The following is a 283,144-nucleotide window of genomic DNA, read 5'->3' as shown; positions in this document are numbered from 1 at the left end:
CTGCAGTTGTTCGTTCAAAATCTGTCGAGGGAGGAAAGTTTTTATTTCAGCTTGCACAGGAGAAACCGGGCCAACTGTGTGTGTGTGTGTGTGTGTATATGTGTGTGTGTTTTTTTGCACCAGATTGTCTTAACAGTTGCTGCTGCATCATATCTCAGAGAAGTTTTATTATTTGCTCGCAGTTTTGTAGAAATTGGACAACAAATCCCATTTCAGAAGCGGGACGGTGTGAAATGAGTGTTGGTGACAGTTTACGATGAGTGATGATGAGTGTAGAAGACGTCAGATGATGTAAACAAAACGGGTTGTTTCAGGAATGGTTAAAAGGACACTTATTATTTCTTTAATGTCGGCTGTGACTTGTGAATAAGCTGTTATGTAAATGAGAAGAACTTTAAGTAGTCAGGTTATGAGACCAGATTTAAGGATGAAATGGGCAACTTTCCACATACAGAAGGTGTAGGATCTATTGTAATAATACAAGCTCTCAGCCAAATGATGAAGTCCATGTATGTTGTTGCATTGCTGACTGACACCCTCTGTGTGTGAGACACAATCGGTTTTGGTTAAATAGCTTTAGCTGGGCCAAACTGCATGTGAATTCCACGTACTGATTTAAATTACAATGAGTAGATTATATTATTTCTTTGTGTTACTAATCTTATAAATGTATTACATGTCATTACATATGTGTTGAGATCATGGGTGGGTTGTGAGACAATGGGCCCCTGGACACTGACAAAGGCCCCACCACCTGTAGGAGCAAGGCACACAGACTTTGTGATGCGTTAGACTCTTTTTGTTGGCGTTTTGTGTCTTTGAGGTCATTATGTGCCTCTTTGTAGTCTTTTTGTGTCTCTATGTGGTCATTATGTGTCTCTTTTTAGTGTTTTTGTGTCTTTATGTGGTTGTTTTGTGTTTCTATGTGGTCATTATGTGTCTCTTGCTAGTCTTTTTGTATCTGTATGTGGTCATTATGTGTCTCTGTGGTCATGTGTCTCTTTGTGGTTATTATATGGCTCTATGTAGTTCTTTTGTGCCTCCTTGCAGTTGTTTTTTAGTCTTTTGTGTCTCTCTGTAGTCATTTTGTATTGAGATTCACATTAGCCTTGTATTTACAGTGCCATCTTATGAAAAAAAAAAATGTAAACCTATTCATGTAACCTCTCTTTTCTCTCTTGCAAAGTGTGAAGAGTGCCCGACACGACACAACACCCTCACTGCGCTTCACCTTCCCAAAACAACACAGCCACAGGAAAAAGTATGTCAGCTGATTGGTCTTTTGGCAGCTCTTCAAACTTTACTTTATGGACCACTTAAGCATTTCAGGGAGACAACTGGAGAACATGCAGGTCAAGAGATAATCTCACTACAAGGTCCATTTAGTAGCTGTTTCATGTCACAATAAGATATTGATCAAATTGTTCAATCCCAAACGTCAGAATGTGTAAACTTGTAAATTACAACCTTTACATTCAGTACAATAATTGCCTTGTGAGTGTTAGAGAAGAATACGATATTTACAGACACTTAATGTCCGCCACAGACATTTGAATCCAGTGACAATAGCAATATTTTGGCATCGGTCTCACATCTCTGCTCTATGGCGCCTCAGCCTGGCCGTGGCTGGCTTTCTCTTTCCTTTTTTAATTTAAATGTAAATAAAATCTGAACTTCTCCTGTTGTCCCACGAGCAAAACACATCTTGGTTGTGTTTTCATTGAGCACACATAATTATATTCTGTAGTCTGTTTGTTTTGTAATGTCGTGTTTTTCCTCCTGGGAAGAAATGGTGTCACAAATGCAAAGCTACGCGAGCAGATTTAAATCTTGAATCTATCTGAAAGGAATCCCTGCAAGACACTTTCTTATCATGTAATACAGCAGACACACAGAGAGCGAAACCATAAAACAGTAATGACAAAAATAGTATAGCATATTGTGTTGTAAAATTCAAAAGAAGTTGACGACACACCCGGTGATTAGGGTAACAGATTAAACTACATATCAACATGAAACTTCCCGAGCTGAGTATTTACATTGAGGCCATTCTTGTTTTTTATATTAAAAGTTTTCTGAAATGTTCTGTTTAAATATGCAAATGAGGCATTATCTATTGCTAACTTTTGGTGAAGTTAGCAGAAATCGACAGAAGCAAATAGACAAAGTAGTGAAACAAACACCTAAATGTGTATTTTGGATGTTTTCTTCAAATCTGAAAGAAGACGTGTCACGGAAGAACAATTCCGTGAACAGTTTTTTGCCTGTAGTGTCTCTTGGCTTGAATTCAATGAATTATGAATGTGACAGACCTTTCACACCCACATCCCCTCCACACTGTGACACCTGAACAGTCGAGATGTTTGGCGCAGCGACCGCCGCCGGTGTGTGTGTGTGTGTGTGTGTGTGTGTCGGTGTGCGAGGGGACACCCTGTGAGGAGACAGGCAGGGGGGGGAGAAGACAGCGAGCCGTCTCATGAGCAGGAGTGATGCTTTCTGTCAGCCCAGGTTATAGACCGGACCCCACAGTGTAGTTAACCATCACTAGAGGGAGGTCAGGGCCGGCTTGTTTATGACCGACCTTGCGGTCATGATGTGTGTGTGTGTGTATGTGTATGTGTATGTGTATGTGTATGTGTGTGTGTGTGTGTGTGTGTGTGTGTGTGTGTGTGTGTGCGTGCGCGTGTCTCAGCCGACTCGCACTGACTTCCTTTAAAATGACCTGCCACCGACTCAGTGAATCAGGGCGGTCAGAGGTCATTTCACATTTTAAAGTACTGTGCTTGGTGAGTTATTATGCATAACAGAAAAAGCAATCTTTTTTTTTTTTCCTCCAACAAATAATTATGTATTGATTTACTGAACAGCAGGCCCACGTGTTCCGTTGCTGTGTGCACAGTGTGTAACAGCAGGATAACTCAAAAGGGACTGACACATTTTATGGTTGGGGGGGGGGGAGCGTGCTGGTATCAATGCTGTGGGCATAAATGGTGCACAATATCATCAGGCTCCGACCATCCATATTCATGAAGTACCTGCAGAGGATATCATAATCTTTCCTCTGCCTTGTTGTGCTTTAATCATTTCTATCAGACCGAAGCAGCGCTGGTGTTGAATGTGTGCGTGCAGCGCAGCAGCAACACTGACTGCTTCTGTTATTGTCAAGGTAAATGGTCTGTGGGCATCGTGACCAGCCTCTGTGGTGACACGTGTTCCCCCTGCTGGCTTCAGGTTGAAACCATGCACAGCTTAATCTGCATATTTGTCCTCCTCTGTTTTCTGTCCGTCTTTCTAAATGTTAATCTGACAGAATGGGAGGAAGAAAACCTGCATTACAGACTCGGAGGCTGCAGTTTGAGAGACCAAACAGAACACGGGTTCAGTTTTTGGAGGTTGGGTTGATGCTGCGTTCCTGTTTTTCGATCAAGTCCTCCAGTTTTATGGAAGAGTAACGCTGCGTTCACACTGCACACCCTTAGTGCTCAATTCTGACTTATTGTTTTATGTTTTGTTTGGCTGTTCGCATTATTCCTGTGTAAACGGACCCGAATGCACAAAAGAACATGTACGGAAGTAAACACGGAGGCGCTGGAGTTGGCGTTTACGTTGTCATTTATACGCTGATGTGCAGTGGAAGCTAGCCAATTCCTAAAGAGATAATGATGAGGAAGAGGAGTGCCTAATTTTGAATGATGTTTTTTTTGTGGGGCGATGGCTGCTACTCCTGTACGGAGGCGGAGCGTGGAGGCGTGGAGGAGGATTATTTGGCCTAAAAGAAAAGGGACAATAAGTCTCTACAAAACAAATCAATAACATTTGGTCCAATTATAGCTATATATGTGTTCGTGTGTGTATGTATTGTGTGTCAAAAAATAAGACTATATGACAAATGGTACTCAGTTCCAAAATATTTTTGGGGGTAAATTATAAATTGACAAAGTGTGCTATCTATGTATTTACAGGTCCTAATTACCAATGTTATACATATATATATATTTTTTTCATTAAATGTATGTTCAAACATATCTGAATAAATCCCCCTTTAATACAAACAAAGTCAAAAATCAAATGATCTTTTCAATAATCAACAACAAATCATTATTTTTCAAATCTCAGTTTGGACAGTGCAGTCTTCTTCATGTCTTCATGTCTTTTCTAAGCGATATGAAGAGCAAACACTACATCTCTACAGTCACGTTTGTGGAGCTGCCGTCTGAATATCGTAGTCACATTTACAACTGTTCTCATCGAGATCATTGGAACACGTCTGTGGTCATCTCCTCACCTCGATGCCCTCAAAAGAAGGCAGACTTGCTCTTTGGGTTGTGTGAGTTTGGGTGCTGCTCAGGTGTGTCCTTTGGGTGGCAGTAAAACTCTTTCACTCCTTCACAGCTTTTTCTGCTTCCTGCCACTGCTGCTATGATGTGCATTATGTACTGAGCAACAGGAGCTGCATATGATTGAACTGTAAAAACAATAATGATGATAAATTGGCATTGATTTCAGCATGTTGAACCACTTTGTGTGTTTGCGTCTGTAGATTTCTCCTAAATTCACCAAAAGTTACCATGAGATAATGCCTCATTTGAATATTTAACCATCATATTTCAGAAAACTTGTAATACAAAAAATGTTTCTCTTAATGTCAGTAATCAACTGGGGAAGATTCATGGTGATATCTATTAGCCTTTATCATATTCACGTGTCTTCATCATGTCAATTTTACAAAACACATCTTTTTTTCATTTTCTCTGATGAGTTTTCTCTCAGACTCTGAGCCAGAAATCTCCACTTCAGCAGCTCTGACATACACCAAACGTAACACTTTCATTCCTCTCTATATTCTGAAGGTTTTCACAGAGAGGTTTGTTCATATATCATTCATAGCCCGATTTATTAAACAAACATTCTATAACCAAAAACATGGAGAATTTGTTTTGTTTGATGGCTGTTGACAGTATGTTCTGAGTTAAGGAGTGACAAAAAGAACTGGCTTTATCAAATGTTCAGATTTGTGTTCTGTAAATGTATACAAATTAGCACATATTTGATAAGACAGTGCCTCATTTGCATATTTAAAGCTAACATCTTAGAAAACTATAAAAGTAACGGTCTTAATGTATGTTATTAACCTGGGAGGTTTCATGGTGACATGTGTTAGTGACATGTTTTTTACTTCCCTTAATTCGGGGCATTTACTGTCCACAAGTTGGCACAAAACCAGCTTCTTAGACCTTAATTTAAATCAATTTAGAAAAACAAAAAACACAAAATACTGCTGCTAACAAACAAATCCGCCTAATTAATCAGAGCAGATTGCTATCTGCTAACTTCACGGGACCAAACAGCAGATGAACTAAGATAGAATCATTCCAGAGACTGAGCTAAAACGCGCTCTTCCTTCACATCTGAGCGATAATGGGAATCATGGGAGAGAAAAAAAGGGGGTGGGCGTCATCATTATGTAATTCCCCGTCGTCCCGGTCCACCTGTTGCTGCTCCGGATGGACGGCTCTACAGACAGCTTCAGTGCTCGCAGCACGATGGCCGTGAACAGAGTGTGTTGGTGTGATGAGCTCTGTTCTGTGGGGAGCGCGGGCACAGTTGGTGTGGAGGAGAGCTTCTCCACCTCCACACTGTGGTGTGCAGAGAACAGACCGCTGCACACTCCCATGCTGTTGGACAGCACGGCTGCTTAATGCGGGTCACTGTGGCTCTGGGCTTTTTGTTTTTGTGCTTTTCATGCTGGCGAGCTCTGGTTTATTTCTTTCAACTGCACAGAGAACATTTGTAATACTGAATCAGCTGAAAGTCCCTTTAGTGACTTAAATGTGTTTTTCTCAGTGCACGAAGCTGCTTCAAAGGGAGGTCTCGTGTGGAAACGAGGACAGAAGGTGTTGCAGCATGATGGACTGGAAGTGTGAAACAATAACATGTAAAACAAATGGAGTACTAACATCTCCACTGTTCTCAAGTCCGTCTTCCTTGAATCTAAACCCTGTTTTAAAAAACTAAATCTTAATCAGAGCCGTATAGCCATTGTACCACTGAGGTCTGTTATATTCGTGTGCTTCTAACACTTATATAAGGTCAGTATTTTATATTCCACGATTGAATTTGACTGCTGAATATAGTATTTTCTTCATATTGAGAGTAAGATTTTAAAGAAATATGAACACGTAATGGGATCATTTGATATAAAGACTTGTTTTGGGTGTCTGATCAAAATCTCTATGATCTTAATTGCAACTGGAAAAGTATTCATAGTGATGATGTATAGACACTTTGCTTAAAGACTGGTCAGCATTTTCCTCCTAGATCGATGCCAAGGATCCATCCATCATCTGTAACTGGGACATATTCCAAGGAACAATTACTACATTCATATTTTACAACATTACTCAGGACGTAACGACACTTTCTTAACTTCTTTCTGTGAATGCAATCCCGCTAGTGTGAACAAGCCACTTCAACGTCTTCCAAAATAAGAGCACCGCACTATAAAAATGAGAAACCGCCTGCATTTCACCTGAAGGGATGCAAAGTGATCATAGAACCATTTTTTTAGACTGCAGTTCATTCCATGTGCTGCCTATTTTTTTTTTTATTAAAGTGGCAGCCTGTTGAGCTGAGCTGGTCGTCAAGACTGCAATGAATCTGCACAAATCTTACAAAGTGAGTTCTGATTTTCAGGGTTAAACTCTCTCCATGGTCCAAAGACAGAATTACACGTTGAAATCATCTTTATAGAACATCACTCACACTGATGTCTGCAGCGTACTGTGAGTAATGAACTAATCCCAGCAGAACACACATAAATATGTTGGTACATTGTGGCATTTGAGCAGCTTTTGTTTGATGGAGGGGGGGGGGGGGGGGGGGGGGGGGGGGTCTGGTGTCCAAAAATGTTATGATGGGCTAATCCCCTCGCATGCGTAATGGGAGCCCGTGCCAAGAGCAAGGCTTCAAAACCAACCCGCCATCTGGGCGACGGACGCAGTTTGTACTGACAGGAACTCGACGACGCATCGATCTTTTTTCTTTTTCTTTACGCACAGCACGAACGCGGAGAATACATCAGAGTCCGAGCGGCTCTTTGTCACATTATGATGCTTTCACGTGCAGCACGCGACTGGGTGCAGTTGTGAGTTTTCTTTTTTGTTTTTTTCTTCTTTTTGGACCGATACACACTTTCCCCCGGACCCGCAGCGTTGATTCGTCTCTCGCTTTCCACCGCGCGTAAAAACCGGTCTGGCGCGTCAGGAGGCACCAAACCCCGCGGAGTTTTGGAGCTCGAGCGTCGAGATGGAAAACTTTACATCAGCAGCTCCGGGGCTCAACGGCACTTTAGGGTTGTGGACGGACTACAGCCTCCAGTTCAAAGTGATCAGCAGCGTGCTGCTCCTCGTGATCTGCGCGTTAGGGTTTGTCGGCAACGTGATGGTGGTGCTGGTGGTGCTCACGACCAAACACATGAGGACTCCGACCAACTGCTACCTGGTGAGTCTGGCGGTGGCCGATCTGATGGTGCTGACCGCGGCCGGTTTGCCGGCGATCACCGACAGCCTCTTCGGGTCGTGGGTGTTCGGCCACTACGGGTGCCTCTTTATCACCTACTTCCAGTACCTCGGGATCAACGCGTCCTCGTGCTCCATCACCGCGTTCACCATAGAGCGGTACATCGCCATCTGCCATCCGATTAAAGCGCAGTTCCTGTGCACGCTGTCCCGAGCCAAAAAGATCATCTTGTTCGTGTGGACGTTCACCTCTCTGTACTGCGTGATGTGGTTCTACCTGTCGGACATCGAGCAGCTGGTGTACGACAACGTCACCATCGTCGCGTGCGGCTACAGGGTGCCCAGGAAGTTCTACCTGCCCGTTTACTTCTTCGACTTCGGCGTGTTCTTCGTGCTGCCGCTGCTGCTCTCCGCGGTCCTGTACGGCCTCATCGCCCGGATCCTCTTCCTCAACCCGCTGCCCTCCGACCCCAAAGACAAGAAGAAGAAGAAGAACGGACCGAACGACGGCGCCAACAAGAGGACCAGCTGCAAAAACTCGCGCCACTCCAGCTCCACCGCGACCTCGCGCAGACAGGTGGGTGGCGCGTGCTTATGTCTTTAAAAAAAACCGGAATAAAACATCTGATAATGGTGCGACTGGAAATGTATCCAAGTACATTCAGTGCAATAAATGCTGCTCACACATGGATATATCACTAATAGCCTACTGCCTTACTAAAATAATAAAGTAATACATTATATAAAGGTAGGCTACGTCCCAAAGGGGCATTTTTTCAGCATACTTTTTTTTACAGTGGGGTATTGCTACACAAATGTAAGTACACCACCTGAATACTGTACTTCCTGCACCACTGTAAGTAACTAAATAAATAAAGGAGAGAGCACAGTGTTGAACAGAGGTCCTTATTTATGATTCAGATGGATGCAACAGAAGAAGGTATGTGTTCAAAACAAGGCTTTAGAGATGCTTGTGATTTTTGCAAAAAGGCAAACCCATCTCCATCATGGTTAGCTTTTTTGGGTAAAATTGTCAGTAGCAATCTATAATAAAACCATATGCTGATTATATGAACTGTAAAGAAAGGAATTTATTTAAAGGAATCATTTCTTATTTTCTTTGGTGTTTTTGATACAGATATGCAATGATGATTGCTGGGTATTATGTATGTCACGTCTTGATTTAATCATGTGTCGAGACAATTTACTGTATAGATTAAACCCAAATCTGTCAAAACTGACAAACTGAGCACATCTGCAGAGCAGTCGTGCCTTTCAAACGTAAAAGCGGCGGATAAATAAAAACGGATAGTGACACGTCAACCCATTATGAATCAGTCACTTCACTCACCGGCTGTTCCTGCTGCTATTTAGCTCGGCTCATCAACCATCTAGCATCTAGCTAGCTGGCTAGCATGGAGAAACATTGGAGTCGGTCAACAACGCCCAAGTGGCGCCAAGCTCCAAACTAGCTAAATTGAGACAAATATGACGAAGGTTTGAGTTTGGTTCTTTTGAGAACGTGTCTTCAGGTGCAAGCAAACGTAGCCTCAAAGCCAGCCAGAATAAAGCAACATATGAATATAAGGACAAAACAAAGTGATATTGTCATGAATGAAATTGAAATGTGTTTCAGTTTATCGCTATCAAACAGGTCTGAAGTAAAGCATCTAAGAGTACAAAGAGAAATAACCAATTGCTGATACGATTAAGAGGGTTTTTTTGTTAAATTATATATATATATATATATATATATATATATAAATAACACTTGTAGTTTGGGTGAACTGGCCCTTTAACAACTGAGATTACGGGCGACTGTGGCTGAGATGGTAGAGTGTCGTCCCGGAACGGTTTGATCCCCGGCTCTTCCATGTTGATGTGTCCTTGGGCAAGACACTTAACCTTAAATTTGCTCCTGAAGGCTGTGCCATCGTTGTGTGATTGGGTGTGAATGATGGGTGAAGGACATGTAGTGTAAAAGTGCTTTGAGTGGTCGAAAGACTAGAAAGGCGCTATACAAGTATAGTGTACAAGTGTCTCTTTGTGAATCAAAACCAAATCTTAAAGAGAAAGAAATTGGAAAACCTTTTAAAGCGCGTTCCTCCGTGTTAAGGCCTCAACAGTATTGATTGGTCCGCCATAGACTCCTAGAGGTGTTTTACTGCAGCATCTGTTCTCGTATTAATCCTTGTTGCCTAACTCCAGGTGACCAAGATGCTGGCCGTGGTGGTGATCCTGTTCGCCGCGCTCTGGATGCCGTACCGCACTCTGGTGGTAGTCAACTCCTTCCTGGACCGCGCCTACCTGGACAGCTGGTTCCTGCTCTTCTGCCGCATCTGCATCTACCTCAACAGCGCCATCAACCCGGTCATCTACAACGCCATGTCGCAGAAGTTCCGCGCCGCTTTCCGCAAGATCTGCCGCTGCGGGAGGAAAGGCTCGGACAAGCCCGCCGCCTACAGCGTGGCCCTCACGTACAGCGTGGTCAAGGACACGTCGATGGTGGAGAGCGCCGACCACTTCACCACCGAGCTGGAGGAGCTGACCGTCACGGACGAGCTGCTGTCGGACCAGAAGATGATGTTCCCGGACTCCTGTGCGTACAGGAAGGTGGATTTCAGCGACGCTTGAGGTTCATTCAAGGCCAGACGGACGATTTCAGGAGGGCCAATCGACGATTAAGGAGTTTGAAAATGTCACTTAATGGATTCTGCTCAGTGGGAATATTGTTTCCTGAGTGCCTGCTGACCTTTTCAAAGCCGGGCTGCTTTGAATGGACATGTAAGATCACAGCCACCGATGCGTAGTGAGAGGCTCCGATCCACAAGGGCCGAGAATGATCCCGGCCATTGTAAAGCAACAAACGACAACAGATAAGCTCTCTGTTATTCGCAGCCGTTATCTAATGTCGGACCTGCCAACGTGATGAACCGCGCGAGTCAACAAAAACATAAATGTGAACAGAAACACCATGCCCACTTCAGATATTTGGTGTTGATGCCACAATCAAACGAGAAACTAGAAGAATAACGCCAACGAGTCCGGCTCGGGAGAGCGGAATTCATTCCTCATGTTCTGATTCAACATTTTCCAAGAGTGGAATTCAGGCTGGGTCGTATTCCTCAGCATTATACAGACTTTGGGGATTTTATGCTGAGAAAAAAAGTTTATTTTCACACAAAAAAAAAGCAGCTTTAATAATTGTTTGCTACCCGCCCTCCCTGATGTTTTCAGGGCAGACAGCCTATTAAAGGGTGAGTCATGCCTGAACCATCACGGACATAACTGGCTCTATTTTTCATTGCGAAGGACGAGACCTCGGAACGCAATGTGAAAACCAACACAGACTGTGCCGAGTGTGTACTGGAGGCCGGGGTGTTTGTGTCTTTGAAAAGATCTCTTGACGGTTTGTCGAGATGGGGAAGCGGAAGTACATATGAATTCAAAAAGTGCCATAATAACATTTATTGTGTCGTTTTAGCTCCCACAGCATCTACCTGTTTCTAATAAGGGATACTTTACAATGGATTTATAATTTGTCAGTAATTGCTTTCAGCCCCCCCCCAAAAGGCTTTACAGACCAGTAATGTAGTAGGTGCCCCTTTGGTATGTACTCCAGCAAAAGAATCTGATCAAAATCGAAATGGTACTGTAGGTGTGGAGGATATAGACACAGCTGGGTTGTTGTAAGCCGAGGTACAAATATTAGAACTCTTTGATGAACGAGACAAACTACGAGTCACTACTAACTGTCCAATCATAACTAACAGATAATGACCCTCCAAGTCCTAACATGAAAGTGGCTGCAGATAATATACAATAAAACCCTTCTATTTACGACTTATTAATATGAATTCATGTTGTACTGAAGACAAACTTAACACCAGGCTGAAAAGCAGCGTTTTTACTGCCCTCTCTGGTTGAAAGCTTCAACAGTGACCACACCCACCGGTGATGTCACAGTGTACCGACACAGCCCTGAGAACACTTCTACATCACTGCAGCGGGGCGACAAGAGTGAAAACGAGACTTTCACTGCCGTTAAGGGCTTCATTTATTACGTCACAAAGCCGAGACCAATTATTGATGACTCTCAGTTTTCTAATAGTTATACACGTTTATAAACTGGTGACACATTTTAATACAGAATTAATTCGAACTTATAATCCCTTAATACAATATTGACCTCTTTCACCCTTGAATGATTCGTCTTTGATTCTCTCATAACTTAGAAAAAATAAATTGTGTTTGAGCAGCAGAGGTGGTTGTAATCCTCAATGCTTTACAATGTAAAAGACTGTATATAGTGTTACAGAGACTTAGTGTAACATAAAGATGTGGATATATTTCAGCTGCAGCACCAGGAGTTCCATCTCAGCATCAGTGTTGAAGTCGATTCAAAGTGAAGTGAATCTTTTGTATCATGTGTGAACTGTGGATTTAACAAGCTTTGCCGGTGAACGTTGGATGGACGTGTGATGTTTAGACATGCTGGAGTTGCGTGGCCACATCAGCGGCTGTTTGTGAATCTGCGAGCGCGCTCGGCCACAAAGGGGAATGTAATGGGGCAGCAGCAGCAGAAGATGAAGCTCTCGCTCTGAAACGGGAGGGTTCAATCGCCGCTGTATGTGGAAAATGATTGTACCAATACTGTAAATGCCTTGAGTATCAGTAGATTCATGCACTCGTGTGTGTTCCCTGTGTATTTAAAGTGATTTTTATTTATGGTAACTCCTCTGTTTGCTAAGAGACGTTATCTGCATATTTGTAATGCCACTCTTGCTTTTGTTATTGGGTTAATTAAAACATCATAAATAGGATTTTGTGATGAACAATTTGGAAGCTGCTGCCTTGGACTTGCTTTTGTAGAATAATGTAATCCTGTGAGTACATTTGATTGTTGTCTAGAAATTGCTAATTTGTGCATTTTATCTTCATGTTCCATAATAAAGTTGTTCTTGGAATTGTTGTAGATGATTTTTTTTCTTTTGTGTACAGAAAAGCACATTTGGGGGCGTGAATCTCTCTTTTCTATTAGAAATTAAACTGATGACATGATGTTTGAGAAAAAATGTTGCAATCAATTGTTCCTTCTGCTCATAACATCTCCTCACTAACCACCCAGGATGCGCTTTAGTCAAAGAGCAGGAGGGAGAAGATTAAAAAAAGTTCCTGGAATCAAATGACTTTCTTGGACATTCAGTGGATCAAAAAGAGTCCTAACAGCCACCAAGAGCCATCAAGAGCCATCAAGAGCCATCAAGAGCCACCAAGAGCCACCAAGAGCCACCAAGAGCCATGCTTCTTTTGTCCAACTGGAGGGTAAAACTGACTCAAAGACACTGAGGTGTTCTTTTTTTATATCATTTATATGAACTCCAAAAATCATAATGCATATTAAAGTAAGACTTTATTAAAAAAAAAAAGAAAAAAAAAAGACATGACATGTTCTTCCTCTTTCAATTCAAAAAGTTAAATTCAACCCGATGCTGCTTCAGTATTCTCAACTTTTCAGCGCAAGAAACGGAGTCTTCACCGCTCGTTAGCCCATGGCAGCCAATCAAATCACGCAAGAGGCGGGCCTTCCTTCCTGTTTTGATGCCTGTAGATGAGGCGGTGTGGGACAGTGGGACAATAGCAAATGCAGATGAAAGGTTGACATCAGCAGTATTAAATCACGATGAACTCAATAGCACAACAACGCGTGAGCTCGACGGCTGCTTGAATCCATTTTTTTAAATAATCCTATTTGATGCCAGTTGTGCTCGTAGCCCCGCTCCACAGGCACAACCCGCCGTTTTGTTGATAAGCTCAGATAAAACCCACGGTACACTCCCTGCACAGCGCTAAACAGCAGACGGACAAAGCTAGCGACTAGCTGGTGAACGTAGCGGAGCTCAACAATAAGGATATCCCGATTGCCCGGGGCAAGTAAAATTCCACATTGGGCTAATAAATCTAGCAACTCACTTGCCCGATCGGGCAAATGGTAAAATAATATTTAAACATTGTGTTTTCTGGAGCTGATGATGAAAGTAGCTAAGGAGTGAGCCATCTTGCCTCCTTCTGATCTTAAGAGTTGCACATGCTCAGTACCGATCGGGCACTAGCGAGGAAATTGCGGCGGGTAAAGACAACGTTTTTGCTGAAGCAGACGCGAGCATTATCCTGGAAACAAGAGTTTAGCTGGGAGGCTTGAGAGGATGTGGGTGAAACTCCAACTATGTATTGTGCAGCTTGCCTCAAGTTTGAAAGCAAGGCGGATACAATTGGGTCGTTTTCCAAAAGGTATAGTGAAGCATTTAGCAGCTAAAAAGGCCGATATGTCCCTCAGGAGTGGGTGGAGACCAAAACAGAGTGAATATTGGACTTAATTAAATTCTTAAGTTGTCCAGAAACACAACCACAATCTGCTGGAATGAGTTACTAGGAGACTGTTTTCTAACACAAAGCTAATAAGTCAGTGTTGGGTTGACAGATTGTTGCGGTGCTGCTCAATTGGCAAAACTGTGAACTGGCTGTGAACACCAAAATGTAGTGCTTTTATTATTTTTAGATTTATTTTTTCAACAGAGGCATCGAATCATATTCATGTAGTGTTTTAGTTGACGGACAGCTGCTTTGACCGAATTGCAATTTACTAATGTTTTGCATGTAAATGTGTCAAACCGCAGCTCCCATCCATCACTTTAAATTAGACGTATACCACGAACACTCATTCACATTCAAATGGAGAACCCTTCCCACATTAACCTTAAGAGAATAAAACACTGCACTACTCACCAATAAATGCAAATTCTACCGAGCGCCATCGAGTATAAACTCAGCCTGGGAGCAGTTTCAGTTAACTGCTAATTTACAGCCGTCGCCAGGGCTAAACGGCACGAGTGGAATTTCAAAAGGCTTCATGCAATTCCTCTGGAGTGTAAATAATGTTTTGTTGCCAGCAGCCCCCGAGATGTGTGGTCTGCTGTCAGCTCCAGATTCAGAGGTGAGAATGGCTCAAAGACACCTCAGAAAAGAGACAGACAGCCAGAGACACAAACCTTTAGTGAGTTCATCGAGGACACTGTTGGGGCTTCCTTTACTTTAACTTAGCTCAACATTCATAAGCAGCACTACTACTATATATTTTGCATCAATACACACACACACACACACACACACAATAACATTATAAAAGAGACAGCTGTGTCCCCAACACTGTTTGATTGTGATTGACAGGGGATTTCTGGCTGGCAATTGCAGAGCAGAAACGCCACAGTAATTAATCAACATCATAAAAACAAAAAACCTGCAGATTACCACTTTAAATTATGTTCATTTATGACAGGCTACAATTAGCAGACGGTCTGCCGGATGCAGCCCTTGAATTAGATGAATGACATCACTGCCCCTCTGGCAGTTAAATAACAGTGCACCCTCGCTGTGATAAGAGTCTGAACTCATCTAAATCAAGTGTCAGAAGAGAAGAGGTGCAAAGGTGGAAACTGATGGAGGGAGAGTGAAGTTGAAAGAGAAATAGAGTACAAGAGGGCAAGGTGGATAGAAAAAAAGAAAAAGAAAATGAGGGAGGGATGAGCAGAGAGGAACATTTATTCAGATAGAAGCAGAGCGGTAGAGTTGAGAAACTTTCTGGGTCATTAGCTCTGAAAAGTAAGTGTTTCAGCACAAAAAGAAAAGAGGGAAGTTCTGTGTTAACGGGAGCGTAATGTTCGTTATAACACCCTGGACACAGACAGCAACAAGGACGGGGGGGGTAATTACAGTTCCACTGCAACACAAGAGCAGCCTCAGCTTTTATGAATAATTACATGTGGAAGAAAAGGTGAGTGGCTGTATGAAGAGGAGTCACTTTTCCCTCCTTAACTACAGTTTCTTTGATATTTCATTCAGCTACAGCAACGAAACCCAACGCCGTAAAGCCCTCAACTGAGGATTTATGACGCTGCGTATATTTCAAGGATAAGACTGGAAATATTCTGTGTTGGTTAATTTGTTTGCGAAAAAGACCAAAAGCAACAATTAATTCATCCCACTAGCAAGAATTGTGTGTGTGCTGTTACCCTGTTATGTAACACACTGTGTGACATGCCACCTTCACTACCATGAATGTGGGCACTGGAGTTTATTTTGAGTCCATCATACTTTCACCTGTTGCCAAAAACACTCAGCACAGCCCCAAACGTGGATTCATCCACAGGTGAAGATATTCCATCGCAACCCTGGGGACTAAACACTATAGTCTGCAGCGTTTTTAGGTAAAGTCCTTTTGAGAAGACGAAATCACGTATTTGTAGCTTTGAAAGAGACGGAATATCACCAGCCTTATCCTCTAAAGCTGATATAATCAATAGTTTTATATTAACAATGGATCAAAAGACAACGTGTAATGTGACGGGGCCTGCTAGAAGACAAATAAGGATAATACAATTCTTCAGAACCTTTTAAAAACAACAACTTTTCTTTTCACTCCTCCAGCTCACAGCTTAACAAAGTGGTTTGACATTTTGGTGAACATGCGTATTTGTCTGCTAGCTGAGAGTTAGATAAGAAGATCAATATATCACATGTTTTGTACAACGAATGTGAAGTTACCGCCAGCAGCTGGTTAGCTTAGCTTAGCATAAAGCCTGGAATATAGTAGATTTAGATCCACCTATAAACCTCACTTCCTCACACACGTTTTATGTCGTTTGTTTGACACAAACAGAAGTGTAAAAATGACACGGTGTGGTTATAGCCTTTGCACCACTGACTAAGCTAAGCTAAGCTAATATTAACCCCACAGACCGGGAGTGGCATCAATCCTCTTATCTAATCCTCAACAAGAAAGCAAATAAACTCAAAATCCTGGGAAAATTAAACTCTTAAAACCTACATTGCTCCAATACACACCTTGTGTAAGTTGCCAGTAAACTATAAATAATTACTCTTACTTTCCACGGTGTCGTAACATTCACCGCCTGTGGAGAGACGGTGTGCAGGTATGACATCCATAACACCTAATTACTCTCCCTCCATCTACCGCTCCCCTCGCGGAGGATCTCTATTCATTACGGGAGAATGTGCAATCAACTCGATAATGATTAGTCTCCATGATCCTCCGACTGGAGAACTGTGTGGGTTTGTTTGCTTTAATCGCTTAATCATTTTAAAAAAAAGGTGCCAATTACACCTGCAGAGAAAAGCAGGTTCATCATGAGGAGGTGCGCTTTAATCACAAACCAATTGTTTTAGTTTTGTTTCCCCCCAAGGCCCCGGGACGCAGGGCTGGACTGCACAGAAGAGAAACAGAGTCTGCTACTTCAGCACCACTGACAGCGCCGTGGATTTATCAGCACTGGGAGATTCTAACTCGCACAAACCTCAGTCAGATAAAGGATCAGGGAGTCAGGCACACCGGACTAACATAGTCCAGTGCACTCTCTCTGCTACTAGAGGATGCATGGAGGGGAAGGGGGGATAATCCTTTATTAGTCCCACAGTGGGGACATTTCCACTGTTCCTTCATAAGTAAACGAGACCATCAGCGAGACGATATGTCTGTATAGTTTTTCTTAATGCTCGTCATCCGTGTCACAGGGTCGCATTCTTCGCAAAATCAGGTGAAACTTCACTGCCACCTCCGACCTGCCGGGCGCGGAGCTCGGAGGAGGAGAGCTCAGCGCTCGGCCCCCGCTGGAGAAAAAAAACCATCGACACCACGCTGGGCTCGCTGGAGGGAAGGGGCGCACGCCCAGAACCAGAACCAGGACCGACCGTCAGACCCTGCAGTCAGTTAAATGAGGTTTTCTACTTTTCACTGGACAAATGCATTCCAATTACAACTGGATCAATACAGGGTGCTGCAGCAGAAGCCCCGAATGATATTTAGTGGGAAGATATTGTTGATAAGAATAATGGAAGGAAGTGATGCAGACGGAGACATGTGGCCTGAAAGCCATGAACCCTGTAAACATCTAGTAGTCATGTCTTTGTTTGATTTATAAATCAGGGAACAAGCACTGATGGTCTGGTTTGTACCCTATAGCCTGAAAATATACAGTAAGTTGGCTCAACTGATTTTATATGTTGGTCCAAATATAGTTTTTAAAAAAATCCAAAGACAATAATGCAATTAATAACTCCTGAACAAGTCTACAGGGGCTTCAGAAGTCAATGCAGGATCACTAACTGCAGCTTTCAAACAGCTGCAATTCAAGGTTCCATTGGTTTTAAATGCGTGTGAATAGACACAATGAAGAGAGAAATAGAAATCTCTACCAACAAGCCCGCATTGTACGACGCACTGATCGTTGCATTGTCGTCAAGAAAGTACAAAAATATGAGTTGCAGCCATGGCAACGGGAAAGAATGACACAAATGTATTAACACCCTGTCCAAAAATCAGCATGTGAGGCATCACACGTCACCTCCGCGTCTCCTTAACAGGAACCAAACCCAGGCCGCCCAGGCACCAGACCACCAGGGAGCCATGGCAACGGGGGCCCTTGGTGCCAATGTATCTATATGGTTGCTATTGTTAAGCCTTCTGTGTCCTATTCTCTGCTCAGACAACATGTCTCTCTCTCTCTCTGCCAACAAACCGCCTGTACTGCAGGAAACACACACCCTGGAATCTGCTCGGCAAACTGCTCAACGAGAGTGGGAGACATCTAATCCTAATAAACTCATTTATAAAACCAAGTCAATTCAATTTAATCAACTTATTCGAGTTGCGTTTTTATTTCATGGAATGTCACGTGACTCAGGTTACCTTTGCAGGCTGCATTATGCCTCCCAGCGTCCGTATCGCATTATGATTCACGCCTTAGTTACAGGATCTTATTCTGTATTACACGGCGTTATTGAAAAGTCAAGACGCGGGCGGTGAAACGGGAGCCAAGCTGCACGTCGACGTCGTCCCAGGAAAGATGATCTTAATTTAGAGCCAGATCAGGTCTCCTGCCCCTGCAGCCAATGCGACCGTCTGAGGTATTGGCTGTCAATCTCGCAAACACTCTTTTAATTAAGTCTTCAAAGGGCCCTCTTTCAAAAAAGGCACGTGGTGTTGACCTGAGACCGGCAATACGGAGGTTTGGGGGAAACGCAGGCGGCGAGCGCCTTCCATCACTCCGCTCTCCGTGGGTCAGATGGCTCGATACTCTTGTTCTGTGTGTCCGAGTAAAGACACGAGGCCGTCCTCGGAGACGTGAGCGGCTCCGACAGGCCGCATTCGAGTAATCAAGGGACGCTGGTGCAGCTAGTCAAAGCCAGCGGTGGAGTCTAATTCAATTGCGCAGCAATAATGAAATAAAGACAGAGTAAAAAGGATTTTCTTGAGCAATACAATGGGAGAGAAAGAAGAAAAGGGTGATTACAGAAACCCTGCGGGGGCCCCGAGGACACAAATGGCGAATCGTCTTCAGAAAATTGCTCGTCCTGATGAAGACAATTGATCCACGGTTGCTTGGTGGTTCCAGTTCATGCAACACTGGCAATTTCAAGCTTGATCAATAAATTGGTGGAAGGAGTTCTATCATTTCTGAAGATGAGCAGGTTTTTAGCACAGTAAACAGGTTGTTGTTGCCTCCAGACGCACATGAAAAGACACAGCTATGGATCGGTTCCTCGCTCTGGCGTGTTTAAGCCACTTCCCTTTTTTCTTAAAATGTGAAATAGAGAATGTCACTGAAGAACAAGCGAGGCAGAGATGTTTGTGTTCAAAAAGTTTAAAATATGAGCCTTCTTCCATTATCTGCTTCTAAAAAGGGCACATGTACATTAGTTTAATATCACAGCGGATTAACGCTTCAGACAGTGGAAACAACTACTCCAAGCATGTACGAGAGGTGCAGCATTTCACCTGCACAAAAAGAAAAGCCATCAGACACGTTTGATTCTTTAGGCCTCTGGAGACTTTAGGCTCCGAGTCCCTCTGATCCGTCTGGGATTGAGGCTAATGCGCCGGGAGCGACGTGTGCAACATGTTTTCTGGAAATTTATGGAAATGAATATCTCGCTTCTGTCATACTTTCAGTGACGGTGGTAAAACGAGCCAAGTAGAGGGATTTCCTCTGCATTACACACACCCCCCACTGACCATCTGACTAAATACTAAGACCAGCCGTCAGCCCTCAGTAAACCAGTCGCTCATCAAGAGTACGGTATGGATTTATGAGTTGGAATTCATGGCGTTACACATAATAACGCAGTAATAACGCAGTGAGCATTAACGGGGTACCACATATGAGACATTTAGATTTTTGAAACGTCCAGTAGCATCAATTTAAGCATTCAAGGAAATGAAATGATTATTTACTCAGAAGAATCATTTTTTTGATCACACACATTTTTGGAACACAGATGACTTGTAGGAGGTGAAAAAAAAACTTCATCACAGACAAATGTACACATGACGAATTACAAAAAATGTAAAAGTTGTAGTAGATGACAGATCTTCAGTTCTCTGAGGGGAGGGATGAACATTTAAAACTAACAAGAGTCCCAAAATCTAATTATTGTTGACCTTTAGAACAAAGAGGTGGCCGGAGGTCAGGGCGTACAGCCTCTCGTTGGTCGCTCTGAAGCCCAGGATCGGCTTATCCGAGTCCAGGCTGGCCACCTGTTGCTTGGCGACCTGTCCCACCTGACGGCCCTGCTTCCGGTTGAAGAGGACGGTCTCCACCGGCGCCGGCTGTCGGTAGATGAAGGCCCGGCGGAGACACTCGCCCAGCGTGGCGTAGGAGAAGTTCGGGGCGCAGGTCGCAAACTTTTTATCCCGTTTGGACGCCTGGACGTAGCCTGTGGAAGACAGGACGGTGAGATCAGAGACATGCTCGCACTCACACTGGTGGAGTAATAATGTAGTGACTCTACAGCCGCCAGGGTTAAGGGTGGTGAGAACATTCACCGTCACATTATTCACTGAACGTGATATTCTAGAATCCAGATGGAGTAATCGTTTGTAGAAGAAATGTAGCGTTCTATCAGTCACAGACCTACACTCTCCTGTCGGGCTCTTGTTTGTTTCTGCAGGAAAGACGTCGTAGAGACACTTTCCACCTGGTTTCGCATCTGAACTCATTTCCTCCACGAAACGAGAAGCGTGTGAAACTCCAGTAGACTGAACTGGGCTTCCTAAACACTTTTAGGGTGGAAAGAGACATTTTAAAAACCGGTGCTGAAGAACGTCACTAGCATCGCAACCATCAGGCTGAAAACAACCCATAATGTGTCTTTCCTTTAAAAAAAATAAACTGATGTTGTGAACAATACGCAACATAAACTGTCTAGTCCTCGAATATATTAAAAAATATATTGAATATTTTTCTGCAAATATGGTATTTTCTAGAGAGTCTTGGTCGGGTGGCACCACGTTTTTCCCCCCATGTGTGTACTCATGCTCACAAGGGAATAAAAGATTGATCAGGTATGCGTACGATTAGTAATCAATGAATTTATTCCGTGTTGGGGTCTCAGGAGTTGCTCAACGTCGCCTCAATGACGCTGCCGCCTAGATTTATCCTGCCAGTCTCGGGACTGAAGTTGGAATGGAACTGGATGAAGCTCCCAGCAACAAACCAACTTCTGTAGCCTTTAGGGCCCCACAGCCCCGTCTATGCGGTTTAGAGAGGATTGTGTGTTTTCTGCTGCATAGTTAAACTAGACGCTTTAAACTGCAGGACATAAAACAGAAGGGATACCGTGCTGGCAGAATCATTTCTCCTGTTTTTGGAGCACAGGGAGGAGAAGATTTGAAGTATTAAAAAGCTTAATAAAAAAAGTTGTAATCCTGTGTCCATGTGTGAATTGCTCATTTTTCATCTCTTGATAAATACCAGAAATATGACCAACCCTGAACTCAGGGATGTTTACAAATGAGTCATGTGAAACTTCACCGTTTCTCAGAGCAAAATGGAGAAAGACAGGATGTGTGTGAGTGTTTGTACTGAAAGGGGCTCCATCGACGTAACATATCAATACAGCTAAAACAATTAGCTGATGATTCAATTAGTTGCTGGAGAGAAACTGAATCAACAACAGTGTTGATAATTGATTCATTTGCTGGTTCCGGTTCCTCAAACGTGAGGACTGGTAGATTATTTTATATCGGTGTAAAATCTGGGTTTTTGACCGAACGGGCAAAACCTGTAATTTGACGACCTCACCTCGGCTCTGGACAATCAAACCAACACGAATCACATTAAAACCAGCAACGCTGACATCGCCTCGTAAAACCCAGTGGAGTGCACACAGCCTGCTCATCAAACCACTGGACCCGATGCCGGTGACCTGAGCTTTTGTTTGACGGAGGTCTCCGTCGCTGCTGGAAAACAAATCATCTTTCGCTCTTAAAATCTGATTAGCTACTTCCTGTGTGCCGAGGTCTTTTCATCTGGCACCAGGGTGTCTCCATAATAATGCTGCTGCTCAACGTTGTCATTTAGCATAAAATGATTAGTTTTATAAAATACTGTCGCCTGATGGAGCTTCGACCTGCTAAACCAATACCAAACTCATTATTATTGTATTTCATTACGCTACATAACCTTTTCTATAAAAACATGTTTTATTCTGAAATACACCACCTGAGCTTTATATACACAGACCTAACATTCAACAGTGAAGACCATATATTTTCTATACAAGAATATCCAAACTTGAGTGATCCACGAAATGAGAAATGAAATGAAGACGGAGATTGAAAGAGACCTTCTCTAGAAACTCGCTCACAGGCGAGTATTGAATTTGAGATGTGGAGTTAAATTAAAACAACGGTCTAAACACATCCGTCAGTGTCTTGGCTAAGAGGCACAATATAAACCAGTGAAGTTTTTATAATCCAGACCTCTTTCAGCGGTTTATATGCTGAAGTGATCCAGTTTCCATATGTTTCTCGAAGCGTCAGTGAAGTCACTGTTGTAGCTTACTGCAGTTTTACTGCCGCCGTTGAAGCCGTTCTGTCGTCCACCCACTGCTGCACCTCAGCAGCATGACGGCGGATGTGAACAAAGCTAACAGCTGTGAGAATGAATAATTCAACTCCAGTTATGATGGTTCATCAGAAATGGAAATGAAAGAGGCCTCCACTGAGCCCGTCTGTGTGTCTTTAAACCCCTCCCACAGTAATGTAACATTAGACATGCATGGAATTAAACATATTCATCTTTTCAGCAGCAGAAAAGCGCCGAGTCACACCGCTCGCCGATGTCACTCGGCCCAGTCGCCCAATCAAATCAAGCAAGAGGCGGGCTTCACAGCTTTACGACTTCCTTCTGATTACAGAAGAAGCTTTTAGCTGCTAGACTCTTGTTTGACAGTCCTTTGTGGCATCTCACTGATAATCGCAGGGATCGAAAGAGTTATTTTTTATATCTTTATAGTTCAGAGATGAATGCTGATAAACCCAGGACGCCCCTTACTGGCTGTATTTGAAGCCTTGTTGTTTTTGTTCCCGTTTTCTTCTTCTTTCATATTTCTGTCTGCTAGAAGTGGTCGGTTGGTTTGCAAATTCCACCCACTAATACATGACACTCATTGAACTCAAGGTGGCGCTGTAACAAGTTTACAAGCGACTCAGTCAATGCATTGAATTTGGAAATGATTGATTAAAGTGGGCGGGACTTATTGCAAGAAAACTCCATTTCTATACATGTCAAATTCAAAACATCTAAATAAATCACCCGAATGTCCTACAGAGGTGAAATCCTTTCAGCACATCCGCTGAACTGTAACAAAAGTTTGCCTCAACGGAACCTATCGTCAATTCAGAAGTCCATCACTCTATTTCTAAAATACAACATTTTCTATTCTGCCAAATGTTTGATCCAACTTCACCAAGGTATGCGACAGCACACCTAAAGCCAGAATGATGGAATATCTTTGCCAACATTTTCAACGTTGTAAGCGTTTTGAATTTGAATAGACAAAAAAAAATACACAATCTTGCACTAATGGTGTCATTGTGTTAATTTGTGACAAGGTGTGTGGTATTGTGTTAACAATGTAGATGTATAGATGACTGCACATGGATGCAAACAGATGTAAACACTGCAGGTTTAAAATCAATATTTAGCAATTTTTTGAGGTAAGAAAAGCAGCGAGTACGTTTCTTACGTATATTGTGCTATGGTGAAAAGTACTTCTAATGTCAGCATTAATACACTAAGAGGGACCTTAAAGGTGACAAAACATAACATGGCTCACAGCTTAATTACATCTACGTAGATCCACTGCAGCGAGACAACTGTTGTGACCTGTGACTTTTTTTGGGCTTCATCTTCTCAATGAACCACGTTTGCACCTCCTGAACATCGCACACGTTAGTTCTAAAGGGTATAATCTAAACTTCGGGGTTGTTGCTGCAGATACAATGTAAACACGCCTAAGTGGAGGCGTCAGATCAGGTGGTTTTAGTGGAAGCTCTTACCCAAGGCGTTGAACGTGGCGACGTGCTCCCACATGTCACTGGGTTGGTCGGGACGAGGCTGCCACACCAGAGCGTCCACGTCGTGTCTGAGGCAGAAACACGGCATTTCAGAGGGGTTCACGTCCACGGTGAACAGGTACTGATGGCTGCCCAGATTCACCTGGAGACACAGACGGTTTACAAATTAGTGACGATTTCTTCAATCGCATGGAGTGACGGATTGATGTTCTTATGTGACCGCACACAAATTGGTTTGCCATCTATTTTTCTTTTCTTTTATCCTTTCCCACCTTCTTTCCATCTCTCCTTGTTTGTTTGCTTCTTTCTTTCTTCTTCTGTCTTTATTTCCTTCTTTCCTTTTTTGTTTACTACCTTTTCTTCTTCCTTCTTTTCTCCTTCCTACCGTCTTTTTGTTTGTTTCCTCCCTTCCTTCCTTTTCTTTTTACAACTTTGTCTTCTTCCTTCCTCCCTTCTTTCTTTTATTCTTTACTTCCTTAACCTTTGACTGCTTTTGTGAATACATTTGAATCTCCCTGTGAGTGATACCACATATTTTGCTCGTAGATTGATTCGTCGTTAGTTTCTCTACATGTTTGATCCCACATGGTAACCAGTAGCATTAAATGGAGAGATTGTGGTGACGGTTTGAGGCAGATGTTGAAATTCAGCGTGGGTCATTATGTGTGAACGAGTGCACTGAGTAGTTTTTGATAGCAGCCTTAAAAGTCCATGTATTTGCCCAACATTCACTCCGCTCTGATGGATGTGCTTGACATAATTGCACAGGTGTGGTTCCAAGCTATTCCTGTTGGACTCCAATTGTTTCGGAGAGAAACTGACCGCCGCTGTGACATAATCGCTCCTCGACATCTGACGGCTCTCACCGATCCCTCACTCGGAGCCGACCCACATCCTGTGAATGCGACTGCCAAACGTGTCTCAGAGGCTGTCAGCCGGCGCTGTCCTCGACTCAATACACACTTGACAGGCATTGAAAATTCAGCATCAACCGGCACATATTTTGCTGGTTGATGGTTGCGCGCTGTGACAAGCCTTTTTAGCAAGCCATCACTCCTTCACTCTAAAAACTCATTTTCGTGCCACTTTGATTTTGAACACGCGACAGACAGAAGCTCGTGCTTTAGTCCGGCCTGCGTGTGTGAGAGTGGACTGAGAGTAAACCGCCCGGGTCACGATTTGTGAGACATACAAAGAAGCCACACACACACACACACACACACACACACACACACACACACACACACACACACAAAAAGAAAAGAATACAAAGGAATAAAATCAGAAGATTGTGTGCGTCGTGGAGGGCAAAGTGTGTGTACTTCAATGACTCTCCGCACTAGGACGTGCTAATCAATCGGCTACGGCAATCAACTTATGTAAGAATAATGTAAAAACAGTCAGCCCTCCACGGAGCACAGCTCCCACATTGAGAGTTGTTTATTGTTGTTACACGTTACATGGAGGAGGGTCAAGACCTTCAGGGCTAATGTTTGCAACCACAGGAATACCACATGTCACCAATTGTGTTTCGTTTGTGCTCCTCAATGATACAAAAGAGACTCAACAGCAACACGTCCCTCAGGAAACAATCTCCCAGTTCATCGATTAGTCAATCAACACAAATGTAATTAGTTTCATTATCAATTAATCCTGGTTTCAGCTTCTCAAACCTGAATGTGTGTCTTCTATGACAGTAAAGTAAAACTTTGGATTTTGGATTGTTGGTCAGACAAAAAAAACAAGTAATCATTTGTTGCAGGTGTGGTAGAAATTAGTTTAAATGAAAACGGTGATCTACCTCCACGAGGTCTTACTGTGCTGCACAAAACAATACCTGCACTCACACTTGTTTCTCATGTGGGGGGTTATGATGCATCGATTCAGTTTGTTTACCCTGATGCTCAAACACATCGGTTTTATATTTTCAGGTTGACGTTCCAAATATTAAAAATAAATAACAATCAAGATGAAACATTTTCAGACTTGTGGGTGGCACATCCTCCCCACGGAGCCGAAGCTGAAACGCTGAAAAGCCACAAAAACTAAACTCACCACGAGCGTCTCTATTCTTCGACAAGAAAAATCTAATTCCACTCAAACACATAAAAGCTCAATGACATTTTAAAACTAAATATTGTGTTATTTTATCCAAACATAAGTCAGAGACGGAGCCCGGTTGATCCGTGATCCGTACAGATCACCGCGGGTTTAACTACACAATTTAACGTTAACCATCACAGTGTGAAATACAGTTTTACTGACGATCATTATCGGCCAATATTCAGTAAAATATGTGATCAGGACATCGTTTATTCTTTTCTAGTTGCCGATCTCAGATAATGTTTCATTGAAAACAACGATCCGTTGACAGGACGGGGGACCGAGGTTCCGTTCAGTTACATTATGATGCGTTCAGGCTCTGTTCAGTGAAAACGAGTACTGGGTGAAGGTAAATTATAACGTCATCATGATGTGTTCACATGTGATATTGTAAAATGTGGTTTTGGTGAGAAACTTTAATAAATCCAGTTGTATGAAGGAGACGTTCTCACAACATAAATATATATTAGAGATGATTTATGAACTATAAGCAGCTTATAATACATCATTAAAACTAATAATGACAAGATTCGTAAAGTTAAAGGATCAAATTTAGAATTGTTTATGGCTTGCAGACAAAGCAATTAAAATGATTTTTAGGATGGAGCCGTGTAGGCCAGCTGCTATAATCAAACAACAATATGGATCATCAATGATGATCAGGGATCCAATCCGTGACTCTGATCTGTGATAAGAACCGTGAGTTTTATGATCCGTTGCACCTCTACTTGACACACACAGTCTCCGATGTAATGAACAGACACAATCGTATGGCTGAGCTTTCATACCCTCAGATATTGACTGAGATATAACTAGATTTTCTAACACTGAAACACAGCTCTTACCCATCGATATTGATGCGAGAGTGGGTGTGGAGATGTACTCCAGTTATTGTTTGATAAAGATATTTGAGAACTTTTGGCAGCAGACCTAACTCTCTGCCACATTAGCCAGATAAAAAGAACACTAGACGCTCAAACACTTATTTAGTTTTCCTTCTCCGACTCAAAAGACATTTAAAGCAGTGACTGAGCATTGTTATTGTATGACTAATATAATGCTCTGCCTCTGCCTGGTCTGGGTCCTGGAACATGGAAACTATTTCCTCAGATCTTCTGTTGCTGGCTATCGGTCACATTCACACATTCATGAAGCCTTTACCTCATTCTTTTAGAGCAAACCTTTTCCCAACAGCCTCTGCCTTAAACACAAAGAGAATCAGAAGAATCAAAACCTTGATAAAACCTTAATCGGAGCCAAACAAGATGTACAAAGAAACTTCTCTTCTGCTCTGCCGTTGTTTCTTTTACAAAGCCGTTGTTGAATGAGGAGGATTTCACTGCCAGCAGCGGAACAAAGCAGCGGATTAAACTCTCCGATTCAAGACTCTTAATTCATGCTAATTCCTGTGTTACCTGCGAAACCGAGATATGCTATTGAATAAATGAAGGAGCTGGACTGGTCGGATTTGATGACCCGGGCCACAGTGAGAACCCTCTCAGGTGTTTCCCCTGCGTACTGAAAGACTGTTAAATGTGTTTAATGCAGCGACATGGCAGAAACAGAATGGGGTGAACACATTTGCCATTGTAGCTCCTTCAAGCACAACGTTTGCTCGAGTCTATTGTAATATCTTTCTGTATAGTTACTTGATTTGCAATTAATATAGTACTGTAGTGCATCTCTTATACAAGTCCCTTTTTAGAAAACATTTTATTTTGTGAGACAGTGTCTTAAATTGGAAATATTTTGATTTTAATCAGGATTTGGGGGATGGCAGAAGCTAACTATTTGGGTGGACAGTACAGCCCGGTACGTGTGGACCACCTCCAGGGTACTGCCCAGGTGCCCTTGGGCAAGGCTCCCCACCACTCCAACGTCTCTACACAACAATGAATGTCTAGAAATCCTGTGTGTGCATGTGTGCATTTTGGGCTCGATGTGTGTTTTGTGTGTAAAAGTGAAAAAATGTCCCCAAGAGGAGCAATAAAGTGATCTTCTCTTTCAGCCATCCCCCCCATGGCCTTCCTCAGTAGATGGGATTTCTCAGTTGTCATTAGGGATGGGAGCGATTAGTCGACTAATCGATTAAAAGGTTGCTACCATCGCTAGTCTGCACCAGGAATTCTAGTCGGTTAAACTGATCATCAACTATTATTGCATTGTGTCAAAATTTAAATGACATTTTGACAAACGCCGTCTCGGCTGTTGCCGTCTCCCCTGATCTGACCTCATCAGCTGCAGCATACCGACTCAAACTAGCTAGCCAGCTAGCACGTATGTCACGTAATAAGGCTAGTGACCTAGTGACGCGGGCTCACACCCGCTAGCTCAACGACTCAAATTTGCACGCGAGGATACCAATTGTATAAGCGACACCGAAACGTGATGGACACGGGCCTCAGTGCCAGAGGAGCCCCGAGCCCGGAGCTCTGCAGCGGGGACGCCATCATCCCTTGATGGCGTTTCATCAAACATCACACCACACACTGGGTTTGAGAGGAGCATTGCTAACTGTGCTAACGGAGGCGATTTCCGCTGCATTTAAAAGAAGATTTGGTCGCTGAACATTTTTGGGACGATGTTTAATCTTGGAGATTAAATTGTGCTCAATTTTTGACAGTTTTCTGATGGTTTTCTTATTTTTAGTTTAACTTCTTTTTAAACTTCAGCGGAATTGGACGTTAGGAACAACCCTATTTGTCACACTAAGTTCTATGGCCACGAGATGTGGTTAAAATCTTCTGCTGAGATACTATGTGAAGTACCACAGATGGACCGTTTCTGGACAGGCTCAGAATGAATTACCCGTCCTCAGTCTGAAGAAAGCTTCTGGTGAATGTTCTTGTCTTTTTGTCAGAGGGTTTATAGGCTTCATATTTGGAGTGCAGGAAGTGAGGGGTTGGCACTAAAAGCAAATGTATCTGTAAACAGAGGCCAGATGTCTGTAATAACAGCTGAAATGCCAACTATCGGTCATCACCATTGCTTCCGTCATGTTCCCGTAAGGCTGCTGCTCACTCGCCTTCACAGCCAGAGGACCAATCGTTGTTTATTTAGCCTCCCTACTGCCCGAGACACTGAACAAATATCATTCAGGCTAGTAGGTGATCATTAATCAAATAAATGACTTTCCCTCGTCCCTTGATGTCTCTTGGATATCACATTTCATTCATGTCTTTGTCTTGAATCAAAAAGGGAAGAAACCAGATTATTTCAAAGCATCATTCTGTACTTTAGAGAAAAAGCTGAGAAGTGTTCAGAGATGCCGCTGATTGGCTTGTGGAGTCACACCTGTCCTGGTCGACAGCGCCGACACCATGAAAGAGACAAGCGTCACGTTATGCTGTTAATCTTCACACGTTAGAGTTATCAGTGAAAGCCCGGCAGCACCACCTCGTCACCGATTCAAAGTGCACAACAGATCTTTGCTGTAGTTCAAACATTGCCTCGACTACGGTAGCCTTTACCACAGAAGAGGATAACACAGTGTCATAGATTTTAGCTTTGAATATCTCAACACCAAAGTTCAGTCAATTTATATTTTGAATTAAATATAAATCTGCAAAGTAGCCGAACTAGTAACTAATATAGTCAAATAAAAGTAGTACAGTAAAAGTACAACCTTTCCCTCTGAGGTGTGGTGGAGTAGGAGTATAAAGTAGCGTAACATGTAAACACTCTGTAAAGTAGGCTATACAAGCACCTCAATATTGTCCTTAGATGCAGTACTTGAGTAAATGTACTTCGTTCTATTCCGCCGCTGCTGAATCAAGAGTACTAAATCCTTTACAAGCACACAACGTTCTTCATATATCTAGCCTTTAAAATGTACACATATTTCTTCCGGGGGCCCGAGGTCCACCCGCTATTGTCTCACAAAATCCTGTGGGAGACACTGGCAACCCATTCAATAGTTATTGATAAGTCAGTCCGTACCAAAGTGATGGACCGCCATTTAAGTCCCTCGATTGACGCCACTAGAGTGGCTGTAAATAGTTAAAGAAGGGCCCTAGCACACACCATTTCAAGTAATACCTGCATTTCCTGCTTTTCAACATACAATGTCTCTATTATTTGAGTTTCTATGGTGTTGTCAGTGATTGTAGGAAACTGTACATTTTCAAAGTTCCCTAAATCTTGATTTTGAAAGAAAGTGTCAAAGCCTGCACTAAATACAGCCACCAGATGTACAGATACGGCGCGTCTGTAATCCCTTTCACAATGGAGGCCCATTGTGAAAGGGATTACAGATACGCCGAGCGGATATGATTCAGGCTCCTTCTAGGGAACGCACATAGAGAAAACATTCTCAGTCTTTTGCACCAGAATCAGAACCAAAGAGAGGCACATCTACAAAGGTGCCACAATTTCAAGCTGAAAGGCTCGATATAAAAAAATAGAAATAAAATAAAAGGTCAGCGTATGTCCTGGTGGGCAGGCGAGCGACTGAAGCATTAAGGCTGATACAATGAGGGAGGGAAGCGTTGAATAGAAAAGGTAAGGCTCCCTGGGTGAGATACGGATAAACACAGGCCAACATGCACACACACACACACACACACACCTGTATACACTCACATGTTCACACGCACACAAACACACCCACGTGGAAAAACAACTGTCTTTCAAAAAGGCTGATGGTACAGATGTCATTACAGTCCACCGTATTTAAGGGCAGCAGCTATTTGAAGAGTAAATGGAGGGAGAAACATTGTATTCACATAAGCCCCCCCCCCCCCCCCCCCCCCCCCCCCCCCCGTCATCCCAGCCCGGGCAGAAACACTGCACCTTATACTCAATACACATTAGCCTTTCATTACAGACTGAAAGGGTTTATTTCTGACTGCTGTGAGAGTTTTCACCATTGGGGAATTGTTAACCGTAAATCATTTTGTGCAACTGAAACAAGAGGAACTGAAAGAGGTGCATCAGTGATGGACAAACACTAATATTCACACATGAATAGAGCAAACTGCTACATATCTGCTTTGCCAAAAGAAAAGAAAAAAAACACATTTGCGTTTGCTCATTCCAGGGTTTGTATGGCGTTAACACAGTAGCGTAAGTATTCACAAACAAATGTCAAGGTTGCGTAACTCATAAAACCCAATGCACACATACATGTGATCTGTACCGATGAATCTGCACCTGGGCCTTTAATCAACCGCTCCTACATCACACAGTTGCAGGGAACATGCGTCTTGTATAATGTCAAGAGACTCATCAATCTAACGTGACTTGTATCTGTAAATGTAGACTGACTAGAACATGTTGCCATGGTTATCGGCATCCAAATCAGGATTCCAATGCATAGCTATTTTTTTTTTTTATGCAAAAAACCTTGAAAAGTACATGAAAAAAGTCAAAGTAATTCCACTTTATTCATTCTGCATCGACATTAATGATTGTTAGTTATTCTCAGACAAATAGCTCTGTCTATTGTGTGTGTGTGTGTGTGTGTGTGTGTGTGTGTGTGTGTGTGTGTGTGTGTGTGTGTGTGTGTGTGTGTGTGTGTGTGTGTGTGTGTGTGTGTGTGTCGGGTGCAGAGGACATCGATAGACAGTCTCAACAGAGCTAGATATTTTATTATATAAGTTTGCAAAGGCTAAAGTGTATTTATCTATACATTTGTTTAGGCCTAGATATGAGCTCATCTGTGTTTATGGGTCATGGCGGTACATTATTTGTTGAGCTTGTTGTATCCTCTACAGCAGAGGGAGGACACGATGAATGACTGATGTCTGTGTTCTTCATTCATAAAAAAAATATCGGAAATATACAGCTAATATGGACACTTTAATATATGTTTATTTTATCGCAAGTCACAAGTCATATATAGTCAATGTTATTGCACATCGCAAATTTTCCTCATAACGTGCCGGCCTAACAGTGTAGCATAGAAGTGCTACTTCATGATTGGCTGCACTGTGCTGATGTTAGCTCCATAGGTCCCGTCAGACCTCAACCCTACGCAGACTTTGTCACTCTCTATCCTACGTCACTTGACTTCTGGATCAGTTGCTTTGTGCGTCTAATACTGCAGCAAATGTACTTCCTTGATGTCACTTTCTCAGTGGTAATAAGAGTGAAACACTAGATTTTAAAGTCAAAGGAACTATTAATAAATCCATGTTTTCCTCATTAACCGTGAGCCTCTAAACTAAAATGGATCACCTTGTGTTCAAGAAAGACTGCAACATGTGACGCTTGTTTGTCACTCTGGGACAAATAATGGAAGAGAAGGACAATTTGTTGAGCAAAAGCCTCCCTATGCTTCAGACGAGCTAAAAAAAATGACAAATAATTCAAGGTTTCACTGTGCAGCATTCCAGATTTAATGCCCACAAAGCTCCTTCATTGCACAGCTCCGACTGAAGGCCACTGCTGATAAAAACTAAGTGTCTTATTCAACTTGCGCCTCGTTTCCTAATGGAAACGACAAGTCCTCTATCTGCTACCTTGAGAATATGTCCATTTCACAAAAACACACAAACCCATTCTTAACTCAACCCAGACAGCATGCTCTGTTTTTCCTCAGATAGTATGTGCTTTTTAACCACGCTAGCAGCGTGAATCTAACGATGAACATGTCTGTTAGTCCATCCGCCACCTTGATCTACACTGAAATATCTCAACAAATAAGGGATGGGTTGTGATTTAGATATCCACGGTGTCCAGAGGATGTGGCCTACTAACTTTGCTGATCCCCTGACCTTTCATCTAGCGCCACCATGAGGTTCACATTTGTGGTTTTAAGTCAAATGTCTATTGGACGGATTGACATGAAATTTGGGACAGTGACTCGTGTTCCCCTGAGGATACATTATAAAAACATCTCTTCCCTGGTGATCCCTGAATTCTCTAGCGGTATGATCAGGTGGCAGGTCAGCATCTTAAATGTGAATTCGTGAATTTCCCCTTTGGGATCAATAAAGTATTATCTTATCTTGTCTGAAATACCTTTAAAATTCCCCAACAGCCTCAGCTGTACTTTGTGTTTAGTGGTAATTTAGTGGGTTTCTCAATGACCAATGCAGATATTTAGCACTCAGGGCAGCCGATGGCCAATGTATAATGCTGTTATCATTTTTTTTCTTCAAGCCAAGTTCCTGTGTCTTACTAGCCACCTGCAGATTAAAGTGTGACTTTTGTAGAGAACACTTCATCATCAACATCGGCCTGATGACAAACAACGACGAGACTTCATTTAGGAAATCAACCATCTTGCAGAGTGGTGCTCAGAGGACAACCTACTGCCCAACGTCAGTAAAGCCAAGAAACTAATCGTTGATTTAAGAAAAGAAAGGAGGCGAAGACCCAACCCTGTCTACATCAATGGATTCCCATGAACAGTTCTAAGTTCCTGGGAATCAGCATCACAAACAAACGGACATGGTCATCACACATAAGTCTGTATTTCTTGAGGAAACTTTAGAAGGTAAAACTCCCTTAGCCAAGTTCCGTTGCGCAACCCTGTTGTACAGAGACAATAAAACACAACTTTGAACCTTAAAGGGGAACAACTTTGGCCCAGGCTCACTTTAGCTATTCTCATTTTAGTGACAAGCTGCTCCTCCGAGTTTTTGCTACACGTGACTTTTTGATTACAGAACAGCCTCTCTAACCTACCTGCCAAGTGGCATGTTGTACCCCGACAAATACATTCTCATAATGAGCATTTTATCAAAATAGATGTCGGCTACAATGGTCCAGCTTCTTGCTATATTCGAGTCACAAGGGGGGGGTGCCCATTTCTTCTTTGCAGAGCTCTCTGGTCAAGTGGCTTGTTAAAAGGCAAGGCCGAGCCGGCTTGCTCACCGGGGGCAGGGCTGAATAAGAACGTGCTCTTATAAAGGCGGTGAGCATCAGCCGTCCGTCTACGTGAGAGGAATGAAGTGTGGAAGCAGCCGACAGCAATGAGTGAACATTTTCAATATGAAGGCTGGAAAGGATTGGAGCATCAAAGTGTTTGTTAGTGAAGGAGAGAGACGATACTCACCACCTGAGTGGGCTTGAGTGATTCTCCGTCAAAGTGTGTGAGACTGGAACCGTCTTCTGGGAACCCATCACAGTCCTCCAGCTCCTGAGGGTTACAAGGGGGCTTGTCCCCGTCTGGGTTGCCATTCTAGATAATAAAAGAGGGACAGGAAAACAAGACAAGAGGCCATGGTTACACTTGTTTTGCATGTATTAACATGTAAAAAGGCTTGATTTACACTGAGGGCCTCGAGTGGACCCAGATGATACTAATGAAGGGTAAGGGCGAGACAGGATGTGGCTAAAAATTGCAGTCGTACATGAGACTGAGGGTGACTCAGGTGACCCGGGTGTGACGATGTTTACAAGACGTCAGACAGTGGAGGGCTCAGAGAAGCTGAAAGAAAGGAAAGGACGAGAGGGATGAGTTGCCGCAGAGGAGGGAGGGATGCTAGAAGCTAGAAGAATGGACTTAAATAAGAACCGTCTGTGAGGGCACGAGAAAAACAAACCCAAGTCGACGCTGTGCTTCACGAAAGTTTTTATTGCCGAGTAATATATCAAACAAATTCTGCTGATTGATTGAACAGCACCTATTTAACCAGACATTCATCAACAGGGCTGGGCGCTATGACGACATATACTGTGGAGACTAAAAGTGGTGTTCATCCTCTGAAAGCTGGACACTGTGTGTCACGTTCTTCTAGTCATAAAGATGAAAAAATAATGAATTCATGAATAAAAGAATAAAAGTTAATCTATGAAAGTGTACAAGTTAAGTATATATGTCGGCCATCCCATGCTCTCTTATGTCTCATAAGTCGATTTGTTACGCAGATTTGGTGCTAAATGAAATTTAGTGGCAGAAGTGTTTGAAGTAGCAGAAGACTAAATCAAGGAAGAGAGTCCAAAACAAGCTGGAACATGACAAGTAGAAATGTGTGCTTAGTCCTTCAACAATGCGTGTTTGTACTGACATTGAGACTAAAGTCGTGACACAACAACAGAACACTAATATGATCTGACAACATCATCGCAGCCTTAGTTTGTGATAAGATGGAGGTTTTACAGAAAGACGCACACTTCTTGAATCTTTCCTTAAAATGTTACGTATTAAGAGGTGTTTTGATTGGAGCCTCTACGATTAGTCGATCAATCAATTAGTTGATTAAAAGAAAAATGAATCTGCAACTGTTTTGACAGTTGATTCTTTGTAGAAGTTATTTTCCAAGCATCCAAGAATCCATTCTTTACCACTGGAGAATTGATAGAAATGCTCAAAGAAACTCTCCAAAATATGACAATAAGACACCAAGACCTTGAGGAACACCATAGAACAAGTCATGCTGTGATTTGGTTTTAAAAACTTTTGACATTTTTGCGAGAATTGCCTTTTTTTAGGCGATTGGATGGCGAGCGCTTTTCAAAATAGGGGGAAATAACACGTTTATACTGCATGCAAAAAAAACTGCTTGGCTTTTGCCCCCAAACTGCATGAGATGAGCACGACGTGGACATGTCTGTAAAGGTGAGACCCACGGTTTCTTGAGGTGAGAGGTCAAGGGACCCCTTCAAAAATCGCCATGCCAGTTTTTAGCTGACCAAAATGTGGCCTAACTTTGGAGTGCGATCCAGCCCCCTTCCTGACAACAAGCATGACAATTTCATTAGGTTTTGTAGTTCCACACTTGATGATTATAAAAGCTGAGCGTGCTCAGATAGACAGTATGTCGATCAGGCCCGCCGTCGGATCTTTAACAAGTTCAGGAAAACACAGAGATTTCCATCTTGCCATTTTTACAAAATGGACTATATCTCAATACATATTGATATTAAATAAAACATGTATAGTAGAATTTGTGGATTTTATCCATAACTGAATTTGATATCGCTTTGTATTAGGGGTGCGCAATTTCAGAATCATTTCTTCAAAGAATTTCCAAGAATGAAATATGTAAATGTGTATTAAATCATGAAAAAAATGAAGTTTCAGGTCAGCTGAAGATGCAAAGTTTAAAATGTATCAACAAGCAAGCCCATTAATATGAAAGAATATGGTTACCAATAGTAGATGGATAGCTAATTAATATATATTTGGGTTTAACTTATAGATTTAGGGAAAACATTAATTTCAATTTCACTCAAAGAAAATGTCTTTTGTTTTGTCTTTCAGTCTCCACAGAAATAATTATAATTTGTTTCCATCATCTGTCACGATAAATTTGTTTGTCAGAGAACCAACAGAATGCCATAAAGATCGGAAAGCCAATTCCTGCTCCCCAGTGGATTAACCTTTTTCTTCTACAGGGCCGCTCTGTAAAGTTTGGGGTATTTTTTAATGCATGGGAGGCAACTTTAGCGCAGTATTTACTTTAATGACGGCACAGATAAAAGAGAACGTCCAGAACATGCAGCATGTGAGTTACCAGCATGAGCCTACCAAGTCTTCAGAGGTGAGGAACGTCAGTCTCTCGTGGATGAGGGCAGCTTGCTCGTCGCTCACCACATACTCCCCTCTCTTGTCCCCCGTCACCAGCTCCGACCACAGCGGCCCCTCAACGCGCTTCTGCAGGGTCACCTCCAGGCTGAGGACACATTCACACGAGCACCAACACAAATAAAAACATGTCCCTTCTCATTCAAAGGGCTGCCGATCAATGAGTCATATATATGTAAATGATAAAGCTTCAACACTTTCAGAAATTGCCTGAGAGCCATGATTTGTATGAAGCACAGAGCAAACAGCGTACGTGGAATGAGAATGATGCAATCAACCAGTAAACAACCAATCAGGAGCCGTCTAGTGGGTTAAAATGCAGCTTTGATGAGAAAAGGGTGAGAAGAGAACTTGAGGAGTTATTCAGGCTGACAGGTCTGTGGCCAATCCTCAGTGGCAAGTGAGAAGTGTTTAAAGTAGCAGAAGACTAAATCGAGGAAGAGAGTCCAAAGATTCTTTGTAGAAGTTATTTTCCAAGCCAAAAATGATGAAAATGTGATAGTTCTAGGTTGTAAAATGTGAAAACTTGCTGCTTTTCAATCAAAACATTTGGGGTTTTGGACAGTTCAGACATTTAATGAGTCACATTGAGCTCAAGGATGTTGTGATTGGACCAAACGAGTTGATTGAGAAACTAATTGTCAGATTACTCCATTGTGAAAATATTTTTGCCAAAGATTGATTTTTGTAATCACATTAATTGTCACAGATGTCTTTTACATTCGTTTGTTGCCACGGTATAACAATCAAATAAATGCAGCCATCAATCATTGTTTCTACGTGGCTAATTTTGACAATTGGCTCTCAGTAACATTATTTGCTGTCGACACAAACATTTCAGATGAAACGCTGCTCATCAGTTGCAGCTGTGGAGTCCGTATAATGCTATTATGTCTTTCTACACTTGAAATCTATACACTTGGCTAAACACAAGGACATGTGAGCCAGTTCATCAACTCTAATTGTTTCACTAAATGATGCTAATGAAGATCCGTCTTTATGGGTTCGAGCCATATAATGAATGAATTAGAATTCATTTTCTTTTCCGTCTTGTTTTCGCGTCACACCTTTGCATATGTGCATTCTCCCCCGAAATATGTGATCTCACATCTCCCTTTCTTCGTCACAGCTTCTGAGTACGTTCAGTAATAGTGCACCATTTGCAGTTTGCCATTAAGCATGGAGAGCATAATGAACTGCTGTGTGTTGGTTTTCTGGTGCTGAATGTGTCGTGTATAATGTCTCCAATGCATTATGGTCCGCTGAATGTACCGTCATAACTGCATCACAGTACAGCACATGTGCAAACCATTAGAAGTGTGAAATGACAAAAATCAGAACACAAACTAAGTAATAATTAATTAAATCTATTCAAGTTAACTGTATCATCTAGCCTGATAGTGATTTTGAAATAACTAACTTTTCCTTAATGGCTTATGCATGTTGTTGTTTTTCATGTCTTATATTCTGTCCTCTATCTCCCTCTTTCCCTTTTCATCTTCCTATAAAGCAACTTTTGTTTTGAAAAGTGGTGGGCACAGAGGTCCAGATAAGACTCTGGATTCCCAAACACGCCATGTGAAAGCACTGGCAGTCTATTGCAGCTAAACATGCGTTCAAATGAAAGCGTTCATCCTGTTGCTCCTTCTTGTGCTTCATGTTGGACTCAAAATGGTCCAGGAACGCGACGGTGAGCCTTGGAACTAGTTTTCATCAGACCTGAATCTGGTGTTGAATCCTTGATCAAATTTAGTTTGGTTCAGCTTTCAGCATTTGCAGGTAATCAAGCTATAAATAGCGCAAACGAAGCTCTACGATTTTGTTAGCCTGGTTACAAGCGGAGCCCTCAGCTCGACTTTACGGATCGTAATCTCCAATCATCAGCACGCATTCGCCCACTGAAAATGTGCACAAGTGTACAGCCATGTACTAAAATGACTTTGGGTTTCAGTGTTGAGGGGATCTTTAAGGCGTAACAAAAGTCAGCCTGCTACTTCAACAGGACACGTTGAAGCCTCCATCTAACAATACCAACGCAGACCCTCAAATGCAAATATCATCTATAATCTGATGTGCTGCTGTACGTTTTGAAACCGGGTCTGTATTTGGGCAAACAGTAACAAGAAGAGACACACAGGGCAACTTCTTAATTCAGCTCCCTACAAAGGAAAGCAGGATGGGGAACAGCTGTCTGTCTACAAAGAGAATAACTATTAGTATGGAAAAACATGCACGATACAAACAATAAGAGTGTTTTAGGTATTTACATTGTAGAAGGACATCCAGACTGCACACACACACACACACACACACACACACACACACACACACACACACACACACACACACACACACACACACACACACACACACACACACACACACACACACACACACACACACACACAGAGAGAGAGAAACATACACACTTCTCCCAGCTAGATTTCAATCAAGGAAACAACTCAAACCCTCTATTCTATATTGGCTACTATAATGTCCTTTGTGCGTCGATGTAGAAACAAACAGCCAGTGTGAATGTGTGATTTTCTGAATTATTCACAGCTTAAAAGGGCATCTAGAGGAAGACAGCAGCACCCAAACAGCATTCAAAGAGAAAAGGCCACTCTAAGGAATTATCAACAACAAAGCACCAAATGTCAGCACAACATATCTTTGATACGCAAGCAGGGATAAGCTTAAATAATTCTAAATGAAAAGGTGCTGGAGAAAACACTCATGTCCGCATCACAGTTCCTTATCTAAACAACATTATTGTTAGATTTTTCTTTCTGCACACAACGAGTAACAGGCATACTCTCTTTATCACACACACACACACACACACACACACACACACACACACACACACACACACACACACACACACACACACACACACACACACAAGCCTTTAAACGTATCAAGGATGGTCAGACATCTAACAAACAGGCAATGTAACAAGTTTTTACACTGGATGGAGCTTTGAAGGACTCATATTGAAGAAACGGAGACTGGAGAGCGCTCTCCAGTCTCCGTTTCCTGTTTCTTCTTTGGAGGATATGACTCAAATCATATTGACTACTGGATGAATAGATCCGATGCTCATGAAAAGTACCATGTCCTTTATATTTTATTTTGCTCTGTAACACTGAATGGACGTCATTTGAAAGTAATAAATGAGCTGCTCCACTGTTCTGCAACCAGGACAACGCGTCCCCCTCAATCGGCTGTTCAATAGACGAGAAAAGGAAGGTCGACGTCCTCATGTTACATTCATCTTTTTATAACAAATATGTATGATAACATACAGTATGTGAGAGTTATGGTTGTGAACACACAGGAGAATAAACACGACCGGGATGGAAACTGTTCCTTGGAGTTGGTGGTTTGTGGCTCCATGTTCCCCTTATTCAGAAGCAATACTTTAAACTAGAATTACAGCCTCAAGAAAAAAAAGGTTATGTTGCAGTTTACGTCCACGTCTGTCCAAAATGTCACCACTTCATCATTTTATCCTGTTAGACATTTGTGTGAAAATGTCATAGTTTTAAGCGTATGAATGCTTGAGCTACGGCCAAAAACGTATTCCAATCACTTCATCCTTGAATCCAATAGTGCTTTCCAAAAGCAAAACCTACCATACTATTTAGTGTGCTGAGAAAATGGTTTAGTCTGTCCTAATCATAGACTGTATGGAGTTAAGTGCACGTAGTCATCGTGTCGTCATTGGTTTGTAGACTGCTGTTTTGAAGCCTTGAGTTCGGCGATTTGGCCGTTGCCATCTTGGATTACGGCGTCGCTAAGTTGTCTTTTTTTGCAACCCATGAACAGGAGTGACCATATTTGGCATATGAAGGAGTGACGTAGAGACGCCGTATGCGGCGTCGGTAGGGGCAGCGACCTGTCAATCACCGTGTAGCCCCGCCCTAAAGCATATCCTGCTTTATGGTCTATTTAACTCTAAATGGATCATAATGTACTAAATTAACATCATGCTGTATTGAAACAAGAGATTGAGACAATGAGAGACATTTCCTGACATATGGCGTTATAAACACTGAAACACTGCTGTAATGACGTACCATGGGGTTTCCGGTGTCACGGCTGTTCGTGCTCCTGAAAATACAGAAATCAAACAGCAACTCTGCACACCTTTTGTCATCCTTGATGATCCAGGCGCTGGCCTCTGGGTCTACAGACGAGTGCAGGTGGCCCTCCAGTATCGAAGGGAAGCCCTGAACCCCGAGCCTGATGCGGTCTGCCGTCAGCCTGAACTGCACCTCCTCTTTGGTGACACCCTCGGGCATGCGCACGCACGCCGTGATGTCCTCCGCCGTCTGCTGCCAGAAGTAAATTGGATCTGGGAGAGAGAAACGTAATGGTGCTCAAGTTAATGACGGCCCTGTGCCCGTGGTTAGAGTCATACATAAAACATCTGATACAGTGCAGGAGTTGAGGGGAATTACTTCTGAATATTCAGCGACACTGCAGATGGGAGACTATTAAAATAAATGAATTATCATCCCGCAAAGGGGACCACGAGAGCCGAGCTCACCGTGAAGCTATTAAGCCAACGCTCCTGCCACAATTTGACATTTGAACCTGCAGTGTTGTGCAGAAATATGCTGTCAACCTACATTTTTTTCAGATTTTGTTGTGCTATTTGCATTCATTCACTTCAATCATTCTTTCCAGATAACTGACAGCTCGGCCAACCGTGGATCTGAGAGCTTTTAGTCCGGTTTATCTGCTGGTGAGAATCGTGCCTCAAAACCCTGCTCACAGATCTCAATCAAATTTAGTGCAACATTAGGCCGCCGGCTAAGGAACACGTTAGCTGCTTTTGGAGTTCAAGCCAGTTCAGCATCATTGCCCAACATTGATAGGGTAAATCAGGCTTTTTCTAATGTGCAACTGCTCTTACTTGAATACAAAAATCTGGTATATACATACATACGTACATATATATATATATATATATATATATATATATATATATATATATATATATATACACACACACAGAATCGGTTTATTGCAAAGTAGGTTACAAATACTAGGAATTTGGCAAGCTGATTGGTGCGTGACAATAATAGTAAAAAGTAATAGTAAGAGACATGATTTAAAGATAGAAAATGTGAACATTTACAATAAAATATGATAAACAAACAAAAAAGTACTTGAGTGTTAAGTGTACATCTAAAGAGAAGAGTTGTGCAACGCTGTGTAACTGGAAGTAATTGTCCTGGGGATGGAAGGGTCAGAGTCAGTGGGGGTCCCGGGCAACTGCAGACAAGAAGAAACTGTTTTTTGTGTCTAAATACTTTCTAGACGTGAACGTTATAGCTACAGTGTAATAACTTATAGCTATGAGTGTATTAAAACACTGAATTAGTTCAGACAATCATGACAGCCGCTTTTCCGCTTCTTCTGAACAAGGAAGGGATCTGTTCTCACCGTTGCCCACATCGTTAAGAAGCCAATTCCTTCTGTTGCCTCTGACTCAGCACCTCCACTGGGCTGCGTCCCTGCTGTGATCCATAACTGAATCCTTTTATTAGTAATCAGTGACAACACCTATACCGTGCTGTGCGCTATAAAGTCGTCACAGAGAGAGTTGCCTTTTAAACACTGCTGGCGGTGGTGACAGCGGGTATGTACCCAGAATGAGGCGGTGCCATTCTCCTTCAGAGCCTTGTTGGAAAATGTACGAAAAGCAGGCCTTGTGTCCCTCTTTAACCTCTCTCTTACCAGTCCACAGATGCTTGACAAAATGACTTTGCCTGCCAAGTACGTAATCATAAATGGAGACAACAATCCCATCGCAAAATCTGATCGGAAAAAAAACCTTGCAGCCTTGTGCTCGAATCGCTTCTTCGAGAAGGTTGTTCACTGATAAATAGTTCTAAAATAAAGTCCCTTCGAAGCTTTTCAGCGATCAGAAGGGAGATTGATCCGGTATTATCTTGGTACAGGTGGAACGCTTCCTCCTCTCTGTGATGCAGCTGCGAGGCAAAATACAGTGACCCATCACTGAACAGTCCACCAGCTGGGAAATACAACTTAATCCAAACTTAATTCAGAAATACTGAGAAACCAGACGGGCGCATAATAATCATCCCCCTTCACAATCATATGAATGAGTAGGCACCACTGTGAGCGGTCAAATCACATAGTGTAATACTATTAATACTATCAGTGGTGGAAAGTAGCAAAGTGCATTTACCCATGTATTTGAGGTACTTTATCGGAGTATTTCCTATTACTTGTACTTTGATGCAACTCTTCTCTACTTTCCAAATGCAGGTATTGTCCATTTTACTGCACATTTATTTTGTCATTTAAACTGTTTTGAGGTTCAAAGACGGTACAATCGTAGTAAAAACTAAAAAAGTAAAGAATGGAGAAAAGTACTAAATATTCATACAGATTTGTGTATCACTTCATTATGCCTTCAGATGTACCTTATGACCACTTGATTAAACTAATGAACAGTACATAAAGTAGTAACTCGCTCTTTAAACACATTGATGCATTAGTATTTTAGGTGGGGTTGGTAATCTTCTTCAAAAACATTTTCATTACATTCTGACAGCAATCAGTGAACCAAAGGCTCCGACAGGCCTGAAGGGCGGTCAGAGTAGCTGACTTTCACTGGACTGGGACTTTTTGGTTGGATGATTTTTAAAATGCAGTGTACTGTACTACCAACCCACGCTCTAACAATCTAATAGTTTTATCTATCATTTTGGTCAGAGGGGCCATTTTTCTGCAAAACAAATTACTACAAAACAAACTTTTATTAGTTTTAATACCTACATACTACTAATAACACTTTTTACATTGATGTATTGATACTTTTACTTAAGGGATGATTATAATTTGTATTTGTTTCATGTCAATCGTCCTTAAACAGGAGGTACTTTAGCAAAGAAAAAGTCAGACAGCATGCTGACTTTAAAAGTGTGTTCCTCTATTCTGAATAAGTTCAAATACAGTTAGCTGTCAACTAAAGACAATTATAGATGCTTTGTAACAGGCCTGAGTTATGACTATGATGAATAAAAAAAACAAACTAAATCTAAACTAAATCCTCTGATCCATACACAGACGACCCGGTGCCAGTTTCCTCATATACAACACTCCTGTGGAGAAAACTCTGAGCCAGAACTGTCACAGTCCACACTCACTCTGTGATTACTGGCAAAGACTGAGCACTGAAATTGGTCCAATTATGATGCTCCGAACCAACAGACCTGCTCCGTATCTGGCAGGGCCGCGAGGAACCGAGACGTGTTCATTATCACCTTTTGTTGTTGTCGACTGAATCAACAAAGACACTAATGAGAAAGGGAGAGGGGAGCTGCCAAATCTTTCATTTCAGTTCCCAATCTTTTCCTTACCTCTGCAGTGTTCATCATTTGAACTTCTCTGTTGGCCAAACTGATGAAAAGACACACATAACGCCAACCTAGCACAGTCACTATCCACTGATCCCTTACATAAGTGACCCATAGACATAGGTAGTGTTTTTGGTTTCAGAGACTTCTCCAGCCGCTCATTTGGACACTTTCTCTCTTCAGTATCTATACTACATGCGTATGTGCACCTCGTCTCCATCAGCGCACCATTAAGTGACCTCCGTCTCTCCTCCCACCTTTGCATCTCCTCTCTCATCGCTTTCAAGCCTCTTTGAAGATGCCTCCCCTCTTGCCACTTAATCCACTTCTTCCACTCCAAAAGGAGAAAGGCAGCGCGCTGATAAAAGGATTGGCTACAAAGCTGCCATTATTCTGATTCTGCACCATCAACACACACACGCACACACGCGCACTTTGCCCTGTCTCGATCACCCGAGGTGTTTTTTTTTAATCTTTTGAAAAAGAGGTTGGCTATTTGTCTGCTTGTTTTGAGGTTGTGAGTAGAATTGAGTGCAGAAGCAGGAAAAGGAATAAAAAGCAGTTGGATATGAACGTTTGGTTTAGCTCAAAAACAGGATGTTTTGTGAATTTAAAAGGTTCCTTATACGATATTCAGAGCATTGACATAGCAGCAAACTAATGTGTTATATGTAAAGATACATTGGAGTCTACATCAGCAGAGTAGGAAGTCACTCTCCCTCCGTGTGTGCAGTAATCAGAGCTTTTCTCTGCTTCGTTTCCATAAATGGGCCAGAGGTTTGAGCTCACGTTCTGCGCTCATACGGAAGTTACAGCCGGTAACGCTGTCCCGACCTACGGCGTCTCGGCGGAAGCGTTGTTTGGCTGCTCGCTCTTTACCCCCGTTTCAAGTATTTATGCTAAGCTAAGCTAAGCTAACCTTCTCCAGACTTTACCCCATCGATATTCATTGTACAGGCATGAGTGGTATCAATCTTCTCATCTTTGTCTCGGCAAGAACGTAAAATCATTCCAGTCTCTAAATTGTGAGGATGTGTTTTACTTCTCAACTTTGGGGTTTCGACTGTTCATTTTTTGCTGAGTTAAGGCATTTATCATTATTTGTGACATTGTAAGAGAAAAGAGTTCATTGATTAATCAACTATATAACATTTATATTAATGAAAAATATTGATCAATTGTAGGCCTAGACATAAATCCCTATTTCATTATGACCACTGCTGATGAGGGAAGACAGATTATGGTGTGGCTTTGTCAGTACAAGCAGCAATAAATGGCCTGGAAATGTATCCGAGTACTCGCAGACAGATTACCAGATCTCACAGAGACTCCAGCCTGCTCAAGCGTTTCCATGGCTACAACCCAGCTAGTCAGTGTGTGATTTTTAAAAGGTAATGAGCGGAAGAAGCAAACGTTGCTCGACTGAAAACAACCAGACGCAACTGCATGATGAATATCGACCGGAAACCGTCTCATCACAGAAATGCCAAGAAGTGAGCGGTGTGGTGACATCGTGTGTTTTGTGGAGCGAGGCCGGGCAGCAGATCAAGAGTCCAGATGATGTTTGTATTTCACTTTGTTTCAACGGTTTTACAGACGGACTGGTTTGCTCTTTGGCAGGTTTCAGACTGCGATCTTAACAAGAAAAAACAAAGATGGCACTTTCTCTCTAAAATGATGATCAATGCCAAACCATGTCTGACACATGAGTCAGACTGTTTCAAAGACCCTGATGTGATGTCACGACCTTTTCTGAATTCTCTGAACAAAATCTTGAGCCAGGGTCTGAAACAGATTGCGGCTAAACGCCAACAAATCGGGATTGAAGCAGAATATTTTTTGTTTTTTCCATTTTTTGTGAATTTTGGAAATGATTACATCTATTCTTTTTCAATAAAGTTTTACTTTTGGACTGAGAACGGAGATATTTACAGAGACTGTGTGTGTTTGTCTGAGAGAGAGGAAGAGAAGGTGAAATCATGTTTATTAATTTGAATATTATTATTAATATTCAGAATTTGAATATCAACATTTTGAATACATCTTCAAAGCTCTCTCTCTCTCCAGCTTTTTATGGACAATAATTTGCGTATGTCATTGTTTTTCTTAAAGCGATATCAGTTTTAATATTGCCCAACCTGTCAGCTGAATGTGTAAATAGGGAAAACGGAACCATAACAACTTTATAAAGCAATAATATGTCAAAGCGAGTGTTTCAAAGCGAGGGTTCCTCACACAGAAAATAACAGGTAGTGGCATTGATGAAGAAAATAATGGCTTTTAAAGTGTCAAAACACCTGGTGGAGTTGTGATGTAAAGAGGGGAAATCTAGCCGCGCCTCAGTAATAACCTTCTAGCAGTGTGTGCTGGCAGATTTCTCAGCAGCGCCTCTGACCCACCTGTCTTCTCCGCCTCCATGGGCTCCGGGTCCGGCACCTCCACAGGGCGACCGTCCACATGTGTGAAGGCAAACGGTTTCTCAGAGGCCACCATCAGCCCCTTCCCCTGCGGCTCCACCGCTGCGTAGTGGGGCACCGACTTTCCCCTGAGGACCCTCGTCTTCTTCACCTCGTACTTCTTCTCCGGCCCTGCATGATAAAAAGGTGCATTGCTATTGTTTTATTGATTGCTGTATTTTTGCTCCACTCTTCTTTCTAACCACCATCGGGTGTCCACTGATGTGAATATCTCACACAGAAAGAAACTTTGAAGTCAATCAATAGGTTATTTATTACAGCAGGTTACACTATAGTATAGACTCTATACTGCAGAAAAACTCTGAAACTAATTATTGTTTTAAACTTCAAATGAATTGTTTTGAGGATCAGATTAAAGACCTTTACATGTAACCCTTGTGCATCCCTTTTAAGGACAATAATGTCTGTGACATTATCGAAATATTTTATCAACAGTTAAATCTTTTAACCAACTTCAGTTATGATGATAACTAACAAATATGTTTTCATAAAAAAACACCCACAAAGTTTCTGTCTACTCAATGCTCGGGTCCACTGTGGGACATGTGAATAATGAGCAACAACATTCATTTCTCTGTTGGTGAAGGATGTCAGGATGATAGCGAGGTTAAGCGGTGAAAATATTCTAAATATAGCAGAAGCATATACTGACATTGATTTTTTTTTAGGCGTCTCAAACACAGGTTTTGCTGCTGCAGTGCATTACTTTACTCCCGCGCTGGTACTCCCGTCTGTTTCTACTGTCTGGGGGGGGTGTCGGTCGTCCTCTACTGAAGGTAACACACGGACTATGGATGAACACCTCATACAAACTCCCTTCAATCATCTGAACTATCCCTTCCCTTTAATACTGCCGATACCTTGCATTAAAACATATTGTATGACGAAGTAGATTTTGGAGAATACCATTCCCCTCTCCAGTGATGTTCAGGAACAATTGTAAAGCTCATTGACAAAATATAGATATAGTCAAACATTGAGACACTAAACAAACAAACAGATTATTCTACAGCTCGCAGATATCAAAGGGCTGCATCTTTAAATCCAACTTAATGAGGAAGGGACTCCGCAAAGGCTGCTTCTGTTTTTTTCTTTTTCCAATCTTTGAATAATTAGTCAGTGTCTTTCTTTCTCAATGTGTGTTAAGAACTTTAATGAAAACTCTTCTTGCCAGTGTTTGCTTTAGAGCGCACTAATCTCATCCGGGACATCATAATTACAGCGCATTAATGGCAGAGCGTGACTAACTTCCCAGTATGGCTTGATTAACAAAGAATCGTGTCGTCTGCTGGGTGTTAATATTGTGAAGATGAACATGAAAACGAAATAACAGGCTTCAGATTTAGCTCTTAATTCAGACCTAATTATGTGTGCCACGCTTGTCTTGTCTCATCTGACTTCATACTCAATTACTGAAATGATGATAGGCCAGTGAACCACCCACCACGTCCCGCGGTGTTGGCGACGGTGATCCACTCAAGAGACACGGAGTATCCACTCCCTTTGGTTTCCTGCGGGTCTTTCTGGATGCGGAGCAGCAGGACCTCCATGGTGTGGACTCCCTCCTGGACATGTGCGATGCTGTGGAGGACGGTGAAAGGCTCCCCCATGTCCTCACTGAACAGTGGCTACGGGCACAGAATCAACAAATACGATCACTTTAACAAGACGCAGTTGAGAGCGGGCAAAAATCTGTCAGCTTTAAGTTTTCATAGAAGTAAATGCAGTTTATGCAAGTGTGTAATCTGGGTCAATTTGGTGAAGAAAAACTACATTTTATAATCATGTAAAAATGTATCTGAAATGAATATTACTAGAACTATTCAGTACCCATATGATGCACACGTTGAAGGAGAAGAAACATTTGTTTCAAATTTCTCAAATGTGAAGATTTGCTGCTCTTCTCCATTTTATATCACCGTAAATTCTAAATTCTAAATCTTTGGGTTTTGGACAAAACTAAATTTTTGAAAAAATTATAATTCAACTAGTTGACGCCCTTAAACAATAATAAAGATAATCATTAGTTGCAGCCAATCCGCTGATGTTTACATCTCTTAAACCTTGACGACCTTGCTTCATTTGGAATCAATAGAACTGTCTATTCAGCACAATAGATCACCACGTCAGGCCACCTCACCTAAAATAATCAAATGAAACGTTTATCTTCAGGGGGACAGGACTGAGGTGCTATTTCACATTTAATGAGTGTGTGATGATTGTTTGCAATTGTGCCGAGCGGATTTGACCAGGAAATGAGTTGGGTCAGCTCTCTGATAGAGCACTACCTGCAGAGAATAGATACATGAAATGGAAGAACCAGAGGCACCGGAGCGAGAAATATAATTCCAATACAAAGAAACAAGTTCTTCAGATGTAAATGATGCTTCTCACACTTTGAACCCCTACTTTGACCCTCAAAGAGGCGCTATAGAGTAAAGTAAGAGCCGATTGAAATGTGTCCAGCAAGTCGTTCCTGCCAAATACTGGCTGCATAAGCTTCTTTAAAAAGGGGGGGATGGGGAGATTATTACTGTATTTTTATTGACTTTTTCAACTGCATGGAGGATATTTAATGTCATGCTTGTGGATTTTATATTCTTTATATCCGTCTTCAACTTGTATTTATAGTCTATGCTGTAGTTGTGGACTACATGGTGGATATCAGGGTTTCTAGGAGAATATCCAAGACAAACTAAATTGTGCTTAAAGCAAAGATGCTGCCAAAATGTAGAAAGAGATACTTTTACATTCAGCCCACATTCTAAAAGCTACTTTCAGTCTAAAGTATACACATATGGACTCGGTAAATGGTGAAAGGACTTTTATAGCGTTTTTCTACCCGCTCTATCTTCTGAGCCATAGTCGCCCCAAAATGTGTATTAAACCCAACACACAAAAACTGATTCCCCCAACAATCTGAAATCAAATAAATGTTACTATAACTCTTCAGTATTCAGACAAGGCACACGTTGAAGATCCCCTCCTTTATATTATCTTCTGACGGCGAGAAGTCTGTAGCATCTGATTAGTACCAAGGAGTGCTCTTTATTAATAACCATTACCCATATGTAATATTCAGAACTTGTGAGGAGTTTAAAGGTGTTAGAACATTTGAATATAAAACTTTAGAATAACCTTTAATTCAATAACATTAAATGAGGACGGCATCATCCGTTTACACTGTAAAAGATGCTTTAATGGAGGCCACAGCATCAACTGTTAGCATCAGCTGCACTTTAAAAAAAAAGGACATATTTGTCTTTATTTTATCAATAAAATGCTAATTCAAACTAGTATTTCTCAAATCAGTGTCCACAGTTGTCTGGTTGAAGACGGTGCTGTGATGCAGAGACGGCAGACTTCAGTGTGACTGCATAACAACATCTGCTTCATGCGTCCGTTCATTACCGGTCCACGCGCACAAACCACGGGGAAAGATCCCCGAGCGCTGAGACATAAAATTAGAACATTGGACTGACTCGAGGGCTTGAATCTTCATTACAAACTCCACCGTTGAACTTTGCTTTCAGAATAACATCAAGTGTGCTTGTTCTGAGGGGGGAACTCTCATTTGAAGCCAAATCCCAACTGCAGCCTGTTTACAGAATAAAGTGCACAAAGAGTAATCTCATCAAAGAGCTCTCATTACTACAAGCCAAGGTTACGCTTTAGAAACTGGTTTTAAAGCCTGAATTTGCATAACAGCAAGAATATATGCTGTATAACAGGACATTTCATCATTTAAAGGCTATACACTCCCTGCATTTCTAAACATGAGTCATAATGAGTGTAAACTCTGTTTCGTTAATTCTGATATTGATAGATAATACTATTGTTTGTATTGATATTTCTACCTTGAAATACGGCATACTGTTAAACTACTACTTATTATTTATTCTCTATAATAAAACTATATCATACATACCAGGTTAAAGCAGGAATGGTGATATTCTGTACGTTAGCTCCGTCTACTTTCTGACTTCCCTCCACTTTAACCAAACGCTCCTCAATCAGGAGTAATTCATGCATTCGTTGGGGACTATTGTCAGCCAGAGATTAATACACATTTCAGTATGTAGGATGGAGTCATATTGTTCATCATAATAATCCCGAAGCAACAGGAGGAACACCGGAGCTAGAAAACAGCTGAGACCTGCTGTTTGAGTCCCGTTATGTTTCTGATGATGAAAACTCAACAATTCCTGATTTTGCTGCTTCAAAATGAAATATTTTAATTAACAAAATAATAGAATTGTATTGTGAAGAATTCTGAGAAAAATGGGTTTATCACAGGATGAGCGAAGCTTTGTTGGCGGCATGCTTCAATAAAACAGGTCTACTAACACTACAGGGAGGAAGAGCACGGAGCAAAAATAACAGGGCACTGAAGAATATTTGGGAAATGAAATGTGTTAATTCACCGTTTCACAGCGGCTCCTTTGACCACAAAACATATATCTGATCAGGCAGGTGGCATTGACACACATACGCAACCACAGCTCAAAACTGATGTAAAAGTCGCATTGACACGACAAGTGTAACCACAGACGACGGCTCAGAGGAATACGCTTCATCAGGCTTTGGATACAGAGACCGTACGTTATAATAAGATCAGTTCATTACTGTTTTTGGCCTTTACATGCGGTTTATTTATATATAACAAACGTATTTGTCACGGACATAATTAATCACCTTTTTTTATTACTAGTAATACTGCTCCTGTTGCCTGTCTGCTGTTTTCAGTATTCTGCTAAAACAACACAAATTGCTTGTCGTTTTGTTATTTTCTACATTATTTTATTGAACATATTTTTTTTAAGTGCCGTTTTCAACCAACTCAAAAAGCCCCCGAGTGCACATCGCATATTCATTGCAATGTGTTTATTGCGCTAGTTGACTTCGCACTGACGATAATAAACGGATATACTGTGCAGCCCTGACTATCTTTGGACACTCACTTTCCAGACATTACAAGCCCGGACTCATTTTGAACAGTTGTGAACGTATTAACGGTCGAGTGACACATACAGCGTGGTGGTGTTGAGCCAAAAAGGCAGAATACAAAGCAGCTTTGTTGTTACAGTAGTCGTGCAGGGTGACATAGTTCCTCTTTAACATACAGCTTGCAAAGTAGCACGTTCAGTCTTTGTTGCTGCACTTCCACTCATTCACCAATAGAGGTCAATAGAGGGTCATGATTAGCTACTGCCCCTTTACTCTCACATTAGAATTGTATGTTTTTTATTGTTATTGCTCGAAGCTGTCTACATTATGGAAAACACAGAAGTTAGAAGATATCTTTGTGTATTACTGGAAGCAGTAAAGCCAGCAGTTATACTTACTTCCCACTTGGTATGGGAGCTGTCTGCCCTCTTGCCGGTGCGGAGGAGGTAGAGTCGGCCGGCGCCATCGGAGAGAGCCGCCCAGGTCGCCGAGGTGAGGCTGAGGGACGCACAGAGACGATGCTCGCTCTGGCTGGAGTCAGCGGTGATACTGTAGAGCTCTCTGGGCTTCCCCAGGGCCGTGTCCTGGATTCACAACACATCGGTCAGTACTGCATCCACGACACAGACCACGTCAACCTGTGTGATTCACTCTGTCAGCTGGGATACATTCAAGTAAACTAACAAGTACTTTCCAGGGCTCAACACTCAACTTCTAAAAGTGGTCGCCAGGATTTTAGTCGCCGAAATTGAAAATATGGTTGCCATTTTTTGTCACCCTAAATTTTGAGTAATTATGATACTATGCAGTTATGCCTCAGCTTAACAATGAACATGTAACATAAAATAACAAATGCTTCATTACATATTTTATACAACACTTACTGTTTGCTGTCCGCATTTCTTACACGTTAAAAAGTGGTTTCCAATGTCTCAAAATGGTTGCGCCCTGTTTTCTTGATTAAATATTACGTTACATATATGAAATGATTCTTTTGGTGTGTAAAATGTCATTAAATAGGGAAAAAGTGATGTTGAAAAATTTGTTTTGTTAGACCAACAGTCCAGAATCCATCTTTTACTGTCATGTATGACAAAGACCAGCAGCAGATGAAGAGGCAATCACAAAGAGAAATGTTGCCTTCTTTTTGCTTGAAAGGTGACTCAGTTATCAAAAAAGAAGCCGTATCGTTTTGTGCCCATCGACTAACTGATTCAGCATCAGTGGTGGAGCATCAGAAACAAAATGCATTTTGTCCCTAAAATGAGGGAAAAAAATGGTTGCATCATGTAAAATGGGAGATACGCCTGTTAGCTCTGTTAACTATCCAACTGCATTCTTTAAGCAGCACAGTGATGACTCCCAAAGACTGAAACAGACACACTCAATCAAAGCTGTGAACTACGGAGGAACACAAAGGTCACTGCTTTCCTGCTGAACGGGGCATTTTCATCCCATAATAACATTCTGTTATTACCATCCGATATAAAGACACACAGCAGAACACGAGTTCCATAATATTCTTCCTGCTCAAGAGCCACGTGACAATATCCTGATCATTAGAGCTGAATGACATAAAAACAACGTGTAACTCATCAAAGAGAGACGGAGCTGTCATGTGGCCCGCCCGTGTGACTCGGCCTCGCGTGTAATTCAGATGCTCATTAGCGATAGGTAGATGAGCCACCGCGTGAGCTTCAATTACTCCGTGCGTGAACTAGCAGTGTTTCATAAGGACTGTGCAGCGGCTGCCCCGTTGTTGCCATGGAGCGTGACACTGCGTATTATATCGATACCTCATGCACGATGCACCTTTGAGACCATTTTCAGCGTGGACCGCCTGTGTGCAAATGTGCGCGAGAAAAGGCTTGTGAGGGACGATAATTACCATGTGATGATTGTAATTAGAATTTGAGCAACAGATTTTCATAAAAGGGCGATTTAATGATGCCACTGAAAGCCAGAAATACTGTCTCCCAGGATTACAGCCTGATGATCAGCATTCAGGCCACCAATTACCTCTAATCATAGTCAATGATGCCTTGGACATAAAAGAAGTCTCTGCTGAAAAGGTCTCTGGGCTAATTTTGCTCATCGTCTTAAGATCTTGGTTTTGGGTAACGGACCTGGATCGTTACTTTAGGTCAATTACGTAATCACACAAAGGACTCATCCAGAACTTTAGCTTCCGTGCTGATTCATCCAACGGACAGAAGACGGAATACAAACTTTCCCCGTGAATACTGAGGCTCTCACTGCCTCTCTAACTGAGCATCTTAAACAAGCTTGTAAAACATTTGAAAACATGATTTCCTCCTGAGATCACATCAGAAATGCATCGCGGGCTGATGCTGCTACTACACAGGTAGTTGGTCACCACCTGCTGGTGTGTCAGGTGCATTAAAGTCCAACCAGCAATTCAGCTGTCACAACATCACAATCACAACTATTATATTTGACATGAGCAGTAAACACACAGGAATTAGCCTCACAGTCAGTGTGATAAACACAGACGTAGATATCTACCAGGAACAAGGACTTGCCAGAAAAAAGCAGGAGGCGTTAGAAGCTTACCAAGGTGACGGTGAGGCCGAGAACCCGTCCTTTGCAGTCCACAAACAAGACGCTGTCTTCATACCACGGGTCCAGGTGGAGGTAGTTGTACATGCCAAAAGCACGCATGTGTTCCAGGGTGTAGTGAGTGTCCTTCAGCTTCACTTCCTCCACAGCTGCAGGAGAGGCGGGGAAGCAGAAATGTTAAACAAGGCATAAAAATGAATGTTTTTACTAAAACTCCTGTTACACATTAAGGAGACACAGTGGACCTCTGTATCAACATGCTTTTAATCAACACTAGGGTTATGACACTGGCATTGCTGATCATGTTTGTATGTGACTAACCCTAACCCTTTTTCTTTTTATACAACTAATTAAAAACAGAAAAAAAAGCTGCTTAATAAGAGAATTATGTCCAAAAACTTGTTTGTTCCTACAATTTATTAGGACTCATAGAAATGCATGTCTGCTGCTGTGGCTAAATGAATGCAAAAAAAAACATTCTTTCATTGTCTACTTGTACCTTTACTTTCATGTCCTGACTGATTTCTTCACCAGACTTTTGTCACTTTGGTATTTTCTGTGTGTTTTATATATTATTGGCACGTCACACCTCCCAGTGAGCCGTTGTAGAAGAGTAAAAGCAAATCATTCCTGCCAAATGCAATTAAAAAAGTTGATGCATAGCCTCCTCCGCCTCCTCCACAAACTAAATCTTGCCACCGGCTCCTCGCCGTTTGCTAAGTCGATTTCCCAACTGCATTTCCTTATCTTGTGCCGTTGTTAATGCTGTGCAGTGAACCTAAAAGGACATTTCCCACATTGTCGACAATAGAAATTCCTCACTGACGAGCAATGCTTTCAGTAGACAGCTAGTTGTGTTTGTATACTATGAAAACATTTGTGTCATCACTATAATCTGCAGTGAATGCAAATTAGTTAAATTACTCCTCTTTTTGTTAGGGGCCACTTAAATCTGGGGGGGCACCAACCACGGACCGTTGATTGTTTTTAAATAGCTTAATAGCTATCTCTGTCTGTCTTAACCCCTTGGCACAGAAACCAATATATTACAGAATATTAGACTCACATTTGCATTGTAATCTGTTCAAGTGGCCCAAAAAGCAATTCAGATATTTGGCAATTTCAGCCAGTTTTAACTCATTTACAGATTTACACTAACCCATCATATTACTTTAAGTGGGCATTTAGGGCATGCACGTATTAGAGTTTAAAAGCATTGAATTAACCTAAATTACATTTAAGAACAGCAGATACATACATAATTTTTGTAATATGTGGGCACACCAGTAACCAGAGTAAAGTCAAACTGTTTAGTTTGACTTTACTGTCATTTTGTTTTTCTTCACTTCTTTTGTCACTGGTTGAAAACTACGCAGTCACTATTGTTTAGCCCGTGACTCCTTATTTATTTTCCATTTATGGCCCACAATTTTAAGAAGTTTGTCCACCCCTGCTCTAAAGTATAGCTTAAATGGGGACCTTTAGCCACTGGGCTACAGCTGGAGCAGCTTTCAGCGTCATTACTTGGCATAACAAAATCACGTTTTCAATTATTAGCAACATGCTAATCAAAACAACTCAGCCCGTTACTCATGTTAGCTTACAGGTGGGACAGGTATGATGAATTAGAGCTTTCAGTGGGGTATCAGTGCTAGGCTAGCACTCTTGCTAACTGTACTGCAAGTTAGTTTCTCTCACCAGCATCCAGCTCAACGCAGTACGTTGGTATGGCGTCCAGTGATAACCTGTAACTTTCAAAGCTGGAGTCCAACAGCTCTCTGTTGACCTTCAGGGTATAATTCGAAGCAGCCATGTCTTTGTAAATGTGACAGGCTTGTCCACAAGTTGGTGGGAAGCAAGAAGATGCTGTGGAAGTCACACGTTTCCTGTTGTACGCGCACCCGGAGACATTTGTACAGCGGACATGAGCTGCTCGTGCGCTCATGGGAGGTTGAGTTCTCGTATTTTCTCTCAAAGGGTTTTCAATACAGGTTTTAATACATTTAGTCGTCACAACGAAGACGCATTCGTGCGAAGATAAAGTGCAATACATGAAACTTTTTTTTTTTTTAACAATGACGTTGTCGGTTTGTGGCGAATTAAGCGCCACCAAAGCGGAACCTTTACGCTTTTAAAGTTTTTAGACGGAACGTTTATGTGAAGGAACCGTGTGTTCCCCCAGCTGATCCATCTCGACAAAAAAAAAAGGTAACGTCTACCTAATAGCGAGCACAATAAAACGGTTTTTTTAGTAGCTGCACTCTCCTGAAATCGTTGAATCCAAACGGAAACGTGTACTGTTTGTGTGTGGTTTAAACAGATCATGAGCAAAGACTCCCAGATGAGGGCTGCAATAAACCAGAAGCTGATAGAAATGGGGGAACGGGAGCGGTGAGTCGAGCTTTACTCTTCAGTGATTTGTGGTCGTGGAATTGTTTTAGAGGCAGCGGTTTGTCATTCGTGTCAACTGAATACAAATGTGTGTCCGCAGCTTGAAGGAATTGCTGAGGGCAAAGCTGGTGGAGTGCGGATGGAAGGATCAGCTGAAAGCACACTGCAAAGGTATGTCGTGCGAGTATCTCTGTGGGAAACGGGGGCTTCTGTGAACCTGGCGTTACTGATCGGTTGTTTTGTGCAGATGTGATCAAAGAAAAGGGTCTGGAGCACGTCACAGTGGAGGACCTGGTCACAGAAGTCACACCAAAAGGCAGAGGTACGGATCTTTAAACGCAAACACAACAGCAGGGGGTGGAAGAAGTGCAGAGACAATAACCAGGATGAGTTCTGTTAATAAGCTTAATGTGGGGTGGTGTATAAAAACTCATGCTGCACAGTCAAACTTTGGCTAAAGCCACAGAACTTTATTTTAAATGCTCATAACATCAAGTGTAGATGTGATAAGTTGTATTCATCCCACACAGAGAGACATTCAATGAGATGTCACGTTAAAACAACTACAACACTATAAGTGTATGAACGTGGACGCATATAAGGTACTTAATATAGTAGTCACCATAAACAAATGCAAGATGTTTCCATTTGGTGCAGCCATAAAAAACATGGAATATTTCTGCTCTTGTAAACATGATACATGATGCTTTAAACAACAAGTGGATGCAGAACATTTATACAATACTACTTTGATTATCTAAAACTTGAACTTAAAATTTAAACTTGAAAAAAACATAGTTAAACTTAACTGAAAAAGATTAACTTAAACTTAAAAAAAGAAGAAAAAAATCTTAATTTCAAAACCAAAATCTAAACTTAAAAAAACTGAAAAATGTGAAACTTAAACTACCTAACCTTTAAGCTTCTTACAGCTACTATATGAGGGGGACATTGGGGATAACTGGAGATTTAAATAGGTTAAAGCGCTGACGACTATTTCTTTATTTTAATGTTCAAACTCTACATTTAAAAATAAATATATAATGTCCTTGGTCATCTGTAAACTGCTATTGGCTCCACATCTTGCTAGTTTGCATCTGGCATGTTTCTGAACACGAGATTTTTAATACTCAATAAAAGTTGATTAGCACAGTTAAAAACTATGTGATATGTATATCTAAGTATTTTATTTTAATCATCTTTTTTTTTTTACAATTGCACACTAGTTGCTGAGATCATTATCACGTACTAACACAGCATGCCAATGTCTTTCAATCCGAGCTTCACGGACTCAAATGCTTGACCTGTGTTGAGACTCTGGTAATCTATGAGTCTCACGGTGGCTGTGATTCATGGTGCTGCTGTTCTGAACTGCATTTTACTGAAGTGGATAAGCAGACATGCCTTTTATAATGCAGTCATCAGTGTAGTGATCATAGTGTGTGTTACTGCTCCCTGACGTATCGACGCTCCTTCTCCCTCCGATGCAGCACTCGTCCCGGACAGCGTGAAGAAAGAGCTGCTGCAGAGAATCCGAGCTTTTCTAGCTCAACACGCTACCTTGTGAATGGGACGGTTCACCATCTAGACTTTTTTGTTTTGTTTTGTTTTCATTGTGAGCGACGCTCAAGTGTTGTTTTCTTTTTATTTTGTATCGTGTGTTTTCATATTGATTTTAGTTTGTTATGCAGCAGTTTTGGAAAAAAAAAGAATAAAACAAATAAAGTCATGCCTATTTTTGGTCATTGGGGGTCCTGACTTTTTCTTTGATGCAGCTGAAGACCTGTTTGACTCGATGTCCTTGTTCACCCCCCCCCCCAAAAAAAATGCTGACATTTTTAGTCCCCTTTAATTTGTTTCTCAACCTACCACATGGTAAGTAATGTGTTTTAAAATAAAATAGACTGAATAGACAGAAATGTCCTTGTCTGCCTCTCATACTTGGTTATGTGGCTTCTTCAGGTTACATTCTCATAAAAAAGAAAGCTATACACTAACATTTTAAAACACATAATATTGGTCACACATTATTGAATATGAGGATCTAATTGTGTTACCTGGTCATCCCTGCAGCATGGACACTGTCTGCGAGTGGAGACTCTCCTTCCTCTCTGGTTGTCCTGGAGGTGGACGGGAACATCACACTGCAACGACACACACTCATGTTATAATGAGGCTTCACTAGTACAGTGAAACAAACATCTGGCAATAGATAAAGCGAATAATAACATTTATTGTCACAAACATAATGAGCCTATCAGTCCATTCAACCCTTGAAAGAGTTCATGGAGGCCAGATTAAGTTAGCAGGAGGCCCCAGGGCTACAATGAGCTACTCCCCCTATTGACCCCTGATCCTCACACTCTTACACAGTGTGGATTTCTGTGCTTTATTTGAGCTGGTTTCAGATTTGCTAGTAGCCTGATTAACATGATTACAGGAATATTTAGCATGTTCTCATAAAACTGAAAGAGTGAAGGATTTAAAACCTCCTCAAGACAGAACCTCGAGGTCTGATAACAAAGCAGGACCCTCCTTATATATATCTAGTATTTCCATACTGTAGGAAAATATAATTCTAATATATTAAAAATATAAAAGTTCAAGTACTTTATAGTTGAGAGCCTACTTTTAATAGGCTATATTTAAACATCCAATATAAATGTGTTCGCTTGGAGCTGGTTGATATGAATTTGTGATAAGAATTATTTGATAAAAGACATATAATAATATGATAAAACATTATAGTAAGTCAGGCAGTGATTTGAATGTATTTATGACTAGATGAACTGAGTCGGTACAGTACTGTCGTCTACCTGATCCATTAGCCAGTGTGTATCATTACAGTAAAAAACAGCATCTTCTACAATGTTTATAATGATGATATGAATCATATTTATGATAATATGAATTAGTTTTATTAGCTTTTTGTTTCAGTGAGGGAGTGTTCATGGCAGAGCCGATCGAAGTTTAGCTAGCTTAAAACTTATCTTTTAAGCTAGCTAAACGTTATCTTAGCTAACGTTTTAAACGTCTCGACACTAAAACACATAAAATCCACTCAAAGTGTTTAAATCTCACGTTTTCCATAGTGGAAGTCAGTTGTGTTTCTTCCTTCAGTCTCTGTGAGTCTGTAGTTGTTCTCGGGATGTACCAAATCGTCTGTAGAAGTGAAACTTTGCAACAAATCGTCGAGAAAGTTGAGAAAACACTGTTTCTTGACCATCTGAGGCGTTGTTTATGTTTAAATGATCATCGTATATGAATGATGCACTGAGATGTAACCTAGCAACGATGGAATCTTTCACGTCCATTTTGTTTTCACAGTCACGTCTATATATAATTAATTGTTTAATATTTACATATTATGTATGCATATTTAAATACTATATTCGTTTTTATGACAGTATTTTATTATTGTTATCCTGTTTCTTTATTCTTCCTTATATTATATTTCTTTCGTACGTTTTTTCAAAGGCTTCTGCTCCTTCATATTTTAAGCTACAGAAACCGTTCAAATATCAAAATGTTCAGCTCGTTAAGGACACGTGTGCTATGTCTCTTCATATTTCTAATCTTTAAACCTTTTGAATTATTAAGCTTTTTGCAATTTTTTGTTTGAATTGGATATCTATTTTCAGCAATGTTTTTGCAATTCATTTCAGCTTTCAGCATTCCAACGCATTTTCAGCAGGAAATGCATTTTCTAGTTATTACTTCAATCCCTAAAATCATGTTCTACATATTAAATCGTTCAGAATAAACAGTGTCAAATTAAATCATAAATTAACATCAATGTGGTCACATTTTTGGGTGTGCCACCTTATTATTGCGGAGAGCTTATTAATTAATTGTTGCATCATTTAAAAATTGAAGACAAAAAACATCTTGTTGTCGTCAAACACATCGTGCACTGAGCTCACGCTGCTGCCGTTGTGCAATTTGCCTTTTCAGTAATTGTGTTCTGTTTAGTATCATTCAGAGGAAGTTCATCATCACACGTCTTACATCATCACACGTCTTACATCATCGTCTGAACCCACCGGACAGCATATCTAGACAGCATATCTTATTTTTTTTCTTTTCAAGTTTCCTGACTTCATGGAATTAATTTGTCATATGAGCGTGCAAAGCTTTAGAGAATACTGACATTGACGGGGGTAATTATACTTTTTCAGACTATTTTTAGCTTGGTGCGTGGGCGGTGTGGGAGCTGGTGTTTGTGTCTGCATGCAGGAGGCTTCAGGGTTCAACCTTCATGTGCTGTTTTCACTCGCCAAGTTGGTCCAAAGTCAGTTTTTACTTTTCCCCCATATTCAAACGGCTTTGTTCATTAGCGGTTAAGTTAATTGTCATATTTAATCTTAATTGAAGTAAATGAATATGGAGTTTCGGCCACAACCTCTGACGTCAGTTTCCAAGATAATTAAAATGCATAAAGACTGCAATCCAAATTGTCTACTTACTTTGAGTGCAGCTGCTCTTACAAAGTGCTGCTGCATGCAGTACTCATTCAATTGGGACACACTACTTCAACGCTATTGATAGATGTTCCTTTAATAATTTGATTTGTTTTGGCCGCTGTGTCTTTCTTTTATTTGGACATTTTATCGACTGACAAACAACAGAATTATTCTTGGTGAAAATGATTTGTTTCGAAAGAGCGAATGGAAGGCCGTGGACAAAATAATCGACTTTCAGAGGAAAAGCACTTGATGTGCTTGTACACTGGAACATCTGTTACAGTAGAGATCCTTAAGTTAACCCCAAAATAAAGAGCCAAAGATGTTCTCCCATACTGTAAATGCTTCACTAGTCATAAGATGGGATTTTTGTACTTGTTTTGTACTGTTGTGAAAGCTTTTGAACCAGAAGCAGTTGGTAGTTTCTATATGTTGTAACAGTAAGTGATCGTCTGTTTGCCTGACCACCACTGCATTGTAGTTTCCCTAAAGTCTCACTAATCCACAGTCCTTTCACTTCTCTGATCCCGTACTGTAAGCCCCCCCTATCCAAATGTAATATGTTTGTCCTTCTTGTAATAATAATCTTGATTTTATATTATACGATATAATAATACGTTATTGAGGATTTCTCTTTTAATTGACGCCGTTGGAAAACAAAACGAGAAGTTGCCCTCCAGCAGCAGGTACATTTTTCTCTCTTCCTCATCTTTTCTTGTTCATGATTGATGGTTTGAGCAAAAGAAGAAAAAAAACAAAGAATGGCAGAGCTGCCATTATCTTCTTATCGCAAAAGGCCTCAAGGGGCTCCGCTGTGAGAAAGCACAACAATTCTTTCTAACCCGGAGGCACCTGCCAGTATTGTGCGGAAATGTAAATTGAACATCTGCGACACTCCACCTCCTCTTCCTCATGCGACAAATAAGTACAATTCAACGAAGGCAAGACCACTTTATCTATAGAGCACATTTCATTACTGGGAAACTGCTTCACATGTCAAAGAAAAATAAAAGGAGAAAGAGAAAAGAAATCAAATATACATCAGGCATATGCAAAACAGAGATAGAAAATATAACATATAACATCTTTATCACACACACTTTAACACTCTTCATAGGCCTGAGGACACAGTAAGGGGATGGTCACCAGTAACTAAATGCACCATTACCAGCAGCAATGAAGGCCTCCTCCAACATCTGTAACGCACTCAGCAATACTGCAAAGCTCCAGGCCGTCTTCATGTAAACATGCGGTGAGTAGAGGGATGGTTTACTGACGTTAGAAGGCATCATTTTGAGGTAATAATTATTTAATTCCCCTCCTTTTCAATAACCCAAACAGTCCTCTCTCACTGCCACACGAGGCTGCTAAAGTTGTTCTCCCAAATAGTGTGTCTTTGTTTGCTCCCTGATGTCATTCTGTTTGACTACGCATCAAACACAAGAAGTTGTGTTTTTAATGGATCCAAAGCCTTTCAGAACCTCACCTCTCCACAGCTGTTATAATAAAAGGCCCCTTTTAAGCCACATTGGTGATGATTAACACTGACGCAACAGCAAGAGTTTGATTTCTGTCTGTTCAGCATGTCATCATGGACTAATAATACATCGATTTATTGTATGGTGTTGCTGTGCTCTGCGGTTGTTGCAAAATGATGTGTTGAAATTGTCTGTAATCATCCCTAAGCTGCAGAGCGTCATAACTTTATTGACACAAGTTTCTCAATCATACTCTGACACATGAACTTCCAATGAATAATTCTATGTTAATGGCATTGTGTTTAACCTCTGCAGCCAACGCATCTGCATGTATCCCGACTCACTACTTTAAACATGAATTCTGATTGATTTTTCAAAACAAAGCCCAAAGCGGTTGTATTTAGATGGAATTCATTTCTGTATTCACATGTAAATGACTTCAAATGAGTTTTACATGTTACATGATAACATTTTAAATGTCACAGAAGGTGACAAAATGTACCAGAATGGCCAATTTCAAATCAAACCGTACAGCGTCACCTGTTCCTGCTATTTTGTCCAACCCTTGAACAACGTTTTTTTTGTTCTGTCTTGTCACGATTATGGCCACTTTAACAAAGACCACAGCCAACACTGCTTGTGTGTTTTGTACATGTTAAGTTTCACACAGGATTTGTAGAGTTGGGCTCAGACCCAATGCCATGAACAAATCAACACAATCAAACGGACCTGCAAATAAACTTTGTGGTACATTATATTAGCTGCACTTGGCAATATATTTGACCGTGATACAGAACTACTATCATGCAACCTGTATGTGTATTTGTGTGTGGATGGATGTCTGTTTATTTGCACATTATTTTTGCTGCTTATTTGTTTGCACTTCCTTACATTTGAATTGAATTATTTCCCATTACTATGACCTCGTATCACTGACGGACCCACTGTGGGCGTTTACTGGGAAATGTCACTTCGCTGTTACTCATCCTAAGAGCTGAGCCAGATTTACCCTCTGACAGGAAATGAACAAATGTGTCATGGTTTGATGTCTGCAGCAGGTTTAGGCCGTGCTGGTGGTTACTTGCATGGATAGGAGGATAAACGGATCTCCACAGTCTCCTCCTCCCAGTCTCAGGTGAGAGGCTCCTCCCTGAGCAGCAGTATAAAGAGTCTGTGTCTGTCTCAATCTGTCACCCGAGCATCACATACACACAGCAGGCAACAAGGTGTTCAACAGGTGGGCTTCACTCGTTTTTACATCTCATTTTAATGTGAAATATCGATCTTGTCAACACTCTGAGATTGTTACGCTTATTTGATCAAAATGTGGCTATAATTCTATAATAATCATGTATTTGCGTCAAATTTAAATGCCGGTTCTTTACTTAAATAACTATTTATGAAATCTGGATTTTCCATCATTTTCCATCATTTTCCTTCAGATTTCATTGTTGAATTTATCTTGAATTTAACCTCATGTGGAAACCTGTACAGACTATTCTATAACAGCACTTTTGGTGTTAAATTTCAGCTAAACTAAGGGCGACACCACCACAGCACACTGCGGGTGAAGCAGCAGGGATCTCTGGGAAATCTCCACGATGGAGTCCCCGATGAAGCCGGCGGCTCTCCTCCTCGCCTTTTGGTGCTGCTGCAGTGAGTAACCGGTCACAAAGTAACACATTATAAACAAACAAATTTGCTCTGCGCCTTTTTTTCTTTTTTTACATTTTTCCTTAACATGTCACCGCTCGCCCACTACACGGGGGTGTGGGGGGGGGGGGGGGTCGTATGTATTATTGATAAATATAATTATATTATTTAATGTGTATTTCAGGTGCTCAACGTGTTGACTACGTAACTCCACATCGAGGCAGCTCGAATGGAGCAACAAGAATCATGATTACAGGGAGCGGTAAGAGACTGCAGGATACATTGAAATGTTACTGTAACGTTTGAATCCACAGTGATGGTGCTGAAATCTGTCTAAGTGTGAACATTTTTTATTTTTTTTTAAAGTCAGCTATGAGACTATAAACAGATGATATGATATGACACATAAAACAAATATATATATATATATATATATATATATATATAGGTTAAAAAATGATCAAAAAGTAATCAAAGAACATTGTATGTTACCATGCAAATGTAGAAATGAGGTTGTAGTTGTAGATTGTTTCTGAACTGTGACAAAAAGTCAACCCCTCTGCTTGTTGACTCCTTTATCCAGAAAACACAAAAACATTTGTTTTACATGAACCCGTATGCAGGTTTTGCCCAGGAGAAACAGTTCCAGCTGAATCCAAAAGACGACAATTTTGGCAACCGTGTGCTCCTGGTGTCCGACACCCTGTCAGTCCCCTGTGATGTGGAGAGAGACTCGACGCACGGCAGCCAGATCGCGTGTTACACCAGGTAGCTTCTAGGCTGAAGGGGGCTTTTAAGTGAGTATACTTCATGCATGTATATCTAAAACAACTCATCTGTCCATCACAGAGCCATGCCGTATGGTCGATACACGGTCCGCGTCAGCGTGGACGGTGTTCCCATTCCTGATGCCAGTGTGTGCAGAGGCGCGCTCAAAGCATACCAATGCAGCGTCTATGTAAGTTTGCAGCCGACGCAACAGGGAGCCCCTTCACGGTCAAGTTGACTGACCTTGCAGTCATGTTTTGGATCCTAATGTTTTTTTGTTTTTCTTTCATTCCAACTTTTCTCAGTCTGTTTGGTATCGCACGCCTTCTATAAGGTCTCTGTATCCAACCAGCGGGCCCCCAGGTACACAGTTCTTTACTTCTACAGTGCTCAGGCTGAGTTCAGCCACTCAACTTTATATTAAAACCCACCTCCAAAACCCCCGCAGGCAGCCTGGTGACAATACGAGGACAGATCTTCACCAATGTGTACGGGAGCAACACCGACAAGAGCTCCAATGGCCTCAACGTCAGGTTTCTGAGGTATGAAAATAAAAAGTAAAGCATTTTGTCTCACCTAAACAAGGACCATTTCTATGGCAGCTTTATGGTGGTATCCTGTTAATGCTGTATAAAAGAAGGCAGAGTGACCCACCGGTAGATGCTAAAATACCACAATCACACAATAAAAACAGTTGAAATGATCCCAACCAAAACTCACTTGTTTTACGAGTTACAAAAGAAGTTTATCTGCTTAGCTACATTTCAAACATGAAGACGTACACTTTGAAATGTAAACTAGACACCCGTCTTGTGAGCGGTCAGTGAATACGGTCTTGTTTGTTGCAGAGCCTACATGGGAGGGATGCCATGCGAGCTGCTCAAACCGGAGTCAGACGAACTGTAAGTAGTTTGTCCGCAGTAGATGTAGACTGCTACTCTCTGGACAACAAACATACATTCAAGTCGAGGCCTGTCTCACAGCCGAGAAGTCTTTTGAGGGATGAGGTTATGTTAAATAAAACTGACGGAAGAAACAATTTAAACACTGTTAAAAGTTTGTCAAATATTTCCTGAAGATATAACCTGCGCCTGGACTCCGAGTCTTCTTGGTGGGGATCCATGAGCTGCAAGATGACGGGGACGTACGTCGGTAAGCTGGTTTTGTTCTCGATTCCAGACGCTCTGAATACATATTAAGAGGAGACACTACTTGTACTAATAGAGATCACCATGAAACTTACCCAGTTGTTTTTTTACATTAGGAAAATAATTTTTTGTGTTCCACGTCTTCTGATATGTTATGTTTAAATACGCAAATGAGGCATTATCTTATTAACTATGTGCTAATTTGCATACATTGCTAGAACAGAAACCTGAACATTGGATAAAGCCAGGTTCCCAATTCTAGTTTCATTTTGTTGACATATGAGAGTCAAAGGTTTTCTCTAGAGGGAATTTTAGATATCTTATTTTTATCACTCCATCAATTAGAAAATACTGTCGACAGCCATAAAATACAATCCGTTCTTTACATGTTTTGGGTAATAAAAGTTGTATAAATCAGGCTATGAATGATATATGAACAAACCCCTCAGTACAAACCTTCAGAATATAGATAGACACTGTGGAAATTGGTGTATGTGAGAGCTGCTGAAGTGGAGATTTCTGGCTCAGAGTGAGAAAAAACTCATTCAGAGAAAACGTCCTTTAAAGATGTGTTTAATAAAACTACAGACATAGAGTACAAATAATTAACTGATAGATATCAACATGAAACTTCACCAGCTGATTACTCACATTAAGACAATAATTTCTTTTATTAAGTTTTCTGAAATATTAAGTTTAAATATGCAAATGAGGCATTATCTAATGGTAACTTTTGGTGAATTTAGGAGAAATCTACAGACGCAAATAGACAAAGTAGTGTAATAAACACATAAATGTGTATTTTGGATGTTTTCTTTCCACTAGACTGAATGATATGTTATGGAAGCTAAACAGCCCAGAATCTCTTAATTGACCATTGCATTTTGCAAAAGGTATCTCGCCCTAAAAAATAAAAAGGTCCATTTTGAGACTGTATAAACTGTCCTTTAATCATTCTGTTTTATTTCCAACAGGGCATCACAACTTGACTTACATTCTAGATGATGAATTTGGAAGGTAAAGCATTGTTACAGAAAGTCTTTTCTTTGTCATGTCAGCTAAGATTTGAATACCTTTATGTTTCAGAAAGACCTCTAGGTTTGATTCAACCTTTGAAGGAAAAAATGCACGGATATCGAGATAGAAACAGCTCCTTTAAGTCTGACTTCTTGGCGATTGATCGTTTTACTCAACACCAATTTTATTGTACGAACAACTGTGAGAATATTAATTCATTTCTTTCATATCTTTAGGAGTTCATCAGACAAGAAGCTGTTCAGGGTTTCAGCTTCGGGCAAGCTCTCCATGTTTCAGACCTTTGCAGGTACGATACACACAAAGACTTTCAGAACAAAGTACTTCCTGTGTCGTATTTATTCTTTCTACAGTGAAATGTGTGTCGTGTCTCCTGTTCAGAGGTGACAGGAGTCTCGCCGTCGGCGGGCAGTGTCATGGGAGGAACCCTGTTGACCATCAACGGCCGCTTCTTTGACCAAACTGACCGGCCAGCACGAGTTCTTGTTGGAGGTAATCAGCTGTGGCCGGTTGCCAACAACATCGCGACTTTTCGGATATTGTTGTCACGCAGTGCAAAGTGTTGCATAGATGCATCTGAGCCAAAACAAAAACCTGACCCGTTGGTGAGGCCTCAAGTCGTGCAATGGTGATAATCCCTTCCACCGCAAACAGAAACTGTGCGGCAAACAAAAGTAAACAACAGGGAGACAAGAATCTTCTGAAAGCTTAGAGATGTAACAGACCGTGTACCAGATATAGAATGCAGATTATAAAGTATCAACTGACAGTACACAAAGTCTTTTCACATAATATTCATCATCAGGTTTGTAAGACGACAATAAGATTCACGTATTACTGGTAAAGCATGTGTAATTGTAACCAACCAGAGAAATCAAAGTTTAACTTTAATTATGCACCTAATTCTATAACTGTAATACTCATGTGGGGTGGTATAGTGGGTCTTTTTTGCCTCTTAAAAAGAAATCGACTTGTTGCATACTGTATGGCAACTGGTTGGGACCAAAGAGAGTTTGTTTTTCTTTTTTTTTAGTTTAGTTTATTTTCCGAGTAGAAAAAAAGGGAAAGATTATTTTATGTTGCAAATAAAACAAGAGCCACTGGTTCCTGTCCTGTCAATCATCTTCCAAGCCCCAGTTTGGAAACCACCATTTGCTAAATGTAATTCATTTACACTGGAACACTGGAAAACAAAGTAACTTGGAACCATAAAGTGCATTATGAAACAAAATATCACAAATAAAGTGAAATCAAATTGTAATAAGGAAGAAATGGATCAATGCGACCAAGGTACATAAATGAGGTGGTGACACAGGATATGAGTAGATAATCAGAATATTTTTTTTTTCTTCAGGCCTGCCTTGTGAAATCCAGACTGTGTCCGATGACAGAATCACGTGCAGGACCGCCAAGCACGAGATGAACAACATGACAGTCTACCCAGGTGAGGACCCGCCTCCTCCGTTTGTCTTTTGGCCGTGACGCTAACCCACATTCGTTCCACCGTTGTGCCGTGTCATTGTCCGAACAAAGCATGAACACCAGTTGACATCTCCATCACCGGAGGACTCTAAAGCGCTCTGTCCTGCTCGACAACAGAAGACAGTGATCTCATTGTCACCGTCTCTCGTCCCAGTTGATCAAGAATGGAGCGCTTTGATGTGCAGAGTACTGTGAACAGATAACCTGTTATCTGACTGTGACTAGAGCACATATTTATTATCATACATCATACGTAAGACCTTTCATAGAGCTGATGTGAACAGCTGATACAGATGCCGGTTTTGGATTTCTAAAACAAGATAAACTTCAGTCAACTTATTTATATAATTTCAAGAGTAAGATGAGTTTCAGAACAGCGCTCAGCTGTTGAATAAGCGATGCAACTAACATTACATTTCACATGCGACTGTCCTGCTGATTATTTCTTCGATTCATGGATTAACTTCTTTGTTTATAAAATGTCAGAAAATAGTGAACAATTTCCAATATAATTTCAGAGAAAGTGGTGTCTCCACATGTTTAATTTTGTTGGACCAACAAAAACCCAGAGATATTCAGTTCACTATCATATATGTCAACGAAAAGCAGCACAATCACACATTGGAGCAGCTGAAATCAGTGAATTTCTAGTGTTGTTTTCCCTGAAAACGGATGATCCAACTGTTCCCGTTTTCATTTTCTGTTGGTACGCTTATTGATTAATTTGCTGTGCTCTGACTTTGATGCACCATAATTTATTTCCCATTTCGTCACATGCACCTCCTCTAAATCCAGGTGGAAGAGGCTTGAAGATGGAGGTGTGGAACGAGACAAGACCCAGATACCTGACTGACATTCAGAGCTACAATGAGAACACGACTGGATACTGGGCGGAGTGGGTCGACTCCATGCCCCGCGTCTATTCCAAGGAAATCAAATATTTCAGCTTACGATCCAGAGGCTTCTTTGTCCCACCAGCCAGCGCCAACTACACCATGTACCTGCACTGTGATGACCGATGTGAGCTCTACCTCAGCAACTCCAGCCGCCCAGAAGACAAGGTGAAGCACACCTACTGTTATCATCAAAAGAAATCCTGCTATGAAGCAATCAAAGATTATGTTGTGATAAAATATTCATATCTCCCCTTAAACTTTAGGTTAAAGTTGCATACCAGACACGTTATGTCTCCGATTTCACGAAAATGAAATCGCAAAAGTCTGCAGTACTGCCTCTAAAGCAAGGAAATTAGTAAGTACATGATTCTAATGGCTCTTATTACCTCTTTAAAAAATGACTAATCATTAATTCATAGCACGCCGTGTCTCATCACTTAAACGTTTTTTTTTCCTGTAGCTACTACATGGAAATTCTGCATCAGGATTATGGTGGTCCTGCTAGTCTCAACATTGCCTTGTTCCAAGAGGAGAGTCACTTTACAGAAGACCAGACGGACGACGCGGTCAATGAGGTTCAGAATGTCGTGGCTAAATATGACGTGTTCGATGAGGAACAGGTACGTACTTGTAGCTTCTGTTAAACATAGCACATAATTATCTTCTCAGCTTCCCTTTAAAGGAATGGTTAGCTGTTTCCTGGTTAGCTTAGCATAAAGACCGTAAAACAGAGGGGAAAGCTAGCTGGCTGTATCCAAGGAAGTCACTGCTCCAGTCTTCATGCTAAGCTAGCGCAGTATGGATCTGTGAGTAAGCATATTTCCCAAAATGTCAAACTATTCATTTTAACAGTGAAATAAAACATTAATCAACTGTATTTTACATCGTCTCAGCTTCCTTTTGTCATAACTGAGTAATAAACTGAGATAAACTTGGATGTTCTTCAAAATCCCCCTTTAAACATTTCTGTTGAAAGCAGCTAATGACAATTTAGAATTATCTGTCAGTCCTCTAAGAGGTTAGGTCTTATTATTTCTGGTTGTTTCTGTCTTTCCAACTTTTTTGGAGCCACAGACACCGATGTCTGTAGCCACAGCAGTACAGCCAGCTAGCATTACTGCTAGCACCATTGTTTACGACGTTTAACAAATCTGCGGGGTTTGTTAAAAGTCGTTTTAGAGAATGTAGGAAATGAGGAAGAAGTGAATATAACAGGCTTCTGTACCTCACATGCTCTCCCTCTCACTGTTACCCAGGTGGTGACCTTTGACTCCTGGCCCAGCAATGTCGCTGCAGTCAAAGAGGTCCAGAAGGTTACCGTCAGCAGCGGCTGTGCCAGCCATCTTTGTGGGAGTACCTTCTTCAACCTGGGCTACGGAGACGCAAAGACAGGTAATATGTTGTACAATTGATTCCTTTAAGAAAGAAATTGTTGCATCGGTTTCTTGCACGTTAAAAACTTAAAATATCCCGACTGCAGTGATATTACGAAACACAATGTGGCAAAAACCCTACTCTACCCTGATATTCTTACCAACCCTCACCAATCATACTCATCATGCCAAAACCTTACCGACCCAACCAACAATGGCAACGAACACTAGCCAATCATAGGCAGAGTAGGGCGGGTCATGCCTTTGCCATGGTATGATTCGTAATGGCACGCGACTGCATACATGTTTAGCATTGGTAGCCACTAAAGGAAAACCCTCAACCTGTTGCTCTAATCTAATAAATCCACAGTGCAGTATGTCCAGCCGTTATGTTTGTTCACAAACTTTGTGTTTTTTCTGAATTTTAAGGACCGATCCCAGTTACGGCCTCGGCTGATGTGGTGGAGGCATCGTTGAACAGCCTTTGGACCATCAAACCCGACACGGTTCAGGTCACCAAACAGGTCGAGAGCCGAGGATCGAACTACCTGGTCACATTCCATTCTGACAGAGGTATGAAGAGACAAGTAGTTAGTGGTTGTTACACTTCTTTCACATGCATTTGTGTAGCTGACATTAATACTATGAACTACTTTTTTTTGACTGCAGGGGATTTCAAACCTCTTCACTGGGAAGTTTTTGGCTCCGACACCAACGTCACCGTTGCCGAGGTTACAAAGGGGATAAGCAACATGCAGACCTTCACTCTGCTCTGGGGGGGAATCCCCACCAAGCCCATTGCCTTCAATGCAACCGAGTCTGAGGTCTGACTTGAGTGTCTCTCTGTCAGCGTCTACAAGCCTCATTATTCATGAGATTGTTTTTGGACTGAGGTTGTTGCCTGTACTGTGTAGAATCAATATTAACGTCCGGCTTGTGCCATCGTGAACAGGTGCAGTCGGCTCTGGAGGACACGATGAAAGCTGAGTGTCCCGCTGAGGTCCTGACCTCCGAAGGGACTGATGTGAAGTACTTCAACGACTTTGAAAGTGACAACTCTCAGGTAAGTGGGGACAAATCAACGGTCCGGTTTTTTTAAAGTGAGAAAGAACACAAACTTATTTGGAGAAATGTGACAAGCATTCGCACGTTGGGTTCACGCCTTCGGAGTTTCACCTATTTTTCGAGCTCCTTTTACGTCTTTGAATCGGCTCAGGGATGTTACATCTTTGCAGAGCATCTGATTTGGGTTCTCATGGGTTTCTGTTTTCTTGCACCCACCAGTTCAACAGTGCTGAAGAAGGCACTCCGGTGAAAAACACTGCTTTCTGTGGCCTGTGGTCACTGAAGAATGCAGAGGTCCTCTTCAAGGTCACTTACACCAAAGAGTCTGGTGGCAGCTACGGATCGGTCTCATTGGACAAGCATCCCACGGTAAAACACACAGTTGCTTCATTTATTGTACAGACGGGTAGAATTCATACTGTAAATGAAAACAAATGGATGTAATCAAGAAAGTGGTTGATAAATGTACCAAAGGTTATTGATCTCTACTATTCTTTTTACTCTTCCCCTTGCAGCTTTGCTTTGCATACAAGGGGATGTTGAAGGATGAAGTTGGAATGAAGTTCACTTACCGCGACAGCCAAGGCAAAACCCAGACAGAGACCGCAAAGATCAGCACTATCTTCACTAAGGGCCACAAGTCAGTAAACGCCACTTTTAATTTCTCAGTCATGTGCAAACTTCTCAGCAAAGTCGCGGCTTCTAGATACAGTTATCTCTTGACAGATGGAGTTACAAATGCATGGACCTGCAGAGCTCCCTGCAGACGGAATACATCGGAAGCAATTATGACCTGAAGGAGTTTTACCTCTACAAAGACGGGGGGGATTTCTACGTGGACGCTGTTCACATCGGGAAGTATCCCGCCACAAATGATGAAAACGGTACACGGCTTGATTGCAGTTTTGATTTGGGCTTGAATGTCAAAGTTTGGAAGATTATATTCCTTATAGTCTTTCCTGCAGGTTTTTTCATAATAGCCGTGTGAAACGTTTCTTTGCATTCAATATATTCCTGTGCATTGTTTTCTTCCAGCCGTTCCCCACAACAGGAGGCCTCCGCCCTTTGAGAGCTCTGGCCAGTCCTTCGAGGTGATCGCTGTCGCCAAAGACACGTCGACCGCTTCACAGATCAGCTACGAGATCAAAGCCACACCAGTGGAATGTGCCTTCGGGTTCCCACTGCTAGGAGTTGGCTTCCTGCAGGTAACAGAGTGATATTAAAGACTCATTCTTCTGCTGTGTATTTGTTCTTTGGGCAGCAGTGTAGACTGCGGGAAAACACAGATGTGCTGTCCGTTCATCTTAATATTTAGACCCAGGAAACCTAAATCTGGGAGTGTGGAGCTTGGGGTGAAGCTGAAGTGAAGTAAGAAAGGGGCAGCCACCTGACAGTTAATCAGACACTCCCCAAAACATCAACCTCCTCACTTGAGCCTCAAGATTTTCCCCCCGAACAGGACAGTATTATTTTTCAAAATTGTCACTAACGCACGCATGAAAATAAATGTTGTTATCGCAGTTGAGATCCAAACCTTGAAGATGGGGATTTCCCCTCTACTTCAGTCGGAGTAAATCTGCCTGGCTTGCGTTTCACAAAAGAAGGCTTGAGTTCTAGAAGTCAAACCTTTCTGCTGCGATGCAACTGTGCTAAACTCTGAGCCGATGTGCCGTTAACACGGTCAAAAAAGGGCGATACGAGCGTGAACTAAATAGTGGGATTTATCCCGATAGTGTTTCTCTGAAACAGCAAACACAAGGAAAGCCAGGTGTCATCTTCAGCAGTGTGACTCATGAATACAGCCCACGGCCATGTGATGTGACTTAAAGAGTACAGAGAGGCTCCACAGTGATCCTGTGTGTGTCTCACGCCTCGGCATGCTGTTCAGTCATCATCAACAGATTAACTGACTGGTATGGAAAAGTGTGACTACAGGGTGTAGTGTCCGTTGTTTTATCTAAATCTCACGTTAAGAATACTATTACACTATAAAAATGAGTTCCACTTATTAGTCTTCCGTACAGAGAAAGACAAATAACATCAAGGATACAATTTTGGACAGAAATACCTGTTTCCGTCCAGACATACAGCACGTGAGGTCGGAATCAGTTTGTCTCTTTTGAATCCTCCTTTTTTCCCTCTCCACTTCCACAGATGTCCAACATCAGCGAGGACACGGCTGAGTTCCGGGACGGAGCAGCCACCGTCAGCATCACTCGCCCTCACAGAGCCACCCCTCCTCTGAACGGCACCTTCGACGTGGAGATCTACGGAGGCCGAGCTGAAGGTATAGAAGAACATGAAAGAAAAGTACAAGTACCTCAAAATTGTACCCAAGTACAGTACTTGAGTAGATGTACTTGAATCCCATCACTGCCTGCTTCTACGACATACGTAATAGTTGCTTTTGCAAGGGGGTGTGTTTAACATAGCCGGTGCTTGTTCTCAGGTCTGTCGGTGGACATCAGCGAGGAGGACCTGAAGTACGCTCTACAGGGAATCGCGGGGATGGGTGAGGTCAGCGTCAAGAGGCAGGGAAGCTGCAGAGACCCCAGGTGGAGGGTCGAGTGGCTCACCAGACCTGGAGACCAGCCTCTCATCCAGGTCACACTCTTCTTTATTCATTATTTTGGTAGATTTGTCTTTTTTTTGTGTGTTTTTTTAGATCTTTGGTGATTTATTTAAATGAAAATTGTTCGATGTTTTTACTTTAATATTGATGCATTGCCCAAAATGTTTATCTATTTGTTACTAACAAGTTATCTTCAATAATCAAGATTATATTTGCAGAGGTAGTAGCTGTAGCAGTCGTAATATCACACAGATATTCATCAGATGTGTGTGTTGAATTATGTTCTTCACTGCCAAACTTCATTCTGACATTCATTCTCATAATAAGAGCCAGATATGGTTGATATTCCCTCTGATATCATTTAAAAATGCTCTCATCTTGACGATGACCATTATTGTTTGCTGATTGGTGAGAATTGCTCTGTTTAGTTTTTGTGTCTCTAATTTCATTAATATCTACGTATATGCATTTCTTCTGAACGCTGATTTATTGTCATTGCAGGTTGTCGGCTCGTCGCTCGTCGGCCAAAACGCAGTTGTTTTAGCGCATGAGAAGAACAAGGGAGGTCTGTTGACGCGAAGCCTGACAGGAGATTACTTCCGTGTCCTGGAAACCAAACCACAGGTACAACCGTGATTCAAAAAGCCTCGGGCACATCTGGTTTGGGGTTTCAGCATCATCTGTCTATCAAATGTGTGTTTTGGTCGCTGCTAGTTCAGTGTGTTGTGTCTTACCATAAAGTCTGCAGAGCAAGTCCTGGTTCTGTTGGTAGCGGTGCACTATGCAGCTGCATCTGTACATAAGGTGCCTCCAGGATAGAATCAAATGATTGCATGCTACTGAATAATTGCTTTGTACTGAAGTGACTGACAGCTAAAGACCTCTAATATTCTATTGTATGGCTATAGCAGTAATTTCACCTGGAAGTGCAAGGGCGTAGGTTTTGCATGTGGTCGGTAGGGACATATCCGTTATTTATATACCGATATCTGGGGAGGACAGAATTGTCCCTACCGATATTTGAGCGAACTCGTTTGCATTATCTTTGGAGTGAAGTCACATTAGATAATTACGATGTGCCCTCCCACAGGCTACGTCTCTAGACGAACTAGCCTGCTACTATTCCATTGGCTGGGTAGAGAGGGAGCTATTTGTCACTTGGCGACTGAGTTTTGTGATTTCGAATAAATAAAGACAAAAGGAAATCAAAATGTTCTGGGGGAAACACAACCGTAGGCCCTTGTGTTATCCCAGCCTGGTGTGTCTTTTTTTATGTCGTAAAACTTGATCCTGAACTCGATTTTCCCTGTTTGCAGGTGGAGGTTTACATCAACGGCATTCCCTCAAAGTGTTCTGGCGACTGTGGATATGAATGGTCTGAGGACAAGAGTCCAGTTGTGACTGGAATCAGCCCATCTCAAGGTGTCCTGTCTCTGAAATTCATTCAACATGAGGCATCATTGCTTATTGATTGATTTTTAAGGCTTAATATATATCTAATTGGCGTTTTTTAAACAAAAAGACTACTGGTGTAGGCTTTGGTATCAATTATTTTGTGTAAAACATTCATTACCAGTTAACTACATAATGTAACATTTTCAAGTACAGAAAAAATGAAGTGACCTGTCAGCTTTTGTACGTCTGCGACATGTAAAACATGGCGATGGTGGTGAGGGTTCTATATCGCTGACTTTTTCAGGATCTAATGGCGAGGGGACTCGTTTGACTGTCACTGGGACTGACTTCAGTAGTGAAAACGCCTCCATCCTTGTGGGAAAGACCCGGTGCCACGTTGAACAGATTACCGGTAAGTGAAAGAAGATTTTAGGAGTGAACAATGTATCCTGTCGTTAAAATGAGTCGGCTGTTTATTATCTAATGAAAAGCGTTAAACCACATTTTGACAATGGTATTTCAGCGACCACTCAGGTGTGCAGACTCGGCAGCTCCAGCGCGGGTACTTACCCCGTGTTGGTCAGCTTCCCCTCTCTGGGTGATGCACGCTCCTCAGGAGGCAACATCTTCCACTTCACCTACAAGCTCATTGTTTCCTCTTTCTCCCCGCTCTCTGGAAGCGTGGCAGGTCAGACTTTACTCAAACCTATCTGTACAAGTGTTATTATTTATCAGAAAATCAAAAGCAGAATCACTTTCTCTAGAATACGATAGTGTATAACCATTATCTTCTTATATGTTTTTTCCCAGGAGGCACTCTGCTGACGATGACAGGTTTCGGCTTCAGCCAAAACACCACGGTTACTGTCGGCAGTGACGAGTGCACCGTGGTTCATGCCAGTGACACTGAGCTGAAATGCAGAACGCCAGCAGTAAGTGTACAGACGGCAAACTGTTGTTTATGAGGGAGAAACATTTTCCTGCATCAACTCAAAGAGCCGCAGCACACTAAGCACTACTGTACACTCTTATATGTCGGCACACACGAGCACTGTTGCCGTTGTTGGCACTGTCCGTGCTGTTAGCATCGTTAGCTTCTAGCTGCCATTTTGAGAGCCGTGTGGAGTCAATACCTCAGTCATAAATATGTTCTGAATTTGGAATTTAGCACCTTTAAAGATAGAGACGAGCCATAAATTCAGAATAAGGACTCTGTGATATCCTTTAAGTTGGATAACATAAGCTAATATTAGCCATCATAAGCTACCGGTCATACCAGACCAAGTACTGCAAAGCTGCAACAACAAAACTCTGTTTTAATTTTTAATTTGAAAGCAAGTTTTTTTGACAAATTATTTAGACATCTCATTTTCCAGCCTTGCAAAGAGCCTGAGCTCTGAATAAGGCACTTATTTGACTTAATTCTTAATAAATAAATGCTTACATTACTTATTTCAGGGGACTGCAGGATCACAGACCGTCACCGTGATGGTGGGAAACATGAGTCAGACAGCCGGCAGCTCCTTCACCTACGATAACAACCTGACAGCTCGGATCTCAGGCCTGAGTCCCAGCACTACCACTGTGATTGGTGAGTTTGGGAGGCCTTTATGAACTGTATTCATGCATTTGTATACCACTCAGTGAGGTACGATTATTATAAAGAGTTACTGAGATGGGCAAAACCCAGACGAGAGGTTTAATGGGGAGGATTTGTTTTGTCCTGAAAGGTCAATAGTAATACTATCGCTCTGTGAATGAAACAAACATACGTGGTCGGCTTTCTCTTTGTTTACGAAAACAAAAAGATCTCATGTGTATTCATTGTGTTTCAATGCCACGCCTTATTTCTCTCTCGCAAAACAAATCACTCGTTATCTAAAGACACTGTACATTTGTCATAAGTGAATTAGTTCCAGGAAGACAATATGTTTTGTATTACTTCTTGATTGTTGGGAACATTCTGCTGTACTCTGAAACCAGAGGATTTAGAACAGGTTACTAATAGTCAAAGATCCTGTTGTTGAGGAACACAATGTACCAGTCCAATTATGTACTTATGTCTGAAGGGAATAGCGATAGCAAGATGTTTGTGCTTCACTGTTGGCGTGTGACTCCACTGTCATGTCTCGCAACCTTTTGTCAATGTCATCACCGTCACATCATTAGTTCTGGTCTTGTGTGTCCTGTAATGTTGACTTGCAGGTTTTCTGTTTTTGCCCTTTGTACTCACTAAACCTTAAGAATCTGACCATGACAGACTACCACGTCTTCCCACACATTTATAGTAAACAACACAGAAGCATCCACACAACGAGTCTGCGTGTTAAGGTGTCGGATAATCGGTGGTACTCACTTTACCAGGTGACAAGTGCTAATTATCTTGGCACTTGAGTGACAGAAGCTCCACCGTGGAAAAGATCTGTTGACGTTTCTCTTCTCTTTTCTTGATGCCTTTTGTGTAGGACATGAGGTTCTCACCATCCAGGGCTCCAACCTGGAAAGCCGAGACAACGACAGCGTCGTGTTCGTGGGCGGGAAGGAGTGTGTGACGGTCCAGTGGACGGCGACTATCATCACCTGTCGTCTCCCCGTGCTGCCAACCGGCACACACACGGTGGATGTACAACTTGGAAACAATGGCAAACCCCAGACAAGGTAGAGCTACCGTGAAAGATCTTTTCACCCGGGCAACAGTTCATCCGTTACGCACCGACTGAGAGAATGTCGTATGGGCAGCTGTGAATTCTTTCTTTCAGGCCAGAAAGGCGTCAAGAGAGCTTTTGTTACACAATGCTGAAGGGTACAGATTAGATCTGAAGATAAGGATTTTTATCATATTGTTAGAAATGTCCCCTGATGTTTTTAGATTTTGAAACATACACAAACAAAAGATCAAACAGTATGTACTGCATGCTTGGAGATGAAACGTAGTTCATGTAAATTAGTTCATGTAAAGCAGTTGTTGTTTGTGATGGAACATTAAAAGGGAACTACGGCCATTTGCAAAAATCATACATGTTATTCCTATTGTCCAAGACAGCCAAAGAACATTAGTGAACGTGAACAACTCTCTCCCAAATCCAAAAACTACAGCGCTAAATCTCAAACTTGTGATGTCATCGAGTATCGAGTATGGAGCTGCTCCATTGACAATGAATTGTGAATGATGTTCTAGATGAAACTGAGATTCTAATCATATCGGTACATTTTCTGTCTCACAACTGAGGATGCTACAATAGAATTAAATGTACACAAACATTCTGTAGATTCACAAAATCACTCTTTTCATTCATTTACCACTTACAAAATGACATACCATGCACCACATGCCCAGTATGTGTATCATAGTTCAACATACTCCAATTAAAGTGTTAATGGAGTTACAGAACTGTACACTGTCATGCTAACGTACCTATGTTGTGATATGTCACATGACGACTGTGATATGTGACATGTGATGTGTCACACCTTCCAACAAGCGTGAGAGACGAATGCACAAAATGATTTGAACGTCACATACAGTACAGTATTTATGAACTCTGTATCGCAGTGCATTGTGGGATATAAATGCCGACGTGGTGTCCAGTGTTTACGTACTGCAACATTTCACTGGAAATAGTGTACAATTCATGTACTATTACTTTTGTCATGTGAATTATATCAAAACAATAGAAGAAAACATAAATTAAAGCACAAACACAGATTGATTTGAAGAGTATTGAGATTATTATTATTGATCAATAATTGGAGACGGATCACCTTCAAAGTTTCATACTGAGGTTTCAGACATACTAAAAATCTCACATACTGTTTAAGCATACTAAATAGCACGTTAGTATGGAATTTTGGACGAACATCATGTTGTATTGAAGGAGACTTGAAACTAGAGATTGAGACCATAAAGTCATGTTTACAATGTTTACTGAGGTAATAAATCAAGAGAGAAGTAGAGTCATTTTCTCACAGACTTCTATACAATCAGAGGAGTCGCCCCCTGATGGACATTAGAGAGAATGCAGGTTTAAGACACTTTCGCATTGGCTACACTTTTCAGACACAGAGCAATTCACCTGAGAGAGAGAGTACAAAAAACAAAAACATACTGGAATTCTAAATTTAGGATGTGATCCCCTTTAAAAACCCACAATAAATGAACAATGATATGGCGTTACGTATTATGTTTGATTAAAGGGAATGGTTTCGGCTGACCTTTTCTGACGGTCTTTAAAAATGTACACAAGTTAAAGGCCAATGAAACAACTATGCGGGTAAATCCTCCTTAATCCACTTCTATTTTCACATTACAACTAATGACACACTTCAAAACAGATCATACTACGCAATCAATTTTGCTCACAAGCCAGAGGGCGTGGTTCATTTTGGGACTTAATTTAACTTTTGGTTTTTGTTTCATAGCAACGGTGTGAACGCCACCATTGAATACGTCCTGGAAATCTACAGCATCTCCCCACAAATCGGCTCCTTGATGGGAGGAACCATGCTGACTGTGTCTGGGTCTGGTTTCAGCAACAATACCTCGGACAACAAAGTCTCCATTGGTAAGCGAAATGAGACAGACTTATTCAAACTTCAGACTTATTACCACGCCAACAGTCCCCACCAAAAACCATTCAACATTGTCAATGTTTAACAACAAGTTTCCATCTGTGGAACTGGATATCAGATGAATGGTTGAGGGGGAACTAGCTGGCGGTAATCTACAGTAATGTAACCACGTGCAAATATGGAGAAGCTGCACGATAATGCGACCGCTTCAGGTTCCATATGTGTTTTCACATGTTTTGTGTTGGTTTGCGATGTGACAGGAGGAGTTGATTGTGAAGTGAAGGCCGCCTCAGAGAACGAACTGCAGTGTGTGTTGCAGTCGGAGGAGAAGACTCACGTCGTCACCAACCAGGGATCCCACAGCAGTAGGTTAACATTTCGATCCTTTCTGTAGGTGTCAAATTAAATCTGAGTTGAATAAAACAGAATACAACAGAAAGAGGATCACGTTTCCCAAAGCTGCTGCAGGCAACGAAGCTGTCGCCTGCAGATGAAATGGGACTGCACTTAGAGACCGTTTCAAAACCTGTTCCACTTCCAGTTTTTCATAATTAGCCACATTTAGAATTGTGGCTAAGGTATTTTAATAACATGTTGCTTGATCTCAGACAATGAAACCTTTCCTGTGTGTTATTTTGTCTGTCAGACTTTACATGTGTTTGTGTGTTCCAGCTTATGGACAGGGGTATGCGTGGAATCCCGCCTCACTGACGGTGTTTGTCGGAGACACAGTATTGTGGCGCTGGGAAGCACCGGCCTTCAGGAAAGACGCTTACGGGGTCGTTAGTGTTTCCAGCCCGAGTGAAACCACCCACGATGGGGGACCACTCTACAGCGGAGACACCAAGACTCCCAAAGGTAGAATATGGAGTCACCTGTCCTGTTTTTACTGTTCGATATCATCAGTGCGCCAGGGAAGCTTTATTTAGTTATGAGGCTTTGTGTTGGGTTTGTTCTCTCTTCTTCTTTTCCTTTAATTAATCAGATAAAATTGATATTAAAATCTCTTTTTCAAGCAAGAACTATCCAAGAAGAGAGCTCAAAAAGAGCATTATGACCCTAAATAGAGACGTTATTCTCTGTTTCCTGCCCAGGGAATACAGATGTAAATGAGCTTTGATCTTTGGTACAGCTAAGAGGCTGTGCACTGTCCCTGTCAAATACATAAATAAATAAACAAGCAGTCACACACGATATACAGTGCTTAGTTGGAGATGTTTAAGCCTGGATGTAAAGAAAAATACAATAATAACAATAATAGCTGTCCAAGAATGCTTCATTATGATTCGATGTCCCATACGGTAAAGTACTTATGAACTCTCTCGCTCCCCCTCAGGGTTTTTCACCTACCGCTTCACTGCGCCCGGTGTGTATTACTACAGCAGCGGCTACATAGACGACGCCAACCGCAGAAGCCTGCAGGGAGTCGTGAAAGCCGAGGCCCGGGCGGAGAGGAGAAGCGGGGTCTCTGTCAGCGTGGGAGGCATGGAGGCCAGACACGTGACCGGAGGTAAACGTATAGATGTGGTTGAGATGTTCTCGGTCTGCAGCTCGATCCTCCAGTGAAAGTCAAAATAATACTCGGGTGGCTCCTTAAGAATGTGATCTGATTTGATATATTAAAAGTAAAATCCACAAATTCATCAGGATAGAAGTCCTATCAGCTGTTCAGAGAAGTAGAAGGTTTTACTCCACTCCTCCCCATCTGTGTAGATAAATATGCCTCCCCCTACTTTACTGTTTAGATTGGGCCAAAAAGAGTCCCGAACAGACTGAAAGTACCAAGTAAAATAAAAATGACAGGTGTAATTATTATTATTTGATGTATTTAAGAGGATGTAAATCAAGTCAGATCAGGGGAATGACATTTATCTTTTGATATTTAAAGATAGACAGGAAACTCAACATCCAGCCAAATGAGGTCTGAGTCAAATTAAAGACAATTCAACGGATCAAACTGTCCCTCCCTTCAGGTTCTCGTCGCATCTCCAGAGCAGCCCCGCAGTGCGTCGCCTCCCCACAGTGCCCGCAGACCAATGTGACCTCAGGCAGCATTTCCTTCAGCGCCTCCGCCTGCTCCACCCCCACAGTCCACTCCATCTCTCCCAACCAGGGATCATACCACCAGGTCATCCACATTGAGGGCACAGCCTTCAGCGACACCGCCTGCGCTAATGAGGTTAGCAGGATACTTTTTCCAGCCTTATCTCAAATGGACTGAAATGTTAAATCATCTTTGTGCTGCTGAGAGTTCTTCTCACCTGTCTGACTCTGGCGTCTGTGTGTCCTGTAGGTGACGGTGGGAGATCAGCCCTGCCAGGTGATCAACAGCTCTCACTCTGAGATCAACTGTCGGCTCGGCGGCGACAGCCAGCTTCCCATCGGCTTGGCTCTCCCCGTAGCCGTCAGAGTCAACAACCTGGGCAGCGCCATCATCACCGTGCCGAACGAGCTCGGCCGCCGCTTTGTGGTTCTGCCGGCGGTCGACTCCGTCTCGCCTCCTGTCGGCAGCCCCAACGGCCACACGCGGCTCCTCGTCCGCGGATCCGGCTTCTCCGGAGGACAGGTGACTGTGGCCGGCCAGCTGTGCTCTGTTGTGTCACTGAATTACACTCACATCACCTGCGACACCGCTCCCTCTCAGCCGCAGGCCGGTGATGTTGTCTTCCACGCGGGCAGGATCCTAAGTTCCTGTCATTCAGACTGCTCCTTCAAGTACTCTTCTACCGTCACTCCCACGGTCTCCAGTATTTCCCCCGACAGCATCAGCGACCCGACCACCGTCACCGTCTCCGGCTCAGGCTTTGGCAGCAGTGTGGATAACGTAGCGGTCTTTGCCGGCACCTCGGAGCTGGGGGTCACCGCCGTGACTGACAGCAACATTACGCTGATGGTAAACGCCCTCCCCGCGGGAGAACACCCAGTCAGAGTGATTGTGAGAAGCAAGGGCCTTGCATCCGGTTCCGCCACCCTGAGCAGCCGTGCCCGAGCCACCCTCAACCCGGACGTGGGCAGCCTGGCTGGAGGGACCCCTCTTGTCTTCACCGGAAACGGCTTCGCTCCGGGGAACACCAGCGTGACGGTCGGTGGCTCGCCCTGCGAGGTTCAGGAGGTGACGCCGGGCCTGCTCCGCTGCCTGACGCCTCCTCGCGGCGAGGGGCTGGTGACCGCCGACATCCAGGTCTTCTCGGTGCAGTACCCTCCGCTCAACTTCACCTACTCCGCAGCCCACACTCCCGTCATCAGCTCCATCAGCCCCAGCTCTGGTAACTACAGTCCTCTGCATCCTGTAGCCATGGTAACACTGGTCAGGAGGAGAGTTTGCTTCCTTATTTGGGATGGCATTTGTTGACCTCCGTAATCACCCTTGAAAAAGGAGACTTTTTTGAAAACCACAAAGCCTCACAAAATTCAATTTGTGTAATTTTTACGACAACTGCTTATTTCATACGTTCAGTACAGCTCATAAGAACAGAGCAGTACAACTTAATAAAAAGCATTTAATTGATTCCTCTAAAAGGGGACGCTTGTTCTTCAGAAAATCTATTTTTTTCCAGATGGTTGATGGCATGTTTCAAGTTGAAGGTTTAGAAAACTTTTAAAGCTTTCTGTAACCCTACAATTTTGATAAAAACAATGAAGCCATCATAATTAAAGTAACATATACATCAGTGGATCCGTCTGAGCATTTCTGTGTGTGTGTGTTTACCGTATGTGTTCACCAATGTCTACGATAACCTTCCCCTGGGTTTATTTCCCACAGGGCCGAGCGGCGCAACCGTCATGCTGACCGGCTCAGGATTTGGCAACGACTCCCAGCACGTCTCCGTCACCATAAACCACGTCCCCTGTGTCCTGTCCACCGTCTCCGACGTGCAGATTCAGTGCACTGCGGGAGACAACCCGGGGGGGGCGTACCCAGTCGATCTGCACCACCAGGTCAAAGGTCACGCCCAGTCGGACGTCATGTTCACGTACGAGCTGACGCTGAGCAGCGTGCAGCCCAAAGAGGGTATCCATTCCAATCCTTTTCTTGTTTGCGTGCTTGTGTGTACATTTTAATTTTGTTTGTCTTTATCCTCGTACTCCTAGTTCTCTTTTCTTCCTCACAATTCAAGTCTGATATTGATACATTTTCCCTCCCTCATCCGTGACTCAGGAAGTTATGGCGGCGGCGCTCTGCTGTCGGTGCAGGGTTCTGGGTTCGACCCGCACACCTCCAATGTGACGATCTGCGGGGAGGAGTGTGAAGTTCGCCGAGAGGGTTCCACATCGTCCCGTCTGTACTGCCAGTCTCCGTCCATCAACGGTAAGTTTAGTTCAGCGTCCTTTACTTCACCAGGATAGTCTACTTGTGGGGATTTTTAGTAGGGTTAGTGCATTAAGAGATGTACAAAGTATTTATTTATTTACTGCCATTATTACGGGAAGCACAGTGACCAATTTCATCTTGATTTCTGAAACCAAACTTACGCTTTTATACGTCCCAAAAAGACCCACATTTGTATCAGTTATTTTACTTCGTAGTTTGCTTGTTCTCATCAACAGCTTTCCATCTTAACGGGTTGAAGGGTTTTCAAGGTTTTCTTTTGGAAAGAATGTGTTCCTGCCGGTTCACGATATTTTTAGTTCTCGACTCATTAAGCTGTACTAAGAGGAATGTTGACAGCCTTTCATGGCAGTAGACAATGTAAATGCCATCAGGGGCATGTTGTGTAAGAAAATAACTTGTCACGGCCGATAAGACATCTGAAGGCTGCTTGTTATCTCTGAGCACGCATCTCGATCCTTCATGTCCCTTTTGATGTCATCTGTCCTGCTGTCCCGTCTGCTCTCAGACACTCAGTCGGAGGTGAGCTGCGTGGTCGTCGTCATCAACCAGCTGGACGCCGTCAACATATCAGACGGCTACGCCTACAAATCTCAGCTGACTCCGGTGATCACCGAGGTCTCTCCGCGCAGAGGAGGCACCGCCGGAGGCACGCGGCTCACAATCACCGGCTCCGGTTTCAGGTGCAGTGAAGGAACAGAGCACAATGGAGAGACACACCCCGGGATTACGGACCACTGGTTAACAATCAGGCGCTCGACTCACGTTACACAATTTGTCCGAGGGGACGTCTTTGCTGTCATTGGGTTTAATGCAAAGACCTTCTCTTGTTTTTGGCAAAAAGTGATTTTCTCCCACAGACTTTTGAATTAGTGACCCTCCACTAAAGTGTTATTTTCATCTAAATTTTGTTTAGAGTACTTAACGGTTAGGCTGTACGAGCTAAAGTTTTTAAGATCTTATTGCCTGCAATGATTTTGGATTCCCTGAATCCCAGGTTCCCTGTAATGATTTCCCACCTGCTCGGTTCACAAAAAGGGACTCGTCACTCCGTCTCCTCCTCAGCAGAATCCTGGCCTCTCAATTTGCCAAACTATTCTCGTGTGAGGATAGGGCGGAGGGCTTTCTCCGAGAGTCCTAAACTCTCCTGTGCACAGATTCAGGTTCAAAGCTGGAGAGAAGTGGAGATATTGAGATCCGGCTCGAAGGACCGTTATGTTACGAAACATTTACTCGAGCCGTGGTAACAATCATTAAACAGGACATTTATTCTTTGCAAAGAAGGAGACAGAGTTGATTCACATACAGTATACATGGATCAAGGCTGCTCGGAGGTCTGTCTCCGAGCGTCGTATATTTATACTAAGTAAACATCGGTGTCACAGGCAATACGTCACAAAAGGATAACACACACACAAATTGCCTTCATACAGCATATTCTAAGTATCTGGACACTTTAACAATTCGTTCTAGTACAAAGGTCACTTTTATAATCGGAAGACGCCATGAAGTATTGACGCCGTCTACAACTTTATTTATCATTACAAGCAGTGCTGAGTGTTCTTTCGGATAGACTAAACAGCTGTGGCGCTTAATGTCAGAGGAAGTTCACACAACAAGGACAGGGAGCCATAAAAATGATCACATAATGACACCGGACTTCGTAAGCACACATTATCATTAGTCATTTAGATTTTTACCCCAACAGTCAGGTATGTTATTGTATCTTTTATACACATATAATATGTGTATGTCACAGTAAAATGTATAATATAATCAATTAATTCATGGATCTATTGGCCGCTCACTTTCCCGCCCCACAGCACCGACATAAATGAAGTCAACGTGACTGTGGCGGGCTCCGTGTGTGACGTTCAGTCCACCAACAGCACACACGTCATCTGTGTGACCAACTCTCAGCGACAGTCTCAGGAAACTAAAGTCAGACTCAGCATCGGAGACCGAGGCATCGCCAAGATGGTGAGATCACGTCCCCCGATCTGACTCACAACACAGTTCCTTATATGATGAGACTCATGTCTCGATAACACATGTTTGTTATTCGCCTCTTTCTTCAGGATTATGCAGACTTCTTCTACGTGGACGTGTGGTCGTCCAGGTTCACGTGGGGCGGTCTGTCTCCACCTGAGAAGGGCTCGTTTGCCGTCATCACTAAAGGCCAGACCATCCTGCTGGACACCAGCACCCCTGTGCTGAAAATGCTCCTCATTCAAGGTACACAAAGGACTTGATCCTGGCTGTTTTGGACATGTTTAACTACGCATATTGTGTGTTTGAAGGAACCGACGGATTACATGTCACTGAAATAGTAGCTCATACGATTACATGTGGGCTGCACGGTGGTGTAGTGGCTAGCACTGTCACCTCAAAGCAAGAAGGGCCCGGGCTGGATGGCCCTTCTGTGTCAAGTTTGCATGTTCACCCCGCGACCCTGAACAGGATAAGCGGTTAAAGATAATGTATGTATCATTTCCTGTGACAAAGACAATTGAGCCACTCAAGACTTTTTTAGGAAGTGAAATATATTTTACTTACAATTTTTCTTTTTTTAAGGACACAAACAAGCATCTTGTGAATTCAGTATTGGTTTGGTTGAACAAAAGGTGCCAAAAAGATGATATATTAACAATAAAAAAAGTCTTCGTTTCAGACCTCATGTAAATCTTGTAAATGTTTTTTTGTTGCCACCAGTCTTGAGTTTGAAACTTACTGTCTCTTTGTCCTCAGGAGGCTCGTTGGTGTTTGATGAGGCGGACATCGAGCTGCAGGCAGAAAACATCCTGATCACGGACGGTGGACTGCTCCAGATCGGCCAGGAGGGGGCGCCATTCCAGCACAAAGCCATCATCACGCTCCATGGAAACCTGCGCTCACCTGAAATACCTGTTTATGGAGCCAAGACGCTGGGTGTCAGAGAGGGAGTGCTGGACCTGCACGGTATGAAACATACACATTCAAACAGATGTACGCTAAATATGAAACTACAGCCAGCCGACAGTTAGCTTAGCTTAGCACAAAGTCTGGTAACAGTGGGAAACAGCTAGCCTGGCTCTGTTCAAAGAAAATAATCTGCCTACCAACACCTTTATAGTGAGATTAAATAATTTGCTGTATGTCTTAAAACTATCAGAATACTTCCACCACCAGCAGCAACTGAAATAGTCGTGACCCTGCCCTCCTCAGGTGCAATTCATTGTTGACAACCTGTTCCTCCAGGCATCCCAGTTCCTGTCCCCTGGACCCACCTGGCCCAGACGGCGGCCAACGGCTCCGTCACACTGACTCTGATGAAGGCGGTGACGTGGAAAGCTGGAGATGAAATTGTCATCGCCTCCACCGGCCACAGGTGCAGTCGTGGTCGAAGCAGAAAAACACATTGATTAAAAGTCCAAACTGCAAATTTTATAATTGTGTCAACATTGAGTGAAGACAAAAATGTTCCAAAATCTTTTTGGGAGTTTGTTGTAACCCATAAATAAGGCGGTAGCTAAATTAAAACATAGTGGAGAAAAAACAAAAGGAACCCCAGATAAACTAGCCCTGCTAGCTTAGCAGATGAGCTGCCTTTGAGGTAGTTAATTAACTTTAAATCAAATATTGCAATTTATTTAATTAATGGTTAACTAACTCATTAGTTCACAAAGAATAGACCATGTATCTCAATCTTCTTGGATAATTAAAGGATAAATAAATGTACAACAAAGCAGAAGAACATATTTAGGTTGTAGATACTTCTGAAAGGGAAATATAGGAAGAAATATCTACGTGATACACATATCCCTCTTTTAAAGTATAAAAGCAATCTACTAAAATATGTATGATCACAAGATTATTCATCCAAAATGTCATAAGAAAAAAACAACACAAAAGCCACAGGTGGGTGGCTTGACACGTTGAATGCTAAGACCCTTTTCTTTTAGGGAGGTCCAGTCATATTTATTATATATTCTATGCATTGACACAAATAAAACAATGTCATGGAGCCGCAAGTAAAAATCATGTATTTCCATTTTTCAGGCACAGCCAGAGAGAGAACGAGCAGATGAGGATCGCCGCCGTGTCGACCGACGGCAGGACCATAACCCTGACCGAACCGCTCAAGTACACTCACCTCGGGGTGACCGTCACGCTGCCCGATGGTACGGTGTTTGAGGGCCGAGCCGAGGTGGGTCTCCTCACCAGGAACATCGTGGTGCGAGGCTCCGAACACCAAGACTGGGACGAAACGATCAAAGCCTGCCCCGACGGCTTCAACACAGGTACTGTGTTTCAACTTGTCTGATTTGATTTGACACAAACCGCTGTGTACAAATAAAGAAGAGACATAACGTTGCTGTGCAGTCAAATATATTCAAACTGACCACCACTTCAGATTCACCAACATGTATGGGTAAACATCTTTGTGTTCCTGTGCTGCAGGTGAATTCAGCACCCAAACCTGTTTCCAAGGAAGGTTTGGAGAGGAGACCGGCAGCGACCAGTTTGGAGGCTGCATCATGTTCCACGCACCCACACCAAATAAGAATCTCGTCATAGGAAGACTGGAAAATGTTGAGGTGAGACGCTTCAAGCTTTCTCTGTTGTAATGTATTTTATTCTTTGCATCTAACCATGTTGATCAGATTACTGAGACAAATCACACAAATTGAAATGATAAACGTTATGCTTTTTAGGTCTACTATGCAGGACAGGCCTTCAGGCTGGGACGTTATCCCATCCACTGGCATCTGATGGGAGACATCGACTACAAGTCATACGTGCGGGGTTGTAGTATCCACCGGACCTTCAACAGGGCCGTGACCATCCACAACACCCACAACCTGCTGGTGGAGCACAACGTCATCTACGACATCATGGGCGGGGCCTTCTTCATCGAGGACGGCATCGAGACGGGGAACATCCTGCAGTACAACCTGGCCGTGTTCGTCAAACAGAGCACCAGCCTGCTGAATGACGACGTCACGCCCGCCGCCTACTGGGTCACCAATCCCAACAACATCATCCGCCACAACGTCGCCGCGGGGGGCACCCACTTCGGCTTCTGGTACCGCATGCACGAGCACCCCGACGGCCCGTCCTATGACCGTAACATCTGCCAGAAGAGGGTTCCCCTCGGTGAGTTTTACAACAACACCGCTCACTCCCAGGGCTGGTTCGGCCTCTGGATCTTCACAGACTTCTTCCCCATGAAGGACGGAGGCTGCCGCTCCAAAACCCCCGAGCCCGCAGTCTTCCGCTCCCTCACCGCCTGGAACTGTGAGAAAGGCGCAGAGTGGGTCAACGTGGGCGCCGTGCAATTTCACAACTTCATCATGGTCAACAACGAGAAAGCCGGTATCGAAGCCAAGCGCATCATGCAGTGGGCCGTGAAGGGCTACGGAGAGGGAGGGGGAGCGACGATGTCCAACAGCACCATCGTGGGCCACGTGGACGAGCTCGGACTGGGAGATAACTACTGCACGCACCGAGGTGTCATCGCGCCGCTGGACGATGGCCTGAGTGTCCTCAACACCAAGTTCATCAACTTCAACCGTAGCTCTTGCGCAGCCATTGGGGTGGCCGCGATCGACGGGACGTGTGTGAGTCGCTGTGGTGGCTGGGCTGTCAGGTTTAGTGGGATCCAGTTCTTCAACTCACCCAACAAGGCCGGCTTCAGGTGGGAGCATGAGGTGCAGCTCGTGGACACTGATGGCTCCTTGACAGGTACTCAATGTTGTATAAGCTTTCCAAACTACTTCTTTAATCAGTCCCTCAATCCATTTTCAGAAAACTGTTGTTAAAGTATATTTCTTATTGCCATCAAATAACCAAAACCAAACATAATTCCCTACCTTGGTTGTAACACTCAGTCCAAAGCCTATTGGTTCCTACTGAAGACAATGGTTCATATTTTAATTTTTTTAAAGTAAGTCAATAAGACCTAAACAGCTCATTTAACCAACATGTCCGGCCGTACCATAAAACTGCAAATACCAGTTTTAAAAATTCCGGTTAATGCAGCTCAGGTGGGCTTTTCCTCCGTCCCTGCATCCGTCTGAACCACGATTCCTTGTTTTCAGGAAACATCAACCACAAAGTGGTACCCATGAGCCCCCTGCTCGACCCCGCTCACTGCTCCCAGAGTGACGAGTGGAGCGTGGGCTTCCCGGGCGCCGTGTGCGACCACACCGTCAACTTCCATCGCTTGTCGTTCAACAACCCGTCGCCGGCCTCCCTGAAGGCCAAGGACGTCATCTTAACCAACTCCCATGGTACTAAAACACACAGACGAATTACTTTTTCATGTCAGTTTGTTGTTGAGGGAGCAGAAAGTCATCTGTAAATCTGTATTGACCTCTACTGGTAATTAGTGGGAAGTGCCGTAGATCGCTGTCATGGACATTTGTGTTCCTGCAGAAACAAAAAAGGAGACTAAAAACAGATTATAAAGAGCATATAACACAAACAATGTAAATATATATTCATATTTATATATTTAAGTGTGATGTATAAACAGATAATGAATAACATGTTTTTTTTTTCTATTACACAGTTGTAAAATTATAAAATATGTCCTCATAGGAGAAGTTATAATTGTTGACAAATATTATATAAGAATAAACACTTTGTAAGCACAAATACATTAAAGTGTGATTTTAAAAAAACTGCTTTTAAATGCTAAATCGGAGATTAAAATGTATAAACGTATCTGCTGTAAAATAGTATATACAAGTTGTTTTTAATTACAGGCAGCAGTGTGATTCCCTATCTGAAGAAGAGAATGACTCATAAGCTCGGCTGGATGGCCATGCTGCCCTCTGGAAAAACGTACAACTGGTACTTCGACGATATGGATCACATCACCAACATCACTTACGCTGCAAAATTCTACGGCTTCAGCGTACGTGATAGACCCGACACATGCTGTGAAATGACAGGACAATGCTGTAAATGTAGCTTTCTGCCTATTTACAGTATACTGCTGTTTTTTTTTGTGCCTGTACCTTTCCCCTCTCACAGTCGGATCAATACGTGATCATCAACCACAACTTGACCCAGAGTCCCGACAGATTCAGGATCATCGATGAGAGGAACGGCTCGTCGACGCCGCTGAGCTTCAGTGACAACAACAACGGAGACTGGTACTTCGACGACAGCTCCAACAACCTCTACTACATCGGTTAGACACACTTTAACACAGATCTCATGCTAATTTTGATGATTGTTTTTAAGTTGTTTACTACGCAAACATTGAAAGGTTGTAGCCTCTTAAATATAAAATCTTAAACAATAACATTGTAAATATCTTTGGGTTTGGGACTGTTGGTCAGACAAAACAAGATGTCGCCTGGGCTGTCTGAAACAGAGTGTTTTAGAAAGAGGGTGAAAACACGTGTATTCAGACGGAATGAGAAAAAGAACGTGTTTTTTAACATTAAAACACGTAAAACCTCGAGAAGAAGAACCTGAAATGAGCATAATATGTATCCTTTAAAAGTTGGCATAAACTACTTTGTACATCTTTGTTCTTCGAGATTATTTACCCCTCAATCAACCGAAAACATTCAGCAACGCATTCAGTGAACTTAGTCATCCGTGCGCCTTCATCCATTTGTCATCTTGTTGTGTCTGCAGTGTCTGGGAAGACAAGCCAGCGCAGGCGTCGTGCCAGCGTGGACCGCTCCATGAAGGACTCCGCGGTCAACTTCAGGGTCTACCGCTGCTTCTACCCCAACTGCATCCCACCAACGCCACCACCTCCAGCCACACTCGCCCCCTTACTCACCCACCGGCCTGACAACTTCATGTACGTTTAGCCCTCCCCCAATGCACCATGTTATTCATGACCAGGAAGAAAATGTACTGTATTAAATGTAGGAGTATGCATTTTGCTGTCAGTGTTTATAGGGTTATTATCACTGATGCATTATTATGCAATATTTTGTTGTGGTTGGTCGAGGTGATTTTGAAAACTGTTGGACAGTTTAATCTGAAAAAATGTCAAACTTATAAAGACATATCTAAATGTAGATATCTAAATATATTACTTGTTTTTAATTTAAATATTTAAAAACATTTTGAATCTTTTTTTTGTGTTTTATTAGATCTATTTCACTTTTTACAAGAAAAATAAAACTTAAATTGGAAGGGACATGAAGGTTGGAAAAAAAAGGATTACTTTTGCAAATATCTCTTAAAAGTAAAAAATGTTGAACCTTTGATTTTTTCTCCCCCTCCATGTCCCTCCCAGGGCTACATATGTTTTAAAAGCAGCATGTGTTCACAATATATGTAATTTATAAAACTGAAAATAGTTCTCATGTTTACGCTAAAAGTTCTTTGTTTGTGCGTGTTTCTCTCTAGCCGATGGTCTAATGCCTCTTTCTGGAAAAGTTCCCCTGAAAACAACTTCACAGCACCTACAGAGGGCTCCGATGTGGTCATCCCATCAGGTAACGTCTTGAAGAAAACAAAATAAAAACGATTCTTTATGTTCACAGTGTTGTTTTTAAAATACACAATAACCAGATTTTGTGATTGTATTCTGTTGTATTATAATACTTCTGTATCCCCACAGGGAAGTGGGTCGTGTTGGACAGTGACACTCCTCCCCTCAACAAGCTGACGGTCATCGGCGTTCTGGAGATCCCCGACAACATGAACAGCTCGTCCTCAAGACAGGCTCGGGCTGCACCCGAGTACAGCACGGTGGTGCTGGACGCCGTCTACATCTCCATCCAGGTCAGTGTGATCAGCCATCTCCATCTTCTGCTTGTTGTGTTGCTGGATGTCAGTTTATGTCTTAATATCATCAGTACCATGACTGAACAGAGAAAAAGCATCACCTACTTCAAACTAGTCAACATTCAGTATTGGTGTAGTACCGTTTACTTATGTAAAAGTAGCAATACTGCAGTGTAAAAATACTCTGCGAAGAGTCAGATACTCACAGTACCACCCACGCAGTTTGATTGGCATGTTTAGTGAGGTGATGTTGGCGTCTCGTGCTGTTTCAGGGCGGCAGGCTGATTGCAGGGTGGGACGACGAGCCGTTCAGAGGTCAGCTGCACATCAAACTGAGAGGGAACCACCGCACACCGGACTGGCCTCTGCCTAACGGGCCCAACCAGGGCTCCAAAGTCCTGGGTAAGAAAACGCATCAGAAACAACTCAACGTTGCAGTGTATTTCTTACATATGTTTTCCACATATTCTAGATATATTTCTGACATATTATGTAATATATTTAATAATATATTTGCAATATTTTGTGTAATATCCTGCGTACATGTGGACCCTGCCACGTATTTTATTTATATTTTAGTTTTTTTTTCATCAGGAAAAGTTTACATGAAATGTATGTGCATGTATGTAAAAATGAAAATGAGAGAGAGGGGAAAGAAGAAAAAATAGATACATTTGAGAAGGGGGTCTAATACAGCATCTAATACCACGAGAGTAGCCAAGGAACCACGGGGAGTTTGTGTACTGCTACAGCTGGATTATGTCAAATCTAAAAATTAAAAATGATATTAAATTATTTTATTCATGAAGTCAGCTTTTTTATTTGTATTTGTTTTTATATACTGAAATGAAGTTTTTAGTCCGAACTTTTTCAGATTATGTGAAATTGTAATAAAATGCTTTGACTGCTCCATGAAACGGATGACTGAGCTTTTGATGCTCTGTTGTGAATCTTCAAGTTAATGACGTACTCGGTACACGGTGTCAAGGGTTTGAGGACTGACTCGGTGTGTGTGTGTGTGTGTGTGTGTGTGTGTGTGTGTGTGTGTGTGTGTGTGTGTGTGTTTGTGTGTGTGTGCGTGCGTGTGTGTGTGTTGTTGTACCACAGGTGTTTTCGGTACACTGGAGCTCTATGGACAACCTCACAACGTTTACCACACCAAACTGGCCGCCACCACTGACGCTGGATCCAATACTCTGAACCTGTCGCAGTCTGTCGACTGGCAGGTCAGAGTGCTTTCTTTTTACGTTTCTCTCAGTGTTTGTGTGACAAAAAGGATCATTCAGATGTTTTTGAAGTGTGCTTGTATGAGATATTTATCCATTTTAAGAGTATTACACCTACAGTAGATGGAGTTTGGAGAAACAGACAGGAGTACCAGCAGAGGAGCAAAGCAATGAACAGCTGTGGGCGTATTTTAGACACCTAAAAAATATCAGTTTAAGTTGTCATATCTAGAATATTTGTACCGCTTTAGCTTGCCATCAGACAGCCCTTTCTGACAGGGAACAGATGCCGTTATCTATGCTCTCTTCACAGCCACAAGACTCCTTTAACAAAAACACAATTTGACCTCCCAGAACACAGGAGTTGCTGGTCTACCGCTGCCTCAGTCGGTTAGTCGGTTAGTGTTATTGTTTGACTTTGGTGAATCCGAACTAACCCTTTAAAACACTACCGTGTCGGTACTCCAGTCTGTTTCTCCAAACTGGGCGCGTGCCGGCTGCCATCACTGACTATGGATAAGTACCTCACACAACCCCACTTCAAAAAAGAAATCCAAACTGTCTGTACTAAGTTTAGAGTAAAACCTACAACTACTGTGAAAGCTAGTATTCAGCCACCTGTTGACATGTCGGCTTGTGTGCAGGTTGGAGACGAGGTCGTCATCTCCACCACCAGCTACAACGCGTGGGAGACAGAAAAACACCAGATCACCGCCGTGTCAACAGACGGCCGCGTCCTGATCCTGAACCAGCCGTTGACCCACACTCACATCGGTCAGTTCAGCGTCTCTGTAGACACAGCAAATGTTCCAGAGCTGCAAAATGGTGTTAAACCCACTGCAATAACTTGTGACATTAATATTTGATTTAATATTCATGTTGCTAATGTGCCTCACTCGATATTCAGCTTGTTGACGCCTTATGCAAGTTTTGACATTTGCCATTGAATAAAAGTTGATGTGATAGATCTAATTTGAACTTTTGTTTTCAGATACTATATGTGTATAATATTGTGGTGTGCTTTTTTTATTGTGTTACTTAAATCCCCTTAAATGGTTTTCATAGCACTTTCAGGAGTGTGTCAGATGGACAATACTGACCTCAGTCTCTCTCTCCGTCTTCAGGTGAGACTCACTCCGTCTCAGGTACGTCGCTCTCCTACACTCTGGCGGCTGATGTCGGCCTCGTGACCAGGAACATTAAGATCATCGGGGAAGAGTATCCGGAGATGATGTCGGAGTCGTTCGGAGCCAGACTTTTAGTGGGCAGCTACTCCTGGGCTGGAATCGACTACAAAGGTAAGTAGAGTATATGATGGGATTTATATTCTGACAGACTGGAAGTGTTAATCAGCTTTAACATCATCGCTGAACTGGAGTTCAGACCTTTGTGCCTCTCAGGGTAATTTAAAGCGGTTCATTTCCGGATAGATTCAACCGGTCAATCTGTCGTTAGATTTTGAGCTGTAGTTTTCTGTTTGGAGGAAACACTGATGATGGAATGGGTTTAATGTCTTTTGCCATTTTCTTTTTTTAAAGCTTGAAACGTCTTTGCATCTGTAACTCGGCACAAACCGAGGATCTTATTATGAATTATAGTTTTTGACAAAAATGTTGAATCAAACCCACTACCAGTTTTATCTGTTAAAACTCATTTATTGTTTTATATAAGACGCATCTAGGAGCCATAAATCATCAGCCATGTTCTTACTGATTATATTTAAGTTATTTATAATTTGATAGTGTTATTATTCCTTGTGTCAACATGATGAAGCGCATAGATGTACAGTATAGAGAGGTAGACAATAGAGAAGTTTGGTCTCATTTTGAGCCGGAGGATCTGATCCATTGTGTACCTGATCTGTTATGATCCATTAAGTGCACCTTTCTAGTTTACATTCAAACACATTCACCATGATGTTGTTTGATGTTTTACAGGCAAGGCTCAGATCAGGAACGTGGAGTTCTTCCGCTCTGGTCAGGAGGGCTGGACCGACTACACCGACCCTCGTTACTCTGTGGCCTTCCTCAACCTGGGAGAGGTACAGCAGCGCGTTAGAAAATCTTTGCTGTGTCCAGAAATAATAACTCAGAAAGTATTTCTTCTACATCGTCTAACTGCATAACAGAGCTGAACTTGTATTTTATCTCCTGTAACATTCAGCAGGGGTTCACATGACCAATAGATGCTGCTTACCCTTGTTGTAGTTTACTGCAACAGTAAAAACGACCGATTACATTTTTCTGTGTTGAAAGGTTTCAGAAGAAGACTCGTACATTCAGGGTTGCGCTTTCCATGACGGCTTCTCCCCAGCCATCGGAGTCTTCGGGACAGAGGGTCTGAACGTTGACGATAACGTCGTCCACCACACTGTGGGGGAAGGTAAACACGTTGATGCCAATACGCAGTCATAATGATTCATGAGCGCTTCGCAATCGACACCCGATTGGCCAGATTGTCCAAACTGAATTCAAGTTTAACAGCGAACGGATTTTCTCCAGCACTAAAGTCTTGAGATGCGTCCCTGTGTGCAGGTATCAGAATTTGGGGCGACAAGATAACAGTGAGGAGGAACCTGGTGATGATGACGCTGTGGCCTGGCTCGTATCAGGACAGAGAGGAGCCCTTCAACTACGCCTGGAACGCTGCCATCGAGGTCCGAACTCTCAAGAGTACAACATAAACAGCTTATACTATAAAAAAATCTGTCGCTGCATTTATGATCTGTTCTGTTTTATTCTTTTCAGGTCAATGAGGGGACAAATGTGGTGCTGCAGCATAACATTGTGGCAGGTTACGAGAGAGTCGCTTATCGCATCGATGGTGAACCGTGTCCAGGTAACGGAAACGATCGGAATCAAAGCCGGCCCGACATTTACTAGGACTGAGGAGAAAGATCCAGAACCGATATCCTTAAAGCTTTTTTTGTTCTCCTCCGGGCTTTCTGCAGGTTACTTGAACGAGAATGAGAAGTGGATCCACAACGAGGCTCACGGCGGTCTGTTCGGAGTCTATCTGAACGAAGACGGTCTACCCGGCTGCAGCCTCATCCAGGGCTTCTTCGTCTGGAGGAGCTTTGACTACGCCGTCTACTTTCAGGTTCCAATACTTTAGAACTTCTACTCATTCTGACACCTTCATTCATGTGCTTAATTTGCCCACAAAGCAACCGTCTGACCTAATGCGACTGCATCAAGAGGCAAAAGTGTGGAGTTGGGGCTCTTAACCTCGAGTTGAAGTGATGCTAAGGGTTAGGAAGAGTAAAAATCAACTTTACTCGTATACAATAGGTTTGGAGGAAGTAACTGAAGTTCACTCTGTACATTATGCGTATCTACATGTGAAAACCTTTACGTTTACTTGAGAAATATTTCTGGCAAATATCTATAAAGGCTGAGTTGAGGGATCATGAGGAAACGATTAAAAGCTCAATCTAGATAGATTATTGACAAGAAATGACAACTGATCACTGTCCTCTTCTCCCTCTTCCTCTCGCCCTGACAGACCATCATGAGTGTTATCGTTTCCAACGTGACCCTGGTGGACAACGGGATGGGCGTCATGCCTCTCGTCTATGCTCCGCCTTCTCTCTCCCACACGTACGCCGATAAAACCGTACACGTTCAGGTGATTCACTCATTGTTTGTTTTCCCTTTCCTCTCATATTCATCACATATCACTTAGTTGACAGATCTCATATTCCTCCTGCTCCTCTTTTTCCCCAGAATGCCTTGATTGTTGGCAGCAGCCCGAGCTTCAGCTGTTCAGCCACTCTGCCCAGCGGTGACTTTAACCTGGTCAACAGCGACATCCACCGAGCCCCAAGACCTCTCACAGGTACAGCTGATGCTGCCAAAACACCTCGTATCACTGCCGCAAAGTAGAGCGTCTCTTTTCAGCTGGAGAAAACTGGAACAAAGAGTTGCAACAGGCTTTAAAAAGGCCTTAAATATTTTTGGATTTGCCTTCATAGGATATGGCCTTTTATTCACTCAACTTAAATTGGATTAACTCACATTTTTGCTGATAACTCTAAGATTTAGACTTAGAAAAATTGAAACCTCGACTTAAAGATCTTGAATGAATTAAAAAAGAGGTTCTAATTTTGTTGTTTTGACCATTTAATTTAACCAACCAAGAATTTTAACATTGTTAAAAATGTGTTATAAACGCAGGCTGGTTTAAAACCTTCTAACCCCGAACGGGACCCAATTTGGTCCTAGAGGGGGGGGGCGACAGAGTGTACACATGTAGTACAAATCACTTCTGAGAACGAATTAAATGATATTTTATGATATTTCAAAAAGCTACGTGATGAAGACATTCTGATAAAATGGACCATGTAACCTATTTTAATCACTCAAAAACAATATATATACACAGAGTTCTACAATATACTACAAGTACTACCACAATTTCACCTATTTTTTGATTTAGTGGCTGAAAATTCTGTCAATCACTTCATGGAACATACTGGTGTGCTCGAAATAACCACCCGGTTTCAACAAGGGGTCACATGCTCAAATCCGCCCACCATAGGTTTATCAAGCACATAGACACAGACAGAGACGAGGAAATTGCATGGAAGAGAGATATGATGACCCCCAGAGAGGTCAAAATGGCTCAAAATGATGCCAAACAGCTCCGTTATGATAGATTGTACAATATGAGTGATAAACAAAGTGAAATATAGTGAAATATATAGTTAAATAGTATATAAAAGTACAATGGAACAGCTGCAACTCCTGGTTCCAAAATGAGAATTTGGCGTGTTTTTTCGTACATAAACTTCTATAACTTGAGTTTGCTTCACTTTATTTACACCAAATCTTTTTTGTGAGGCACCTGCGCCGTTTTTGCTATGAATTGGGAATGTTTTTAGGCTAGCCAGGGCCTCCTTAAAAAAATTAAAGTGCTTTTTCTTCAGGCGAACCTGGGAATTTTCCCTGTTTGCTGTGTTCTGTCTTCAGCTACTATTAACCAGTAACATATACACAATATTTACTCATCTCAACAAATCTCACAATTCGTAGTGTTATTGAACCATCAACATTATTAAAATAGACCTTGTAGTTACAGAATTGCAGTCTTTTTAGTATGGGTTACAATGTTCGAGCAGAGGCCTAAAAATAGGCCTAGGGGTTAAAAGGTAAGAGAATCCAGGGTTTGTGACTCCTTCCTCTCTGTACAGGTGGCAGATCTGGAATCTGTTGGCCGAGTTTTGCTTCTAGCCACAACACTGCTCCAAAGATGGCCCATCATCTGAACATGAACTACAACGCCATCAAAGGACTAATGAAAGTCACAGGTAAGTTCAGGCTCCAGTAGGGATGTTTGCAATCAAAAACAATCTTCACAACGATTTACAGAAGAGCATATTCTTCTTTTCTCTTCCTACCTTCCCAGACACAACGTTCGTCGGTTTCAAAACGGTCTGCTCTAGCGAGACGAACTTCATGTTTATCACCAACCCGATCAACGAGGACCTGCAGCACCCTGTGCAGGTTTCAGGCATAACGCTGATAGACAGCACAGAGGAGGCCAGAGTCTTCATCCACAGGGCTGACGTTGGGTAAATCATTGCACATCAACAGACACCAGGCCTAAACAATAATCTAACAATGTCTTCAAAGTTGTAAAAATGATATGTTGACATTCAGATGTTTTTATTTTTACGCTTTCTTTTACTCTTCTGAGTGAGTCTTCTGTCACTTGGCAGCTCATCTAAGCCAAATGGATTAAGTGCTGCTGCTTGAATTGAGGATTTAAACTGATAAAAACAATGTTTTAGAACTCTAAACAGTTGGTATAGAATTTTGATTTCAACTTTCTGCTGTTTTGCACATGATCACATGAAATCGATAACTAGATGTTTTTGTGCCTCAGAAAAGCGAACCCATCTGACTGCGTGGACATGGACTGCGATGCGAAGAAGAAGAGTCTGCTGAAGGACTTGGACGGTTCGTTCCTGGGCGCAGTGGGAGCTGTGGTGCCTCAGTCCGAGTACGAGTGGGGAGGTGATCCCAGGAGAGGGCTGGGCGACTACCGCATCCCCAAAGTCATGCTCACTTTCCCCAACAGCAGCCGCATCCCTGTGAACCAGATCGCTCCACACAAAGGTGACTCGATTAATGGAGGGAAAAGTACTTCAGTACTAATAAAAATGAAAATGTAAAGACTAAGTATCTGGCTACGACGGCGTATTAGGACCATCGTAGGTAGAAATAAACAAATCACGGATCTGGGAGACGAGGGTGATATTCTCAGAGATTTAGTTTTTTCTTGCAAATTTATAACTTTATAATCTCGTCATCTCGCCATCGTCATCTCGCCATCGTAGCTGGTAAAGAAGTAACACGATGAAATACAAGTTTCAGCGAACAAGTGAAACAGGCGTGGTCGCTCCACGTATTTCTGAGAATCTTTGCTTATTTGCTTTTCTAATTCCCAACTTTCAAATACAACTGAACTGGGAACTATGGGCAAAATAATTAAGTAATCATCCATTCAATCATCCATATTCAAGCCACAGCATTCAGTCTCATAATGTTCCTTTTGATTGTGCCAAATAAATGTTTCTATATTTATTCCACAAAGTATTAGCACTCCAAACTCAAATTAATGCATTCACTTATTGGTTTCAAGCTCAGTGAACATTCTGCAGAGAGTCACAAGTTGTATTGTAAAAGTTGAGGAAAAGAAAATGATTCCTTTACTGTCCAGTGTGATGCTTCAGCTAACAGGTGCGTCATAAAATAAAAAATAAAATAATAACTTGTTTTACAAAATGTCGTGTTGCTTCTTTCCTCAGGTGTGATCAGGGAAGGCTGCACGTACATGAGTTCCTGGCAGAGCTACAAGTGCTTCGGGCTGAACTACAGGATGCTGGCGATTGAGAGTCTGGACTCTGACACAGAGACCAGGCGTCTGTCCCCCGTCGCTGTGCTCGGAGACGGCTTTTTGGATCTGATCAACGGTGGGTTGTGTCCTCTAGTTCTGAAATTATTAAAACCCAAAAGAATCAAAATGGTCTCTCAAAAATCTGTTAAAAACAACAACAAGAGAAAGTCTTAGATTCGGTTGTGTGTCTTTGCATCCAGGTCCTCAGGATCACGGTTGGTGCTCGGGTTACACCTGCCAGAAGAGAGTGTCTCTCTTCCACAGCATCGTGGCCACCGGTCGCTCCTTCGACGTCTTCTTCACCAGCGTCAGCCCTCAGAAACTTCGCCTCATGATGCTCAACACTGATCCATCTGAGGTCAGAATACTAGATATTCGTCAACAGCTACATTTTCCGTTGCAGAATTCATTCAATGTGACCTCCTGAACTCTTACATTTAAAAACAGAAGTCTTCTGGTCCTTTTTTTTACTTTTCACTAAAACACCGGTTGCTTTGTGATTTGTGCAGAGTATCATCGTGTCAGTCTTCTACTCAAAGCCGCAGCGGTTGGACGTGTACGTTGACAACAATCTGGTTGCTCCAACTAACGTCCTGTGGAACTCTGATAACACCGACTACACCCTGAAGAAGCCCATCTATCCAGGTACTCCTGCTTTACACATGCAGGGTAGCCATGTCCAGTGTCTTTTTGCTGTAGGCGTAATCACATACGTGGAGGAGGCTCGATCAGGGGCCTTTGAATTTGACAACATCTTATTTCATTCAGCAATCTGTTCATCTTTCTTTTATTCCTCCAGGTCAGTACGACCCCCAGCTGAACGCCACTCTGGGCACCAACTACTTCGACCAGGATTACAAGATGCTGAGGGTCACGGTGAGAGGCTCCCAACCGGTGGAGATCCGAACCGCCCCGGTTATCTTCCTCTCCTTCGAGCTGCCCGCCATGACCGAGGAAGAGTTCTTCGGAGACCGCCTGATTCAGAACCTCGCTGCGTTCCTCAAAGTTCCCCCAAACATGATCCGAATCACCAACATCATCCGGGAGGATGGAAGCGCGCGGCGCAGGAAGAGATCCACGGGCTTGAAGGTGGAGGTGGAGATCAAGAAACCTCCGGTCCAGCAAACCACCAACACCACCAACGGTTGGTGGGAGAAGAAATCTCATTTCCGTGTTGATATTTGTTTTTATAGCCTGTTTCAATGTCTAATATGAGAACACTGGCCGAGAAATCCAGGATGTTTTGTCACAGCTTCCCCTTTCGTCTTCTCAGATGAGGAGGACTTTGTGCAGTTGAAGGACATCGCTGATGATCTGGGTCAGGCAGCCGTTTCCGGAAACCTCAGTCAGTCCATTGGCTTCAACGTCTCCTCGATGGGCATCATCCCTCCTCCTCCTCCGTCATCTGACCCCAGCTGGAATAAGGTGACTGTCAAGACTTCCCCGTGACAACATCTGCATAGTAAAAACTACACAAAGAAATATCAGCTTTACGCGAGTGCTCACTGGTTCGGTGGTTTTCTGCTTTGAAATCTCAGGAGGCCACGGAAGAAGTGACGAGGGAAGAGCCGACGGTGAGCTACGTGTCCAGCGTGAGCGAACTGCTGCTAATCGAGGAGCCGATAGCCGGGGAGTTTGTGGGTCCTCTGCACCAGCAGCCCAGTCTGATGGCTGTGGACGAGCAGGTGAGGCACCGCACAGCTGCTGCTGAATCTGAATTTTCCTCAGCTAGAGCCATCTCAGAAGGTGCTTACAAGGCCTTCTTAGCCTATAGGATATCGTATTCACCTTATTGGAAAAACTAGATTCATTAAATGTACACAGAATGCCATTCTTAGTTATTGCCATCAGGTTTGAGCTGACGCCAGAAATAAAACATTTTAGGATGGCAGACTAATCTCTGGAAAAGTGAAGGAGACACACACCAAGAAGAGTCAACACCGTGTTAAAGTAGACGCTTCTTTTGTGCCATTGTCCGCAGGGTAACTGTGTCTCTGTGGGCGTGACGACTCTCGCTGTCACAGTCAGTCTGAAGGACGCCAGTGGGAGCAGCGTAGGCGGACTGGAAGGAAACACCACCATCCTGTTCAGCACCTGCTGGGCAAACTTCACCGACCTGTCCATTCAGAACAGCGGTACGTCTGCGTCAAACTTTTAAAAATCAGTCCTACAAAAATCCCTAGATTCTTGATGGTTTTTGCTCCTAATTTTCATTTTTACCTTTATTAACTTTCTTCTCCCCTGAGAGGAAATCAAGCTTTTTAGGATATAGAGCTAAAATAATTAGTCGATTGACAGAGAAATAATCGTTAGTTTTTTTTTCAAGCAAAAAAAGCCAAATATTCTCTGATTCCAGTTTCTCAAACATTTTTTTGCATCTTTTCTCCGTTTTATATGATTGTAAATTGACTATCTTTGTGTTATGGACTGTTACATTATGACACATCATTAATATTCACTGTGGTGCATCCTCGCTGCGCAAGCAGCCATTAAAAAAAACATGCAACACGAATCACCACAATAATGACTCTTCCTCTCCCTGCAGGTGAGAACCTGACCATGGTCTTCACCCTGAAGAAGTGGGGCGCCAAATCTCGCACCTTCTCCGTCAAAAACAATCCGACCACCCAGATGCCGCCAACCACCCCGTCCACAGACGGGCCGCAGTGCACCACAGACAACAGCGTCTTCAGCTCCAGCACTGCCGTATCTGCCGGCAGTCTGTGTCTGGTCAGCGTCATCTATGCTGTGGCCTGCTGCTCAGACTGCGTCCCCATTTGCTAGATAGTTCTGTGAAGCTGAGAGGGTTTTATGAAGGATACCTCAACACCTTGGCACAAACAAGTCTGCTGAATAAAAAAAAAAAAATCTTTAAATATATCATGCACATGGCTGGCTTTTCTTTTTCTGGGCTAAATTTTCACTTAGAATTAAACAAAAGAATACGGATAGGGTTATGGTTTTTTAAAACTCATAGTTAACCAAGGTAAAAAGCCCCTCCCCTCTGCAAAGACTGTGTTTCTGTTTCTTTCCTTTGTTGTATTATGTCTAAATGTCTGTTTGATATGGTTACTCTCAGGGTGTAGGATCCAGATATAGATTTTCTATTGTAAAACATGTGCAATAGGTGCTTAACTCCACTCTGTAACAACATGGAGATATGAAGTTTGCATTTCTTTTTTGCTGCTTTAAAAAAACTATATTCTCTTTTCAATAAATTCCATTTGTCATTGATTACACATCTTCATTGCATCCGTGTTTTTCTTTATTAATCCGGTCCTTTATCGAATGCCGAGTGAAGACTCTGTCCATGGTGCTGAAGGGAGCTGATTGGCTGAGCGGTTCCTCCTGTGCGGCAGCTGCAGGGCGATATGTCTGCGCCTCACTAGAGGGCGGGAGACCCCGTGGTATATCCTAAATTCATCCTCAACTCAGGCACAGTTGCGGTGGCATAACGAGTCATGAACAGAGAAAAACTTCTAAAACTGAGACAAAAAAAAGAGCCATTTTGGTTGTTTAAAAAACAGGTTTTGTGAGCAGCAGAAGTTGAACAGCGCGTCCTTTCAGCGCACATCTGCCTCCCCGGGGAGGGAGGTGACGGCCGTCGGAGGAACAAATAGTTTTACAGCCTTAATTTGCGCCCTCCATTTAACGATAACAGCACAATGTGGGCGTGTCCCCCCCCCCTTTATTTTTTATTTTTTTTACTTTTGCACCGCCTGTCCTCCGGAGCTGTGCGCACTTTTGCGGAGCAGCCACTTGCTGCGGAGTGGATGCAGAGTTCAGCTCCGGCTTTGCCCGTGGTCCCCCACACCCCTCCCCGGCCACAGCTCAGGCTCCGGCTCTGATTCGGGACGAGACCAGAGGATGGATCTCTATCACGTCGCTTCCCTCTGCGGGGCTCTGCTGTTTGTTTGGGAAACCCCCGGCTCTCACGCTCTCGCTATTTCCCCTCCAGCGGCCCCGAAGAGCAGCAAGGTGTCGAGGATCTTTGATGGACAAGAAGCCTCTAAATATTTCAAGGAGTTTTACGCGCCGCCGTCCGTCGACAGAAACAATAAAGCGACTTCTAAAGACTCCGTTGAGCCGCACGACTACATGCTGTCTATTTACAAGACCTTTTCCACGGCGGAGAGACTGGGACTCAACGCCAGCTTCTTCCGCTCCTCCAAAGCTGCAAACACCATTGCGAGTTTTGTGGACAGTGGACAAGGTATGTGGAGGCTTTACAGCGCGGGCGCGTGTGTTTGTATTAGGCTACTCCTGTTGAGGGGACATACATTTCTAGACAACATTTAGGGACTCACTTTACTTTTGGGGACAAGATGCAAGTCCCCATAACGTAAATCCTTACATTTTAGGGTGAAGATATGGTTTAAGGTTAGGTTCAGGTTAGGGTTAGGCAAGTGGTGGTTAGGATAAATCTCCAGAAAATTAATGGAAGTCAATGTAATGTAGGCTACTCTAAAGTGATGGAAACACAACTGTGTGTGTGTGTGTGTGTGTGTGTGTGTGTGTGTGTGTGTGTGTGTATAATTGCGTGTGTGCAGGTAGGATTGATTGAACACCCATGACTCATACTTTGTCTCCCACATTAATTCGGTGCAGACAATAGTGGGATTTTTCCTGTCAGATTCCACATCTCTGTGGTATGCACATCGTCTCCGTGAGAATGCGTCTGACCCCGCTTGCTTTAATGCTTTCCACAGATGACCTCCCACTCCTCCCTCTGAGGAGACAGCAGTATCTGTTCGACGTCTCAACACTGTCCAAAAAGGCGGAGGTGCTGGGAGCTGAGCTCAGGATATACACCAAAGTGTCTGGGAATTTCAGGATATCGGAAACAGAGCCCGTTGACGTCCAGCTCCTCTCCTGCCACGACCGGCAGCTGCTCGACTCCAAAACGCTGGACTTGCAGGACTCCCAGAGGCCGAAGTGGGAAGTGTTGGACGTGTGGGAAATATTCAAAGAGCAGCAGCACCTGAGCCAGGGCAAGCACTTCTGCCTGGAGCTCAGGGTCATGCTGGACAACCCGGAGAGGGAGCTGGACTTGCACCATCTGGGTTTGCACAGGCACGGCAGGCCCCAGCAGAAGAAGGCCATCTTGGTGGTGTTCACCAGGTCTAAAAAGAGGCAGACCCTCTTCAGTGAGAGGAGAGAGGGGAGAGCGTTGCTGGGTCTGGAGAGGAAGGCCAAAGAAAGGGGCCCTGGTGCCAAAGCCAGCAGGAGAAGGAGGACGGCCGCGTCCAAGACCCGCCACGGGAAGAGACACGGCAAGAAGTCCAAATCCCGGTGCAGCAAGAAGCCGCTGCATGTTAACTTCAGAGACCTGGGCTGGGACGACTGGATCATCGCCCCCCTGGATTATGAAGCGTACCACTGCGAGGGGGTGTGCGACTTCCCCCTGCGCTCCCACCTGGAGCCCACCAACCACGCCATCATCCAGACTCTGATGAATTCAATGAACCCCAGCAACATGCCGCCCAGCTGCTGCGCCCCATCCAAGCTCAGCCCCATCAGCATCCTCTACATCGACTCAGGAAACAATGTGGTCTACAAACAGTACGAGGACATGGTGGTCGAGTCTTGTGGCTGTAGGTAGTAGTGCTTCACCTTGACCGCTTCCTTGTTCGTCAGGGTCTCTGGTTAGTGGGAATCGAACAGCATTACAGTCCGTGTGGTGACGAGGCTGCACCTGAAATAAGGAAAACTTAGCGATGCTTTTCCCAACCATGCACCCAACAAGGTCAAGTTTAATACCTCAGACGTTTGTTTTCTTATTTTTTCTGTACGTTCTTGCCACGTAACCACTACAGTGACTGCATATTCATGAATATATAATAAGATAAACATGTTGGAAACTCTATATCGTTTCTGTCACCAAATCAAGAAAAGAGTTCAACATTTTGGCAAATTCACTTATTCACTTTCATGTAGATGGTTAGATGAGAAGATTGATACCACTCACCTGTCTGTATGCTAAATATGAAGCTGCAGGCAGCAGCTGGTTAGCTTAACTTAGCATAAAATCTTGCACAAAACCTGTCAATTTTAAACTTCCGTTTTACTGATTAAACAAACAAGATATAACATGTTCATTAATGGGATTTAGAGTTGCTGATAGGTGGATTGAGTTACCATTGGACAGACCCAGGCTAGCTGTTTCCCCCTGTTTCCACTCTTTATGCTAAGCTAAGATAACTGCCTCCAGGATGCAGCTTCTTGGTCACAGTCCAGACATAACTTTGATATCGATCTTCTCATCTAACTCTCAGCAAGAAAGCAAATTTCCAAAAATGTTGAACCGTTTCTTTAAAAAGAGACACATTAAATATCCCCCATTTAAGGAAAGTTCATATTTTACTCTTGTGAAATTATGAAAAACTTTTTTCTTTTTTTTTTGTCACTTTTTTAATCATTTTACCCCCAACTGTTTGGCCCTTGGGGCAGGCACTATGTTTAACTTGTATGGACTGCTAGTTAACAAAAAACTATGAAGAGTTACATACATGTAAATAGGAACATTTAATATATGTGATGTTAGATTCAGACTGAAGTTCATTTTCAAAAGTAATAAAAATAATCCTGGTACAGTGTACGCCAGAGTACACAACTTAAACCTTCAAAATATGAAGTCCCCCGACCGTCAAAGCAGCCCAACAATGTAATCATCTTTGATAACTTTGTGTCCAAATTTATTACAAGAGTCTTATGATCAAAAACAGTCAATCCGTTTTAATCTAAGACAACACTTTTTTAGCCCGTCTCTTCTTCTACTATTATCGAAACTGAAAGACAAAGTTCAGGTAAAGATTTTTCCTATAATGGACGTATTGAGTGACATCTTTGCCAGGATTAAAAAGCAGATTTTCAGCACTTGACATGGCCTACGACTCAGGGAACGTCCTCAAGTGCTGGAGAGAATGTGAACTTTTTTTTAATCACATTAAACCACCGACAGTACATTTCACCAACTTACTTTTTTCCTTGAGGAGATAGATCATTTTGTCTGCGATGCACTGATGTTCAGAGGTACCATGTGTAAATATTTGGAAAAAATAATTTATGTTCTATGAATAAGTTATTTCATTTCTTTTTTTATTGTTTATCACTTTGTTCCGATACAACTTCCAGACGGCATGAGTCACACATCTGGATGTTCAGGTTCAAATACACATATGGGTAATGTTTTGGTAACGGAACATGACAGCTATGTTCTGGTCACAGACTGTGAAATACTGTGGTATTATCAGTGTTTTTGTTGTATATATACATAAGAAATAATTATTCACCAAACAAAATAATTGTATTTGTTTGCTGAACTCTCTTTTTTAGGCTATACTGTTGTTTAAAACATTAGTAGCACATTTTAGCCTCTTATATTTTGTTTTGCATTATTTACTGGAATCTGAAAATAATATATTATACTGATTGATAATGACTGTCAGTAACATGAATGGATAATTCAGTGTCATCTCTTTGCTCTCCTGCATCCAACCTTATTAAAGCCGAATTGTTGATAATGTATTTTTACACAGTAAAATTATCAGTAAAATTGTTTAACCAAATTAATCTATTCTTATAAACTGTGTGAACTGTAAGATGTGTAGAGTAACAGGCAAATTAAAATGTCTTGAACTTAAAATATTGTTGTAGAATTTACTAATACTTTTATGCAATTTATCACTGCCAATACTAATATTAGCGATGGTGCTTGTTTTAAATCTTATTGTGTCACAAAGTCATACTCCTAATTTGACTCTTTTTAGTCCAAATTGCAGATCTATCAAGACAACAGTTTCTATAATGTCAAATTAATCTGAATGTTTGGTGGACTGTACCTTTAAATTATCTAAGTTTATTCCTGCTTGAAATTTGGTCTGTAGCATGAAAAAAACACACATCAAAACAAACTCATGCATCATCTCCTTTCTATTCAATAAATACGAAGCATATTAAATACGAAGCGATGTAGCTCAGTACAAAGGCTGGAACAGGGGGAAACCGCTAGCCTGACTCACCTACCAGCAGCTCTAAAGTTCACTAACTAACACGTTATACATCTCATTTAGTTCATTCACACAAAAAGTGTCCTCACCAGTGAAGTTCATGCTCCCAGTTTTAAAAAAAAAACAACTGTCCAGCATCTATTGTTGTTTTTACTCTTAGTGAAGCGACATCATGTGTTCAACTTTAGAGGTGCTCTGTGTTTTCGTTACCTTTGGACAGAGCCAGGCTAAGCTGTTTCCCGGTTTCCAGTCCTTATGCTAAGCTAATCTAACCGACCAACTGGTCCGTCAGCAAAAACACGACTAAGCATATTTCCCCAAATGTCAAACTATCCCTATAAAAGGTGGAAAGTATCTCTTATCCGTCCCATTTGCCAGCCATCTTATAATGCTGAAAGTGAGGACTGTCGTTGACCCTTTGTTGTTGAAGGTGCAGTGCATCTAGACCGGCTACTGATCAATACAAACAAGCGGTCAGGAGCTGACAGACTCATTAGTTGTCCTCTCTGGTGTTAAAGTGAATAGCGGGGTGAGTGACAGTTTGCAGGGTGAAAACAGGGTCAGCAGACAAGAGCGCCATCTTCCCTGGGTGGGCTGTGGTTCTGTTGGAGGTCGGGGGGGGGGGGGGGGTGACAAACAAATTGGTGTGCAGATGTAGTGACTAACCCCCCCCCTCCAGTCTAGAGCCACACTGGGTCCCCCTGCCCCACAGACAATGGTGGTCGAGGATCTCAACATCAGATTAAGCCTGCCTTTTCCTCACTGGGGTCAAAGGTCAAGTGGGGCATTGTCTCCGTGGGCTGTGGACATTAAACAACGTGCAAGTCCCCTTAGAAAAGGGCGGCAATCAGGAGGGGAGGGGGAAGGAATGCGTGTGATGCTCTCTGAGGGCCGCGCTGTCATTCCCCCCCCCCCAAACAACAAGGTGAGATATAAAAAAGGGGCGGCCGGTTTGAAGCAGCTGCTCTGAACAGCCAGCGAAAGGACAAAAGACTGGAATGTTCCGTCTCTATGGCGGTGCACGGAGGCGTTTCTGAACTGTGGCAGATTTGCTGCTGGACGGAGAAACATTTTTTTGCAGGGGAAACAAAGCGGGGTGTAAATTGGGCGCAGGATTCGACAGTCATCAGAGAGAGAGAGGGGGAGGTGGGGGAGGGGGGGGGGCTGACTGGGAGCTCATGTTTTTCTGTTTTCTAGCTGAGTTTTTCTGTGATGTTAAATGTTTCACACATGTCCAGAGTGCAGTCAAGAGGAAAAGAAAGGATCAGGAGTGAGCTCAGAGGCCGAGATCTGGAACAAGATAGTTTACAACATGTGAATGTGTGTCCAAGAAATATCAAGACAGACAGAGAGAAAGCCTTCCCCTGAAGTATTTACTCCATGTAATTCCAACACGCGTCTCCTTTGTTTGCTTTTAGTCGCCGGCAAAAGTGATGTCTTGTCATCTTGACCTCTGTGTTTGCTCTGGTAAACACAGAGTGGAAATCCTCTGGAGTGAGACGGCAGCGGGCTCAAAGCCCTCTGACTGACATGCGAGGGAAGTGGCTTGTTAACTCGCTCTGTTTGTTAAGAAAACTTCAGGGACTTCGTATTTGTTGTCTTTGCTGCAGGGTTTGGCTGTCTGTGATTTTCAGTACGCTTTGATTTTTTTTAGATGTCTAGCAGGCTAAATGGGATTTAACAAGCTTTTTAGACGTTTGTCAATGTTTCGACAGCATTAAAACGACCAAATCTCAAGCAGGTCCTAAACAGACGTTGAAATAGAGTGACGGAAATGCTGCAGAACATTTTTTTTTACTATTCATCACATTGGCTGTTTTAGATGCAACTTATTAAGTACTTTACTGTCTTTTTAGGGGTCTTTGTTAGATTTGTAGTCTGGACAATGACAGTAAATGAAATAGTCACATGCTAGTTTATGTCCACTTAGCTAAAACTAATGCAGTCTAATACAAAAGTCCTGTAAGGAATGTGACCTTTAATAAGAAGACAGCGTTATGATTATTTGTATCTTTTGGCCATTTGCTGATTTGCTGATTTCAACAGTGAAAACTTTGGGCTCTATATATTTTTTGCACATAATAAATGAAATGGGGCTATATATATATATATATATATATATATATATATATATATATATACTGAGATGCACTTTACTCTAGTGCTTTGATTTTCTCGACATTGGTTGAATTCAGACCTGGTTGAATTGTAAGAGACGTTCGGAGATCCCTCTGCCTGTGTGCTGACTGATGTGGACTCAGAATAGAAGAGGGATTACACAGTTGAGTGAGAGAGCAAAGTGCTGGAGGAGGATGAGGAGGAGGAGGAGGAGGAGGTCAGACAGGGGAGTCCTCTCTTTGGGTCACTGCTGCTGACAAACAGCGGCTTCTTGAAAGTCACTTGGAACAACAGAAGCCCTCTCAGGGTTTGTCTTTGTGTCTTTGTTGTGGTGACATTCTCTTAGCACACATCACAGATAAGTGACACGTACAGATCTGTTACTGTGCCCCTCACATTATGTATAAATACTTTACACACAATGTACTGAATGGACATAAATTAAACCGTGATGCCGAATTCACTGCCATTGTAAACTTGACAAGTGTTTTCCAAGATGTCCCTGCAGCTGGTTGCACCGCTGCTCCTAATCTGTTGTAATCTGTATCAGCTGAGTTTCCCCAATGTCTGCCATTGCAGCATTTTTGGAACTCATCAAATGATTTTAGCCCACGTGTTGCCATGTGTGAGTGTATTTAATCAACTCATTACAAATTGCAAACAGTTAGTTTGCAGTGTGCAGTTTGGATTTGACTGGTGACAGAGAAACTACAACCCACCTCCACCACCACCTCCACCTCCTCCTCCTCCTCCTCCTCCTCCTCCTCCTCCATCAGCAGGATGACAGACACCTGTGCTGCTCCTCACCTATAAACAGTCTTTTGGTCGCCTCCTTCTTGTTTGGTTCAGTTTGATTTAGAGTTGTTTATCCCAACGCAATATTTTCCCCTTCATCCATACTTTAAACCCAAATGAACATTTTGTACATTTTTCAATGTGTTTCAATTAATCTTCAGTGAAAAGCCATGTGAGTTGTCCTCCTGCTTGTCCTCTTCCTGACCCGGGATGTGGATTAACTGCATCCCTTGAATTACTAACATTCAGAGTGTTGTTTTATTACATATGTTGAAGTGTTTACCACATACTAATGTGTGCAACTCCGCCATGAATGTTTCACCAATACTGAAACTGCTTCCACATTCACCTGAAAGAACACTACAATGCTGTAATCTCTTTACTGTCTGTGTTTACATACGTTTAAATGTGTTGGCCCACAAGACTTAACACTGAACAAATATAATCATTAGAACAAACTAGCATTTTATCTTTCTATTCACTCAGAAATAAAAATCCAAGCAGTCTGAACACAACTTAACTACAAATGCACCTTTGTATGTCAAAGAGCCTATAAATTACAAGAAAGTCACTTTTACGTAGCTAACACTGTCGACTAAAGATATCTTTTGTATTCTGTAAAACCCAGACAAATCACACAAGCCTGTAACCATTGGAGAACATGTGATGTTGATTATCTGCAGTTAAAGCAGCAGCAAAGTCCAGTTTCGGTTTCCTGCTGGCACAGTGTCACCAAAAAGCAAAGGGGTGTTTCTGACTTGATACAGATTCTGAATGGAAGTGAGTCCTATATTATTGCGACTATACCGTCCAAGGTAATCCCTGTAGGACGGGTTTTGCGCTCCACGTACCCAAAGTCAAAAGCATGAATCCTAGAGAACAGAACAAACAGAGAGTACCTATTTTGTGAACATCGCGGATTGAACCCAGTGGGTGAGCCCTTTCAAAGTCATCATAGTACGTCTAAATATGTAAAGAAGTCTGTTGTATAGAGAACAATGAATGTGTTTTAAAATAACTTCTGTCGCAAATGTCCTCATATCTGTCTTTTGATTTGTTTTTTGACGCCCAAGCAGTTCACAAATATTAGAATTGCTGCGTATAAATTTGATTGTTCAACAAATTGTAATGTAAACAAGTATCTTTCACTGGGACTTGATAAAAAGTACTGGTTTGTTTATTTCCAGTCAGTATTTCATGCTTAACTTGGGAGTGCAGTCCAATAGCAAGTTTTAAACCGTTCATCAAAAGCACCCAACAGGAGCTGATGATGATCAGTTCTGTTCTGGGTTCGCCCAGCAGCAGGGATGTACGGTTGTTTGCCCTTTCGCTGCAGCATCACTGAAAAACAGAACAGTAACGTGAACAACTTAAAGTAATAGCTCAGATTCTTAGAGTGGTATTTGCTGCTCCAATGCGAGCGCAATAGATCCTCCAGTTCGACCAGTTAACTGCCCCCGTGCAGCGAGAACGTGCGCTTTACTGGGAGTATGCTCCTCCCAAATGACACCGCTGCCCTCTATCTCCCCATTCACATGGAAGGAACACACTCGCAGTGAAAGAATCTCACGTGCAGATTACAGCTCTGTGGCTAACATGACAGGCTGATGCTTTGTATTTCTGGATATGGTCTTGAGGCGCCATGATACATTTCTTGTGCCTTTTAGCCATCATAGAAGTCAGAAAACTGAAAAATACAATAATGAAAGGTCACATATTAGTGCAGCGCATTGAATTTCAAGTCTTCAAAACAAAGCTATTATAACATTAATTCTGGTGGGTAAATATTTGTAGCGGTAATAAGTAATAAGAAAGAACTATCTCTAACTGTTACCGTGTTGGTGTCATTTACTGACGCGCTGCTTCTGTCCTCCTGACACACACACTTACTACCAGATGAGCTTTAGTGGTAAAAGCGGTAAAGTGACGGAAACCTAGGAGCCCTCGAGAGGGTCCATTTCATGTTTACAGCTTTTATCACTTAAACTGTGTTACTTGTCATGGTGGACGGTTGCATTTCACATTGCAAATTAATCACATTTTGGTCTGGCCTCTTTCTTTTTTTTTATTCAGCATAATACCTTACTATCTCAATGAAATGTAGTGAAATGAATATATGTAACACTAACACTGACTCTGCCCTGGCTTATTCTTCTCCCTTCAAAAACCTTGTTGTCCCCCTTAAAATCATTTTGATGTTAGCTTTGTCTTCTTAAACTATATATTTCCCTGAAACGTTGGTAAATCCACCTCCGGGTAGGACAACCACGTAACTTTGGGCCTCTAAACTACATTGAAACACATTATACTTAGTGAGGTTCTGCTGGAGAACAATGTGCCCTTTAATTGACTATTGTTGACTGCTGGTTTACTACATGCTTCAGTGACACATATATCGCCTCACACATTAACACATCGTCTTATATAACAATAAACGGCCTGAATAAGTAAATATATTTGGTTCTTACCTTTTTAAACTGTGTTTTCAATGCACTGGGTTATCTCCACCAAGACTCTCGATTCAAGAAGAAGAGCGCGTGAAAACCGGACGTGTACTCTGTCAGGTGATCTGATTGTGCTCAACTCGAGCACTCCGACCCCAGAGCTGTTACAGCAATACAAACGCTTAAAAAAACATGGAAAAAAACACAAAAATCCACCCCCATCAACTCAAAATCATTCTCACTGGAAAATGAACACAGATTCACACTACTGTGAACAGAAACCTGACCTGACACTACGTGATTTGGGATGTTTTTTTAATTTGTTTTAACACTGGAAATGTTTGTGAAGCCCAGCAATATTTAGCATGTATATGTATCCATGTAAATGTACATGGTGAGATATACCTTTGTTGCTCAGGCTCATTTGCATTAATTACAAACCTGCAAGAATATGGCAAAGGAACTCTAGGCTCCAATACTTTCTAGTTGTCGGACAACATGTTCAAACGTTCAACAGGTGGTCTTTAAAGTAACTTACGATCTCTTTGTCACATAGTGTTAGCATTCATTTTCAGGGAGAATTGTTGTCTCAACAAAAATGTATCAGCAACTTTATCATCCTCCCCAGCACGTTGATTATGTGTATCAAGCGTTTGGCCTTTTTTTTGACTTTTTTTCCTCTTAAAGTTCAAAGACAGGAATTAGATTTCACTTATTAAAACTCAAGTTAACCCATGTGAAGCCTCATACCGGTAACCTCTCTATCTTTATCTGAACACATGTTCTCTGTAACACATGTTGTGTTTCTGATCTTTGAACAAGATCCTCTGGTTTCGTTCCCATGCTTGATCTCTCTCTGGTCTCTTACAGATTGAGGCCTGGGGTGAGGGTTTCATGAGAGGGCAGCCGGGGCAGATCCACATTTTTCTGACATCTTAAAGATGCACGTTATCCACAACACCTCGTAATGGTAACGTTTTATTGAGATTGGAAAAAGTCCTGATACCACTCCTTCTTCCGCTAAAGGGAAGAGAACAAGGGCCAGCATAAGGTTTTATGTGTGTGTGTGTGTGTGTGTGTGTGTGTGTGTGTGTGTGTGTGTGTGTGTGTGTGTGTGTGTGTGTTCATGAAAGAGACAAACGCAGGGAGAGAAAATACAGAAAGAAAGGAAGAGTAAAAATGTAAAAAGTGCAAGTGCCTTGAGCTAAATACTAACGCCCGCATGCTAGCATGCTCACAATGGCAATGCTAACATGCTGACATTTAGCATGTATAATGTTTGCCATGATCACTATCTTAGTTTAGCGCTTTAGCATGCTCACATTTGCTATTTAGCACTTCACACAAAGTAAAGTGTCACTATAGTTTTGCAGTTATTTGGTCATAAACCAAAGTGTTAGACAAAATGGAAAAAATAAGGGATTGCAAAATTGTAACTATTCATCCTAAATGTTTGTAGCAAACGGCTTTGGAGAAAAAGTCAGAGGATCACCAAAAGTCCCAATGATTCATCCTCTAGGGACAATGAATGTCTGTACATGCATCCAATAGAGCTAAAACAGAATAGTGAAAACCAAAGCTGCAAGGTCCGAGACATCCTGACTCTTAGTCCCTACTATATGTGAGGTTCTAAAAACACTGGATCCTACATTTCCCACGATGCAACCAATAGCATCCATTAAACATTGTAGGTGGAGCCACTCTTACCCTGACATAGTGGTGGACTGTTGCTGCTGTCTGGGGGTCAGTCTGTTAAAAAAGGGCTCCAGTTGCATGTGGGGGGGGGGGGGGCAAGTTTTCTAGCATATAGGGTAGCCTGTATGGCATCGCGTTTTCTCCACTGGATGGGCACCCTACAGGGCACTTTAACTTATTTTATCTACCATGGGAGCACACAAGAGGGCACTTTTGCCTTTTTTGTCTTTCCTTTTCTAACTTGGGTCTATCCTATATGGGATAAAATAGCTCTGTAATGAAAGTGATACCAATGGCGAACATTTGAGAGAAAGAAAGTGAGAGGAAAGCCATGACATTGGGAGGAAAACAGGGGTAGGGATATGTGTTTGGGGACTTAAATCTGTTGACAGTCACCTTCCTTTTGGGGACAAAATGCAAGTCCCTATAACATAAATGGTAACATTTCAGATTGAAGACCTAGTTCAAGGTTAGGATTAGTAGTAATTATGCACAGGTACGTCTCCAAGAAATGAACGGAAGTCAATGAAATGTGTGTGTGCGTGTGTGTGTGTGTGTGTGTGTGTGTGTGTGTGTGTGTGTGTGCCATCAGTCAGTCCTTTTGGCTGCAGAACAAACCGGGCAGAGTTGCTTTCTAGCGGGTGTTCCCCTCTTCTCCTCTCTGCAGCCTTTTACTGTCACACAGGGATCTAAATGATGAGGACACGCAGAACATGCAGATGTTTGCAATATCTCTCTAATATGAACTCTCTCATACGGACGCACCTGGCTCTGATTTGCCTGAGATAGAGCATGTAGCGTGTGCACTTGACATCAGCCTTTTTTTTTTTATGTGTGCAGAAAGATACTTAAAGGAAAGAAAGAAGAGGAAGAGGAAGGGAGGGAAAGCGGGAGGGAGGGAAGGGGTTGTAAGTAAAAACAGAGCAACCGTCGCTCACAAGCCCGACACAGAATGATAATCAGGGCCCCGGCTGCTTTTGTACATGAGCAGCTTTGGTTTTGGGTGACAGCGCTGGTAGTGTTGTTTTACAGTCAGTCTGCAGTTGGAAATAAAAACCAGACGGGGTGGGCTCCACAGCCAAAATCAGTCCCCCCGGTAATTAAAAGTGCCTGCTGAGAGCTCTTTACTACATGCAGCCAGATCACTGATCATCACTGGCCGATCACATCAAAAGGAAATGACACAGGACACAGGGAGAGCCATTAGTGAGTCGATTTCCCCAAAAAGATCACAGGCAGTCATTGGGCGGTTGATTACCTACAGATTGTCTGTTCTTTCTTCACCTTTCCACCCGCAGGGAGTCACACTGAAGCTTTTTTATTTTTAATCCTGCTAAAACTCCACAGAGGGGAATGTAAATGGCACAATGATGTGATCTGATGCATTCTCAAATCTCACATATTTATATTTTTGTTTGCATGCCAATTATAGCCAGAGTTCATAACGTTGGTCAAACAGCGCCATCTGTGGCCACATGTGATAATTACAGGATAAAGGCACAATCACTTCATTTCCCAAGATTCTCTTAAAGCAAAAGTTTGACATTGTGGGAAATACGCACCGGTACCGTTCTCATGCCTGTGCAGTAAATACGAAGCTATACAGCAAGTTAGCTTAGCTTAGCATAATGTCTGGGAACAGAGTGAAACAGACAGACAACTCTGTCTAAATCTTCAGAAAAGGAAGGTATGACAGTTTTCTCTTTTGCGAGGGATTATGTGTAAGATTATTTCTTGGCTGTGAGGTTCTTGGATCCATTTCATTGCTTACATTTACAATTTAAATACAGACATCAACTCACACAGTGATACAAATGACTGTCTTTACAGGCCATTGCATACAAAGATAGAAGCTCAACTGATGTAAAAAAACAAACTGTCAAACACGACTAGATTGGCAGTGGTTCAAGAAATCACATTCATTTTGAAGTCCAAACCTTCAAACGTCAGAAGTTCATTTGTGTGACTCTAAATAATACAGTCATCAACTTATTCAAAGACTCCCGACAAATACATTCTCTTTATATTCGTGCTTGTGTTGAAGCAAATTGGCAATAAAACAAACTCAAATATCAAAAGAAAAAACTTAAAGTGAAGAAAAGCCAAGTTTCAGCTGAAGAGGTAAGGCGAGAAGGGAAGAAGGAATGAAAGAAAGAAAGACAGAAATATTGAGTTTTGCAAGGATTCACTTTTCTAAACTCTTTAGAAAAAGTCTGAAAGTCAGAGTCATCAAACCCAAACTTTTACAGAGTTCCTGGAAAGGTGACCTTTTACAAGACAGAAGCGGTATATTTTATGAGCCCTTGTTACGCTGAGTGTAACATCTTAATCTGCAAAGTGCCATCAGATAAATGTAGTAAAAAGTACAATATTTCATACCCAGGCCATGTGGTATGAAACCATCTCTATGACAACTGAGCAAACTGAAAAAAACAGGTAAGAGGATTATGTGATAAATATGAGTTGTTTTTTCTGCTGCAAACTGATATCTCCAACGTCAAGAACGAACCTTTAAACTTCACAATATTTTCCTCCAAAATGTAGTGGAGTAGAGGAAACCTGCAGTTAATGTCCTAATGACTTGGTTCAAAAGTTTAAGGCTTTTGAAATCAGTTTTGACGTCTAAATAAACTAAAAGCATCAGAGTTATAGGTGAGGAATTCCCCTCCTCAGTCTGGCCCTTCTTCAGACATTCAGCGATGCTCTGAAGTTGCTGAGCTCCGGACATTTCTTCTGAACACCTTGTTAAATGAGTTGCAGGTGCAATCAGCGAGACAACGCCGCTCTCAGACCTCGACACGATCGGCCTCCTTACTGTAATTTATTCCCCTTTAAAGAAATGCGGGGGCGAGTGGCGTTCGGGGCAGACGGAGAAGGAGGGAGCCGAGTCTTTGGGTCAATAAAAATCAAAAAAGCAGTTATTGACTTTGAAGCCCTTTGCCGTTTGAGGGAAACCTGAACCGGGGCCGATTGTGGCGAGTCGCTCCGAGTTGAGGCCGGAGAGGAAATGCAGTGTGACACTAACAGGCTGAAGGAGGAAGTGTTGATGGACTGAATTAAACAAGGGAGGTGGGGTGGGAGGGTCGGGTTTGTGGGGGCATGACACTAATGTTTTCCATTGACAAGACGGAAAAGCCCCGCTGCTATGCCACACACACACACACACACTCACACACACACACACACACACACACACACACACACACACACACACACACACACACACACAGAGCCATAAATTCATGCATTTATTCACAGGGAGCGTTCCCTCGGAGCCGGCAGCGGGGCCACTTTCCCATGCATACTTTAAGGACAACATACACAAACATTTGGTTTAAACTGAAGCTAGAAGCATGATTGAGGGGTGAAAGATCCATCCAATCAACATTTACCAAACTGCTCCGGTGCAACGTTTCCCAGAGCAGTTTGGTTAAAGACTAAAAACGACCGTCAGTCGCCCGGGAATGAAAGAAAATAATAAAGATTTAAACATATTTCAGGCTACTGTGACTCAAGAGGTACACAAGCTGTCTGTTTCCAATTATGGCTCTTAAGCAGTTTGAGGAAACGTGTGGTAACTTCAAGAGGAAATATTTTACATGTCACGGACGTGATAGAGGAGCATTGTACTTTGTGTAAACTGCTGGCTCTGGGTTTTATCTGCACACAGAAAAGGAAAACGCAGCAGTGAAAGCGAAGACGGGGTGAATGTGGAGGAGCAGAACAGAAGCACAAATGTGTTCAAATGAACATTTTCACCTCAAAAGTTCATGTGTTTAACAGAAATGCCCGGAAGTGAGGCAGAAGTAAGAAGAGGTCAAAGGTCAAAGCTAAAATAAATGTGCAATATTAAGGAAATACACAGATTTACTGAATGTATTAGATGATGAATAATACACAATATCTACAAAATGAACACAAATTACAGAAAAACTATTTATTTAAGGCAATTTCAGAAGATGCTGTCTGGTGTGATCGACTATTCTATTGTGATGAAGCAGAATTCAGAAATAATCTCATTTTTGGGACAATCTGTTGTGCAATCGCTGTGAGTATCTTCAATCCGTGAAAAGGAATCAGTGATTACACCGGCACTGCTCATTCTTTCAAGCAAATCTGGTTCCAACTGTGGATTTGATCTGTTTTATATGATTGCAAACTAAATATCTTTTTGGACTGTTGGTCAGACAAAACAATAAGACACTGATGTCGCCAATACTTTAGATTCATTATTTAATCAGGAAATGAATCTCCAGATGAAGTGACAATGAAGATAGCTGTTAGTTTGAGGCCAACTTTAACAAAATACTTTGTTGATCTGTTCAACACTTTTGACCTTATAGTATCATTTCCTTATCATACATTAAATACTGCATTAGTGTGGAGAAATGTCCACCTAAATAAGTGAGTTCTTGTGCGGTAAAATTGTTGATTGATTAAAGTGCACATTGATTGATTTATTTCATAAGCACATTGTGTTTTTTTTTATCTTCTTCTCTGACATTGCAGCCATTTATTTCCTTCATGTGTAATGAATAACACTGCGCAGAGTATTCAACGTTGTGATCCGACTGAACAGTATTTCTTGTCCTCTCTCGCTCTCTCGGCCTTTATCGGTGTGAGCGCGGTGATGAAAGCCTGTTTTGATCCATAAGCCACTTTTCATATCTGGATTTGGGAAGCACATGGCATGGGAGAGGTCAGCGTTTATGGGCATTAACAACAAGTCAGACGGACCTCCCACCACGTGTGCATTCATCTAATGAAGCAGGTTCACTCCCGCTCCTTCGCTCTTCAGGCCTCGTTAAGGTTGTCAATCATACATTTCTGTAGCCTGGAAGCAGCAGCGGCAATTTTCTGAGGCCGAGTCACAAACTCGAAGCATTAACAGAGAATTACAAGATCCAAATCTCCCATCAAGCCTTTCATCCAGCCTCTCTTTTAAGTCGTGGATTTGCTCAGTGTTATTCTTTGCTTTAATTAACAGGATTAAAGTGAACTTTGATCAATATCATTCGAAACAATGGCTTGTCGTCAAAACCTCCGGTAATCCCCCCCAAACTGTCAGACTGCATCACGTCCAGCGGGTAAGAACTTGACCAAAGTGGATTTTAGAAGCGGCCCGGAGTCACACGCTGAGGCTCTGCGGCCAAAAATGCAACGTGTCGAGGTGTTCTGAAATATCCTCGTTACCGTGCCACCGCGAAGAATGAAACTTTGTCCTTCTAAAGGCAGTTGGTTTTTGTTGGGGATTAGAAAATAAGATTATGGGTCCGCCTGTGATTATTTCACAGTGTACACCTCACAGATTTACCATAACATCCAGAGAAAGGTCTTTTTACGCAGCAAGTTGCACTTACATTTGCACACGTAGTCAGGATCAGGATTTAAAGTTGCCCACTTTGAGTTCAAGAGAATTTACTTATATTTTGTAGTTTTTTTTGTATGTAAAGGAGCCCCTTTCTCAGAAGTTTGGTGTCTAATTTTGTATCTTAAATGTGAAACAAAAGGATCCCCTCACTGCAAAACGTTTGATTTAGTTGTTGTGTGGTGTTAGTATTGAAATTCCTGTAAATTAATTTGGGAACGATACACTTGTATTTAGATGTATTTGTTTTTAGTTTTGTTCTCCTTTCATTGAAACGAGGAAAAAGTTACTCTAAAAAATGTAATAAAATGTAAGTAAAGTTTACAGTTAGTTTATATCTTCTAGTGAAGTTTAGTTAAATCGTGGCAATATTTATTTTCATTATTTTATTTTACTTTTTATTTTGTCAATTTGTTGCTACGTATTAATGGCAATTTCTTCAATTTGAGTACATTATGGTACTCAGCTGTACATTATGGTACTCAAAGTGTTCAGCTGTAATCCTTGATCACGCTCTTACAGTGTGGACTAAATAACAACAATAGGTAAGTGATATTTCAGACATGGTGCATTGTGGAGGTGAAGCCCTGAGTTGTTTTTCTGATAAAGTGTGTTTGTGTGCGGCTCGGTGAGTCAGAACAAAATGATCGTCATCGCCCCCCGACTGGATCAGAGCGATCTGGTGGCAGTGACCCCGGCTCCCCTCTTTCACCTTTAGGTGTTGATTGCTTTTAGAGCCCTAAGTCTCGATTGAGGGCTTTTCCCATGGAGATTAGACGATCTGGTTTAAAGCTGTTTCAACAGGTCGCTTGTGAGGGGTCAAAGGTCAATTACATAGTAGTGCCTAATGGTAGCAAATAACGTCAATCACCTTAAACGGACCAGCGGCGAGACTTGTGCCTGACTTTGGGCTGGAATGTGGAGAATCCAGAGGTTAAGCTTGTGGCATGGAGCGGCTGACCGGACACACACACACAGACACACACACACACACACACACACACACACACACACACACACACACACACACAGTTCCTCGACTCTAAACTGGCCGAGCTCACTCACCATCACCTACCATGCCGTGCTATCAATCTTGCAGTGACCTCATTCAAATCTGAAAAACAACACACGTCCTAGACCTGTGATCATGTGATGAAGAAAATACTGATCACCTGTATGGAAGCAAAGAAACGCCAATATAATTACAATTGTACGAGTAATTAAATACTAGAGCTGCTACAATCAGCTGATTAACAGATTTGTCGTTAAAAAGAAAATTAATTGGCAACTTTTTTAATAACGGATTCAAGCTCAAATTAAAAATACAATAATAATAACAATGGAAAAATAAAAGATATGACCACAACATACATTATGTACATTTAAATATAACATATATATGATATTTATGTCTGCAACTAAATATTTTATTGTGAAATGTAACCAAAATTGATTTTTTTTATGGTGGTAATAAAATGCCTTTGAATCTTATTTATGTGGTTCAAATTTCCCTCTTTGACATCCACATAAATTAAATTCAAGATTTCAAGTTAAGAAAAATTCAGGCGTACAAATGCAGATAGAAAGTGTCCGAGGTCTAATTTCATCATCAGCTATACAGTTACCCGTAAAGACTAAAATGTCTGCTGCCTTTCTTTGCTTCTCTACACCTCCTCCTCCTCCTCTTCCTCCGTTGCAGCTGAGGGGAAATCTTCCACCGCTGCACGCAGAGCCTGAGGTCCTGTGAATGAGAACTCTGTTGGCTCGAACGTCTGCCATTCACGTTTACGGAACATGATTTGTTAAGGCTGTCCCAGATTGACTCTGTAATTAATGACCTCGCCTGGAGCGCACAAGCAAATGACGATGCTGCGTAGCCATGACAACACAGATGACTCATACCCACAGTGAGGCCCCTCACCTGGCCTGATGTGCTGTCTGCGCCAAGCTTTCTTTCTGAGTGTGTTAATGTTTCAGCGGCAGTAACCCGCTCTGAACCAGAGCGGGGTTGTTCGGTTCTCGTATAGTGGGAGGAATTCTAGCTTGGGGTTAATGAATTATTATAAATATACTATTATTACAATAATCATTGGAGATAGTGCGCATTTATCAACAATAATGAGCCATTAGCTTTGAAGAATAATCCATCTTCTAAGATGGCATTTGGTGATTAGAAATTTGCTTTTTTCATCTTTTAACGGAATATAATGTTGATAAAACATAAAATCATATCAAGTCAAAATATCGAGGGCTGCACACACTGCTCATATCCAGCAGGTACATCAGAGTTTAGCTGATCTAATCTGCACTTGCGATACCACAAAGAACAGCCGAGGCTATTGGGAATGTCATCAGTTTTGCGGATATAAACGAATAAACCAAAATATTGGGACAAAATTAAAATTCAGGGTTTACCAGAAGTCATTTGGGCGCCAATGTTCCATATCTGTCAAGATAATTCAGTCATGACAAGTTGCAAAAACAAATTTTAGTTTTACTTGCGTTCATTAAAGACAAGAGATCAAGTTTTCGCAACACACATCCCATGATTATCAATTCCCACCATTCCCCAGTCACCTGATCATCACCTGCCGGCACACCTGCTCCTCATCCATCCTCATCATCCCCTCTGCACGTACACCTTCCCACTAACACCAGTCCTCTGCAAGGTTACCTATTGTTCTAATGTGGGGACCCAACTTCCATTTGGTTCTGGCAGACTGTTGCAGACCTTGTTAGTTAACACCAACAAAGTACATTTCTGCACATCAGTTAATTAAGGATAAACACTTTTCACAGTATTAAGCAGGAAAAGCACAACTGGAATATATAACATAAATAACGGCTGCATTCCATATACTGTAGGTGAGCCAGTTCCAGGGCTCTGGTATCCTGCGTGCTCACTCAGTGCCGTGGCTTTGCTGGGACATTTAATGGAATGGAGCCATTTTTAACGTGATTATTTACACCTGTGCTTTTCTTGCTGTGTCTGCTGTGAAAAGGGCCTATTGTGGTAATACTCAGTGTTGTAAAATGATGACCTGGTGTCACGGCCTCGCCTTTAATGAAAGGCTGTGCTTAGTCACCAAAAGGGTTGCTCTGGCCGTGGCTAAATCCTGGCTACAGCCCTGGTTCAGAGAGCACTTCATTTGTATATATTGCGTTGTTTTCCATCACTCTCTCATTATTAACCATCCATCTGAAACCTGTTGTTGCTTCACAAACGTTTACAGGATCGTCATTCGATCGACAAGGATAATAAATAGATGAAGGAATTCCTGTCCAATGCTGGTGCGTACAGTAAACCATCCTGCAATGTGGCACCGTCCGCGGTGTCCCACACACACAGTGTTTGTATCTGCGGGGTTTTGTTTCCATGCCTCCCTCGGCCTGAAAGCTCTTCCGAAGGGAACGGCACACAGCAATCAGGCCCGGTTTATGGCAGCCAATCTGCCATTCACTGGAGACTAAGATTGATGACGCCTGTCCTGACTGACCGGTGCTCAGAGCAAGATGCCGCCGTCCGACATGCACCGCACACTCATAAACCTCCGTCCATCTGGTCGGAGACAAACAAGGAAATGTGTCCATAAATTCTTAACTTGCTTGAGAAAAAATCTGAGCGTCGGGCAAGTGAAGAAGAAAGCAGACGAAGTAGCTGGACCACTGTGAATCATGTCTCCAACAGCTGGAAACTGCCGCACGTCCTCGTATCAGTCAGTCACGTTGCCCTTTTGACCTGCTGACCAGACTACTTACACTAACTAGACACAATGTAGGCTCCCATGAATGCAGCGTTGACCACCGCAGGCTCCCATTGACACTCAAACGGAAGTATTTTTACGGCCTCCAGGCACCACTGAACAAGTTTAAAGCAGCTTAATTGCAGCATTGACCTGATTGGCAGCTACATGAATGTGTCTTGGTGGGGAAGAGGCCACAGACTGTTAACTGCAGCGAGGTGCTAAGAAGAAGAAGAAGAAGAAGAAGAAAAAAAGGTTAATGAGCTAAACGCTGCACTGCCACGGCCAGCTTTCAAGTTGGGATTCGTTTCTTTAAACAGACTAATAAATGTGTCTTGTGAGAACTGTACGGTGGCCCTGAGGTGCAAAACACAACAGCATTGGATGAAACACATTAGCGAAATAGAAAACACAAAGAAATTCTTAGATTTTCTCAGACACTAAAGATCATTGGTGCAGTTTGGCAATGTACCCATGGTTGGATAATTCTTAGATTATTTACCCACATTAAAATATGGCATGGTTGCAATTGTTGCAAACTGTTCAAAACTACTCTAGCTCTTTTTAAACAGGATTAGTTTTCGATTCTTATCTGGTATATTCATCCAAAATGGGTCAATATTCAATCAAATGATTTTTTAGAGAGTAAAATAATCAAGGTTTGGTCAGAAATACTAGATCTAAATGGAAGAACTCTGATATGAATTTGGTTCTGTTCATCATAAACAAAAATAGCTTTTTGTTCATTTATTTTCTAAAATGCTGTTGGATCTTCTGATATGCAAATATATTCAAATATGTATATATACATTTTTTAATATTGTGTTTTCTGATTTATTATTTCTGATTTGTTTGTTTTTTAATTTAGTTTTCTAAAGCTTTCTAATTTGTTGATGTTGTTGTGCTTTCTATTTTGTTATTAATGATGTCATCACTGATACTTCAAATAATGAATCAGTTAATCAGGAAAGTAATCCTCAGGTGCAGCCCTGGAATTCACTTTTCCAAAAACGTTTTTGTTTTTTCGGTCCATCATAAACAAAATTGACTTTTTGTTAATGTTTTCTAGAATGTGCATTTTCTGATTTGTTGATTTGTTAACATATTTAGAAATATATATAAATATTTTTATTGTGTTTTCTAAAATGTTCTTAAATTCTGGGTTTTCTAAAATGTTGCACTTTCTGATTAGTTGTGTTTTCTGTAATGTTGTACTCTGTGAATTCTAGTTGTGCTTTCTATTTTGATATGAATGTGTTTTCACCACAGGGCCACCGTAGCACTGATAATCATGACCAATTATTACCTTCATTCTTTTCCAACGGTTTTATTCCAGAATTTTTAAATACCGTCTGTGACAAACACTGCGAACTTTACACAACCAAACCCTGGGATTCAAATGCTTGTCTGGTACAGTAGTAACAGGAAATGAGGTAATGAGGGCCTCTCTGGGAGTGCACAGCATGGAGAGCGATGCACTGACCCGTGGCAACCCAGACAGGTCCACTGAACTTTAAAGGTGAATTGGATCAGGGCCCCTGCCCGGCCGCTCAGCCAAAAACCTCCTGATGAGGGCTTAGCGGCGGCAGTGAAAGCAACCTAATGAGTGAGGAGTAATCAACACTATTACCGGGGCTCGCAAGCGCACCCAACCTTCAGCCCAGCAGGCTGTAATGTCGTTTACAGCCAAGCTACAGACTGATTCACTGTGAGAGTGACTAATCAGGAGAAAAGGAATAATAGTGAATTTAATGGCAGTAGTATAAATCTTTACCATTTCTAGGCCGAAGGGAAAAGCTTTGATTAATAAGCTGAAGTGGATTTTTCGCCCGGGTCTCTAACCATCTGGGGCTCTACCTAAACTAATGACCTCACTGCATTTCACTGGCTGCAGTCCATCCTGCAACATGTCCCTGGCAATCAAAGAGCAGTGCCAATACAAAAGCCAAGTCAGGAGCAAAACAAACAAGGTCATAGTGAAGTCAGCTTTTGCAGTTTTCAAGACCAGCAAACTCAACATATAAAGATGAGACCGGTGGGCTTTGAACCAAATAACCATAAAGCCATAAAATGACCACTTCATATTTTAAGAAAATCTTCAGAAGCTGCAGGAATCAGGATTTCTTTGGGTCACTCGGGGGCAGAAAAAAAAGTTGACAACCCCACAGCACTGACATATTCACGTTTCTAGATAATATATGATGAAGTTGTTAGCAAACAGCTGCTTATTTATACATTCAGCAGAAACAGAGCGACATAATCATTCATTTGGAGCCATTAACATAAATCCAATATTCTGTCTCTCTTAGTTCTGTTTTCGGTCTCCACCAACTCCTGAGGGAAGTATCCGTCTCTGTAGCTGCTAAATGCTCCGCTGTGTTCACCAGCTAGTCTTCACATTAGTTGGTTGTTGGTGCTGGGTAGGTGGTGTACAGTGGGAATTTTGAAAGGTTGTTTGCAGGAAACTGCGGCTTGCTACGGCTTGAAACCAGGTTGATGAGAGCGTTGAGACTGAACCAATCATGGAACCAAAACAATTACCTGGAAGAAGCTAAAAGGCTGAGCAGCAGAGTCCTCTGTGGGTGCACGACCCTTTTTACATTGTAGTGATTTGAGTCACACTGTAATGTTATTGGAGCATGGAGGGTCATTGTTGACCCGGGCACATTGTCATAAAATATTCCTAATTTAAGGTTCACTAATTTGCTTCTGGAGCTTTCAGGTAAATATTGTTGCCCATACACAAGCGCCTGTTATCCATAATGAGGTCATAAATTGACAACTGAGCAAGATGCAATCACAGAAGGAAATGAAATACAGTCAAAACATTGATTCAAGAAATTAGACACAAAGCTAGGTATTGAACATTGACTGAAATATATTTTATCGCAGAATATTTTTTTGATAGGAACTTTAAGAGGACAGTTCACCTCAAAATCAGAAAACCTTTCCCCCCCCTCTTATCTGTAGAGCTATTTATCGATCTGCTCAAAGCGCAAAAAAAAAAGATTTGAAAAAAAGTCCAGAAATCCTGACCCGGTTACTCAACATAATGGACAGATACACAGATCACTCGTTGTGAGCAGTTCCGTGTAGGAACTATGGTTGAAATAAATAGTTCCTACATGAAACAGCTCAAAACATAGTCAACAAGGAGGATAATATGTACAGCATTTATGATTTAGGGGTAAACCGTCCGTTTAACAGCTCTAACAGTGTAGCACATGATTATCAACATCTCCGGTGCTAAAAAGTCCAAAAACTAGTTGGCCAAACTCTTGTTGTTGTAATACTCTTCATATTATTTTTTAATTATTACATTTTTCATTTTGTCTCAAAAAGAGTCGTAACTAAAAGCTGCTGCAGCTGTGATTCCAGCTTCTAGTATGTGCCACATACTGTTGGCAGGTACTGTCGTCTCCAGGCCTCCAGCACCAAACAGAGTTCAAAAGTTTAAACTCGGGCAGGATCTGTTGTCGGGACACTTTAAGCAACTTACGGACTTATGGAGCTGTAATCCGTTGTGTGTAACTGATTTAACGAACAAAGTAAAAACAGAGGGTTGATCTTCTAATCCCTCAAATACTACAAGCTACTTGAAATACTGGTGTGCTACATTTCTTTCCCCTTGATGTTAATCAGGCCTGTAAATCCGCAGATTTTAAGATTTTGATTTATCGATCTCTCAGAGCAGAATAAAACAAAAGCGAACTGTCGGAGGAGGATCTGTAATATATCAGGCTGCATAGTTTTAGATGGAATCTCTGTTAAGTAGTGTGTGGGTCGGTGTGTGTGTGTGTGTGTGTGTGTGTGTGTGTGAGTGTGCTGGATTCTCAGGCATGTGAAAGAGATTGAGTTTCATAAGGAGATCTGGTCGTTAATTCGCCTGTTTATCTCAACGCAGAGCTCTGGACTAAATTTGAGTGCAATATACGGTTCTCTCAGACACGTGTTATCTCTGCCGACTTCTCCGTCCACCTCCTCCTTTCCTCCGCCCATCCTCCCCCCTCCGCACACCCCGACACACACTCTCGTCCTCCTGTGCCAAATACCTTCCAGTCAAAAAACACCCAATTCTGCTGGGTTATCAGCCTGATGCATCATCACTCCCTGATTATCACGTTAGCCGAGCTAATCCAATGCTCATCGGTTGCATTCATCGCCGCCGCCCCCCTATTAAAAGTTTCACAGGTGCTTTCGAGAGCAGTTTGTCATATTTGCTTCGACAAAACAAGACATCACTTTGATTCAAGGCATCACTTTGGATCAGGGGGAAGCGTTGATGCTCTGCAGCTGCTGCAGACGTAATGGACCGAGAAGAGCCGTGCCAGGTCTGGTTTCAAACCGCACTGACGGTTTATGTTGGCCCCTGATCAGGATCCAGAGTTCCCCTTCAGAAACCTTTTTCACAGAGCGTTGTTTTCGACTTCTCCCTCGCTTTGCATGAATATGTATTTGAATAAAAGTGTTACAGCCTGGATAACATTTATTTGGCAGATATTTGATGGCATTACAAGTTTGTTTGTGTTTGTAGTTTATATGAAAGGGCTTTGCTCCAGTCAGAAAAAAAAACAAAAAACCTACAAGCTCATAGCGCCACCTTGTGGTAGGACTCAATAGTTTGATCGCACTTTTACCCGGATGATGTGTTGCAAACATTATTTGAACACACTATATGGCCAAAAGTGTGAGGACACTTACTGTTGTGTGCATTTATTGTAGTTGTTGGGAAATGTTAATACAACTGCAAACAGTTGTATATTCTTGAGACGATAGTGTGCTTTTGGAGACGACTTTTGACCTTTTTCAACATGAATGCTCTTGGTGCTGGATGCTGATTGGGATCAAATTCCTGCAGCCAGGTTCTAAAAGCTCGTAGTAAACCTCCCTAGAAGAGTGGAGGCTGTTGCAGCAGCAGAATAAAGCCCATAGTTTTAGAATGACATGTTCAACAATCACATATGGGTGTAATGTTCGGATGTCCGCGTACTTTTGGCCATGTAGTGCACATCACAGTTCTAGAGATCATGGAGGAACTCTATAGTTTGAATGTACTGATCTCTACAGGAAAATACAAAGCAAACATTAGCACATTGATTGAACACATACTAGTTATTACATACACAACACATTAGTTAAATATTACAAAATAAAAACCATACATATGTTACAGTTGCCGCTACATTCACAGAATAGCTCAATATGTCTTAAATTCTCAGTTTGATTTCATTGGTCCGTCACAGTGAACATTTTGTAGAATTTGTTTTTGTTAAATTATATTTGCATGGAAATGCATCTGAAAGCAAGAACTTTTCAATGCAAATCACACATCATCCTTCTTCACAACATTCAAATTTGCTTCTCATTTTTTTCTCCAGGGTTAGATTTAGGACAAAAATGCCTTTCATAGCCAACTGTCAATGGCATCTGACTGTGAGATGTCTGAGCATCATTGAATGCACCATTTAAGGGCGTTCAAAACAGTTTGTGCTACTGTCCGACTGGCCAAAAAGGCACCAATATGTTTTTGTGATACCTGCAGCGGGTCAATCACACGTCGAGTCTCAACAGCTGTACATTAAACGTCTTAATGCGGTTCACAGGAAACCGTAGTGAGTCGTTGGGTTTCCTCCCTCCAAATAGGCTCTTATAGTACACGTTTCCTCTCTGTGCAGTTCTGAGCTCCAGTCCCACACTCTCTAGTCTCTGATTTACCTCCTCTGGTTACGGTGGCGCGCCGACGTCGTCGTAGTCGTCCTCAGATGAAGAGTCTTGGTCGGGGCTCACGGGAGAGTAGACGGGGCCGTCGTCTTCGTCACCTAATGATTACGCAATAACAGCGATCAGCAAATGTTACAGATCTCATTTTCACACAAGCGTAATATGTGTTTGGTGACATTTACTTGAACTCTGCAGGTTGGTCGTTTGCCCGGGGTCAAGTTGAACTTTGCTGTAGACGAGCTTTGAAGGGTCAAAGGCATCGTTGACGACAGATGACTGGGCAGGTCCTGAATCTGTCATTTGTGAGAGCACAGGGGATAAATCTTCTGTCTTGTGACATCTATCTTGCGAGAGCTTTTGAGACAGTTTCAGGTCGGCTTTCTACTTTCATATCCCCCCTCTAAGTCACGGGTGTGTTTTTCTTGACTCTAAGCTGCAAACACCCACAGATTTAGTTTAGGGAGGGACTGTACAAAAAAAGATGAATCTTATATTAAAAAGCTAAATTAGTATCAATACAGAATGACTAGTAGTCGTAATGTAAATCTTGAAGGAATAGTTCAGTTAATTAACTTTCTAGCGAAGAGTTACAAGAGATGACTGGTACGGACCTCATGTCATGTATGGCAAATATGAAGCAACAGTTAGCCGCCAGTTAGCTCAGCTTAGCATGTAGCGTAGCGTATAGTAATCTATATATATATAAACATATGCTGTATATGTAAACAGGGGGAAACAGCTGGCCTGGTTCTGTCCATAGTTAACAAAATACACCTGCTGGCTGTAGCTTCATATTTAGCATACAGACATGAGGGTGGTATAGATCATCTCATCTCAATGCCACTCAAAGCCACTAGTCCTTTAATATGATATCATAAACAGCTGCCAACACACACATATGAAGTGGAAGTGTGACATGAATGGCAGACATAATAAAGGTGTGAATATTCTAGCCACTATTTAGAATGTTGAACACAGTCCCTTAGTTGTTTTTTATGGTAACTTAGTTGAAGGGAAGCATGAAGGGGACTGACCTGGGGTGACCAGGACGTAGCCGTTGTCTGTGTTTTCGTAGCATTCCCCAGAGGAGGTGCTGGAGGTGTCGAATGAGTCCACTGAGATCTTTGACACTCTGGCATATGTAGCCTCTGCGGGGCCGCCATTGCAGCCTGTAAAGACTCCCACCGCTTCCTCTGTGGATTCAGGAGCTGGAAAATAAAAATTTGAATATAACACTAATAATAATAATTAAAAAAATAAAATGATTGAAAGGGATAATTTTGCTCTATGGTTAAAAAAATGCCCAGAGGTTTAATTTGTTCTGACTAAAACAGAAACAAAAACTTTCTTTATGGTTGTTGTGTATGGCTATGAAATGGCATTAATTACCAAGGTCAGAAGGACCTCAATAGAAATAAGCTTTTGGGCTTCATTGTGTTTTATCCTTTTGACAAATATTGTACAAACATCGAGGCCGTACATTTATTGACTTTTCATATACGCCATATATTTTTCAATCAATCAATGAAAACCATGAGCTTTCTAAGTAGCAACAGGTCCATGTACAGATTGCCATGCTACATTTTTGATTACAATACAAAGAACACATTTAATTATTTCAAACATTAAAATGGTTAAACGTTGCTAACAGGGTTCAGTATCGGGCAGCAAGTCATGTGTTTAAATGCTTAAATTGTCCGACACTGACATATTAACAGGACTTTGAGCTTATTGGAGTCCATAAGTATAAAATAGATATACTAAGGCACAGTTGAAACAGCTCCCCAGATAATGTGAGACAAAGTTAGGACCTGTTACAACTTTTGAAAACAGGTATAAATACTTTTTATTTGAAGAAAAAGAAAGAGAGATGGATTAATTTACTAATTATTTTATTAAAAATCTACATTTTGTATAATGACTACTACTGCATTTGCTATAGTTAAATCTGTGTGGCATCATTAAATTGTTACTTCTTTTCTTTGTGTGTGTGTTTGTAAATATTTTGGTGTGTGTTATAAAAAACTAAACAAAACAATATCAACTCAAAATATTTCTTTGATTTCCTGTTAAATAAAAGGTTAAATTTAACTAAAATCAGGTTCATAAACAAATCATTTATCCTGAGGGGAAAGTTGGTTACTATTACTATCATATATAAGCATAAAGAAATATAGGAAAAATGTAAATAAAGGACTATGTGAAATATAAATTATGTACATAATACATAAAAATAAAAAAACACTAATAATGTGTTCAGAAAGTCGCAGTCATTATGAAAACTCCCTCTCCGTGTCTAAATGTTTGAGCCATCCTCTTCCCTACTGATGATCGCGTATCACTGTGTGTATTTGAGATCTGCAAAGTGTTGCAAACAGTGACTCACGTTCCTCGCAGAGGCTGTCGAGACCTGAGGGCCTCATCAAAGGGTTCACGTCGACTCTGTACCTCTGAGAATCTGGAGACCAAACGATGCACACGTTTCAATCACAAGCCATCCTGCAAACAATCGGTGCAAACATTGATCTGCAAAGACTGCACACAAACACACACACACACACACGCACGCACACACACACACACACACACACACGCACACACACGCAGGGCAGAGCAGCTTCAACTGCAAAATGTAGCAACACAGCGAGAGAACATCTTAACAGAGGCAAAGACAGAGAAACACAGGGATGAATACAAAAAGGAAATAAAAGAAAGTATCTCACTCCGAAAGGTTGATAAAGGGACAGACGGCTCATTGCTTGACTCATACTGCTCATAGTCTGTATCTACTGACGTGCTGTCAACGCTACTAAGCTGGGTCCAAAAATACCTGGGATTGGAGGGGACTTTTTGAGACAAACACAAAAAAAAAGACGACTTGGTGAAATGACTTCATTCTTTGTAAACGCTGCACAATTCTGCAACTTTCTCACTACGATGCATCTATATAAATACATATATATGAACGGTATTAAGAAAGACAAGTCTAAGTTGCGTTAGTATCCCAGGGATAGTCTTTTTATTGGTCATATTTATCAAATGTTCAGCCACTGACCTTCTGTCTGCAGTGGGATGGGAGTGACCTTAATGAGGTCGACGGCGCCTTGGTAGCTTTTGTGAGGATGTTCGGAGGTCGGTCGGGAGCTGTTGCGAATCTGCTGGAGCAAGATAGCTGTGGACCCAGTAACCAAGGATGAAGATGATTATTGGCTTATCTAACTCATGCTGTCGGCTCATAAGAATACTGAAGAGATGGGTTCAAATTAGATGTGCTGTGCTTTGAAAAACTTGAATACGGTCTGTTGTTGTCGTTGAGATTTAGGATCCTCTCAGACTTTTTTTAAGAAAAAGAAATACTCTTCTTTGAATAAATAGTCTGCATCTGTATCTGTGTTTTTTTTCCCACAGAAAAGCCAATAAACTGCTAATTTTGTTTATATATATATAATGCTATAAATATATATATATATATATATATATATATATATAAATGTGTTCAAATACAAATAAAAAAAAGATTGAAGAAAAAAACTCTTCTATCACCCAAATGAAGGAAATGAAGGTCAAAATGTCTGTAGCATTAGAAAGTATACTGAAGAAACGTTGTGCAACCTATTTTTAATTTACTTCCATCTCATGAAGACAACAAGATATCTGGAACTGAGGCCACATAATAATCAAAACCAGTATATGATTTCACTGATTTAGTTCAAAACTTATCCTTGACATTCTAGGAATGATTGTAAATCACGTGTAGAGAAATTAAAAATCACACCGCGACTGTAGTAACGAGTAGTAACGCTGTAGCGCAGACTGAAGAGAGGAGAACCGACCGTGTCGTCTTCTGTAATGGCAGCACAGCACCGAGTTTGTGACGAGAACCACGAGGAGAAGAAGAGCCAGAGCGATGGCGCTGATGAGCTCTGGAAACCGTAAGTGGAAGCCTTCAGCACCAGCGACTGAGGTTGCTGCTTTTGGCACGAACACAAAGAAAAGAAAAGAAAATGCACATCATTCTTGTTCTTTCTGGTGGTTTATTTAAGAGTCACATGGTTGGTTGTAATAAGTGTTTGACTGAACGCCACACTGAGACATGTTGCGTTGTCCTACTTACCTTCCTAAATAGGTGAAAGCATATTTTAAGTAACATTTATTAACATCATGTGACATCTGTCTATTTTAAATAAGATAAAAAGCTAAAATATTTACCAGTCGTCCATCTGGTCAATACAGTCGCATTAGTTGTGGCGGCTGTGGTCGCTGTGGTGGCTGCAGGAAACCCGAGGGAACCTGCAGGACAACAATATTATATTTTAAGTTCAACGCTATCTGGATGTGAGCTGACAAATTAAGAGAAGAAATGATTCACCTGTTTTATTTACATACGCAGAATGAGCTCAACATGAATTTACATAGTTCTATTAGAATGATATGATTCTGTAAATACTGAACAGCAAGTCAGAACATACAGGGACACTGACGTTGGGAATAAAATATTGTACCATTAAAGATTTGTTTTAAAGAAAGCTGACTAAATGTGAAGGAAACTGTTGTCTGACAATTATCTGACCATGACTCTACTCTATAAAACTTCAAAAGAAGTGGGTTTTTTAAAAGTTCTTTCATTATAGCAAAATTAAACTTGGATTTTACACCATAAATGTGTCAATCTTGGTATTTAGCTTTGATGAAAACATAATTTAAGAGGCATCTGTAAATCACCAGCAATTTATTTATTGACAAAAAAGTCAAATAATTAAATGAGAATATCATTTTATACAAGAGCTCAAAATTGGCTGGTTACAAAAGGAAATGATTTGTATTAAATGAATAAAATACATGTTTACAGCTGCTTTTTATTCCTGTTTTGAATAGTTTAAACAAGCAGAAAAGTAAATGATAAATGTAATGTTTCAGGCAAACCTGGCACTTTCACATCTGCCGTTCTCTGTGTGTTACTGTGTCTGAGCCAAGACGTCAGGTCTTGCTGCTTTATACGAAGCTGATTCAGCAAAACCTGTATTATTGTTGATGTTGGAGAAAACATACTTAATGAACAAACACTGCGTCACTCACCATTACAGATGACCCCGGATGCCTTTGAGGACTTGCACAGGTGCGTTTTGTTGACGAACTCCGCGCACTGCCACAGACTCTGCGTGTTTGGATGGCATTGATAGTACCACAGCGCCCCGTCGTTGAGGGCGAGAGAAGGAACAAATTGGGAGAACTTGTGCGGCTCGGCACCGCACCGCAGCATGGAGCACACCATGGAGGCCATGTTCTTGTGCCAGCAGTTATCACACACAGCACCCCAGCTGCCATTGCGGTGGACCTCCACTTTACCAGAGCAACGGTCCAGACCTCCAGTCAGTCTGACTGCTCTCATCTCTGCAGAGACACAAACTATTAGACTTCGTCATTGAGGACACTGAGGCCATGTCCTTGATATTTGTTCTTTGGGGATTTTATCAATGTTCTTTGTGATCAGTGACTTTTTAAAGTTTCCATTCAAGGTCAACCTTGAAGCGTTCAACCACAGGAAGCTAGTAACTTTCTCATTATCATTTTATCTTTCTGGATGAGAATGATTTTTGAACTGGACCTGAGCATACGACCCCAGCGTCCTCTTTGTGTCCGCAGTCGGGGTCGTCCTGTGCGGCCGGACAGGCCCACAGGTTCTCCTCTCTACCGGTACAGTTCAGCTCGTCCAGATGGACCGGTCCTCTGCCCGGGGGGAAGGAGCCGCCCTGTCCCGTCACACTGAGGGCGTAACCGCAGCCGAGCTGGCCGCACACCACGTCGGCGTCTCGCAGGTCCCACTGGTCATCGCACACGGTGCCCCACCTCCCGTCTCTCCACAGCTCCACCCGCCCAGCACAGCGGTCTTCCCCTCCTGCCAGCCGCACAGCCTGGTGGCCTAAAGGAGGACAAGATCATGCTGTCAACTTCTGCCACTGTTTATGATGAAGGGCTGAGGTAGCCTGGGAAATAGTTGTATGGCAGTTTATTTGACAAGATTTAAAGCAATTGAACAAAAGAAGAGAGACTGAATTAAAATTCTTGCAAATAAGTACATTTATCTATCTTTTATCAGTGCATATTAAAGAGCCATTAGTAGCATAATCAATGCAAGAATCAATACAAAATAGATAGATCACTACTTGCATTAGAATAGCATCTGACTGGACTGATAACCTAGAGAGGCTTTATTTATTTAGCCTGTTTATGTTATAATGTCTAGGGGGTCTTATCCCTATATGCACACATAAGTACACACTCTTTTGCAGTGGTGAAAGAAGTAGTGCCAGATCTTTTTCTTAGCAGTAAAAGTAAAGTAAAAGTACAGAATAAAGAAAGCTGTAGTAATGCAAGTAAAAGTCATCTAATCAAAATCTTACTAAAGTGAAAGTACATACGCTATACCAAAAGTAAAAGTAATCACTATGCAGAACGGTCCAATTATTTTAATTATATACAGTGTTATGCTATATATTGATTATAATTAGTGATGCATTAATGTGTAAGCATCACAGGTAAAGGTGGTGTCATGGTCCTAAGGTTTTTGATATAGTTAGTTTCCTGTTTTAGTTGAAAATCCTTTCCTCTTGTCATGTTTCACTTCCTGCCTTTGTTTGTTTCCACCTGACTGTGGACTGTCTGCCCCCCCCTAATGAGTTTCACCTGTTGCTCGTCAGCCCTGCTGTCACCTGGCCCTCGTTATCGCCCTCCTTTCATGTGTAGATCTCAGTAGTTCCAGCATATTATGTATATAGTATATACATATAGAATTGAATTGAATAGATCAGACCCATTGTCACTGACATTCGATCCAGCTATTTGAGCCAGTATCCGCCCGATATGCGATACTGGCTGACGAGCGACAGCTGAATCTCATCAGGGCGGAGCAGAGACTCACACAGACAGAAACAAACAAATGCAGGAACTGAAACAAGACACAAGAAGAGAGAACTTTCAAACTAAAACAGGAAAAAACTATAACAAATTAATCGTTGACCATGACAGGTGGGGTGTATCCTTTGTATTTTGATATACTGTATGTCAGTGTCTCAAGACACTTTTTTAAAGGCATCATCTCGGAATCGACCGCATTATTGCCCGGTCATGTCTCGGTCTCAGGATGTTATTTATAAAAAGGCCACATATGGAGAGATATCACAAAAATGCTCGTGCATTGTCTGATTAATAACTGATAACTATGATTGTCCATTGAAAACAAAGGAGAATTCCCACACATAAAATGTACCTCTGCAATGCCTTTTGATTTATTTTAGCAAAACATTTATCATGGCACACTGATACATATACAGTGCGTCAATAAAAGAGGTGAATGAAGAGAAATGTTCATTTGTTTTGAACGGGTGTTTTCATGGAAATGTTGATCTTTCAGATGGATTTGAGGAGTGCTTCTGCATGTTCCATATCTGATCATAAGTGTGCCATGCAGTGTGGGACTAGCACTGGTCTGGTCTTGGTCTCGGGTTGGGTGGGCTTGACTACAACACTGCTGTTGTGTACTGTAATACAAAATATTACATCATCATTTATTAGTTGATTTATATTTTGTATTAATTTGTATTAAATAAATGTAGTGAAGTAAAAAGTAGAATATTGGCTTCCAAAATATGGTGGAGTATAAAAGTAAAGTAATGTGTAACAGGTGGTTATGTTTGCCAAAAATCTGAAACATACATTAACAGAAGTATAGTGGACAAAACAATTACAAAGAAATTAAAAATAGGCCTACATAGCTGAATTCACAAGTAAATGTAACAATGTTTTTTTATAATGGAAAATAAAAATCAAGATTTATTTTGATCACAATCCTATAATCTGCATAAGATATACTATTAAATAAAAAATATAAATTACAAAAACCTTACCACAAATTGCTTCAGCAATCACGTTGCAGTTACCGCCTACACTCTGTGAACAGTTCTGCAAACGACCATCTTGGTACAAACAGTCGTGAAAGCAGGTGGCATTGGAAGGTGATTTAGTTTTGTTCACATAATAGACGCTGCCGCAGTCGAGATCCTGACACATCTGTTCAACGAGCACATCTGTAGAGTCCGCTGGCAATGCCGCCACATCACTGCTTCTGTTTCCACGCATCCTCAGCGTGAAGCGGCATTTACCAGCAAGTTTGTGAATGTAAGGGTCAACTGAAGACACACACAAGCAGAAACACAAAATGACTTATGTGGTGATTATTCCAGTAAAACTCAAAAGTATAAATTATTGTTCTCTTATTGTCAGTTTCTCAATACTTTCAGACTTCCCTCCTCTGTCTGTCTTCTACAGACGTAAAATCTTCAACTATGTGTCACAAATATATCGTTGTGTTTCTTTAAAAGCTTAGTTATTTCCCAAAACAGCTGGGCACTGTATTTTTTTCGAAAACTTTACTCAAACAGGAGGAAATAGTGCATTTGTTGGGGACTATTTTCAACTGTGGATTAATACACGTTTGGTGTTCTTGTTATTCCAGCACCAGGATGGTGTATGCAGGATTGGCCGGGTAGTTACTTTCACTGGTAGTGACCTCTACACAGGCCACCCAACACACCACATTAAACCCATTGAACCATATGAACTGATTGAGAAGTTTCTCGTTTAAAGAGCAACCATTTGACCAAATGTCAATTATTTCGAGTTTATGCTCGTGGATCAGAGCAGTGTGGGTGAAAGGAGACCACATCCTGAGCCCACCACGATCTAATTCTCTACATTCTAATCTTTGAAATTAGTTTTAACTTCCGCAACATCTGTGTATGTAACTTGAAGGTATTTGTTATTGGAAAAAAGGGTTTTCCAAATGAAAATTATTCACATTAAAACTTAAAATCAAAGACGACTGGAAGTATTTCCTTTGAAACACATTGCCAAATCTACAATACTGTTGCTAGGGTTTATGAATATAAAATAATCCTACGCTCTCAGTAGCAGCAGGTTTATTTTTCCGTGTAAAATGTATTATGTTAATTGCTTATAGATAAATAGCTACATTTCTACCATTTCCTTTTACTGACAGTAATGAAACATCTAAATCTTCTATAAACTATTCACAATTTGAAAATGTAATATTGTCTATGTGCCTGAGTACTTTTGGCCCATTTACTTAATGGTATAAGGTTGTAATGAACCTGGCTATTTCAAACATACTGTTTAATACTATCTGCATTCATTTAGCAACAATTTGTGAGTGAGACTTTCCAAATGTGATTCTCATTTACAACATTTTATATTATTTTCTGGTGGCTTAGTGGTTGACACACAGGCCTCACCAACAATGGCGCTGGTGTGATTCTGGCCAGAACCTAGCTTACATAGCCCTCTCTCTCCCCCACACAATCCTACTGTCAACGACACAATATGAATGAAATTAAAATGCCAAAAAAAATGTATTGTGTTTTTTTATTTTTACTGTCACACTTACCTTCATATTTATTGTAATCTTTAAATCTCTCAACGGCTCTAAATTTGGCAAGGGCTGAGCAGGTGGCTAACAGCTAACGTTGCTAACAGTGCTAACAAAGGCAAAGTGCTGGCAGAGCTAACAGTGTTTTACTTGAGGGGGAACCGGAGGGTGGCTGCTATGCTTCCGCGACGCCGTCGGGTTGGAGCCGGTTGGGACGGCTTTATCGCTTCTTTATCATCTGTAACCGCCGTGTGAGACCAGTGCAAAGTGGCCGCCCCGAAACCAGCCAGTGGGGTAGGCCGTGGGGCATGCACTAACTACCATGCGCATAAAGCACGCGCGGCCTGCCCGGCTACTTAAACAGAGAACTCGAATTACCAGACAGGAATTCCGTGTTGTTCTTGACTCTGAATGTAAAGTGTATTGGACTGAAATGTTTCTGCCACAAAAATGTGTGACTGAGGGTGTGCAGATGCACAGCAACCACCAGTAGCAAAGCTCGCTTGCAGAGTTGTCTGCGTGGGAGAGACTCCTTTGCTACACCCCCCCCCCAGTTTGATTTGCATCTGCAAAGTTCACCGACATGATGCGTTTCACAAGCAGGTCAACCCACATCCTGTGATAATAAGAGCAAGAATATTCATATTCTCTATGTGAATAAGTGTTTATTTTGGTTCTGGACAGAAAAGTGGTACAAACAATTATTTTATACCTGTGTTTGTTTGTTTGTGTCAGAGATACAGAGAGACAGAAACATGTAGCTTACTGTTGTTTTCCTCTTGTGTTCTCCCTCTTGTATTATCTCCCTCTGCTGTCACCTGGACATCAGTAGGGTCTGTTTGAGTGGATGAGTTTTGCAAAGCTGAAATGAAGATGGGAAAAGACTCATTAACTTTCACTGTCATTATCAATGTGAGCATCAAGCCTGTACTAGCTACACACCACATGTGTTTACCACAGGACTTTTTATGAATAACAGCTTGAACAAATATCTGACTTTTGTCTTTCAGCAAGTGGATGGAGTGCAATATGGTAAGAGGTCTGAAACCAGATCACCAATATATTATCTCCGGTGTGTGGGATCTTCCATATTTATCTTCTTCTTCTTCTTTCAACACTTAACTTTATGTTTTCCACTCCCTGTGACTGAATCTGAAGCACCAATAGGTTCAAATGATTCAAAGGTTTATTTGTCACACACACATGCCCTGCCACTGAAATACAACACTCAGCTATCAATCACCTGCACCCAGAATGCACGTCTGTAAAATTAGATCATTTTGAAATGAGAGGTATAAAACACTATACGATACAGGGTTTGCTCTTTGTTGTGTACATCAATAGAAGAGTTAGAGGACTGCAATTCCAATATACTGTATGTAGTGCACAGTATCTTTAGTTAGTAATTGTGTCTGATACTGTTCAGAGTATATGAGTATAAAAAAAACACATTGCATTTACAGCGTGCTACAAATGAAAATGCCAAAGACTGGATGGTTTTGTTTTATACTTAGCACATAAGTGTGCATTTGGCATGTGGGGGAAAAAACTTTTTTTTTTTAGTTTTGTGTGTTTATATAGTTTTGAATGAAGTTTTTCCAAGAGATGCAAGATGTTTTTGTTTTGTATGTCTGTTTTTGTGTGTAGAGTTTTGACAAAAAGAAGGCCCTAGTTTTAGAAATTGTGCTTGCGCAATTTCAAAATAAACTGTATGTGTAGTGAAATACAATTTAGCATGCTCCTAAGGCTGTCATAAAAAAGGGTTGAAAATTAGGATTTAACAAGTGAAATATGAAAAATAAAATTAAAAATCAATGTAAGAAATATGCGAATAACTCTAATTCTGTTCTTATTTTACTTCAAAACATTATCTAAGGCTTTTATAGACTTCAAACCTACACAAAATAAATAAGAGCAAATATAAATGGACCAAAGATATGTACAAAAGCTACTGCTTTTCTTCTAAAATACACTGAATAAGGAAAAGCCAACTTCACAATACCTTTGCCAGTTTTGTGTAGTTTGCAGTGTGTTTATTTGTCCATGTCAAATGTATAGTGCAACTCGTCATACAAATCAGAAAAAGTTTTTAAAAAGAGACAATACCAGCCTCTACAATTTTCCGTCACTGACCACACTAATTCTACATATTTCAGTTGTTTATGACTCCCATTTAAATTGTAACATAGTTTATGTGCTGCTAGTGTTAACACATTCGGAAAAATCACATTAAATATAAATGCAACTTTATATACCCAAAATAAATCTAACATCTCTTTTACAGACGGTTTCTCTCCATACCTCAGAGCAGAACTAACAGTATTTACAGATCAAGTTTATGAATGTATGAAACTGTATACAATACCTTGACACAGACAGCTCAGTTGCACAATTAAAACCAGCTTCATGTTGTCGACAGAGAGGGGGAAACAGCTTCTATTGTCTCTTTTATGCCGAGCCTGTTGACACTAAGTGCGGCTTCCTCTCGTGTTCCCTCTGTATTTGATAGACAGAACTTCCCATTTACCACAGTGCATCATTACAGGAAGTGAAGCCCGTGGCTTTGTCACTGATAAATTATCAGGACTCAAGCACATTCATGATGCTGAAGTGTATTACACAAGAAGCACATAGTGCTGCTAAGTTATCTTCAGAGGGACCAGAGGGTAGTATTTATTGTTATATTGAAATTATTTATGGTGCACACATGTTTTTGTAGGTGCTAATCATATGACATAAAAGTAATTCATTCTGATGATGCTAAATATTCTCCTGTATGTTTGATGATGAATATAAAGTCAATTATATTTCCAGCATAATACGTGATGTCATGTAAACAGTCAGGGAATCATGTTACTTAAATAATTTAAATAAATAATTTGAGCGACAAAAGGTTTCACATAAAGTATATAATATATGGCATTATATTGTATACATTTCGGATTTGAACGTTATTTGCACAATATTGTTATCTTCCACTTTTTATATTTGCACTCTTTATAGTAAAGTTGAATCTTATTTTATAAACCTGGTGACTTAAAACTGCATTTGACCAGAGGGGGGCGACAACACTTCCAGTCAGTGGTGGTGCACATTTTTAGCCAAAATTTTGAGTACCATGTCACAGTAAAACTGATTACTCTGTTAACGGACGGGTTTACATTTCTTGTTGAATTTAAATGACAAAACATGGCAGACTGTATACACTCTGGGATATTCTCCAAGTAGGTAAAGCAATGAGTTAGAACGATTGATGATTACTGAGAGTCAATTTAATTTGCTTTAAAATTATAACACATTGGATTTTAGGCACACTAAAAACACATAAATAGGTCCAGCATGTCCACAACAGTATATATTTTCTGGAAAAAAGCATGTATCTGCATTAATATATTTGCATCTATATGCATATCTTTAAATAAAAAATAATATATTTGCATATATTTCTGCAGAGGAGATGTAAGGTATCTAAAGTCGGTGTTGTGAATTTTGATAACAAACATGATTCAGTTTTAAAAGCAGTGTAACTGAGGAGAGCAGCTCTGTTTCGACTTCCCTAACTGACAGCTCTGACAGCTGCCTGCTTTGTTTACATCCTCGTCCGGGCGCACGCGCTCCAGTCAACTTGCTCTCCTATTGGCTGTGCTGTTCTGTAGCTCCGCCCATCACAGCCGACCGGAAAATACAACTGACAGAAACAAAAAGAAAAGGACGAAGTGAATGTAAGATGTTATTTTTCTATAACTTTTCTATTGAAAGTAATACTTAATAATACTAAAACCAAACATCTGATTTGGCAATGAGCAGTCGGCTTAAAGAAAGGACGGTTTCTTTACGTAGCGTTAGTTGCTGGTTTAGTGTTACAGTTTAAGAACAAACTCCACTCGATGCGTTAAGGAGGTTGAGACTAAAGCAAAGAGACGATAAAAGAAAATAATACAAACACTTAACTTAGAGCTTCTCGCCCATAAATTCAAGGCGAACCTCTTTAAACCTCCGGTTGAATGGTTTTGGGTTGGGAGTATTTGTACACATGCGCAATGTGTCGCAAACGCTCATTTGTTGGCGCCACCGCCAACTGGACATCATTTTAATTTGAGCTCGGAACCGAGGAGGGTAAGCTGATCACGGTAGTGCGCCTGTAGATTTAAATAGTGTCTTTAGCGCAGTAGTTTCACCTCTACAGTTGTGAATCATTCTCAAGTAGCTAATTTGTTTGCTGGTGTGTAACCGTGTGATTCAATCAAAGCAGCAGTAGTGTGTTTGTTGTTTTGCTGATATGTTTGTTAAGTCGGTCGTTGTCGAGCTTGTAGTCCGAGTGGTTGCGTTTAGCAAGCTAGCATCAAAGATAGTTAACTTTATCCTGGTAATAGCTTCCTATCTGAGACCAAGTATTAGAAACTAGTTTCCGAGTTCTTTGCAGTCTGTTCCTGGTTTCTGTCGGTAAAGTCGCATGATTACCTCTGAATCACGATGAAACTAACTTCGTTGCACAGCAATGACAAAAGAAACAACAACGGATGAATTGTTAAAAAAAAAATGATCATAGTCTGGTCTTTGGTTAGTGTTGAATTCATATATTTATTAGTGTAACTTAATTTGCACAAGATGTCCTCCCTGGGCCTTTGTGTTGTTGCATGAAGGGAGCAGCTGAAGCTTTTTGGGGGGCTTTTGCTGCACGTCTCTTTGTGCTGTTCACGGTCGTTTTATCTCAAACAACTGCAGGATCCTGAGAAATATACAGGAAGATACCTAGAGTTGATATGAAGTGTCTTAGATTGAATTTTCAGCAGCAACGTTTTGTTTCGCGCGTGGTGGCTGTGGAGCCTTCATATTACGCGCTCATTAATGATGTTGGCGCGTATGATGAGGTCTAATCCCTGAAACAATGCGGTTTTTCGTGTTTTCATCGGGCGTGGTTTGTAATGAAAGTATGCTGTGTGAAAGATAGCTGCAGCTGGCTGCTACCCTCTCCATCTGAGGGTTAGAACTTCCTGGTTATGTTGTTGGCAAACACTGACTTTGTTTCTCTTGTTTTTTTTTACAGACCGAAGCTGCAGCAAACATGTCTAGACGAAGGTAATGACCTCTTTGTCTTGCTCTGTGACTTGTTGTTTGAATCTTGATTGTTGTCAAATCTCTAGCTCCCTGTTGACTTCACTTTGGTGTCTTTGCAGCGTTCGCCTGCAGAGAAGATGTGAAAATGCTCCAGGGCAGAGAGGCCGAGGGACCAAGGTAAGGAACCCGTTCACTGAAGAGCATACCGCTTTAATAAGTCACTATACAGACCATCATGTTCTACAAGGTCTGACATTCAACGCTTTTTCTTTTTCTTCAGCAAAGCAACAGAAACAAGGTCCAGCCCCTGTCAAAGCTGCAGTGTGAGAAGGTATGTCTCTCTTTTATTGATCGAATTAGATTAGATTCAACTTTACTGTCACTGCACAGGTGCTGACAACAACATGCTGTAGTATAAACTATATAAAGAGCAGAGTCGTACCAACAGTAGACTATTATATAGAGAGTAAACAGCCGTGGGGGGGGTAATGTATGAGTACAGTACGGACAGTGTTATGTTTGGGCATGTGAGAGTGCATATAGAGCAAGCAGTGAGTGTATGTGCCGTGTTGGGTACGTTTTTGTATTCAGGGCACAAAATGTATCACTTAAATGTGTGCACAGTGTTCTTACAGTAAAACAAAGTGCAAGTAGTACCATTGGAATGAACAAAAAAACAATCATGGAATAATGTCGCAAAGAGCCCCTCACCCTCTCCCCAAAACGTAAAAAACAACAATCCCTGTCCTGTGCTCTCCATCGCTCTTTGTTTATACATGCATTCGGTTTTCTCTCCGTTCCAGAACCAGCTGGTACTTAAAGGTGTCGCCAAGCCGTCCGTCCTCATCGAGACTGCTGAGAAGAGAGTCGGGGCCGACTGTGATGAAGCTCCCACTTCCACAGATTCTTTAGTGCGGCCGTCGCCTCTGCCTCATCTTGGGTATTTATCATTCAGCCGTGGTGTGACTCGCTGTTATCTGATATCCTCTTCCTGACAGTCTAATGTCTGACTTTAATAATGATCAAATAGTTGCTGATGTGTTTTCTTGTGGCTGATTGTTGCGGCTCTATTTGTGTGTGTGTGTGTGTGTGTGTGTGTGTTACAGATGGGGATCTCCTGAAGACGTGTGGGTGAAGATGGTCGGCCGGGAGCACAATTACAGACACAGCAAGAGCTTCATGCAGGAACACCCGTCAATACAACCCAGAATGAGATCAATACTCCTCGACTGGTTAATTGAGGTGCGTCATCAACTGCATCACAGATTCTCATTTTTATTTTAAGAGTCGCAATGTTGTAAATCCCCCATCAGAACAGATTTACCAACATCCTTTTATATTGTCGTTTGGCCAGGTGAGCGAGGCCTACACTCTCCACCGGCAGACGTTCTACCTGGCTCAGGACTACTTTGACCGCTTCATGCTGACGCAGGACAACATAGAGAGGGGCATGCTGCAGCTCATTGGGATAACGTGTCTCTTCATAGCATCAAAGGTGGAGGTAAGGAACACAATCGGGTTTCCCTTCCCACAAATCCTTCAAACTAAATGTAACCGCAGCACTGTGAGGGGGAACCTAAAATCAAATTGCATGTAGACGTTCCACATTTTGCCTGTTTGGTGCAACGCAGCCAGTTGAGAAGCCGTCATTTAGAATAGGGTGTTAAACAGGCCCGTTGATCCTGAGGTATTTAATGAGTCTGATGACCGCAGTGCACACATTTCTAATAGTTCTAGCTGCTCTTTTGTTACCGTGTAGGAAGCCTGTCCTCCGAAGCTCTCACAGATGGCCTACGTGACTGCAGGGACCTACTCCGAAGACGAGATCCTTCAGATGGAGTTGATCATTTTGAAGGTAACGCGATTACAAGCAGGACCACGTTTTGTCTCATTATTCTTCTTCTTCTTCATAACCTGCTTTGATTCTATGCATAATTCTAATACGTCTGTGCTTGTTACACAGGCGTTGAGGTGGAACCTTTGTCCCGAAACGGCCGTCTCGTGGCTGAAGCTTTACTTCCAGGTGGTGTCGATGAGCGGCGACTCTGACCTGCTGGAGCCGCAGTTTCCACAGGACGCTTACGTACAGATGACACGGGTAGGTGTCTGGACGCTGACGCAAACCTCCGTCTCTGAGCGACTTAAAAATGGTGAAAATGTAACGTCTCACAAACCCTTTTCTGTCGGGGCTGTGCTGTTGGGTTTCATTCTGTTGTAAGAACATGATGTCATGACCTCAGTGGCATCTCATCTCATTCTTTCCTCGTCCAGCTTTTAGACCTGTGTATCCTCCACATAAACTCTCTGGACTTTGAGTATAGAGTGTTGGCTGCCGCCGTCCTGAGCCATTTCATTCAAAGGGAAACGTCTGAGAAAGTGTCAGGTAAGATTTGGGATTGTTACGTTTATAGAACTGTAAATGGGAACGTTTTGGAGCCTGATAGCAGGATGAAAGTTGGATCAGAGTGAGCTGAGGCGCTATATTTATTTCTGGCACTGTGAGAAGTAAACCCGTAAAATATTTCCCTGTATCAAAAACATCACGGCCTTAACCGCAGTGTGACTTCCTGCACTCAGGTCTGCCGGGAGACGCCGTCCAGCTGTGTGTCGACTGGATGGGCCCCTTTGTGGAGTCGGTGAACTGGTTCGGCAGAGCACCGCTGAAGGATTTTGTGGGAATAAAGGAAGACGACAGACACAACGTCCAGACGCACACGCAGTACATGACCATGCTGGTTGGTATTGTTTTTCTTGTTGGGATGTTGCGAAGTGCATTCGACCCTCTTTGGAACTAGAGATAAATGTTATCAGCAAATGTAAGCGCAGCCCTCATTTCGATTTCATCTAAAATGTTTAAAAATAGGTCCTCAAAACAGTAGTCCCTGCTCTTGATTGAATAAGTCGGTAACAATAACAGTTTAATTTTGATCGGTTGATCAACATAGTTACCGGAAGAGCTAAAACTATGATTCTGTGAAGTCATTTTTCAAGCAAATGGAACAAAAACTAGTTTTCAGCTACTTTAAATACGACGATTTCCTGTTTTAAATGATCGTAACGTGAGGACTCGTTTTAGTCTGTTGGTCAGACTTTGCAAGGCGAGACCTTTGGCTCAGTTAAACTAGGATGGATATTTTTCACTATTGTTCCAGCCCTGGTCCTTATTTGGTTACATTTTACTCACCAATATGAAAACCTTCAGTGTAAAATGGATTATAATTGCACTTATTAAAGTGTAAAACCAAACATTTAAAAAAATGTGATCTGCTTTCATTGTGCGTAGACATGAGGATGGAGAAAGAAAAACAAAACGGATTTAGGAGCGATTTAGTTATTGAGCTGAATCATTTAACGTCGAAGCTCCAGCCCCAAAAAAACCATAATATATACTTCATTAAATATTAATAAACGCTCTTTCATTGGTTTCTGACTTTCAACCTGTGTCTTTTCTTTTAGGACGTCAGTCAAAAGGAGGAGAACAGCCAGTTCCTCACTCCTCCCAACAGCACAGAGAAGACGTGCACACACTGAACCACAAGAGGAAGACTCTGGTGAGCCAAGAGGACACAGGAAGTGAAGGTGCTACGGAGGCCGAGTCTTGTTAAATGGAAACAGGGAAGAAAAGAAGACTAACTGGAACACTGAGTCTGGATGGGAGTTTAGTTCACGCCTGCTGATGGGATATTTTTTCACTGACTGCATTATTCAGAATAATATTTAAGACTTTTAAATCTCGGCCAAAGCTTTTCTTTTTTTTAATAATTTTTTTTTAGCTGTTTTTAGCGACTGGGTGCTTCTAAGAAAAGGAGAACAAATGTTTTTAAAAAGTGTAAAATGTCATTTCTAGGAAATGTTGTATTACTGAAAGTGATGTGCAATCGTTTACTCCTGTAGCATATTAAATATGGTCCTAGTCAACCGATTAAAGCCTCTGACACACTGCTTCAGGGTCAGTTGAAATGCTGCTTCGGCCTCCATTTCACCTGTCGGCTAATGTGTTAATGAAGGGCGTACTCTTCTGTGATCTTTACCGAGCTATTTGTTGTGTAACTCAGGGCTGTGGAGAGTCAGTGATGCATTTCTTTTTTTAAATGATTACAAATGTACATTTGAGCAACTCTATTTATTTTATACCACAAAATAAAATATACATCCCCGACCCCCCCAAAAGTCTCGACAGCGGTCCACATGTCTCCTAGAAATAGAGTTTGGCCATCGCCTGCAGGAATCTCTTCTTCCTCTTCTGAGCAGCCAGCTGCAGCACTTCCTCTGGGTTACTGGTGTTCAGCTCCGTCTGTCCGATCGCTTTTATCTGAGGAAAGAGTCGGGGAATGAAAGCAGCCTCTCTGTAAGGGTAGACTTAGAAGATATAAAGGTTACATTTTTAAACTACTCAGTTTTAAGCAGACTATGTTGAATTATGGTCACAAAACTACTGTCGCCATCTAAAACTCCATTTTAGATCTGTTTTAACCTCGCCAAATAAACGCTCCGTCTAGTGAATACTAAAAACACATTTTTCAGATAAGGACAAAATGTGTTTTAAAAGAGCTGGAAACATGACATAAAGCACTTAAAGCCAGTGGACAATCTGAAATGCATCACACAATGCTGAAAAGATGTTTTTCAGATAGACAGAGATGCAAACCAGCAGGTTTCCTCTGCTTACCGCTATTTGTCTCTTCTCCGTCTCGCCCCGTTTGTGGTGAATATCTGAAGGTCCAGTCAAGGAAGGACACAGATGTTGATGTTAATGGTGGGTTTCTTTAAAGAGCTCTAGTATAATGGCCCTCCAGGAGAACTGCCTGAAGTCACACCCCGTTACAATACAAGCCAGTTCTCTTGACTGGTCTGTGTTTGTCCTCATCAACTAAAAGAAAGGATACGTGTGAGATATTCCAGGATGGTGACGTCCCAGATGTAGTCGTAGAACGAGTCCATGGCATCGTGACTGTGGTGGAAGAGAAAGAGATGTAAGAGATGTTCAGAGTAGTGCTGCTGGTTCGACCGTGTCATGACGTACCTGTTCTGTTCTTGAAGAGCTTTAAACGCCGTCATGTAGTCCACCTCTCGGAGGAACTGACAGAGAACGGCAACCTAATAAGGGCGGGAGACAAACTAGTTGAATACGGAAAAGAAAATCGGTGCGTACAATGTACAATGTTCAGATTCTGTGACTGCAGCGTGTGAAAATAAACATTTGACATGAATGTGAAAGTGTAATAAAGTCTGAAAGGGATTTCTTCAGGTTACTTTGACATTTTCAGAGGCACAGCTGCAGGAATCAAACTGTTAACCATTTAAACTACTTTACTGTCGGGACTGCATGGACCTCTGACCTGTGTGTGGCAGTTCATCATTGAACAGCACTTGATCATCCTCTTCAGGACCTGCAGACAACAGTCAGTGTTATGAGACGATTGACTCATTCGACAGTGGACTGAAACTAAAGCGCATGTTAACTTTCTATCTTTTGACATCATTGTAATTCGCTCACAGAGTATGCGTTGCATTGTATTATCTTTGTAATTATTCGTCTCTTTAATTGCTCTGGATTTGTGGGTGAGAAAGTAGGTGTCGTGTTTCCCGTGTGATCTACCTGGTCGGAGTAGACGTCGGGGGGGACGGCTTTGGTGAAGAAGTCCGAGCACACGGCTCCGGCCTGGAGGTAAAGGTTCAGTGCAGCGGAGTATTGATTGGTCACTGCAAAAAAAAACAGAGACGAACAAGAAGGCTTCAGTCCAACAGACGTCTGGGAAACTCTGGGTTCATACTTTGCATTCATTGTCGCAGCCAGTTAGCAGCCCGGTGTTGTACTTGTACTCTACTTGAGTATCTTCTGCTACTTTACACTTCTCCTCCACTACAGTTATCTGATAACTTTGTTAATTCAGTTCGGAATTTGTTGTTGTTGATGTTCAGACTTAGGTTTAGATTAATAATACAGAATAGGTTAAGATTAGACTTAACTGATCATTGGGGGGGAATTCAACATCCACCCAGGTGCATTTAAAGTCATTTAAATTAGCTCCACTGTTACCAGCTGCAGCATCAAAGTGATGAACACATTAATGCATCAACATTTTATCCAATTATATAGAATACAAATATTATGGAATCTGCATAATAAATACTTTACTTTTGGAACTTGATGTATATTGATCCTAATACTCCAAACATCTGGTTCTCCAAACAGATTTAACTGCTTTTTACCTCTAGTTTGCCTAAATCCATTGGTGAGCATTTAAGGACCTTCAATTCAATTCTGCAGCAGACGTCACTGAAGAAGAGCAAAAGGCTGCTGCCGTGTTTCTCACCAAAGTAGATATCCGCCTGTGTGATGAGCCACGACTGGCTGTTAGGATTCAGGGTGAGGGCGTAGGACACCAGCTCTTTGACCGTCACAGCCACAGCTTCAACGTCTACGGCCTGTATGCTGTTACACACACACACACACACACACACACCATCGTCACATTTACTGGCTTTGTTTGAGAAATCTTTTAACAAAAATGTTTCTTACTTTGGAAGAGTAGACGGCCAGATGGTGAGATGTTCTGCCGTCACTTCATTTACGATATCGTCCTAAAGAGAGAGCGAAAGAGCGAGAGAGAGAAGCAGATTGTGAGAAGCAGAAGCAGAAAACTACTTTACGTGTACTGACTGAAACGGCAGCAAAACCTACAATCAAGCTATGGTACGTGTGCACTTTCAGCAACATTAAAGCCATTTCTCCCGCTGGTTGTGCTGTGGGTTATTCCTCCCACCACACAGCCTATTTGAGACTCTACAGTGTGCAAAATTCAACAATGTAACAGCTCAAATTAGAGACCTACCCGCACTATGCTGTTGAGCCTCACGAACAGCGAGATGAGGGTCGTCAGCACCAACGGCTCCTGTGAGACGCAACATGAAGCTCGTTACTTTTGCATCAATAGCACCTCATCCAATGTAAATGTCATACATCCACTACGGGATTAGGTTGAGTTTATTGAGTACTTACTCTGAGTTTCTTGATGAAAGTGATGAATTTGCTCCTATATGGGTTAGAAAATGAAAACACACCAGGATGAGCATGATTATTTCGCCTGTGTGTGTGTGTGTGTGTGTGTGTGTGTGTGTGTGTGTGTGTGTGTGTGTGTGTGTGTGTGTGTGTGTGTGTGTACAGTATAACTGCTCTGCATTATTCTAAAGTCTGAAGTAGGAGGGATGTTTGTTGGCGTACCGGTACAGGATGCCCATGGAGGACTCTCTGTGTTTGATGAGGCCCACTCTGCCGTCGTTGTTCCTCTTGTGCTGGATGGACACGCTGCAGATCTGCACCACTATTTCCCACAGCTCCTTGGCCGTGCGCCGGCACTCTTTAGGACCCGGGAGCTCTTTGCACGTTGACGCCAGGAGCTGACCGATCTGTCGGACACGGAGGAGGGAGGGGGGTCAATTTAAGCGACTGTTTCAACATCAACATTTTTTATTCAAGATTTAGATGTATATCTGCCTGCATGTGCAAACTGGTAGTTTAGACACTATCTCGGCTATTATTGCAGCTGGCTAACTTGCAACTGAATAATGAACTTTATTGAACATTTTAGGATGTTAATAAATTCAGGGAGCACACAGCTTGTACCTTAAAGAGCATACAGAGTCTTTACGGTGGCACAGGGAAGTTAGAAGAAACATGAATACAATAGCATTAAAATCGCAGAAGACATCAAGTGTAAGAGACGACAGCATCCATCTACCTGCTACAATGAGGCAGAGAGACTTTTCTTTACCTTGATGTACGGGTTGTTCATGACCAGAGATGGTGGCACCTGCAGAGTCAGGTAATCGTTCTCCCTCCAGTTCAACAGGAAGGCGACACACTCCTCTCCTACCACCTGACGCAGTGGCAGATCTGGAGGCAAGAAAACACGACTTAAGTGCATCTGAAAAGTGTCTGCTGATGCCGTTTGCAGTGTTTCGGGGTTGGTGAGAGAAGCGTATAGGGGTTTGGGTTTTGCACAGTCTACAGTACAATCAATATTATGGATTGAGCAGGTGTGTTTTTTTTATTTTCTAAAATGTCTACAGGTGGATGAACTCTTCCATATTCTCACCGTGGATCCTCATCTCCAGGTACCCTCTGACCCTGCTGACCAGGTCGGGGGGCGGTCGCTCCTTGCTGCCCTCGGCCGCCATCGCCTCGTGCGCGCGGACCTCCAGCAGCAGCATCTCGTTCAGCATCACCTGCCTCAGCTTCGGGGAGAACTCGGTGACGAGCTCCAGGCAGGCTGAGAAAAGCTGCCGAGCGTGGACGAAGTCCTGAGACGACAGGAAACGGGGTTTTCAACGTTTCTACTTCTAACAGATTCTCACTGCTCAGAAACGTTACTGTGATAGAGCTGATGAACAAGCTACTGACGTCCTTGTACCAGGGCAAATTATATATTCGTGGAAAGCCATTTGGGATTCTTAATACTGTCAGTAAAGTTACACAAGCTTATTCCAATATGCTTCACCGAATATATTTACTTTTTTCATTATGAACCCAGAAAAGTAAGTGCACCCTGATGGTGTAAGCACACCTTTATTGATATGCAGTGGAGTCCTTTGGCCATGAGGATGTAAACCAGGTCCTTTGTCAGGTTGTCTTTGATGCCGAGGATCACGTTGATGTAGTCTGGAGGAACTTCCCACTGTGCACACAAACACAAAGTGGTATTTGAATTTTTTCAGTTCATATTTCATTATAGCTGACAATGAATAATGTTTTCCCCAGTGAGTAAGCAATGTCTTTATCGTGTTTATTACTGTTAATAGAGGTCTTATTATAGAAATCTATCACATGAATGACCTCTGACCTTGCTGTTGACCCTCCAGAAAGGTCTTTCGGCCATGCCGTGGAGCTCGAGGAGGATCTGTCGGATCCTGCGCGGCTCCAGCAGAAGGATGAGCTGCTGCTCCAGCTGCCCGATGTTCACACTCGCTGACGCTGAGGAGGGAGGAAGTTTAACACACAACAAACAAACGGATAATCTGGATGTCACGTACAAAAAAATCCCAGTGCTGTACCTGGAATGTCATAGAAAGAAGGCAGAGGCTTGGCGCTGAGGTTGATCGTGGCCGACCTCTTCCTCAGCTGCTCCACCAGGACCTTCCTCTCGTCCTCTCTCAACAGCTCCATGAAGAGCTTGTGAGAGGACACCACGAACAGCAGCGGCAGCTCCTCCAGGGTTTCACACAGAGTCCTGCGAGAGAAGGACACTCTCATTTAAAAGATGAGGGTATGTTAACAGAGCCTACCAGCTGTAGGTTCTGCTACTTCTTCAGACAAGTTGAAGTCACTTCAGCTCATACATCAGTGTGTAATAATTTCAGAAAGTGGCCTTGACTCTGCTCTCTCTCACTTCATGAAAGTGGCCATGTTTCTTCTGGATGTCTCAGACGGACGGTCCTTCTCCAGAGAAAGCGTGCACACCTGCAGGACAAAGAGTATTGATAGCAAATGTGCAGCAGCTGTCAGTTGTATTTATTCATGGACAGAAGAATTCAGGTCAGTCCCAGATATACGTCGAGACTCCTCAAACCTCGGCACAGCTTATACCACTCGCGTCACTCACTCAGATGACACACAGCTATTAGAGACACAAGAGAGTGAGAGAGCAGCACCTCTAAAATGAAGTCCACCATCCTTTTGCTGGGCTTGAGGAGCAGCTGCTGGAAACGCACACTGAGGACTTCCCCTTCCAAAGCGTCTCGGACGGCGTTGCAAATGCACAGCTTGTAGCAAACCTCATCCAGGCTCGATTCTCTGTCACAAATGGCTTGTTAGATATGCAGGTAAAAAAAAAAAACCGCACTATAAACTAAGTAAAGAAAAATGCAATGCATGCAGCATCTCCCTCACGTCTCAATGCATATGATATCTATCTATAGGCTTTATCACACTGCCAGCTGTTTGATGTAGCCTTGATTTTGGATCGCACTGTGCTCTCACCCTTGTTGGACTTTGTACAGGAACTCCCTGAGGACAGACCGCCTGAAGTTGTTCGGCAAACTGCGGCACACGTTGTCTTTGACGAAGAGTTCGATGACAGCCTGTCGGAGAGAGGAACACATCATATAAAGCACGACGCACGATTTACAGCGCTGAATACTCAATCACTCAGTCAAACATCTCTCATGTACCTTCAGCCTACTACATGCCACATTACTCATTCAGTAGTCCCAGGTGTGAGACCCAAAATACAAGTATGGACGTGAAAATGAGCATGACACGTCTCCTTCTAAAAGTCCCTGCAGCGTCGGCTCTGACCTGGTAGCTGTGCGCCCGGATCAGGCTGTTGATCTGATTGTAGGGCGTGTTCTGGGAGTCGGAGGGGTCGCAGTCTTCGGTCAAAGCTCTGCAGGCGTTCCAGTAGCCCGCCAGACGTTTCTCATCCAGGTGCACATGGACGGTCGAGTCCAGCTGTAAAAAGAGGAACGACTGAGATCATTACAGAACTAAAAGAAGAAGAATCTGGACATGGTTGAGTAATAAACAAGTAAATCTACCTTTGTTAACAGTTCCTTTGTCTGTCTGAAGTGATCCCGGGCCAACTTGTAGGCCGTCTGGTCTGTGCAGCCTTGCTGGAAGAAAATACCTCCCAAATCATAATGCACCTGAAACACCAAAAGACCAATTCAGGATTCATTACGTTTGACTGAAACTACATTTGGAGTTGCAACCTTCATTTCCACGTTTTCTCTGTAGATTCAATATGCTGTTTTTTTTCTCGAGTTGCCCTCTGGAGAAACCAATAAAGTGCATCGTATTGTATGTAATTGGAATGAATTATGCTCTAAATCCAAAATAAACACTGTGCCGTCCGCTGACCTGACAGTGCAGCTCATCCGCGCTGATGCGAAGCCCTGCGGTGGAGGACTCCGTCTCTCCGTTGGCAGCGGCGTCGGCGGCCAGCAGATCCAGAGTCCTCAGGGTGTGGACGTAGAAGTCTTTCTTCAGCTGCACAGCTCCTTCCAGGACACTGATGGAGTCGGTCGCCTGCTCCTTCAGCTGACGGTGTGACGTGATACGAGAAGAAACACAATTTCTTAGACAGACTTAACAAAACCACAAACTATCAGGCATACGGAAATGTGGATAGCATGATTATATATACACATCAGCGTTTTCAAGGATTTCCACTTCCTACTCACCACAGTGAGGATGTTGTCAGTCATCTCTTTCTCCTGCTGCACAATGCTTAACCTACGAGAGGCCACAAGACAAGAACTCACTCTTTTGATGCCATTAAAAGCTAGATTTACTTGTTCTGCAAACATCTGTAGCTGGACCCAAATCAGAGGGTCTTTCTCATTTTCCTATCTTGTGCCTCCTCGATTCCTTCCCTCGCCTTTGCGTCTTAATCACGGCCATGGGAGATGCTAGCGGAGGAGTCGAGGCAACAGGCATTTAACAAATGAGACAGCTGAGTCCATCGTTCAGTTATGCCGCTGTATTCCCTGATCAGATGAGCATGCAGGTGTTCATAACTTATATATTTATAGTGTGTCCAAACCAATCGTAAAAAAGTCATAGTATAGTATGTTAAAAAAAAGTCATAAAACTAATATTTTAGTATGTCAAACAAATTCATAGAACCACCATAGTATAGTATGTCTAATAATGATGATAATACAGTATTATAATATATAACTATAAAATATTAAGTCAGAAAAAAGGCATAGTATAGTATGTCGAAATAAGTATATAAATGATATTCAACCCAAAAAAAATTTTCATTCAGTTATTTTTATTTTGAATACATTGCTGTATTTTTCAATGTACAAGACCACAACTTCAACTATCAGGTTCCAATTTTTTTTTCAAATGATCAAAACTATTGGCTCCATATTTTCGCTGCTGGCTACTACTGAAGATGGACGTCTCAGAGGACAATCCAACACTACAGGTGAGTTATTGGCATTGGTTATATGACAAAAACAGTGGCTCAATGTTTTAATGGAAGGAAAACGTTGCAGATTTTCAGCTAGCTGGCTGTCATCATGTGTGTGTACCCCGCCCGCATGCCGGCTGATGGGCGGGGAACTCCGGGTGCTGCGGTACGACCATGCTTTGAGGGGGGAGGAGCATCCCCTGGTGCACGACTTCTATCACTGCTCTTCTGCTCGCTAAACTCTGGATTGGCCGGAAATCACTCCTGACACGGTCGCTAGGTGGAGTTATAAAGGTGCTTTTAATCCACCACTAAACACTGCTACACTACATATCAGAGGTAAATATTGTACTTTTTACGGTAGATAGTCCTCTTGGGCACTGGTAGGCACTATTAGTTCCTCGTAGGCACTCTTTGGCACAGAGTGCCTCACAGACACTGTGAGGCACTCTTAGCTCCTCTTGGGCACTGTTAGGCACTGTTATTGCTCTTAGGCACTGTTAGGCACTGTTAGAAACTGTTAGGCACTGTTAGACACTGTTAGAAACTGTTAGAAACTGTTAGGCACTGTGAGGCACTCTTAGTTCCTCTTGGGCACTGTTAGGTACTCTTAGTAACTCTTAGATACTGTTGGGCACTATAAGTTCCTCTTAGACACTCTTGTGCACTTTTAGACACTGTGAGGCACTCGTATGCACTGTTAGGGACTGTTAGTTCCTTTTAGGCACTGTTAGTTGCTCTTAAGCAATATTAAGCACGGTTAGGCACTGTTAGTTCCTCTTAGGCTCTGTTAGGCACTGTTAGTTCCTCTTGGGCACTGTTAGGCACTGTCAGGCACTATTAGACTCTGTCTGTCAGTCCTGTCTGTCTATACGACATGAAATACAGCAAATCAGTGCTGAATTTACATTCTTGTTGACATAATAATTTGACGTCCGCAGCTGTTTGCACCTGTAAACATCATGTCAGGGTTAAAGCAGTGGCATTGGCTGTAGCCTACATTCAGTATAAAGACATAAGCATCAGGTGTATGTCGTTCAGAAATGTGGTTAGAACAGAGACTTATGAGGAGCTACACAAACTGTGAAGTTTGATCGAGCATCTGATCAGCTTACATAAATACAATTTATGAGTACAAAACAGAACTGTTACATTTGTAGAGTCCAGCCGTGGTTCTAGATCATTGTAGCTGTGTGTCACGCCTCTTTTATTTGCTTTTTGTGTGTTCCCTCCTGGAAAGGATACATCAGTATATCACACAAATTCTGAAAATGAGAAAGACCCAGAGTGTGTTAACAGTACGGAAGGAGCAGAACTTACATGTTCATCTGGTGAGGTCCCGGTTTGGTCTGTTTCTCTGGAAAGCTGCTCAGCACGATGGTTCTGATGGCCCTTTGAAGGACACAAGAAGAAATGGACACCAAGACTTCACATAACATTTAATACTGTGACGAATAAAATCATTTCAGCCAGTGCGTCTGTGAGTGTTTTCCTTGTGGATCTCACTCACCAGCGGTTGTATATGATGACAGCCATGGCCGTGGTCGGAGGCAGAGTGGAGAGCTCCAGGTCCACATGTTTCACCCCTGGTGGCACTTTGCTCACACACAGGAGCTCGTTCAGTAGCATATTTAATACGGGAATGGTCAAGCTGGGTCGGGAAGAAGGACGAATCATTACATGATGCTAGAGATCGACACAACAGACTTTCACTAAAGTGAAGGATCGCACCAACACACATCTCTGCAACCCTGAAACCTCTTCCATAAATGCAAGGTAGACAAGTTTTAAAAGTTGCCCAGCCGTCGGCCGCATTGTAAGTTTAAAGAGCCTTTCCCACAAACACACACTCACCCTTTCTCGAGAGCATCCAGATCCCACTTCATGTGGGCGGCTACTTCCAGTGCCAGCAGCTTCAGGGTGCGGTTCCTGCGGTTGTCCGCCGGAGGCTGCACTTGGTTCTGCTCGTTCACGGAGGGCTTGGACGCCTGCTCAAGGAACTGGATGATCAGGTGCACCGGTACCGGGTCTGTGGAGACACATCAATGTATCAGTGAGAACACAGTCCATTCAAGGTGTCCGCTCGAGACGCTGACCGGACAAATACATCCAACCTGTTAATGGGTTTTGTTCCTTTCAGAAATGTATTACATGCCAGAAACTATTTTGCAATTATTTGTTGTGGTTTATCTTTTTATAGTGAACCCACTTTTTATTAAATTGCCTCATCAGGATCTCCTTTCGGGAGATCATTTATTACATAGTCATAATAAGTAAAGGATATGGGATACAACAAAGCATCTTTACGCCATAAACACCAAATTATGACAAAAAAATCAATATGAGAATCAGTATTCACTGAGCTATCCTTGGCATTTTGTTGGCTCTGGGTTTACTTGATGAAGCGACCACTACAAATCCACCACGAGACATCCCATAACTGCTAGTGACCTGAGTTGGACTTCTGCAGGTGTTTCTCCAGCAGGCTGCTGTCCAGGAGGAACTCAAACCAGGACGTCTGAAGAGGCGTGATGGGCCGACCGCCGACCACGGCCGCCACCCGGTCCACCGTCTCCGAACTCATCCTCCCCTGGTGAACAGGGAGGAGGATTTGAACATTTGTTTATATCTTTTAAGGCATCACAGTGACCAGTAGTAAGAGTTATAAGGAATTTGTCTGACTATATTAGAGTTGTATGGCAGCAAAACATACAGTGACATGTAGTGAACAAAAGGATAGTGTATCATGTTAGCATGCAGGATCAGAGGGGGAATAATAACGGGATCCATTTATGACACTACGGTTATTTCTAAATTGTACTCCAGGCCTATATATTAGTGCTTCTTCATACTACGGACTTCAACTGCTGCACAATAATTTCCCTCTGGATAAATAAAGTTTCATCTCATCTTGTGTATTTGAAAACCTGCTAATATTTCTTGTAATGGACAGATACTAACGCTATGAAACACAGCTAGGTAGCTACTGATGTTAGGATGGTGAAAGCAGCTAGTTAGCTACTAATCAGTGATAGTTACATTTTCTGTAGTGGCCAGGGTAGGTTTAGTCTGATTAACGTTTAGTCCCGAGAGGGCGGAGTTTTCAAATTGTCCACAAAATGAGTGGGAACATGACTGAACCAATGTGGCTCGGAGGTGAAAGTATGTTTAAACCAAGCGCATCCCTTCCACCCATTCTCTGTTGCTTGCAGAGCTACCGTTGTTTTGGGCTGATATTCTAGCTAACTAGCTATATTCTACAACCCGGCCTGGATTGAGAGGGACCGGCTGGCTTACCTTAACAGGCCACAATGAACAGGTAGAAGATATTTGAGCTAAATGTACACAAAAAATCTAAAAATTAAAGGCTGGACCAACTACTCGAACAGTTTGACTCTCACATTACTCATTCTGCGCTTCGACAACTCGGCGCCATATTTCCGGTTCCGCTTCGTTGTCAGGGAGACACACAGTGCGCAATATCTGCGCATATTTATACTTCGAGCGTGTTTTATATTTTCATTATCGGTGCCTGTGTTGTGTCGAATACTGTATCCCCGTCGACATTTGTTTCCACCTTCCAAAACCTGAACCAACTAAAACCAACCACCACGGGTGGTTGGGGTTCTCATTTTAATAGGAGGGAAACACAGTTTGACGAGGGAATAAACTTTGACCCAACACCGGTGCTTCACAAGTTCAGAAAAGATCAGAAAAAAAGTTTTCTTTACAAACTTTTTTCAATGATCATCAAAGGGTACAACATTAACAGGAACGCAATCCCAAGTATTCACATGAATTCGATTTAAAGAGCTAAAATCCACTTTTCACATTAATTTAAACCTTATAATCAATCACGTTTGAATGGCTGTTAAAAAGCAAACATAATCATCCACTCTGATAGTTGCTGGCCGATGACAAAGATAGTTGGAAAATGGAAATCAGACATCGTTAATGTTATTATCTACACCTGTGTTTTTGCGACTGTGACACAACTGTTGGATTTCTGCAGGTGGTGCTTGTTAACCGAACCATCAGTGGACCAATAATTAAAAACATGGCAAGAGTCCCAAAATCAGGCAGTAACAGAGGGCAGAGTTTTGGTACATTAAACTCAATGTGACAACAAAAGCGTATTGATAAAAGACAAGGGGAGCACATAGACTCAATAAAAACCATAGGACCATGACACTGGTGTTGTGTTGTGACTGATATATGTACTTTTTTCAGATCATGTAGGCCTACTCAGGCCAATTAAAAGTACTATAACTATACTGTGAAAATATTCCACTGCAACTAAAAGTCCAAAGTAAAAAAAAATAAAAATAAGAATAGGAAGATGATTTTTTCTCAACCCATAAAGGAACCCATTCGTTAAAATCACCTGGTGATACATGCTTTTCACAGGGCAGGAAACTTATGAAACATTGCAAACTGAAAAGTGACTTAAGCTGTTAGACAAATGTAGTTGAGTAAAAAGCCTCCGAGGTGTAAACTAGTGGAAATTTGCATTAAATGGAAATACTCAAGTGGAGTACAAGTACCTGAAATACTTCAGTACAATACTTTATATCCAAGTTTTAAAAAAAATACTAAACACTCCGATACAGTAGGCGGCGGTATGCAGCTTCATAACTTACGGTTTCAGGCCACTATACAATTCAAAGAAGAAGAAACGTCATCAACACTCGTCCTTTGCGCTTCTTCCGAAATAGAAACTGAAGAAAACAAACCAAACGTGAACCGGGAACATATTTACAGTTATGACTGAAGAAACTAGTTTCTAGAAAACTTGTTTTATCACCCTCTGGGACACAGGGAGTGTAACGTTCGCGCACCAGCACGCTTAACAGTTGGTGACAACAACAATCAACAAACTGCGAACTTAGCGCTAGCTGAAAGAAGAAGCTAACCACGGTAGACCATCTTGGCGCGATTTTGATGAAGAGCGTTAGCTAACTTATACTTAACAACAAGATGGACTGCAGCACCGCTGACGTGGATAGCGATGTGGCACACGACTCCCCAGGTAGTTAGAGTAACAATATTGTTTTTAATTAGAGCTGAGAAGGCAGACATGTTATAGGACTGCGTTGTAGCCAAGTTAGCTTATTTACAACTTGGACACAAAGCATTGACACCCGTGCTGCTAACATCTTTCGTAACAGCTAAGATGGGGGATGTTACACTGATCAAATCATCGACTTACTTTTATATTCTTGCATATTTACATACTATGCCCCACCACATTCATCTGAAATAACTAATTTCACGTAAAAATAAAAACATATAACGAGCTTCTAAAATATGCTACATATAGATTAAGCAGCCCACCTTATATAAAAGTAGCTAAAAGTCAAGCAGCTCCAACATAGAAATGCTGCTCTGTTGTTAATGCAGTTAAAGTCAATGAAAGGTGCCATTCTACATACTGAGTACGCTTTTATATCTAGGTTTATTAAAAGTATTTGAATACTTTGTCCAATACTGGTAATAAAGTCTTAATGCTGTAATTAATTGTTTAAAAAGCAGATACATTTTGGAGCTGCCCCGCATAGACTGTTTTTTGACTAATGCTAATAAACTTGCTAGTAGATCATCTTCAGTATTTACTGTTGAAGTTAGTAACTAGTGGAGAACATTAGTCACATATCTGATATCCCAATAGTATTCACATATATGGATGCTTAAATGGTTTATTGGTCTAAAGACCCATACTGTGTACATGTGACACAACTGGTTTGACTCCACCCATGAACCTTTATAGCTTGTCATTCTAATTTCTTAAACCACATATTTCCTATCAATCTATGTTGATGCAAATGCTGTAAAATTAATCGCATCATAAACATAATCTAATAAACATAATCTAATCATCATAACATTCACGAAGGTCCTGGTCTTTATAGACGTCCAGTTTTTAGGTATGAAGAAAAAAATGACTGCATTCCTCTGTAGATGGACAATAACACTGGGGAAACAATTTTACATGATTTACTTGATTTGCCAATGAAAAAAAAACTTTGCATGCCAAGTTTTCGATCATCCATTATCTGTTAAAGTGTAGTTAATTACAATTGTTTAACATTGCTGAGACAACTGATGAGTCGGCTCCAGGTACTGGAAAATACTTGAAGCAAAGTAAAATCAGGATATGCAAACTAGAAAATGGGGAGTTTAATGGGTCTGAATGTACTGTTGAACTTTAATGATCATTTTACCAGGCCAAACTTGAGATGTAACTCATGGTATTCATCCCATCCTGTCTCTGATTAGGAAACAGCGGCTCCTGCTCTGATGATGAAGTGCCTCTCTCAAAGCTCCTGAAGAAGCCACGCAGGGAGGAGAAACAGTCACGTGGAAACGGGCACAGATCCAGCACTAACTCGGCAAAGGACAAAAGTGGTGAGGACAACAAAATCTAACAGAAACACTATTTGTGACAATCAAAAGCAAAAGGCACTGAATTTTGTTTGTTTACATCTTCTCCTGTTGTAGCTTCGGGTGACTCTTCAGATGACGAGCCTTTGATAAAAAAGAAAACTGCACCAGCTAAAAAAACAGAGAAAAAAGGCAACAAATCAATCAGGTCTAATGGCACAAATGACAAGAAAACAGGTGGTTATATTACCACATCATCAACCATGTTTCAGCTGTGTTTTTTGTTTTGTCTGTAATGCATGGCTTTACATCTTTTGATATATGCAACTGTTTCAGATATGAACTCAGAAGATAGCTCCGATGATGAGCCACTCGTAAAAAGTGCCAAAAAGTCCTCTAAAGCTGCAAAGAAGACTTCCTCAGGGCGTCCAAAAAAACCTGTCAATTCAAAGAAGAAAGGTGAGAGGATTTCATCTCCTTGGATATGCAGCATCAACGGAAAGTTGCTGTGCTCTGCAGCAGATGCTTATTTTCTTGACTTCCATTTCTGACGCAGAATCGCTGGATGACGATAATAGCTCGGACGATGAGCCTTTGAGTGAACTCCGCAAGAAAACTTACCCGAAGCGAAAGGCCTCTGGTACTCCGGCTAGAAAAGCGGCGCCGGTAATGAAATCCACAAGGAATGCAGGGAGGAAAAGGGGTAGGTGTTCCAATGTGATAATCAAAAGTCATCTGAAAATGATTTTTTTTTTCTCATAGCACTTGTATATAAAATCCATGTTTTGTTCTAGTTAAATATGCAGAGGCTTCCAGTGACAGCTCAGATGATGTACCGCTGGCAGCAGTGACGAGGAAGAAGACGCAGGCTCCTAAAGAGCAAACGAATGCAGCAAACAGCAAGAAAACTAAACCTAAAGATAAATCACGAAGAGGTAGGCAGCGCTTTTATTGCACCGACTAGAGAGAATAATCTCATTTTAGTACTAACCACTTAGATTTTGAAAGACCCTTCATCCTCAGACAGCTGCTCAGTTGATGATGACGACGACGACGACGACGACTACAACGGCGTGCCCTTGGTGAAGCGCGTTGCCAAGAAGAAGAAACCAGAGAAGAAAAACACAAAGAAAGCAACTGCGTCAAGAAAGAGACGAGGTACCGTAGCAGCAATCATGACGATGAACAAAAGCTATCATTTTGAAGAGGATTTCTTTCAAGTCCTTGCTCCTGTCACTGTTGTTTTGCAGGACTCTCCGATGAAAGTTCAGATGACGAACCCTTGATTAATGTGGTGAAAAAGAAACGCACAGACAAACGATCGCAAAACAAACCGAAGGCTTCACCTCCGAAGAAGAAGAAGAAAAACACAACTCCCAAAAAGCCAAGAAAGACGTCTGAGTCAGGTAAGGACTCCGGCCCAGCCAGTGTTGGCTAGGTGACGGAAAGGAAAAGCAACTGTGGTAGATCAGATACAAAACCCTTCACCGGACAAACAAATATTCAGGAAAACTAAGTAATGTGAAGCACTTTCCTACTCTCTATCATGTATTTGTGTTTCATGAATCATTTTTCAGAGTCTTCAAGCAACCATTCAGACGATGAACCTTCAACCAAGGCAGCTAAACACCCACAAGTGACCAAAATCCTGAACATTATACTAGAGAGGTGTGATGGTGAGGAAGCTGAGGACGCAGGGAGCCTGAACAAAACCAGGAAAGGTACTGAACACATAACCGAGTCATTATTGCTGCTGTAATAGAGCCTATAAATAAAGAGTAACATAGCTCTTACACTCCGACACAGAAACACAGATTGACAAGAAGACGTCGAGGGAGGAGTCTGAGGAATCACCAGAAGAAGAATAGACAACAACCTTTCAGCTGGAAGGCCAAGTTCAAAGCACCTAGTAGTTACAAGTTTAACGGACTACCTAAAGAGTAAATCCCTCGGAGAGGCGCCTCCTGAAAAATAAATACACTTAGTGTTCATGTTAAGTGTCTTTTATATACAGTGCATACATATTAATTTAAGGTGTTGATATTTTTACTCTCGTTTTTAAGTTTGGGACCAGTTTTTGTAGTTTCCCAAAAGATTTTATGCACATTTCTTTGATGTTATTGTTTTGTGCCTATTGTTTGAATTGCCCGTCTCCTCTGGCTTTAATGTTTTTTTAAAAAGAAAATAATGTACCGCTCATTGATATTAAGTTACATCTCTGCTTTCATATGAACTGTACTCTTAGCATGCCGCAGGGACATTCTGTTGTGTTGGATTAAACTGCTTTCACTGTGACATTCATAACAGATGAGTCGGTCTCTATTTGCCACGCACCCACACGTTTTCTTTATTCTTGTCTGGTCATTTTCAGTCTAGTGAGATTGGATGTTAAGTAACTTTTTTCTCAGGAGGCCTTTCAGCAGCTCTTTAGCCGTGAATCAGGGTATTCTATTAAACTTTCTTTTATTCTTAATTTTTACTCTGGATTATCAGCTCTCAATTTGAAACAACTGGACATCAGTTGCACACTTTCTCCAGTTAGGATTTGATTGTACTTTATAGGCAAGATAATCTTGTTAAGATTTAATATTTAACATTGCTAAAAAAAGAGTTGAAACTTGCAATTATTTGTTATTGTTAATCAATGTAAAGGATTTTTTCAACGTTCAATTATTCAACAAATAGCTTCATCTTAAAAAATACTAAATATGTCCGTCACAACGTTTTAGGGGCTAATTCGATTGTTTTCCCCAAAGATGTTAAATTTACAATTATTTACTTATATATTTTCTTCCTCATTAAGCTAAATTAATCATTTTCAAAACAATTCCTTAATTCACATGAAACACAAGAAAATTTGACAGTTTTCCTCTGTTTTTCTTCTGCAGTGAAGTTTGGTCTTCTCTCTTCTTCGTTGCTTTCTGTACCTTTCCGCATCCGGAACTTCCGCTATGTCACATCCCAGCAGCTGCAGCGCTGCACACAGTTAACACCGCAAACACCGAAACTTCAACCGCTAGTTTACAACTTGAAACAAGAGAAGTTACGCTGGAAGAGGGAAGCGAATAGCTCGGCTTGTCACCTGCCTAGTTCACCTCACAGTGGAGTATTGGGTTGAGAGCTAGCCGCTTGTTAGCTAGCATGCTGCTGTCTCCACACATCAGACGACTCCTCTAATTTAATCTCGTCATGACCGAGTTACGATGTCGAAAAACAGACTCTTCGGAGGGAGAAAAAGAAGAGGACGAGCGCCAAAATGAGCTCGAGTCGGAGACTACACGTAAGTTAAGCTAACTTAGCGGTTTGCTAACCAATCACAAGGTCGCTTCCTGTGCAAAAAAACATGCATTAACATCAGTTAATTTGCCCACAGAAACACGTCTGACCTGTAATATGCTGTCACAAAGCTAAAAGTTAAACAGTTACCTGTGTTTACACCTGACCAGAGGCTAGAGAGCCGCTGTCCGCAGTGGATGATGGGAGCGCGTCCATCGGTGGAGATGGAGATGACGAGCAGCAGAAAGATGAGGGTGAAGTGAAAGAAGAGGATGCTCAGCAGAAACGGGACGAATCAAACGGACCCGAGTCCTCTGTCAAAAGATCCAAGTGCTCTTCCGCATGTAAGTCCATGTCCCCTACACTGATCTACGCTCTCTTATCGGTGTCAGTCCACTGTTATTCCTACTCCCAAAGCTTGATGGTTTTTTTCAGGGCTTATATAAAAAAATCTTCTTACATCCAATAAGCCACAGAATCAAAATGATCGTACTTAAAGTATAAGATGGTCACATGTGTCATGTCAGAAGAGCTACATTATGTGTAGACAAATGTTTGGATTCGTCCTTTAAAACCATAATTCTGTATCCCGCTGTTCAACACTGACATGGAGGGAAGTTTTGATGGACAGCGAACAATACAGTAACATCAATACAAATACTTTTACTAACCTTCATTATAACACATGAATACAGATGCGTTCTGTTACAGCTTTATGAGATGGGCTTCTAGGCTAATTTCCTTTTTGTTTTACTCCTGCAGTACCAGGTTTAACCAAGACAATGCTATAACAATGCTACAGTATAGATCAGTCCGCCGTGGTGAACAACAAGACAATTTGGGATGCACTTTTTCCACATCTAAGCATGTATATCAACATCAGAAGATGGTCCCTAGTTTATAGTGGTATAGTTTTTTTTATTGTCCAGCACTGTATGAGCAGTTTTAAAAACCATTAATACAGAATCCATCTTAAACCAGAAAGGTGCACTTAATAGATTGCAGCAACCACTTCTGTATCGTGTGATTGAATGAATCGATCTTGCCGGAGATAATAGTGATTTAAAACAAAAACAGACACTAGTTTCTTCAGTGACTCGATAAATCTTTGATGATGGCGTGGCAGCATATTCAGATTTTTTCATCTTTAAATACACACTTATCATTATAGCTTACTAAAGTATTGTTGTGATATGTGATGTTCATTGTCATATTTCTGCTCCTCAGCGGTTTTACTGCAGCGCCTTGCGAGGCTGTTCTTCGGATGCCTGGCAGCAGTTGCCTGTGGCGTGCTTTATGCCACCTATATGTCTTTGTATCACGACAGGAAGTTCTGGTTTTCCATCAGACAGGTGGGTGACACCGTGTTTGTCATGAGTCCGCTGACACGTGGCTTCCATAAACATATCGATTCTAAAATTCTCTTGCGTGTCTCTCAGGAGGTTGAGCGAGAAATCACCTTCCAAGGAGGCAGCGGGCTCTACTATTACTACTACAAGCACATGCTGACGGCACCGTCCTTTGAGAGAGGTACAGGTGTCCTTTGAGCTTCTTATTAGAGAAAGAAAATGTTTAACTAAACACAACTTCGAAACGAACACTAACCTAACTTGAAAGGCTAATAATATAACTCTATCTTTGTCAATCAATTCTGTGCTGATGTGGTTTGGGTTCCCCAGGGTTCTATGAGCTGATGCTAGATAACAGGACCGTTTCGGGTCAGACCATCAACGCAGTGGAGCGTTTGTCACTGTATCCAGAGCTCATCACAAGCTTCATATACAGAGTTACAGGCAGCCAGGTGAGCATCTGATTGAAGGTAAAGAGGCTATCAACTCAATGTAGGCGTGGTGAGGATTAGCTTGCCAGTGGGGACACGAATGGAGGGAGGGGAAGAAAGAGGAGGGCCGACAGTCATCGTTGCTTCTGCTCAGGACGCCATTACTCCACTCTATCTTTACATAGCAAATTGCTGTTTGCAGCTACAGTATATTTATGTTCTGAATGTCACATATAGCTCTTTTAGATGACATTTTTATAAAGCCATTGTCAGTTTTGACCATGTTACAACATGTTTGTGTGGTATCTTTCTCAGATAATACATACAATGGAAGCGTGCATGAGTATTTTCTTTCCAAGAGCAAAGGTGCTAAACCAGTACAGTGCCCTGTGTCAAAGCAGATAAACACTGGCAGACAGATAGGAAGTAGAAACATAATTCCTGTCATAGGCCCGAAGGCCTTTCAGCCAGAGTTTTGTTGCATAGTGAGACAGAAAACAGTTGACCTTTAGCTGCTTTGCATCAGATTGTACTCTGGTACTGCCAAAGTCAGTTTCATTTTCATTTTTTAAGTTTGCATATGTATCTTTTGTCAGATTCAGTGGTTTATCATGTAAAATGCCTCCTAGGGCGGGTCACCTAATAATCATTAGGTACACGATTTCTGGCATTGACAAAGTCCCTCTGCAGCCATTTAAAGCAAACAGTACACATAGTTTTTATATCTTCTTGCTCGTATGATTTTGGCCTCGTCCTGTGGTGGAAGCTTTCTGTTTCTGTCTCTCCCTTCAGGATTTTGTGGAGCCGATCTACTTCTACGTCGGAGCGGTTTTCGGACTCCAGGCCATCTATGTCACCGCCCTGTTTGTGTGTAGCTGGGTGATGAGCGGCACCTGGGTGGCCGGCATGTTGACCGTGTCCTGGTATGTGATCAACAGGTGAGAGGAACCCTGCCGCCAAAGTCAGTCCGCGCGGTAAAGTTGCCCTCCTCTTGTGGACTTTATCAGATCATCCTTTCTGTCCATTTTTCTCCCTGTTGCTCTTACTTTCTGGTCACAGAACAGACTTAAAAATGGGACACACTCCCCTGTTGAGACAAATACAAATGTGTCATTTCTTCCTCAGACCGGATACAACCAAAGTGGACTACGCTATTCCTCTGCGGGACAACTGGGCTCTGCCTTACTTCTCTTGCCAGGTTGCAGCTTTGACTGGATTCCTGAGTAATAACATCAGCTCTGCCACTGAGGTGAGCCTCTCACGAAAGGAGTTTTATATATAACCTTCCACTGTTTCCAAGTTAGCGTTTACACACTCACTGATGAACTGCATTCCTCCGTAGTTGTGCTGCTACCTCACCCTGAGTGCCACCACCTTCATCTTCCTCCTGGTCTGGGAGCACAGCCACTACGTGCTCTTCATCCAAGGCCTCTGTCTTTTCTTACTGGACTCTTTTGACCTGGTGCCACCGCGTAAGGTGAGGATCCGTCATCGCAGCTAATCAAGAATACTAGTGTTGCACATGACACCACATGTAGTCATTTTTTACACTCTGCTTTTTGTGTGAGGAAACAACTGAGAGATAATGTGTTAACTACTGAGCTTTAGAGGTGCTTTTTGTGTTACCTTCAGACAGTGTCAGAATAACTGTTTCCCAAAATGTCAAACTACTCCTTTAACCCTGAACTAATGAAGGAAGTCAGCTGTTGTAGATTTTGGTTTACTGGAAAAGCATGTACGCTCTTTTTGTTTGTTATAATGAGCTTAAATATTCTTAAAGAACAAACATGTTCCCAAATGTAACTAATAATAATAATAATATCTTGAGATCCTGACATTGTACTTTTTCCTCTTTTTTTTTCTTCTCTCTTCTCTCTTGCCGTCTCTCTTTCTCTCCATCGTACTTCCCTCTGGGATGGTAAGAGTGCCGACATTCACAAAGCGTACCTCGGCGCTCTGTTCCTGGCCTACTTGTTCCAGTTTCAGAACCCGGCCCTGCTCAGCTCGCCTCTGCTCAGCCTCCTGATTGGCTCAGTGCTCGCGAGGTACTTCCAGGTAGAGTTAGCTGCTCCCTCACGTCAGAGCTCAGTGGAATTCCACATCGCAGGCGTTTGTTTGAACTTGCGAAGAATCCAAGATGCCTGAGCTTCAGCGCTTACACAATTATTTAAGTCGTTGGTTAACAGATAATCATCAGTGATAACTGATTCATCATTTAAACTGGATTATACAAGAATTTCTTTCTGTATTTTACCATTCAAAATTGATGACTTCCTGTGTTTGAATGAAGAATAACACCATCTGTTGCTGTTTCCTGTATTCCTAATGCAGCAAAAGATGAAGATGGGACCTCTTGTGGCCAGAGTCATGAAGCTCTTCCTCCACTTCTACCTCGTCTTCACCACAGGGATCACCTTCAGTTATCTGGTCAAGGTATAATCAAGGACAAGAGCATGGATCAGCTGTCTCCGTTAGTTATGTATTCTGTTATAACTGTTGGTTAATCACCCCTGTTTTTCATTCACAGAAACTTATACCTGTAAGTGAGGGTGACTTCATTCTGAAATTCCTTGAAGTAAAATTTGGGCTCAACATGACAACGTGAGTCACAGCTGTTGCATTAAAAGTTAGCTTTTACAATGCAGGCTATTGCACAGAGGTGGCATGGTGTACTACCTGTTTTCAAACAGCATCCATATTAGTCAGTATGTCCGTATAATCTAATCTCAATGTTTTTTTTCTTTTCTGGCAGGGACTTTATCACCAACTTCCTCCTGTGCCAAGAGAGTTTCCAGACACCCGGTCAGGACTTATTTCTACGACTTACGCAGGCCTCAGTGCTTCCCTTCTACTTGCTGGTGCTCACTGTGTGTCTGCTGTCCACCCTGCAGACCATTTACAGAAGACTCAGGTTAGAGAGCAAACACAATGTACAACCTGGCGGCAACCTCCGGTTCTGAAAAGTGGAGCCAATGCAGAAGTACCTTAAACTTGCATTCTCTCTAATGTCCATCAGGGGGCGAATCCTCTGATTATATAGAAGTCTATGAGAAAATGACTCTACTTCTCTCTTGATTTATTACCTCAGTAAACATTGTAAACATGAGTTTATGGTCTCAATCTCTAGTTTCTCGTCTTCTTTAATACAGCATGATGTTCATTTAGTAAACTATGGTTCATTTAGAGTCAAATAGACCATAAAGCAGAGTATGCTTTAGGGCGGGGCTACCTTGTGATTGACGGGTCGCTACCAGAGCTGTATACAGCGTCACTACATCACTCCTCCGCAGTCCAAATATGGTCACTTCTGTTCACTGGTTCCTAAAAACCAAGATGGTGACCGCCAAAACGCTGAACTGGAGGCTTCATAATGGCCGCCCACAAATACCTTATATACAGTCTGTGCACATGACATTACTCCTTGGTGTCTTTTTCAGATTATATTAGACAGAGCTGGTGATCACAGCTTGAAGTTCTGAAGTTTTGCTGTGAAGGGCTTCTATCATGGTTCTTGATGTAAATGATGCTGAAAGCATTCTTACTCTGATACAGTGGCCAGCCAATGAAAACCAACCTCAAACTTGAAGACGGGCGAATAGGGGAGCAGCCTGAGGTCATCTATCATGTTTTTCACACGTTGCTATTCGGAGGCCTGGCCCTGCTGTTTGACGGGTACGTTCAACAACGTAAACATGCGTTTTAGAATTTGGATTTTCAATATGTATCTCTATGAAGCATTGCTGAATTGTTTGTTTCTGCTCAGTTTTGGTACAAAAAAACCTTTTTTTCCCCACAGGATGAAGTATTTATGGACCCCGTACGTCTGCATGTTTACAGCGTTCGGCGTGTGTTCTCCAGACCTCTGGATGACTGTGTTTAAGTGGCTCAAACTGAAGTCCATCCACCCGGTAGTACTGGTGAGTGGCCTCAGGTTCACTTTTCACAGCAAACGTGCTCTTTAAATGAAAAAAGTTAATGCATTTTCTTTCGTCAAATTCACTCAAAAGGGAATTTTTTTGAGTTAATATTGTGATTATTATTAGATACAGTTGCAGAAGAGCCTAATCCCATCACTTATTATAAATGCCGAATCATCCAGGTTCTTGCTAAAAGACCCAGTGAAATGAAAAATGTCCCAGTTTTAATCCTGTTAATTGTCCGCTTATGTCTTTCGATATGTCGCATCGATGTATATCGAGACTTTTTATCTTTTCTCGGTTCAAATGTTTGATGACTCATTCTGCACCAAAAATCATCCAATCAAATGAGACTTTGGGCAACTAGCTAGCCACACAGGTGTGTGTGGAGATCACGCTAAACTCTTTTAGGGGTCCAATCAAATGCACAGGATCTGATTTAAATCCCTCTTGTAACTGTACACCGTTCAAGTATTCCACTGTACTGTGAAATCTGTCACAGTACAGAAGCTAAAGACGCTCTTACTTCCGTTTTAGTTGGGCTTTAAGGTGTTAATTGTCGTTCTACTCCCCAGGCTATGATCCTGAGCACAGCGGTTCCTACCATCATTGGTTTCAGTTTATGGAGAGAGGTGAGATATTTCAGCTCTTTATCTTGTGAAGCTCTTTATGTTGGACATTTACAGACGCATAACATCTTCTCTTCTGCCCTGCAGTACTGCCCTCGCGTCTTAGCAGAGCTGTCGGACGTGCAGGAGTTTTACGATCCCGATGCAGTCGAGCTGATCAGCTGGATCAAGTGGGTCGCCCGACCTTCCTGTAGTTTTCTGTAGATCTTTTTTAAAGTCGTCAGTGTGGCACCTCACGTCTTCTTCCTGCCCTCCAGGTCACAGGCTCCAGTAGCGGCAGTCTTTGCAGGAAGCCCTCAGCTGTTGGGAACGGTGAAGCTGTGTTCAGGTTCAGCTGTGACCAGTTTACCGCTTTACTCAGACATCGACCTGCTGAGGAGGACTGAAGACGTGAGTGAGAGGAAATATTTCTTTCTACAGGAAAAACAAAGGAGAAAATAATTGATAAACACAAACTTAGGATGGTACGGTCAGTTTTAAGCAAAGGGAGATATCCCCGGTCCTTGGGTTATAAAGAGGTGATTCATGGAACAGATTGAATCCATTGTAAAGTTCCTCCAAAATCTATTGTAGTCATTTTATAATTTTTTTATAAAGTTATAATTGTCTGTCATCTCTATACAGCTGGGTCTCTAAAAATGTCTGTTTTTTTAAAAAAAATATCCTTTTATTCCTCTCCTTGTAGACTTACCAGGTGTATTCAATGAGGTCTGCAGAGGACATCTACAAGATTCTGACCTCTCAGAAGGCAAACTACGTGATCATCGAGGAGTCTATTTGTAACGAGCTTAGTCTCAATAAAGGCTGTAGGATCAAAGACCTGCTGGACATCGCCAATGGACACGTGAGTCAACGCTCATCTAATTTCACGGGAGCAGCTAAGATACAGCCTTTTCAAACAGTCTTATTTGCTGGGAGTTAGATGGAAGAATTGATTCCACTTTCATGTCTGCGGTAAATTTGAAGCTACCACTGTCGGACAGTTAGCTTAGCTTAGCATAAAGAAAGCCTGGCTCTGTCCAACAATTTAGTTTCCCTTCGTATCTCGTTTCTTTAATGCGTACAAAAACCAAAGTGAGGCACGATGTGATTGTATTTGGGGTCGTGTATTGACTGGGAGACGTGACTTCTGGCAGTCAATATGTCTGACAGAGCCAGGCTAGCTGTTTCCCCCCGTTTACAGTCTTTGTGCTAAGCTAAGCTAACTGTAACTTCATATTTACCGCTGAGACATGAGAGCGATATCGATCTTCTCATCTAACTGTCGGCAAGAAAGTAAATATGTATTTACTATCATGATTGATTGTAAATGAAGCTTGTGTATTATGGAAGTGCTTTGCCAAAGCTCCAGAAAGACCTGTTTCTTGGAAAGTATGTGTTTTTACAAAATTGTTATACAATTGTTAATATTCTCATTAATGTCCCATATCCTCTGCGTTCATTCAGGTGGTTTATGACAAAGGAGAGATTTACTCTTTCTCCAAGCACGGGAGATTCTGCCACGAGATAAAGATGAACTACTCGCCCTACACAAACTACTTCACGCGGGTCTTCTGGAACCGATCGTACCACGTGTACAAAGTGAACTCCGTCATCTCCTTCCAGTACTGACAGCAGCTCCCGCCTCCGCCCGCTGAGACTCCACTGAGCCCGGCTCCGCCCTCCACGTCATATCCACCGCGTAACACAGGAGGAGGAGGAGGGAGGAGGGAAAACGTCTAATCACTGGTGCCTCCCACATCCTGGTGTAGGTGGTGAAGCTGTAAATTGAAACACAGCGGAGCACATTGGTTTTGGCCTACACTTAGTTTGAGTAAAATCAACATGAAGGGCCTTGTTGAAATATGCCATAAGTAATGATCACTGTACTGTAGTTAATTAAGCCATGCGTTAATGTTACTGTCATGTATTTAATGAAAGGTGAGCTGATATGTGAGGCCTGTGTGTTCACTCTGTACGGAGGCAGAGAGAGATTGTTTTTTAGGCTCTGTAAAAGGGAAGTGGGTAAGTAAAGTACAGATCGCCCACCTCAGTTCATAACTAGAACTCCTGGGGTTAACTATCAGCCAGTGAATATATTTGAAGCTCTGCAGCACACCTGCCACAGATGTCAGGTGTGAAGTGTAGAGTTTCTTCACACACCATGGATATTTATGGAGAGATTGTTTGGTTTTAATGTGTCATGCGTCTCCCATTTTAATCCTGATTGATTGAACAACCCAGGACAATAGAAACAGCATTTGAGCTTTCATTCAAAGGGAAGTGGAGGCTGCTCCTGATGCTGCTTATTTCTGTTGCTATGTCTCCATCGTCTCTTCATCTGGATGCCTTATTTTGAGATGTGGGAAGTGCCTGACTGACGCCCCTCTCTATCCACCCTTTAGTCGCGCCTGAGACTGAATGTTTCCCCATTCCCTGGGTCTTACCTGAAGTATTTCCCTCTGGTGCTACCATGCAAGTCTCACCAGTATCTGTCCCTCTGCAAAAGGCCATGTAGTGACTATTAGGTTTTGAATTATGGAAAATAAAAGTGTGTATGAGTTGTTAATTACAAAGCTGATTTCCTGATGTTGCCATTTGGTGCCAAGAATTTGTTTTATACAGCTTATTATGCTTTAAATATCATTTTTATGTCAGATATTTCCTTTTAAATCAAACAAGGAGGGACTATGGGGGGAAAAAGATTTTGTATATTAGAACTAATTTCATTTAAGTTTTCTATTAGGACGTTTTCCTCTGCCATATGACATCTTAAGTCAGTCTACACTTGCATGCAAATATGTTTGTAATTATATTTGGTTTAGGGTGGAAAATACCACAACTTTAATATTCTTACAAAAGTGGCCATTATTATTACTATTTATAGGTCCCAAGAAAATAGATTTCTGGTGTAATTCCTACCAGCTCCACCCAACCTCTGAGCAGAGCTGTAATCAGCTACACTCGGTAAGTGTCGGTACATTTCTTTTGTATTCACTATAAAATGCTTTAATATGGTATTTGTTAAAGATTGTATTCATTAATTATTAAATCAAATATTTTAAGGGACTTTGGGGGCTCCTTAGCCTTCTGTAATTACCAGTTAACGCTAAATTCAATGTCACTTCTTTCCTTTTTTTAATGAGTAGTAGTTGGTATACACTTTCACTGCAGCAGAGTATTTAAAGTGTGTTTGTATCTGAATGCTTCCTCCACTAGATGTCTTCAGAACAGACTACTGTCTGCCATGACGTTTGTCATCCGTTGCCACAGTAACTATTTGTTTCGTTGCAAATTACATTTGAGACGTAAACGACGTCGATGCTGATTGATGCACAAGTAACAAGGTATGTGGCATTGTTTCTTGAAAACGTGAGAAATGTTTCGGTAAACTCATGTAACCGTAAAAAAAAATATCTGCTCCATAACGAGCCAACATTACAACCTTACAAAGTTCATTTAGCTTAGCTTAGCATCATTGACATTTAACAACACGGGGTTGCACAATGAAAGGTAGCCCCTTCACCCACAGAAAGAACGTAGTATACATATTTAACGATGAATAAAAGGCAATATAATTATATATAATCTACAGTTAAAAGCTTTATTGGAATACCACACTCAATCCCATCTATTAGTCACCTGCACCTAAAACACCTGTAACCAATTGAAGCTTCAACATTATAAATAGACAACAAAATACAAATATATTGCAATTTTTAACAATACAATGCAGCAGCGTTAATGTCATCTTCAAGTAGTTGTGTCTGAAACTTGAGAATAAACACATTGCATTTAAGAAGTTCGTAGTCTATATTTACGGCATAATACACATGAAAAGACAGACTCTAGATACTAATGTTTTATACTCAACACATTAGTGTACAGCTGGCATGCACTAAGCGTTGGTAATGACACTACCTTATAGCCTTAAATAAATCCACTATATATTATCTGGAGATTAATGGGCTTTTCAAATGCCATTTTGCAATGTTTTCAATGTCCAATGCTTTTTCCGTTCAGCAATGTGCTTGCACTGGGTGTTTCATTGCTCCTATTCATTTCTAACATGAATGATCCGTGGGTGTCCAGTGAAACCTGTGTAGTATCATTTCTCTCTGGTTCTGATGTGTTTCAGGTCTCTTTCACCATGAGGCAGCCACATTCCTAACCATTTCTTCATTTATGTTCTTCCTACCAGCCCATACTGACCGTGACCCCCCCAGTGGAGAGTAATGTCTTACCCGGACCACAGTCCCCAGCAGGGTGCTGGAGCCAATCTTGTGCATTTTGAGGTCATGCGGAACCGCTCGGAGCTCTTCAGAGCAGAATGCACAAGGCTAATGCTGGAAACTGACAAAGTATGCAAACGCATGCCAAATGATGACAGCAAGCGACTAGGTAAGTGGGGGAATACAGATGTGTTTAAAAGGATGATGTTGCAAAGACCACATCGGTGACCTGTAGGGTTTCTTCTCCTGCTGTTCAGATCAGCGGCTCGGAGACATCCAGTTTGTGAAGAAGTGTTTGGAGCTGAAGTTGGAGGAGATTATTGTGGAAGTTGATGTCCTTGAAGTGTTGCAGAGCAGAGTGGCAAAAGCCCTGAAGGCCTGCAAAGAGCCTCTGAAAGTCACCGTGGTCTGTCTGGAGGAGAGGTGAGGATCTCGAACAATCAGAAGAAACATCTGTAATGTTTATATTTTAGATTTGGCAGCTTTTGTTGGCTTTCAGTACCGTGAAGTCCACCTTTCCGCACCACTTTCTCCTACCATAAAGCCTACATATGAAATTGTGAGTGTGAGAGACGTTTTTGTTCTGCGTCCTGCTGAAGGAAACGTCGCCCCTCTGAGAGGCTACAAGACAAGGTGGACAGAGAGCTGCTGAAGGAGACCAAGGCCATTGAGGGAGTGGCTTCCCTTCTGCAGAGGGTAGCGGAGCAGATCACTGAGCAGATAAGGTAAGAAAGATGGACTAGCTACGATCTCTGAAGGGGATCTCAAAAGAATGCTTTGGATTTTCTAACTTTTATAGTGATTTTAATGACTTGAAACCTGGAAATAATATCAAATCAGTGTATAAAGTTGCCAGTAAAAGCAAGACAAAACACGTCTTTTTGTGTTCCAGACTGAACCGATCCGCCAAGTACCACCTGGAGAAGGATCTGAAGGAGAAATTTGAGGCTCAGTGCATTGACAACTCCTGTGCCTTGATGACCCAACATTCCATCAACAACCTGCAGAGGTCCAACACTGAACTTGTTCCGCCGAGGTGAACTACCATCACGATTTGAAATTCTGACCCGCAGATCTGGGAAGAAAAAGGACGTTTTGTTAGCTCCAGCTCTCTCTCGCTCTCGCTCTCTCGCTCTCGCTCTCTCTCAGCTTGGCAGTGACATCAAAGCAGTGGCAGAACATCTCGGATATCAACATGGCCAAAGCGGAGCAGCAGCTGGCCAACTCTCTGTCCCTGCATACCCTGGTGCAGTCTCTCCTGGAGCAGACGGCCTCCGACATGCAGAGGCAGTTCCAGGCCACGGCGGCTGCCCTCCAGCTGAGCGTCCTGGAGATCAAGTCTGCCAAGAGCCAGATGGAGGATCAGCTGGCCAAGGTAGGGCAGATGAGTGTATGATGTATATTTGAGAGGGAGTGAGTAAACAAAGTCCGGCTGATGGCCGATGTTATGAGAAAAGTGGGCGAGAGAGAAGAGTTGGTTTCATTTATCATGTCAGCATTGCTTTTTAACTAAATTTATTATATAAGGATATTATTGGCTAGTTATTATCCTTTCATTGAGTAATAATGTGGTTGTTTGAAATGAAGTTTTGTAAACACTGGTTGACCCTGGCGGGACGCCTCCATCCCCTCTAGATTTTGTCTGAGTTTGACAGCCAGCAGAGGATCGGGGAGAATCTGCGAGTGGCCATCGCAGAGAGTGAGCAAAGTCTGAGTCTGGTCCAGGCCCGGCTGGCTTTGCGCCGCCAGAGGCCCGGCAAAGAGCAGTGCCACGATGCGGCCCAGTCCCACCTCCTCGCCGAGGTCCAGCAGCTCACCGCTCACATCAGCACGTAAGGCCCAGGGCACACTCGCCTCTGATGTAGAGCGACAAAGCAAGACGTGTTTTCAAGAGGTTTAATGATGCCAGTGTGGACACACAGCCATTACATCTGCTAGTTTACAAAGGCTATAACACAAAAATATATAGAAATAAAACAATTCAAGTTTGTAAGAAAGCATGTTTGACAGTATAATTAAAGGAGTAGGAGTAGAAAAAGTTATTTTGAAATGCACAGAAAGTACCCACCAGGTGGATTTCCTAGATGTCATGACTGATTGCAAAAACAGAACTTGTGTTCCAGTTTTATAAATAGTTTCCTGCCCGTGTTGGCTGATGTTTAGCGATGCATCCGTTCAGGACAGGTCTCTTTATCTCTGCTCACTCAGACTGCACGAGGCAGCGGCCCAGTCAGACGAGGAGCAGAGGGCTCTGGTTCGCTGCCAGCTGGAGCTGCAGGAAAGCATCGAGATGATGGCCAACTGTCTCTACATTGACGAGGTCGTCTGCCCCCAGCACAGGGAGTCCATCGTCATCCACAACTTCTGAGCATTTAGCAACAGAAAGGGTCTACTGTACATAGACCAAGTATTTCTTCATTCAAGTATTCTTTGTAATGTTTTCCTCTCACTCTAAAATACTAAATTCAAGCCACTGTACTTCCACCGCTGTATGAAGGAAGTCAAGTTCCTTCTTTCCATCAAAGGCATTTCACATTTTCTTATTTTACCTCAACTGACTTAAGTTTTGAAGTTCATTTGTACCTTGAAAACAGCAGCTGACAAAACAATCTGTCAGGAATTTGAAATAAATACCTCTTAGATTTTAACGTGTGAATTTTCTTTACGTTAATCTGAGACTTACCTCATCCATTTTTAAAAGTGTTTTCTACTGTGAAAATTGCTGCTGACTCAACACATATGGGCAATTAGCATTACAGTTTAGTAGCTGCATTTGTATTTAACAAAAGTAACATTACAACGTTTTCAGGAGTGTCAAGTTCACTTCGATGCGTTTTATATTCCGGGCCACTCAAAGTCATGCATGCACAAACTTAAATGAAAAGAAAAAGGCTAAAAAAGATTCTATTATCCAAATTGTTGCTGGTTAATTTTCAACAAATCCACTAATTGATTGACTACTTGTTACTGTTATGCATATCTTCAGTCAAACAGTACTGGAGAGTCATAAGTCAATAAAGTTGACTTTACAGAATAGGTTGACACTTATATAAAAAATAATAATAATTAGAGGAGCCAAACCTTCATCCACAAGTGAAAGCGGTCAGTGTGGCAGTTGATAGCTCCGTTTATTACACACAAGATAAATACTAAAGCACTGTAATGCTGGACAAACAGGAAGTGATCCTCTAGATGTAGAGATCCAGACAGAGATATGAGGACCTGGATGAAAAGCGTCAGTCAACATTCATCAAACCTCATTGTTCAGGAGCTAATGAAAGTTATTCTTCGGTTGGTTTCATTGTTATTTTTTTCCAACCTTTTTCCAGAATGACCCATTCACAATCATTATTTTCCATCATTTCCTGCTGGGTGTTGCTGTCTTGATCACATCCCTGAGACTGTAGTGGGACAATCCTCTGAGCATACTCACTGTCCAACCTTTCCTACACATGAACTACTCATTTATTTTCACACCGTTTTGAAATCAAAAGTGCTATCACAGAAGTACTCCTACTGTATATCTAATATATCTCACATAATGCTAATTCATTAAAGCCGTATAAAACATTGGTAGCTAACTCCCAAAGAAAACATTTAAAATGTATTATGATATAATCTCCAGAAACGTAATCCTTGGAGATTCAATTTGACTTAATTCATGATTAAACAATAAGAGTTTACCAATGTTTCATGCAACCCCAATCTCTCAAAATGACATGTTCTGACCATTTCCATCACAGAAGTGCAACATACACGCATTGAACTCAAATTTAACATTTCTCTTGTGTTAAGAATGTCAGACCCTACTTGACCTGATCACACACACACATCACAGTACAGCGAAATATCATTTCAAGTGCAGCAATTCGGGTTAACGCAGTCAGAGTTGTTTAGCGGTCTGTTGCTCCGTGCGACCCGTGTGTCCGTGCTGGTGTTTTAGAGTGCTGGGGGACCGACAGAGTTCACATAGCAGCCATCTTGCTGGCCTCTCTGACCCCACTCAGGTAGGCTCCCGTCACAGTCTGAGGGAAGTGTCTGTTGGTGGCCTGGTGACAAAAAAAAACAACTGATGTAAAACAGTAGTAACTCAGTTTGACAAAGTAATCTTCACTCAAGGGCCACTTACTAAGTTTTGAAATCTCATTTTTCACCATTATCTCCCCCTTAGCAAGCTTGGAAACAAGCTAGCACTGTATGTGGAACTTGAGTTCAGATTATTTTGTCAAACCTCTATTTTAAACTTTAGTTTCAATAGTGTCCATTTCATTCTGAAATATTACAAAACACAGGTGTAAATAACAATGATGTCTGATTTCCATTTAGCTGCTTTGGTCTCAGGTTCCTGGTAGTGTGCATGCTGGCTCACAGTCACAGTTGTGGTTCATAAAGACACTTGAATAGAACATCATTAATATTATTATAAAACCCGTGCTTTTCTTGCTCAGTCTGCTGTGAAAAGGCCTGATATGTAAAAAGCAGTGGGGGAAAACTCCAAAACTTACCAATAATGTCAAAAGCAAATAAATCTCAAATAATCAGCCCTATCTAGACACATTTGATTGTTAAAAAAAAAGAAAGGAAAAAGGTCAAATCTGCGTCACCTCTCCGGCAAAGAACACTTTTCCCTGCACGTCTTCAGCGAGGATATCGTAGGCCTCTCCACTTCCCCCCGTCTTCACAAAGCTGTAGGACATCTGGGACCACTTGTCTTTGCTCCAATGTGTGATAAAGAAATGCAGCGGCTCTGGGACGTCCTATCGGGGATGACGGACAGCAATTAACAACAGTAATGAGAAAAACCCCACAAACAATACAAGTAAATCTGAACTATAACAGGTAATCAGTGTATTTTGGTTTTTGAAAAAATGTGCAGTGAATTTCTTTTTAGGAACTCTGTGACTGTACATGCGTTTTGACTGAAGGAATGAGGGTCTAAGTTTAGTTCCTGGACTATAGTTCCAGACCGGTACCTTTCTATGAAAGGGGCCGTTTCATGCTTAACTAACAGTTATTGCCACTGTTGGTCTTTCTGTTCATCAGTTACCCCGAATGGAACAAGAAGAAGAAGAAGCGTCAATAAATGTCAGTCCAGTGTGTCGGTCACGCTTCAGCTGAATGTGACCGGGTTGCACATCAAAAGCGACGGCATTTACCTGCTCTTTGAAAAGCTCACGCAGCACCTTCATGCACTCGTCCACCACCTCCTTGTCCTCCATGTCCCGGACAGCAGGCACAGCATCCCCAGTGATAACAGACATGAGGACAGCCTGCTTCCCCTACACACACACACACACACACACACACACAAAGTCTTGCAGTCTAACATTATAATTTAAACCTATTTTCCCTGGTAGGAACAGGTATCTGACAGAGAATATAAAATACGTTTTCTTAGCGGTGCGATATTGTCTTGCCGGGTGGAGAAAAAGGAGAAAACACAGACCTGTGGCTCCATGTCATAGAAGACGCTGAACATGCCTCTCTTGTCGGGACCTGGTGGAATGTGACCAAAGTAGTCTGCCCCTTGGATTTTGTTGTCCCAGAAGCGGTACGGGAACTGGAGAGCGATCTGGAAGACGTTTTTAAATATTATTTTTAAGAATCTACAAGAAAGCAACTTTTCCAATCAGCAGGCCACTGTTGTTATTTTTGCCTTATAACTAAGGCCTGGTGGCCTGTGCTCATCTACAACCATGAATCACAAATACACATTAAAACAGTTATTACCTTCTCGATGATGCCGGCTCCCAGACTGTGGATCGCTTTCAGTTTCCTTTCAGGAAGCGCTGGGTGGAACTGAATCAAGTTCTTCTGGAGCAAAGTCAATGGGACAGTAACAAGAACCTAAAAGAGCAACATTACACACGTGTTAATCAGCATTGAACACATGCAACATTCTCTGACAGTTTTCTAGGACAACATCTTGAAATGATGCGCATTATATACGTTTTATAACATTTAGCAATGTGTGTTTACCTTCTGTGCTGTCCACTGGGACCCGTTGGAGGAGGTCACTTTGACGACATCACCTGAGTAATCAACGGCCTGAACCTGGATTTGATCAAAATAAATAAAAATAATTCACACCACCTGACTTTTAACATTGAGATGTATCTATGTAGCATTCAACGTAGAGTAATAATGGTAAAAGCAGCAGCCGACTGTAACAGATTGAATTACAAACCGGGCACTTTGTGCGGATGTCGAGGCCCTCGGCCAGTTTGTGGAGCAAAGCGGAGTAGCCCTTGGTGAGTAACGTGTGGTCTCCTGAGAACTGGGCAAAGAACTCATTGTGGTCCCAAGATTTTGCCGAAACCTACAAACAAATAAATGTAACATTTTCATCGCAATTCCTGTGAAGAAACGATATCAAAACCCACACAAACTAGATGTGCAGAATGCAGACACTAGAGTTCCCTTTATGCAATAAAAAAAAAGACAACAACTCCCCCACTTCAAACACACAAACAGTTACAATGTTGTAATCTTCTTTGGTTAATGTTCCCTGATTCTACAGGCAGACGTGTAGGATGGATTCATAGCAGAAACCAGCATGAATTTTGTTAAATGTAACGGCAACAGACTCTTCAGTCGATTATAAAAAAAGAGAAAAATCCAGAATTCCTTGAGTGTGACTTTTCCACACCTGGTCTAACGTGCTTCCACAGGCGTACTCCAGGTTGCTGAGGTGAAACTGAAGCACCTTCTCTTCCAGCTCACTGAACTGGATTCCAGACTCCTGAAGGAAGTTCTTCTTCACCTCCTGGACCCTTTCTGTGGAGATAAACACCGATACATGAAATATCTCTAAAAAGCTGACCACTCTTGTTTTTTTATTTGTGGAATCATTTTGCTGAGAGTTCGGGTACAACACCACAGCACCTCTCAGCGGCGTGTCCTGGCTCTGTGACTTGTCCTTCCTCCATTCCGACACCACATCCAGGATGGCGTTGAAGTGGAAGTCCATGCGCTTGTCGATGGCCGGGTCGGTAACCTGCCCCCCCTCCTGAAAGAGGTCACACCGCTCCCCCAGCTTGTGCATCTTGATGCCCATCTGCAACAGACGAGCGAAGAGCTCAAATGAAAAGCCCAGAGTGCACATATAGGAAGATTCTTTTTTTTTCTCTCCCAGACGTCTCTTACCTGTTCACACATGAGGGCGATGGGGTTGTTTACGCAGCCATTGACGATTTGAGCTCCTCGGCCTACGGTGACGCCCAGAGATGTATCGTCCCACACGCGGCCTCCTATTCTCTCCCTCGCCTCGAGAACCACCACCTGTAAACCGATGACAACAAAGAGTGCAAACAGCACTGTGACGAGCGAATGGGGGGGGATGCAGGAGGTCAGAGAAGAACTAACTAACCACACTTACCTGAGTGCCAAAGTTTTGCAGCTGCCGTGCAGCAGCCAACCCTGAAGCCCCGGAGCCGATGACGATAACGTTCCTCTGCAAAGATAATAAATGCGACTGTTAAGTCTTAACCGAGTTAATGAGAGAAAAAAAGCTTGAGGATGAGGACACTCACAGAGCAGTGTCTTTCGGGGAGCAGGGGCCGCTTCACTGCCAGCACGCCAGTGTTGATGAGGCCCTTCCTGGTCATGAAGTGGAGCACCCGGTCCATCTCCTGCACGCAGCGCACACGCACCAGCCCCCGGGCGATGATGTGCACGGCACATTTCTGGGAAGTCAGCACCTCCTTTAAGAAAAAACAGAGACGCTGTTTGTCTGTGGAGTCCTATATTCCTCCACAACCAGCTATTTACAAACCGAAAACAGGTGAAAACGTATAAGTCACTGGCGTCTGCAGCGTACCTTGCAGTTCTTGTGCCAGGAGGCCAGAATGAGGTTGCGCAAAGCCAAATACATGGTGGGATCGCGGGAAAACTCTGGGAACTCGTAAAGCTCATCCAGCTCCATCATATCCGGCCGAACGCACAGAGCCTTCCCACACTCATTGGGCTGGTAGAAGGGCTGGAAGTACGGACACAGGCCTGGAACTGAGGCGAAAAAACAATAGTTACTACACCACATTACTACACGCTTCAGACTGATACCTCTAAATAGGAGGATGACCAGTTTCCAGCAGGAACGTTCCATTCTTCCTCTCGCACCCGCAGACTTACTTTGCGGCGGGACGGCCCTGCAGTGATCCGCCCTGAGCTCAGACAGAGACGGGTTGCTGGCGGCGCCTGACGGACTCATCCCCACGCAGTCAGGGTAGTAGGCGGCGAGGAACGGGCCGGCGGGACTGTCTTTGAACAACGGCGGCAAGATCAACATGGAATGCCACCAGCTGTCAGACACCTCGGCCACCCTCTGTGAGAATGAGTTAAAGACGGTGTATTGTTCAGCACGCACACTGGATGTCGTTTTTGGGGGAAAAAAAACTCATTACAAGCTGCATTTGACTCCAAAACACAGATCAGCAGCTTACCAAGTCCTCTGGTTGGGAGCACTGGTCCGGTCCCTCACTCTGCAGGCAGACACACAATATTATTATATTTTAAGAAATGATGCTTGTGAGCGGCCCGTTGATTATTTTTTCCATGTCCTGTTTACCTTGATGTTGTTGAACTTCATTCCACAGCGGTACGTGGCTGCGAGGGAAGCGGTGAGTTGGATCTCCTTGGTCAGCTGACGCCACTTCCTACAGTCCGGTTTAGTACATTGAACCTGAAAGGAACACATCCCAATGACCATCACTGTGTTTACAGACTTGGGTTCAACTGGTTAACAGGAACCAGGGAGGCCGTCTGAACTTACCCAGAATGGTAGCTGCTGATCTGCCATGAAAGCTTTAAGACTGGGCTCACTTTTCCCGTTACTAGTCCACACCTTCTTCCATAAAGCAAAGATCTCGTAGCCATCTTTGTGACTGCCAAAGAGGGGGGGGGGGGGGGGGCCAAGTTCATGTTATGGCCTCGATGCAACGGCAGTTTCAGGGTCACTTTGTTCATTGATGTTATGCGAGTAGTTGTTCTGTCAACATTACCTTCTGTAGTAGTGATCAAAACATTCGTTGCAAAAATGCTCACCGCATGACAGATGGTACCAGCGAGACGTGTATCCGTTTTTAGCACACCTGAGGAGAGACAGAAGAATTCAGTCTGGGACTAAAAAAGGAGCGACTGAGTTGAGATCTGATTTCTATTATACGGAGAAACATGCTACCTGTCAGATGCACTTGCAAAACAAACTGGGTACGTGGCGGAGCATCCAGCCTTTTCGCACTTCCTGTACTTCTTCTCAGACTGGTCGTCTTCCTCCTCGGTGTCTGTGGCTTTTCTTTTGCTCTAGAAAGAGAGTGTGGAGAAAGTCATCACTCAACTTTATTCATAGAGCACTTTAAAAAGGCTTTGGGGGGGGGAGACCAGTGGGCTATGGGCATTGGTATCAGGAGAGAAAAAGTGAGACGAAAAAGAGAGACGTTTAGTGAAACACAAAACCACTGGGTTGAATCCAGTCAGACCTCACACTGTGTCACTCTCTGTGTCTATACTGTCAATTAAAGAAAAGAAAATTACATATATATCGGCTCATATATTGGTAAATCACCATCAGCCACAACAACTCAAGTTCATCGGTCGGGTATAAATAAAATTGGCACAAAAAAAGGGGAACGAGACACGGCTGTGTTTGGCAGACAGACAGACGGTTGAGCATGCTCGCTGCTGTTTACCTGTCCAGGTGGAGGGTTGTTGGTGCGCTTCACCCGCACATTGATCTGCCTCCCAGAGGAGCGCAGGGTCTGCCCGTCCCCCGGGGAGTCCCCGGAGCTCCTCTTCTTGGCTCGCCGAGCATTCCCGGAGGCATTCCCAAGATAGTCTAAAACATTGGTGGCAACAATGTACATATTTAACAGTGGACAATGCAATGCAGCTCAGGTCAAATGGGGCCTTTATTACGACTGATAAGGGCTCTTTCTGACGGATAACAGGAACGGAACTAATTACGAATTGACCATAGTGAATGAAACACGAGAATATATTGATAGTAAACACAGCCAAGGTAGCGACACATTAGCAAGCTCTTTAAACCAGCCAAACAATGTCCGCTTGTCACGTTTAGCATTTAGCAATGCGTAGCAGAGCGCTACGAGCACTGACCTGCGTCCGACAGCATGGCTGGCCGCGGTGTTTCTTCAAAAACACGGTGATTATTTCTCCGCTAATGTGAGTTTCTGAGACGCTTTCTTAAATTGTTAGTATTCGTCACCTCTTTTATTGTTGTGGGGGGAAATCAATGCGTTGTTGTTGCGGGAATACCACTTCCTGTTTTAGAGGAAATGGGCGTTTCGTTTTAAGATTAGTTTTGAGCTCCGCTGCTCGCCGTCCCACACAGTAACCACGGCAACTGTAGTAACGTTTCGCCGTCAGACTCGAGCAACGTAAAAGCAGCAGAGACCGGTGATGGAGGACTGACGTTATTTATTTTATGTTATCACAGTTTTGTTACTAGGGGTTCAGGTCAGGTTTCCGTTAAAGCTAGCTCGTTGTTATACTGAGGTTAGAAAGTAAACTTGGACGAAGCAACGTTCACATGAACCGGCAATGTTTAAAGTGAGCATTTAAAGAAACAAGACATTTTGGAAATGGATTCAGGCAAACTTGTGCACAGAAGAAAACCGGACTTTCCTGTAATCAGACCAAGAGCATCGGATAAGAAGCAACATATTCCAGAGGTAAACATAGTTACTGTAATTCCTTAGAGGTTATATGAAGTATTTCCTGTAGTATTTCATGTGCGGTACGCATCTATTGTGGTGGAAGAAGTATTACGATATTTGACTTAATACTACAATATAAAGATACTCTGCCACAAGTAAAACTCACTTTTAAAAAAGGTGCTCTGTCAGAAGATGCAACAGCGACACCACACCGAGTTTGGGAGAAAATATCAAAGACGGTGAAAACGGCACAAATACGGTGGTTTGAATTATTCAAGGTGTTCAGAAACAATTTAGTGTTCAGAATATCGTACAATAATCCCAACAAGTTATGGATACACACTTGAAATAGATAGCTCAAAGCAAAAAGTAATGCATACATAGTTGAAAAGGTTAGCTTAAAACAACTAAAAGTAACAGATTAACGGTAGAAATAGTTATGGGAAAAGTAATGGATAAACAATTGAAATGGTTAACCGAAGCTAATGGTAATTAATAAACGTTATTCTTATATAGTGTTACAGATATGTAAACAGTAGAAATAGTTATCCAAAAGTTAGAATAGTAACGCTAGTTTAAATAATTAGCTAAACGTTAGCAAAAAATAATGATTAAACAGTTGAAATTTAGCTTAAAGTAATAAAATGGGTTAGCTTAGCAACAAAGCTCTCACCTCAGGCTAACAGGGGACAGGTGGCTAACTTGCCTACCTTGACATTTCTGCAACAGACAGGCTTAATTAAGCTAGACTAACATGACCTTCTAAGACCAGTCTAAAGCCAAGACTAGTCTTGAAGTAGCACGATTTAAATATCTGTTAAGTCACTATCTATATCCAAATGAGGTAACGCAATGGTGATTGAGCCCATAGCTTACTGATGAAAGTATTGCAATATTTATATATTTGCACTATTATGAAATGAATGTTACAGTTTCTCTCAATAGTATACTCACACTAAATATAACTATGAACACAATTCTAAAATGTGGAAGCCTGTATCAACTAAAAGACTCCAGGCTACTAAACTACACGCAATGTAGATTTGAGTGCAGTTGAATATCCTAGTGCACACAATCTGTAACAGTTCATAATACTGCAAATATTTCATCAGTGGGCCATATAGGCTCGATCACCATTTTGTTACCTCCTTCAGTGATAGATGATGACTTAACAGACATTCAATTAAATGGAAAACTTTGAGATTGCTACTTTATTATTTCAGTTTAGGCTCACATAGTGTATATTCCCCAAAAATGTGTAGTTACTTTATTTCCTCAAAGTAATCAGCAGACAGCAACTCCGGGGCCAGGTATTACTCATGGGACTATGGGTTGGTTTGGGGATTATAGGCCATGTGCTGCCATATGTAGTCTGATGTGTGCACTGTACTTGATGGGTAATTAGAGGCAACAGGGTCAATTTACATTGCAGTGAGAGGACGGGGACTTATTTTTGGCCCACGGACCTGAGTGAGTTGATTCAGCCAACTTTGGTTTTGATTTGGGATTTGAATATGGAAAGGTCAGTACAGTCTCGGATGTGTTTGGGGAGAGAGTTCCAGAGGGAGGGGGCAGATATGGGGAAGGCTCTGTCACCCCATGTCCGGTGCTTGGTCCTGAGTGGAAGGGACGGGAGGTTGGCATCAGAGGAGCGGAGCCGACGGGATGGAGTGTGCTGGTGAAGCAGGTCGGTGAGGTAGGAGGGGGCCTGATTATGGAGGGCTTTGTGAGTGAGGAGAAGGATTTTGTATTCGATCCGTTGTGGGACGGAAATAAAATAAAATGCATTGAACTTAACTAAACTAAATATTATAATTGATTAGGATTTTTCCAGAGTTAGTTTGGCTTAAAAAGAGACTGGGAGACATGCAACCAAATATTTCATGTTTGGACAATTTGATGCAAAAAAAACCATCTTTAGAATACACATTATTATTTATTTGATTATTATTTACTGTGACAATCTTGTGTTCAAGTATGTCTGCCACCAAAGATGGCAGAAGACAGTGTGAACGTGGACCTGAACTGTCATTTCTCAACAGGTCGGTGTTAAAAGTCTTGAACTCAGTAAGGTGATCCGTCTTCTTGAAGATCCTTTGACAGTAAGTTTAACTTGAATGTTATCCAACTTTTTTTCTGATTTAAGTTACGTCATATGTAATCATACTGTACATTCTGTTTTTTTTTTTTTTTTACTAAAGGCTAACTTGAAGGAGAGGCACCTTTTTGTCCTGAAGAAACTGCTGAAGAGAAGCCAAATTGGCTTTGTATCCTTTGTTCTGGATCCAGTCTTCTGATAGACTTCTCTTAGAAGTGTCTATCTCTTCCAAAAGAAAGCTCTCTCATGTCACACACTGCAGCCGATTGTCAAACCGTCCTCATTACTGTCCCCTGGTACAGAGATGGAAATAGATTTTCCTCTCATGCAACCTGAACACAGAGACAAATGTTGTTCCCAAGGCTCTAATTTGCCGCTGTATCGCTGTGTCTGTCAGCATTTTCCATGTTCAGAAATAATCCCGGTTATCATGATGAATCTTTGTCCCATCACGTCCCCTCCCTCACTGGGATTGATCTACATATACGTTTTGCCAAAGTGTTAAATCTTCTTAACTTATTTCAAGCTCTTGAAGGAGCTGACATGCATCGCCAAAATACTCAACATCTGTGCTGAGAAAGTGACGGATCACCCGGAATATGTGCCCATTCTGTGTGAGGCACTTCGTATTTGTAGGTAAGAAACGCAGATATATCAAGCCTACATGGAAAAGACTGATGTTTCTTTTGTGTGACATCGTCTAAACTCTGAACATCAACATGTAGTTTTGCTTCCTCTCAGGCTTCCCTTCCTGAAGGAGAAAGCATCCGATGAGCTGAACTACGCTCAGGACGTCATAGAGTTCCTCTCTCACATGGGTACACAGATCACGATCAAGTCATTTCATAGTTTTATATTTAATTGCAATTTTCAATTTTCAAGGTAATTTGTTTACCTCCTTGCAGCCGCTAATTGTCATTCTTTCAATATGGTATGAAAATGAATTTGTAGACTTGAAACTTAAAGGATAAGACTGGCGGTGTTATATTTTTTTCTTACTATTAAAAAAACCCCATGAAGAGACTCCAGACTTAAGGACACTCGCAGAAGGAGCGTCCGTGGCACACAGCCCCAAGCCCATTGGTTCCTTCTAAAGATATAAATCTTCAAAAGCAAGTCACAAAGTTACAGAGAATTTAAAAAAGCAGTAATTTCCTAAAACAGCTTGTAGCTGTCACTGTAGCCAGTGCATTATAGAGGCCTATTTTCAGTGGCGGATAAATACACATTTGGTATTAAGTATTTATGAGTAAAGAGATTTGTTGACAAAAAAATACATGTAATCACCAGCCTTACTCTTTACGATAGATCGGCCATCACAGTGAACATCGTGTCGCGTGTATTTTGTGTCACGGTTAAATGATCTTTGTGTGGTAATGCAGTGTTTCGGTTCACATGCTTGAGGGACTTGAAATGCAGCGGCCGAATCTTTCTAATGCTAAGATATAACAAAGTCCTTATTATCCGTATTATTATACTTAGTCTTTTTTTGTGTTGAGTTACAGTTACATTTTTCCTTTACATTGCTCAAGACTGATTGGGTCCAGTTTCTCCGGGCAGGAGAGATGATGACGAGTGACTCTGACGGTGTTTCTGTTGGCAGGCTGTCTGATGAGGGTGTCCCATGCTGAAGTGAGACAGCAGACAGTTGAGTCTGTGAAATCATTCTACAGCTGTGTGGCTCCTAAACAGCTGATTGACGGTACTGAGCGTCTTGCAAAGCCAAAGCCTCGGACTTTCCCCTCTGGCAACCGATTTTCTAGACTTTCACTGAGTGAGGTTTTCTCATGGCTTCTGTGGTGGCATGCTTGTGCCTTTGTTTCTTTTCTTACTTTCCTTTTCGTTCTCTCTTTCTTTCATGTTTTACCCCTCTCTTCTTCTTCTTCTTCTTCTTCTTCGTCTTCTTCTTCTTCTTCTTCTTCTTCAGTCTTACTGATACATCAAAAGGCTGTTGTAATGAACTGGTCATGAAATCAGTTAGGCTGTATTATTTATATTCTTTTGAATATATTTTTCTGTAAGTTATTCTCTGTTTTCCACTAAAACTGCTATTCTACCAGTCTCATGTCCTAATTTTGTCCAAATATTATGGTTTTGTAAATTTGGTATCACTTTTTGTTATCAGTGTTGTACTTGTACCCTCAATTTTCCTGTTCAGATGCCCTTCTTTTTGTTTTTCGTATTTGTAATTGTCTCTCATCTTCTCTTAAGTTTGTTTCTTGCAGGTCATTTATTTTATTGTCACTATTTTTAAAAATAAAAATAAAATCTGTCTCTGCAGGGCTTCAGCCAACCTCTCCAGGCTACAGGCTGCAGCTGCTGGAGCGCAGTGAGCTGGCTCAGACGTTGCTCCTCTCCCTGGCCGCTCTGGAGAACCAGCCCGCCATCAAACTGCAGCTCCTGCAGACACTTCAGATCCTCTCCAGGTCCTCTGGTCAGTGACTGATTTTACTCTGTGGAGGAGGGGATCGGTCAGACATGTCAATCCAGCCTCGTTCATTAGATAAAGTAGCCAGCAAGTGCATAAATCATCTCATGACCAAATAACAATCAGACAAACAATCAAAACTGTGATTTTAAGTGTCCTCGTGTCAATGTCAGCAGGTCAATGGGTTGTTTTATCATCACTCACGTTAATCCCATTTCCCTTTACAAACGCAGATATGAACTGTGCGTTAATACTGAATGCACGAGGAGCAGAGACGATCTGTCTCCACATGAACGAACCCGACCCGTCCGGCCAGGTCCTGTTCCGCTCCTCCGAAATCCTCTGGAACCTGCTGGAGCGAGGCAGCAAGGAGGTCACTGCTCAGCTCAGCAGCATGGAGTGTGTCATGTATGTGTCTCCTGTTTCCATATGTGGCTGATGAGGACAGTGTGTGCTTGTGGAGTTCAATTCATTGAATTAACTTTTATTTACTTGAGGAAGACTTATCGTGAAATGAATATTGTCCTGAAATGGTCATCTTCGTATCCCTTACGCATACCTTTAAAATAAGGTGCTACGGTGTCATTCAAGGACAAAAATTTATGTGTCAAATCTTATATAAAATTATATATTAATGTTATTTTCCACTTTTACTGAGTTAAACATTTTAACCAACTTCAGTCCTGATCATAATGACAACATATTCATTCATTTATAGAATTGTAAATGCCATTTTGTTTACATAATGCCACTGTTGTTGTGAAAACCCCCACAAAATGTAATTATTTTCTATTTCTATTATTTTTTATTTTCACATTCTGGAATATGTCAATGATTAGCAATAACGTTGATTCTGATTGCATCAAACTGTGCAGTTCTCCATAACAACAGCAGCAATGCCCCTAGTGGAAACTAAGAGAGTAGCATGTGTTTGCCCCGTAGGGAAACGAGGAAAATATCTCTCTCTATCTGGTGGGAAACAGTAAGGAAGTACAATTTTTTTAATCCGGGGCTCTACATTGAAAGCCTGATATAATAAAATACATTGTGGTTTGAATGGGGACATATTTATACGGGTCTGAGTGTCTGTATTTTGAGTACACAGTTTACTATACACATACAGGGAAAAAAAAGAATGCCATTATGTATTAGCGCAGACAAAATGATAAAAACGTATAGTTAAAAAGCTAAGAATGTTCCAAGTGATGAACAAGGGACACATTGATCAACAAGCATCGAGAGGAATTTACATGAGGCAGGTTTGTGCTCATTTAGTACAAATACATATTAGACTTCTATACTTTCTTTTTCTTTGTTACTTAGTTCTCTGAAAGAAGCGTTTCTTCACCAGCTGATGAACGGTTCCCGTAACTCTGACCTCCAACTCAGAAACGATCTGCTTGTGATCACAACTCTCATCGCAGAAAGTCCGAGTTCTCTGCTTATTGTGAGTACAGGATAAGTTATTGTAAGATGGAAACGTCCTGCAGCTGATATTCATAGACTCATAACTGCTCAGCACATTTAGAAGATGTGTGAAATGTGCCACTACAGGTTGCTTGACATTGTGTTTCTAATTTTCAGGAGAGTTTATTTGCCAAACAGCTCGTGGTTTTGGCCACGTTTCCAGAGCGTGAGGCCACTCTTTCCTTCTACATTTCATTTCTACAATATGAATATGTATGAGTACAGTAGCCTTTTTTATGATAACATAATTGCTTCCTTTATGTTTTAGTGAAAAGTTCCAACCCTTTGGTCTGCAACCTCAAGCTCGCCTACAATAACGAAGACTTGAAAATGAAGAAGTTGCTTTTGAATCTGTTGGTTTTGATGTCGAAGGACTTTGCTGCTCTGCAGGTCAGTCCTACACACAGTCAGTATTGTCTCAGTCCAAACGTGACATTTTGAACACCCTGCATGTTTTCTTCTCCTATAGCTCTATAAAGAGGAAAGTGTTATGCTGGCTCTGCTGACGCTCGTGAAGCCGCCCGCTGCCTCGTCTCAGCGCCGGTCAGCGTCGCTTCAGTGGTCCTCGGTCCAGCAGAAGGAGCTCCAGCTGCAAGCGCTGGCCACCGTCTGCACCATCGCTCCGCTCATGTTGGGCGACTACATGACCCATAAGGGGAGCACGTGTCTGCTGCTGCTGCTGGACCGGTGCGTTGCTCAAGGTGAGGACGCTGCAGAACACCCGTGGAGAGACAAACAAGAGGCTAGAGAGGGAGTCCTGTCCTGTATCTGCAAGGTCAAAGGTCAAACACCCATGTTCACGTGTACTGTCAGGGTGGCCTTGATCAAAACACTGAGGCCCCTTCTCACTCACTCTGAGACGTTGTGGATTAGCTTAAAGCAAAAATGCAACCGTTAAAAAATAACAACTGACAACCTAAAAATAACAGACAATCCCTTGACAATGTTTGCACCTGCAGATTTAATAATTTGGGTATATTAGCCCTTTTTTCGTGACATAATAGTATACTTGTTATATTCTTTTCTCCAGATGCTTTCTTTGGTCAGGGTCACGGCTCCCATGACGGAGGAGGAAGAGGCAGCATGAAGGCTCAGATGCGACATTGTATCAGAGTGCTGAGATCTGTGACGTCTTTAGGAGAAGACTCGGTCAACCAGGACTTTTGTGATCAAGGCACCATCAACCAGTTCTTGGGTAAATTCAATCAAAACTTGCCCAACATCAGCAGAAACATTTTACTTAAAGGGACAGTGTTATAGGATTTTGGTGGCATCTAGCAGCGTGGTTGCAGATTGCAACCAACTGAACACCCCTCCGCTCACTCCTCCCTTTCCAAGACTGAGGCAACGTGAGCCGCCAAGTGCAACGCCGTTCAGCTTGATCAGAGGCCATCATTATTGTAAGAACACTACTTTAGGAGCAATCTGAAGTCAGGCGGCAGCCGGAGGTAATGCGGTTTTGCACTTGTCGCCTCACGTTACCGCAGTTTCACAAGTGAGTCCAAGAACTACGGTGGCCTATAAGTAACGTAAAAACACAAAAGACCCTCTCTAGAACCAGTGTGTGGTTCCTCCGTTGTGGGCTACCGTAGAAACATGGCGGTGCAACACAGCGGACACCGTGAAGAGGACCCGCTCCCTGTAGATATAAATGGCTCATTCTAAGCTAACAAAAAATACAACGATTCTTAGTTTAATGTGATTATATACGAATGAAAACATAGTTATAAATATCATATTTAATGTCTGCTAATAGATCCTTTGAAATCCTACACACTGGCCCCTTTAATAAGCGTAGTCAACACAGACTAACCCGTCGTATTTTCTCAGGGATTTTGATGCAGATGGAAGCGAGTCCTGACGAGGAGGACGCTCTCACCCTGGAGATAAAGTCAGATATTCAACTGATACTTTCAGCGCTGTGTGAGAACGACATGTACAGAAAGGTAAAGCTGATAAAAGCACTTTGTAACTAACCTGTAGAATTACACAAGTCACTTTGAGACAACTTAAACTTAAAGCCACTGTGTGACTTTCAAATCCGTGTGAAAGATGGACAAGAGGTCAAGTTTTTGTTCTTAAGATCTAAACTTAGCTGCTTTAATAAACACATTAATGAATGTCATGTGTTTTCATTCGTGCTTCAAGTGAAAACACGATTTTTACTTTCTTTATGTTTATATTTCGTCACGTCATGCTCAGATCAGAACATCACACTTTCAGCTTCAGTTTCGTAACATACAGTATCTCCTCGTTGGCGGTCCTGTTTGTCGCACCACAGGAGCTGTTTGGGTCAGAGGTAGTGGAGATGGCGATTCACTTCCTGAAGAAAGGCTGCGACATGTTCTACAGCGGTCTGGGACACAACACGCTCATCCTCTCAACAGTGGACTGCGTGCGGTCAGTGCAGCTCAACCTCAATATTTCTTGTTTATTTTCATTTTTTTTACACAAAGATGACCTTCATTAAAAAGGGGGAATGAATGTTGTTGATTATTTTCTTAAACTCAGACTTAATCTAGAGGAATGTGTATTGACTTCCTCTTCAATGGAATAAACTAAATTAAGGTTAAGAACTCTGAACTCTCCCCTCATCTCCACACTCTAACAATATATCATCATTATTCCCTTTACACGCTTTTGGCTTCTACGTTCTATAATTTTCTGAACAGTCTAAGACACTTGTAGTGTAAATATAGTCAAATTTAATTTTGGTAGACAAACAGGAAGGAAAGGACTCACTGATTCCCCACTGTTGAGAACGTTTGTGTGTATCCCATCAGGTCCTGTATTGTGGGCTGCTACACCACAGAAGATTACTTTTTGGCTAAAGAGGGGGCGTGTCTTCTGTTGGACTTACTCCGTGTAAGTGGATGATTGACTTCCAACTAAAGTTATCGTTGTATTTGTGTGTCCATAAGCACCTAAATGTAAAGAACTAATATGAAACTGTTTGGGCGTCTCTCTCTCCCCCCCCCCCCCCAACAGTCGAGCCCCAGATGCGTACACTGCAACGTCCTCGCCACCCTGCTGGAGTTATGTGACAACCCGAACACTCTGTCTCACATCCTGAGCTGGAGGGACGCCGGCGGTCAGACTGCTCCCAGATTCCTGCTGCAGCTGTGGAGGGACGAGGAGGAGGAGCTGAAAGTCAGCCGAAACCAACACGGAGGGATCGCAGGTCAGTCTGCAACGAGACCTTTAACAACAACGAGTCAGTGACAAGACTTTGAGGAAGTACATGAATGTACATCTCTGAAGTATGTCGGTGACGTGTATCTAGACTGACCTGTTGGTTAGAGTAAACGGAAGCCCATTAAGGAACACGTTTCAACTTATTCTCTGATGTAGTTAGCACACCAGAGCCAGTTGAACTTTTCATATGACTGAAAGTGAAGGACAAAGTGCTAAGTGTCAAAAAGTGTTGATTTGGAGCCGGACAACCACTAATCAAAGGATTAAACAATAATACTTTGAATCCTGTCTGATAAAACGTTTATGTTTATGGAAGCTGCAGTGGCTCATATTTATACATCTTTACCTTGTATCTTATTTTATGCTTTTTCACTTTTTGACTTTAAGACCCCCAGAGACCCATCATCAGTCAGTACCATCAGGAGGACACCCAGCTGTCATTTCCTGCTACCATACCGAGTGCAGCAGTGCTGGAGGTGTCAGAGAACCTGCGGTTAAAGATTTACTCCATCTTCTGCAAACTTGGTAAAGATTAGAAAGTTCTGAAAGAATTCAACCAGTAAACACAGTGTCACGTATTGTAACAGCGCATCAACATCTGTAAATATGTAGATAATGTAGCCACGATGTCTGTAAGTTTGGATCGACATCAATCTGTTAGTACTACACAGATGTGGTTTTGACGTGCAAGGTCAGCACATGATCCATGATCATTTCACTTGTCAATTACCTTCATCCAGGAAAGTCAAATTCGAGCGACAGTAAATTTGCAAACAGCAATATGTGCTGAACTTCTAAAACTATGCTGTGAAAAATCTTTACTTGTCACTTTTGCAGGTTTTCAAAACCTTCCTGGATTGTCCAGAAAAGATTATGTGACCTTGAGCATCGTCAGGAGATACCTGGACTTCAAGGTGGAGCTGCTGCTTGTTAAAATGTGCCGGATATGAAACTAGTTGTGTCGTCACCAGTTTCCATCAGGATTATGTCATTTTTACACCATCAGAATAATTGGATTGATAAGATGTATCAAAATTCTTCATTTTTTATGATATGTAAGATGTATATGTAAACTCGAAAATGATCGCAAACAGCGAGCAAAGGCTTCTGTTTCAGACACAGGAACATTATGAACATTGGGGCGTGTGTCGCGGTGCTGTAGGTCGGTGAGGTGTGGGACGAGATCCGCAGGGAGCTGAGTTCGGACGGCGTGAGGCCGATCACCCCCGACGAGGAGGCCCTGAGTACCATCTGTAAGGTTGCAGAGGACACGGCGAGGAGGGTCGCGGTGGAACAGAACAGCATCCTGGAGCAACAGCAGAAGGAGGACATCGGCGAGGAGGAGCTCATGTACACGGAGGTGCTGAGAGTTTAATTCACTAATCGCAAAGAGTAGAAAGTCTTATGAATGTCAGCTGAATAAGGATATTTTCTTTGAATAAAAGCACGCAAAGCTTGTTTCTAGAGTCGATGTGTTGGTGTAGATATGTTGTTTTTCTCTCATGAACTATTGCACAAAGTTAAATGGGAAAAAATCTGACAAATGTATCCCCACAAGTGTCTGTGAGTAGGTTGTTTTTTTTGTGCAGCCTTAATGCTTTCTTGTCAGTTTAAATTGGTGGATATTGACACAAAAAGTAAGTCTCTGGAACTTGACCCGATCCATGTAGACACAGCAGACATCTTTTTTGTGTTCATCAGTTGCACTCACACTTTTTTTTGCTGTCCTTGTGTTGCAGATTAAGTCTCATTGGAAGCAGCGGGAGCTCATAGTCAAGTCATGGGACCGCTACGTTTCCAAGACTTCAAACTATGAGATCCTGAAGGTTTTATCTTTTAACATCCGCAAATATAAAGTCATCACTGATGTTGCAAAGAATCAATTTGACAAACAATGTTGTTGTTTTTTTGTACAGGAAGTGAAAGCACAGAGGGAGAAATACCAGGATGCTGCAGTTCATCCAACAGAGGTCTCTCACTGACACACAACATTCAATATCATAGTATTGTACTGCCCACAGTCAGTGATTTAGCTTTAGGAGATAAAACCTGCAGTGCAGCAAGGTGGTTGAACCAAGTGTTCTGACTTTCACTGACCTCCACTGGCAAACAGGGAAAACTGTAACAACACTCTTCTTGCCTTGAGTTACAGACAGAAACAAAAGTGTAGCCGGTAAAGTGTCCCTGATACGCTAGCTGATAAAAGCAGAGAAGCAGAGGATACATTTAGAATGAAGGCAATATGCATTATACTACTGCTTTGTCATTTGAATTTTAAGGTTTGGAAATCAAATTCTTTATCAAAATGTCTTGCGATGTAATTTGAGGACATTTCTTGATTCTGGTTCACAAAAAGAGCCAGAAACAGTTTTGAAAGCCATATAACTCAACACTTGAGGGAGTATACATTATTCAATTATTAGTTGTCAACTATTAGTCATTTTTGCACTGAGACTGTATAAAAAACAGTACTTTTTAATGTACATCCTGGAGGTATAATCAGTTCAGATGTACCTACAAACTCTTAAAGGAACAATGGGTAGGACATGTCCCCGGCTCAACGAGGGTTTACGGTGCTCTCCAACCCCAGATACAAACTCGTTTTGGAACAAGCTTTGTCTGCTTGGTGTTTAGTCTGGATATATTTTGCGTTCTTTTATGCTGTGTCCGTGGTTCCGGGAGCTTCATCTTGGATCCGTGCTTACAATCTGGCATGTGGTCAGAGACACAGAAACAAAGAAGAGAAAATACAGTCAGGGGGCAGGGCAACTGTAGCTACAGACAGCGTCACACTTCCAGTGGTTCACAAGTGATTTTTGCATGAGTCTACACATAGTTTTTTAGGAATAGCCTACTCATTGTGCCTTTAAGTCACCAGCTGTGCAGGACAACTGGGAGACGCACTCACTGATGATTCACACGTGCCGTGATGTCTTGCTGTGTCTTTCAGCATTTCGTCGGGCAGGTGATGTCTGTAGAGAGCGCGGGCGCTCAGGGGCCCGCAGGACTGAAACTGATACTGGCCAGAGATCCCATCAAGGCTGCGGGTCAGGACCAAGTTGGAGCCACAAGTCAGGACCCAGAATACTTCAGCACCGTATCTGTAAAAGACTGACCTTTACATTGTTATCGCACATTTATTTGATCTTGGACACTTGAATGCACACCCAACACGACACAAACCAAACGTTGCAGCACGGTCACACATTTACAACAAATAGATGTTTATTTCTAACGGCGTCTGATTCATTCCCACCGTCTGTACATACTGAAGTGTTTCATTTGACTCAAATGCAGACATGAGGTCACTTGATGTGCACAATCAACACCTTGTAGTCTAGTCCACCCATTCAACAGACAAACACACAAAGTGACTGGTCTTTGTGGCAGTGCTAACTGTTAAATGTATGTAATAATAAAACAACTTACTTGTTTTTTGTAGATAACATGAAATGTGATTTGATTTGTAAACCTTTTTTCTCCCACAACAGTCAGTTCATTAAACATATAATTAAAACGTTTCTATGCATTCATTCTCCAACGAGCATTGTATATATAACTAACGGGGCGACATGAACAGTGAGACCCTGAACAATCAAATGTGGCATCATGGAAACTGAGGCCTTATGTAACACCAAAATATCAAACCCTGAATTAATTCAAAGATTTAAAAAAGTCTAATTATCTCCACTAAAGGTTGATCCTCGTTTGTGAAAGGCTGCCTGCTGTTTGGCAGCTTGTGGCACCCAGAAGGTCCATTAAGGACAGTTGTTGAAAAGTGTTCTCTCTGTCGTGTTTTTGGGTTACATAAGTCACTGCAGCGCATTAACACACATGTTCCTTCAAGCGTGCAACATGCAGCACAGAGCCTCTTCTTCTTCTTCTCTCTCTCTGCTCTCACCATTCTACCGGCTGGATGACTAAATGGTCTCTGACAGGCCGCGGCTCTTTGTGAGTGTGTATGTGTGTGTTGAGCCTCGTCAGACTGGGACGTTCACACTGTAGAAAGGAGCAGGGACACACGGGAGCCGTCTTCAGTGCGACAAGCTGCCACTGTTTGTTGGAGCTGCTGAGGGGCTTCACATGCTGTCTATCTAGCTGCTGGAGCCGTTGATGAAGGTGAGGATGAGCGTCGGCAGGTGTTCGTCAACTCCAGAGAGGACACGATAACTTAAAACTGTGAGGCAGACTTTTGTGTCACATAAAGACTGACTATTTGGTTTACTAAAAATACTTTAGTTTGGTTTTATGTTCACATTTTAAAGACATTTTAATCAAATCAATTTAAATAGTAAATCATTTTGAGTTTTTTAAAGCACTCGATAGTTTCATCAGTGAGTGAGTGATGTTGTTGTTGCTTGACTTGAACAACTTTATTGTGTTTAAGAAATGTGTTACAAATAACTCATTTGGCTTCTGTCGGCACAGACGAGTCTCAAGATGAATCTCAGGGGTCATAAGATGATAAATGGAACAGAGTAGAAGAAAAAAATGTGAACATTTTGACTGACTTCACTCAACAAAGACTGCCGCACTTGTTTAAACATCTTGAGATCCTGAAAGATATATTCATATAAAATGATCTGAGAGGAGAAATTCACTCTGATCATCTGAGAGTCAGAGATTAAAAAGTTCAGACTGACATTTAATACTTACTACTAAAGAAAAGTGTTGGAATACTACAACTGTAAACATAAACTTGTGGAGAAGTAGTGGCATTTATTTCCCTCCCTTGCAGGACGGTTGTTGGCTCGTCTGAGAAGCTCCAGCAGCAGAAATGATCATCAGACTGGGAAGACTGACACCAGGATACTTCCGTCTGCTCCAGGTGGGTCACAACCACACGGAGCACTTCACTTCTGTTTCTGTCTCCATGTTTCATTTGACTGCATAGATCTTGTTCATTCAAATGTATCACACAGAGAAATATGTTGTAGCACATAAATAAATAAATCCACTCAGTGAAAGTAAACATATTTGGTGTTCATATTTGACAGATTATCTTCATCCATTTTTATAGCTTTTTATAGATTTCTTAAATGCTTTGAATTGAGGGAGTCAATCAATATTTTACAGAGAGCTGATGCAGCGTGTCTCGGGGGGGGGGGGGGGGGGGGTTATATAACCTGTTCTGTCTCGACCTCACAGCTAATGTAGAAGGCTGATGGGAAGAGAGACTTTTCTTATACTGGCACCACCATTCCAGGGTGCCAAAGTCTGAGATATTATTTTTTTAATTCTATATGCAGTATCTATATATAGGACCTCATGATGCCATAAGAAACCAGCAACACGCTGAAATCATAAACAAGACAGAACTAATGGCGGTCAGAAGCAGCACCTTAATGCAGATGCTTCATTTAATTCATTTAAGTGATTAACAGTGATGCTCCACAGTACAGTCACCCACTAATCGCACTGAACTGAGTGGACTTTGACTGTCTCACCACATCTGTATGGCCGCAGTGATTTACAAGAGAACAGACAGTTTCAGATGAACAGGAGGCATTTAGGCGGGAAAATTCACAGTAGCAGACATGTCCAAAGAAAAAAGACATTATATGACAGATTGTTTATTTGTCAATTTATTGCCACTTAGGGCAGAACATTTGGGCTTGAACATTTCCACCTTTGGTGGCAAATATGAACAAGACTAAGAGCTACAGCCATGCTAGCAGCTCCGTGAGGTTGTAGTGCTTTGAGCTAAATGCTATCGTCAACATGCTAATATGCTCACAATGAAGCGAACATGCTGATGTCACCATTGTATTTTAACCTGTTAGCATGCTAGCATTCGCTAAATAGCGCTAAACACAAAGTACAGCTGAGGCTGATGGGAACATCTTTATTTTTGCAGGTATTTGGTCAAAGTATTGGACAAATTATATGATTCACCTAATGATGTCACTGGATAGAAAGTCACCAAATGTATTACAATTAATCCTGAGAGGAAGATGAATATCTGTCCAATATTCGTGCAGCAGATGTTGAGATAGTTAAGTTTTGTTTTCATGTGGGGAAAAAAAGTTGCATACTACAACTTCAACTGCTCTCTGATCATACTTGTGTCTGTTGTCATCTTTCTGTCCGTCTTGTGTGCAGAGGCAGGTCTCAGGTGAGGTCCGGATGCAGCCACAGAGCAGTCTCATCGATCCCATTGCCATGACGATGGCGGCAGTGGGGATGGGAGTGTCTCTGTACAGCGCCAGGCAGATGACAGAGAGAGTCGATCTGAAACATCCAGCTGCCTGGGATCAGTGAGCAGCTCTGTGGGCGGTTTATGTGACAGCTTGTTTGTTTGTGTATGTCGCAGAGGGGTTTGAGGTGTTGTAGGTCGAGAGTTCATGAGTTTTGTGATGTTGCTTGAAGGAAAAATGGAAGTGTCCCAGGAGGAAAAATGTGAGTCATTGTTCAGTTCCAGCAGGAGCATTGGTCAAGTAGTCAAACAATTTACCCTTTTTTGCAATCTCAACATTTATAAGCAAATATAAGTGAGCCTGTAGTTCACCCACTCTGCATGTCTTGTGCAGCTTGCCCTTAACTTCACCAGTGATTGTATTTTAATCCAATAAATGAGCATTTGTCAACAAGGATCTCTGCATTAAAGTTATTTCCTGCATTTTATAGTGCAGTAGAAGATGAATGAGAAAAATAACCACAGAAAATGCCCTTAACTTGTATTTATTTATATCAGTTAAACATGCTCTTCCTTGTACTTTAGCATCTTGAGTGTAGATTGCACATCCTAGAGCAGCATCACCCCTTTGAGTATTTATTTGTAAAGCAGACTATAAGCAGCTAAAGGAAGAGTTGTTGTCATGTTTGTACTAGAATTTAATATAACAAAGGAAATGTATGTAAATGTAAAATGCCACTAAGACACATTCAGAATGATTAACTTTGTATTGTAACAAATTTGCTAAATTGATGTAATCCTCAAATAAATATGTTCACAGATTTGACATCTGCGTGCTGACTTCTATATACTAATGTTCTTAAAGTGTTTTTTAAAACATTAAAACAGCCCCGAGGGTTCTCAGGCTTCATCCATGTGGAAAGGTTTGGTGGGAAACAGAAATTGTCGGGAGACTGCACAGTCTGAATGGAGCGACTCATGTGGATGAAACTCAGACGGGGGGAGTGCTTTTGCTGCGAGTTGAAAGTTAACATGTTCTTTGACATCATGAGATACATTTTCAGATGAAAATGAGATCTGTATACTTATTTCACATTAATTCGATTACAGATATTACAGTAAGCCTTTCCTATAGGAAACAGCAGTTTAATGCCTTGCTTATGGGCTCTTTAGCGTTGGTTCCTTTATTATAACATTGCAGCGCTGGCCCAAAGCAGGATTTACCATAACTTATATTTACAAGAGAAATTCGACTGTATTTAATGTAAAGTAACTCGTAGTGATTAACCAACAGTTAGTCTTTCAGAGATTGTTTGGTTTTACGGCAACTTTACTGTTTTGGTTCGTTCTCACTGCTCTCATATCCTTGTTTTCATATAGAATGAATATCGGACTTACATTAATCATGACCCTGTTGCTCTGTCTGCTGGATGTGTAAATATGTAAATGTGTTTCCTAAAAAGTTCAAGGTATAAACCTAAAAGATGATGACATGTCAGTATTGTGTCCATAATTTGATTCTGCTGCTTTAAGTGGCCTAAAAAAAATCACTGAATGCAGGTTTGATAAACAAGACCAGACCAATTGAGTATTTGTGTCATACTTAGGAAGAAATGTAACTAAAAAAGTACATTCAATCCTGGATTTTATAACTTTATCATACTTTATTTTTTTTTTTATAGCATCCTCAAATCTCAAAATGTTATGTAGCTGAGAGGACATTTATACATTTAGTGGTGTTGTAACAGAAACAGACTGTGTATTTTTCAAATAACTAACAAACTACATCAAAAAACAATTAAATATGGTCCAGTCTTGTCTAATCTCCTCTGTGTCACATCAACAGCCGTCTGATTTGTTTGCCTAGAGGAGGAGCTCTGGCGCTGTGGGAACCAGTCTCTGTTGTTGGTTTTACTAATTCCTCTCAACTAGTGTCTGAAAGACACGAGGAGGATGTCTAAGCTGGGAATCATGTTTATTCTAAACTCATCTAAAACTGGAAGCGATTTCAAATAACAATTTGTTATACTTTACTTTACTTGAGAAGTTGAAGAGGATAAACTGGAATCATGTCGGGACGGTAGAGGGACCAGAGTAGTTCATTTTTTCCACCAAAAAGGAAGGAAAAGGAATTAAAAACTCATAAAACCTTATAACTTAGAGACACACCAGTGAGAAGCCAGTAATTGTCTCTTGGTAAAAGACAATCCAAACATTGATTCCTTTTTCAGGAAAGGTTTGAGAGCCGTGATGACCCATGACTGAAGAGCAGGTCGACTCCTTATTCTGGCTGTAGATTGACACAGATAGATCCTCTCTGGATAACATGCAGCAAACTCCTCTTGTCATGATTCAACAAACTATATTCCCCCCACCTCTTCAATAAAAAAACATCTGCATCTGCAAAATATAGTGTAAAATGCATATAATGACAGTGTAAGAATGAACTATAGTGACTGAATATGGATCTTGCACCCCTGAGCTGATGCTTTTGTTTTCGTTCTCAAGTGTGAACATGTAAATTAACATGTTTTCTTTAAATCCCAAACGATTTATATCATACAATGTATGTACTACTGTATTCAGATCACTAACTACAATTTAAATTAATATTACCAGCAAATACTTAGAGTATAACTATTACAAGTGAGAAAAGTGCTAGATTGGAAGGAAACATTGCCTTTGACTTTGTCAAATGTAATCTTCACAAGCTGAGTGCCAACTTGTCCCGTTTTATTGGAGAGAAGGCAGACATCTCTACATCCAATATCTCAAACACTCCGCAACTCACACCGAAACAATCTAGATTAATAAACAGCACGACAGGGTAAGAGGAGACATTTGTATTTTTGATTTTTGTGGGGGAACTGTACCTTTAAGTTTGTGTTTCTCTGTGATTTTGTTTAAGTAGCCTGGTGGTTGCATGTGCCTATGAGTGCACTTGAGCTTTCCCTCTGGCTAGCTCCTAGCTGCTGCTCTCACACAGTGGTTACAGCTGATAATGTAGTCTTGACCCATAAAGTAGTACTGGAGGTCTAGCGCCTGACCTCCTGCCCCCCCTTCAGGTGAACACTGTTGGCTCTGTTGCCGTTGTTTGCGCTGTTAGCTCATTTAGCTAGCCGCTAGCCCAGCTGACACCATGTTGAGAGCCTTTGTGAGGCAATAGATCTGCGTTTAGCACTATATCATTGGATACTTATAATGGATGCTATATACATATAAGTGGTACTTTAATGTTGTAACTGGCCGAGGGTAGTTTAAACTATAACAATACATCATTGTAAACAAGTCACTGTATGTAAAATCTTAATCTGAAATTGAACGTATTTAGCTGTAAAATACAGTAAAAGGTACAATTCTTTCCTCTGAAATGTAGTGAAGTAGAAATAAAAGTTATGTGAAACAGAAATACGTTGTACTTGTGTTCAAGCACAGTACTTGAGTAAATGTACTTCCACCACAGACGTGTAGCCCGACGGTACTTATTGTGGAGGCTGCCTGCGGGTCGCAGTGGTCCGCCGCTCCAGCAGATGTCGCTCTCTCTCCGGCTTGGCTTCAGATGAGCCGCTCTGTAAAGTTAGAGAGGAAAGCGTGAGAGATTTCTGCCTGATGAAGTGATGGTACTTGATGAAGTTGTGAGAGTTTCGTTTAAAGAGAGAATTACAGGTCTGAAACAATTAGGGCAACAACTTAGAAGCCTTTAAATCATCTCAACAGGCAAGTAAGAGGCGTGATTTTTTTTTTTTTTACAAACATTATCCCACCGATGACAGCAGCGTTTGTTTGCAAAACTAGCCATCATTTGTTCTTCTACATCTATGCGTTATTTTAAGATGTACGGGGAGTTTGTGCGTAAAAGTGCGCGCTTCTCCGTTGCGCACCACTCTCGCTTCCCATACTATCCTCATCTTCATCTTCATCGGATCTAGAGTTGAGCAGCAGCAGCAGCAGTTCAGCCGTCAAACCATCCGAAAATGGCTGAGCTCCGTGCCGCCCGGAGGAGCTCCACTGGTCCGCCTCTAACGGGGATCATTTGCGTTTTGTTGCTCGTTTTCGTATCCGTTGCCTCCGCGAGTCGTGTTGTTGGAAACGAGACGTGGAGAAATGCAGCCGGAGAGACACCAGAGGACTCCCATCATCAAACTAACTCCACTGTCCACAAAAAGGCTTTCCCCGTCCTCTCCCTCAACTACGACCACGTCAGGAAGCCTTTTGAGATCGCTCTGTGGATCCTGCTGGCCCTGCTCATGAAACTTGGTGAGTGACACATGTGACACACATTAGAGAAGGATTTCCTGTTGCCACAGTAATCAAATACTCCCTCCTCTGGCATTAGTGCGGCGCTGGATCATCATAAAATGAAGGGGGCTTGTTGCCCAGGCTCCAAACATGGTACAGATTTAAAGTTTGTAAAATGGGTTGTTTGTGTAACAGGATGACATGCAGGTCAAGAGAGAAGATGCAATAATACATCAGACAAAAGTGAATACAGAAGAACAGCAGTGATACAAATGACTGAGGATGTGAAACTGAATATAGAAACAACCAGCTGCTCAGTTATCATCCACTAAGGTATGAACATGATGTCCTAAGGATGTGTTAAAGGTATGAAGAGACATTTCACAGCTTAGTAATAGACACTCTTCTGTTAAATTAGTAGAATGATGGAGTTTGGTGTGAGTATGTTCACATGTAGTGTTCTTGGCAGCTACAACTTCAAGTTTGACTTTATATATATATATATATATTAATAAAAGGTCCCACAATCAGATGTACAACAATCTTTATAGACAAAAATATAAGTTGTTCTTTCTTGTTGCAATGTTTTTATTTGTGTTAGTAAGCCGAGGGCCTATAGGGTCGTCTTAGGCACATCACTGACTAGATTGACCTTCTGCAGGCCGCAACAGAGTGCTGAGAGTTTCTCCACAAACTGCTTCAGTGATGTTTCCGTGCCACACAAACTTATTTTAGGACGAGCCTGATGGTGTGAGCGCGTGTCTGTCGGTCTGTCTGTCTGTAGACGAAGCAAATGTTAAGGATTAGAGTTTAAATTCAGCCCTGGCAAGAGGTGTTTCATAGCAGTTGTTCAGTTTAATTGGAGGGATTAAATGTATCTCTGTGCAGATTTATAATAAGCCATCGCTCGCCTCTGAACTTTAGCTTGTACACAACACTCCTTATATGTCTTTTTGTACTCTATTACTTCATCATATATTATTATTGTGCATAGTTTTTTATTACTTGGAATAATTATACAGTGTTGTATTTTATGTTATACTATTTTTACAGTGATCCCACCCATGACCATTTTACGAGTGTTTAAGAAATTCACAAAATATCACATTTTATAAGCACAAATAGTGATGCATTTTGACTTTTATTATGGTATTATGCCACCGTGTCACCGTGTTAGGTGTGTAAACACCGGGTCGTGGTGAGTCTGATTGGCTGAGGGAAGCTTTCCTGCGGTTTGTTGCCGGCAGGGGCGTCTTATCTGCTCCCTCCAGCTGTTGTCCGCGAGGGACGGTCCGACTTCCTGTCCTAATGCACTGCTCGATAACAAGCAGCCCAGTGTGCAGAGTCAGAGAGGAGAGGAGAGGGCGAGGACGGGAACACTGACCGCAGAAAAAATTTTTGCAACAGCAGCCTCGACCCCGAGGTCACATGACCGGGAGGCTGAATGTCAAGGCCTCATTCAGCTGAGAGACAAACGGGCCAAATATGAAACTAAAGGAGCAGTCACAAAGTCCTGTTCAGCATCAATCCACTGTATCAGCCCCTTATTTAACCCTTAAACAACACTGGTTTTACGTTCCGAAATGTGAGGATTTCCAACTCCTTGCTGTTTAATAATCATTGTAAACACAATATAAATATATATATTGTGTTTTAGGACCGATTTTTAGACGAACAAGCCATATGAAGACGTTAACCTCGGCTCTGGAGACTTGTGATGGTCATTTTCCACTATTTTCTGACATTTTATAGACTCAAAAATTAAAATGATTGCTAGTTGCCGCTCACAGTTGCTCATTTCAGTAATGTCCAATAGTGAAGAGTTCCCAGTGAAATGCACATTAAATGCATAACATTCATCCCACACACATATTTCCGTTGAGCCGTATAAGCGGCCTGTTTGTTCGCCTGCTGCTGCAACGCGTTCTATATTTCATGAGGACGTTGCAGTGATGTACAACGCACTGAGTGGATCTTGTTTTTTTACGGCCGTCTCAAGCGGCTGCTCTCATGCACGCAGTGATGTATCACGATGTAGACTCTAGTAATGTGTGTGTGGAATGTGTGTTTATGTGCTGCAGTGTCAGTTTGCAGTGAGTGCTACATCCTGTTGTACCATATTTATTGACCGATGCCACTACTTCAGTTGTGAAACATGTCCTTGTGCATTTGTTTGACTCTTTATTGAGGATTACATTTGGTCAGACCCAAGGTTACGTGTGCACACGGCTGGTTGAGGTAATCATCTTTGCAATGATACAAAACAGAGAAAAAGCAGCCGTTTGTGATGCTGGAGACGGATCATTTTTGCCTTTTTGGCTTCGATTAAAATGTTTCAGCTCATTTGAAAAATAACTCCCGGTCCCAAACGAGTTAAGCTTTTGAGAATAACCCTTAAAAATGCTCCAAAGAGCCGAGTTAGGAGTAAAAGAGTGATTACATGATTCATCCTCAATTCTGTTTGTATGAAATACTCTTGTGTGTGTGTGTGTGAGTGAAAGAGAGCAAACTGACTGAAATTGAAATACAAAAAGACCTAGAACAAGAGACACTCAGTGTGTATAAAAAATGTATAATAAAAGGAATTTAATAACCACATTGGCAAGTGCTGCCACTGAAGGTGGATGGAGTGGTTGTAAACCGTTTTATTCTGCGATTGGAGATAATAGCTTACGAGAAAGCAGCAGTCGCAAATAAGAGATGGAAGCTCCCCTTTTCTGAGTAGTAACATTACAGAATACACTCATCCTGACAGGCAGCTCTTCTCCAGCTTAAGAGACCTCCTGAGATCTCTGAAATGTAAAAGCATTTTAAGAAATGTGATGAATAGCTTTAGCGTTGTGAGAAGGATTACAAGTCAACAAGTTGTCTCTTTTAGTTTTCATGAGTAAAAAGTTCAACTCTTTCTCCGTCTGCAGGTTTCCACATTATCCCCCGAGTGTCGAACGTCGTCCCAGAGAGCTGCCTGCTGATCGGCGTTGGTCTGCTGGTGGGCGGCGTCATCAAATTCATCCAAGATGAAACCCCCGTCCTCGACACCAAGCTCTTCTTCCTCTACCTGCTGCCTCCCATCATCCTCGATGCCGGCTTCTTCCTGCCCATCCGGGCCTTCACGGAGAACATGGGCACCATCCTGGTGTTCGCGGTGGTGGGGACCCTGTGGAACACCTTCTTCATCGGCGGGATGATCTACGGCGTGTGTCAGATCGAAGGCGCCCAGCTGGTCCGCGTGGACCTGCTGTCCTGTCTGCTGTTCGGCACCATCGTCTCGGCCGTGGACCCCGTGGCCGTCCTGGCCGTGTTCGAGGAGATCCACATCAACGAGCTGCTGTACATCCTGGTGTTCGGGGAGTCGCTGCTCAACGACGCCGTCACCGTGGTGAGTGAAGGGAAGTCCGGAGGGGCTGGTTCTTGTACATGTACTGTACTATGCACCTCGAGGCTACATTTATCTTACAGTTGGAGTTGCTGGTTACATTATAAATTGAGATTTGACTTACAAAATACACTGCTTTATCTTTTCACATCGTTAAAGACAGCAAGAAAGGGAGGAAGGGTGGAAGTAAAGAGAGAAGGAAGGAATGGAAGAAGCAAAGAAGTGAGGTAGTAAGGACGGTAGGAAAGAAGAAGACAACGTGACCTGCTTCACTAAGATAACAAGTACACCATTGAGACCTGTAAAGACTTGTTACCTTGAATAAAACACAGAACACTCAGTAATTGCGTTTCTCTCTCTCTCTGCTCAGGTTCTGTATCACCTGTTCGAGGAGTTTTCTCACGCAGGAACCGTGACCGTGACCGACGCCTTCCTCGGCGTTATCTGTTTCTTCGTGGTGTCTCTGGGAGGCATCCTGGTGGGAGCCATCTACGGCTTCCTGGGTGCCTTTACCTCCCGCTTCACCTCGCACACCCGAGTCATCGAGCCCCTGTTTGTTTTCCTCTACAGCTACATGGCTTACCTCTCCGCCGAGGTCTTCCACCTGTCAGGCATCATGTCGTGAGTTTGTGATAATTCCCTCCTGTATGTGCGGGATTGTTATTCTTCTTCAGTAAAAGTTTGACTAAGTGAGATTGTATCCGAGTGTTAAATTCTAAAGCTGCAGCCAGTTAGCTTAGCTCAGCTTAGCTTAGAATAAAGACTGGAATCGGGGGGGAAACGGGTGGCCTGACTCTTTTCTAATTTCTAATTTGCAGCATGTTTAGAAAAACAAAAACAGTTCAACTAGAAGAATAAAATACATCCACAGGAAACAAAATACAGCAGTCTATGGGGGTGTGAGAACAATGTTGGTTATCTTCTAGCCATGATTGAACACCTCTATTCAGAACATTTAACGTGTGCTGCATCTTTTATTTAGTTGGTAGACGGTTCCATCATTTTGCCCCGTTGACAGAGAAGACTGATTGTCCCAGTGAGGTTTGTGTGTAATGCAATGCGACAGTGTGTTGACTCGGCTGGTGTGTTGGCGTCTTGTAATGAATTCAATAAGCAGGGAAGGAGAATGACTGTGTGGATGTTTAAAAATGCGCTTTATATGAGCTCATGAAGCTTTCAAAGCTGAGCATAATGTTTTTATTGTCTGGTTATATAATGATATGATGGGTTTTATGGTTTACCGGGAGGCTTGTGACACAAACACAGGGAGTGGTAGCCATCTTCTCATCTAGCTCTCAGCAATAAAAAGGGAGACAAGCATATATTTCTCACATACTGGCTCACCTCACTCCTTGTCGTCCGTGACGCTCTCCGTGTACCTTTCCTGTCCCTCACAGGTTGATAGCATGTGGCGTGACGATGCGGCCGTACGTGGAGGCCAACGTCTCCCACAAGTCCTACACCACCATCAAATACTTCATGAAGATGTGGAGCAGCGTGAGCGAGACGCTCATCTTCATCTTCCTCGGCGTTTCCACGGTGGCGGGTCGTCACACCTGGAACTGGACCTTCGTCATTGTCACCGTGGTCCTCTGTCTGGTGTCGAGAGTGCTGGGTGAGCACAGCGAAACGCGGCCAGACATGGACGTGTGTCTGAGTCAATAACTAAAACAACGATGTTTCGTCACTACTGAGGGCAACACGTTTTACTTGAAAGACAGTGGAAAAAATGATTGTTATTAAAAGTGACATGTGTTACTGTAATCTGCTTTATAATCTGCTTTATGTTGTCTTCCAGGAGTCATTGGCCTCACGTTTATCATTAATAAATTCCGCATCGTGAAGCTGACCAAAAAGGACCAGTTCATCTTGGCCTACGGTGGCCTGCGAGGAGCCATTGCCTTCTCACTGGGGTTCCTGCTGACCGAAAACGAGACGAAGAGCATGTTCCTCACCGCCATCATCACCGTCATCTTCTTCACCGTCATTGTGCAGGTGACAAACTTTTGCGTTTTAATATTTTATTCGACATTAAAGTTCTTTTTTTGTATGAATTTTGTAATTGAGTTTTCCCCCTCTATTATAAGTCACCAGTAACCTTTATTGATCTCTTGGCAGCTAAATAGAATTGCAACTTCCTTTTTTTACCTGTAAATCATGAAAACAATGTTATTTGAGAAAAAAAGTGATTTTGTTCCATGTTTTTTATTTATTTATGTTTATTTTCACATATACATGTATATAATAACCCAGTGAAAATGTTTGAACAGCCAAAAATGGCTTATGAAGATACCTCGCCCTATAAGATATCAATAGTCATCAAAAATTATAATAATTCATCAAAGTTTGAAAGTAAAGCAGTAAAACAATAATTGATGAAAATGAAAAAATGACATAGAAGTTTAAGTTTACCAGCTGAGATATATTACAATAAAAAAATCCCTGAAGTGTTATAAAACTTCACCAAAGAGATGGTCCTCTGTATTCCACTGTGACGTCAAACAATACTAAAGATAAAAGTCCTTAGCTACTTGTATGAGGGAAAGTCTGAGGAAGACTTGTCATGGTTTAGATTTACATATTAACTCATGAATACACAAGTCTGGCATATGTCCACATTAGAAATGTATAGAAGTTTGTATTTGCTGAAGAGAGGAGCAGATGAGTCGCGTCTTTTAGCAAAACTAATCACTGGATCCGGAAAAATCGTATTGATGTAAGTGGGACAGGCGGTGTTACGATACATAACTTGAGGAAACATTGAACAATATAGAACACAAACATGACCTGACTTCCTGTTTGTGTCTCCAGGGAATGACCATCAGGCCTCTGGTGGAGCTTCTGGCCGTGAAGAAGAAGAAGGACAGCAAAGGGTCAATTAATGAGGAGATTCACACACAGGTGGGATCCATCATCAATCACTTTAGTGTTGACGACCTTCCATAGAGGGAACGTTCAATTTGTGTTTTCAAATCCCATGTTTGTGTGTTGTTCATCAATGAGATACTCCATGCAGCTCAGCAACAGCATATAACAACTCGTTTTGTCTGCAGTTCCTGGATCACCTCCTCACGGGAATCGAAGACATCTGTGGTCATTATGGACATCATCACTGGAAAGACAAGTATGACTTTCTTTCTTCTGTCTTTTCCCTGTTCCTCTTTCATAAGAAAACGGCACAAAGAAATGAGCTTTTAGCAGCATTGAAATTCTGGTTTTAGTTGAGTTTTGAGGATGTAAAATAGAAAAATTATAATAGAAGGAAATTAACTAAAAGACTGAAAAATCTGAGCGACAGAAGTTAGAATCACCGTGTTGCTGACGATGATTGAAGCCTCTGTAAGCGTGCGTGCACGGGTGCTTTCTCTGCTGTTCTCAGGCTGAGCCGCTTCAACAAGACCTACGTGAAGAAGTGGCTGATCGCAGGCGAGCGCTCCACCGAGCCTCAGCTCATCTCCTTCTACAACAAGATGGAGATGAAACAGGCCATAATGCTGGTGGAGAGCGGGAGCGCCGCCAAGCTGCCCACGCTCGTGTCCTCCGTCTCCATGCAGTAAGTGTCCGCCGTGAGGGGACTGATTGGGTTTCTCCACGTTTGAATACTAGAAGTGGTTCTATCAAAGAAAAGTGTTGATGGACCTGAACAACCAGAGAGAGAGAGAGACATTGTTGTGACTGTATTCAGGCGGTAAGAAAACTTCTCAGAACTGACTATCTGCTTCCGCTTGTGTTACTTTGATCAAATACATGCATTCATGTATTTTTTGTTTTTTTTGTTTTGTTAAACATGATTTATATGGTACCAAAATATCCTCTGAATTAATATATTTCATTATCTCAGCTCATTGCACTTATTCTCTGTGTTGTAAAGCACCAAAATACTCAGCAAATTCCTTTTATATGAAAATCTACATGGCAACAAAATGTTATTCTGATTATAATGATTTTGGAATGGACCAAGAATCTTTTGATTTACTGCAGTGAATATAAAAACACAAAACGTGCAGACGTTACTTTTGAAAAAACAAAATGTATTTCTTTATGATTTCCTTTTCCTTGGGAATTACTTATTCAAATTCGGCATCACAAACTGACAATAAGGTTATAAACCAACAGTAGAGATGCTCACTTCGGAGCATTTCTGTTAAGCCCCCAAAGTGTGTTGTTTGTAAGCAGTGATAAAATGAGACGCGTGTCTCCACAGAAACATTCAGCCGAGACAGTCGGCCAGAGGACGGGCCATCCCGAGCATCTCCAAGAGTCGGGAGCAAGAGATAAGAAAGATTCTGCGAGGAAACCTGCAGAACACCAGGCAGAGGGTAGGAAATGATGTTGGTGGATGTGACTTGAGGTCCATCTTTCATGCAGGGTTTTGATGTCAGTATTCTGGTGCTGTCCTTCATGGGTTTTCTTCCTCCTCAGCTTCGCTCCTACAGCAGACACGACCTGTTCATCGACCCGTTTGAGGACAACGTGAGTGAAGTCCGCTTCAGGAAGCAGCGCGTGGAGATGGAGAGGAGGGTGAGTGTGAGAGCTGAGGAAATACAAGATAGAAGAGTGTCTGTTTCTACAGTTAGCTGCTGTATGTGACCTTATTTATAGATTAGTACTTTTTTCTAATACTAGTTCATTCTTTGAACCTTATTTATGCTTGCTTGTAATGACGTAATCTCATTCACTGTGGTATTAACTAACTGAATGACTCCCAAATGTCTGTTTGTTGGTTTGTCCTACGATTCATTTCTGAATGAAGTGAAACTAAATGGCCTTTCAGTCTAATCTAACATCTCGGTTTATGTCTTTTGGTTTTGATATTAGCTGGTATTAAGTTATGAAATGAAGTCGATCCTGACAAACGCTCGTCTCTCATTCACAGATGAGTCACTACATCACAGTTCCTGCAAACCGCCAGGAAACCCCGCCAGTGAGAAAAGTCTGCTTTGAACCCGGTCAGACTTTATCTTATCGCGTGATGAAGGGTGTTTGTGGAGAAATCCACCTTTTCACACAGTGAAGTCATAAATGTTCTTTCACTCAACGTGTTTCCGGGTAACGAGAATGTTGGATGTGAAATCAAAAAGAGAAGAAGTAACAGTTAAAGTAATAGTTTACAGCTGATTGTATGTGATGACATAACAACTAAACCAAGATTATACTTTAATTTGATAGAAATGCATCCCAGTTGACAGCAAAACAGTGTCGCCATTACATTGTTTGTCCACTGGACAGTGCTGAAAAGTTTGTTTTTCAACTGTAAAATGTCCTCCTCAGTACATATCTTGAAATGTATTTGATAAAAAAACTAATTTAAGGGTTATTAAGTATTCAGAAGTATCCTTTTACTTTTGTAAAAATAGCAATACCACAATGTTTAAATACTCTGTTAAAGGTCTGTCCTTACTCTAGTAAAAGAACAAAAGTATCAGCATCAAAATATACTTCAAATACCAAAAGTAAGAGTAGTCATTATGCAGGTAGATTGTAAAAGCATGTATGTTATATTACTGGATCATAATGTTGCAGCTGGTGAAGGTGGAGCTCATTTAAAAGGTGCTAAATACGACACTGGGAGCATTTCTATTGCCTCTCCGCTTGGCAACGGCTGAGCAGCCAACCGTGCTCACAACGTTAACCGTGCAAAAGAGCTGACGGAGCTGACAGTGTTTAGCTGAGGGTGGGCGCTACGCGTCATCAGCTGCAACAGCTGTGTGAGAGCAGGGCGGGGGCCATGAATCGACCAGGGGGGAGGGGCGTTCACATGCACTAAAAGCACGCACAGCCAGACCCGAATATAGAAACAAAGAACTCTGATTACAAAGCACACGCAGTGGAAGAGCAATTTCATTCTCTGCTCAGCTAGACGTTACTCCACTGTATATTTACGTAGCAAATAGTTGTTATTGGCTGTATTAATGCTCTGAATTCAGTTTAGTGCATCTTTAATGACTTTCAGGGAGCATCAAATGTAAATACTCGTGTAAAGTACGAGTACCTCAAAACTGTTCTTAATACTTGAGTAAATGTTGTTAAAGCGATGAGACACAAACTCAGCCAAACATCCCCAAAAATAACCTCACTCCCTGAAGCCCAAACTGCAGCAACGAAAAGCACTTCTTCATGAATTTGCAGCTGCTCGTAGACGACGTTTAATCACTAATATGTCGCCTCACTGCGTCTGTGTCCACCAGAACACCGGGTTTACACTTACGATGACAGCGAGCCGCGTCCTAACCCCCCCGATGCCGTCAGCCTGTTGAGCGAATCCCCCCCAGGGCCCAAACAGAGCGGCAAGCTCGGAGCCAAAGTGCCGGACCAGGAGCAGCAGGAGCAGCAGGAGGAGCAGGAGGAGCAGGAGGAGCAGGAGGAGCAGGAGGAGCAGGAGGAGCAGGACCAACTGAAACTATCACGCTGCCTCAGTGACCCCGGTCCAAACAAGGAAGAGGATCTCTCATGATGAAGCACATCACTTACAGTCTTTGAAATCAGAGGATGGATCTCAAGTCGTCTGTTGCACCCAATGAGTGGAGACCCCTGATGTAGCAAAGCTTGATATTTCTGAAGTTTTTCCAGACGTTCATAAGGATTTTTATCGTGTAACATATTACCAAAGCATGCACCACTGCCCATTTGCCATTTCAGGATTATATTACAGCCAGAAGTGAGCAGTGTCAGCATTTTTGTGTGTCATAACAAGCAGACTTCCATCAAATAGAAGATCACTTGTTTTGACAAGCTTGAGGCACCAGATGGGTGGAGTTTACTCCGTTAAAGCACAGTATAACGAATCTACATGATGAGATGTCACTATCGTAGATATATCTTTAGCAGCAAGGCGTTGATGCACAGAACTACCAAAGATGTGTTTGATGTTAGAGGCAGATGATGCCCTAATATTAGAAATGTCCTTACATTTATTATAAATTATATTAAAACTCGCAGATATTTATATTGTTATCGATCAGGCTATCCTGGTGAAGTAGAAAGCAGAAATCTGGGGTTCCAAGAATATTAAAATACCTTAAAAGTCAAGAAGAAACTATCCAAATGTTGTTCGACCGAGGTCTGTGAACAAGCGTTTAACATTGCTGCATGACTGGTCGGTGTTTTCTCAGGGACTGCGACACAGCACAGTATTAACAGATGTATTAACAGATGTATTAACAGATATATTAACAGATGGCCTCTGCAGAAAGAAAATAGCTGTTTCTGTCCAGAACGTGCTCCACTTGTCTCCATTCATACCGGACTGTTTTGTGAGCTTCTGTAACATTCCAGCAGTATTGGAGTTTGTGAACTTTAGTTGTGTGACGCGGCTCTGCATATCTGTGTTCCTGGTAACTGAGCATGCTTTGAGGTTAAAGAGGTGAATCGACCTTTCATATCTGCACTGGACTGCCTGAGCTTCTGCTGCCTGCACATGTTTGCCTTAAAACGTATTGCTTTTTGTGTGGTATCCAGTTGAAGTATTTTTCTATTTTGAAAAAAGAAAAAGTCATAAACATTCTCAAGATGAAGGAGAGCTTTAATTCCTGTGTAAAATAAAGAATATGTCATTGCTTAAATTCAGAGATTTTTGTGGGATTTTTGGAAGAAGAAACATCCATGAAAAGCATCTTCACATCCATCCTCCTGGTTATCTGGTGTCATATTTCATCCACACCTTACTTCACATCTGTTGTTCGGCACATCCTGGCTCTCACTGGAAATCCCAGTCCAAATAACAGGGAGTTTGAAGTCCCCGGCATGCCAACCAGCAGTTGAGTGTGACGGGATTATGACAACAAGAACGACAAACATCCTCGGGCAAGCGACGCGACCAGCAGACATGGACTTCAGCGGCACCTGGAAAGTTTATTCTGAGGAAAACCTCGAAGGGTTCTTGAAAGTAATAGGTAAGAATATTTATATATTTCATGTATTTATTCGTTTATGTATGCGTGCATCTTTTCTTTTCTTTTTTCTAAATTATGCATTCAAGGTGCACCTGAAATGGTTGTCAAAATGCGAAAGGAAGTCAAACCGGTGCTGGTGATCGAGCAGAACGGCAGAGACTTCACCTACACGATGAAGACCCCCATCTGCACCAAGTCCCACTCATTCAGCCTGGGAAAGCAGTCCGAGATGACTGCTGTGGACGGCAGGAAGTTTAAGGTTAATGAAAGCCTTTAAACGCTTCTTGTAGATTATGAGCACAGAAGTGAAGACGTGATAGTTGTACACGAGCTGATGGTGCCAAAACATTCAGGGTCTATGTAGGCTTCAGTCCTGTTTCTGTGCATTTTTAAAGGTGACACATCGTTCTCTTTTTCAAGTTCATACTTGTGTTTGGTTTCTCTAGAACACGTTTACAGGCTTTAATGCTTAAAAAAAAACCTTTATTTTCCTCATACTGTCTGTCTGAATAGACCCGTATTCACCGTCAGTCTGAAACGCTCCGTTTTAGCGCGCTTAAATGAAATTGTGTTGCAGGCAACAGCTTGGGTCCATGTTTACTTCCTGTCAGCTGATGTTATCTGAGTTAAACCTGCTTTATTATTTAAAAAAAGACATGAAAATCTCACTTTTTACAATAGGGACCTTTTAATGGGATATATGCGTCCTCTAAAACATTTTTTGGATGGTTTAACTTGCACTTTTTATTAATTTTCTTGGCTTAAGGGAGTTTCGTCATTTAAAATTGTAAACATATGTCCCATGCAATGTTTTTGGTCAGTGCACTGTCAGAGAGGAGAACGGGAAGCTGATTGCTGAGACTGAAAAGTTCACCTCCGTCCGTGAGATCCAAGGGGGCGACATGGTTGAGGTCAGTGGGTATAATTATTTTTAAAAACTGCTGTAACGTCGAGGGATTCAGTGCAAGAGAGAAACCTATACAATAAGCGAGTTATTTTTTTAATTATGAATGTGAAAGTGCCGTGTTTTCTCTCTCTCTGCTTCCTCACTGTTCTAGACTATCACTGCTGGCCCTGTAACTTTCATCAGCAGGAGCAAACGCGTCTGATCCACACCTGGCAGCTGATGGGGCCTCTTAGAACTTCTCAGCTTCGAGCAGGGAGCCATGTGGAAATGATATGATGGAGAATAAACGTAAACCTTAAAAAAAGCTTTTATTCAAATACTTTTATGAATAAATTGAATGATTAAATAAACCAACATGTTTGTTTTTATCCGTGATGGAATGTAACGGTGCAACCTACATTAACTCAAGTACTTAAGTACAAATTAAAATAATGTACAAATCAAAACCATGTATCTCCAAATTGGGGGATATAGTAATTGAGATAATTCTCCTACTTCTTGAGCAAAATAAACTATTTTAAAATATTCTTAGATCAGCTGGAAAATGCATCATGTTTTTTTTTTTTTTAGAGATCTGGCTCTCACAGGACCCATCGGGAAACATTTACAACAATAAAATTCAACATACACATCAATGCAGCAGTAATATAAAAAAATTATATATTGGAAACACTGACAGGGAATATTTTGAAAGAATACTTTTACTTTTGATAGGGTACTCTATGTAGGCCTACATTTCAGGGTTATTGCAGGACTTTTACTTGAAGTGGAGTATTTCACAGTGTGGTATTGCTACCTTTACTTATGTAAAGGATCTGAACACCATCAATGGTTGGTTTGTATTCAACTCACCCGAACCCTCTGCCAAAGCTGCAGTTGATGAGCTCAAACGGCAGAGAGCGCTGTGAGTATTTATTACCCGATTTCTGTTGGAGAGGAAGAACCAGAAGGCTTTCTACGTGCGCATGCGCAACAGATATTTTCACTGTAGATTCTCCTTTCTCAAAAAACATTTCCTTTATTGAGTGAGTGTAACTTTATGGCCAAATACATGAGGCCCCCAAACACGTCTTTGTTCGTCAGAAACATCTCCGATGAGTCCAGGTGAGTCCACACTCCGACCCGATGAGAACCACTGCTCCTCCACTAACGCAAGCATCGCACATTAACGTTAGCTCACGTTAGCTGAATTAGCTTAGCAGCTAAGGTTAGCCTCCTCCGAGAAGCCTCAAGTTACGTTAAACCACCGTGCAGAAGCGCTTTATGTTTGCAATATTTTGCAGCTGCAGCTCATATAGTTACAAATATAACCCTATCTTTAATATCAATGCGTCTTTGTTGAGGTTTAATTTGTTGGTAACGTTTCTTTGTTTGCATTGTTATTCTGTAGCACGTTTTCATGTTTAGAAAATAAGGTAACGTAGCAACATTAGTCAGCTAATTCAATATTTCAGTAGATTTGTTTTTGATAATTTGCAGGTAAATAAAGTTAAACTTATAATTTAAGATGTTTGGACTTCAATTATAACAAGACGAGCTAACGTCAGGTTACAGTTAACCATTATTTGAATTAGCTAATTAATTCTGACATATGTCGTTATAACGGTTAGCGTCGTATAATAACGTTATGGTTTAATGCGTTGTAATGACTAGCTTTAATTTAAATACCAACTAAACATGGACATTCATCAAAGAGTTATCACAAAGCATTTGTACTACTCTAATGTAAAATAACGTTACTTGGTCTCATAAAAGTTAATGAACAATAACACAATAAGAGTTAGTTTGTCATTTTTTACTACAATGTGCTTGTAAAAGTAACCTTGAATGAAGAAGATCGTTTGTTACCCAAAAGGTATTATAAATAAACAAAACAAATTGGAATAACTAAAAATTGTAATAGGAAATTAGTAAAAAGTAAGATGATAAAAATGACATGTATGTCCATTTTAAGCGGTGTGTAAGAATGTTTTTAAAATGATGTCGGTGCGAATCTTCATCAAGATTTTCTCTTCATGGTGGTAACAAATTGACCAACACTGCTTATGTCAAGTTATTGCGTTTTACATTGAATTGCATGTTGAACAAAATAGTGTACGTATCTTAAAGAGTCAGTTCACCCCAAAACTTGACAGAACTGTCGCCAGAATAATAAGTCTTCCTGTGTTTTGTGGTGAACTGTCCCTTTTTAGCCCTCTCATCAGCTGCTCTCCCAGCTGCTGCTACTGGTTGATGATGTAGGTAGAGTTGCCCGTGATGGTCAGTTGAGTCATACTTGTATTTACGGTGTTCAGGCCTGAGGATTTGCGGCGTGAGTTTGGCCGCTATGGGCCGATAGTGGATGTCTACATCCCACTTGACTTCTATACACGTCGATCAAGAGGATTTGCATACATTCAATATCCTTTCCCAATGAGTGTTTACTGTGTGCTCCTGCTAACAAAGCATTTTCAATTTCTTTTCAGCAGAGATGTTGTGCTTTTGTGATGTGTTTTTCTTGCTCTCAATTTGATTGAATATCTAACAAACGTATTTCTCTGTTATTGCTTCAGAAAATGTAAAAGCATCCAGTTGTGGAATCGGCCACAAAGTAACAAAGACCCGTGTAGAGTAGAAGTAAAGACAAGTCACACAGACCTTCAGGATCAGAGGGAGGGAAAAGGTTGAAAAGAGAAAGTAAAGCATGAAGAGGAAAAGGGAACGGAGACAAAGCTTGGATATGGCGGCAAAGAATTGGGAAAAGAAAAGAGGTTTAAGAGGAAAAGGCGAGCAGGAAACCCGAGTCCTTGTGGGAGTCGATTAAAGAGTGTAAAGATCAAGATGAAGTTCAAAGTCAAGCATGGGCAAAGGTAACGAGTCTGAATTATTTTGTATCCTCACAAGACAAATCCACAAATCTGACATGACACCAAAATCAGCTTTCCCTGTGACATCAATGACATATTTAATTTTAATCAAAGTAATTCAATCGAATATTAAATGTTTTGTGATTTGTTCATACATTTGTCGTCCTGATCCCTCAGACAATTATTTGATGTGTTTGAAGAACTTGCTTCATCTTTTATCTCTACAAAAAAATCAACAGGTGTATTTGTTTGTTTGCTTTTTTTCATTTGCTATACCATATCAAGTAATACGTCATTTATGCTCATTATGAACTGTTTTGTCCTTTAAATCAGGCCACACAAATTAGAGAAAATGTTTGATGAATCCCTCTTACCATTAATGTAAAATATTTGTACATGTATTTTTACAAGGACTTTTTTTCCTTTTCCTACTTCGCCCCTGAGTAAAAACAAGTCAAAACCTTCTTTGAGTTTGTGTGGCCTTACCAAACATGCGAGCAAACAAAAACCCTTAACCACCCAGCATATTTGAGGATGTGCGTGATGCAGAAGATGCCCTTCACAGTCTGGACAGGAAGTGGGTCTGTGGCCGGCAGATTGAAATCCAGTTTGCCCAGGGTGACAGAAAGAGTAAGTGTTGAAACTTTTTTAATATTCAATTTTGCAACCAATCACTGTTGGGTCTGTCATCAAGTGTTGAGGTCAGATGAAGCTGTGGAATGGAGAGTGTTGATAGATGAAGTGAGTTAAATGAACAATACTATGAAATTTGACAGCAACGTGCTGTGGTAGCAAGATAAAAGTTCTGCAGGTGTTTCCTGTTCAATTTGGGTATTCATACTGGCACACCTGAGGGGAGCTATTGTAAGCCATGCAGTGTGTACTTATCTCTAATGCATATATGACTGCAGGCACCAGCTAAACTTAACATGGAAGTGTTAACTGGTTCACGTCTATAGAGGTGAACCCTGTCAGAAAGCACTTTTTAATCCAAATTTTGTTAGACACAAAAATATAAAATGGGTAAATAAAACAATGGTTACTTGTGGGAATGTTTTGGGCATTCTGTTTTCTTTTCTTTTTCAGCACCGAATCAGATGAAGACGAAGGAACGATCTCCGAGCAGATCTTCCCGACACGACGACCACGATCGAGATGGCAGGCGCAGACGGTCGCGCAGCCGCAGCAACGAGCGATACAAGTCGCGCAGCCCTTCTCACGATCGCCACCGCAGGCGGTCCGAGAGTCCTCGCGAGTGAGTTTTACTTTCAGCAGACGTATTCCCCACAATTGTTGTGCATAAATGTTAGTTCGGAAAAGAGAGAATCAACTTTTCATGTCTACCTTCAGGTCTCGTGGACGGGTGTATGGAGGGAGAAGCAGGAGCCGTGAGGATGAAAGGTAGAGCTTCTCTTTGACGGGGTTTGCATCTGTTAGGGGCAGTCAGAGGGACAATGTAAACAATAACATAACATTGTCAGTAAGACCACAGCATACTCATAATACAACACATTTGATCCCGTCTATGTCCCGCCCCTCCTCTACTGTGATTGGACGGCTGGGTAAAAAGTGACGGTGACGAGCGCAGTGTTTTAACCAAAGTTGAAAATGTTCTACTCTCATGAAATAAATGCAAAACGTGCAGCGCTTAGCCGCTCAGCGTCTCGTTACGCAGCTAGATTTTGTAGCATAGCATAAATACGCAGCACTCCCATAATTAATTTAATACGCTGGCTGAGAGAAGCCAGTCTGTCTTGGTCATGGCGGTGTGTATTGCTGTACAAATACACTTGTTGGAGTCAAATTGTTTAGATAATTATGTGTCGGGTACAAACCGAATTGTCTTAGCATTTGACACACGGGAGATTTCTGTTGAGTGCCCAGGAGTTTAGACAATCAGTGTCTAAGTGGTCTCATTGTGTGATTTCAGATACAGGCAGAGGCCTCGGAGAGAGTCCAGAGGGAAATCGCGCTCCAAATCCGCATCTCCGCGAGAAGCCGTCAACCCGGCGTCGACTTCCCATTACCCTGAGGAAGAAGTGCGACGGACACACACCCCATCCCGCTCCAGGTCCGCGTCCAGATCACGCTCTCGGTCCCGTTCTCGGTCCCGTTCCTGGGCCGGACGCAAGTCGGGAGGCCGTTAGAAAAGCACCCGCTCCCCCCTTTCTATCCGTCGTCGTGTCAGATTAGCCAGAGATGGTGCATCTGTCGAGAAATGTTTGTTTTGACATGAATGTAACATCCACTGAAGCATTTATAGAAAGCTTGTTTTCGCGGCTCCATTTTAAGAAGAACGATGCTGGTGCTTTGCTTGTTTTTATAAAATAGTATTGGTGAGATTTCCCGATTAGAAATATGAAACAGTCAGCGGTTTCTGTGTTCAGTGGTAGTCGGCCAGGAATAAATGTCTTTTTTTATACACGGTTACTGAGGATTTTGTTTTCTAAACCCTATGCACCCATTTTTGCAAAAAAAAAGAACATTCAGTATTTTAAAATGAATCCAGTCCGTTAGCGAACCAAACCAGCGTTTTTGTGTTTGATGTCAAATCACATACTTTGTAATCTACCGCTGACCTTTCTCCAGAGGTTTTTCATGTTTTTCTTCCCTTCTTTCAGCCACCGGTGTTCATTTCTTTTACTATATGAAAACGAATATTCTAAAACCTATATTGACAAAGTAGCAGACTGTATTTTGAAGTGCACTGTTTTACCCAGCAACTATACACGATTAAAAAAAAGCAGACTTGACATTCCAGCTTTAAGTTGCTACAAAATAACGATTTTCATACTAAGAAGAGTCGATGGCTGCCTGGAATAAAAACCTAAAACAAAATGTAACGGGTGTGGTCTGTGTTGGGAAAAGATCAGCAGTGGGTTCAAGAATACGAGTATTGAGGCTGAAACACACAGGAACACTGCTGTGGTCCAAAAATGTAAGATGTTATCGACATGCGACTTTAACCACAAACTGTTAAAAATGTACATTAATCCGTTTTATTTTTGTGGTGTTTTCTGTATGATTACATTTCTTTTTTTTCAAATGGTATTTTATTTTTTGGAAACCTTTTTTCAAATTTCAGTTGTGAGGAGAAACAAAATGCTGTTGTTGGTGTTTGCACGACTGTGTTGCTGGTTTTTCAGAATGAATCTCGTCACTGCATGTTTTATTCTCCTAATCTTCTATCTTTAGTAGGAAGAAAACTCTTATTTTGAGTAATAAATGGATAACATTCAGTATAAGGAAACGGTGTGTGACTTCACTTTGTAAACTGCTTGTAGATGCAACTCGGCCCACTGAAGATGAAGAAACGTCACTTTATTTCGGGAGTTTAAGGAGAGAGTCAAATCAGTCTGCAGTCATCTGCATGGGAAACAGACCAGTCCAGCCAGGAACATTGATTTCCTTTTAATGGATCAGTAGCTGCAGGAGGAACAACTTAAATTAGATTCATGGTGAAGAAGCAACCATGGATGAAATCGGACATGCCCCATTGATCTGATTAAAAAAAAACATTGATTAAACAAGTACAACGGTAGCATGGAGGCTTAATGTCAGTTACTTCATCAGGAATAGCTGGAATATAGTTCGGGGTTGGTTACGAGTTCAGAACCAACTGAATCAGGAGAGTAGGCCTACTGCATTTACTCAACCGGATACATATGAGCACAGCTGGGCTGCAGATGACCCACATGTGAAGCCTGATCAGTGACAGAGGGGTGGCGGGTGCAGTTTTTTTCCAACTGCGTACTGGATTGCAGCATTACGTCTGGTGCCGGCTCCTTGATCTCTGTTTTTGTACCTGATGGCTCCGCGTGCAGGGACAACTGATAAAGCTCTTATATGTATTGATTGACCTGAAACAATCAATTAGTCAACTGACAAATACATGTGCAATCATTTTGGTAATTGATTAATTAGTCATTAGTTCATGTTTGGACAAAGCAAACAGTTTGAAGGGAACTGTAGTGGGAATATTTACCTATTTTCCAAAACGATTAGTCGATGAAGATAAGTGTATTTTGTGGGATTTCATGTGAATAATACCTTATTATTAGGCTATAATAACAGACCAGTTAGCGAGACCATCTGCTAATGTCCTGATCGGACGTGTGGCTCATGGAGCTGGTACCTCTAAACGGTTCAGGTTAAAGTAGAGCTGCCGGAAGATAAATACTCAGAGGTAATACTGTACTTCGGTTCAATTTAAGATAGAAGATGCTGTAACCGTTAATATGGTTAAAAATCTAATCAGGCTCCCACTGGAGGTTTTCCGGGCACGCCCACCTGGTAGGAGACCCCGGGGAAGACCCGAACACAGTGGAGGGATTACATCTCCCAGCTGGCCTGGGAACAACTCAGGATCCCCCAGAATGAGCTGGAAAATGTTGCGGGGGAGAGGGAAGTCTGGGTCAGCCTGTTTGGCCTGCTGCCACTGCGACCCGATCCCGGATAAGCGGTAGAAGATGATGGATGGATGGATTTTGAGGGTTTGGAACAAATTCCAACAAAGGATGTAGCTGAGCCGGGATCTCTTGGCAGTACTGGAATATGATACTATTATGTATGTTTTCTTTGGAATAGAATCACATGAAAATAAGAATCGTGTTTTCATGACCTGAGAATGAGCCGCTTATATCTACACAAAACTGGCAAATCGATTTTTCTACAGGAGGCCGGAGTGAACAAACCGAACATTGGCTCTAGAAAGTGCCGTTCACGTTTCAGTTCTCCTACATGCGTGGAACCTGGGAGCAAGTTTCAGTTGGTTGTAATCTCACCTCTAGAAGCCGCCGAATCCTACACACTGCACCTTTTTCAGGACGATTTATTGATTTTCTAAATTATAATTTTTTGGACCGATTAATCATGAAATTTGTTCAGCTTGAGCGCAACAACCAAAGCAGAGCAGCGAGCTCGTATCACACTGCTCATTAGATTAGCAAGGCTGTCGTGCAGCATATCTTTGTAAATGAGTAGTATCTAGCATTTTGAAATGATCTTTCAATGTAAAGGTTGAGATTTAAATCAGGATATTGCATCTTCTTGAATGGATTATAATCCACCTCACAAGATTCTTGCCAGTGCACCACTTCTGTCCCGTGTGATGTGGAGGATCAAACCAGTTCAGGGTCCTCACGGGTTCAACCGCAAACAGGCGGCAAACTGGTATAAATTGCGACACATTTCACCCCTAATGACTGGGCGGGAACTGGCAGTCGGTCCATTCATACCGCTGCGAGGTAAATGGCAACAGAGCAGCGGTATTGATCGTTTCTGTCTTTCACAGGCTATAAATTGTGAACAACCAGAGCCAGCAGGGATCATTTGTTAGTGTCCAGTATTCACCAACAGTGGAGAGAGAAGTCTCTCCCGGTGTTGAAAGTTTGACGTTTTTAGAAGAGGATAAAGAAGATAAACGATGTGCTTGTAGGATTGTGTTCAGCAGCATCAGCAGCATTGTTGCCAAAAGGCCTTTGTTACATTTCATATCCAAGATGAAAGGTAAGTCGACTTAACTCTTTTTGTTAAAGTCATCCTGTTACATTAGTACAGTGAGCTAATTATATCAGCGTCATATGGTGCATTTTATTGTTTTTTGTTGTAGGAAGAAACTTTCTTATTAATAACATCATTACAATTATTGATTTGTATTTGATTCTGAGATGATTGGTGATGCCCAAATGCTGCTGAATGTTATCGTGTACATGAAAATGGTACAAAATGCCTAATGCAACAATTTAAGATTAGTACTTAAGCATTTGAATTAATGTCTGATGGGTTGAGGTTCTGTTGTAACCGGGTAAACTGGTTGCACGATTGAAAACCTTGTTCTCAGCAATGGTGGAAGAAGTATTTGGATCTTTAATCTTAGCAGTACCAGAGTGTGGAAATATACTCTGTTACAAGTCTTGCATTCAAACTTTGATCTTAAACGTACATAAGTAGCAAATGTAAAAAGACACTCACTATGGAGTAAATGGTTAATTAAAGACATTTTAATGCCATCTGTATCATTATCAGATTTTTAAAACTCCCAAATATCGACACCATTATTGCCTTCTGAAATCCACTCTCCGTTACAGCTCTGCCAATGTAAAACATGGGAGACTGGAACTTCCTTGGAGGGATCTTGGAGGAGGTGCATATCCACTCCACCATGGTCGGAAAGATCTGGCTGACCATCCTGTTCATATTCCGGATGCTGGTGCTGGGCGTCGCAGCGGAAGACGTGTGGAACGACGAGCAGTCCGACTTCATCTGCAACACCGACCAGCCGGGCTGCCGAAACGTCTGCTACGACCAGGCCTTCCCCATCTCCCTCATCCGCTACTGGGTGCTCCAGGTCATCTTCGTGTCCTCGCCCTCCCTGGTGTACATGGGCCACGCCATCTATCAGCTGCGGGCTCTGGAGAAGGAGCGCCACTGCAAGAAGGTGGCTCTCCGCCGGGAGCTGGAGGCGGTGGACGCGGAGCTGGTGGAGGTGCGGCGGAGGATCGAGAAGGAGATGAAGCAGCTGGAGCAGGGGAAGCTCAACAAGGCTCCGCTCAGGGGCTCTCTGCTGTGCACTTATCTGGTCCACATTGTCACGCGCTCAGTGGTGGAGGTCAGCTTCATGGTGTGTCAGTACTTCCTCTACGGACACCGGCTGCACCCTCTCTACAAGTGTGAGCGGGAGCCGTGCCCGAACGTGGTCGACTGCTTCGTCTCCAGGCCCACCGAGAAGACCGTGTTCATGGTGTTCATGCAAGGGATCGCCTGCCTCTCGCTCTTTCTCAGCCTCCTGGAGATCATGCACCTGGGATTCAAGAAGCTCAAGAGCGGCATCCTGGACTACTACCCGCACCTGAAGGCCGACCTAGACGAGTATTACGTCGACAAGTCGAAGAAGAACTCGGTCGTGCATCAGGTTTGCGTAGGCACGTCCGTGGGTCGCAAGACCACGATCCCCACGGCGCCGTGTGGATACACGTTGCTGTTGGAGAAGCAGGGCAACGGGCCCACCTACCCTCTCCTTAACGCCTCCTCTGCCTTCGTCCCGATAAAAGGGGACCCTGGCGCAAAGCCGGATGGCCATAAGGACGGCAAGGAGGGAGTACCGAGCCCCACGGAGCAGAACAGCAACTCCAACAACACGAGCAGCGAGACGCGTTCCCCCCCTGCGGACAAACAGGAGGAGCCGGAGGAGCAGTCTTCGCCCCGTCGTGAGCGCATGGAGTGCACCAGCCCCGAGTACCCCACCCTCCCCGTGGCGGACGCCTCATCGTGCACAACGATGTCAGGCGTTGCGAGGAAGTCGCGGAGGGTCAGTCCACCATGGAACTGCTCAACGCTGGTGGAGGGGAACGGCTCGGACAGCGGAGACTCCTACCACGGGAACAACAGCATGAAGCTGCACAGCAGCTGCGTGGGACCCAGAGCGAGGATGCTCTCCAAATCAGACATTAAGAGGCCGAGCAGGTCTCAGAGCCCGGACTCCGCAGGGGAGCTCAGCTCAGTGTCTCGACACAGCCGGGAGAGCAACAGCCCCATCGCTTCCTCTCCGAACCGCAGAGTGTCGGCGGTGAGCAGCAGCAGCAGCAGAAGGGCCCCAACTGATCTGCAGATATAAACACTGTACGCTCGTCGACATGGCAACAGAAACTCTCGATTAGCCAGGTGGAGGTGCAACTTTTGAGTGGGCACTTTTCACACATTTAGGGTTATTTTTAAGACTGACACAAGCACAAAAGGCCTTTGTTACTCGTTGCTGTGGAGATTATGCTATCGACTCCAAAGAGCAACCTTTATTTCCAATAAATCTGCAATCCAAGATCCACTTTTCAGATTTTACCAGGTGAGCAGACCCCAATGGACTGTTCAGTCTTAGTGCATTCACTGGTCTGTTACAGAGATTCAGATGGACATTTAATGATTCGACTGTACGCGATAGCTGTCTGAATGATTAGTGGGGAATGGAAAACTGAACCGCAAATCTATAATGTTGTTTCAGGTCACAACGTGCGGTTATGCAACCTGATACTTTTAAATCAGTGACGCTGATGGGTCATGTTGGGAGAGAAGTGCTAAATATCTTTGCGCTGTTACAGTGACATGAATAAAAGAAATGGTGTTTAATGTGCTGTCATTTATCAGACTTCCCATTGGGCACATGAGCAGCGATCTCTGAATTATTGCTTTTGTATTCTTACTTACGTAATACAGATGATATCGATTAAAATGTCTTTGAAAAAATTAAAGGCCAGTCTAAAAAAATATAATTATTATTTTTGTATGTATTTATTTCAGATGAATGGCTGCATATGTAAACAGAATCCTTTGGTTGAAAACAGAGGAACAATCGTAAATGTAAGACATCAAGAGAAGGACTGTTGCCAAATGCTGAACATTTGTTTTTATTTATGACAAAGCTAAAGTTCCTTGTTGATATGCAACAAAAAAAATAGTGATTTTGTATTCACTGTACATCCCTTAAAATTGAATATTTCTTTATGTTTTTGCCCCAGAAAGCAATGACAAAACCCCTCCTTTCTACTCTGCTGGCCCCTCCTCAGGCGATGGTTCGTACTGCATCAGCTGGAAAATGATATTAATGCAGAGGTTAGAGGTTACAGTAGCAGCAGCACACTCAAACACGGTTATCTGGTTATCTGTAAATTTGGACTTTTCCTAGCATCTCACCCTGTTCATCAGCTCTTTGTTCTCCCCCATGAGAATGTTGCATTTCTGTTGCAGGTCAGCCAGCTCCATGCGAAGAGCCTCAGCGTCCGCTGACTCTGGACCAGCCGCATCGAGCTGAAGCTTTATGAAACTGTGCCGGGGGTTAAGGTCAACGTCCGTTTACAGGTTTTAAAAGCCATATTCCAGCTGAATGGCTGTTTATCTCCCCAGCAGTATTGCTGACATTTCAAACATACCTAGATGCTTTCAAAGGGGAAATACTGTGCTTTATATTCACTGACTGTGTGATAAATCTGTAAAACACTGAAAACTTTTTCTAGGAATTATATTGCTTCCTTGTCTGGAAATCTTGGAAGGTCCAAGTCTCCTTTTCTTAAATGTATGCCATCAGGGAGAACTTCCATTGCATTTACAGGTTAAAGCGCATGTGGAAAAGGAGGCTTGTAATGGCAAAGTTTGAGTCTTTCCCATTTCTGTTGACATGTTAGCTGTTGCCATGTTAGCTGTAGGACTATTACAACAGGGACAACTCTTCTCAGCTATAGTTCCCGGAGGAAACCCTGAAGAAGTTCAACTCAAAGCAGACACAAGGCCTTCTGGTTTTAATAAGCTGGATATTATTTAGTCTATATATTTCATCAAATGTACCATAATAGTTGACCAAACGAATCAGCTTGATTTCATCGTTAAAGGCACAGAAACACTCGTTTATTACCCCTAAACGTTATATAATGCTGCCCACGTGAGAAAAGGATACTCCAGTGCGTTGTCGGGTTTGTCATTCTCTTCATAAAGTGCCACTAAAACTGCAAGACAAACGAAATGGTAAGCAGCGCAGGGATATCGGTGCAGAGTAAGCGCATGCGTGGGTTGAACACCTTGTATTGGGTGAACGATTTGCGTTACACGCTAATAAAATAAGGTCTCCCAATGCCTTGTGTACATACCGCTGGTTATAGTGTCAAGGACTCCCGATTTTTCGAGATATCTTCTAAATTGTTCTCGCTTCGATTCTGAGGCCTGAAACACAAGACAAATATGTTTGACTGAACGCTACACATAAGAGCAAAACACTGCTTCGTGGTTTCATCCACGGGCGAAATAATTGTGGTTAAATAACCACACGCCTGCCTTTAACGTTAGCTTCATCCCCACAAGCAGGGGGCACATTGGTGTTATGCTAGCTAGCTAGCTAGCGCTTTACAACAGCAACTATAACCTTTAGCGAGTAACAATAACAGCTAGCTACAGAAAGTATGTCACCAAATACTCACTTTGTAGTGGGCCATGGATGCGACGATACCTGTATAATGTACAGGTGCCTTAAAACGGCTGACTTGTGGTTGGTGATTCAATGACGTCAGCTGGATTGTATGTTTGCTTCAACATACAGGAGGGGGATTCGTTGCCATAACAACACATTTTAACGACTGCCGGAAATTACTTCCTTGTGGGCTAGCTTTAACTTGTCAAACAGCCCACTTAAAGGAAGAAATACGACTGGACAGCTGTGAAAAGAAATTAGAAATTATTTGTTTTATATTAATGTTTTTAGAACAAGCTAACCGTTGAAGCTTGCGCACGAGAGGAAGGCGGGCCAGGCGTTGGTCACGTGCTACAACGTCACATCCGTAGTATCGATCTATAAAACATGAGCTGTCTTAACTGGACAGTCTTAACTCAGGCGTAGCCAGATAAGTCATTTATAGATCTACGTTTCCGCAAAACTTTGCTCATGTGACTGTTCAACACAACACAACTCGTCTCACAGGCTGAGATAAAGACATATCTATACGCTACGTTATGTTTCATTCATTTTTACGTTCATGGCTTCTTAACTAAGTGTCTCTGGTTTAAAACTTCTTCACAAGGTAAGAAGTATTTGCTGAAATATCCGTACAAGTTGTTGTTAAAGATGAATACACCAGTTATAGCTAGTTAACGAACAAGTGGAGCTATATAGCTACAGTTATATACATAACGTTACTGTAACCTAGCAGGTTCAGGTTGACTTCATGTCATGTGTGGTCTTATGCTAACACGGAGCTGTACAAGGTTGATGTTATATACACACGGCACATCACAGACACGAAGACATTCACTAATAATTGAGGATTTTCTCAAATTAAACTAGCTTAAAATGTTGTAATGATAATGTTATGCCTTATAGACATTACAGGTTGCTCTTTGTATTTCCTGGTGTTTTTCTTTCATTTATAGATAGAGACATTTCCATTTTAATTTCCACTTGTTTTATTCTTTTTAATTTACCGTACATTACATTTTACAGTATTTACCCACATTTGACAATGTGGTGGTGCTCTTTAGTGAGACCTAATTATCAAACCAGTTTTCTCTGTTTCATGTCATAATTTGTTATGCTGTTTGCTTGACTATAACCAATCTAATAACATAACTTTGGCCTCTGGTAACTTTTAGTTTATCTTAATAATATAAATCATTTACCAGTTAATTGACCATGATACATATTGTTAGAGGATGTATGTTCAAGCCCTTATTTATTTAGATATGTCAGTGTTGACAATGGGACTTAAAAATGCCACTTAAAAGCTTCAAACGTTTCCACAGTAATTTACCTTTTCATCCCAAGTTCACCCCGGACAAGGAGGAAGAAAATGCGTGACATAATGCATTCATTGTTCCAGACGTTTTTCTCATGATCTCATGAGAGGCTCACACATGCACTCACTTGCAGACATGAGTCACATGAATGGTTAAAGAACATGCTTTGTTAGACAGACAAACTTGCAACGTAGCGCAATATATAAGAGATGCCGTCTGTAAATAATCAGTAAAGACATTTTCAAAAATAAATCGATTAAGTTGATAGTCAGACAATTAATCTGTAACTATATTTTAGTTCTCACTGTTTTCCAAAATGGTATAGACCAGGGCCTACTAATAGGCGGACCGCGGTCCGGTTCCGGACCCAAACACAGTTGTATGCGGACCCGTAGCCTACACCTAAAACCGATAGTAGATCATTAATAAATTCTAACAGAGCGCTTTTATTTTTACCGGCACAGCTTTTCCAGTCTTTACGGCACTCGTTCAGCGGTCTAGGAAACACACAGACCAAGTAGGTATGCGTTGTAAATCATATACTGTATGTGTATTCCTAAGCGTCGCAACTCCAGTGACATTTGCACACACACGAGAGAGACCCAACAGTCGGAGAAGTACGTGAGTCAGAGAAGTTACTTCACATGGCGTTCTCTAAGAAGAGAACCTAGAATGGACAGACTCGTATATCTTCATTCTTACTACAGGTAATTAAAAACCAGTATGTCTCAGACCATGAGTTTAGAAGCATAATGTGAAGCGCCACTAGACAAAGCACACATTGTTTGAGCAAACGTATCCACTCACATCCAAAATGAAGGTACAAAAAAGAAACGATCGAAGAGACCAAAATGATCAGAATCCTAACACATTAATTCACTGTCCAGCGATGATGTTAACAGAGAGGAATAGAGCTGAAACAAGTGCTTTAATAACCACAATAAAAGTCCCTGCACACAAATCTCTCTTTTTAGAAGATGAAAATGAAATGGATATCGTGGCTTTTTTGATTGACCACTTCACACCTCACAATTTAAAGCTGCAGGGCAAAGACAATTCAGTTACATTAATTTTTCAAAAATTAAGTACTTAAAATGTTACTATTTTACATTTATTTATTATTAGAGTAGGCTATATATTATTTATAATTAATCCAGTTCAATTTGAAATCTGACAATAAATATTGTTTAGATATTATTCAATTGAACTTTCTTTATTTGATTTGACAGTCCGATGTTGACTACACAGACGTTAATACAACTGTTGGCTTCAATATACATGGGACGAAATCATAGCGCAAGTTAAGACATTATTTGGTGTTCCGGACCTTTGGATGAGGAACGTCTCTCTAACTGGACCTCGCTGAACTTTAATTGCATACCCCTGGTATAGACCAAAGGATTAATTTGCTTGATTGAGAAAATAATCATGAGATCAATCCACATAAATGTCCTTCAAGTACAGTCACTCACTCGCTCCCTTTTTCCTTGAATGTGCTGACAAACACGTTTTGTAGAGGTTTCAAAGCTGTAGGCTGCATAATTAGGTAAAGTTAGGATCAAAGTTTTGGGTAGATGATGTTCCTCAGACAATATGTATTGACCTGAAATGTGAAAATCATTGAGATTGATTAGACAGATGAGCTGTGGTGATAATCAAAGGTTCATGTAACTGTTTATTGACGTGATGACCTCAGACCTCGGTTGAAAACTATATATTTGCCTCTTTTTTTTTTTACCTTTGGAACACGGCCCAATCCCTGAAAACATATTGGAACGCTGCAGACAAGCATATAGTTCTCAGTTCCTACATTTATTTGTACAAAAGGTTTTCTGCTGCCAGCAACATCATGAGTCGCCCATCAACGCCAAACAGCAGCATTGTGAGAAGTGAAACTCTGAACAGTGACTCAGCAGTTATATCCTCTGCTAAAAAAAACGATTACCTCTGTAGACAAATCCACTCTATACAGTATAATAGCACTTAATATCAAGAGTTATTGCTCTGACTAATTATTTCCATTCTATTAGAGCTGAAACTAACGATTATTTCCATTATTGAATAATCGTTTTGTCTATAACGTGTCAGGAAATAGTGAAAATATCCGTTATAATATCCCAGAGTTGAAGATGGCATACATTTGCAGTTTCAACCAACAGTTGTGAACAGACGTGTATCAAACACAGTATATCTTCTGAGGATAGAAGAAGAACAGCACAGCCAGTCTGTTGCTATTGTGTGACCTTTTTTATTTATTGTTCACAGTTTCATCGAGCTTTATCTTTATCTCCATCATCTCTCCGACTCGCTCTGAAGTGGATCCATTCTCAGCTTCAGTCAGATTGCAGGTTTGGTGAAACTTTTCCAACATCTCGTGAAATCAGGAAGCGTCCCTCTGTGTTTGCGTGCGTCAGTGTTATCAAGCTTCCTGTTAAAATCTGCTGCTGTGTCGTGTGGTCTTCCTTATACATACATGCCCGTGTCATGTGTTGATCTGGCATCCTCCTTGTTCGTCTTTGTTTGTGTTCAGCAGGTCCAGCAGGTTTTCGGGGACACCATGGCTCAGTGACATCATTTTACGGCTTAATATTTCCCGGGTCAGCCGAGTGCCATGCCGCTACCAAGTGGCTGCTCCATCAACTCGGCCCCTTTGGACGAGAGCGAGGACAGTGAACCCCTCATTGAGAACGATGCAGGTGTGTGCTATCTTTGTAGCAAGAAACAATGTATTTTGATCAAGATTTTGGGTTTGCAAACACGCCAAAACTCTCAAGACAAGTTCCAAGTTCTTTCAAGAGTATTTGTTTTTAAGACTGGAACTAACTCATTTCCCAGATCCCCAGGTGATGTCATGAAATATCTCGTCAGGTCCGACCAGCAGTCCAAAACCTAAACATATTCAATTCACCATGTAAATATGTGAGAAAAGAATGAAATGAAATAATAATCAAAATAGCTGCAGATTAATTTTCTGTCAATCGACTAATCGTTGCAGCTGTGTTAATATTTTCATTTAACGTAAGCTCTGGTGCAAACAAAGGCACTCCCAATTCCAACATGCCATTAAACATTTTTTTATGCAATGAAAGCAAATTAATATTTTAAAATCAAGAGAGGTTGGTTAGTCTCGGATTTACAAATGAACACAATCTAATGCAAATAACTCTTGTGTTGTTAAAACTGGAGTAGGCAGATTATTTGAGGCAAAAATTCATAATAAACTTTCAGCATATTTTAATTCAAGTGGTCCAAGACGATATGAAACGCTCATTCTAAGCTAACGCAAACACAGCGATTCTTAGTTTCATGTGATCATACACTAATGAACACAGGCTGGTCCTTCAAAGCACAACAAAGTCAATTGAAACAATTCATTTTAAAAAGGTCAGTTTTTTCTTTTTTCACAGTGTGTTTTTCAGATAACTGAATGTGTTTTTAAAGTAGAACCTTCATTCTTAACTTTATCTGAAATATTTGAAATGGACCCACAGTCCAGACTACATGTAAACGTCCTTGTATTGTCTGTGGACAGTCCCTCCCCAGTGCTGCTCGGCTCGCCTCAACCTGGCCTTCCTCATGTTCTGTGGGTTCTCTGTGGTCTACGGTCTCCGTGTCAACCTCAGTGTTGCCATGGTAGCCATGGTGAATACCACTGAGACCGATCCAGCCCATAACAACTCCGTAATCAGTGCCTGTCCACGGCCAGCCGGGTCGGAAAACACCAGTGATGCTTTCCTGCAACCTGTGGGGGTAACAGACAGTTTATACATTTTTACCATTTAACTGATTCTTAAACATGTTACATGTGTGTAGTTTGGGACAAAACACTTTTGATAAGTAACCCACTTCAAGATAACATGTCAGTCAGTTTGTTTCTTTAAATAAATTAAGTTATGTGAGAAATACTCATTAAAAGAAGATAGATGAGACACCACAGACGGGAAATAATGCAGGGACTTCAAGATACAATTATGTGCATTTTGCCTGATTTCAGATTAATATCCACATTTTTCCATATATGAAAGTGGATCTCAATTATATCCGCTTTGACCCTTTTTACACATTTATAATAGAGACATATTGTATACCACCTCTATCTACCTTTTCCAGGTGGTGAAAACTCATCTTACATCAGATGGTAATGTGTGTGGCCTGTCAACACTGTCCGAATGCTTTTTTACCAAAAACACCTCTTGTCCCAGATCCCCCAGTACCCGTGGGACTCGGAGACTCAGGGCTGGCTGCTGGGGGCCTTCTTCTTCGGCTACCTGTTTACACAGATCCCCGGTGGCTACCTGTCCGGTCACTACGGGGGGACTATCTTCCTGGGTTTGGGTGTGCTGGGCACCGCTGTCCTCACGATGCTCACCCCTCTGGCCGCCAAGATGGGCTTATACTGGCTGTTTGCACTACGAGCGTTGGAGGGCTTTGGGGAGGTAAGAGTGTGTTGAGTTGTGCAGGAGGCTGTGGGGGAATATGATTTGTGATGTTGTGTGTTTCTGTCTCAGTTACAGAGGAATAGCAATAATAGAGTAATGGACATTTATTTGCTGATAAATCTGTGAAAGTGACTATGATTGAGGTTACTCCGGACCAGTTTGACAATCTTTTTTATTACTTCTACACAGTATTCATTAAATGTTCAGAAATGTTTCTGGTAAAGATTCATCTGCTGGTTATTGTCTTGGTTATTTGATTAATCGTTTGGTCTATAAAGCGATGAATCGATGATCAAATGAGTTGCCGATTAATCACTTCCGCTCTATTTTACATCCCAGAAGTATTTCTGCAAAAGAAACCTTTGAAACCTCTGATTGCTACACATCCACATTCTATATGGACATACAAAAACAGGCTGCTGCCTGCCTCTCTGTCTCACTCTCGTCCTGTCTCACCGCCTGTGTCTTTACGTTTCTCCAGGGTGTGACGTTCCCCGCCATGATGGCCATGTGGGCTCGGTGGGCTCCTCCTCTGGAGCGCTCTCGTCTGATGACCCTGTCTGGATCTGGGGGCAACTTTGGGGCCTTTGTGGCTCTGCCGCTCACCGGCTACATCTGCCAAACCTTAGGCTGGCCCGCTGTCTTCTACCTCTGTGGTGAGGGAGGGAAACCCAAATACAATCACATACTTCAGTCAGCCAGGCCACCTCGGCCTGTAGTCCGGCTGAGCGGATCCCAATGTGAGCCGGGTCCGACCTCGGAGCATTCAGACTCGACACGGTCGGATTACAAAAGTGTAACCGCGGCCTTAGTCCCTCACAGAAAAAGATGCCAGGGTGGTAGACGCTGCACAATAATAACACATTTAAACATGCAAAAGGTAAAATCCCTATCTGATATAAGTGATTAAAATGCAAAGCATTAGATGTGATCAAATGATAGTCGCTGCTTTATTTAACACAGAAATCGGTTACAGTAATTTGTAGAATACTAAGATTACACAAAAGCAGTGGTGAAAGAAGTACTCGGATCTCCTATTTAAGTAAAAGTAGTGATACCACAGTGTAGAAATACTCTGTTGTAAGTAATAGTCCTGCATTCAAAATCTTACTTAAGTAAAAGTACAAATATATTGAAATCAAAATAAACTTAAAGTTTTTAAAGTACTCATTATGTAGGCCCCTCGGTAGAATCATACATAATATTTAGCTGGTATATAATTATTGATGCATTCATGTGGAAGTGTCTCTAATATTGCAGCTGGTAAAGGTGGAGCTAATTCTAACTACTTTATATACTAGCTTGTAAATAAAGCTAGTAAAGTCTTATCTTAACATTAACAAAGGTAATGTTTTAGCATTGCTCAACAAGAACAATTTGATTTACTCATCTCACTTTGATACCTGATATTACAGCATTATATCTCGCTGTGTCATGACAGTGAGAATGTTACTTTTCCTCTGATTGTATTTTCAAAATAATAAATAATCCTCTTTGCACGATACATATGGAGCAGTTTGATTTAGTTGTGACATCAGTGTCAACCCTAAACAAACTAGCATCTTTCCTTCCATTTTTCACCACCATGTCCAATGAAACTCTCTCTCTCCCTCTCTCCTTCTCTCTCTCTCTCTCTCTCTCTGTGTGTCTCTCTCTCTCTCTCTCTCTCTCTCTCTCTCTCTGTGTGTCTCTCTCTTTCTCTCTCCCTCTCTCTCTCTATGTGTGTGTGTCTCTCTCTCTCTGTGTCTCTCTCTCTTTCTCTCTCCCTCTCTATCTCTCTCTATGTGTGTGTGTGTCTCTCTCTCTCTCTCTCTCTCTCAGGGGGTGCTGGTTGTCTGTGGGCGGTCTTTTGGTTTGCTTTTGTATCAGATGACCCTCGCACGCACCGTCGAATCAGCAAAGAGGAGAGAGATTACATCATAAACTCCATCGGACCTCAGGTGAACACAAGTAGTATTGATTAGAAATGACAAATGTGAAAAACATTACCTGGAAGAATGACAACTGCACTGCTTTATTGCAGCTCATCTTTGTTGATAAGACATAAAACCTATGTTTTATGCACAAATCCCAAAATATGACATGATATAGTAATAGTTCCCTCTCAAACTTCCTGTTTCCCTTCCTGTTCTCTTACTTTCTCTTCCCCCTCAGCTGTCTTTTCTTTCTTGAACTTGATGAAAGCTTGCATGCAATGAGCATGTAAGCTTACATTCTTCCTAACATTCTATCTTTTTCATTGTATGGAATTGTCATTGATATATATGGATTTTTGTTGGCATTTTTCATCATATACTGTATGTGTAGTCAGTGGGCGAACAGTGGGCACGGTTCATTTCATTCACTCAACACTAGTGAAATGCACCGTGATCTACTCACTTGGTCCCCCCAGCTATATATTTGAGAGAATATTATAGATCCAAGACGAAACTGACAGAAGGACAGAACTGAGAGACAGAAAAGATGTCTGCTACTTCAGCACCACGGACAGCGCCATGGATTCATCATCCTATATCAATGCCCCCCCTTCAATCGCCTACTGTGTGTAGTGTTTTCTCAAGATTCTGTCATTAATCTGCAGGGTACAGGTCATGGCTGGTCCGTGCCCGTGCTGCCCATGCTGCTGTCGGTCCCTCTGTGGGCCATCATCATCACCCAGATATGCTCAAACTGGTCCTACTACACCCTGCTCACCTCCCTGCCCACCTACATGAACGACATCATGCACTTTGACATCAAATCAGTGAGGTTTCGATTTTTTTTGTTCCTCAGTTTCGTAGCAAAAATAATAACAAACTAGAGAGGTGCGCCCAGATCTCCGCCAGGTGTGTCTGCAACGACTACTGCTGACTATGTGATTAAATGAATACGACCCACAACTGGCTAACCCGCCCCAGTCTAGACACCGATGGGCGAACAAGCTGTAGATATAAGATGTGTGTACGTATGTCTTTAAACTGGACACGGACAAGCAACCTGTGATCATCAAATCCTTTTCAGAATAGGACAGCAACTCTGACCAAATCTCTCTGTCTCCGTCCAGAATGGGTTCCTCTCCGCTCTGCCGTACCTCGGGGGCTGGTTGTTCTCGGTGCTGTCGGGTGTCGCAGCGGACCGCCTCATCGAGAGGAAGGTGTTCAGCATCACCGTCGTACGCAAACTCTTCACACTCATAGGTAGAAGAAACTCTGCCACTTAGATCCTCTGCGTGTATGCACCCTTATCATCTGATATTGACGAGCTCTTTCTTTGGAACTGAGAGTTTAATTCTTCTAGATGCACTCGCCAAAGATCAATTATTTGTCATGAGATGTTTTTAATAGTTTGGCAAGCTAAAATACTCATTCAGCAGGCAGGGCTACAGTAACAGAGGAGCATGTTGATTGGAGGGAAATTATTACATGTGAAACGGTGCATTCATTACATATGCATATATACAAGTTTGAGCTACTGCCACTTAGAATACTTTTTGCCATTTTTTGAGACACGTTCTTTTTATTCAAGTATTTTTTTAGAGAAATATTGCAGGTTTGGAGTCTACTAGATTTGTCTAATAGTCATTTAAAGCATAGTAACTGATAATATTTGATGCGTCTTGGAGTTATTTGACTTTTCGTTGATTTGACCATCTGCCACACTGAAATATTGTAGCAATAAGGAATACTTTTTCAGTAAAGATTACAAATTATAATCTGATTTACTCCAAATATGAAGGTACTTTTGCTCAAGTTAATGTTTAAATGTAGTGTGTGTTTGCTGTACGAGTATTCTTCCATGATGGTATATTGCCACTTGTACTCATAGACTGTATTTAAGAAGTGGACGCAGTCACCCATCGGTTTGTGGATTGACATTTTGAAGCCTCGAATTCGGCACTTTGGCCGTCGCCATCTTGTTTTCTTTCACAACCAGAAGTGATGCATGAGGGTTGAGCTACGGACAACCAAACATTAAAAAAGACATTTCTAGGCGACCAAAATGTTACAATTAACTTGCATGAAGTGAAAACACACTGTGAGAGGGTTAAAGTTCTAAGACAAAAAAACACGGACAACTCCCAACATTATGGTAGTGACCTGTCAATCACAAGGTAGCCCCGCCCTAAAGCATACTCTGCTTTATGGTCTGTTTGACTCTAAATGGACCATAGTTTACTAAATGAACATCATGCTGTATTGAAGAAGACTTAAACTAGAGATTTAGACCATAAACTCATGTTTACAATGTTTACTGAGGTAATAAATCAAGAGAGAAGTAGAGTCATTTTCTCATAGACTTCTATACAACCAGAGGAGTCGCCCCCTGGTGGATACTAGAGATAATGCAGCTTTAAGGCTCTTTAGCATTGGGTTCACTTCACAGACCCAGGGGTTGGCGCCTGCTTTTATATAAGTAAAGTTTTCCACCACAAAATAATCAGCAATACCATGACACGTTACTACATTCACCAAAGGGAATTAAGTTTTCACTTGTCCACCACACAGGCAGCAGTGTGGTGGTTTCCATGTCTTTGAGTGGAGTAATGCTGCCGTCATCTGGTTTAGATTCAGTCTTGAAAAGATGACATCAATTACCAGATATACACTCAGATATACACTCATTGTTAGCTGTAACAATGTTTTATTCATTGTTACAGCTAAATATTACAAAACCCAGTAACACCAGTGATGTTTTCTCAACGTGTGCTGTATTATCTTCTTCTTTTAACATCCACCTCCTCTCTGCAGGTCTGTTGTCTGCTGCAGCTTTCCTCGTGGCTGTGAGTTACGCCGGCTGCAGCCACATCCTCACCGTCACCTTCCTCACACTCTCCACAACCGTAGGAGGGGTCACTGCCTCCGGAGTCTACATGAACCAAATAGACATCGCTCCACGGTGGGTGTTACCTATTATTTTATTTATTTTATTTATTTTATTTATTTTATTTATTTTATTTATTTTAAATATATAATCAAGACTCAGATGTATGAATAGATATATGATGATGTAGAAGGGCTTTCAGCTAAATACAGTTGAAAGTAATACTGGAGAAAATGTTTTTCTCTCTCCTGCAGGTATGCAGGACTCCTTCTAGGAATCACCAACACATTCGGGACCATCCCTGGAGTCATAGCACCCATCGCTACAGGATACTTTACGGAGGATGTAAGTCTCATCAAAGTGCTTGTGTAACAGAAGTGTAACTCTGTAAAAGTGCATGATTGGGTAACAACACATATTTAAGGCTTGAGGCCTTTAATGGACATTCTTTGGCCGAAGCATTGAATGGCTGATCATTCATATTTTATATATAGTTTATGTAAAAAAAAAACAACAACACAACTTTTCTTGGACTGTTTTTTTCTTCCGAGACCTTCAAACCAGTAAAAATGTATAAAAACAACTCAAAACAAAATTCCTTCATCACTAAAATGAGCTTTTCTCTCCAGAAACCTTGATCTGTTGTTCACTTTCTCTTGGCTCTTTAATGTCACATTACACACACAGTACACAACACGCACCGCACATGTCGGGTCACTGAAGTAACACACTACCCTCTTCTCCTCCTGTCGTCAGCGCACCCTGGCAGGCTGGAGAAAGGTGTTCTGGGTAGCTGCCGGGATCAACGTCGCCGGTGCTGTCGTCTTCACAATATTCGGCACTGGGAAGATCCAGCCGTGGGCCGTCACCGAGGAGGACGGAGAGGAAGCTGAGAAAGACAGGAGCAGGTCCAACTCTACGTAAAGACTGAATATTCAGACGAAGACATCCGGCAAACAGAAGTGGCCGATGTAGTACAGAGGACAGTTGGATATATTTGATTACTACCTCTTTAAATGGTATAAATCCTAAAAAATATGCGGTATTCACACTTATCAAACATGAAGAGTGTGAGGGATGTACAAACATTATTATCAGCCAAGAATAGCACAACATTTATATCAGTGGACCAGGATAGTTTGATGAAGTTTAAATGTTTGGGATTGTGCAGTGTTTTTAAATCAATCATATCTTGGAAAGTTTATACTCAGGTGAGCATTTGATCTGATTTTTACAATTATTCCAGCAAAGAGATGACGGATTATAGAGCAATTTTACACATTGAAATGTAGTCAAATTTTTACAACAGGAAAAAAAACAACCACTGCTGGACATTCACTGTGTTTATCAATCAGGAATTTATGAATAGTTTACTGTTGTCACAGAAACTAAATGTTGTGTTAGACAAATATTTACATCCTAACCAGTAATACTTGCCTTTTACATACAATACAATACATGGACTATACAGCACCTCAGGTTGAAAAACAGATCAATTTGTGTACTTTTTTTGTATGTTTTTTAACTTGTTCTTGCGCTGTGAACGAGATGGGAGCGTATGTTTTAAGGACCAGCCATAGCATACTATATGACTTTGAAAGTGTTATTAACCCCTTTACCTTTAGCTGCTTTGTTTACAGCTGTGTCTGTTTCCTGTACACTTCTACTGTCCAGTAGGACCCAAAGAAGCACTACAACAATACAACAAACAGCCTTATATTTTATAACAGTGCCAATATGTTTTTTGATTATAGATGTTATAGATGATCTTTTGTCTCATCCAGAAAACCAAAGCACCTTCTACTGCCAAGAATGCAATATGTTTTTGTAAAGGTGACATGAACTATGACTTACTTTTTGAGATACTTCTCTAAGAAATGTATGGATTTGCAGTATTTTTAATCTATCACCATTTCTTCAACTACAGTAATTGTTGTTTTTGTAGAAAACAGGACTCAACCATTTTTCGTCATCTCATGCCGTCTGTACTGCGATTGTAAAGATATGATGTTTTTAAACAGATGCAATAATGTGTTTTCCTTTTCTGGGCATTGGAAATGTGTGAGGTTGTACAAAATATGGGAAATGTGTTTTAATTTATATTTTATTGTGTGAAGAATCACTTTTACTGAGCACATCTGAGTGGAGTCTCTCTCTGTGTTTCAACATAATATTGAAATGATAGATGTTCCTGTTCTTACTGAACCAATCATGAGGTGATATCATCTTCCTGTGTCCCATCATGACTAAAAATGAACAAAAGTCATTAGGAGATCAGTAGAGCCAAAGTCCTGAGTCTAAATCCTCCCAAGGATTTTAGGCTGCTCAACGATACGCAATGTTTCTCTTCGGCCACTAGATGGCACAAGAAACTAAATACCAGCAGTGATCTCTGGGCTGTCAAAATGTAAATTGAACCTTTTGAATGACAGTTCTTAATCAAAGCAGCTGTTATAGTTGTTACTTTTTACTACCAGTGTATGTGTACTACCAGTGGTGGAAGAAGTATTAACATCCTACACTTAAGTAGTAAAAGTAGCAATACCACAATTAAAACATACCCCTTCATTCAGAAAGTTACTTAAGTAAAAGTATTACCAAGAAAGTGGACAGAAAGCATACAAGTAAAGTACTCAATGTGTAGACTAAATGGGCTCTCTCATTGTTCAATTATTATTTATTATGCTATTAGATTATTAATAAATCCGTAACAATACGATGCATTTTAATGTTGTAGGTTTTTTTTCCTACTGTTGGGTGGTTTAATTTACTTTATAACAATTCACTGTATTTTATATGCTCAGTATAGCACAAAATTAAAACACTCAATTAAAGCAGCTCAGAATTATACTCAAGTAGAGTATTTAAGTAAATAGTTACTTTACACCAGATTTTTTGCATTAAAATAATATAAGAAATTTGACTTCATACTAAAAACATCATGGTTACAACTTCTCAAAGGTGAGAGATTTCCTGATTTTACTTTTTAAGTATTTTCATCATTGTTATATATCTTTTAAAATCATTTTAAGGTTTGCACTGTGGGTTAGACAAGCAAACATTGTGAAGGTGTCACTTCTAGTAATTGTGAGGCTATTTCTAACTATTTTCAACATCTTAAAGACCAAACAATCCATCGATTAATGGAGAAAATAATGATTTTACTTCACTGAGTTTTTACTTTTAATACTTTAAGTACATTTTCCTGATTATACTTACATACTTTTACACACATTTTCAATGCAGGGCATGTACTGATTGTACACTGTCGTATTGTCAGTACTTTTACTTCATCTAAATACTTAACCACATTAACTTGAGCTGAAATAGATCGAGTCACAGTTTGCTGATGGGGTGTAGTGTCTCTTTAAACATCCGTGGGTGTAGCTCATGGTTACAATGATGGTGTTGGCGCTTGCATCAGATTTTTGACGAATGACCCGGATGTTCTTATGACGAAACCGGGTTTTGTGTAACTACAATTGTCTGCCCCCTCCTTCTTTTATCATACTGTATTCGCTATGGTTGACATTCCCTGTTTCGATTTTACTTCTCTACCCATTGAATATTGTTACTCCACTAAACCTTCACACGCCCACTTCGTCTAAAATCTCCGTTTAATGTATCATGTAGCTGCCTTAATTCTACCTTTTTTATTCACCGTTTTATTAGTGTATTTACGGTCATACCCCCGGATTTAACAACGGCAAAAACTAACTTTAGCGGTTGTATTAGCATGATAAATGTTTGACTTGACGGTAAACTTTTTTCCGTAATTTAGAAGTTGATGTTAATTGCCTCAAATTTGACCTTTCGCGACCTCAGAACAATCCAGTGATATCTGCATATTTTTTCTTTGCGTTTCAAAACCTTATTTCTGACCTACGGTAACAGTTACTGCTAGCTAGGTCACGTTAGCATTGTGCTAATCAACTTTTGATGACTGCAGTAGTAGGCCAATAATCACTTCACATATGTAATGTTAAAATAAATTATTATGTGGAGTCCTCATTCTGCACACAGAGAGTCAATTTACCACTTAATTATTGCTTCTTTTTTGGGCTTTTTTTTCTTTTGTTTTTATATATTTGTTTTTATTAATTAGTTTGGTTCAGTTAAATACGGATGACACAGACCTTTCTATGACTGTTGCCTCACAGTGGTACATTTAATTATTTATTTATCAGTTTCACTCAATCTATAAGTCATTTACAGAACTCTAAAGTCAGGAGTATGTGAAGCAAGACTATTGCTGGAAATAAAACTTCTCTATTTTATTGCTGAGCCAGGACTATTGATCAGGTTCCTGAGATATGAATCATGTCCTGCGAAACTGATTATGAGCAATATACCTCCTGTAGCCTCAGTATGCCTTCAGGGATATTTTGATCACATTTTTAAAGAATGATGACGATCATAAGTCACACAGCTTACAACATACTGTACAACAAATCTGGCCACTTATGTGAGCAGTAGGATGCACATTTTATAAATATAGATAAAATCAAAAATCGATAATCGGAGCACCTAAGAATAAATTCACAATATTTTAAACATGCAATGTGTTTTCAAGGCTTAAAGGTTCATGACGTGATCCAGGAAGAAGACAACATATACACTTAATCACTGACAAAAGTAAAATCAAGTTTATTTGTATAGTCCAGTATCACATACAATATTTTTACAGATCCACAAAAGCTACGTCATAGAACCAGCATATGGGTAAAAACACGTGGCTTGCCTCAGATTGCCCCTCTTGGCTTGAGGGGGCGATCTGAGCCAGAGGAGGTTGAATGAAATTTGTTGCAGCCACTTTAAGTAAAAGCCAAAAGTTGAATCCTACTTACCCTTGAGGCTGTCATATGCATGTGATAAACTAGTCTCCTTCACACTCAGGGTGTGAAACAAATGCAGACGATAGCCTGCACACCACAAGGGAATACTTTGTTTGCAAGTGTGAAGGGTGGGGTGGGGGGGGGGGGGGGGTCCAGCAGATAGCAGGAGATGTGAAAGCGGCTGTGTGTTGCAAATACGCTTTATTTGCATTAACTGTGTCGCCCTGGCTCAGATTCTATTTGCATTAGGTGACATTGATATTTAGATTGAGTTACCTGAAACTCTTGCCTCCACATGAATGCCAGATTTTACATTTTTTTTATGTTGGCATTGAATCAGACAGAGAGACTTCTTTTCTGCGCCCACACGGACACCAAGTCACGTCTCTTAAAACTGGCAGATAAAGACGACTCCAATGCTGCTGCCCACGGCAAAATGTGGTTTAAACTAGAATTCATAATGTGTTTATATGGATAGTATATGTCTATATATTATTATACTATGTGAATTATTGTCTGTCTATCAACACTATATGGGCAAAAGTATGTTACTTTTGTGTGCTTCCCAACCATTTTAACTCATGACCCCTTCAAATGAAGTTGTGTCACATGTTCACCTGAGTAGTTTCACTAAAGAGTGATTTCTCCTCTTCAATTTGATGCATTTTTAGATGCTAAAGAGTTTAACATATCCCGTTTTTCACACAAAAAAAAGCAAATAGTATTTAGATTACGTGTTATTTATAGCAGTGGTTCCCAACCTTTTTGGTTTGTGAGCCCCTAAAACGAGGGTTTGTCTCTTTTTGTTCTCCTGTAAATCATCCTGCAGCTCCTGCTGTGGCAGCAGTTTGTTTCTCCCTTTCCTGCTTGAACCCGACGACGCCCCTGTGCAGAAAGCGAGGTCCATGAAGAAAGGCCTTCTCCCCAGTTTGATGAAGACAAACTTGGGCCCCCCGAAATCAACCACACCTTTTGGGATGAACTGCGAGCCAGGCCTTATCGCTCCAACTTAGTGGCCGTCCTCGGTGCTGATGTGGCTGAAAGGGAGAAAATTTGAACATATTTAGTGTTTGGAAGAGAATCACGATTTATTGCCATGTACAGTTTTCACATAAAAGAAATATGGCACCTGGTATCTATCTATCCATCCACCCATCAATCTGTACTAACAAATAACAGGTTTTTTTCTCAGTCATGCTAAAATGTTCACATCTCTCGTTGCTATAACCACCCCTCACACAAGATGACTCATCACTGACGTGCTGCCACTCAGCCTGTTGAGTCACATTTTCCCTCTCTCTCTCTCTCTCTCTCTCTCTCTCTCTCACACACACACATATACACACCCTGTTGCACACAGCTGTTGTACTGCACTCATTACAGGCCTCATGAGCCGAGCGGTGTGTTTTTAGCATTGCTAGCGGTGTAGCTCTAGGGACAGCAGTGTCCAGACTGTCTCCCGGAAACTTCTCGTTGTCACTTCCTCGCTGACTCAGTCTTCCCCTCTGTCTCTTTACTGCAGTGTTTGTATCAAACCAATTGACCCCATCAATTAGAGAGGTCATCTTTCCCTGCCCTTCATGTATATTCATCAAACAGGGTGTTTCCATCAGCTAGACTCTCTGGGATATAGTCAACAGCTCCAGCACTGGAGAAAATGGGTGTTTTGTCTTGTCTTCCAAAATGAAATCAAACACCAGGAAAGCTGCCATGCTTTTTAAGTCACGATTGATTTTTTTGTCTTTTTTTTACTTCATATGATGACTTAAACAGACTCAGACCACATTTTTTAAGCCTCTGGTTGGGGAGGGCAGTTGCTCAGCACATTGTGCTTTGTGCTTTACATTGAGAACTGTAGGTGTGGTCAGATGCATTATATAATGTGAATTAAAAAGTTTGTTTGACATTGAACAGGGATTTCTTTCCAATCATTTTATAATAGATAATTACTTTTTACAAGACTGAAAGGGAAGGCCGAGCGAGTGTGTGTGTGTGTGTGTGCCAGGGGATACCAGCTGCCTCTGTACAGGACAATATGCCAGCCACAGTGATGGAGGAAGAGGCAGAATCTGACCTCCTGACCCCCCCAGTAGCATCCAAGTGACAAAGCAGGCCATTTGTCTTTGGTTAATAACTTGCATCATTGTGATCAAGTACATTTCTCCCAGATAAGTCAACTATTTCTAATTAAGCAGACACTTTAACTACTGTAAAGATGGCAAGTGGTTCAAAGGAGAATAACTTGATGAAAATCACTGCAAAGTGAACAGCAGTTAGGATATCAAGGCATCAGATTTTATGGTGGTTGTTAAGTACACCAACTGACCCTGAAGATACACTTCCCCCTGAGAACATCAGCGTTTAATTCAATCAAACACTTGTGTGTGTGCGTCTGTTGTAAATGTAAAGGGCCGGCAAGATCAGGTGTCTTGAAGACAGCATGAGTTCATCTTTTCAGGGTCTGGGCTCTGTTTGAATGCAAATTTCGGATTTGGATAATCTTTTCAGGCTGAAGAGTCGTCCGAGTATAACCAGTGGGTGGGTGGGAGGGAATTCAAGGGGTGGGCTTTGTGCTGTTATGGTCTGAAATAGTTATTTATTTGCATTTTATCTCAAATATCAATGATAGAAATCCATTATTTGTCATTGTAATCATTTGTGTAATAATAAGTGGGTGAAGCTGTATCTGGTTATGATTGAAAAAATATCAGTATTCCTATTACATTTTTTAAACTTTGTGTCCAACACTTAATGGTAATATTATTCAGTGGATGTTTTGTTTTTTTAATCTTAGTTCCTATCGATGAAGGTCGATGAAGTGTGTCAAATAACCCAAATGCTTCGCAACACGATCAATTGTGTGCTTTTACTATCTGATTCTGAACTATTACTGTTATCATTATACCAAGTATGCTGTCTCTGTTGTCGTTGGTTTCAGAGATAACCTAAAATGCACAGCATCCGTGTGAAACATCATACATGTTTCAGGCGGTTCATCCGGTTGCGTGCTGACGTTTTTTGCAGGAATGTGTGTGATTTGCGGGGTCTCCACCGGGGAGGGCGACAGGAAGTCAGGCCGCCTCCCATTCCGTATAAAACCTACAGTCCAACCCTTGTCTTCCTCTTTCTGTTACCTAGCTAGGGGCAGCAGCGTCGGCCGTGAAAACCCAGAAACACCGGTAAGCTAAACTTTTGAGTTATACGAGAGTCGGAGAGCACAACTTGGACCTTTAGCGGTAACTGTTTTTGATGTGTATCGTTAATACGATTCAGCTTCGAGGTTTTTTTCGTCGAGCGTTAGATCCTAAACTTTGCCGTTTCGGTTATGTAACTTCAACATAAACCTGTAGGGGTTTTTTTCCGAAGGAGCTAACGCTACACGTGGCGTTAAATACGAGCATTGTCCTCTGCTAACCTCATTGCTATTCCCGTCTCTATGGTATGCTAACGTTAGTGAGTGCTACTTTTTTTTAACAAGCGGGTTAGGAGGGAGAGAATGTGGAGGGGAACAAAGAAGGGACTGGAATGCACAGAGTCGAGGATGCTAGGATCGCGTTTCTTTTTATCACATTTCCATGAAACGACTGTACATATTTTCAAGAAACCGGCTCGACGAAATGGCTGCTCGGTATTTGGAAGTCTTTACAACTTAACACGACGTGGCCTTTGGAGTAACACGTGTCTGAGCTGGCTTGTGGCCGAGTGAGGCCTAGCAGCCGCCGCCTGTTAGCGGCTAAAATCCCGTACCTTTACCGACTAGTTAACGGTTTAACACGGGAAGCGGTTTCGACTGATATGTGTGATAATGTGAAGGTTGGCGTTGATCCATTTTCATGAGCTACTGTCACGGTGTTCGTATTGAGCGGTGTCCGAGATGTCATGGTTTAATTAACGTCAGATTACCGTTATTCGTGGTCGAACGCTGCAATAAGCCAATAAACGATGATGCGTTTACAAATTGAGAGCTTAGTCTTTTTTTTAATTTCTTTCGTGACAGAAACTACAACAATGGGAAAGGAAAAGATCCACATCAACATCGTGGTCATTGGCCATGTCGACTCCGGCAAGTCCACCTCTACCGGCCACTTGATCTACAAGTGCGGAGGAATCGACAAGAGAACCATCGAGAAGTTCGAGAAGGAAGCCGCCGAGGTGAGCAGTTGTATATTTTTCACTCTTTATAACCGTTACAGGCTAGAGTCCAGAGGCAAGATGGCGGCGTCAGCGTGCCCACTCTGAGCGCTACTGCCCGGCACGCGAATGTAGCGATCAGCCCGTGTGCGCGCACGCAGGGGTGGGGCTTAACGCGAGCAGCATTGTTGGTGACTGTGCACTTCATTCAGTAGAGGCCTCGGGCTGTTGTACAAAGACTACATATTTGGTATACCACTAAGCTATAGCCTACATATGAAATGTCACCAAATGAAGGTTAAATTACTGTTTTTGTTTTATATAATCAAGTAATTAAAATTATGTAATAGCCAGGAAGTTAGAACTTGGGTGGGTGTGTTTGGGTATTTCAAATAATATATTATGATCTTTGTAATTCATATTTTCTAAAAGTATACAGAATATGTGATGAACAACCATGTAGTAATCTCTCTATGGTATAAATCTGGTTTAATATCAAACAAAATCTTATTATTTCATTATTTCTGCCCTCCGCAGATGGGCAAGGGCTCCTTCAAGTACGCATGGGTGCTGGACAAACTGAAGGCAGAGCGTGAGCGTGGTATCACCATCGACATCGCTCTGTGGAAGTTTGAGACCGGCAGATATTATGTGACCATCATCGATGCCCCCGGACACAGAGACTTCATCAAGAACATGATCACCGGTACCTCTCAGGTTAGTTATCATGTTAATACATTGGCACGCTCAAAGTTTGGACTATGGTTGTCTTGGTTTGCTTTACTTAAATCTGGATTTTTTTATATTAGGCTGACTGCGCCGTGCTGATCGTTGCTGCCGGTGTTGGTGAGTTCGAGGCCGGTATCTCCAAGAACGGCCAGACCCGCGAGCACGCCCTGCTGGCCTTCACCCTCGGTGTGAAGCAGCTCATCGTTGGAGTCAACAAGATGGACTCCACCGAGCCCCCCTACAGCCAGTCCCGTTTTGAGGAAATCACCAAGGAAGTGAGCACCTACATCAAGAAGATCGGCTACAACCCCGGCGCCGTCGCCTTTGTCCCCATCTCTGGGTGGCACGGAGACAACATGCTGGAGGCCAGTGAAAAGGTAAGGGAATTTAACCATTGTGGTGCTCAAGTTGTCGACTTGATGGATTAGACGTGGACTTAATTCTTACTTTGAATCTGTTTGTAGATGGGCTGGTTCAAGGGATGGAAGGTTGAGCGCAAGGATGGCAATGCCAATGGAGTCACACTGCTGGAGGCTCTGGATGCCATCCTGCCCCCAGCTCGTCCCACAGACAAGGCCCTGCGTTTGCCCCTGCAGGATGTCTACAAGATCGGAGGTATTTAAGAAGTGTCACAGATTTGTCACAGCCGTGTTCCCCCATACCGGCTGGGATGTTAACCGTTTCCACAGCCTGTACCCCAAAGGTCACACACTGTATAATAAACTTGTTGCCTCCTGCTCTTTCAGGTATCGGAACTGTACCCGTCGGCCGTGTTGAGACCGGCATTATCAAACCCGGCATGGTCGTCACCTTTGCTCCCTGCAACTTGACCACTGAGGTGAAGTCTGTGGAGATGCACCACGAGTCTCTGCTCGAAGCCATGCCCGGCGACAACGTCGGCTTCAACATCAAGAACGTGTCCGTCAAGGAGATCCGTCGTGGATACGTTGCTGGCGACAGCAAGAACGACCCACCCAGAGGAGCTGACAACTTCAATGCCCAGGTTGGGGATTGTGAACTTTAATAGAATTGCTTTAGTTTTGTGTTGGGTCAAGTTGCAATTTGGTAGTTCTAATTCAAAATGTGTCCACAGGTCATCATCCTGAACCACCCCGGCCAGATCAACGCAGGTTACGCCCCCGTGCTGGATTGCCACACCGCTCACATCGCCTGCAAGTTCAGCGAGCTCATCGAGAAGATTGACCGTCGTTCCGGCAAGAAGCTTGAGGATGCCCCCAAGTTTGTCAAGTCTGGAGATGCTGCCATCGTCAAACTGATCCCACAGAAGCCCATGGTTGTTGAGCCCTTCTCCAACTACCCTCCCCTCGGTACGTACTGGAAAAACTTACCATGTATATGATTGTATAAATCACTGCAACAAAATGAGTGCATAAACACATTTACTAACCGCTCACCCCGCTTCTATTCCAGGTCGTTTCGCCGTGCGTGACATGAGGCAGACGGTGGCCGTCGGTGTCATCAAGTCTGTCATACCCAAGGATGTATCCGGAAAGACAACCAAGGCTGCAGAGAAGGCCCAGAAGAAGAAATGAATGGTCGTGCAGGACACCCAGCAACAAGATGTGTGCCGGCAGCAGCGGGCCACTCCTTCCTCTCTGTCCTGCCCTTACCCTGGATCATCTTCTTTATGGCGCAGCTCTCTACTCAAGGACTGGCTTATGCTGATTAAAACCCATCGCAAAAGTTTCCGCAGGAAAAAAGAACTACATGGCATTGTCACTTACCTGAATCACATGACGGTGCCTCTTCTCAGTTAAGTTTAAGTTGGAAATGTTGTTTAAAATGCCACATTTAATTGGAAAGAAAGCTGCTGGTAACTAATAAAATAAATGTCTTTGAAAAAATTGAAATTGGCTTGTCTGTCGTTCACTGTGTTAGCGCTGGTAGTCACAGGTAAGCCAGGCTTTCTGTGCTGCAGCTGTGTTTGACCATGCTATCTGTGCCCGGTGATGCACTTGTCGTCCAATCGTCTTGATAGGAAGTATGCCGCCCCAGCCAATGGCACCCCCTTATTCTAGTCTGACAGCACCAAGAGCATGCACAGCCCCCCCTCTCCTCTGGTTCAGTATAAAAACTCTGGACTGATCACAGTTGTCCTTTTTTTTCCCTCCGCTCTATATCAGGGGACGACTTTTTCTGCTGGGCACAGGTTGGTAAAATGTCATCTTTTAATCCGATCTGAAAATGCATGTCTGAATAGAGAAGCTTGGGTAATATTCAGGGAAGGTAATATTAGAATCCGGCTGTCATCCTCAGCCTGAAAAAAAACTGAATCGAGACTAAATCTCATCCTGCAGGATGCTTTGAGAGTTTTAGTCATTGAACATAAAAAAGGTAAACATGCCAGCTCACCTCATACATTTATTATTCAAACGTTGTATAGCATGCGGCTATCTATTCAGCTTTGTCCTAATGGGGCTTTAATGCACTGATTGTTAAAAAAACGCTAATTGGGAACCTTGAGCTTTAGTTTCTGCCAGTCATGGTAGTCCTTTCTATCTACCGTCGTGAACGCGCACCCAGTGCTGTGGCTGCATGTTGTCAGGCCGCGCGCTTGATTCAGTCAGTAACATGGCGGCTCTGCAGTCCCGGCGCAACATGGAGGCAACGGAGAGTACCCGGCATCGAGCACATGGCGCGTGACTCACCAGTGTCGCCTTTCCTGTGGCGGGCACGAGCACAGACTATGACTGTTTCAGAAAAGATTATGTGAAGTCTGTAACGCGACATTAAATATGTAGTTTCACAACAGAGCTGCATTGCTGTTGAATACACGGGTATAGTACTAAAGGGCCGACTGGATAGAAGTGAAGTGCGTATGCCGCAGTTATCATATACGCGATAAATTACGACATTATAAACCCATCGACACTGAGTCAAAATGACCGCTAGGTGTGCTCACCCAAGCTTGGAGACTGCATTAAACTTACAATGTGTCTATAAAGTTAACATTACTGCTCCCATGTTTACATCCAGTAATTCAAAATGGGAAAGGAAAAGATCCACATCAACATCGTGGTCATTGGCCATGTCGACTCCGGCAAGTCCACCACCACAGGCCACCTGATATACAAGTGCGGAGGAATCGACAAGAGAACCATCGAGAAGTTTGAGAAGGAAGCCGCCGAGGTTGGTTTTTTTGGAGACACCAGCCTGCTACCAATGTATTAAAAATCCCACCTAAGTACACGTATATATGAGACTATGAAGTCAGACTGTCATCCTTAAATATGTGGGTGTGGTGGATGAAGCTGCTCACTATTACTTGTTTAAAACTGCCACCTACTGTTTAAAGACATGTACTGTCCATGCTGTAACTTGTACTGAAACTGTACCTTCTTAAAATCTAATTATTTAACCTTTGTGTCGTAGGTTAATAGTACAACATTTTATATCGGCCTCAATTACTCAATGGAATCATTATCTCCACTTTACTATAACCAGTGTTTCTTAATGGTAAAGTAGAAATTTATATAAAATGTGAAGACAGACTGAACTTAAACAGGTCACACACTCCAATGTTATATTTAAACACTGAATATATGCTTTAAACTGAAAGGGGGGAAAGCCTGATACTTTTGAAGTAACTACATGATTAAATATATTAATATACAATGTAGTTGGGTGAATTGATTTGCAGCGTCAAACAAATGATAATAGCATAAAAGCATGTGCTTCTAAAGTATGGGATCTGAATTGAACAAACTTCAATATTGTTGGTGTATATTGAATGAAATGTGTCAAAATTGGCATTTAATGCTTGGTCAAATTCTTAGGTATGTTTTCTTATTCTTTGATTATATCGATTTGATCCAAATCAGTAAACGTTTCTAAATGTACATGATATTTTAAGGCAGATACCTTTATTTGACACAAATGTATTAAGTAATTTGGCATATTTTATTAAATGAAAAAAGGGTCTAAAAGATGTTTATGTTCCCCAAACTATGGTACAGAAAATACGAATATTGAAATGGTATCGGTACCAAGAGTCTGCTTAAAGGATTGACTGAAACTGTGTTTGGATGATAGAGCGATATAAAGTTTGGTGTTTTTACATCTAGAGGCATGACTTCAATTTATTTTTTACAAAAATCTTAAATTGAACTTTTCTGACTGATTCATACTTTTATTTAAACACCTATTTTATTTCCACAACAGATGGGCAAGGGCTCCTTCAAGTACGCCTGGGTGCTGGACAAACTGAAGGCCGAGCGTGAGCGTGGTATCACCATCGACATCGCTCTGTGGAAGTTTGAGACCAGCAGATATTACGTGACCATCATCGATGCCCCCGGACACAGAGACTTCATCAAGAACATGATCACCGGCACCTCTCAGGTACAGGCGCACCTTTTAACCTGTTGTCCGCTGACTCATCGCTTTATATTTTATGTATAAATCAGCATGTTCTAGAAAAAATGTCTCCCCTGTTTCAGGCCGACTGCGCCGTGCTGATCGTGGCTGCCGGTGTTGGCGAGTTCGAGGCCGGTATCTCCAAGAACGGCCAGACCCGCGAGCACGCCCTGCTGGCCTACACCCTCGGTGTGAAGCAGCTCATCGTTGGAGTGAACAAGATGGACTCCACCGAGCCCCCTTACAGCCAGAAGCGCTTCGAGGAAATCACCAAGGAAGTGAGCACCTACATCAAGAAGATCGGCTACAACCCCGCCACCGTCGGCTTTGTCCCCATCTCTGGGTGGCACGGAGACAACATGCTGGAGGCCAGTGAAAAGGTGAGGGACTTATTACACGCAAAGCTCAACTCTACCTCACATCAAATTGTGACATTGACTCAGATCTATGTCACGTCAGCGTAATATGCCGTGGATTTTCGCAAGTGATCCTCTTAAACTAATCACCGTTCTATCTCTTTCCCTTATCACTTTTCCCTAACCCCCTCTCCGTCTCTGTGTCTGCACGCTCCATTTTTTTCAGATGAGCTGGTTCAAGGGTTGGAAGGTCGAGCGCAAGGAGGGCGGCGCCACCGGCGTCACCCTGCTGGAGGCTCTGGACTCCATCCTGCCCCCCTCCCGCCCCACAGACAAGGCCCTGCGCCTGCCCCTGCAGGACGTCTACAAGATTGGCGGTAAGGAGCGCCTGCACCTCGTAGCGCATCCCCTCAAGGGAAATGATGCAACATAGTGTTAAGTGGAAACCGGCACAACTTTCTACAAACTTTTTTATAGTCTACCGACCCCTTACATAAATGTGATTCAACATTTCGGCCTGAATAAAATGCCGTACGTATCGTCTCCCACACAAAAAGAAAAGAACATCCGTTTAACACGAGCAGTGCATAGCTTCACGTCACGTCTATGCAAATAGCGGGTTTTTTTCTCCTCGTGGTGCAAGAAGAAAGAATCGTACAGTCACCAAAATATACCAACTAGCACTATGAATATCCAGTCAAACACTTTATACAGAGCATGTTAGCAGACAGGAATTAAATCCCGATTTACGGTCTTGTCGGACATTATAAACTGCAGCAGAATTTTCTGTGTAATTAATTACATTTATGAGAAATGTATCCAGTAGTCTTACTGTAAGATCCAGAACGAGTCTCTCTCTTTTGCCCACGGTGATCATAAATCTTCAAGTGCAAAAAGAGCTCTTTAAAACATTGCTGATGCCGCCTCCTCTCTCCCTCGTTGCTTTTACAGCTCACAGCAGTTCTCCGGCAGCGCTGCCACTCCCACCAGAGTTGCCAAATATCAGGCGAGGCTCCGTGATCATTTTCGCTTCTGAATGAAGAACGTTTATGTACAGAAAAATGCCAAAAACGACAAACAGCCATTACTCTTAACAGATGCACGACGCCCGCAATGTCACGTATTCCGTGTCTGAAAAAGGTTTAATTTAAGTGTTGACAAAAAAGTGTTGTTGGCTGGCAGCCATCAACACTTTTTACTCACAATGTCTACACTAACTAACAAAATAAAGCTAAACCCGGACCGAATCACAGCCGAACGAAATAAGAGTCGAGTCTCTTACCTGAAATCTTGAAACAGTTGCAACAGCGAAAGGCAGCGTCTCGCGATGAAACCGGAGACACTCGAGTGATTTTGTCACAGCGAACAGACCCAGCCTCTAATGTCTGCTGAGCACCACGTTCTGGGAGTGGATGCAGACGGCTTGTCAACTTGTTCAGACAGGTTTATTATAGATGGGGGAACTTGATGTACCGGATTGTGTAAGTGTACAGTTGAACTGCGCCCAAGTTTCACCTGACACGTATTCATGCTATCATGTTACTCCTCTTCATAGCACGACCATGTCTCTGACGTTTCAAACACTGTGAGAGAAATAAAAAGTGATCAAAAGATGGCTGCATAGAAAAATGTATAAGATGTTTTGCATCAAAGCGTCTGCTAATTTACAAGTTCTTTTTTATTTTGAAGGTAACTGAAAAGCGCTCTATAATCCTGCTCTCTCAGGTATCGGAACTGTCCCCGTCGGCCGCGTTGAGACCGGCGTCCTGAAGCCCGGCATGGTCGTCACCTTTGCTCCCCCCAACCTGACCACTGAGGTGAAGTCCGTGGAGATGCACCACGAGTCTCTGACCGAAGCTTCCCCCGGCGACAACGTCGGCTTCAACATCAAGAACGTGTCCGTCAAGGAGATCCGCCGCGGGAACGTGGCCGGCGACAGCAAGAACGACCCACCAATGGCGGCCGACAACTTCACCGCCCAGGTGAGTCTCAGTAAGAGGGGGGAAAAAAGATATATGTAATAAAAAACCTCATTTTTTATCCCCCGGCGATTTAGAGTAGATACAGAAAGCAAAGGACGGCGTGTTGTGTTGTCATTATATAGTAACAGCAAACTAGTCAAATGACCACAGCAAACAGTTTGATGTCTGTTCTACTCTCATTCTATGTCTATGTGAAAGTCACTGTCACGTTGCATTATGGGTAATGCCGACTCCAGTGTTTTTGGACCCATACAGAATTAAAGCTTAGATATTTCAGCCACTGCTGTTTCAATTCTGATCCTTCCTTTTTTTTAATCTGTCTCTTGTGAGTCCCCCAAATGTATTGAGGTTCTTTACAAGGTTACAAGTTTATGTTATTGTCGTACAAAAGGGTTGCACAACAAATTGCAGATTGTAGTCCCATTTTGCTACATAACAAAACACAAAAAAAGATGATATTTGGATGGTGGAGGATGAATTAAGGAGTCTCACACCATAAGGAAAGAAGCTGTTACTTTTGTATCGCTTGCCAGATGGCAGCGGGGTGAACGGGCTGTGTGTTGGGTTTTGTCTTTTAATATCCTTTGGGCTCTTCGCAGGCTCCCCGTGTCACCGATATCACTGATGCTCAGTAGATGGGTACCAACGATGGTCTGAGCGGTTTTAGTCACCCCCCGCTGTAGAGCCCTCCTGTCCTGGGCCATGCACATCCCATGCCGGTTTGTAATGTTTCCCGTCAGGATGCTTTCTAATGCTCCTTGGCAAAAGTTAGCAAAGAACTTGGGCTCGGGGAACTTTGCCTTCATAAGTTTCCTTAAGAAATAAGAGCCGTTTATGTTTATTTTTTTATGGAATGTCCCTTTAAATTAAGCAAGAGAAACGCTGTCTGAATGCTATTTCATTGTGACTGAAAAGGTGTTTAGCTAATCTATGAACCTCAGTCGACCTCTTCTAACCTTCTCACGTCAAGGGATGCCAGAAATCTCGAAACCTGAAACCGAAATATTACTATTCCTTTTTTTTGTGGTATTTTAGCCTTTAATCAACAGTCGACATTGTGGCGGTATACAGTGAAATATGAGGGCAGAGATAGAGAGACGGACATGACGTGCAACAAAAGTCCCTGGTTAGAATCCTGATCCCTTTTTTAAGGGTACATAACTGTAATTGTATTTCCCCTTTGATTTCGGCTGCTATTACACAGCAGAATGTATTTGGTGTCCCTGTTAGACCACACAGCCATCAGTCTACCTCCATCTACTCCTCTGGGAGTATAGTGGTATCCAGCACCCACCAGTCCACATCCTTAGCTCTTTTGACCTCTGTCCGTCTGCAGGTCATCATCCTGAACCACCCCGGTCAGATCTCCCAGGGTTACGCCCCCGTGCTGGACTGCCACACCGCTCACATCGCCTGCAAGTTCAGCGAGCTCAAGGAGAAGATCGACCGGCGCTCCGGCAAGAAGCTTGAGGACAACCCCAAGGCTCTCAAGTCCGGAGACGCCGCCATCATCACCATGGTGCCTGGAAAACCCATGTGTGTGGAGAGCTTCTCCCAGTATCCCCCACTGGGTGAGTGAAACACTGTTTTCTTCTTGGTTTTATAATAGTAATAACAATTAGCGTCTTTCAGCTAATTGTTTTGGTTTTACGGCCCCCAAATCAACTCTCCGCAGCTGTTACCAGTAATAACGCTCCGTTAAAACCACTCTATGCTTCCTGCCTCGCACCAATCAGCAGACAGACACCGTTAGACTCCAGCTGGTGATCATAGCCGGGCAATTAGCTGGATTAACAGATAGTATCGATACAAATAATCTGTAGTCAACGAGACAAGATATTTGCATCGGAAGCGTTCTGGTTTCCGTTCGCAGTTAAACGAACGGAGAGCAAAAGAGGATGAACGCATTGGCCAAAATGCATTCTGGGAACCCACCAGCTATCGCCTGACAGTGATTTATGTTATTATTGGTTTAAAATTTGCTTGCAAACTGGCTACTTATGAAGCGATCTTCGCCCTGAACTGAAGAGATATAGCTTCATACCCCAAATGGCTTAGCCGTCGTCAGACCGATTATCTGTTTCGAGATAATTCCCAAGAGTCGGTGGGGACCAAAAACACATCTACAAAGAGAGTCAAAACTTATATTCATCAGGCGGCCAGAAACACGACTCCAAATGAATTATAATGTTGCTTCTGGTCTGCTGGATGTGTACTCAGGCAATTATTTGACAATATTTTCAACATAACATGTTTTACAAAGTTGTTCCCAAGTGGCCTAATGGAGCCGTATAACGTATGTAAAAGATCAAACTGACAGAGAATTATGTTTAGACAGTTGTTAGGATAAAAAAAAAGACCGATGGGTCTGGAGCTAAAGCACTCTTTTATTAACTCCTGGTGTGTATTTAATACATGACTAATATCAACTTGGGTTATGCAGTGAAAATGTTCTTTTCTTTTCTGCAGGTATTTTGGTGCTTCTTTACTCAGATAAAACTGTTGGTCTTTAGTATAATGTGCATTGTGTGTTCACCGCTTCCACCAGCTACACCTTAACCACAGAGAAGACTCTTTCCTGCCTCTCATTGACTCCTCCCTTTCTCTCTCTTCTCGTCCGTCTCCTCCTCCTAGGCCGCTTCGCTGTGCGCGACATGAGGCAGACCGTGGCCGTCGGCGTCATCAAGTCCGTCGACAAGAAGCTCGCCTCCGGTGGCAAGGTCACCAAGTCCGCACAGAAGGCCGAGAAGAAGAAATGAATTCTCATGCAGGACGTCCAACAAAGAGCCACGTCCCAGCAGCAGCGGCCCGCCACGTCCCTCCTCCTCCTCCCCCGCCACCCTGCGCCGTCTCCTCTGAGGCAGAGCTCTCTACTCAAGGACTGGCTTATGCTGATCAAAACCCATCGGAAAAGTTTCCGCAGGAAAGGAAGGCCTGTTCCTCTTAGGGGAAGCTATGATCATAATTAAGTTGAAACCAAAACAATAAAAATCTTAAACATTGCCAAATGAAGATGTTTCTTTTGTGTTTTATTACATTACAAGAATGAAGTGATCACAAAAGCTGCAGTAGCACTTCTCCGGGAGCTTCAAACATAACGTCAAACACACACATTTTTGATACATTTCAGGCCTTTTCTCAGTTCTTATAAATATTACTGAGAGACTCCAGGTACAGAAGGTGGGGCAGGCAGGTGTCAGGAGGTGTGTTATGTAAGGTATAACGAACAAGAACAGACTGGCAAAACTTGTTGCCCGAGAATGTGAGCAGGAGTATAATTATTCCTGATACAAGAGGAGGAGCAAGTTGGAGGAAAGTATAATTTGCTGATCACGTTTTACAGCGTCCTTTTTTTACGGCGATAGCAGCGAGGGAAGGTGTGGATAGATAAAGCAGGAGACAGGCAGCAACCAGGTGAGTTCAAACGCTGTAATAGCTTCAGATACTAAGAAATGAAAACTCAGTCAATAGCACCAAAAGCCTTTAGATAAATGAAATAAGACTAGAAGTGGGGTTTTGAATGCTGATCTAATGGTTTGGTCTCCAGAGGGTGAACATCAGTGACTGCTTTGTGGTAGTTTCTGATGGTTTCCAATGCAGGAAGTAGGATGAACTAGTTTCCATTGGTCTGTGATGTTCCTCATGGTTCACAGCTACTAATTACTTTTCAGATTAAGATTTTAGACAAAAGATATAATTAGTTTGTTAATCTTGGTGTTTAGTTATAGATTTAAACATCCAAAAGTATGGAAATAGGCCCCCCCCCCCCCCCCCCTCCAAAAGAGAAGGCCACCTCGAACACGAGGCCTATCACGCTACACTGACAGGGGCCACTCCAACGGATACTATGTTTGATACTTCTTTTATTTTGCCAACTATATACTTTTATACTACCATTTACTCGTTAAATGCTTAACACAGGACGAAATGGGAAAGGAAAAGATCCACATCAACATCGTGGTCATTGGCCATGTCGACTCCGGCAAGTCCACCTCTACCGGCCACTTGATCTACAAGTGCGGAGGAATCGACAAGAGAACCATCGAGAAGTTCGAGAAGGAAGCCGCCGAGGTTGGTTTAATTAATTATTTGAGGTTTTTGAGAAATATTCACAGTTTGTAAAACACAATGAGACAAGCCACATCTATGACTCATCACAGGTGTGGCGGATGTGACTGTTCCCTGATTTGGCTTGGCTGTGACTGCCTCCTACTGTTGAAATACTTGTACTGACTTTGACATGGCAGTCGTTCAGAAAGTACTCCTGAAGTTGCAGTTTTAACGTAGATATGAAAGTGTCATGTGACGAGGGCTACTAGCCTATAGCACGAACAAATTTGCCTCAATACATTATGCATAAAATCACTGCTTTAAAAACACAAGCATAACCAATTTTACCTAATGGAAACCTAAATAATAATTTTATTATTTTATATAATGATTGAAGAATCACAAGGAAGTTATTCTAGTCACACATAAAGACGAAAAAAAAACACAGATATTACAGCTGCTGTACAGTTATACTGTCGTTTACCCGTGTATACTTTACTTACTGTATTACAAACTGTAATACCTCTATATGACCTCTATATTTAATACTTCGTATGTACATTCACACATTCCTGTTTACATTCTGTTTATCTATTTGCAATACTATCTAAGACACATTTATTTTCCTGATTATATTTTAGCCCTTAACTTTAATTAACTATTTTATGTCTTTGATTCTTATTTTGCTTATATTTGTGTGATTTTCTTATTTCTTTCCTTTTTGGAGGATTTTCATTGACAACATCTGCTTCTCTGTAATTGTAATGCACATGACCATAAATAGCTTGAAACCTGGATAGTTACAATTATAGTAAATACTAAAATAAATACACTTAGAAGACACAAAAGGCAATCTAACATGAAAACAAAATGCTTAAGCACACTGTAACAAAGTAAGTTAATTACCAGCTTTGAACTGATTGTATTAATAAAATATAAAATAAAAAATATAAAAAGGGGATCTGCAAGATGTTTTGATTTAAAAAAAACTTTAATCACAGAGTCTTTCACCCTCCCCGTTTTACCGCTCTATGTCTGCTGTATTAACCACAACAGATGGGCAAGGGCTCCTTCAAGTACGCCTGGGTGCTGGACAAACTGAAGGCCGAGCGTGAGCGCGGTATCACCATCGACATCGCTCTGTGGAAGTTTGAGACGGCCAAATATTACGTGACCATCATCGATGCCCCCGGACACAGAGACTTCATCAAGAACATGATCACCGGCACCTCTCAGGTACAGGCGCACCTTTTAACCTGCTCTTTATTTGACTTCTCAATTTCAGATTTGTATGTTACACAACAAGTTGCAGTTACGTTTTTAGCTTGAGCTCTAAATGGCAGCCAGTGTTATGGAGTTGTAGAAGAAATCACTCTATAACTATAACGTTCCTAAAAGAAAACCAAAGGGAAAAGCTGAAGTGGTGTTAATGCAAAAAAACTGATGCGCATTATGTTCAGAAAAAAAGCACACACAGAGCACAAGACACCCATATATGTAGAAATCCAGAAAAAATGTCTCCTCTTTTTCAGGCTGACTGCGCCGTGCTGATCGTTGCTGCCGGTGTTGGTGAGTTCGAGGCCGGTATCTCCAAGAACGGCCAGACCCGCGAGCACGCCCTGCTGGCCTTCACCCTCGGCGTGAAACAGCTCATCGTTGGAGTCAACAAGATGGACTCCACCGATCCCCCTTACAGCCAGTCCCGTTTCGAGGAAATCACCAAGGAAGTGAGCACCTACATCAAGAAGATCGGCTACAACCCCGGCGCTGTTGCCTTTGTCCCCATCTCTGGGTGGCACGGAGACAACATGCTGGAGGCCAGTGAAAAGGTAAGGGAATTTAACCTTTGTGGTGCTCAAGTTATCGACTTGATGGATTAGACGTGGACTTAATTCTTACTTTGAATCTGTTTGTAGATGGGCTGGTTCAAGGGATGGAAGGTCGAGCGCAAGGATGGCAATGCCAATGGAGTCACACTGCTGGAGGCTCTGGATGCCATCCTGCCCCCAGCTCGTCCCACAGGCAAGCCCCTGCGTTTGCCCCTGCAGGATGTCTACAAGATCGGAGGTAAGAAGTGTCACAGATTTGTCACAGCCTTGTTCCCCGTACGGGCTGGGATGTTTACCGCTTCCACAGCCTGTACTTCACAGGTCCCGCAAGCCAACAATCACAGCTCACACACTGTATAATAGAAACTTGTTGCCTCCTGCTCTTTCAGGTATCGGAACTGTACCCGTCGGCCGTGTTGAGACCGGCATTATAAAGCCCGGCATGCTTGTCACCTTTGCTCCCTGCAACTTGACCACTGAGGTGAAGTCTGTGGAGATGCACCACGAGTCTCTGACCGAAGCTTCCCCCGGCGACAACGTCGGCTTCAACATCAAGAACGTGTCCGTCAAGGAGATCCGCCGCGGGAACGTGGCCGGCGACAGCAAGAACGACCCACCCAAAGGAGCTGCAGACTTCACCGCCCAGGTGAGCCTGAGAAAATGACAAAAAAAAGTACATACAGATTAATAAAGGAGTAAGTGGATGATGGACGAGCATCCGGGCTTGCATTTTTAGATTGGCATAATCAAAAAGTTTTATTTTGCTTTACCTTTACACTAAGACCCTTCCAATATTGTATCTATTGCTTTATGCTCTATCTCATTTTTTTTTGTCTTCCATCATCCGGATTATTTTCCTTCCATCTTCCGCCTTTCGCTTACTCTTGATCTAAATTTCCTGCTTTAATGATAATCTAAAAAAAAAAATACATTAATGAATGAAGCAATGTCATTTTATAGTGACTCTAATGAGATGCATGATTGATTCCAGCTCGGGTAAACGTAAACATCGGTGGAACTCTGCTGGCCACTAGCGGGACCTGCAATATGTGTTCATCTAAAGCCTGAATCGAGTACTGGATAGAGAACTCACCTCAATGATTTGTTTTCAGGTCATCATCCTGAACCACCCCGGCCAGATCAACGCAGGTTACGCCCCCGTGCTGGATTGCCACACCGCTCACATCGCCTGCAAGTTCAGCGAGCTCAAGGAGAAGGTTGACCGTCGTTCCGGCAAGAAGCTTGAGGACAACCCCAAGTTTGTCAAGTCTGGAGATGCTGCCATCATCGTCCTGGTCCCACAGAAGCCCATGGTTGTTGAGCCCTTCGCCAACTACCCTCCCCTCGGTACGTACTGGAATAAACTTACCATGTACACCATTTTTGAAATTACTGCGGCAAAATGAGTGCATAAACACACTTACTAACCGCTCACCCCGCTTCTATTCCAGGTCGTTTCGCCGTGCGTGACATGAGGCAGACGGTGGCCGTCGGTGTCATCAAGTCTGTCACACCCAAGGATGTATCCGGAAAGACAACCAAGGCTGCAGAGAAGGCCCAGAAGAAGAAATGAATGGTCGTGCAGGACACCCAGCAACAAGATGTGTGCCGGCAGCAGCGGGCCACTCCTTCCTCTCTGTCCTGCCCTTACCCTGGATCATCTTCTTTATGGCGCAGCTCTCTACTCAAGGACTGGCTTATGCTGATTAAAACCCATCGCAAAAGTTTCCGCAGGAAAAAAGAACTACATGGCATTGTCACTTACCTGAATCACATGACGGTGCCTCTTCTCAGTTAAGTTTAAGTTGTAAATGTTGTTTCAAATGCTACATTTAATTGGAAAGAAAGCTGCTGGTAACTAATAAAATAAATGTCCTTGAAAAAATTGAAATTGGCTTGTCTGTCGTTCACTGTGTTAGAGCTGGTGGTCACAGGTAAGCCAGGCTTTCTGTGCTGCAGCTGTGTTTGATGCTATCTGTGCCCGGTGATGCACTTGTCGTCCTAACGGGGCTTTAACTGTTACAATAACTCTTTGTAATATAACAGACTTTTGCCTTTATTTGACAGAGAACCTTGTAGAAATGTTGGACAGACATGAGAAAAGAAACGATGACAGAGATAATACTAGTTATTTCTAACAAAACATATATAGTTATTGCTCTGTAGATCAATTGTCAAACAGCAAACAGGCTTACAAAGAGAGCAAACTGCAAATTAGTTAGAAGTGAATGTGTGGCACTGGCTGTTTGAGAAGACAGGGAAATATTAACATATAACTTAAATCCTTTTAATTTAGGGTTAAGAAACCCACATTACTCTATCAAAGATCAAACAAGAAAGAGAATAATCATCAAACAAGTTATTACTATAGTTATTAACTTTGTTCAAAGCTATTTTTGTCACCTCTCTGCATCACTAATATCCCTCCCTATCGTCGTCCCATGCATGGCAGCTACATCCAAGAGCTCCTCAAAAAAGTTTTGTCCGAGTTTTAATGTCGGCACACAGACATCACGTTGTTGCCGTGAGTCAATAATAGTTGTGTAACGGATCCCCCCTCACGGTTCGGCACACATGTGAACCACGGATTAATTACACAGTTTACCTTCACCACCACAGTGTGAAATAAAATTTAACTGACAAAGTTAAACGCCGATATGGAAAAACTGCGGTCTCGCGGCAGGATGCCGTCATTTCGCGGCCGGTCACAAAATCAACATGCATTGTGGGAGATGTAGTTTATGGTCACTGTACACTGTAAAGCAGCATAGACTTTAATTTTAATACAATCATATGCCTTTTATATGGAAGCCCATTTCCAGCAGCAAAAAAAAAATTACAAAAAAAGATGTAAAGTTAGACTTGATAATAAAAATATCCCCATGGCACTTTTGGTGCATCCATCTGTAACCATGACACTGACCAGATGTTTCCAGTTGCTGTTCAATGAAGGTTGCCACCTCAGCCACATTGGTTTTATTTTTTCTACGCTAGAGCTGCTTCTTGGTTAAAATCCTTTCAAGGGTGCGTTTGCTCAGTACAATCCCACGTGAAGTATTTCATCTGTTGTAAAGCCACATTTAGTCTTCAATATACTCACAATACATTTTTATGTCAAATGTAGGGTGTTGGGAAAATCTAATGACTAAAGAAGTAATATTGACTTACAAAGACTTATATCCTCATGTGAACTCTCGAGGCCTGTGCCCTCATATGTCTGGGTGTCTGAAACTTCCTCTGGCACCAGAGTCTCAGATATCTTTCCTCTTAGGGGCTAGCAGATGTTTGTCCTAAATAATAGACAATAAAGCTGTAGCAGACGTCAATACTTGAGCAGAGCTGATTTGCTACTAAGACTTCTTGATTTCATAGAATGACCTTTGTACTAGAACAAACTGTTGAAGTGTTGTTCCAGGTTTTGTCAAGATTGCGCTGGGTGAAAAGCAATACGTGTGTATGTTATACATGTGTGACAAGCTTATCGTAAATTACCCTGTACCACCACACTGCTTGTGTTTAGCAATATATATGACTGAGACTCGGAGACAAACCTCCGAGCAGCCTTGATCCGTGTACTCTGTATGTGTTTCAACTATGTTCCTTCTTGCAAGAATAATTTGTCCTGTGATTAATGATTTTTCCTTGAGTTTGTCCCATGTGCCATAGAGGGATAATACCACATGCTATCCCTCCAAAGCCACGGGGTCAGATGAGAATGTTTTAAGCTATATCTTTTACAAAATAAGAGTTCAGTCAGTATTCACTGTTGATGTTTCTTTATTATCATTTCTGTGAGAAATCATGTGAAAAGAGAATATAGACTGGTATGGAAAGTAATGTGTTAATGTCATTTTATCTGAGTTAGCAATGAAAGTGAGTTATATTTGTTATAGAGTAGCTAACGTAAGTAGAGCAGAAGAAAGCACGTGTACGTGATCAGTACATGATGAGCAAAGTGTAATCAGAACAGAGAGCGCTTCTGACCTGACCTGATGTATTTTCATATATTTACAGGTAATTAAATGTGTTGCACTAGAGTGAGCTTCGTGTCATTCTTGGTTCTGTAGCAAATGGCTACAACACAAAACATAATGCTGTAGAGTTGTCCCAGAAAAAAATAACAGATAAAATCATTGTTATGTTGAAAAAGCAAAAGCAAATTTAAAATGTAAGATGTGGCTTATGATTTAAAACAGTACATTTTTACCTCAGTTAAATCAATCAGCATACAACAATCACATGCAGCGTTGAATTTGGCCAACATCTGAGTAGGTCACACCTTCTGATATTCAAAGGGCCACACTATTTTCTACCACCTTTGGATCCAGGTATGTGTATGGGACCTCCAGATCCACGTTTCTGTCTGTGATGGCCTCACTTAACACTTGAAGCTCTCCTTGGAAATCCTCGATCAGCTTGCAGGGCTTCTTCTCACTAAAAAGCTTCTCTGGGTACTTGCCAAGATGGACCTGATGACATTAATGATAAATTTAAAAAAAGAAATGTTTAGAGTGATAAAAACAGACTTTTGGCAATATACAGTAATGTACAGTTTTAGTTGGCGGGACTCAAATGACCTAAACTTAAAAGAACTTGAACATGAATTTAATTTATGTGATTAAAGACTTGGACACTTACAGAGTCAGTGGACTGCTTGCTGAGTAGCCACACGACCGCCATTCCATGAACCGTTGTGTTGACATCAGGGAATGTCTTCAGCATCGTGGCCTCACTTGTTGTCCCCTTTGTGGTTGGTGGAGGATGTTGTAGGGTGAGGGGAGTGTTGGGCATCCAGCCACCATAGTCATACTGTGAAGAATGAATGATTGACAGATGACTGATTAATATGGTTTGAAGCTACGCCATATATCAGTCTGTCTACTACTTTGGTCCACACTGAAATATTGGATTGGAACAAAGACATTCATGGTCCCCAGAGGATGAATCCGAATGACTTTGGTGATCCACTGATTTTTCCTCTAGTGCCGACATGAGGAGAACATTCTTGGTTTTCAGAGGAATGTCTCGAGAACTTTCGGCTGGATCGTCATTAAATTTGGTTCAGACATTCATGTTTACCTCAGGACGAACTGTAATAACTTTGGTGATCCTTTGACTTTTCATCTATCAGATCAACGTTTTTATTTGTCCAATACTCTTATGACCAAATACCTTAAAACTAATGACATTCCTACCAGCTTCAGCTGTACTTTGTGTTTTGTGCTGATAAGAAAGCTTGCTGATGCTCGCATGTTAAACAAAGATTGTGATCTCAACAACATTATACCTGCTAAAAGTTAGCATGTTAGCGTTGCCATTGCAAGTGTGTTAGCATTTGTTGTTTATAGCTCAAAGCATCACCGTGCCAAAGTGCAGCCTCACAGTCCTGCTAGCATGGCTGTAGACTCTTGTTTATGTTAGACTTGCTAACAGTAGAAACCTCATGAACCCATTCCACAAAAAGAGCATTATTATAACTGAATTAAAAGACCTCACCTGTCCAGCGTTCACAGCCGAGTGCTGTCCTGAGCAGGTGAAGATCACCATGGTGACAAACTTCACCAACTCAGCCACGGTGGTGAAGCTCTCTGGAATTCCTGACAATTAGAGGGAATAAACTGCATTTAAGATGTCTGGAAGGCAACATTTAAGTTTGACTTCTGTTTGTATTAAGATCATATAATGGTTCATAAATGTGCACGTTCATCATCATTAAGATTGATCTTGTCTTTAAGCCCACCTGTGCCGGCTTGGGACAGGAATCCATGTTCAAAAATGTCCAAAATCCACTTCTGCAGTTCAGTGTCTTTCTGGACCCCAGTGTCATTCTTGTAGTAGAAGCTCAGCACTCCCTGCACAAACCTTTGACAAATGTGGATAAGTTCTGTTAAAAACATTTTTTAATACACACTGCAGTAGTAAGACATTCTTTTGTAAGACAATTTAAGGCCATCTCTTTAGAATAATCAGTTGTGTTCTTTTTAAGAATTTGCTGCGATAGCTTATTCAACACAGTAGATCAAACAACTTTAAAGAAATAGTGTGACATTTTCTGAAACTTGCCCATTGTCTCTCTTGTTGAGTGAGATGAGAATATCAATATCACTCTCATATTTGTGCGTTAAGTATAGCTCTACAACCTGGTGGCAATTAGCTTAGCTTAGCATTAAGACTGGAAACGTTTAGCTGGCTATCTTCATATAGTTAAAATATACCTACCAGCACCTCTAAATTGTATTCATTAATATTCTATTTCATTTAAACTTTATACAAACAGAAAATATATTAGTTACATGCCACATTTTATTCTTTGTAAACAGTTGCCAGGTGCAGGGACTTCCTGGAGTCTTCTGGCTCTCTGGCAACCTCACAGTGATGACAAATCACCAGGATGTATGTGTTGAATTATTCCTCTTAATTAAACCCAAAAATACATTTATATTTCATATTCTGTAACTCCATTACAGTGCCCTCTGTCATAATACAAGTTATTACAGTCAGACATCACCTGTCTTTGTGGCAACCACACTAATGATTGCTTTTTATTGAAACTGAAGCCTTAAATGTTGAAGGTAGGGATGCCCCTTCCCTAATCTGACAGAAGTTCTCAATCAAAGTAGTTCAGGCTGGTTCATTTAGAACATTTTACAGCCAACTGCCAATCTACTCAATCAAGAGGCAGATCACTCATTTACTGTATTGTCATATTTTAAGGCATCGTTATTCTAACTTGCAGCAGTGACTGCTATGGAGCATATGTTTCAAGATAAACTGTTAACATGGACTAATTGAAAGAAACTGTTAAGGGTCAGAAGATGTTGCAGCTTAACTGATCCTTTATGAGAAACCAACTGAGTGACATAAGAGAATAAAAGCTAGCTAGTAGAGAGAGCAGGATTTAGAGCTCTTGTTATCCAATACCAGGACACCTGTACTACCTGTGGATGATCTCCCAAAGCTTGAGTCCATCATCCCTGTAGTAGAACTTCGGTACATCCTCCAGCCCACGGTCAGCAATGTCGTCTGGTATGCAGAGGGAGCGGTAGGTCACTGAGGACAGTGATCTCTTCAGGAGTGTCCTCATACCCTCTCCACCAGAAGCCGCAAACTAGGAGACATTCAAATATGTAAGGATTATAGTTTGGGATAAATAATGTACATGACATTGTATATATATATATATATATATTTTTTTTTTAGGTAATTAGGTGTTTGTCTTTTCGTACCTGAGTGAAAACTCCATCCCTAGATATTAGATTTTTTCGAGCTAAGTAGTTGATCTGTAGAGTGTAGCGAGTGTGAGGTACAAGGAGCTGAGGGAAAGAGGAAAACTCTGTTAACTTCAAAGCACACATCTTGATGCTTCTATGCCATTCAGCAGTGTCACATTTTTGAAAATGTATACACACTAAAACATTATGATTCATCAACTTTGAAAGACACAAAAATCAGTAACTTAAAAAAAATGACAACTCCAGTAAAAATTCAGTATTCTCCCTTTCAGTTACCTTGTACAGCGGATGCACCATGGGCACGTTGCGCAGCAGAGACACAGCAAAAACTTCAGCCAGCAAATGAGTGCGCAGCAGGTGAACGTTGAGTTCATGCTCGTTGAAATCTGCACTTCTCACAAAAATCTTGGCCGTCAACCAGTCGTACTCAGAGTCAGTAGGACAGAAGATGGGATTATCATCTGCTGGAGTCTGCTTCAGCTGCAGGAGAAGGAAGGGAGGTGTGGTTAACTCAATCCATTCAATATATTACCAGTAGTGGTCAATACCGTTAGATACTCTGTTGATCTCTAAGAGCAAATTCATCATTTATTTGACTCCCATGTCAGAGCACAGGGTCAACTTCAGAAAGGAAGCCCGACTTCAATGATCTAATGCCTAAATTCTCATGTCTTTGGCCAAGGGAAAAGGGAGGCGATCTGCCAATTGCAATGAAAAGACTTTCAATATTTCTTTGTCTGATCCACATTATTCATACATGTTTTCAATCTATTTGTGTAATTTAACTAAAGGTATTTCTGTCTTCTCTATACATATGACATCTATTGTGTTGCATGTTTGTCCGTCCTGGAAGAGTCATCACTACAATAAGATATTTGAGTGTTAATCTCACCTGAATAGCAATTGGCATCAGCTGATCATCAGGTGTTTTGTGAAGCAGGACGAGGGGAGCCATCAAGTACTGCTTCTTCCCGTTGATGTTGTTTGTTTTCAGCCCATCCAAACGCTTGTAGTCACACAGGAATATGTTGCCTTTCTGTTTAAAAAATGTTTTCAGTTTACATACAGTTTAAAATTGTATTCACATGCATACAGTGTGAATGTTAATTATACTAAGTGAACGTAAGTGAATGTAAGTGCAACATGCTTTTTCAAATTGAACATGTCATGGAGCAAAATATGACTCTAAGATCACTCAAAGTCAAGACATTTACCTCCATTTCATCTGCCAAGGTATGCTGGCCACCGAGGGAGACCATGTCATCAGTGACAGGAAAGTTCTTGGGCAGGACTGAACAACGTTGGATCAACATGGGGTTGAGACCGTTTAGAAACTGGTAGCCAAAGAAAGCGTCCTCCTTCCAATGTTCCTGGACATAGTCTAGAAAAAAAAGATAAACTTTTGTTACTGTTTATAGTTGCTTCAAAGTCAAAGTCTTGATTGTATGCAATTAAATACTGTTAATCGACTCCTTCTGTGACATTTTTCCCTGTTTATTAAGCCAAGTAATAAAAACAATTATAACATGTTTAGGTAGCATCATGAATATCCAAATGAACATGCATACAGTAACAAGTATTTCATTAAACTACCATGATAGTACCTGATATCTTAGTCCGTTTGGAGCTCAACACCCGATGGATAGAATCCATATCAGGCCAGTTCTTCGTGGACTGAAACAATTTCTCCAGTTCCAACTCAGCCATCCTAGAAAATAAAAGCATAAATTAGCTTAATTATTATGCCTTAGATCATGTTCATAGGCAGGTACAATTACATAGATAGATATCTGACAGAATTGAAGACCTCACCCAGTGACTGCTGTGTAATCAAACTCTATCTCCTTGGTGAAGGAGAAGCGGACCTCATAAGGCAGATCAGAAGGGCCCTCTGACCTCATGCAGTGGGGTATTCCCTCTAGATACTCATCCCAACTGGTAAATAGAGAAGAGCTGAGTAATGAGGAACTTTATACAGATACCAGTGTATAAGCAGTTTTAGTTTAGTATGTAAGCATAATATACTTAACTTGACTTCAATATTGCAATTCTGCAAAATAAATTTCAATAAACCCTGGCAGGTGTAACAATGTCATATGGTGGTTAATTTTCACCCAAAAGGGCGTAGATGAATGTTAGTTTTGGGGTGCATAAAGTTAAAAAGTGTATACGCTCTGATTGCTCACCGATAGTCTTTCCCTCGCTGCAAGATTTCCAACTCCCGAATTTCCTTGCCAGGATGATGGGTGTCTTCAAAGACTCTCAGAGCTTGAAAAAAGAAATAACAACAAGGTTTAAAATTATTGATAAATACAGCGAGTTGGTTACTCCAGCCTCCTTATTGACCGGCATTTCCTTCTTTTAGGTCTTCTGTGGTCAGTGAACAGCGTACATGATGTCTGACAAGTGTAATTCACACAAACCTTTTCCCTCTTTGAAGCGGTGCACCTCACTGTCAGTGATCCAGTGGTAGATGGGAAAGTTGTAGGTGTCACCCTCAGGGGATTTCACTTCCACGTTGGCAGGGAACCAATTGTCTTCAGGGAAGATGAAGTGAGGCTTTTTACCTATCTCAATCAGGATCAGCTTTCCAATGGAGACGGAGCAGGTCACAGTAAAACTGGACACCTGGAGTAATGACAGAAATGGGTTGCGTATTTGACCAAGAAGTGAACTGTAACATTTCAATAGTTAGCATACAATACTGAATGTAGAAGGATGGAGAATATAACATTTATACAATGCATAAATATAATATTTATTTGGAGCTCATTATGCGGACCTTTTTTGTTGCTTTGGTCACCTTTGAGGCCGTAAGTTAAAGAGTTACAGAGCAGCACATATCCTGTTGCTGCACATGCTGAGTTGTTGAGGGTTTACATCAGCTTCTCTAAATTGATATTCAATTCAATAATCTGAAGTTGAAGAAGAGTGTTATACATTTAGAGAACGATATTTCAGACTTACTGCTCCACTGTAGAAGCACAAAGGCCCTTTGAGGCTAACGAGCCAGGTGTGTTCACTCTCTCCATCTGTGCCCACCAGCTTAATGAAGACATTGTTAAAAGTGCCGGCAAAGGCGAGATCGCCAGTGTATACGGTCACTGTATAATCCACCATTTTCACACTGGCAAGCAAAGGAATCCTGGTGGGGAGAGAAAAATAATAACCATGAATCACATTGAAAATGGCATTTCCAAGATATAACTAAGATAAATGTTTTTTCTCACCAATCTATTTCAGTCTAATCTTTTAAAAATAATTTCATGAAGCGTCTCTCTTACCTGACCAAGATGCTTCTGTGATGAACTGCTCTCTTGATGTAAGTTGTAGTGGACGTCCACCGAGACTTTATAAAGCTGAAATGTCTATGACTCAATCTGATGTAATCAACTTCTTTCAGGAACTACTCTCTCCAATAGTAATAGTATAACACTACATATGTACCATATGTCATGGAGCAGATAAGATTCCAGAGGAGGACTCTGAGTCACGTTGACACTCCCCAGCAAGATGTTTCCGTTTAAAAGATGACTATGGCCCCTTTTGAAAAGATGTTGAAAATTGTTTCAAAAGTGAAAGTTTTTTCACCGACTATTTGAAGACGTTGATTGAACGTTCACGTTAACACCAGATTTTGACGGGATTTGCAATACAAATATTTTTCAATCTCTACATTGTGCTAATAATCGTATATCTTTATTTTAGATGTTGACAAAGAAAGCACAAACATTTCTCAGTTGAAAGTCAACATTTCAAATCCCAGTGAAATATTGTCTAGACGTGAACATTTGATCGTCTTCAAATAGTCGGTGAAAAAACTTCTTTTACACAAAGGACTTCATGAAATCTAACTTTTAAATTGTGAAATTTAATTGCTATATGCAAATGTGCAGCACATACACGAGCCACAGACAGTGTCAAGAGGAAACGCCGGAGCGGATGCTGCTGCTAAAGTGGCAGCCCGTCTCCCCCTGTGTCACTCTCCTCCTTTACTACGCTTACCTGAAACATGTCCTTCCTCATGCTAAATTATCACATGATCGAGACCACGTGACAAAAGGGGGGACTGTGGATATTGTAACCACACATTGGTTTACTAAAGGTTTTTCAGCCTATGCACAAAAACACTGTCAAGCCTGCATCATATGTGCAACACATAACGTAGGAAGACCAGTTCAAGTTTCTCAACAGGCAGCGCATCCACCTCCTACAAGGCCATTTGAACACATGATGATGGATTTCATTGAGCTAACACCATCAGAAGGTTAGAAATACTGTTAAGCCACAGTAGTAGCTAAAGCACTGCTCCAAGAAGTTATTCCCCGCTGGGGCATCCCAACGAAACTGTCAAGCGATAACTGCTCCCATTTTGTCGATCAGGCGATCCAAGAGGTTAGCACCTACCTAGGTATAGACTTAAGAAACCACTGTGTGACCGCGGCACCCGTTTAGGCAGCCAGGACTATCTGGTCTCAGAGGCACAATGCGTTGTTTACTGTTCTCAATGTGTTCAACAACTTGAATCCTTGTGAATTTGTTAGCGTGATGTAAGCAGAGATGTCGTTGTAAATTCTTAATTGCAAAAAAATGTCTTGTGTTATCTAAAGATGATAAAAGGGGTCGAGTGCAATGGGAAAAATGTCCATTATACTAATTAAATGTTTATACTTATTAAATGTTCATAATCAGGTCTTATAGTTTTTGTGATACTGCTTGACAGTTTTGGTGTTCAGACCCTTTTGTCGCCTACGCTAAATGTCCAAGAAGCGTAGCGTGGGGTGACCTGTCAACGCACTAGCCACTTCTCTATTTGCTGAAACATCTTCCTGTTTTGCAAAATCTAGCTTTTAAATTGTGAAATGAAATTTGTCACGGGGACGCCCGTTTATAGAAGTCCAGACCATTGGTAGCGGTAAGCCAGTTCCTGTTCCTAAACTAAACATTCTCTGGTTAACTGTACCTCCATTCAGTTACTTCCTCTTATGGAATCAAAGGCAGAAATACCCCATATGGTCTTGTTACCATTCAACTAGGTACACAATCATATGTTAGTGAGTAAGGCACATAAGCTAAGTCACAGTAGAAAAGTACTAGCACTGGGAAAATTCTCCATCACAATAACAATGTTTCAGACTTAACTCTTTCAACTGAATGACATTAGAATAAAGGCAGCGATAGTTTGAAAAATGTATCAAAATTAAATTAAATTGACCAAAACTGTGACCTGCACAGCTGAGCGTATATTGCGCACCATGATAAGACTTCCCCTTTAAACCTTGCTGTTCCAGTTATAAAAGAAGCATTCAAATCCTTTAGTAAAGTAATTAAGACCATATTGTAGAAGTATTGACATTAATTGGGGATAAACTTTGAAAGTTTCAAACACACACACACACACACACACACACACACACACACACACACACACAAACACACACACACAGTGTAACAGGCCAGTCACATATTAAATATTTTACAGTACCGATATGGACTCTTGGAAGGAACTACTGACAGGGTTTGACCTTAACTGTTGCAATAACGCTTTGCAATATAACAGACTTTTGCATTTATTTGATAGAGAACCTTTTGCTTTGCTAATCACCTCAGTGTCAAACCAAGTCTGCTTGCAATCAGACAGTCCTTTCAGTGTAACCTCTGTCAGTCTATCAAAACATGAAGTCTTTTTTTTAAGACAACCTTACATTTTGGGGACAGTTCATACTGCTGACATGTATTTGGGCTGGTTCTGCCAATATTCACAAGAGTCTTAGCTTCATCTCCTTCACTCTACTGTACTTGGTAGATAGGATTTAAAATTAGCCATTTCTTTGGGGGGCAGTAAAAGTGTAAACAGCACGATATAATGTAATAGGCAACTACAGTTCCACAAAACCTGTTACATATCTGAACAGTTGCACCTCGCTGTCACAGTGGCAGATGACTCCTCTTTCCGTTAAACATTGCAGGGAAACCAGTGTGAGAGACTTTTTGGTCATCTCAATCTGCACCAGTTTCCCAAGAGAGGTGGGGCAGGATACAGACAATGTTGACTCAAGCAAATGTTTATATGCACCATGTTTAATTTAATTTCTTTAGCACATTAAAGTTCACTGAAAAAAAGCTTGATTAAAAGTTTCGTCTGTTAGCTAGTTATTTCTCACAAAAAATACATATGTATTGCGCTGTATCAATTGGCACACAACAAACAGGCTCACAAAGAGAACAGACTGTAGATGAATTAGCAGTGAATGGCTGCAACACAACACATATGCTGTAGAGTTGTCCCAGAAAAAATTAACAGATAAAATCATAGTGTTTAGAAAGCAAAAGTAAAGCAAATTGACACATTTGCAACTGTATTTTGATTATCTCTACTGTATATTCATTGATGAACTAAGAAAATGTAAGATGTGGCTTATGATTTAAAACAGTACATTTATACTTCAGTTAAATCAATGCTACAACGATCACATGCAGTGTTTCTTTCCACGAAAAAACAGAAAAGGCAGTTCTTCCCTTTCTCACTTTTGTTAATAGCAAGCTGAATTTGGCCAACATCTGAGTAGGTCACACCTTCAGATATTCAAATGGCCACACTATTTTCTACCACCATTGGATCCAGGTATGTGTATGGGACCTCCAGATTCTTGTTTCTGGCATTGATGATTGCACTAAACATTTGAAGCTCTCCTTGGAAATCCTCGATTAGCTTGCAGGGCTTCTTCTCACTAAAATGCTCCTCTGGGTACTTGCCAAGAGGGACCTGATGACATAAATGATACATTTAAAAAATAAAAGTTTAGAATGTTTTAAAACAGACTTTTGGCAATATACAGTAATGTACAGTTTTAGTGAGCAGGACTCTAATAACCTTTTACTTTAAACAACTTGAACATGAATTTAATTTATGTGATTAAAGACTTGGACACTTACAGAGTCAGTGGACTGCTTGCTGAGTAGCCACACGGTGGACATTCCTTGAACCGTTGCGTTGACAGCAGGGAGTGTCTGCAGCATCGTGGCCTCACTTGTTGTCCCCTTTGTGGTTGGTGGAGAACGTTGTAGGGAGATTGGACTGTTGGGCATCCAGCCAGCGTAGTCAAACTGTGAAGAATGAATGATTGACAGATGACTGATTAATATGGTTTGAAGCTACGCCATGTATCAGTCTGTCTACTACTTTGGTCCACACTGAAATATTGGATTGGAACAAAGACATTCATGGTCCCCAGAGGATGAATCCGAATGACTTTGGTGATCCAATGATTTTTCCTCTAGTGCCGACATGAGGAGAACATTCTTGGTTTTCAGAGGAATGTCTCGAGAACTTTCGGCTGGATCGTCATTAAATTTGGTTCAGACATTCATGTTTACCTCAGGACGAACTGTAATAACTTTGGTGATCCTTTGACTTTTCATCTATCAGATCAACGTTTTTATTTGTCCAATACTCTGTCTTATGAACAAATACCTTAAAACTAATGACATTCCTACCAGCTTCAGCTGTACTTTGTGTTTTGTGCTGATAAGAAAGCTTGCTGATGCTCGCATGTTAAACAAAGATTGTGATCTCATAAACATTATACCTGCTAAAAGTTAGCATGTTAGCGTTGCCATTGCAAGTGTGTTAGCGTTTGTTGTTTATAAGAAACATCTTGCTGGGGCAAGATGTTTCCGTTTAAAAGATGACTATGGCCCCTTTTGAAAAGATGTTGAAAATTGTTTCAAAAGTGAAAGTTTTTTCACCGACTATTTGAAGACGTTGATTGAACGTTCACGTTAACACCAGATTTTGACGGGATTTGCAATACAAATATTTTTCAATCTCTACATTGTGCTAATAATCGTATATCTTTATTTTAGATGTTGACAAAGAAAGCACAAACATTTCTCAGTTGAAAGTCAACATTTCAAATCCCAGTGAAATATTGTCTAGACGTGAACATTTGATCGTCTTCAAATAGTCGGTGAAAAAACTTCTTTTACACAAAGGACTTCATGAAATCTAACTTTTAAATTGTGAAATTTAATTGCTATATGCAAATGTGCAGCACATACACGAGCCACAGACAGTGTCAAGAGGAAACGCCGGAGCGGATGCTGCCGCTAAAGTGGCAGCCCGTCTCCCCCTGTGTCACTCTCCTCCTTTACTTCGCTTACCTGAAACATGTCCTTCCTCATGCTAAATTATCACATGATCGAGACCACGTGACAAAAGGGGGGACTGTGGATATTGTAACCACACATTGGTTTACTAAAGGTTTTTCAGCCTATGCACAAAAACACTGTCAAGCCTGCATCATATGTGCAACACATAACGTAGGAAGACCAGTTCAAGTTTCTCAACAGGCAGCGCATCCACCTCCTACAAGGCCATTTGAACACATGATGATGGATTTCATTGAGCTAACACCATCAGAAGGTTAGAAATACTGTTAAGCCACAGTAGTAGCTAAAGCACTGCTCCAAGAAGTTATTCCCCGCTGGGGCATCCCAACGAAACTGTCAAGCGATAACTGCTCCCATTTTGTCGATCAGGCGATCCAAGAGGTTAGCACCTACCTAGGTATAGACTTAAGAAACCACTGTGTGACCGCGGCACCCGTTTAGGCAGCCAGGACTATCTGGTCTCAGAGGCACAATGCGTTGTTTACTGTTCTCAATGTGTTCAACAACTTGAATCCTTGTGAATTTGTTAGCGTGATGTAAGCAGAGATGTCGTTGTAAATTCTTAATTGCAAAAAAATGTCTTGTGTTATCTAAAGATGATAAAAGGGGTCGAGTGCAATGGGAAAAATGTCCATTATACTAATTAAATGTTTATACTTATTAAATGTTCATAATCAGGTCTTATAGTTTTTGTGATACTGCTTGACAGTTTTGGTGTTCAGACCCTTTTGTCGCCTACGCTAAATGTCCAAGAAGCGTAGCGTGGGGTGACCTGTCAACGCACTAGCCACTTCTCTATTTGCTGAAACATCTTCCTGTTTTGCAAAATCTAGCTTTTAAATTGTGAAATGAAATTTGTCACGGGGACGCCCGTTTATAGAAGTCCAGACCATTGGTAGCGGTAAGCCAGTAGACAGGAAAAGAAGAAGGCTGTGACCGGTCCGCCTCTGAGTACTGTTAAATAGTTCTGCGTGTTCCAGACTATTTAGGCCGCCTCACAACCTCTGAGCTAATCAGTCGGACTAGCTATCTGGCCCGTTAGCACTTCCACCCGTGACCAGCCGCTGGTGGAAGCAAGAGGTCGATCTTTGTTGTTGCTACAGCAACGAAGAAGAAATGAAAAGAAAATTGTGCCCTCGTGCCCGAAATAGGCAGTTTTTTATTTAATTATCTTGCTCTCTCGTAGTTCAGTGAAAATGTAAAGTCCTGAGGAGGGGAGGTATCTAAGCTACTGTATTATGTTACTTTAAGTGCTCTCTAGGAAGCAGTGTTCCAGTGTGTGTGTCTGGGGCTTTTATTGTGAAGGATAAAACGGAAGGAAGGGAAGAGGAAAAAGGGTTTTGTTTAAAAAATGAAATAAGCAGTACAAATATTGTTAGTAATCTGAAAATTAACGAAACTAAACTAAAGCAAATTCTAAAGGTCTAGACTAAAAAGAACTGGTTGAAAATGTGGAACTACTGTAACCTTGCTTTAACTCCTGGTAAACTCCTGGCTGCTTACGTGGCCTGGTTAAATGTCAAAGGTCAGAGGTGTCCCACTGTGGCTTGAAGCTGCTCTGCAGATAAAGAAATGACACCCCATTTTGACAAGGTTTTAGGTGTGTCAACCAAATATTGTGGGGGGAAAAAACTATTTAATAGTACAGAGTGAGTCCTATAATACTATTGTCTTTGGAGTATTTATTTTCTGCGCAGAGAAGGCTCCATCGTCATACAGAGTGCAGTGCACTCTACAGCAGGATGAGCCAAGAG

General features: G+C 41.9%; 23 protein-coding genes and 1 long non-coding RNA gene across 28 annotated transcripts; 17 read left to right on the top strand and 7 right to left on the bottom strand.

Moving 5' to 3' along the window:
* Window positions 1-7,305: 7,305 nt before the first annotated feature.
* trhrb (thyrotropin-releasing hormone receptor b) lies at window positions 7,306-10,151 on the top strand (the record flags this gene model as incomplete). The annotated part of the gene is made up of 2 exons (XM_079175730.1): window positions 7,306-8,094; window positions 9,726-10,151. The coding sequence occupies 2 exons, from the start codon at window positions 7,306-7,308 to the stop codon at window positions 10,149-10,151; spliced, it is 1,215 nt and encodes a 404-aa protein (XP_079031856.1).
* A 9,118-nt stretch (window positions 10,152-19,269) lies between these two features.
* On the bottom strand, window positions 19,270-55,797 carry nudcd1 (NudC domain containing 1). Its single transcript, XM_079176395.1, has 10 exons — window positions 55,635-55,797; window positions 53,931-54,085; window positions 51,755-51,940; window positions 47,854-48,037; window positions 46,332-46,520; window positions 40,685-40,892; window positions 36,476-36,620; window positions 34,058-34,183; window positions 23,935-24,094; window positions 19,270-20,306 (listed from the first exon to the last, which is right to left on the bottom strand). Exons 1-10 carry the CDS (start codon window positions 55,747-55,749, stop codon window positions 20,017-20,019), a joined length of 1,758 nt encoding a protein of 585 aa, XP_079032521.1. The 5' UTR covers window positions 55,750-55,797; the 3' UTR covers window positions 19,270-20,016.
* Window positions 55,798-56,103: 306 nt separating this feature from the next.
* On the top strand, window positions 56,104-58,062 carry LOC306708642 (transcription and mRNA export factor ENY2-2-like). Its single transcript, XM_079176516.1, has 5 exons — window positions 56,104-56,144; window positions 56,257-56,327; window positions 56,428-56,498; window positions 56,575-56,649; window positions 57,818-58,062. Exons 2-5 carry the CDS (start codon window positions 56,260-56,262, stop codon window positions 57,892-57,894), a joined length of 291 nt encoding a protein of 96 aa, XP_079032642.1. The 5' UTR covers window positions 56,104-56,144; window positions 56,257-56,259; the 3' UTR covers window positions 57,895-58,062.
* Window positions 58,063-63,869: 5,807 nt separating this feature from the next.
* Window positions 63,870-104,568, top strand: pkhd1l1.1 (PKHD1 like 1, tandem duplicate 1; the record flags this gene model as incomplete). Its single annotated transcript, XM_079176218.1, has 76 exons — window positions 63,870-63,924; window positions 64,106-64,183; window positions 64,545-64,689; window positions 64,771-64,879; window positions 64,995-65,052; window positions 65,138-65,231; window positions 65,538-65,591; window positions 65,768-65,841; window positions 66,812-66,854; window positions 67,091-67,161; window positions 67,254-67,364; window positions 68,227-68,316; window positions 69,150-69,415; window positions 69,514-69,605; window positions 69,711-69,870; window positions 70,507-70,642; window positions 71,053-71,196; window positions 71,293-71,447; window positions 71,576-71,686; window positions 71,908-72,057; window positions 72,204-72,328; window positions 72,415-72,572; window positions 72,724-72,893; window positions 73,843-73,975; window positions 74,138-74,292; window positions 74,762-74,884; window positions 75,577-75,682; window positions 75,960-76,067; window positions 76,179-76,343; window positions 76,466-76,587; window positions 77,114-77,246; window positions 78,121-78,313; window positions 80,075-80,217; window positions 80,485-80,589; window positions 80,897-81,082; window positions 81,561-81,734; window positions 82,198-82,403; window positions 82,518-83,490; window positions 83,988-84,236; window positions 84,384-84,533; window positions 85,063-85,237; window positions 86,378-86,534; window positions 86,633-86,789; window positions 87,303-87,512; window positions 87,792-87,921; window positions 88,593-88,834; window positions 88,995-89,131; window positions 89,249-90,278; window positions 90,635-90,826; window positions 91,304-91,455; window positions 91,575-91,734; window positions 92,190-92,361; window positions 92,919-93,007; window positions 93,133-93,296; window positions 93,572-93,701; window positions 94,407-94,525; window positions 95,170-95,299; window positions 95,650-95,823; window positions 96,463-96,566; window positions 96,781-96,907; window positions 97,060-97,181; window positions 97,273-97,363; window positions 97,476-97,624; window positions 98,030-98,152; window positions 98,251-98,362; window positions 99,717-99,833; window positions 99,932-100,097; window positions 100,412-100,644; window positions 101,337-101,501; window positions 101,626-101,783; window positions 101,935-102,070; window positions 102,225-102,569; window positions 102,699-102,850; window positions 102,964-103,110; window positions 103,407-103,560; window positions 103,971-104,568. The coding sequence occupies 76 exons, from the start codon at window positions 63,870-63,872 to the stop codon at window positions 104,207-104,209; spliced, it is 12,633 nt and encodes a 4,210-aa protein (XP_079032344.1). The 3' UTR covers window positions 104,210-104,568.
* A 682-nt stretch (window positions 104,569-105,250) lies between these two features.
* Window positions 105,251-107,027, top strand: gdf6b (growth differentiation factor 6b; the record flags this gene model as incomplete). The annotated part of the gene is made up of 2 exons (XM_079176509.1): window positions 105,251-105,638; window positions 106,135-107,027. The coding sequence occupies exons 1-2, from the start codon at window positions 105,293-105,295 to the stop codon at window positions 107,025-107,027; spliced, it is 1,239 nt and encodes a 412-aa protein (XP_079032635.1). The 5' UTR covers window positions 105,251-105,292.
* A 23,043-nt stretch (window positions 107,028-130,070) lies between these two features.
* On the bottom strand, window positions 130,071-143,215 carry LOC306708382 (T-cell differentiation antigen CD6-like). Its single transcript, XM_079176215.1, has 13 exons — window positions 143,126-143,215; window positions 141,527-141,622; window positions 139,223-139,504; window positions 136,924-137,238; window positions 136,395-136,709; window positions 135,528-135,608; window positions 135,152-135,289; window positions 134,370-134,490; window positions 134,042-134,208; window positions 133,705-133,776; window positions 132,353-132,526; window positions 131,501-131,611; window positions 130,071-131,416 (listed from the first exon to the last, which is right to left on the bottom strand). Exons 1-13 carry the CDS (start codon window positions 143,166-143,168, stop codon window positions 131,322-131,324), a joined length of 2,010 nt encoding a protein of 669 aa, XP_079032341.1. The 5' UTR covers window positions 143,169-143,215; the 3' UTR covers window positions 130,071-131,321.
* A 2,498-nt stretch (window positions 143,216-145,713) lies between these two features.
* On the top strand, window positions 145,714-149,780 carry LOC306707872 (G1/S-specific cyclin-E2-like). The gene is made up of 11 exons (XM_079175514.1): window positions 145,714-145,839; window positions 145,938-145,995; window positions 146,099-146,149; window positions 146,622-146,758; window positions 146,925-147,060; window positions 147,173-147,319; window positions 147,578-147,673; window positions 147,782-147,916; window positions 148,090-148,201; window positions 148,396-148,553; window positions 149,275-149,780. Exons 1-11 carry the CDS (start codon window positions 145,826-145,828, stop codon window positions 149,347-149,349), a joined length of 1,119 nt encoding a protein of 372 aa, XP_079031640.1. The 5' UTR covers window positions 145,714-145,825; the 3' UTR covers window positions 149,350-149,780.
* Window positions 149,781-149,926: 146 nt separating this feature from the next.
* On the bottom strand, window positions 149,927-161,176 carry ints8 (integrator complex subunit 8). Its single transcript, XM_079175513.1, has 28 exons — window positions 161,037-161,176; window positions 160,191-160,329; window positions 159,594-159,768; window positions 159,250-159,390; window positions 159,060-159,131; window positions 157,000-157,051; window positions 156,677-156,856; window positions 156,355-156,462; window positions 156,116-156,268; window positions 155,798-155,898; window positions 155,470-155,611; window positions 155,208-155,278; window positions 154,873-155,048; window positions 154,662-154,792; window positions 154,386-154,496; window positions 153,918-154,122; window positions 153,594-153,715; window positions 153,044-153,228; window positions 152,822-152,855; window positions 152,655-152,714; window positions 152,342-152,403; window positions 152,136-152,254; window positions 151,418-151,521; window positions 151,158-151,208; window positions 150,842-150,915; window positions 150,705-150,769; window positions 150,488-150,531; window positions 149,927-150,130 (listed from the first exon to the last, which is right to left on the bottom strand). Exons 2-28 carry the CDS (start codon window positions 160,321-160,323, stop codon window positions 150,014-150,016), a joined length of 2,988 nt encoding a protein of 995 aa, XP_079031639.1. The 5' UTR covers window positions 160,324-160,329; window positions 161,037-161,176; the 3' UTR covers window positions 149,927-150,013.
* A 1,266-nt stretch (window positions 161,177-162,442) lies between these two features.
* On the top strand, window positions 162,443-166,426 carry LOC306708527 (uncharacterized protein). The gene is made up of 10 exons (XM_079176371.1): window positions 162,443-162,768; window positions 164,016-164,144; window positions 164,238-164,357; window positions 164,457-164,579; window positions 164,677-164,823; window positions 164,915-165,055; window positions 165,129-165,278; window positions 165,371-165,526; window positions 165,698-165,841; window positions 165,927-166,426. Exons 1-10 carry the CDS (start codon window positions 162,717-162,719, stop codon window positions 165,986-165,988), a joined length of 1,224 nt encoding a protein of 407 aa, XP_079032497.1. The 5' UTR covers window positions 162,443-162,716; the 3' UTR covers window positions 165,989-166,426.
* A 697-nt stretch (window positions 166,427-167,123) lies between these two features.
* LOC306708045 (putative C-mannosyltransferase DPY19L4) lies at window positions 167,124-176,252 on the top strand. The gene is made up of 19 exons (XM_079175731.1): window positions 167,124-167,400; window positions 167,567-167,740; window positions 168,624-168,748; window positions 168,836-168,926; window positions 169,076-169,197; window positions 169,969-170,114; window positions 170,302-170,425; window positions 170,519-170,653; window positions 171,100-171,231; window positions 171,508-171,609; window positions 171,704-171,777; window positions 171,929-172,087; window positions 172,729-172,848; window positions 172,973-173,093; window positions 173,669-173,725; window positions 173,810-173,892; window positions 173,980-174,112; window positions 174,408-174,566; window positions 175,169-176,252. The coding sequence occupies exons 1-19, from the start codon at window positions 167,310-167,312 to the stop codon at window positions 175,331-175,333; spliced, it is 2,313 nt and encodes a 770-aa protein (XP_079031857.1). The 5' UTR covers window positions 167,124-167,309; the 3' UTR covers window positions 175,334-176,252.
* Window positions 176,253-177,936: 1,684 nt separating this feature from the next.
* tekt1 (tektin 1) lies at window positions 177,937-180,397 on the top strand (the record flags this gene model as incomplete). The annotated part of the gene is made up of 7 exons (XM_079176634.1): window positions 177,937-178,102; window positions 178,191-178,356; window positions 178,533-178,658; window positions 178,826-178,969; window positions 179,083-179,308; window positions 179,569-179,765; window positions 180,142-180,397. 7 exons carry the CDS (start codon window positions 177,937-177,939, stop codon window positions 180,299-180,301), a joined length of 1,185 nt encoding a protein of 394 aa, XP_079032760.1. The 3' UTR covers window positions 180,302-180,397.
* Window positions 180,398-181,021: 624 nt separating this feature from the next.
* On the bottom strand, window positions 181,022-188,192 carry kdm1b (lysine demethylase 1B). Of its 2 annotated transcripts, XM_079176605.1 has the most exons (21): window positions 188,047-188,192; window positions 187,620-187,765; window positions 187,112-187,233; window positions 186,933-187,022; window positions 186,704-186,815; window positions 186,500-186,613; window positions 186,375-186,413; window positions 186,064-186,256; window positions 185,753-185,937; window positions 185,466-185,636; window positions 185,312-185,386; window positions 185,080-185,214; window positions 184,819-184,990; window positions 184,583-184,710; window positions 184,121-184,252; window positions 183,913-183,987; window positions 183,664-183,780; window positions 183,380-183,505; window positions 183,090-183,212; window positions 182,538-182,690; window positions 181,022-181,982 (listed from the first exon to the last, which is right to left on the bottom strand). In XM_079176605.1, exons 1-21 carry the CDS (start codon window positions 188,060-188,062, stop codon window positions 181,899-181,901), a joined length of 2,508 nt encoding a protein of 835 aa, XP_079032731.1. In that variant the 5' UTR covers window positions 188,063-188,192; the 3' UTR covers window positions 181,022-181,898. The 2 variants fall into 2 exon arrangements, with proteins under 2 accessions (XP_079032731.1, XP_079032732.1); XM_079176606.1 differs by lacking the exons at window positions 187,620-187,765; window positions 188,047-188,192 and having other exon boundaries at window positions 186,976-187,022; window positions 187,112-187,204.
* Window positions 188,193-188,531: 339 nt separating this feature from the next.
* Window positions 188,532-204,055, top strand: cfap69 (cilia and flagella associated protein 69; the record flags this gene model as incomplete). Its single annotated transcript, XM_079176213.1, has 24 exons — window positions 188,532-188,621; window positions 190,649-190,708; window positions 190,808-190,873; window positions 191,231-191,340; window positions 191,446-191,522; window positions 192,308-192,478; window positions 192,986-193,138; window positions 193,366-193,540; window positions 194,456-194,579; window positions 194,717-194,765; window positions 194,868-194,989; window positions 195,069-195,300; window positions 195,630-195,794; window positions 196,430-196,545; window positions 196,881-196,999; window positions 197,383-197,464; window positions 197,588-197,780; window positions 198,182-198,319; window positions 198,632-198,708; window positions 198,957-199,154; window positions 199,534-199,620; window positions 199,711-199,764; window positions 200,745-200,897; window positions 203,897-204,055. 24 exons carry the CDS (start codon window positions 188,532-188,534, stop codon window positions 204,053-204,055), a joined length of 2,970 nt encoding a protein of 989 aa, XP_079032339.1.
* A 3,726-nt stretch (window positions 204,056-207,781) lies between these two features.
* On the top strand, window positions 207,782-219,230 carry LOC306707979 (Na(+)/H(+) exchanger beta-like). The gene is made up of 12 exons (XM_079175648.1): window positions 207,782-208,187; window positions 211,088-211,548; window positions 211,916-212,166; window positions 212,943-213,160; window positions 213,344-213,540; window positions 214,357-214,446; window positions 214,599-214,669; window positions 214,925-215,098; window positions 215,750-215,864; window positions 215,968-216,066; window positions 216,422-216,494; window positions 217,734-219,230. Exons 1-12 carry the CDS (start codon window positions 207,905-207,907, stop codon window positions 217,997-217,999), a joined length of 2,298 nt encoding a protein of 765 aa, XP_079031774.1. The 5' UTR covers window positions 207,782-207,904; the 3' UTR covers window positions 218,000-219,230.
* Window positions 219,231-219,370: 140 nt separating this feature from the next.
* fabp10b (fatty acid binding protein 10b, liver basic) lies at window positions 219,371-220,546 on the top strand (the record flags this gene model as incomplete). Its single annotated transcript, XM_079175496.1, has 4 exons — window positions 219,371-219,437; window positions 219,524-219,696; window positions 220,259-220,348; window positions 220,496-220,546. The coding sequence occupies 4 exons, from the start codon at window positions 219,371-219,373 to the stop codon at window positions 220,544-220,546; spliced, it is 381 nt and encodes a 126-aa protein (XP_079031622.1).
* A 762-nt stretch (window positions 220,547-221,308) lies between these two features.
* On the top strand, window positions 221,309-226,440 carry srsf10b (serine and arginine rich splicing factor 10b). Its single transcript, XM_079176015.1, has 6 exons — window positions 221,309-221,448; window positions 222,639-222,745; window positions 223,719-223,820; window positions 224,277-224,445; window positions 224,541-224,591; window positions 225,121-226,440. The coding sequence occupies exons 1-6, from the start codon at window positions 221,384-221,386 to the stop codon at window positions 225,335-225,337; spliced, it is 711 nt and encodes a 236-aa protein (XP_079032141.1). The 5' UTR covers window positions 221,309-221,383; the 3' UTR covers window positions 225,338-226,440.
* Window positions 226,441-229,296: 2,856 nt separating this feature from the next.
* On the top strand, window positions 229,297-230,805 carry gja9b (gap junction protein alpha 9b; the record flags this gene model as incomplete). The annotated part of the gene is made up of 1 exon (XM_079176409.1): window positions 229,297-230,805. One exon carries the CDS (start codon window positions 229,297-229,299, stop codon window positions 230,803-230,805), a length of 1,509 nt encoding a protein of 502 aa, XP_079032535.1.
* Window positions 230,806-231,449: 644 nt separating this feature from the next.
* Window positions 231,450-233,468, bottom strand: mycbp (MYC binding protein). Its single transcript, XM_079175913.1, has 5 exons — window positions 233,150-233,468; window positions 232,823-232,895; window positions 232,633-232,681; window positions 231,876-232,005; window positions 231,450-231,770 (listed from the first exon to the last, which is right to left on the bottom strand). Exons 1-5 carry the CDS (start codon window positions 233,162-233,164, stop codon window positions 231,726-231,728), a joined length of 312 nt encoding a protein of 103 aa, XP_079032039.1. The 5' UTR covers window positions 233,165-233,468; the 3' UTR covers window positions 231,450-231,725.
* A 156-nt stretch (window positions 233,469-233,624) lies between these two features.
* Window positions 233,625-245,055, top strand: LOC306707896 (sialin). Of its 4 annotated transcripts, none has more exons than XM_079175545.1 (12): window positions 233,625-233,746; window positions 236,724-236,806; window positions 236,992-237,154; window positions 237,991-238,208; window positions 238,661-238,894; window positions 239,379-239,553; window positions 240,719-240,837; window positions 241,479-241,640; window positions 241,941-242,073; window positions 243,625-243,772; window positions 243,952-244,042; window positions 244,454-245,055. In XM_079175545.1, the coding sequence occupies exons 3-12, from the start codon at window positions 237,070-237,072 to the stop codon at window positions 244,619-244,621; spliced, it is 1,533 nt and encodes a 510-aa protein (XP_079031671.1). In that variant the 5' UTR covers window positions 233,625-233,746; window positions 236,724-236,806; window positions 236,992-237,069; the 3' UTR covers window positions 244,622-245,055. The 4 variants fall into 4 exon arrangements, with proteins under 4 accessions (XP_079031671.1, XP_079031670.1, XP_079031673.1 ...); XM_079175544.1 differs by having other exon boundaries at window positions 236,989-237,154; XM_079175547.1 differs by having other exon boundaries at window positions 236,989-237,154; window positions 241,479-241,645; window positions 241,941-242,030.
* Window positions 245,056-248,320: 3,265 nt separating this feature from the next.
* On the bottom strand, window positions 248,321-259,532 carry LOC306708322. Its single transcript, XR_013767451.1, has 2 exons — window positions 259,408-259,532; window positions 248,321-249,569 (listed from the first exon to the last, which is right to left on the bottom strand). It is a non-coding gene; the product is annotated as an uncharacterized lncRNA (long non-coding RNA).
* On the top strand, window positions 251,554-255,263 carry LOC306708321 (elongation factor 1-alpha). Its single transcript, XM_079176128.1, has 8 exons — window positions 251,554-251,711; window positions 252,530-252,684; window positions 253,201-253,380; window positions 253,473-253,769; window positions 253,857-254,007; window positions 254,139-254,395; window positions 254,486-254,720; window positions 254,824-255,263. The coding sequence occupies exons 2-8, from the start codon at window positions 252,541-252,543 to the stop codon at window positions 254,943-254,945; spliced, it is 1,386 nt and encodes a 461-aa protein (XP_079032254.1). The 5' UTR covers window positions 251,554-251,711; window positions 252,530-252,540; the 3' UTR covers window positions 254,946-255,263.
* LOC306708320 (elongation factor 1-alpha) lies at window positions 255,393-263,119 on the top strand. Its single transcript, XM_079176127.1, has 8 exons — window positions 255,393-255,562; window positions 256,390-256,542; window positions 257,575-257,754; window positions 257,853-258,149; window positions 258,352-258,502; window positions 259,851-260,107; window positions 261,444-261,678; window positions 262,742-263,119. Exons 2-8 carry the CDS (start codon window positions 256,399-256,401, stop codon window positions 262,864-262,866), a joined length of 1,389 nt encoding a protein of 462 aa, XP_079032253.1. The 5' UTR covers window positions 255,393-255,562; window positions 256,390-256,398; the 3' UTR covers window positions 262,867-263,119.
* A 252-nt stretch (window positions 263,120-263,371) lies between these two features.
* On the top strand, window positions 263,372-267,877 carry LOC306708121 (elongation factor 1-alpha-like). The gene is made up of 8 exons (XM_079175845.1): window positions 263,372-263,521; window positions 264,029-264,178; window positions 265,214-265,393; window positions 265,690-265,986; window positions 266,074-266,224; window positions 266,376-266,632; window positions 267,099-267,333; window positions 267,438-267,877. Exons 2-8 carry the CDS (start codon window positions 264,035-264,037, stop codon window positions 267,557-267,559), a joined length of 1,386 nt encoding a protein of 461 aa, XP_079031971.1. The 5' UTR covers window positions 263,372-263,521; window positions 264,029-264,034; the 3' UTR covers window positions 267,560-267,877.
* A 1,868-nt stretch (window positions 267,878-269,745) lies between these two features.
* Window positions 269,746-276,529, bottom strand: LOC306708120 (polyunsaturated fatty acid lipoxygenase ALOX15B-like). Its single transcript, XM_079175844.1, has 15 exons — window positions 276,503-276,529; window positions 276,186-276,363; window positions 275,642-275,846; window positions 275,405-275,486; window positions 275,031-275,153; window positions 274,823-274,926; window positions 274,433-274,599; window positions 274,111-274,254; window positions 273,495-273,698; window positions 273,213-273,299; window positions 272,925-273,094; window positions 271,727-271,848; window positions 271,483-271,583; window positions 270,625-270,795; window positions 269,746-270,455 (listed from the first exon to the last, which is right to left on the bottom strand). The coding sequence occupies exons 2-15, from the start codon at window positions 276,336-276,338 to the stop codon at window positions 270,276-270,278; spliced, it is 2,013 nt and encodes a 670-aa protein (XP_079031970.1). The 5' UTR covers window positions 276,339-276,363; window positions 276,503-276,529; the 3' UTR covers window positions 269,746-270,275.
* Between the last annotated feature and the right edge of the window lie 6,615 nt (window positions 276,530-283,144).

Source organism: Pholis gunnellus, assembly GCF_910591455.1.
Source record: "Pholis gunnellus genome assembly, chromosome: 16".
NCBI classification, from domain to species: Eukaryota; Metazoa; Chordata; class Actinopteri; order Perciformes; family Pholidae; genus Pholis; species Pholis gunnellus.
The sequence above is the reverse complement of the archived record's forward strand: the minus strand, read 5'-3'. Positions and strand labels throughout refer to the sequence as shown.

Coding starts and splice junctions, on each gene's coding strand:
- LOC306708320 (XM_079176127.1), top strand. CDS start 256,399: ATGGGAAAGGAAAAGATCCACATCAACATCGTGGTCATTGGCCATGTC. Junction 257,755..257,852: donor TGATCACCGGCACCTCTCAG/GTACAGGCGCAC, acceptor CCCCTGTTTCAG/GCCGACTGCGCCGTGCTGAT. Junction 258,150..258,351: donor TGCTGGAGGCCAGTGAAAAG/GTGAGGGACTTA, acceptor CATTTTTTTCAG/ATGAGCTGGTTCAAGGGTTG.
- kdm1b (XM_079176605.1), bottom strand. Junction 187,023..187,111: donor TTTGCAAGTGCATCTGACAG/GTAGCATGTTTC, acceptor GTCTCTCCTCAG/GTGTGCTAAAAACGGATACA. Junction 185,215..185,311: donor TGCAAAACTTTGGCACTCAG/GTAAGTGTGGTT, acceptor ATCGGTTTACAG/GTGGTGGTTCTCGAGGCGAG.
- LOC306707872 (XM_079175514.1), top strand. Junction 146,759..146,924: donor TCGCCTCTGCCTCATCTTGG/GTATTTATCATT, acceptor TGTGTGTTACAG/ATGGGGATCTCCTGAAGACG. Junction 147,320..147,577: donor TCATAGCATCAAAGGTGGAG/GTAAGGAACACA, acceptor GTTACCGTGTAG/GAAGCCTGTCCTCCGAAGCT.
- ints8 (XM_079175513.1), bottom strand. CDS start 160,323: ATGAGTTCGGAGACGGTGGACCGGGTGGCGGCCGTGGTCGGCGGTCGG. Junction 154,793..154,872: donor TTCTTTCTATGACATTCCAG/GTACAGCACTGG, acceptor CTCCCTCCTCAG/CGTCAGCGAGTGTGAACATC. Junction 153,229..153,593: donor TGAACAACCCGTACATCAAG/GTAAAGAAAAGT, acceptor CGTGTCCGACAG/ATCGGTCAGCTCCTGGCGTC.
- LOC306708121 (XM_079175845.1), top strand. CDS start 264,035: ATGGGAAAGGAAAAGATCCACATCAACATCGTGGTCATTGGCCATGTC. Junction 266,225..266,375: donor GGATGTCTACAAGATCGGAG/GTAAGAAGTGTC, acceptor CTGCTCTTTCAG/GTATCGGAACTGTACCCGTC. Junction 267,334..267,437: donor CGCCAACTACCCTCCCCTCG/GTACGTACTGGA, acceptor CTTCTATTCCAG/GTCGTTTCGCCGTGCGTGAC.
- mycbp (XM_079175913.1), bottom strand. Junction 232,682..232,822: donor CCTTGACACTATAACCAGCG/GTATGTACACAA, acceptor TTTGTCTTGCAG/TTTTAGTGGCACTTTATGAA. Junction 232,006..232,632: donor AAACCCGACAACGCACTGGA/GTATCCTTTTCT, acceptor CCCCCGGCACAG/TTTCATAAAGCTTCAGCTCG.
- srsf10b (XM_079176015.1), top strand. CDS start 221,384: ATGGCCAAATACATGAGGCCCCCAAACACGTCTTTGTTCGTCAGAAAC. Junction 221,449..222,638: donor AACATCTCCGATGAGTCCAG/GTGAGTCCACAC, acceptor TACGGTGTTCAG/GCCTGAGGATTTGCGGCGTG. Junction 224,592..225,120: donor AGGAGCCGTGAGGATGAAAG/GTAGAGCTTCTC, acceptor GTGTGATTTCAG/ATACAGGCAGAGGCCTCGGA.
- LOC306708642 (XM_079176516.1), top strand. CDS start 56,260: ATGAGCAAAGACTCCCAGATGAGGGCTGCAATAAACCAGAAGCTGATA. Junction 56,328..56,427: donor GAAATGGGGGAACGGGAGCG/GTGAGTCGAGCT, acceptor GTGTGTCCGCAG/CTTGAAGGAATTGCTGAGGG. Junction 56,499..56,574: donor GCTGAAAGCACACTGCAAAG/GTATGTCGTGCG, acceptor TGTTTTGTGCAG/ATGTGATCAAAGAAAAGGGT.
- LOC306708382 (XM_079176215.1), bottom strand. CDS start 143,168: ATGAAGCTGGTTTTAATTGTGCAACTGAGCTGTCTGTGTCAAG. Junction 134,209..134,369: donor CCACTGCAGACAGAAGGTCA/GTGGCTGAACAT, acceptor CAAAGAATGAAG/TCATTTCACCAAGTCGTCTT. Junction 131,417..131,500: donor GACCAACCTGCAGAGTTCAA/GTAAATGTCACC, acceptor CGTAATCATTAG/GTGACGAAGACGACGGCCCC.
- LOC306708045 (XM_079175731.1), top strand. CDS start 167,310: ATGACCGAGTTACGATGTCGAAAAACAGACTCTTCGGAGGGAGAAAAA. Junction 171,778..171,928: donor TTTGGGCTCAACATGACAAC/GTGAGTCACAGC, acceptor CTTTTCTGGCAG/GGACTTTATCACCAACTTCC. Junction 174,567..175,168: donor TGGACATCGCCAATGGACAC/GTGAGTCAACGC, acceptor GCGTTCATTCAG/GTGGTTTATGACAAAGGAGA.
- LOC306707979 (XM_079175648.1), top strand. CDS start 207,905: ATGGCTGAGCTCCGTGCCGCCCGGAGGAGCTCCACTGGTCCGCCTCTA. Junction 216,067..216,421: donor GCGTGGAGATGGAGAGGAGG/GTGAGTGTGAGA, acceptor TCTCATTCACAG/ATGAGTCACTACATCACAGT. Junction 216,495..217,733: donor AAAAGTCTGCTTTGAACCCG/GTCAGACTTTAT, acceptor TGTGTCCACCAG/AACACCGGGTTTACACTTAC.
- nudcd1 (XM_079176395.1), bottom strand. CDS start 55,749: ATGGCTGCTTCGAATTATACCCTGAAGGTCAACAGAGAGCTGTTGGAC. Junction 51,941..53,930: donor TCGGCCTCACCGTCACCTTG/GTAAGCTTCTAA, acceptor TTGTGAATCCAG/GACACGGCCCTGGGGAAGCC. Junction 24,095..34,057: donor CACTCAAGCCCACTCAGGTG/GTGAGTATCGTC, acceptor CTGTGTCTCCAG/GTGAATCTGGGCAGCCATCA.
- LOC306708120 (XM_079175844.1), bottom strand. CDS start 276,338: ATGGTGGATTATACAGTGACCGTATACACTGGCGATCTCGCCTTTGCC. Junction 275,154..275,404: donor CAGCGAGGGAAAGACTATCG/GTGAGCAATCAG, acceptor TCTATTTACCAG/TTGGGATGAGTATCTAGAGG. Junction 270,456..270,624: donor GCAAGCAGTCCACTGACTCT/GTAAGTGTCCAA, acceptor TAATGTCATCAG/GTCCATCTTGGCAAGTACCC.
- LOC306707896 (XM_079175545.1), top strand. CDS start 237,070: ATGCCGCTACCAAGTGGCTGCTCCATCAACTCGGCCCCTTTGGACGAG. Junction 240,838..241,478: donor TAAACTCCATCGGACCTCAG/GTGAACACAAGT, acceptor ATTAATCTGCAG/GGTACAGGTCATGGCTGGTC. Junction 244,043..244,453: donor CAGGATACTTTACGGAGGAT/GTAAGTCTCATC, acceptor TCCTGTCGTCAG/CGCACCCTGGCAGGCTGGAG.
- LOC306708527 (XM_079176371.1), top strand. CDS start 162,717: ATGGACTGCAGCACCGCTGACGTGGATAGCGATGTGGCACACGACTCC. Junction 164,358..164,456: donor CACAAATGACAAGAAAACAG/GTGGTTATATTA, acceptor CAACTGTTTCAG/ATATGAACTCAGAAGATAGC. Junction 165,056..165,128: donor TAAAGATAAATCACGAAGAG/GTAGGCAGCGCT, acceptor AGATTTTGAAAG/ACCCTTCATCCTCAGACAGC.
- LOC306708321 (XM_079176128.1), top strand. CDS start 252,541: ATGGGAAAGGAAAAGATCCACATCAACATCGTGGTCATTGGCCATGTC. Junction 252,685..253,200: donor TCGAGAAGGAAGCCGCCGAG/GTGAGCAGTTGT, acceptor TGCCCTCCGCAG/ATGGGCAAGGGCTCCTTCAA. Junction 253,770..253,856: donor TGCTGGAGGCCAGTGAAAAG/GTAAGGGAATTT, acceptor ATCTGTTTGTAG/ATGGGCTGGTTCAAGGGATG.